The sequence below is a fragment of the Mesoplodon mirus genome (genome assembly GCF_964341445.2).
Source record: "Mesoplodon mirus genome assembly, contig: HAP1_SCAFFOLD_212, whole genome shotgun sequence".
In the NCBI taxonomy this organism is placed as follows: domain Eukaryota; kingdom Metazoa; phylum Chordata; class Mammalia; order Artiodactyla; family Ziphiidae; genus Mesoplodon; species Mesoplodon mirus.
Genome location: NW_028295688.1, coordinates 977,895 through 1,266,252, shown reverse-complemented (window position 1 = coordinate 1,266,252; position 288,358 = coordinate 977,895). Strand labels below are relative to the sequence as shown.

The 288,358-nt window shown below is 41.2% G+C and overlaps 3 protein-coding genes and 2 pseudogenes across 11 annotated transcripts; 2 read left to right on the top strand and 3 right to left on the bottom strand.

The window, feature by feature from the left end:
* Nucleotides 1–53,738: 53,738 nt before the first annotated feature.
* Nucleotides 53,739–219,878, top strand: LOC309797323 (RAD52 motif-containing protein 1-like). 4 transcript variants are annotated; one of them, XM_082645923.1, is made up of 6 exons: nt 53,739–54,240; nt 214,787–214,909; nt 215,376–215,453; nt 216,413–216,511; nt 218,164–218,249; nt 219,707–219,878. In XM_082645923.1, the coding sequence occupies exons 2-6, from the start codon at nt 214,849–214,851 to the stop codon at nt 219,806–219,808; spliced, it is 426 nt and encodes a 141-aa protein (XP_082502049.1). In that variant the 5' UTR covers nt 53,739–54,240; nt 214,787–214,848; the 3' UTR covers nt 219,809–219,878. The 4 variants fall into 4 exon arrangements, with proteins under 4 accessions (XP_082502049.1, XP_082502052.1, XP_082502051.1 ...); XM_082645926.1 differs by lacking the exon at nt 219,707–219,878 and adding an exon at nt 219,546–219,636; XM_082645924.1 differs by lacking the exon at nt 53,739–54,240 and adding an exon at nt 57,583–57,962.
* Nucleotides 219,879–220,037: 159 nt separating this feature from the next.
* Nucleotides 220,038–236,721, top strand: LOC309797322 (uncharacterized protein). 4 transcript variants are annotated; one of them, XR_014292586.1, is made up of 7 exons: nt 220,038–220,410; nt 220,544–220,762; nt 222,096–222,176; nt 229,074–229,148; nt 231,766–231,862; nt 236,007–236,092; nt 236,415–236,721. XR_014292586.1 is itself a non-coding variant. In XM_082645922.1 (3 exons), exons 1-3 carry the CDS (start codon nt 220,167–220,169, stop codon nt 222,125–222,127), a joined length of 495 nt encoding a protein of 164 aa, XP_082502048.1. In that variant the 5' UTR covers nt 220,038–220,166; the 3' UTR covers nt 222,128–222,833. The 4 variants fall into 4 exon arrangements, 1 of the variants encoding a protein (XP_082502048.1); XR_014292585.1 differs by lacking the exon at nt 236,007–236,092; XR_014292584.1 differs by lacking the exons at nt 231,766–231,862; nt 236,007–236,092.
* A 15,362-nt stretch (nt 236,722–252,083) lies between these two features.
* Nucleotides 252,084–253,042, bottom strand: LOC309797321 (annotated as a pseudogene). The gene is made up of 2 exons: nt 252,199–253,042; nt 252,084–252,106 (listed from the first exon to the last, which is right to left on the bottom strand). The product of its transcript is annotated as an uncharacterized misc_RNA (transcript).
* On the bottom strand, nt 253,038–254,593 carry LOC309797320 (annotated as a pseudogene). Its single transcript has one exon. The product of its transcript is annotated as an uncharacterized misc_RNA (transcript).
* Nucleotides 254,594–255,057: 464 nt separating this feature from the next.
* Nucleotides 255,058–260,860, bottom strand: LOC309797318 (uncharacterized protein; the record flags this gene model as incomplete). Its single annotated transcript, XM_082645921.1, is given in 5 exon segments — nt 255,058–259,120; nt 259,124–259,692; nt 259,695–260,165; nt 260,168–260,729; nt 260,846–260,860. Coding segments are annotated over 5 exon segments (2,244 nt in total). The 3' UTR covers nt 255,058–258,493.
* Nucleotides 260,861–288,358: the final 27,498 nt, after the last annotated feature.

Genomic DNA, 288,358 nt, shown 5'->3' with positions numbered 1-288,358 from the left:
TCAAAGTAATAGATGGAAAAAAAATCTCAATTTTAGCTGTTGATATAACTTTTCTTAAATTTAGGGTTTTTTTTATAATTGAAGTTACTAAAACAGTTGGTGGAAGGTCCATCAAGATATTTATTTTATGTATTTAAAGCATTTTACTTTGCTGTATTGAATTCCATTCATTCTGGAATTTAGGAGAATTGACCTCTTTATGAAAGAGATGATTCAAAGTAGAAAATGATTGATGACCTTCGCTTCCAGTTTTCTTCTCAATAGACTTAGTCTCTCTTCTAATGCTTCTTGCATACTCAGTAATTGTATAAGTTTTAGAGAAAAATGCAGGTCTGGCCGAATATTAAGCACAGTACAATAAATAAAGCTTTTTGACTTTGCAGAATATTCTACATGTGTGTCCCATAGATTCATCAGAGATTCTAGTTTTGGATAAAGGCAAGTACATTTCAAGACAATACAACATCCCTGTGTATGACATTGGCATTCGAATGAGAAGTGGATTTGGTTCAGGACGGTTCTTGGAATGCTTGGCATTTAGGAAATTTTAGGTCAACTCTTTGGGCAATTCAATTAGAGTATTTATTGAATGGTTTTAGTGAGCTGAATGGTTGTCATGTCATGTCATAGATGGTATAAAACATGACTCTTATTTATAAGATGGTTGTGTTGGTGAGCTAAGGCATCTTACATGATGTAAGATGGATCCAAGATAATGACGGATGAGTAAGAGGCAGATCACTCTAGAGGAAGTAATTTTGGTTTTGAGAGAGGCATTCTTAGGGAAATAGGCCTTGGGAGTGTTCATTTAGAGCTGGGCAGGATTGTGGTCCGGAGAGAGGAGGGTAGAGGGAAGGGCACTGGCAGAGCCTCAGAGGCCTGACGGTTCCTGGGGCCTGTGTGGGAATGGTTGGAAAGTTGGGTTGCAGTCAGCCTGCGGGTGGCCTGGACGTTGGGTAATGAGCGTGGCCGTCAGTTTATGGGCGCCCTCTCTAGAGTGGTCTGTAACTTGCTTCCTCCCTGAGGAAGTGTGACACGCTTCTGCTAGCTGCAGTGTCTTCCCCACAGCTGTGCTGTCCATGGAGGAGAAGGGGACCTGCTCTGCCATGGCTTCCTTACTCCTCAGGGTATGGCGTGTGAGTTATTTTAATAATGTATCAATCTGCCTTTTCTTTCTTTTGTCACAATGCATTTGCTTTCTAAAGTGGTTTGTTTTCAGGATAATAATTGGGTTTCCACAGGGAAAATAATAATGTATGAGGCAAATTACTGACTAACGTCCAATTCCTGACTTAAAAATTGAATCTCTAATTTTTTTCTAGTAGGTCTTCTTTTGATTAAATTTTTGTTTTGTTAGTTATGTAAAGAAACTTATGTATAGTAATTTCCGCTCAGTTGGATAGTGGTACTGTTCAGCACAGCTCATTGGTCTTCTGAAACTTTTACAAATGCAGTCTGATTCATTCCAGCCAAGTTAATTAGGAGGTACATAATGTTTCTCCCCTAATGGAGACAAATGTAAAATACAGAGATACAGAAATCATCTTCAGTTTAGACAGAAGAAATTTTAGTTACTACTGTTTGTTCCTGCTATTTGATCCCAGTTTATGTTTTGAAGTCTCTCTCTAATCAAATAAGATTTAATGTTTTAGATGTAATAGAGGACCATGACTAAACTAAGAAGAAAAGTTAATTTAAGGGCAATAATTGATTTTTAAAAACATAAAAGTACATTTCATGACTTGATTTCAAGATGATCTGGTGGTATCCTTATACTGTCACAGAAGGAAGTCCACGTTGGGACAAGAATGATGCTTACAAATCAGCACCCTTATTATCTCTTACTGAACATGTCTTTGTCCAGGCCAGTCTGCCTACCACCTCTGTGGTACACTGTTGATTTCATTTTTCTTCCAGTATTTACTTTTGGTTCTGGACCAATTATCTAGCTGTGATGCGATTCTTCAAAAGTATCCTACATTTTGTACTTAGTGAACTAGTGATTGTTCTGTTTGCAGACATTCTTTCTGAGGCTCTACTCTTGCCTCGAAAACCTACATTTGCAGAAAGGGAAATGTATAGGTTTTCCTTTTAAATGTATTTATTTTTATTTATTTTTTATTTATTTTTGGCTGTGTTCGGTCTCCTTTTCTGTGCGAAGGCCTTCTCTAGTTGTGGCGAGCAGGGGCACTCCTCATCGTGGTGCCTGGGCCTCTCACTGCCGTAGCCCCTCTTGTTGCAGAGCACAGGCTCGAGAAGCACAGGCTGAGCAGTTGTGGCTCACGGGCTTAGTTGCTATGAAGCATGTGGGATCTTCCCGGGCCAGGGCTCAAACCCGTGTCCCATGCACTGGCAGGCGGATTCTTAACCACGGCCCCACCAGTTATTCTTTTTTTTAAAAAAATTATTTCCTCATTTGTTTTTTTGTGATGATGCCTTTATTTATTTATTTTTATTATTGTTTATATTTGGCTGTGTTGGGTCTTTGTTGTTGCCCGCGGGCTTTCTCTGGTTGTGGCAAGTGGGGGCTACTCTTTGTTGTGGTGTGCGGACTTCTCATTGTGGTGGCTTCTCTTGTTGTGGAACACGGGCTCTAAGTGTGCGGGCTTCAGTAATTGCAGCACCTGGGCTCAGTAGTTGCGGCACACAGGCCCTAGAGTTTGCGGGCTTCAGTAGTTGCTACGTGTGGCCTCAGTAGTTGTGGCTCGCGGGCTCTACAGCGCAGGCTCAGTAGTTGTGATGTCCGGGCTTAGTTGCTCTGCGGCATGTGGGATCTTCCCGGACCAGGGCTGGAACCTGTGTCCCCTGCATTGGCAGACGGATTCTTAACCACTGCACCACCAGGAAAGTCCCAGACTTTCCTTTTCTTAATGACAATTTTGAAGAGTCCTGGTTCACGTATTTCATAGACTGTCCCTCAACTTGGGTTTGTGTGATGTTCTCCTCATGACTGGAAGGGAGTTAGGGTTTTGGGGAAGGAGATGTTTACTTTTAAAATTTTGTTTCATCTCTATCTCTTGGCTTTTTATATAAGATATTCAATGCATTTCGATATATATATAAAAATGCAGGCTTGTAGCCTATTATTTTATAATCTGCTTGCTATTTTGTAATCAGCTTGGGATGATGGTGGTATGCTTTTTTTTTTTTTTCAGTATACGGGCCTCTCACTGTTGTGGCCTCTCCCGTTGTGGAGCACAGGCTCCGGACGCGCAGGCTCAGCGGCCGTGGCTCACAGGCCTAGCCGCTCCGCGGCGCGTGGGATCTTCCCGGACCGGGGCACGAAGCCGTGTCCCCTGCGTCGGCAGGCAGGCTCTCAACCACTGCTCCACCAGGGAAGCACGGTACACTTTTGTTTTCATTATGCAGTTGGCTCTCTTGCGTTGATTTACATTTTATTGATAAAGCTCAACTGCTTTGGATTATGATGTGTTTACAAGGCTACACAGATAATCTGGAAGGGAAAATGAAGAAATTACAAATGACAGAAAATGTTTTATAATAATAAAATTTTCTTGGCAAGCAGCAACCTTTTCTCAATGTCAGTCTTTTAATATAATTTGCTTGCTTCATAAATATGGGGGTTTTTTTTGTTTTTTCATATCTTTATTGATTAGTAAGCATGTTAAATGACTTGGGAGGAATCTCACTCTCTTCAAGAAATAATTTGGAATTATTGATCCAGAATGCTGACAATTCTCAAAAATGGGTCAAGAAAATCAAAGTAATAGATGGAAAAAAAATCTCAATTTTAGCTGTTGATATAACTTTTCTTAAATTTAGGGTTTTTTTTATAATTGAAGTTACTAAAACAGTTGGTGGAAGGTCCATCAAGATATTTATTTTATGTATTTAAAGCATTTTACTTTGCTGTATTGAATTCCATTCATTCTGGAATTTAGGAGAATTGACCTCTTTATGAAAGAGATGATTCAAAGTAGAAAATGATTGATGACCTTCGCTTCCAGTTTTCTTCTCAATAGACTTAGTCTCTCTTCTAATGCTTCTTGCATACTCAGTAATTGTATAAGTTTTAGAGAAAAATGCAGGTCTGGCCGAATATTAAGCACAGTACAATAAATAAAGCTTTTTGACTTTGCAGAATATTCTACATGTGTGTCCCATAGATTCATCAGAGATTCTAGTTTTGGATAAAGGCAAGTACATTTCAAGACAATACAACATCCCTGTGTATGACATTGGCATTCGAATGAGAAGTGGATTTGGTTCAGGACGGTTCTTGGAATGCTTGGCATTTAGGAAATTTTAGGTCAACTCTTTGGGCAATTCAATTAGAGTATTTATTGAATGGTTTTAGTGAGCTGAATGGTTGTCATGTCATGTCATAGATGGTATAAAACATGACTCTTATTTATAAGATGGTTGTGTTGGTGAGCTAAGGCATCTTACATGATGTAAGATGGATCCAAGATAATGACGGATGAGTAAGAGGCAGATCACTCTAGAGGAAGTAATTTTGGTTTTGAGAGAGGCATTCTTAGGGAAATAGGCCTTGGGAGTGTTCATTTAGAGCTGGGCAGGATTGTGGTCCGGAGAGAGGAGGGTAGAGGGAAGGGCACTGGCAGAGCCTCAGAGGCCTGACGGTTCCTGGGGCCTGTGTGGGAATGGTTGGAAAGTTGGGTTGCAGTCAGCCTGCGGGTGGCCTGGACGTTGGGTAATGAGCGTGGCCGTCAGTTTATGGGCGCCCTCTCTAGAGTGGTCTGTAACTTGCTTCCTCCCTGAGGAAGTGTGACACGCTTCTGCTAGCTGCAGTGTCTTCCCCACAGCTGTGCTGTCCATGGAGGAGAAGGGGACCTGCTCTGCCATGGCTTCCTTACTCCTCAGGGTATGGCGTGTGAGTTATTTTAATAATGTATCAATCTGCCTTTTCTTTCTTTTGTCACAATGCATTTGCTTTCTAAAGTGGTTTGTTTTCAGGATAATAATTGGGTTTCCACAGGGAAAATAATAATGTATGAGGCAAATTACTGACTAACGTCCAATTCCTGACTTAAAAATTGAATCTCTAATTTTTTTCTAGTAGGTCTTCTTTTGATTAAATTTTTGTTTTGTTAGTTATGTAAAGAAACTTATGTATAGTAATTTCCGCTCAGTTGGATAGTGGTACTGTTCAGCACAGCTCATTGGTCTTCTGAAACTTTTACAAATGCAGTCTGATTCATTCCAGCCAAGTTAATTAGGAGGTACATAATGTTTCTCCCCTAATGGAGACAAATGTAAAATACAGAGATACAGAAATCATCTTCAGTTTAGACAGAAGAAATTTTAGTTACTACTGTTTGTTCTTGCTATTTGATCCCAGTTTATGTTTTGAAGTCTCTCTCTAATCAAATAAGATTTAATGTTTTAGATGTAATAGAGGACCATGACTAAACTAAGAAGAAAAGTTAATTTAAGGGCAATAATTGATTTTTAAAAACATAAAAGTACATTTCATGACTTGATTTCAAGATGATCTGGTGGTATCCTTATACTGTCACAGAAGGAAGTCCACGTTGGGACAAGAATGATGCTTACAAATCAGCACCCTTATTATCTCTTACTGAACATGTCTTTGTCCAGGCCAGTCTGCCTACCACCTCTGTGGTACACTGTTGATTTCATTTTTCTTCCAGTATTTACTTTTGGTTCTGGACCAATTATCTAGCTGTGATGCGATTCTTCAAAAGTATCCTACATTTTGTACTTAGTGAACTAGTGATTGTTCTGTTTGCAGACATTCTTTCTGAGGCTCTACTCTTGCCTCGAAAACCTACATTTGCAGAAAGGGAAATGTATAGGTTTTCCTTTTAAATGTATTTATTTTTATTTATTTTTTATTTATTTTTGGCTGTGTTCGGTCTCCTTTTCTGTGCGAAGGCCTTCTCTAGTTGTGGCGAGCAGGGGCACTCCTCATCGTGGTGCCTGGGCCTCTCACTGCCGTAGCCCCTCTTGTTGCAGAGCACAGGCTCGAGAAGCACAGGCTGAGCAGTTGTGGCTCACGGGCTTAGTTGCTATGAAGCATGTGGGATCTTCCCGGGCCAGGGCTCAAACCCGTGTCCCATGCACTGGCAGGCGGATTCTTAACCACGGCCCCACCAGTTATTCTTTTTTTTAAAAAAATTATTTCCTCATTTGTTTTTTTGTGATGATGCCTTTATTTATTTATTTTTATTATTGTTTATATTTGGCTGTGTTGGGTCTTTGTTGTTGCCCGCGGGCTTTCTCTGGTTGTGGCAAGTGGGGGCTACTCTTTGTTGTGGTGTGCGGACTTCTCATTGTGGTGGCTTCTCTTGTTGTGGAACACGGGCTCTAAGTGTGCGGGCTTCAGTAATTGCAGCACCTGGGCTCAGTAGTTGCGGCACACAGGCCCTAGAGTTTGCGGGCTTCAGTAGTTGCTACGTGTGGCCTCAGTAGTTGTGGCTCGCGGGCTCTACAGCGCAGGCTCAGTAGTTGTGATGTCCGGGCTTAGTTGCTCTGCGGCATGTGGGATCTTCCCGGACCAGGGCTGGAACCTGTGTCCCCTGCATTGGCAGACGGATTCTTAACCACTGCACCACCAGGAAAGTCCCAGACTTTCCTTTTCTTAATGACAATTTTGAAGAGTCCTGGTTCACGTATTTCATAGACTGTCCCTCAACTTGGGTTTGTGTGATGTTCTCCTCATGACTGGAAGGGAGTTAGGGTTTTGGGGAAGGAGATGTTTACTTTTAAAATTTTGTTTCATCTCTATCTCTTGGCTTTTTATATAAGATATTCAATGCATTTCGATATATATATAAAAATGCAGGCTTGTAGCCTATTATTTTATAATCTGCTTGCTATTTTGTAATCAGCTTGGGATGATGGTGGTATGCTTTTTTTTTTTTTTCAGTATACGGGCCTCTCACTGTTGTGGCCTCTCCCGTTGTGGAGCACAGGCTCCGGACGCGCAGGCTCAGCGGCCGTGGCTCACAGGCCTAGCCGCTCCGCGGCGCGTGGGATCTTCCCGGACCGGGGCACGAAGCCGTGTCCCCTGCGTCGGCAGGCAGGCTCTCAACCACTGCTCCACCAGGGAAGCACGGTACACTTTTGTTTTCATTATGCAGTTGGCTCTCTTGCGTTGATTTACATTTTATTGATAAAGCTCAACTGCTTTGGATTATGATGTGTTTACAAGGCTACACAGATAATCTGGAAGGGAAAATGAAGAAATTACAAATGACAGAAAATGTTTTATAATAATAAAATTTTCTTGGCAAGCAGCAACCTTTTCTCAATGTCAGTCTTTTAATATAATTTGCTTGCTTCATAAATATGGGGTTTTTTTTGTTTTTTCATATCTTTATTGATTAGTAAGCATGTTAAATGACTTGGGAGGAATCTCACTCTCTTCAAGAAATAATTTGGAATTATTGATCCAGAATGCTGACAATTCTCAAAAATGGGTCAAGAAAATCAAAGTAATAGATGGAAAAAAAATCTCAATTTTAGCTGTTGATATAACTTTTCTTAAATTTAGGGTTTTTTTTATAATTGAAGTTACTAAAACAGTTGGTGGAAGGTCCATCAAGATATTTATTTTATGTATTTAAAGCATTTTACTTTGCTGTATTGAATTCCATTCATTCTGGAATTTAGGAGAATTGACCTCTTTATGAAAGAGATGATTCAAAGTAGAAAATGATTGATGACCTTCGCTTCCAGTTTTCTTCTCAATAGACTTAGTCTCTCTTCTAATGCTTCTTGCATACTCAGTAATTGTATAAGTTTTAGAGAAAAATGCAGGTCTGGCCGAATATTAAGCACAGTACAATAAATAAAGCTTTTTGACTTTGCAGAATATTCTACATGTGTGTCCCATAGATTCATCAGAGATTCTAGTTTTGGATAAAGGCAAGTACATTTCAAGACAATACAACATCCCTGTGTATGACATTGGCATTCGAATGAGAAGTGGATTTGGTTCAGGACGGTTCTTGGAATGCTTGGCATTTAGGAAATTTTAGGTCAACTCTTTGGGCAATTCAATTAGAGTATTTATTGAATGGTTTTAGTGAGCTGAATGGTTGTCATGTCATGTCATAGATGGTATAAAACATGACTCTTATTTATAAGATGGTTGTGTTGGTGAGCTAAGGCATCTTACATGATGTAAGATGGATCCAAGATAATGACGGATGAGTAAGAGGCAGATCACTCTAGAGGAAGTAATTTTGGTTTTGAGAGAGGCATTCTTAGGGAAATAGGCCTTGGGAGTGTTCATTTAGAGCTGGGCAGGATTGTGGTCCGGAGAGAGGAGGGTAGAGGGAAGGGCACTGGCAGAGCCTCAGAGGCCTGACGGTTCCTGGGGCCTGTGTGGGAATGGTTGGAAAGTTGGGTTGCAGTCAGCCTGCGGGTGGCCTGGACGTTGGGTAATGAGCGTGGCCGTCAGTTTATGGGCGCCCTCTCTAGAGTGGTCTGTAACTTGCTTCCTCCCTGAGGAAGTGTGACACGCTTCTGCTAGCTGCAGTGTCTTCCCCACAGCTGTGCTGTCCATGGAGGAGAAGGGGACCTGCTCTGCCATGGCTTCCTTACTCCTCAGGGTATGGCGTGTGAGTTATTTTAATAATGTATCAATCTGCCTTTTCTTTCTTTTGTCACAATGCATTTGCTTTCTAAAGTGGTTTGTTTTCAGGATAATAATTGGGTTTCCACAGGGAAAATAATAATGTATGAGGCAAATTACTGACTAACGTCCAATTCCTGACTTAAAAATTGGATCTCTAATTTTTTTCTAGTAGGTCTTCTTTTGATTAAATTTTTGTTTTGTTAGTTATGTAAAGAAACTTATGTATAGTAATTTCCGCTCAGTTGGATAGTGGTACTGTTCAGCACAGCTCATTGGTCTTCTGAAACTTTTACAAATGCAGTCTGATTCATTCCAGCCAAGTTAATTAGGAGGTACATAATGTTTCTCCCCTAATGGAGACAAATGTAAAATACAGAGATACAGAAATCATCTTCAGTTTAGACAGAAGAAATTTTAGTTACTACTGTTTGTTCCTGCTATTTGATCCCAGTTTATGTTTTGAAGTCTCTCTCTAATCAAATAAGATTTAATGTTTTAGATGTAATAGAGGACCATGACTAAACTAAGAAGAAAAGTTAATTTAAGGGCAATAATTGATTTTTAAAAACATAAAAGTACATTTCATGACTTGATTTCAAGATGATCTGGTGGTATCCTTATACTGTCACAGAAGGAAGTCCACGTTGGGACAAGAATGATGCTTACAAATCAGCACCCTTATTATCTCTTACTGAACATGTCTTTGTCCAGGCCAGTCTGCCTACCACCTCTGTGGTACACTGTTGATTTCATTTTTCTTCCAGTATTTACTTTTGGTTCTGGACCAATTATCTAGCTGTGATGCGATTCTTCAAAAGTATCCTACATTTTGTACTTAGTGAACTAGTGATTGTTCTGTTTGCAGACATTCTTTCTGAGGCTCTACTCTTGCCTCGAAAACCTACATTTGCAGAAAGGGAAATGTATAGGTTTTCCTTTTAAATGTATTTATTTTTATTTATTTTTTATTTATTTTTGGCTGTGTTCGGTCTTCTTTTCTGTGCGAAGGCCTTCTCTAGTTGTGGCGAGCAGGGGCACTCCTCATCGTGGTGCCTGGGCCTCTCACTGCCGTAGCCCCTCTTGTTGCAGAGCACAGGCTCGAGAAGCACAGGCTGAGCAGTTGTGGCTCACGGGCTTAGTTGCTATGAAGCATGTGGGATCTTCCCGGACCAGGGCTCAAACCCGTGTCCCATGCACTGGCAGGCGGATTCTTAACCACTGCCCCACCAGTTATTCTTTTTTAAAAAAAATTATTTCCTCATTTGTTTTTTTGTGATGATGCCTTTATTTATTTATTTTTATTATTGTTTATATTTGGCTGTGTTGGGTGTTTGTTGTTGCCCACGGGCTTTCTCTGGTTGTGGCAAGTGGGGGCTACTCTTTGTTGTGGTGTGCGGACTTCTCATTGTGGTGGCTTCTCTTGTTGTGGAACACGGGCTCTAAGTGTGCGGGCTTCAGTAATTGCAGCACCTGGGCTCAGTAGTTGCGGCACACAGGCCCTAGAGTTTGCGGGCTTCAGTAGTTGCTACGTGTGGCCTCAGTAGTTGTGGCTCGCGGGCTGTACAGCGCAGGCTCAGTAGTTGTGATGTCCGGGCTTAGTTGCTCTGCAGCACGTGGGATCTTCCCGGACCAGGGCTGGAACCTGTGTCCCCTGCATTGGCAGACGGATTCTTAACCACTGCACCACCAGGAAAGTCCCAGACTTTCCTTTTCTTAATGACAATTTTGAAGAGTCCTGGTTCACGTATTTCATAGACTGTCCCTCAACTTGGGTTTGTGTGATGTTCTCCTCATGACTGGAAGGGAGTTAGGGTTTTGGGGAAGGAGATGTTTACTTTTAATATTTTGTTTCATCTCTGTCTCTTGGCTTTTTATATAAGATATTCAATGCATTTAGATATATATTTTAAAAAGCAGGCTTTTAGACTATTATTTTATAATCTGCTTGCTATTTTGTAGTCTGCTTGGGATGATGGTGGTATGCTTTTTTTTTTTTTTCCGGTACACGGGCCTCTCACTCTTGTGGCCTCTCCCATTGTGGAGCACAGGCTCCGGACACGCAGGCTCAGCGGCCATGGCTCACAGGTCTAGCCGCTCCGCGGCATGTGGGATCTTCCCGGACCGGGGCACGAAGCCGTGTCCCCTGCATCGGCAGGCAGGCTCTCAACCACTGCTCCACCAGGGAAGCCCGGTACACTTTTGTTTTATTTATGCAGTTGGCTCTCTTGCGTTGATTTACATTTTATTGATAAAGCTCAACTGCTTTGGATTATGATGTGTTTACAAGGCTACACAGATAATCTAGAAGGGAAAATGAAGAAATACAAATGACAGAAAATGTTTCATAATAATAAAATTTTCTTAGCAAGCAGCAACCTTTTCTCAAAATCAGTGTTATAATATAAGTTGCTTGCTTCATAAATATGTTTTTTCTGTTTTTTCATATCTTTATTGATTAGTAAGCATGTTAAATGACTTGGGAGGAATCTCACTCTCTTCAAGAAATAATTTGGAATTCTTGATCTAGAATGCTGACAGTTCTCAAAAATGGGTCAGGAAAATCAAAGTAATAGATGGAAAAACAATCTCAATTTTAGCTATTGATATAATTTTTCTTAAATTTAGGGTTTTTTTATAATTGAAGTCACTAAAACAGATGGTGGAAGGTCCATCAAGATATTTATTTTATGCAATTAAAGCATTTTACTTTGCTGTATTGAATTCCATTCATTCTGGAATTTAGGAGAATTTACCTCTTTATGAAAGAGATGATTCAAAGTAGAAAATGATTGCTGACCTTCGCTTCCAGTTTTCTTCTCAGTAGACTTAGTCTCTCCTAATGCTTCTTGCATACTCAGTAATTATATAAGTTTTAGAGAAAAATGCAGGTCTGGCTGAAATTTAAGCACAGTACGATAAATAAAGCTTTTTTCCTTTGCAGAATATTTTACATGTGTGTCCCATAGATTCATCAGAGATTCTAGTTTTGGATAAAGGCAAGTACATTTCAAGACAATACAACATCCCTGTGTATGACATTGGCATTCGAATGAGAAGTGAATTTGGTTGAGGACGGTTCTTGGAATGCTTGGCATTTAGGTTATTTTAGGTCAACTCTTTGGGAAATTCAATTAGAGTATTTATTGAATGGTTTTAGTGAGCTGAATGGTTGTCATGTCATGTCATAGATGGTCTAAAACATGACTCTTATTTCTAAACTAGTTGTGTTGGTCAGATAAGGCATCTTACATGATGTATTTAATCCAAGATAATGATGGATGAGTAAGAGGCAGATCATTGTAGAGGAAGTAATTTTGGTTTTGAGAGAGGCATTCTTAGGGAAATAGGCCTTGGTGTGTTCATTTAGAGCTGGGCAGGATTGAGGTCCGAGAGAGGAGGGAAAGGATATTTGGGTAGAGGGAAGGGCTTTGGCAGAGCCTCAGAGGCCTGACGGTTCCTGGGGCCTTTGTGGGAATGGTGGGAAAGTTGGGTTGCAGTCAGCCTGTGGGTAGCCTGGACGTTGGGTAATGAGCGTGGCCATCAGTTTATGGGCGCCCTCTCTAGAGTGGTCTGTAACTTGCTTCCTCCCTGAGGAAGCGTGACACGCTTCTGCTAGCTGCAGTGTCTTCCCCACAGCTGTGCTGTCCATGGAGGAGAAGGGGGCCTGCTCTGCCATGGCTTCCTTACTCCTCAGGGTATGGCGTGTGAGTTATTTTAATACTGTATCAATCTGCCTTTTCTTTCTTTTGTCACAATGCATTTGCTTTCTAAAGTGGTCTTGTTTTCAGGATAATAATTGGGTTTCCACAGGGAAAATCATAATGTATGAGGCAAATTACTGACTAAAGGCAAATTCCTGACTTAAAAAATGAATCTCTAATTTTTTTCTAGTAGTTCTTCTTTTGTTTAAATTTTTGTTTTGTTAGTTATGTAAAGAAACTTATGGATAGTAATTTCTGCTCAGGTGGATAGTGGTACTGTTTAGCACAGCTCATTGGTCTTCTGAAACTTTTACAAATGCAGTCTGATTCATTCCAGCCAAGTTAATTAGGAGGTACATAATTTTTTTCCCCTAATGGAGACAAATGGAAACGACAGAGATACAGAAATCATCTTCAGTTTAGATTGAATAAATGTCAGTTACTACTGTTTGTTCCTGCTGTTTGATCACAGTTTATTTTGATTTTTGGAAGTCTGTTTCTAATCAAATAAGATTTAATGTTTTAGAAGTAATAGAGGACCATGACTAAACTAAGAAGAAAAGTTAATTTAAGGACAAGAATTGATTTTTAAAAATATAAAAGTACATTTCATGACTTGATTTGAAGATGATCTGGTGGTATCCTTATACTGTCGCAGAAGGAAGTCCACAGTGGGACGAGAATGATGCTTACAAATCAGCACCCTTATTATCTATTACTGAAGATGTCTTAGTCCAGGCCAGTCTGCCTACCACCTCTGTGGTACACTGTTGATTTCATTTTTCTTCCAGTATTTACTTTTGGTTCTGGACCAGTTATCTAGCTGTGATGGGATTCTTCAAAAGTATCCTACATTTTGTACTTAGTGAACTAGTGATTGTCCTGTTTGCAGACATTCTTTCTGAGGCTCTACTCTTGCCTCGAAAACCGACATTTGCAGAAAGGGAAATGTATAGGTTTTCCTTTTAAATGTATTTATTTTTATTTATTTTTGGCTGTGTTGTGTCTTCGTTTCTGTGCGAGGGCCTTCTCTAGTTGCGGCGAGCAGGGGCCACTCCTCATCGTGGTGCGTGGGCCTGTCACTGCCGCGGCCCCTCTTGTTGCGGAGCACAGGCTCCAGACGCGCAGGCTGATTAGTTGTGGCTCACGGGCTTAGTTGCTCTGCAGCATGTGGGATCTTCCCGGACCAGGGCTCAAACCCATGTCCCCTGCACTGCCAGGCGGATTCTTAATCCCTGCCTCACCAGTTATTCTTTTTTGAAAAAATTTATTTCCTCATTTGTTTTTATGTGATGATGCCTTTATTTATTTATTTTTATTATTGTTTATATTTGGCTGTTTTCGGTCTTTGTTGCTGCGCGGGGGCTTTCACTGGTTGTGGCAAGTGGGGGCTACTCTTTGTTGTAGTGCGTGGACTGCTGATTGTTGTGGTTTCTCTTGTTGCGGAGCACGGGCTCTAAGTGTGCGGGCTTCAGTTATTGCAGCAGCTGGGCTCAGTAGTTGCGGCACACAGGCCCTAGAATGCGCGGGCTTCAGTAGTTGTGGCGTGTGGCTTCAGCAGTCGTGGCTCGCGGTCTCTAGAGCGCACGCGCAGTAGTTGTGACGTACGGGCTTAGTTGCTCTGCGGCATGTGGGATCTTCCCAGACCCGGGCTGGAACCCGTGTCCCCTGCATTGTCAGACGGATTCTTATCCACTGCACCACCAGGAAAGTCCCAGACTTTCCTTTTCTTTTTTTTTTTTTCCTGCAATTTTTTTTAATTCCATGATTTATTATTAAAAAGCCAATTAAAAAAAGAAAAACAAACAAGCAAAAGGCCAATCATTCATCAAGCCAACCAGATGATATAGGCTTTTTTATTTTTTTTTGCCTTATAACAAATTTAATCAGTTATACATATACATATGTTTCCATATCCCCTCCCTTTTGCGTCTCCCTCCCACCCTCCCTATCCCACCCCTCCAGGCGGTCACAAGGCACCGAGCTGATCTCCCTGTGCTATGCGGCTGCTTCCCATTAGCTATCTACCTTACGTTTGGTAGTGTATATATGTCCATGCCGCTCTTTCACTTTGTCACAGCTTACCCTTCCCCCTCCCCATATCCTCAAGTCCATTCTCTAGTAGGTCTGTGTCTTTATTCCTGTCTTACCCCTATGTTCTTCATGACATTTTTTTTTCTTAAATTCCATATATATGTGTTAGCATACAGTATTTGTTTTTCTCTTTCTGACTTACTTCACTCTGTATGACAGACTCTAGGTCTATCCACCTCATTACAAATAGCTCAATTTCATTTCTTTTTATGGCTGAGTAATATTCCATTGTATATATGTGCCACATCTTCTTTATCCATTCATCCGATGATGGACACTTAGGTTGTTTCCATCTCCGGGCTATTGTAAATAGGGCTGCTATGAACATTTTGGTACATGTCTCTTTTTGAATTATGGTTTTCTCAGGGTATATGCCCAGTAGTGGGATTGCTGGGTCATATGGTAGTTCTATTTGTAGTTTTTTAAGGAACCTCCATACCGTTCTCCCTAGCGGCTGTACCAATTCACATTCCCACCAGCAGTGCAAGAGTGTTCCCTTTTTTCCACACCCTCTCCAGCATTTATTGTTTCTAGATTTTTTGATGATGGCCATTCTGACTGGTGTGAGATGATATCTCATTGTAGTTTTGATTTGCATTTCTCTAATGAGTAAAGATGTTGAGCATCCTTTCATGTGTTTGTTGGCAGTCTGTATATCTTCTGTGGAGAAATGTCTATTTAGGTCTTCTGCCCATTTTTGGATTGGGTTGTTTGTTTTTTTGTTATTGAGCTGCATGAGCTGCTTATAAATTTTGGAGATTAATCCTTTGTCAGTTGCTTCATTTGCAAATATTTTCTCCCATTCTGAGGGTTGTCTTTTGGTCTTGTTTATGGTTTCCTTTGCTGTGCAAAAGCTTTGAAGTTTCATTAGGTCCCATGTGTTTATTTTTGTCTTTATTTCCATTTCTCTAGGAGGTGGGTCAAAAAGGATTTTGCTGTGATTTATGTCATAGAGTGTTCTGCCTATGTGTTCCTCTAAGAGTTTGATAGTGTCTGGCCTTACATTTAGGTCTTTAATCCATTTTGAGCTTATTTTTGTGTATGGTGTTAGGGAGTGATCTAATCTCATACTTTTACATGTCCCTATCCAGTTTTCCCAGCACCACTTATTGAAGAGACTGTCCTTTCTCCACTGTACATTCCTGCCTCCTTTATCAAAGATAAGGTGACCATATGTCCGTGGGTTTAACTCTGGGCTTTCTATCCTGTTCCATTGATCTATCTTTCTGTTTTTGTGCCAGTACCATACTGTCTTGATTACTGTAGCTTTGTAGTATAGTCTGACAGACTTTCCTTTTCTTAATGACAATTTTGAAGAGTCCTGGTTCACGTATTTCATAGACTGTCCCTCAACTTGGGTTTGTGTGATGTTCTCCTCATGACTGGAAGGGAGTTAGGGTTTTGGGGAAGGAGATGTTTACTTTTAATATTTTGTTTCATCTCTGTCTCTTGGCTTTTTATATAAGATATTCAATGCATTTAGATATATATTTAAAAAAGCAGGCTTTTAGACTATTATTTTATAATCTGCTTGCTATTTTGTAGTCTGCTTGGGATGATGGTGGTATGCTTTTTTTTTTTTTTTCCGGTACACGGGCCTCTCACTCTTGTGGCCTCTCCCATTGTGGAGCACAGGCTCCGGACACGCAGGCTCAGCGGCCATGGCTCACAGGTCTAGCCGCTCCGCGGCATGTGGGATCTTCCCGGACCGGGGCACGAAGCCGTGTCCCCTGCATCGGCAGGCAGGCTCTCAACCACTGCTCCACCAGGGAAGCCCGGTACACTTTTGTTTTATTTATGCAGTTGGCTCTCTTGCGTTGATTTACATTTTATTGATAAAGCTCAACTGCTTTGGATTATGATGTGTTTACAAGGCTACACAGATAATCTAGAAGGGAAAATGAAGAAATACAAATGACAGAAAATGTTTCATAATAATAAAATTTTCTTAGCAAGCAGCAACCTTTTCTCAAAATCAGTGTTATAATATAAGTTGCTTGCTTCATAAATATGTTTTTTTTTGTTTTTTCATATCTTTATTGATTAGTAAGCATGTTAAATGACTTGGGAGGAATCTCACTCTCTTCAAGAAATAATTTGGAATTCTTGATCTAGAATGCTGACAGTTCTCAAAAATGGGTCAGGAAAATCAAAGTAATAGATGGAAAAACAATCTCAATTTTAGCTATTGATATAATTTTTCTTAAATTTAGGGTTTTTTTATAATTGAAGTCACTAAAACAGATGGTGGAAGGTCCATCAAGATATTTATTTTATGCAATTAAAGCATTTTACTTTGCTGTATTGAATTCCATTCATTCTGGAATTTAGGAGAATTTACCTCTTTATGAAAGAGATGATTCAAAGTAGAAAATGATTGCTGACCTTCGCTTCCAGTTTTCTTCTCAGTAGACTTAGTCTCTCCTAATGCTTCTTGCATACTCAGTAATTATATAAGTTTTAGAGAAAAATGCAGGTCTGGCTGAAATTTAAGCACAGTACGATAAATAAAGCTTTTTTCCTTTGCAGAATATTTTACATGTGTGTCCCATAGATTCATCAGAGATTCTAGTTTTGGATAAAGGCAAGTACATTTCAAGACAATACAACATCCCTGTGTATGACATTGGCATTCGAATGAGAAGTGAATTTGGTTGAGGACGGTTCTTGGAATGCTTGGCATTTAGGTTATTTTAGGTCAACTCTTTGGGAAATTCAATTAGAGTATTTATTGAATGGTTTTAGTGAGCTGAATGGTTGTCATGTCATGTCATAGATGGTCTAAAACATGACTCTTATTTCTAAACTAGTTGTGTTGGTCAGATAAGGCATCTTACATGATGTATTTAATCCAAGATAATGATGGATGAGTAAGAGGCAGATCATTGTAGAGGAAGTAATTTTGGTTTTGAGAGAGGCATTCTTAGGGAAATAGGCCTTGGTGTGTTCATTTAGAGCTGGGCAGGATTGAGGTCCGAGAGAGGAGGGAAAGGATATTTGGGTAGAGGGAAGGGCTTTGGCAGAGCCTCAGAGGCCTGACGGTTCCTGGGGCCTTTGTGGGAATGGTGGGAAAGTTGGGTTGCAGTCAGCCTGTGGGTAGCCTGGACGTTGGGTAATGAGCGTGGCCATCAGTTTATGGGCGCCCTCTCTAGAGTGGTCTGTAACTTGCTTCCTCCCTGAGGAAGCGTGACACGCTTCTGCTAGCTGCAGTGTCTTCCCCACAGCTGTGCTGTCCATGGAGGAGAAGGGGGCCTGCTCTGCCATGGCTTCCTTACTCCTCAGGGTATGGCGTGTGAGTTATTTTAATACTGTATCAATCTGCCTTTTCTTTCTTTTGTCACAATGCATTTGCTTTCTAAAGTGGTCTTGTTTTCAGGATAATAATTGGGTTTCCACAGGGAAAATCATAATGTATGAGGCAAATTACTGACTAAAGGCAAATTCCTGACTTAAAAAATGAATCTCTAATTTTTTTCTAGTAGTTCTTCTTTTGTTTAAATTTTTGTTTTGTTAGTTATGTAAAGAAACTTATGGATAGTAATTTCTGCTCAGGTGGATAGTGGTACTGTTTAGCACAGCTCATTGGTCTTCTGAAACTTTTACAAATGCAGTCTGATTCATTCCAGCCAAGTTAATTAGGAGGTACATAATTTTTTTCCCCTAATGGAGACAAATGGAAACGACAGAGATACAGAAATCATCTTCAGTTTAGATTGAATAAATGTCAGTTACTACTGTTTGTTCCTGCTGTTTGATCACAGTTTATTTTGATTTTTGGAAGTCTGTTTCTAATCAAATAAGATTTAATGTTTTAGAAGTAATAGAGGACCATGACTAAACTAAGAAGAAAAGTTAATTTAAGGACAAGAATTGATTTTTAAAAATATAAAAGTACATTTCATGACTTGATTTGAAGATGATCTGGTGGTATCCTTATACTGTCGCAGAAGGAAGTCCACAGTGGGACGAGAATGATGCTTACAAATCAGCACCCTTATTATCTATTACTGAAGATGTCTTAGTCCAGGCCAGTCTGCCTACCACCTCTGTGGTACACTGTTGATTTCATTTTTCTTCCAGTATTTACTTTTGGTTCTGGACCAGTTATCTAGCTGTGATGGGATTCTTCAAAAGTATCCTACATTTTGTACTTAGTGAACTAGTGATTGTCCTGTTTGCAGACATTCTTTCTGAGGCTCTACTCTTGCCTCGAAAACCGACATTTGCAGAAAGGGAAATGTATAGGTTTTCCTTTTAAATGTATTTATTTTTATTTATTTTTGGCTGTGTTGTGTCTTCGTTTCTGTGTGAGGGCCTTCTCTAGTTGCGGCGAGCAGGGGCCACTCCTCATCGTGGTGCGTGGGCCTGTCACTGCCGCGGCCCCTCTTGTTGCGGAGCACAGGCTCCAGACGCGCAGGCTGATTAGTTGTGGCTCACGGGCTTAGTTGCTCTGCAGCATGTGGGATCTTCCCGGACCAGGGCTCAAACCCATGTCCCCTGCACTGCCAGGCGGATTCTTAATCCCTGCCTCACCAGTTATTCTTTTTTGAAAAAATTTATTTCCTCATTTGTTTTTATGTGATGATGCCTTTATTTATTTATTTTTATTATTGTTTATATTTGGCTGTTTTCGGTCTTTGTTGCTGCGCGGGGGCTTTCTCTGGTTGTGGCAAGTGGGGGCTACTCTTTGTTGTAGTGCGTGGACTGCTGATTGTTGTGGTTTCTCTTGTTGCGGAGCACGGGCTCTAAGTGTGCGGGCTTCAGTTATTGCAGCAGCTGGGCTCAGTAGTTGCGGCACACAGGCCCTAGAATGCGCGGGCTTCAGTAGTTGTGGCGTGTGGCTTCAGCAGTCGTGGCTCGCGGTCTCTAGAGCGCACGCGCAGTAGTTGTGACGTACGGGCTTAGTTGCTCTGCGGCATGTGGGATCTTCCCAGACCCGGGCTGGAACCCGTGTCCCCTGCATTGTCAGACGGATTCTTATCCACTGCACCACCAGGAAAGTCCCAGACTTTCCTTTTCTTTTTTTTTTTTTCCTGCAATTTTTTTTAATTCCATGATTTATTATTAAAAAGCCAATTAAAAAAAGAAAAACAAACAAGCAAAAGGCCAATCATTCATCAAGCCAACCAGATGATATAGGCTTTTTTATTTTTTTTTGCCTTATAACAAATTTAATCAGTTATACATATACATATGTTTCCATATCCCCTCCCTTTTGCGTCTCCCTCCCACCCTCCCTATCCCACCCCTCCAGGCGGTCACAAGGCACCGAGCTGATCTCCCTGTGCTATGCGGCTGCTTCCCATTAGCTATCTACCTTACGTTTGGTAGTGTATATATGTCCATGCCGCTCTTTCACTTTGTCACAGCTTACCCTTCCCCCTCCCCATATCCTCAAGTCCATTCTCTAGTAGGTCTGTGTCTTTATTCCTGTCTTACCCCTATGTTCTTCATGACATTTTTTTTTCTTAAATTCCATATATATGTGTTAGCATACAGTATTTGTTTTTCTCTTTCTGACTTACTTCACTCTGTATGACAGACTCTAGGTCTATCCACCTCATTACAAATAGCTCAATTTCATTTCTTTTTATGGCTGAGTAATATTCCATTGTATATATGTGCCACATCTTCTTTATCCATTCATCCGATGATGGACACTTAGGTTGTTTCCATCTCCGGGCTATTGTAAATAGGGCTGCTATGAACATTTTGGTACATGTCTCTTTTTGAATTATGGTTTTCTCAGGGTATATGCCCAGTAGTGGGATTGCTGGGTCATATGGTAGTTCTATTTGTAGTTTTTTAAGGAACCTCCATACCGTTCTCCCTAGCGGCTGTACCAATTCACATTCCCACCAGCAGTGCAAGAGTGTTCCCTTTTTTCCACACCCTCTCCAGCATTTATTGTTTCTAGATTTTTTGATGATGGCCATTCTGACTGGTGTGAGATGATATCTCATTGTAGTTTTGATTTGCATTTCTCTAATGAGTAAAGATGTTGAGCATCCTTTCATGTGTTTGTTGGCAGTCTGTATATCTTCTGTGGAGAAATGTCTATTTAGGTCTTCTGCCCATTTTTGGATTGGGTTGTTTGTTTTTTTGTTATTGAGCTGCATGAGCTGCTTATAAATTTTGGAGATTAATCCTTTGTCAGTTGCTTCATTTGCAAATATTTTCTCCCATTCTGAGGGTTGTCTTTTGGTCTTGTTTATGGTTTCCTTTGCTGTGCAAAAGCTTTGAAGTTTCATTAGGTCCCATGTGTTTATTTTTGTCTTTATTTCCATTTCTCTAGGAGGTGGGTCAAAAAGGATTTTGCTGTGATTTATGTCATAGAGTGTTCTGCCTATGTGTTCCTCTAAGAGTTTGATAGTGTCTGGCCTTACATTTAGGTCTTTAATCCATTTTGAGCTTATTTTTGTGTATGGTGTTAGGGAGTGATCTAATCTCATACTTTTACATGTCCCTATCCAGTTTTCCCAGCACCACTTATTGAAGAGACTGTCCTTTCTCCACTGTACATTCCTGCCTCCTTTATCAAAGATAAGGTGACCATATGTCCGTGGGTTTAACTCTGGGCTTTCTATCCTGTTCCATTGATCTATCTTTCTGTTTTTGTGCCAGTACCATACTGTCTTGATTACTGTAGCTTTGTAGTATAGTCTGACAGACTTTCCTTTTCTTAATGACAATTTTGAAGAGTCCTGGTTCACGTATTTCATAGACTGTCCCTCAACTTGGGTTTGTGTGATGTTCTCCTCATGACTGGAAGGGAGTTAGGGTTTTGGGGAAGGAGATGTTTACTTTTAATATTTTGTTTCATCTCTGTCTCTTGGCTTTTTATATAAGATATTCAATGCATTTAGATATATATTTAAAAAAGCAGGCTTTTAGACTATTATTTTATAATCTGCTTGCTATTTTGTAGTCTGCTTGGGATGATGGTGGTATGCTTTTTTTTTTTTTTTCCGGTACACGGGCCTCTCACTCTTGTGGCCTCTCCCATTGTGGAGCACAGGCTCCGGACACGCAGGCTCAGCGGCCATGGCTCACAGGTCTAGCCGCTCCGCGGCATGTGGGATCTTCCCGGACCGGGGCACGAAGCCGTGTCCCCTGCATCGGCAGGCAGGCTCTCAACCACTGCTCCACCAGGGAAGCCCGGTACACTTTTGTTTTATTTATGCAGTTGGCTCTCTTGCGTTGATTTACATTTTATTGATAAAGCTCAACTGCTTTGGATTATGATGTGTTTACAAGGCTACACAGATAATCTAGAAGGGAAAATGAAGAAATACAAATGACAGAAAATGTTTCATAATAATAAAATTTTCTTAGCAAGCAGCAACCTTTTCTCAAAATCAGTGTTATAATATAAGTTGCTTGCTTCATAAATATGTTTTTTCTGTTTTTTCATATCTTTATTGATTAGTAAGCATGTTAAATGACTTGGGAGGAATCTCACTCTCTTCAAGAAATAATTTGGAATTCTTGATCTAGAATGCTGACAGTTCTCAAAAATGGGTCAGGAAAATCAAAGTAATAGATGGAAAAACAATCTCAATTTTAGCTATTGATATAATTTTTCTTAAATTTAGGGTTTTTTTATAATTGAAGTCACTAAAACAGATGGTGGAAGGTCCATCAAGATATTTATTTTATGCAATTAAAGCATTTTACTTTGCTGTATTGAATTCCATTCATTCTGGAATTTAGGAGAATTTACCTCTTTATGAAAGAGATGATTCAAAGTAGAAAATGATTGCTGACCTTCGCTTCCAGTTTTCTTCTCAGTAGACTTAGTCTCTCCTAATGCTTCTTGCATACTCAGTAATTATATAAGTTTTAGAGAAAAATGCAGGTCTGGCTGAAATTTAAGCACAGTACGATAAATAAAGCTTTTTTCCTTTGCAGAATATTTTACATGTGTGTCCCATAGATTCATCAGAGATTCTAGTTTTGGATAAAGGCAAGTACATTTCAAGACAATACAACATCCCTGTGTATGACATTGGCATTCGAATGAGAAGTGAATTTGGTTGAGGACGGTTCTTGGAATGCTTGGCATTTAGGTTATTTTAGGTCAACTCTTTGGGAAATTCAATTAGAGTATTTATTGAATGGTTTTAGTGAGCTGAATGGTTGTCATGTCATGTCATAGATGGTCTAAAACATGACTCTTATTTCTAAACTAGTTGTGTTGGTCAGATAAGGCATCTTACATGATGTATTTAATCCAAGATAATGATGGATGAGTAAGAGGCAGATCATTGTAGAGGAAGTAATTTTGGTTTTGAGAGAGGCATTCTTAGGGAAATAGGCCTTGGTGTGTTCATTTAGAGCTGGGCAGGATTGAGGTCCGAGAGAGGAGGGAAAGGATATTTGGGTAGAGGGAAGGGCTTTGGCAGAGCCTCAGAGGCCTGACGGTTCCTGGGGCCTTTGTGGGAATGGTGGGAAAGTTGGGTTGCAGTCAGCCTGTGGGTAGCCTGGACGTTGGGTAATGAGCGTGGCCATCAGTTTATGGGCGCCCTCTCTAGAGTGGTCTGTAACTTGCTTCCTCCCTGAGGAAGCGTGACACGCTTCTGCTAGCTGCAGTGTCTTCCCCACAGCTGTGCTGTCCATGGAGGAGAAGGGGGCCTGCTCTGCCATGGCTTCCTTACTCCTCAGGGTATGGCGTGTGAGTTATTTTAATACTGTATCAATCTGCCTTTTCTTTCTTTTGTCACAATGCATTTGCTTTCTAAAGTGGTCTTGTTTTCAGGATAATAATTGGGTTTCCACAGGGAAAATCATAATGTATGAGGCAAATTACTGACTAAAGGCAAATTCCTGACTTAAAAAATGAATCTCTAATTTTTTTCTAGTAGTTCTTCTTTTGTTTAAATTTTTGTTTTGTTAGTTATGTAAAGAAACTTATGGATAGTAATTTCTGCTCAGGTGGATAGTGGTACTGTTTAGCACAGCTCATTGGTCTTCTGAAACTTTTACAAATGCAGTCTGATTCATTCCAGCCAAGTTAATTAGGAGGTACATAATTTTTTTCCCCTAATGGAGACAAATGGAAACGACAGAGATACAGAAATCATCTTCAGTTTAGATTGAATAAATGTCAGTTACTACTGTTTGTTCCTGCTGTTTGATCACAGTTTATTTTGATTTTTGGAAGTCTGTTTCTAATCAAATAAGATTTAATGTTTTAGAAGTAATAGAGGACCATGACTAAACTAAGAAGAAAAGTTAATTTAAGGACAAGAATTGATTTTTAAAAATATAAAAGTACATTTCATGACTTGATTTGAAGATGATCTGGTGGTATCCTTATACTGTCGCAGAAGGAAGTCCACAGTGGGACGAGAATGATGCTTACAAATCAGCACCCTTATTATCTATTACTGAAGATGTCTTAGTCCAGGCCAGTCTGCCTACCACCTCTGTGGTACACTGTTGATTTCATTTTTCTTCCAGTATTTACTTTTGGTTCTGGACCAGTTATCTAGCTGTGATGGGATTCTTCAAAAGTATCCTACATTTTGTACTTAGTGAACTAGTGATTGTCCTGTTTGCAGACATTCTTTCTGAGGCTCTACTCTTGCCTCGAAAACCGACATTTGCAGAAAGGGAAATGTATAGGTTTTCCTTTTAAATGTATTTATTTTTATTTATTTTTGGCTGTGTTGTGTCTTCGTTTCTGTGTGAGGGCCTTCTCTAGTTGCGGCGAGCAGGGGCCACTCCTCATCGTGGTGCGTGGGCCTGTCACTGCCGCGGCCCCTCTTGTTGCGGAGCACAGGCTCCAGACGCGCAGGCTGATTAGTTGTGGCTCACGGGCTTAGTTGCTCTGCAGCATGTGGGATCTTCCCGGACCAGGGCTCAAACCCATGTCCCCTGCACTGCCAGGCGGATTCTTAATCCCTGCCTCACCAGTTATTCTTTTTTGAAAAAATTTATTTCCTCATTTGTTTTTATGTGATGATGCCTTTATTTATTTATTTTTATTATTGTTTATATTTGGCTGTTTTCGGTCTTTGTTGCTGCGCGGGGGCTTTCTCTGGTTGTGGCAAGTGGGGGCTACTCTTTGTTGTAGTGCGTGGACTGCTGATTGTTGTGGTTTCTCTTGTTGCGGAGCACGGGCTCTAAGTGTGCGGGCTTCAGTTATTGCAGCAGCTGGGCTCAGTAGTTGCGGCACACAGGCCCTAGAATGCGCGGGCTTCAGTAGTTGTGGCGTGTGGCTTCAGCAGTCGTGGCTCGCGGTCTCTAGAGCGCACGCGCAGTAGTTGTGACGTACGGGCTTAGTTGCTCTGCGGCATGTGGGATCTTCCCAGACCCGGGCTGGAACCCGTGTCCCCTGCATTGTCAGACGGATTCTTATCCACTGCACCACCAGGAAAGTCCCAGACTTTCCTTTTCTTTTTTTTTTTTTCCTGCAATTTTTTTTAATTCCATGATTTATTATTAAAAAGCCAATTAAAAAAAGAAAAACAAACAAGCAAAAGGCCAATCATTCATCAAGCCAACCAGATGATATAGGCTTTTTTATTTTTTTTTGCCTTATAACAAATTTAATCAGTTATACATATACATATGTTTCCATATCCCCTCCCTTTTGCGTCTCCCTCCCACCCTCCCTATCCCACCCCTCCAGGCGGTCACAAGGCACCGAGCTGATCTCCCTGTGCTATGCGGCTGCTTCCCATTAGCTATCTACCTTACGTTTGGTAGTGTATATATGTCCATGCCGCTCTTTCACTTTGTCACAGCTTACCCTTCCCCCTCCCCATATCCTCAAGTCCATTCTCTAGTAGGTCTGTGTCTTTATTCCTGTCTTACCCCTATGTTCTTCATGACATTTTTTTTTCTTAAATTCCATATATATGTGTTAGCATACAGTATTTGTTTTTCTCTTTCTGACTTACTTCACTCTGTATGACAGACTCTAGGTCTATCCACCTCATTACAAATAGCTCAATTTCATTTCTTTTTATGGCTGAGTAATATTCCATTGTATATATGTGCCACATCTTCTTTATCCATTCATCCGATGATGGACACTTAGGTTGTTTCCATCTCCGGGCTATTGTAAATAGGGCTGCTATGAACATTTTGGTACATGTCTCTTTTTGAATTATGGTTTTCTCAGGGTATATGCCCAGTAGTGGGATTGCTGGGTCATATGGTAGTTCTATTTGTAGTTTTTTAAGGAACCTCCATACCGTTCTCCCTAGCGGCTGTACCAATTCACATTCCCACCAGCAGTGCAAGAGTGTTCCCTTTTTTCCACACCCTCTCCAGCATTTATTGTTTCTAGATTTTTTGATGATGGCCATTCTGACTGGTGTGAGATGATATCTCATTGTAGTTTTGATTTGCATTTCTCTAATGAGTAAAGATGTTGAGCATCCTTTCATGTGTTTGTTGGCAGTCTGTATATCTTCTGTGGAGAAATGTCTATTTAGGTCTTCTGCCCATTTTTGGATTGGGTTGTTTGTTTTTTTGTTATTGAGCTGCATGAGCTGCTTATAAATTTTGGAGATTAATCCTTTGTCAGTTGCTTCATTTGCAAATATTTTCTCCCATTCTGAGGGTTGTCTTTTGGTCTTGTTTATGGTTTCCTTTGCTGTGCAAAAGCTTTGAAGTTTCATTAGGTCCCATGTGTTTATTTTTGTCTTTATTTCCATTTCTCTAGGAGGTGGGTCAAAAAGGATTTTGCTGTGATTTATGTCATAGAGTGTTCTGCCTATGTGTTCCTCTAAGAGTTTGATAGTGTCTGGCCTTACATTTAGGTCTTTAATCCATTTTGAGCTTATTTTTGTGTATGGTGTTAGGGAGTGATCTAATCTCATACTTTTACATGTCCCTATCCAGTTTTCCCAGCACCACTTATTGAAGAGACTGTCCTTTCTCCACTGTACATTCCTGCCTCCTTTATCAAAGATAAGGTGACCATATGTCCGTGGGTTTAACTCTGGGCTTTCTATCCTGTTCCATTGATCTATCTTTCTGTTTTTGTGCCAGTACCATACTGTCTTGATTACTGTAGCTTTGTAGTATAGTCTGACAGACTTTCCTTTTCTTAATGACAATTTTGAAGAGTCCTGGTTCACGTATTTCATAGACTGTCCCTCAACTTGGGTTTGTGTGATGTTCTCCTCATGACTGGAAGGGAGTTAGGGTTTTGGGGAAGGAGATGTTTACTTTTAATATTTTGTTTCATCTCTGTCTCTTGGCTTTTTATATAAGATATTCAATGCATTTAGATATATATTTAAAAAAGCAGGCTTTTAGACTATTATTTTATAATCTGCTTGCTATTTTGTAGTCTGCTTGGGATGATGGTGGTATGCTTTTTTTTTTTTTTTCCGGTACACGGGCCTCTCACTCTTGTGGCCTCTCCCATTGTGGAGCACAGGCTCCGGACACGCAGGCTCAGCGGCCATGGCTCACAGGTCTAGCCGCTCCGCGGCATGTGGGATCTTCCCGGACCGGGGCACGAAGCCGTGTCCCCTGCATCGGCAGGCAGGCTCTCAACCACTGCTCCACCAGGGAAGCCCGGTACACTTTTGTTTTATTTATGCAGTTGGCTCTCTTGCGTTGATTTACATTTTATTGATAAAGCTCAACTGCTTTGGATTATGATGTGTTTACAAGGCTACACAGATAATCTAGAAGGGAAAATGAAGAAATACAAATGACAGAAAATGTTTCATAATAATAAAATTTTCTTAGCAAGCAGCAACCTTTTCTCAAAATCAGTGTTATAATATAAGTTGCTTGCTTCATAAATATGTTTTTTCTGTTTTTTCATATCTTTATTGATTAGTAAGCATGTTAAATGACTTGGGAGGAATCTCACTCTCTTCAAGAAATAATTTGGAATTCTTGATCTAGAATGCTGACAGTTCTCAAAAATGGGTCAGGAAAATCAAAGTAATAGATGGAAAAACAATCTCAATTTTAGCTATTGATATAATTTTTCTTAAATTTAGGGTTTTTTTATAATTGAAGTCACTAAAACAGATGGTGGAAGGTCCATCAAGATATTTATTTTATGCAATTAAAGCATTTTACTTTGCTGTATTGAATTCCATTCATTCTGGAATTTAGGAGAATTTACCTCTTTATGAAAGAGATGATTCAAAGTAGAAAATGATTGCTGACCTTCGCTTCCAGTTTTCTTCTCAGTAGACTTAGTCTCTCCTAATGCTTCTTGCATACTCAGTAATTATATAAGTTTTAGAGAAAAATGCAGGTCTGGCTGAAATTTAAGCACAGTACGATAAATAAAGCTTTTTTCCTTTGCAGAATATTTTACATGTGTGTCCCATAGATTCATCAGAGATTCTAGTTTTGGATAAAGGCAAGTACATTTCAAGACAATACAACATCCCTGTGTATGACATTGGCATTCGAATGAGAAGTGAATTTGGTTGAGGACGGTTCTTGGAATGCTTGGCATTTAGGTTATTTTAGGTCAACTCTTTGGGAAATTCAATTAGAGTATTTATTGAATGGTTTTAGTGAGCTGAATGGTTGTCATGTCATGTCATAGATGGTCTAAAACATGACTCTTATTTCTAAACTAGTTGTGTTGGTCAGATAAGGCATCTTACATGATGTATTTAATCCAAGATAATGATGGATGAGTAAGAGGCAGATCATTGTAGAGGAAGTAATTTTGGTTTTGAGAGAGGCATTCTTAGGGAAATAGGCCTTGGTGTGTTCATTTAGAGCTGGGCAGGATTGAGGTCCGAGAGAGGAGGGAAAGGATATTTGGGTAGAGGGAAGGGCTTTGGCAGAGCCTCAGAGGCCTGACGGTTCCTGGGGCCTTTGTGGGAATGGTGGGAAAGTTGGGTTGCAGTCAGCCTGTGGGTAGCCTGGACGTTGGGTAATGAGCGTGGCCATCAGTTTATGGGCGCCCTCTCTAGAGTGGTCTGTAACTTGCTTCCTCCCTGAGGAAGCGTGACACGCTTCTGCTAGCTGCAGTGTCTTCCCCACAGCTGTGCTGTCCATGGAGGAGAAGGGGGCCTGCTCTGCCATGGCTTCCTTACTCCTCAGGGTATGGCGTGTGAGTTATTTTAATACTGTATCAATCTGCCTTTTCTTTCTTTTGTCACAATGCATTTGCTTTCTAAAGTGGTCTTGTTTTCAGGATAATAATTGGGTTTCCACAGGGAAAATCATAATGTATGAGGCAAATTACTGACTAAAGGCAAATTCCTGACTTAAAAAATGAATCTCTAATTTTTTTCTAGTAGTTCTTCTTTTGTTTAAATTTTTGTTTTGTTAGTTATGTAAAGAAACTTATGGATAGTAATTTCTGCTCAGGTGGATAGTGGTACTGTTTAGCACAGCTCATTGGTCTTCTGAAACTTTTACAAATGCAGTCTGATTCATTCCAGCCAAGTTAATTAGGAGGTACATAATTTTTTTCCCCTAATGGAGACAAATGGAAACGACAGAGATACAGAAATCATCTTCAGTTTAGATTGAATAAATGTCAGTTACTACTGTTTGTTCCTGCTGTTTGATCACAGTTTATTTTGATTTTTGGAAGTCTGTTTCTAATCAAATAAGATTTAATGTTTTAGAAGTAATAGAGGACCATGACTAAACTAAGAAGAAAAGTTAATTTAAGGACAAGAATTGATTTTTAAAAATATAAAAGTACATTTCATGACTTGATTTGAAGATGATCTGGTGGTATCCTTATACTGTCGCAGAAGGAAGTCCACAGTGGGACGAGAATGATGCTTACAAATCAGCACCCTTATTATCTATTACTGAAGATGTCTTAGTCCAGGCCAGTCTGCCTACCACCTCTGTGGTACACTGTTGATTTCATTTTTCTTCCAGTATTTACTTTTGGTTCTGGACCAGTTATCTAGCTGTGATGGGATTCTTCAAAAGTATCCTACATTTTGTACTTAGTGAACTAGTGATTGTCCTGTTTGCAGACATTCTTTCTGAGGCTCTACTCTTGCCTCGAAAACCGACATTTGCAGAAAGGGAAATGTATAGGTTTTCCTTTTAAATGTATTTATTTTTATTTATTTTTGGCTGTGTTGTGTCTTCGTTTCTGTGTGAGGGCCTTCTCTAGTTGCGGCGAGCAGGGGCCACTCCTCATCGTGGTGCGTGGGCCTGTCACTGCCGCGGCCCCTCTTGTTGCGGAGCACAGGCTCCAGACGCGCAGGCTGATTAGTTGTGGCTCACGGGCTTAGTTGCTCTGCAGCATGTGGGATCTTCCCGGACCAGGGCTCAAACCCATGTCCCCTGCACTGCCAGGCGGATTCTTAATCCCTGCCTCACCAGTTATTCTTTTTTGAAAAAATTTATTTCCTCATTTGTTTTTATGTGATGATGCCTTTATTTATTTATTTTTATTATTGTTTATATTTGGCTGTTTTCGGTCTTTGTTGCTGCGCGGGGGCTTTCTCTGGTTGTGGCAAGTGGGGGCTACTCTTTGTTGTAGTGCGTGGACTGCTGATTGTTGTGGTTTCTCTTGTTGCGGAGCACGGGCTCTAAGTGTGCGGGCTTCAGTTATTGCAGCAGCTGGGCTCAGTAGTTGCGGCACACAGGCCCTAGAATGCGCGGGCTTCAGTAGTTGTGGCGTGTGGCTTCAGCAGTCGTGGCTCGCGGTCTCTAGAGCGCACGCGCAGTAGTTGTGACGTACGGGCTTAGTTGCTCTGCGGCATGTGGGATCTTCCCAGACCCGGGCTGGAACCCGTGTCCCCTGCATTGTCAGACGGATTCTTATCCACTGCACCACCAGGAAAGTCCCAGACTTTCCTTTTCTTTTTTTTTTTTTCCTGCAATTTTTTTTAATTCCATGATTTATTATTAAAAAGCCAATTAAAAAAAGAAAAACAAACAAGCAAAAGGCCAATCATTCATCAAGCCAACCAGATGATATAGGCTTTTTTATTTTTTTTTGCCTTATAACAAATTTAATCAGTTATACATATACATATGTTTCCATATCCCCTCCCTTTTGCGTCTCCCTCCCACCCTCCCTATCCCACCCCTCCAGGCGGTCACAAGGCACCGAGCTGATCTCCCTGTGCTATGCGGCTGCTTCCCATTAGCTATCTACCTTACGTTTGGTAGTGTATATATGTCCATGCCGCTCTTTCACTTTGTCACAGCTTACCCTTCCCCCTCCCCATATCCTCAAGTCCATTCTCTAGTAGGTCTGTGTCTTTATTCCTGTCTTACCCCTATGTTCTTCATGACATTTTTTTTTCTTAAATTCCATATATATGTGTTAGCATACAGTATTTGTTTTTCTCTTTCTGACTTACTTCACTCTGTATGACAGACTCTAGGTCTATCCACCTCATTACAAATAGCTCAATTTCATTTCTTTTTATGGCTGAGTAATATTCCATTGTATATATGTGCCACATCTTCTTTATCCATTCATCCGATGATGGACACTTAGGTTGTTTCCATCTCCGGGCTATTGTAAATAGGGCTGCTATGAACATTTTGGTACATGTCTCTTTTTGAATTATGGTTTTCTCAGGGTATATGCCCAGTAGTGGGATTGCTGGGTCATATGGTAGTTCTATTTGTAGTTTTTTAAGGAACCTCCATACCGTTCTCCCTAGCGGCTGTACCAATTCACATTCCCACCAGCAGTGCAAGAGTGTTCCCTTTTTTCCACACCCTCTCCAGCATTTATTGTTTCTAGATTTTTTGATGATGGCCATTCTGACTGGTGTGAGATGATATCTCATTGTAGTTTTGATTTGCATTTCTCTAATGAGTAAAGATGTTGAGCATCCTTTCATGTGTTTGTTGGCAGTCTGTATATCTTCTGTGGAGAAATGTCTATTTAGGTCTTCTGCCCATTTTTGGATTGGGTTGTTTGTTTTTTTGTTATTGAGCTGCATGAGCTGCTTATAAATTTTGGAGATTAATCCTTTGTCAGTTGCTTCATTTGCAAATATTTTCTCCCATTCTGAGGGTTGTCTTTTGGTCTTGTTTATGGTTTCCTTTGCTGTGCAAAAGCTTTGAAGTTTCATTAGGTCCCATGTGTTTATTTTTGTCTTTATTTCCATTTCTCTAGGAGGTGGGTCAAAAAGGATTTTGCTGTGATTTATGTCATAGAGTGTTCTGCCTATGTGTTCCTCTAAGAGTTTGATAGTGTCTGGCCTTACATTTAGGTCTTTAATCCATTTTGAGCTTATTTTTGTGTATGGTGTTAGGGAGTGATCTAATCTCATACTTTTACATGTCCCTATCCAGTTTTCCCAGCACCACTTATTGAAGAGACTGTCCTTTCTCCACTGTACATTCCTGCCTCCTTTATCAAAGATAAGGTGACCATATGTCCGTGGGTTTAACTCTGGGCTTTCTATCCTGTTCCATTGATCTATCTTTCTGTTTTTGTGCCAGTACCATACTGTCTTGATTACTGTAGCTTTGTAGTATAGTCTGACAGACTTTCCTTTTCTTAATGACAATTTTGAAGAGTCCTGGTTCACGTATTTCATAGACTGTCCCTCAACTTGGGTTTGTGTGATGTTCTCCTCATGACTGGAAGGGAGTTAGGGTTTTGGGGAAGGAGATGTTTACTTTTAATATTTTGTTTCATCTCTGTCTCTTGGCTTTTTATATAAGATATTCAATGCATTTAGATATATATTTTAAAAAGCAGGCTTTTAGACTATTATTTTATAATCTGCTTGCTATTTTGTAGTCTGCTTGGGATGATGGTGGTATGCTTTTTTTTTTTTTTTCCGGTACACGGGCCTCTCACTCTTGTGGCCTCTCCCATTGTGGAGCACAGGCTCCGGACACGCAGGCTCAGCGGCCATGGCTCACAGGTCTAGCCGCTCCGCGGCATGTGGGATCTTCCCGGACCGGGGCACGAAGCCGTGTCCCCTGCATCGGCAGGCAGGCTCTCAACCACTGCTCCACCAGGGAAGCCCGGTACACTTTTGTTTTATTTATGCAGTTGGCTCTCTTGCGTTGATTTACATTTTATTGATAAAGCTCAACTGCTTTGGATTATGATGTGTTTACAAGGCTACACAGATAATCTAGAAGGGAAAATGAAGAAATACAAATGACAGAAAATGTTTCATAATAATAAAATTTTCTTAGCAAGCAGCAACCTTTTCTCAAAATCAGTGTTATAATATAAGTTGCTTGCTTCATAAATATGTTTTTTCTGTTTTTTCATATCTTTATTGATTAGTAAGCATGTTAAATGACTTGGGAGGAATCTCACTCTCTTCAAGAAATAATTTGGAATTCTTGATCTAGAATGCTGACAGTTCTCAAAAATGGGTCAGGAAAATCAAAGTAATAGATGGAAAAACAATCTCAATTTTAGCTATTGATATAATTTTTCTTAAATTTAGGGTTTTTTTATAATTGAAGTCACTAAAACAGATGGTGGAAGGTCCATCAAGATATTTATTTTATGCAATTAAAGCATTTTACTTTGCTGTATTGAATTCCATTCATTCTGGAATTTAGGAGAATTTACCTCTTTATGAAAGAGATGATTCAAAGTAGAAAATGATTGCTGACCTTCGCTTCCAGTTTTCTTCTCAGTAGACTTAGTCTCTCCTAATGCTTCTTGCATACTCAGTAATTATATAAGTTTTAGAGAAAAATGCAGGTCTGGCTGAAATTTAAGCACAGTACGATAAATAAAGCTTTTTTCCTTTGCAGAATATTTTACATGTGTGTCCCATAGATTCATCAGAGATTCTAGTTTTGGATAAAGGCAAGTACATTTCAAGACAATACAACATCCCTGTGTATGACATTGGCATTCGAATGAGAAGTGAATTTGGTTGAGGACGGTTCTTGGAATGCTTGGCATTTAGGTTATTTTAGGTCAACTCTTTGGGAAATTCAATTAGAGTATTTATTGAATGGTTTTAGTGAGCTGAATGGTTGTCATGTCATGTCATAGATGGTCTAAAACATGACTCTTATTTCTAAACTAGTTGTGTTGGTCAGATAAGGCATCTTACATGATGTATTTAATCCAAGATAATGATGGATGAGTAAGAGGCAGATCATTGTAGAGGAAGTAATTTTGGTTTTGAGAGAGGCATTCTTAGGGAAATAGGCCTTGGTGTGTTCATTTAGAGCTGGGCAGGATTGAGGTCCGAGAGAGGAGGGAAAGGATATTTGGGTAGAGGGAAGGGCTTTGGCAGAGCCTCAGAGGCCTGACGGTTCCTGGGGCCTTTGTGGGAATGGTGGGAAAGTTGGGTTGCAGTCAGCCTGTGGGTAGCCTGGACGTTGGGTAATGAGCGTGGCCATCAGTTTATGGGCGCCCTCTCTAGAGTGGTCTGTAACTTGCTTCCTCCCTGAGGAAGCGTGACACGCTTCTGCTAGCTGCAGTGTCTTCCCCACAGCTGTGCTGTCCATGGAGGAGAAGGGGGCCTGCTCTGCCATGGCTTCCTTACTCCTCAGGGTATGGCGTGTGAGTTATTTTAATACTGTATCAATCTGCCTTTTCTTTCTTTTGTCACAATGCATTTGCTTTCTAAAGTGGTCTTGTTTTCAGGATAATAATTGGGTTTCCACAGGGAAAATCATAATGTATGAGGCAAATTACTGACTAAAGGCAAATTCCTGACTTAAAAAATGAATCTCTAATTTTTTTCTAGTAGTTCTTCTTTTGTTTAAATTTTTGTTTTGTTAGTTATGTAAAGAAACTTATGGATAGTAATTTCTGCTCAGGTGGATAGTGGTACTGTTTAGCACAGCTCATTGGTCTTCTGAAACTTTTACAAATGCAGTCTGATTCATTCCAGCCAAGTTAATTAGGAGGTACATAATTTTTTTCCCCTAATGGAGACAAATGGAAACGACAGAGATACAGAAATCATCTTCAGTTTAGATTGAAGAAATGTCAGTTACTACTGTTTGTTCCTGCTGTTTGATCACAGTTTATTTTGATTTTTGGAAGTCTGTTTCTAATCAAATAAGATTTAATGTTTTAGAAGTAATAGAGGACCATGACTAAACTAAGAAGAAAAGTTAATTTAAGGACAAGAATTGATTTTTAAAAATATAAAAGTACATTTCATGACTTGATTTGAAGATGATCTGGTGGTATCCTTATACTGTCGCAGAAGGAAGTCCACAGTGGGACGAGAATGATGCTTACAAATCAGCACCCTTATTATCTATTACTGAAGATGTCTTAGTCCAGGCCAGTCTGCCTACCACCTCTGTGGTACACTGTTGATTTCATTTTTCTTCCAGTATTTACTTTTGGTTCTGGACCAGTTATCTAGCTGTGATGGGATTCTTCAAAAGTATCCTACATTTTGTACTTAGTGAACTAGTGATTGTCCTGTTTGCAGACATTCTTTCTGAGGCTCTACTCTTGCCTCGAAAACCGACATTTGCAGAAAGGGAAATGTATAGGTTTTCCTTTTAAATGTATTTATTTTTATTTATTTTTGGCTGTGTTCGGTCTTCTTTTCTGTGCGAAGGCCTTCTCTAGTTGTGGCGAGCAGGGGCACTCCTCATCGTGGTGCCTGGGCCTCTCACTGCCGTAGCCCCTCTTGTTGCAGAGCACAGGCTCGAGAAGCACAGGCTGAGCAGTTGTGGCTCACGGGATTAGTTGCTATGAAGCATGTGGGATCTTCCCGGACCAGGGCTCAAACCCGTGTCCCATGCACTGGCAGGCGGATTCTTAACCACTGCCCCACCAGTTATTCTTTTTTTAAAAAAATTATTTCCTCATTTGTTTTTTTGTGATGATGCCTTTATTTATTTATTTTTATTATTGTTTATATTTGGCTGTGTTGGGTCTTTGTTGTTGCCCGCGGGCTTTCTCTGGTTGTGGCAAGTGGGGGCTACTCTTTGTTGTGGTGTGCGGACTTCTCATTGTGGTGGCTTCTCTTGTTGTGGAACACGGGCTCTAAGTGTGCGGGCTTCAGTAATTGCAGCACCTGGGCTCAGTAGTTGCGGCACACAGGCCCTAGAGTTTGCGGGCTTCAGTAGTTGCTACGTGTGGCCTCAGTAGTTGTGGCTCGCGGGCTGTACAGCGCAGGCTCAGTAGTTGTGATGTCCGGGCTTAGTTGCTCTGCAGCACGTGGGATCTTCCCGGACCAGGGCTGGAACCTGTGTCCCCTGCATTGGCAGACGGATTCTTAACCACTGCACCACCAGGAAAGTCCCAGACTTTCCTTTTCTTAATGACAATTTTGAAGAGTCCTGGTTCACGTATTTCATAGACTGTCCCTCAACTTGGGTTTGTGTGATGTTCTCCTCATGACTGGAAGGGAGTTAGGGTTTTGGGGAAGGAGATGTTTACTTTTAATATTTTGTTTCATCTCTGTCTCTTGGCTTTTTATATAAGATATTCAATGCATTTAGATATATATTTAAAAAAGCAGGCTGGTAGACTATTATTTTATAATCTGCTTGCTATTTTGTAGTCTGCTTGGGATGATGGTGGTATGCTTTTTTTTTTTTTTCCGGTACACGGGCCTCTCACTCTTGTGGCCTCTCCCATTGTGGAGCACAGGCTCCGGACACGCAGGCTCAGCGGCCATGGCTCACAGGTCTAGCCGCTCCGCGGCATGTGGGATCTTCCCGGACCGGGGCACGAAGCCGTGTCCCCTGCATCGGCAGGCAGGCTCTCAACCACTGCTCCACCAGGGAAGCCCGGTACACTTTTGTTTTATTTATGCAGTTGGCTCTCTTGCGTTGATTTACATTTTATTGATAAAGCTCAACTGCTTTGGATTATGATGTGTTTACAAGGCTACACAGATAATCTAGAAGGGAAAATGAAGAAATACAAATGACAGAAAATGTTTCATAATAATAAAATTTTCTTAGCAAGCAGCAACCTTTTCTCAAAATCAGTGTTATAATATAAGTTGCTTGCTTCATAAATATGTTTTTTCTGTTTTTTCATATCTTTATTGATTAGTAAGCATGTTAAATGACTTGGGAGGAATCTCACTCTCTTCAAGAAATAATTTGGAATTCTTGATCTAGAATGCTGACAGTTCTCAAAAATGGGTCAGGAAAATCAAAGTAATAGATGGAAAAACAATCTCAATTTTAGCTTTTGATATAATTTTTCTTAAATTTAGGGTTTTTTTATAATTGAAGTCCCTAAAACAGATGGTGGAAGGTCCATCAAGATATTTATTTTATGTAATTAAAGCATTTTACTTTGCTGTATTGAATTCCATTCATTCTGGAATTTAGGAGAATTTACCTCTTTATGAAAGAGATGATTCAAAGTAGAAAATGATTGCTGACCTTCGCTTCCAGTTTTCTTCTCAGTAGACTTAGTCTCTCCTAATGCTTCTTGCATACTCAGTAATTGTATAAGTTTTAGAGAAAAATGCAGGTCTGGCTGAAAATTAAGCACAGTACGATAAATAAAGCTTTTTTCCTTTGCAGAATATTTTACATGTGTGTCCCATAGATTCATCAGAGATTCTAGTTTTGGATAAAGGCAAGTACATTTCAAGACAATACAACATCCCTGTGTATGACATTGGCATTCGAATGAGAAGTGAATTTGGTTCAGGACGGTTCTTGGAATGCTTGGCATTTAGGTTATTTTAGGTCAACTCTTTGGGAAATTCAATTAGAGTATTTATTGAATGGTTTTAGTGAGCTGAATGGTTGTCATGTCATGTCATAGATGGTCTAAAACATGACTCTTATTTCTAAACTAGTTGTGTTGGTCAGATAAGGCATCTTACATGATGTATTTAATCCAAGATAATGATGGATGAGTAAGAGGCAGATCATTGTAGAGGAAGTAATTTTGGTTTTGAGAGAGGCATTCTTAGGGAAATAGGCCTTGGTGTGTTCATTTAGAGCTGGGCAGGATTGAGGTCCGAGAGAGGAGGGAAAGGATATTTGGGTAGAGGGAAGGGCTTTGGCAGAGCCTCAGAGGCCTGACGGTTCCTGGGGCCTTTGTGGGAATGGTGGGAAAGTTGGGTTGCAGTCAGCCTGTGGGTAGCCTGGACGTTGGGTAATGAGCGTGGCCATCAGTTTATGGGCGCCCTCTCTAGAGTGGTCTGTAACTTGCTTCCTCCCTGAGGAATCGTGACACGCTTCTGCTAGCTGCAGTGTCTTCCCCACAGCTGTGCTGTCCATGGAGGAGAAGGGGGCCTGCTCTGCCATGGCTTCCTTACTCCTCAGGGTATGGCGTGTGAGTTATTTTAATACTGTATCAATCTGCCTTTTCTTTCTTTTGTCACAATGCATTTGCTTTCTAAAGTGGTCTTGTTTTCAGGATAATAATTGGGTTTCCACAGGGAAAATCATAATGTATGAGGCAAATTACTGACTAAAGGCAAATTCCTGACTTAAAAAATGAATCTCTAATTTTTTTCTAGTAGTTCTTCTTTTGTTTAAATTTTTGTTTTGTTAGTTATGTAAAGAAACTTATGGATAGTAATTTCTGCTCAGGTGGATAGTGGTACTGTTTAGCACAGCTCATTGGTCTTCTGAAACTTTTACAAATGCAGTCTGATTCATTCCAGCCAAGTTAATTAGGAGGTACATAATTTTTTTCCCCTAATGGAGACAAATGGAAAAGACAGAGATACAGAAATCATCTTCAGTTTAGATTGAAGAAATGTCAGTTACTACTGTTTGTTCCTGCTGTTTGATCACAGTTTATTTTGATTTTTGGAAGTCTGTTTCTAATCAAATAAGATTTAATGTTTTAGAAGTAATAGAGGACCATGACTAAACTAAGAAGAAAAGTTAATTTAAGGACAAGAATTGATTTTTAAAAATATAAAAGTACATTTCATGACTTGATTTGAAGATGACCTGGTGGTATCCTTATACTGTCGCAGAAGGAAGTCCACAGTGGGACGAGAATGATGCTTACAAATCAGCACCCTTATTATCTATTACTGAAGATGTCTTAGTCCAGGCCAGTCTGCCCTCCACCTCTGTGGTACACTGTTGATTTCATTTTTCTTCCAGTATTTACTTTTGGTTCTGGACCAGTTATCTAGCTGTGATGGGATTCTTCAAAAGTATCCTACATTTTGTACTTAGTGAACTAGTGATTGTCCTGTTTGCAGACATTCTTTCTGAGGCTCTACTCTTGCCTGGAAAACCGACATTTGCAGAAAGGGAAATGTATAGGTTTTCCTTTTAAATGTATTTATTTTTATTTATTTTTTATTTATTTTTGGCTGTGTTCGGTCTTCTTTTCTGTGCGAAGGCCTTCTCTAGTTGTGGCGAGCAGGGGCACTCCTCATCATGGTGCCTGGGCCTCTCACTGCCGTAGCCCCTCTTGTTGCAGAGCACAGGCTCGAGAAGCACAGGCTGAGCAGTTGTGGCTCACGGGCTTAGTTGCTATGAAGCATGTGGGATCTTCCCGGACCAGGGCTCAAACCCGTGTCCCATGCACTGGCAGGCGGATTCTTAACCACTGCCCCACCAGTTATTCTTTTTTTAAAAAAATTATTTCCTCATTTGTTTTTTTGTGATGATGCCTTTATTTATTTATTTTTATTATTGTTTATATTTGGCTGTGTTGGGTCTTTGTTGTTGCCCACGGGCTTTCTCTGGTTGTGGCAAGTGGGGGCTACTCTTTGTTGTGGTGTGCGGACTTCTCATTGTGGTGGCTTCTCTTGTTGTGGAACACGGGCTCTAAGTGTGCGGGCTTCAGTAATTGCAGCACCTGGGCTCAGTAGTTGCGGCACACAGGCCCTAGAGTTTGCGGGCTTCAGTAGTTGCTACGTGTGGCCTCAGTAGTTGTGGCTCGCGGGCTGTACAGCGCAGGCTCAGTAGTTGTGATGTCCGGGCTTAGTTGCTCTGCAGCACGTGGGATCTTCCCGGACCAGGGCTGGAACCTGTGTCCCCTGCATTGGCAGACGGATTCTTAACCACTGCACCACCAGGAAAGTCCCAGACTTTCCTTTTCTTAATGACAATTTTGAAGAGTCCTGGTTCACGTATTTCATAGACTGTCCCTCAACTTGGGTTTGTGTGATGTTCTCCTCATGACTGGAAGGGAGTTAGGGTTTTGGGGAAGGAGATGTTTACTTTTAATATTTTGTTTCATCTCTGTCTCTTGGCTTTTTATATAAGATATTCAATGCATTTAGATATATATTTTAAAAAGCAGGCTTTTAGACTATTATTTTATAATCTGCTTGCTATTTTGTAGTCTGCTTGGGATGATGGTGGTATGCTTTTTTTTTTTTTTCGGTACACGGGCATCTCACTCTTGTGGCCTCTCCCATTGTGGAGCACAGGCTCCGGACACGCAGGCTCAGCGGCCATGGCTCACAGGTCTAGCCGCTCCGCGGCATGTGTGATCTTCCCGGACCGGGGCACGAAGCCGTGTCCCCTGCATCGGCAGGCAGGCTCTCAACCACTGCTCCACCAGGGAAGCCCGGTACACTTTTGTTTTATTTATGCAGTTGGCTCTCTTGCGTTGATTTACATTTTATTGATAAAGCTCAACTGCTTTGGATTATGATGTGTTTACAAGGCTACACAGATAATCTAGAAGGGAAAATGAAGAAATACAAATGACAGAAAATGTTTCATAATAATAAAATTTTCTTAGCAAGCAGCAACCTTTTTTCAAAATCAGTGTTATAATATAAGTTGCTTGCTTCATAAATATGTTTTTTTTGTTTTTTCATATATTTCTTGATTAGTAAGCATGTTAAATGACTTGGGAGGAATCTCACTCTCTTCAAGAAATAATTTGGAATTCTTGATCTAGAATGCTGACAGTTCTCAAAAATGGGTCAGGAAAATCAAAGTAATAGATGGAAAAAAAATCTCAATTTTAGCTATTGATATAATTTTTCTTAAATTTAGGGTTTTTTTATAATTGAAGTCCCTAAAACAGATGGTGGAAGGTCCATCAAGATATTTATTTTATGTAATTAAAGCATTTTACTTTGCTGTATTGAATTCCATTCATTCTGGAATTTAGGAGAATTGACCTCTTTATGAAAGAGATGATTCAAAGTAGAAAATGATTGCTGACCTTCGCTTCCAGTTTTCTTCTCAGTAGACTTAGTCTCTCCTAATGCTTCTTGCATACTCAGTAATTGTATAAGTTTTAGAGAAAAATGCAGGTCTGGCTGAAAATTAAGCACAGTACGATAAATAAAGCTTTTTTCCTTTGCAGAATATTTTACATGTGTGTCCCATAGATTCATCAGAGATTCTAGTTTTGGATAAAGGCAAGTACATTTCAAGACAATACAACATCCCTGTGTATGACATTGGCATTCGAATGAGAAGTGAATTTGGTTCAGGACGGTTCTTGGAATGCTTGGCATTTAGGTTATTTTAGGTCAACTCTTTGGGAAATTCAATTAGAGTATTTATTGAATGGTTTTAGTGAGCTGAATGGTTGTCATGTCATGTCATAGATGGTCTAAAACATGACTCTTATTTCTAAACTAGTTGTGTTGGTCAGATAAGGCATCTTACATGATGTATTTAATCCAAGATAATGATGGATGAGTAAGAGGCAGATCATTGTAGAGGAAGTAATTTTGGTTTTGAGAGAGGCATTCTTAGGGAAATAGGCCTTGGTGTGTTCATTTAGAGCTGGGCAGGATTGAGGTCCGAGAGAGGAGGGAAAGGATATTTGGGTAGAGGGAAGGGCTTTGGCAGAGCCTCAGAGGCCTGACGGTTCCTGGGGCCTTTGTGGGAATGGTGGGAAAGTTGGGTTGCAGTCAGCCTGTGGGTAGCCTGGACGTTGGGTAATGAGCGTGGCCATCAGTTTATGGGCGCCCTCTCTAGAGTGGTCTGTAACTTGCTTCCTCCCTGAGGAAGCGTGACACGCTTCTGCTAGCTGCAGTGTCTTCCCCACAGCTGTGCTGTCCATGGAGGAGAAGGGGGCCTGCTCTGCCATGGCTTCCTTACTCCTCAGGGTATGGCGTGTGAGTTATTTTAATACTGTATCAATCTGCCTTTTCTTTCTTTTGTCACAATGCATTTGCTTTCTAAAGTGGTCTTGTTTTCAGGATAATAATTGGGTTTCCACAGGGAAAATCATAATGTATGAGGCAAATTACTGACTAAAGGCAAATTCCTGACTTAAAAAATGAATCTCTAATTTTTTTCTAGTAGTTCTTCTTTTGTTTAAATTTTTGTTTTGTTAGTTATGTAAAGAAACTTATGGATAGTAATTTCTGCTCAGGTGGATAGTGGTACTGTTTAGCACAGCTCATTGGTCTTCTGAAACTTTTACAAATGCAGTCTGATTCATTCCAGCCAAGTTAATTAGGAGGTACATAATTTTTTTCCCCTAATGGAGACAAATGGAAAAGACAGAGATACAGAAATCATCTTCAGTTTAGATTGAAGAAATGTCAGTTACTACTGTTTGTTCCTGCTGTTTGATCACAGTTTATTTTGATTTTTGGAAGTCTGTTTCTAATCAAATAAGATTTAATGTTTTAGAAGTAATAGAGGACCATGACTAAACTAAGAAGAAAAGTTAATTTAAGGACAAGAATTGATTTTTAAAAATATAAAAGTACATTTCATGACTTGATTTGAAGATGACCTGGTGGTATCCTTATACTGTCGCAGAAGGAAGTCCACAGTGGGACGAGAATGATGCTTACAAATCAGCACCCTTATTATCTAATACTGAAGATGTCTTAGTCCAGGCCAGTCTGCCCTCCACCTCTGTGGTACACTGTTGATTTCATTTTTCTTCCAGTATTTACTTTTGGTTCTGGACCAGTTATCTAGCTGTGATGGGATTCTTCAAAAGTATCCTACATTTTGTACTTAGTGAACTAGTGATTGTCCTGTTTGCAGACATTCTTTCTGAGGCTCTACTCTTGCCTCGAAAACCGACATTTGCAGAAAGGGAAATGTATAGGTTTTCCTTTTAAATGTATTTATTTTTATTTATTTTTGGCTGTGTTGTGTCTTCGTTTCTGTGCGAGGGCCTTCTCTAGTTGCGGCGAGCAGGGGCCACTCCTCATCGTGGTGCGTGGGCCTGTCACTGCCGCGGCCCCTCTTGTTGCGGAGCACAGGTTCCAGACGCGCAGGCTGAGTAGTTGTGGCTCACGGGCTTAGTTGCTCTGCAGCATGTGGGATCTTCCCGGACCAGGGCTCAAACCCGTGTCCCCTGCACTGCCAGGCGGATTCTTAATCCCTTCCTCACCAGTTATTCTTTTTTGAAAAAATTTATTTCCTCATTTGTTTTTATGTGATGATGCCTTTATTTATTTATTTTTATTATTGTTTATATTTGGCTGTTTTCGGTCTTTGTTGCTGCGCGGGGGCTTTCTCTGGTTGTGGCAAGTGGGGGCTACTCTTTGTTGTAGTGCGTGGACTGCTGATTGTTGTGGTTTCTCTTGTTGCGGAGCACGGGCTCTAAGTGTGCGGGCTTCAGTTATTGCAGCAGCTGGGCTCAGTAGTTGCGGCACACAGGCCCTAGAATGCGCGGGCTTCAGTAGTTGTGGCGTGTGGCTTCAGCAGTCGTGGCTCGCGGTCTCTAGAGCGCACGCGCAGTAGTTGTGACGTACGGGCTTAGTTGCTCTGCGGCATGTGGGATCTTCCCAGACCCGGGCTGGAACCCGTGTCCCCTGCATTGTCAGACGGATTCTTATCCACTGCACCACCAGGAAAGTCCCAGACTTTCCTTTTCTTTTTTTTTTTTCCTGCAATTTTTTTTTAATTCCATGATTTATTATTAAAAAGCCAATTAAAAAAAGAAAAACAAACAAGCAAAAGGCCAATCATTCATCAAGCCAACCAGATGATATAGGCTTTTTTATTTTTTTTTGCCTTATAACAAATTTAATCAGTTATACATATACATATGTTTCCATATCCCCTCCCTTTTGCATCTCCCTCCCACCCTCCCTATCCCACCCCTCCAGGCGGTCACAAGGCACCGAGCTGATCTCCCTGTGCTATGCGGCTGCTTCCCATTAGCTATCTACCTTACGTTTGGTAGTGTATATATGTCCATGCCGCTCTTTCACTTTGTCACAGCTTACCCTTCCCCCTCCCCATATCCTCAAGTCCATTCTCTAGTAGGTCTGTGTCTTTATTCCTGTCTTACCCCTATGTTCTTCATGACATTTTTTTTTCTTAAATTCCATATATATGTGTTAGCATACAGTATTTGTTTTTCTCTTTCTGACTTACTTCACTCTGTATGACAGACTCTAGGTCTATCCACCTCATTACAAATAGCTCAATTTCATTTCTTTTTATGGCTGAGTAATATTCCATTGTATATATGTGCCACATCTTCTTTATCCATTCATCCGATGATGGACACTTAGGTTGTTTCCATCTCCGGGCTATTGTAAATAGGGCTGCTATGAACATTTTGGTACATGTCTCTTTTTGAATTATGGTTTTCTCAGGGTATATGCCCAGTAGTGGGATTGCTGGGTCATATGGTAGTTCTATTTGTAGTTTTTTAAGGAACCTCCATACCGTTCTCCCTAGCGGCTGTACCAATTCACATTCCCACCAGCAGTGCAAGAGTGTTCCCTTTTTTCCACACCCTCTCCAGCATTTATTGTTTCTAGATTTTTTGATGATGGCCATTCTGACTGGTGTGAGATGATATCTCATTGTAGTTTTGATTTGCATTTCTCTAATGAGTAAAGATGTTGAGCATCCTTTCATGTGTTTGTTGGCAGTCTGTATATCTTCTGTGGAGAAATGTCTATTTAGGTCTTCTGCCCATTTTTGGATTGGGTTGTTTGTTTTTTTGTTATTGAGCTGCATGAGCTGCTTATAAATTTTGGAGATTAATCCTTTGTCAGTTGCTTCATTTGCAAATATTTTCTCCCATTCTGAGGGTTGTCTTTTGGTCTTGTTTATGGTTTCCTTTGCTGTGCAAAAGCTTTGAAGTTTCATTAGGTCCCATGTGTTTATTTTTGTCTTTATTTCCATTTCTCTAGGAGGTGGGTCAAAAAGGATTTTGCTGTGATTTATGTCATAGAGTGTTCTGCCTATGTGTTCCTCTAAGAGTTTGATAGTGTCTGGCCTTACATTTAGGTCTTTAATCCATTTTGAGCTTATTTTTGTGTATGGTGTTAGGGAGTGATCTAATCTCATACTTTTACATGTCCCTATCCAGTTTTCCCAGCACCACTTATTGAAGAGACTGTCCTTTCTCCACTGTACATTCCTGCCTCCTTTATCAAAGATAAGGTGACCATATGTCCGTGGGTTTAACTCTGGGCTTTCTATCCTGTTCCATTGATCTATCTTTCTGTTTTTGTGCCAGTACCATACTGTCTTGATTACTGTAGCTTTGTAGTATAGTCTGACAGACTTTCCTTTTCTTAATGACAATTTTGAAGAGTCCTGGTTCACGTATTTCATAGACTGTCCCTCAACTTGGGTTTGTGTGATGTTCTCCTCATGACTGGAAGGGAGTTAGGGTTTTGGGGAAGGAGATGTTTACTTTTAATATTTTGTTTCATCTCTGTCTCTTGGCTTTTTATATAAGATATTCAATGCATTTAGATATATATTTAAAAAAGCAGGCTTTTAGACTATTATTTTATAATCTGCTTGCTATTTTGTAGTCTGCTTGGGATGATGGTGGTATGCTTTTTTTTTTTTTTCCGGTACACGGGCCTCTCACTCTTGTGGCCTCTCCCATTGTGGAGCACAGGCTCCGGACACGCAGGCTCAGCGGCCATGGCTCACAGGTCTAGCCGCTCCGCGGCATGTGGGATCTTCCCGGACCGGGGCACGAAGCCGTGTCCCCTGCATCGGCAGGCAGGCTCTCAACCACTGCTCCACCAGGGAAGCCCGGTACACTTTTGTTTTATTTATGCAGTTGGCTCTCTTGCGTTGATTTACATTTTATTGATAAAGCTCAACTGCTTTGGATTATGATGTGTTTACAAGGCTACACAGATAATCTAGAAGGGAAAATGAAGAAATACAAATGACAGAAAATGTTTCATAATAATAAAATTTTCTTAGCAAGCAGCAACCTTTTCTCAAAATCAGTGTTATAATATAAGTTGCTTGCTTCATAAATATGTTTTTTTTTTGTTTTTTCATATCTTTATTGATTAGTAAGCATGTTAAATGACTTGGGAGGAATCTCACTCTCTTCAAGAAATAATTTGGAATTCTTGATCTAGAATGCTGACAGTTCTCAAAAATGGGTCAGGAAAATCAAAGTAATAGATGGAAAAACAATCTCAATTTTAGCTATTGATATAATTTTTCTTAAATTTAGGGTTTTTTTATAATTGAAGTCACTAAAACAGATGGTGGAAGGTCCATCAAGATATTTATTTTATGCAATTAAAGCATTTTACTTTGCTGTATTGAATTCCATTCATTCTGGAATTTAGGAGAATTTACCTCTTTATGAAAGAGATGATTCAAAGTAGAAAATGATTGCTGACCTTCGCTTCCAGTTTTCTTCTCAGTAGACTTAGTCTCTCCTAATGCTTCTTGCATACTCAGTAATTATATAAGTTTTAGAGAAAAATGCAGGTCTGGCTGAAATTTAAGCACAGTATGATAAATAAAGCTTTTTTCCTTTGCAGAATATTTTACATGTGTGTCCCATAGATTCATCAGAGATTCTAGTTTTGGATAAAGGCAAGTACATTTCAAGACAATACAACATCCCTGTGTATGACATTGGCATTCGAATGAGAAGTGAATTTGGTTGAGGACGGTTCTTGGAATGCTTGGCATTTAGGTTATTTTAGGTCAACTCTTTGGGAAATTCAATTAGAGTATTTATTGAATGGTTTTAGTGAGCTGAATGGTTGTCATGTCATGTCATAGATGGTCTAAAACATGACTCTTATTTCTAAACTAGTTGTGTTGGTCAGATAAGGCATCTTACATGATGTATTTAATCCAAGATAATGATGGATGAGTAAGAGGCAGATCATTGTAGAGGAAGTAATTTTGGTTTTGAGAGAGGCATTCTTAGGGAAATAGGCCTTGGTGTGTTCATTTAGAGCTGGGCAGGATTGAGGTCCGAGAGAGGAGGGAAAGGATATTTGGGTAGAGGGAAGGGCTTTGGCAGAGCCTCAGAGGCCTGACGGTTCCTGGGGCCTTTGTGGGAATGGTGGGAAAGTTGGGTTGCAGTCAGCCTGTGGGTAGCCTGGACGTTGGGTAATGAGCGTGGCCATCAGTTTATGGGCGCCCTCTCTAGAGTGGTCTGTAACTTGCTTCCTCCCTGAGGAAGCGTGACACGCTTCTGCTAGCTGCAGTGTCTTCCCCACAGCTGTGCTGTCCATGGAGGAGAAGGGGGCCTGCTCTGCCATGGCTTCCTTACTCCTCAGGGTGTGGCGTGTGAGTTATTTTAATACTGTATCAATCTGCCTTTTCTTTCTTTTGTCACAATGCATTTGCTTTCTAAAGTGGTCTTGTTTTCAGGATAATAATTGGGTTTCCACAGGGAAAATCATAATGTATGAGGCAAATTACTGACTAAAGGCAAATTCCTGACTTAAAAAATGAATCTCTAATTTTTTTCTAGTAGTTCTTCTTTTGTTTAAATTTTTGTTTTGTTAGTTATGTAAAGAAACTTATGGATAGTAATTTCTGCTCAGGTGGATAGTGGTACTGTTTAGCACAGCTCATTGGTCTTCTGAAACTTTTACAAATGCAGTCTGATTCATTCCAGCCAAGTTAATTAGGAGGTACATAATTTTTTTCCCCTAATGGAGACAAATGGAAAAGACAGAGATACAGAAATCATCTTCAGTTTAGATTGAAGAAATGTCAGTTACTACTGTTTGTTCCTGCTGTTTGATCACAGTTTATTTTGATTTTTGGAAGTCTGTTTCTAATCAAATAAGATTTAATGTTTTAGAAGTAATAGAGGACCATGACTAAACTAAGAAGAAAAGTTAATTTAAGGACAAGAATTGATTTTTAAAAATATAAAAGTACATTTCATGACTTGATTTGAAGATGATCTGGTGGTATCCTTATACTGTCGCAGAAGGAAGTCCACAGTGGGACGAGAATGATGCTTACAAATCAGCACCCTTATTATCTATTACTGAAGATGTCTTAGTCCAGGCCAGTCTGCCTACCACCTCTGTGGTACACTGTTGATTTCATTTTTCTTCCAGTATTTACTTTTGGTTCTGGACCAGTTATCTAGCTGTGATGGGATTCTTCAAAAGTATCCTACATTTTGTACTTAGTGAACTAGTGATTGTCCTGTTTGCAGACATTCTTTCTGAGGCTCTACTCTTGCCTCGAAAACCGACATTTGCAGAAAGGGAAATGTATAGGTTTTCCTTTTAAATGTATTTATTTTTATTTATTTTTGGCTGTGTTCGGTCTTCTTTTCTGTGCGAAGGCCTTCTCTAGTTGTGGCGAGCAGGGGCACTCCTCATCGTGGTGCCTGGGCCTCTCACTGCCGTAGCCCCTCTTGTTGCAGAGCACAGGCTCGAGAAGCACAGGCTGAGCAGTTGTGGCTCACGGGCTTAGTTGCTATGAAGCATGTGGGATCTTCCCGGACCAGGGCTCAAACCCGTGTCCCATGCACTGGCAGGCGGATTCTTAACCACTGCCCCACCAGTTATTCTTTTTTTAAAAAAATTATTTCCTCATTTGTTTTTTTGTGATGATGCCTTTATTTATTTATTTTTATTATTGTTTATATTTGGCTGTGTTGGGTCTTTGTTGTTGCCCGCGGGCTTTCTCTGGTTGTGGCAAGTGGGGGCTACTCTTTGTTGTGGTGTGCGGACTTCTCATTGTGGTGGCTTCTCTTGTTGTGGAACACGGGCTCTAAGTGTGCGGGCTTCAGTAATTGCAGCACCTGGGCTCAGTAGTTGCGGCACACAGGCCCTAGAGTTTGCGGGCTTCAGTAGTTGCTACGTGTGGCCTCAGTAGTTGTGGCTCGCGGGCTGTACAGCGCAGGCTCAGTAGTTGTGATGTCAGGGCTTAGTTGCTCTGCAGCACGTGGGATCTTCCCGGACCAGGGCTGGAACCTGTGTCCCCTGCATTGGCAGACGGATTCTTAACCACTGCACCACCAGGAAAGTCCCAGACTTTCCTTTTCTTAATGACAATTTTGAAGAGTCCTGGTTCACGTATTTCATAGACTGTCCCTCAACTTGGGTTTGTGTGATGTTCTCCTCATGACTGGAAGGGAGTTAGGGTTTTGGGGAAGGAGATGTTTACTTTTAATATTTTGTTTCATCTCTGTCTCTTGGCTTTTTATATAAGATATTCAATGCATTTAGATATATATTTAAAAAAGCAGGCTTTTAGACTATTATTTTATAATCTGCTTGCTATTTTGTAGTCTGCTTGGGATGATGGTGGTATGCTTTTTTTTTTTTTTTTTTTCGGTACACGGGCCTCTCACTCTTGTGGCCTCTCCCATTGTGGAGCACAGGCTCCGGACACGCAGGCTCAGCGGCCATGGCTCACAGGTCTAGTCGCTCCGCGGCATGTGGGATCTTCCCGGACCAGGGCACGAAGCCGTGTCCCCTGCATCGGCAGGCAGGCTCTCAACCACTGCTCCACCAGGGAAGCCCAGTACACTTTTGTTTTATTTATGCAGTTGGCTCTCTTGCGTTGATTTACATTTTATTGATAAAGCTCAACTGCTTTGGATTATGATGTGTTTACAAGGCTACACAGATAATCTAGAAGGGAAAATGAAGAAATACAAATGACAGAAAATGTTTCATAATAATAAAATTTTCTTAGCAAGCAGCAACCTTTTTTCAAAATCAGTGTTATAATATAAGTTGCTTGCTTCATAAATATGTTTTTTTTGTTTTTTCATATATTTCTTGATTAGTAAGCATGTTAAATGACTTGGGAGGAATCTCACTCTCTTCAAGAAATAATTTGGAATTCTTGATCTAGAATGCTGACAGTTCTCAAAAATGGGTCAGGAAAATCAAAGTAATAGATGGAAAAAAAATCTCAATTTTAGCTATTGATATAATTTTTCTTAAATTTAGGGTTTTTTTATAATTGAAGTCCCTAAAACAGATGGTGGAAGGTCCATCAAGATATTTATTTTATGTAATTAAAGCATTTTACTTTGCTGTATTGAATTCCATTCATTCTGGAATTTAGGAGAATTGACCTCTTTATGAAAGAGATGATTCAAAGTAGAAAATGATTGCTGACCTTCGCTTCCAGTTTTCTTCTCAGTAGACTTAGTCTCTCCTAATGCTTCTTGCATACTCAGTAATTGTATAAGTTTTAGAGAAAAATGCAGGTCTGGCTGAAAATTAAGCACAGTACGATAAATAAAGCTTTTTTCCTTTGCAGAATATTTTACATGTGTGTCCCATAGATTCATCAGAGATTCTAGTTTTGGATAAAGGCAAGTACATTTCAAGACAATACAACATCCCTGTGTATGACATTGGCATTCGAATGAGAAGTGAATTTGGTTCAGGACGGTTCTTGGAATGCTTGGCATTTAGGTTATTTTAGGTCAACTCTTTGGGAAATTCAATTAGAGTATTTATTGAATGGTTTTAGTGAGCTGAATGGTTGTCATGTCATGTCATAGATGGTCTAAAACATGACTCTTATTTCTAAACTAGTTGTGTTGGTCAGATAAGGCATCTTACATGATGTATTTAATCCAAGATAATGATGGATGAGTAAGAGGCAGATCATTGTAGAGGAAGTAATTTTGGTTTTGAGAGAGGCATTCTTAGGGAAATAGGCCTTGGTGTGTTCATTTAGAGCTGGGCAGGATTGAGGTCCGAGAGAGGAGGGAAAGGATATTTGGGTAGAGGGAAGGGCTTTGGCAGAGCCTCAGAGGCCTGACGGTTCCTGGGGCCTTTGTGGGAATGGTGGGAAAGTTGGGTTGCAGTCAGCCTGTGGGTAGCCTGGACGTTGGGTAATGAGCGTGGCCATCAGTTTATGGGCGCCCTCTCTAGAGTGGTCTGTAACTTGCTTCCTCCCTGAGGAAGCGTGACACGCTTCTGCTAGCTGCAGTGTCTTCCCCACAGCTGTGCTGTCCATGGAGGAGAAGGGGGCCTGCTCTGCCATGGCTTCCTTACTCCTCAGGGTATGGCGTGTGAGTTATTTTAATACTGTATCAATCTGCCTTTTCTTTCTTTTGTCACAATGCATTTGCTTTCTAAAGTGGTCTTGTTTTCAGGATAATAATTGGGTTTCCACAGGGAAAATCATAATGTATGAGGCAAATTACTGACTAAAGGCAAATTCCTGACTTAAAAAATGAATCTCTAATTTTTTTCTAGTAGTTCTTCTTTTGTTTAAATTTTTGTTTTGTTAGTTATGTAAAGAAACTTATGGATAGTAATTTCTGCTCAGGTGGATAGTGGTACTGTTTAGCACAGCTCATTGGTCTTCTGAAACTTTTACAAATGCAGTCTGATTCATTCCAGCCAAGTTAATTAGGAGGTACATAATTTTTTTCCCCTAATGGAGACAAATGGAAAAGACAGAGATACAGAAATCATCTTCAGTTTAGATTGAAGAAATGTCAGTTACTACTGTTTGTTCCTGCTGTTTGATCACAGTTTATTTTGATTTTTGGAAGTCTGTTTCTAATCAAATAAGATTTAATGTTTTAGAAGTAATAGAGGACCATGACTAAACTAAGAAGAAAAGTTAATTTAAGGACAAGAATTGATTTTTAAAAATATAAAAGTACATTTCATGACTTGATTTGAAGATGACCTGGTGGTATCCTTATACTGTCGCAGAAGGAAGTCCACAGTGGGACGAGAATGATGCTTACAAATCAGCACCCTTATTATCTAATACTGAAGATGTCTTAGTCCAGGCCAGTCTGCCCTCCACCTCTGTGGTACACTGTTGATTTCATTTTTCTTCCAGTATTTACTTTTGGTTCTGGACCAGTTATCTAGCTGTGATGGGATTCTTCAAAAGTATCCTACATTTTGTACTTAGTGAACTAGTGATTGTCCTGTTTGCAGACATTCTTTCTGAGGCTCTACTCTTGCCTCGAAAACCGACATTTGCAGAAAGGGAAATGTATAGGTTTTCCTTTTAAATGTATTTATTTTTATTTATTTTTGGCTGTGTTGTGTCTTCGTTTCTGTGCGAGGGCCTTCTCTAGTTGCGGCGAGCAGGGGCCACTCCTCATCGTGGTGCGTGGGCCTGTCACTGCCGCGGCCCCTCTTGTTGCGGAGCACAGGTTCCAGACGCGCAGGCTGAGTAGTTGTGGCTCACGGGCTTAGTTGCTCTGCAGCATGTGGGATCTTCCCGGACCAGGGCTCAAACCCGTGTCCCCTGCACTGCCAGGCGGATTCTTAATCCCTTCCTCACCAGTTATTCTTTTTTGAAAAAATTTATTTCCTCATTTGTTTTTATGTGATGATGCCTTTATTTATTTATTTTTATTATTGTTTATATTTGGCTGTTTTCGGTCTTTGTTGCTGCGCGGGGGCTTTCTCTGGTTGTGGCAAGTGGGGGCTACTCTTTGTTGTAGTGCGTGGACTGCTGATTGTTGTGGTTTCTCTTGTTGCGGAGCACGGGCTCTAAGTGTGCGGGCTTCAGTTATTGCAGCAGCTGGGCTCAGTAGTTGCGGCACACAGGCCCTAGAATGCGCGGGCTTCAGTAGTTGTGGCGTGTGGCTTCAGCAGTCGTGGCTCGCGGTCTCTAGAGCGCACGCGCAGTAGTTGTGACGTACGGGCTTAGTTGCTCTGCGGCATGTGGGATCTTCCCAGACCCGGGCTGGAACCCGTGTCCCCTGCATTGTCAGACGGATTCTTATCCACTGCACCACCAGGAAAGTCCCAGACTTTCCTTTTCTTTTTTTTTTTTTCCTGCAATTTTTTTTTAATTCCATGATTTATTATTAAAAAGCCAATTAAAAAAAGAAAAACAAACAAGCAAAAGGCCAATCATTCATCAAGCCAACCAGATGATATAGGCTTTTTTATTTTTTTTTGCCTTATAACAAATTTAATCAGTTATACATATACATATGTTTCCATATCCCCTCCCTTTTGCATCTCCCTCCCACCCTCCCTATCCCACCCCTCCAGGCGGTCACAAGGCACCGAGCTGATCTCCCTGTGCTATGCGGCTGCTTCCCATTAGCTATCTACCTTACGTTTGGTAGTGTATATATGTCCATGCCGCTCTTTCACTTTGTCACAGCTTACCCTTCCCCCTCCCCATATCCTCAAGTCCATTCTCTAGTAGGTCTGTGTCTTTATTCCTGTCTTACCCCTATGTTCTTCATGACATTTTTTTTTCTTAAATTCCATATATATGTGTTAGCATACAGTATTTGTTTTTCTCTTTCTGACTTACTTCACTCTGTATGACAGACTCTAGGTCTATCCACCTCATTACAAATAGCTCAATTTCATTTCTTTTTATGGCTGAGTAATATTCCATTGTATATATGTGCCACATCTTCTTTATCCATTCATCCGATGATGGACACTTAGGTTGTTTCCATCTCCGGGCTATTGTAAATAGGGCTGCTATGAACATTTTGGTACATGTCTCTTTTTGAATTATGGTTTTCTCAGGGTATATGCCCAGTAGTGGGATTGCTGGGTCATATGGTAGTTCTATTTGTAGTTTTTTAAGGAACCTCCATACCGTTCTCCCTAGCGGCTGTACCAATTCACATTCCCACCAGCAGTGCAAGAGTGTTCCCTTTTTTCCACACCCTCTCCAGCATTTATTGTTTCTAGATTTTTTGATGATGGCCATTCTGACTGGTGTGAGATGATATCTCATTGTAGTTTTGATTTGCATTTCTCTAATGAGTAAAGATGTTGAGCATCCTTTCATGTGTTTGTTGGCAGTCTGTATATCTTCTGTGGAGAAATGTCTATTTAGGTCTTCTGCCCATTTTTGGATTGGGTTGTTTGTTTTTTTGTTATTGAGCTGCATGAGCTGCTTATAAATTTTGGAGATTAATCCTTTGTCAGTTGCTTCATTTGCAAATATTTTCTCCCATTCTGAGGGTTGTCTTTTGGTCTTGTTTATGGTTTCCTTTGCTGTGCAAAAGCTTTGAAGTTTCATTAGGTCCCATGTGTTTATTTTTGTCTTTATTTCCATTTCTCTAGGAGGTGGGTCAAAAAGGATTTTGCTGTGATTTATGTCATAGAGTGTTCTGCCTATGTGTTCCTCTAAGAGTTTGATAGTGTCTGGCCTTACATTTAGGTCTTTAATCCATTTTGAGCTTATTTTTGTGTATGGTGTTAGGGAGTGATCTAATCTCATACTTTTACATGTCCCTATCCAGTTTTCCCAGCACCACTTATTGAAGAGACTGTCCTTTCTCCACTGTACATTCCTGCCTCCTTTATCAAAGATAAGGTGACCATATGTCCGTGGGTTTAACTCTGGGCTTTCTATCCTGTTCCATTGATCTATCTTTCTGTTTTTGTGCCAGTACCATACTGTCTTGATTACTGTAGCTTTGTAGTATAGTCTGACAGACTTTCCTTTTCTTAATGACAATTTTGAAGAGTCCTGGTTCACGTATTTCATAGACTGTCCCTCAACTTGGGTTTGTGTGATGTTCTCCTCATGACTGGAAGGGAGTTAGGGTTTTGGGGAAGGAGATGTTTACTTTTAATATTTTGTTTCATCTCTGTCTCTTGGCTTTTTATATAAGATATTCAATGCATTTAGATATATATTTAAAAAAGCAGGCTTTTAGACTATTATTTTATAATCTGCTTGCTATTTTGTAGTCTGCTTGGGATGATGGTGGTATGCTTTTTTTTTTTTTTCCGGTACACGGGCCTCTCACTCTTGTGGCCTCTCCCATTGTGGAGCACAGGCTCCGGACACGCAGGCTCAGCGGCCATGGCTCACAGGTCTAGCCGCTCCGCGGCATGTGGGATCTTCCCGGACCGGGGCACGAAGCCGTGTCCCCTGCATCGGCAGGCAGGCTCTCAACCACTGCTCCACCAGGGAAGCCCGGTACACTTTTGTTTTATTTATGCAGTTGGCTCTCTTGCGTTGATTTACATTTTATTGATAAAGCTCAACTGCTTTGGATTATGATGTGTTTACAAGGCTACACAGATAATCTAGAAGGGAAAATGAAGAAATACAAATGACAGAAAATGTTTCATAATAATAAAATTTTCTTAGCAAGCAGCAACCTTTTCTCAAAATCAGTGTTATAATATAAGTTGCTTGCTTCATAAATATGTTTTTTTTTGTTTTTTCATATCTTTATTGATTAGTAAGCATGTTAAATGACTTGGGAGGAATCTCACTCTCTTCAAGAAATAATTTGGAATTCTTGATCTAGAATGCTGACAGTTCTCAAAAATGGGTCAGGAAAATCAAAGTAATAGATGGAAAAACAATCTCAATTTTAGCTATTGATATAATTTTTCTTAAATTTAGGGTTTTTTTATAATTGAAGTCACTAAAACAGATGGTGGAAGGTCCATCAAGATATTTATTTTATGCAATTAAAGCATTTTACTTTGCTGTATTGAATTCCATTCATTCTGGAATTTAGGAGAATTTACCTCTTTATGAAAGAGATGATTCAAAGTAGAAAATGATTGCTGACCTTCGCTTCCAGTTTTCTTCTCAGTAGACTTAGTCTCTCCTAATGCTTCTTGCATACTCAGTAATTATATAAGTTTTAGAGAAAAATGCAGGTCTGGCTGAAATTTAAGCACAGTATGATAAATAAAGCTTTTTTCCTTTGCAGAATATTTTACATGTGTGTCCCATAGATTCATCAGAGATTCTAGTTTTGGATAAAGGCAAGTACATTTCAAGACAATACAACATCCCTGTGTATGACATTGGCATTCGAATGAGAAGTGAATTTGGTTGAGGACGGTTCTTGGAATGCTTGGCATTTAGGTTATTTTAGGTCAACTCTTTGGGAAATTCAATTAGAGTATTTATTGAATGGTTTTAGTGAGCTGAATGGTTGTCATGTCATGTCATAGATGGTCTAAAACATGACTCTTATTTCTAAACTAGTTGTGTTGGTCAGATAAGGCATCTTACATGATGTATTTAATCCAAGATAATGATGGATGAGTAAGAGGCAGATCATTGTAGAGGAAGTAATTTTGGTTTTGAGAGAGGCATTCTTAGGGAAATAGGCCTTGGTGTGTTCATTTAGAGCTGGGCAGGATTGAGGTCCGAGAGAGGAGGGAAAGGATATTTGGGTAGAGGGAAGGGCTTTGGCAGAGCCTCAGAGGCCTGACGGTTCCTGGGGCCTTTGTGGGAATGGTGGGAAAGTTGGGTTGCAGTCAGCCTGTGGGTAGCCTGGACGTTGGGTAATGAGCGTGGCCATCAGTTTATGGGCGCCCTCTCTAGAGTGGTCTGTAACTTGCTTCCTCCCTGAGGAAGCGTGACACGCTTCTGCTAGCTGCAGTGTCTTCCCCACAGCTGTGCTGTCCATGGAGGAGAAGGGGGCCTGCTCTGCCATGGCTTCCTTACTCCTCAGGGTGTGGCGTGTGAGTTATTTTAATACTGTATCAATCTGCCTTTTCTTTCTTTTGTCACAATGCATTTGCTTTCTAAAGTGGTCTTGTTTTCAGGATAATAATTGGGTTTCCACAGGGAAAATCATAATGTATGAGGCAAATTACTGACTAAAGGCAAATTCCTGACTTAAAAAATGAATCTCTAATTTTTTTCTAGTAGTTCTTCTTTTGTTTAAATTTTTGTTTTGTTAGTTATGTAAAGAAACTTATGGATAGTAATTTCTGCTCAGGTGGATAGTGGTACTGTTTAGCACAGCTCATTGGTCTTCTGAAACTTTTACAAATGCAGTCTGATTCATTCCAGCCAAGTTAATTAGGAGGTACATAATTTTTTTCCCCTAATGGAGACAAATGGAAAAGACAGAGATACAGAAATCATCTTCAGTTTAGATTGAAGAAATGTCAGTTACTACTGTTTGTTCCTGCTGTTTGATCACAGTTTATTTTGATTTTTGGAAGTCTGTTTCTAATCAAATAAGATTTAATGTTTTAGAAGTAATAGAGGACCATGACTAAACTAAGAAGAAAAGTTAATTTAAGGACAAGAATTGATTTTTAAAAATATAAAAGTACATTTCATGACTTGATTTGAAGATGATCTGGTGGTATCCTTATACTGTCGCAGAAGGAAGTCCACAGTGGGACGAGAATGATGCTTACAAATCAGCACCCTTATTATCTATTACTGAAGATGTCTTAGTCCAGGCCAGTCTGCCTACCACCTCTGTGGTACACTGTTGATTTCATTTTTCTTCCAGTATTTACTTTTGGTTCTGGACCAGTTATCTAGCTGTGATGGGATTCTTCAAAAGTATCCTACATTTTGTACTTAGTGAACTAGTGATTGTCCTGTTTGCAGACATTCTTTCTGAGGCTCTACTCTTGCCTCGAAAACCGACATTTGCAGAAAGGGAAATGTATAGGTTTTCCTTTTAAATGTATTTATTTTTATTTATTTTTGGCTGTGTTCGGTCTTCTTTTCTGTGCGAAGGCCTTCTCTAGTTGTGGCGAGCAGGGGCACTCCTCATCGTGGTGCCTGGGCCTCTCACTGCCGTAGCCCCTCTTGTTGCAGAGCACAGGCTCGAGAAGCACAGGCTGAGCAGTTGTGGCTCACGGGCTTAGTTGCTATGAAGCATGTGGGATCTTCCCGGACCAGGGCTCAAACCCGTGTCCCATGCACTGGCAGGCGGATTCTTAACCACTGCCCCACCAGTTATTCTTTTTTTAAAAAAATTATTTCCTCATTTGTTTTTTTGTGATGATGCCTTTATTTATTTATTTTTATTATTGTTTATATTTGGCTGTGTTGGGTCTTTGTTGTTGCCCGCGGGCTTTCTCTGGTTGTGGCAAGTGGGGGCTACTCTTTGTTGTGGTGTGCGGACTTCTCATTGTGGTGGCTTCTCTTGTTGTGGAACACGGGCTCTAAGTGTGCGGGCTTCAGTAATTGCAGCACCTGGGCTCAGTAGTTGCGGCACACAGGCCCTAGAGTTTGCGGGCTTCAGTAGTTGCTACGTGTGGCCTCAGTAGTTGTGGCTCGCGGGCTGTACAGCGCAGGCTCAGTAGTTGTGATGTCAGGGCTTAGTTGCTCTGCAGCACGTGGGATCTTCCCGGACCAGGGCTGGAACCTGTGTCCCCTGCATTGGCAGACGGATTCTTAACCACTGCACCACCAGGAAAGTCCCAGACTTTCCTTTTCTTAATGACAATTTTGAAGAGTCCTGGTTCACGTATTTCATAGACTGTCCCTCAACTTGGGTTTGTGTGATGTTCTCCTCATGACTGGAAGGGAGTTAGGGTTTTGGGGAAGGAGATGTTTACTTTTAATATTTTGTTTCATCTCTGTCTCTTGGCTTTTTATATAAGATATTCAATGCATTTAGATATATATTTAAAAAAGCAGGCTTTTAGACTATTATTTTATAATCTGCTTGCTATTTTGTAGTCTGCTTGGGATGATGGTGGTATGCTTTTTTTTTTTTTTTTTTTCGGTACACGGGCCTCTCACTCTTGTGGCCTCTCCCATTGTGGAGCACAGGCTCCGGACACGCAGGCTCAGCGGCCATGGCTCACAGGTCTAGTCGCTCCGCGGCATGTGGGATCTTCCCGGACCAGGGCACGAAGCCGTGTCCCCTGCATCGGCAGGCAGGCTCTCAACCACTGCTCCACCAGGGAAGCCCAGTACACTTTTGTTTTATTTATGCAGTTGGCTCTCTTGCGTTGATTTACATTTTATTGATAAAGCTCAACTGCTTTGGATTATGATGTGTTTACAAGGCTACACAGATAATCTAGAAGGGAAAATGAAGAAATACAAATGACAGAAAATGTTTCATAATAATAAAATTTTCTTAGCAAGCAGCAACCTTTTGTCAATGTCAGTCTTTTAATATAATTTGCTTGCTTCATAAATATGGGGTTTGTTTTTGTTTTTTCATATCTTTATTGATTAGTAAGCATGTTAAATGACTTGGGAGGAATCTCACTCTCTTCAAGAAATAATTTGGAATTATTGATCCAGAATGCTGACAATTCTCAAAAATGGGTCAAGAAAATCAAAGTAATAGATGGAAAAAAAATCTCAATTTTAGCTGTTGATATAACTTTTCTTAAATTTAGGGTTTTTTTTATAATTGAAGTTACTAAAACAGTTGGTGGAAGGTCCATCAAGATATTTATTTTATGTATTTAAAGCATTTTACTTTGCTGTATTGAATTCCATTCATTCTGGAATTTAGGAGAATTGACCTCTTTATGAAAGAGATGATTCAAAGTAGAAAATGATTGATGACCTTCGCTTCCAGTTTTCTTCTCAATAGACTTAGTCTCTCTTCTAATGCTTCTTGCATACTCAGTAATTGTATAAGTTTTAGAGAAAAATGCAGGTCTGGCCGAATATTAAGCACAGTACAATAAATAAAGCTTTTTGACTTTGCAGAATATTCTACATGTGTGTCCCATAGATTCATCAGAGATTCTAGTTTTGGATAAAGGCAAGTACATTTCAAGACAATACAACATCCCTGTGTATGACATTGGCATTCGAATGAGAAGTGGATTTGGTTCAGGACGGTTCTTGGAATGCTTGGCATTTAGGAAATTTTAGGTCAACTCTTTGGGCAATTCAATTAGAGTATTTATTGAATGGTTTTAGTGAGCTGAATGGTTGTCATGTCATGTCATAGATGGTATAAAACATGACTCTTATTTATAAGATGGTTGTGTTGGTGAGCTAAGGCATCTTACATGATGTAAGATGGATCCAAGATAATGACGGATGAGTAAGAGGCAGATCACTCTAGAGGAAGTAATTTTGGTTTTGAGAGAGGCATTCTTAGGGAAATAGGCCTTGGGAGTGTTCATTTAGAGCTGGGCAGGATTGTGGTCCGGAGAGAGGAGGGTAGAGGGAAGGGCACTGGCAGAGCCTCAGAGGCCTGACGGTTCCTGGGGCCTGTGTGGGAATGGTTGGAAAGTTGGGTTGCAGTCAGCCTGTGGGTGGCCTGGACGTTGGGTAATGAGCGTGGCCGTCAGTTTATGGGCGCCCTCTCTAGAGTGGTCTGTAACTTGCTTCCTCCCTGAGGAAGTGTGACACGCTTCTGCTAGCTGCAGTGTCTTCCCCACAGCTGTGCTGTCCATGGAGGAGAAGGGGACCTGCTCTGCCATGGCTTCCTTACTCCTCAGGGTATGGCGTGTGAGTTATTTTAATAATGTATCAATCTGCCTTTTCTTTCTTTTGTCACAATGCATTTGCTTTCTAAAGTGGTTTGTTTTCAGGCTAATAATTGGGTTTCCACAGGGAAAATAATAATGTATGAGGCAAATTACTGACTAACGTCCAATTCCTGACTTAAAAATTGGATCTCTAATTTTTTTCTAGTAGGTCTTCTTTTGATTAAATTTTTGTTTTGTTAGTTATGTAAAGAAACTTATGTATAGTAATTTCCGCTCAGTTGGATAGTGGTACTGTTCAGCACAGCTCATTGGTCTTCTGAAACTTTTACAAATGCAGTCTGATTCATTCCAGCCAAGTTAATTAGGAGGTACATAATGTTTCTCCCCTAATGGAGACAAATGTAAAATACAGAGATACAGAAATCATCTTCAGTTTAGACAGAAGAAATTTTAGTTACTACTGTTTGTTCCTGCTATTTGATCCCAGTTTATGTTTTGAAGTCTCTCTCTAATCAAATAAGATTTAATGTTTTAGATGTAATAGAGGACCATGACTAAACTAAGAAGAAAAGTTAATTTAAGGGCAATAATTGATTTTTAAAAACATAAAAGTACATTTCATGACTTGATTTCAAGATGATCTGGTGGTATCCTTATACTGTCACAGAAGGAAGTCCACGTTGGGACAAGAATGATGCTTACAAATCAGCACCCTTATTATCTCTTACTGAACATGTCTTTGTCCAGGCCAGTCTGCCTACCACCTCTGTGGTACACTGTTGATTTCATTTTTCTTCCAGTATTTACTTTTGGTTCTGGACCAATTATCTAGCTGTGATGCGATTCTTCAAAAGTATCCTACATTTTGTACTTAGTGAACTAGTGATTGTTCTGTGTGCAGACATTCTTTCTGAGGCTCTACTCTTGCCTCGAAAACCTACATTTGCAGAAAGGGAAATGTATAGGTTTTCCTTTTAAATGTATTTATTTTTATTTATTTTTTATTTATTTTTGGCTGTGTTCGGTCTCCTTTTCTGTGCGAAGGCCTTCTCTAGTTGTGGCGAGCAGGGGCACTCCTCATCGTGGTGCCTGGGCCTCTCACTGCCGTAGCCCCTCTTGTTGCAGAGCACAGGCTCGAGAAGCACAGGCTGAGTAGTTGTGGCTCACGGGCTTAGTTGCTATGAAGCATGTGGGATCTTCCCGGGCCAGGGCTCAAACCCGTGTCCCATGCACTGGCAGGCGGATTCTTAACCACGGCCCCACCAGTTATTCTTTTTTTAAAAAAATTATTTCCTCATTTGTTTTTTTGTGATGATGCCTTTATTTATTTATTTTTATTATTGTTTATATTTGGCTGTGTTGGGTCTTTGTTGTTGCCCGCGGGCTTTCTCTGGTTGTGGCAAGTGGGGGCTACTCTTTGTTGTGGTGTGCGGACTTCTCATTGTGGTGGCTTCTCTTGTTGTGGAACACGGGCTCTAAGTGTGCGGGCTTCAGTAATTGCAGCACCTGGGCTCAGTAGTTGCGGCACACAGGCCCTAGAGTTTGCGGGCTTCAGTAGTTGCTACGTGTGGCCTCAGTAGTTGTGGCTCGCGGGCTCTACAGCGCAGGCTCAGTAGTTGTGATGTCCGGGCTTAGTTGCTCTGCGGCATGTGGGATCTTCCCGGACCAGGGCTGGAACCTGTGTCCCCTGCATTGGCAGACGGATTCTTAACCACTGCACCACCAGGAAAGTCCCAGACTTTCCTTTTCTTAATGACAATTTTGAAGAGTCCTGGTTCACGTATTTCATAGACTGTCCCTCAACTTGGGTTTGTGTGATGTTCTCCTCATGACTGGAAGGGAGTTAGGGTTTTGGGGAAGGAGATGTTTACTTTTAAAATTTTGTTTCATCTCTATCTCTTGGCTTTTTATATAAGATATTCAATGCATTTCGATATATATATAAAAATGCAGGCTTGTAGCCTATTATTTTATAATCTGCTTGCTATTTTGTAATCAGCTTGGGATGATGGTGGTATGCTTTTTTTTTTTTTTTCAGTATACGGGCCTCTCACTGTTGTGGCCTCTCCCGTTGTGGAGCACAGGCTCCGGACGCGCAGGCTCAGCAGCCGTGGCTCACAGGCCTAGCCGCTCCGCGGCGCGTGGGATCTTCCCGGACCGGGGCACGAAGCCGTGTCCCCTGCGTCGGCAGGCAGGCTCTCAACCACTGCTCCACCAGGGAAGCACGGTACACTTTTGTTTTCATTATGCAGTTGGCTCTCTTGCGTTGATTTACATTTTATTGATAAAGCTCAACTGCTTTGGATTATGATGTGTTTACAAGGCTACACAGATAATCTGGAAGGGAAAATGAAGAAATACAAATGACAGAAAATGTTTTATAATAATAAAATTTTCTTGGCAAGCAGCAACCTTTTCTCAATGTCAGTCTTTTAATATAATTTGCTTGCTTCATAAATATGGGTTTTTTTTTGTTTTTTCATATCTTTATTGATTAGTAAGCATGTTAAATGACTTGGGAGGAATCTCACTCTCTTCAAGAAATAATTTGGAATTATTGATCCAGAATGCTGACAATTCTCAAAAATGGGTCAAGAAAATCAAAGTAATAGATGGAAAAAAAATCTCAATTTTAGCTGTTGATATAACTTTTCTTAAATTTAGGGTTTTTTTTATAATTGAAGTTACTAAAACAGTTGGTGGAAGGTCCATCAAGATATTTATTTTATGTATTTAAAGCATTTTACTTTGCTGTATTGAATTCCATTCATTCTGGAATTTAGGAGAATTGACCTCTTTATGAAAGAGATGATTCAAAGTAGAAAATGATTGATGACCTTCGCTTCCAGTTTTCTTCTCAATAGACTTAGTCTCTCTTCTAATGCTTCTTGCATACTCAGTAATTGTATAAGTTTTAGAGAAAAATGCAGGTCTGGCCGAATATTAAGCACAGTACAATAAATAAAGCTTTTTGACTTTGCAGAATATTCTACATGTGTGTCCCATAGATTCATCAGAGATTCTAGTTTTGGATAAAGGCAAGTACATTTCAAGACAATACAACATCCCTGTGTATGACATTGGCATTCGAATGAGAAGTGGATTTGGTTCAGGACGGTTCTTGGAATGCTTGGCATTTAGGAAATTTTAGGTCAACTCTTTGGGCAATTCAATTAGAGTATTTATTGAATGGTTTTAGTGAGCTGAATGGTTGTCATGTCATGTCATAGATGGTATAAAACATGACTCTTATTTATAAGATGGTTGTGTTGGTGAGCTAAGGCATCTTACATGATGTAAGATGGATCCAAGATAATGACGGATGAGTAAGAGGCAGATCACTCTAGAGGAAGTAATTTTGGTTTTGAGAGAGGCATTCTTAGGGAAATAGGCCTTGGGAGTGTTCATTTAGAGCTGGGCAGGATTGTGGTCCGGAGAGAGGAGGGTAGAGGGAAGGGCACTGGCAGAGCCTCAGAGGCCTGACGGTTCCTGGGGCCTGTGTGGGAATGGTTGGAAAGTTGGGTTGCAGTCAGCCTGTGGGTGGCCTGGACGTTGGGTAATGAGCGTGGCCGTCAGTTTATGGGCGCCCTCTCTAGAGTGGTCTGTAACTTGCTTCCTCCCTGAGGAAGTGTGACACGCTTCTGCTAGCTGCAGTGTCTTCCCCACAGCTGTGCTGTCCATGGAGGAGAAGGGGACCTGCTCTGCCATGGCTTCCTTACTCCTCAGGGTATGGCGTGTGAGTTATTTTAATAATGTATCAATCTGCCTTTTCTTTCTTTTGTCACAATGCATTTGCTTTCTAAAGTGGTTTGTTTTCAGGCTAATAATTGGGTTTCCACAGGGAAAATAATAATGTATGAGGCAAATTACTGACTAACGTCCAATTCCTGACTTAAAAATTGGATCTCTAATTTTTTTCTAGTAGGTCTTCTTTTGATTAAATTTTTGTTTTGTTAGTTATGTAAAGAAACTTATGTATAGTAATTTCCGCTCAGTTGGATAGTGGTACTGTTCAGCACAGCTCATTGGTCTTCTGAAACTTTTACAAATGCAGTCTGATTCATTCCAGCCAAGTTAATTAGGAGGTACATAATGTTTCTCCCCTAATGGAGACAAATGTAAAATACAGAGATACAGAAATCATCTTCAGTTTAGACAGAAGAAATTTTAGTTACTACTGTTTGTTCCTGCTATTTGATCCCAGTTTATGTTTTGAAGTCTCTCTCTAATCAAATAAGATTTAATGTTTTAGATGTAATAGAGGACCATGACTAAACTAAGAAGAAAAGTTAATTTAAGGGCAATAATTGATTTTTAAAAACATAAAAGTACATTTCATGACTTGATTTCAAGATGATCTGGTGGTATCCTTATACTGTCACAGAAGGAAGTCCACGTTGGGACAAGAATGATGCTTACAAATCAGCACCCTTATTATCTCTTACTGAACATGTCTTTGTCCAGGCCAGTCTGCCTACCACCTCTGTGGTACACTGTTGATTTCATTTTTCTTCCAGTATTTACTTTTGGTTCTGGACCAATTATCTAGCTGTGATGCGATTCTTCAAAAGTATCCTACATTTTGTACTTAGTGAACTAGTGATTGTTCTGTTTGCAGACATTCTTTCTGAGGCTCTACTCTTGCCTCGAAAACCTACATTTGCAGAAAGGGAAATGTATAGGTTTTCCTTTTAAATGTATTTATTTTTATTTATTTTTTATTTATTTTTGGCTGTGTTCGGTCTCCTTTTCTGTGCGAAGGCCTTCTCTAGTTGTGGCGAGCAGGGGCACTCCTCATCGTGGTGCCTGGGCCTCTCACTGCCGTAGCCCCTCTTGTTGCAGAGCACAGGCTCGAGAAGCACAGGCTGAGTAGTTGTGGCTCACGGGCTTAGTTGCTATGAAGCATGTGGGATCTTCCCGGGCCAGGGCTCAAACCCGTGTCCCATGCACTGGCAGGCGGATTCTTAACCACGGCCCCACCAGTTATTCTTTTTTTAAAAAAATTATTTCCTCATTTGTTTTTTTGTGATGATGCCTTTATTTATTTATTTTTATTATTGTTTATATTTGGCTGTGTTGGGTCTTTGTTGTTGCCCGCGGGCTTTCTCTGGTTGTGGCAAGTGGGGGCTACTCTTTGTTGTGGTGTGCGGACTTCTCATTGTGGTGGCTTCTCTTGTTGTGGAACACGGGCTCTAAGTGTGCGGGCTTCAGTAATTGCAGCACCTGGGCTCAGTAGTTGCGGCACACAGGCCCTAGAGTTTGCGGGCTTCAGTAGTTGCTACGTGTGGCCTCAGTAGTTGTGGCTCGCGGGCTCTACAGCGCAGGCTCAGTAGTTGTGATGTCCGGGCTTAGTTGCTCTGCGGCATGTGGGATCTTCCCGGACCAGGGCTGGAACCTGTGTCCCCTGCATTGGCAGACGGATTCTTAACCACTGCACCACCAGGAAAGTCCCAGACTTTCCTTTTCTTAATGACAATTTTGAAGAGTCCTGGTTCACGTATTTCATAGACTGTCCCTCAACTTGGGTTTGTGTGATGTTCTCCTCATGACTGGAAGGGAGTTAGGGTTTTGGGGAAGGAGATGTTTACTTTTAAAATTTTGTTTCATCTCTATCTCTTGGCTTTTTATATAAGATATTCAATGCATTTCGATATATATATAAAAATGCAGGCTTGTAGCCTATTATTTTATAATCTGCTTGCTATTTTGTAATCAGCTTGGGATGATGGTGGTATGCTTTTTTTTTTTTTTTCAGTATACGGGCCTCTCACTGTTGTGGCCTCTCCCGTTGTGGAGCACAGGCTCCGGACGCGCAGGCTCAGCAGCCGTGGCTCACAGGCCTAGCCGCTCCGTGGCGCGTGGGATCTTCCCGGACCGGGGCACGAAGCCGTGTCCCCTGCGTCGGCAGGCAGGCTCTCAACCACTGCTCCACCAGGGAAGCACGGTACACTTTTGTTTTCATTATGCAGTTGGCTCTCTTGCGTTGATTTACATTTTATTGATAAAGCTCAACTGCTTTGGATTATGATGTGTTTACAAGGCTACACAGATAATCTGGAAGGGAAAATGAAGAAATACAAATGACAGAAAATGTTTTATAATAATAAAATTTTCTTGGCAAGCAGCAACCTTTTCTCAATGTCAGTCTTTTAATATAATTTGCTTGCTTCATAAATATGGGGTTTTTTTTTGTTTTTTCATATCTTTATTGATTAGTAAGCATGTTAAATGACTTGGGAGGAATCTCACTCTCTTCAAGAAATAATTTGGAATTATTGATCCAGAATGCTGACAATTCTCAAAAATGGGTCAAGAAAATCAAAGTAATAGATGGAAAAAAAATCTCAATTTTAGCTGTTGATATAACTTTTCTTAAATTTAGGGTTTTTTTTATAATTGAAGTTACTAAAACAGTTGGTGGAAGGTCCATCAAGATATTTATTTTATGTATTTAAAGCATTTTACTTTGCTGTATTGAATTCCATTCATTCTGGAATTTAGGAGAATTGACCTCTTTATGAAAGAGATGATTCAAAGTAGAAAATGATTGATGACCTTCGCTTCCAGTTTTCTTCTCAAAAGACTTAGTCTCTCTTCTAATGCTTCTTGCATACTCAGTAATTGTATAAGTTTTAGAGAAAAATGCAGGTCTGGCCGAATATTAAGCACAGTACAATAAATAAAGCTTTTTGACTTTGCAGAATATTCTACATGTGTGTCCCATAGATTCATCAGAGATTCTAGTTTTGGATAAAGGCAAGTACATTTCAAGACAATACAACATCCCTGTGTATGACATTGGCATTCGAATGAGAAGTGGATTTGGTTCAGGACGGTTCTTGGAATGCTTGGCATTTAGGAAATTTTAGGTCAACTCTTTGGGCAATTCAATTAGAGTATTTATTGAATGGTTTTAGTGAGCTGAATGGTTGTCATGTCATGTCATAGATGGTATAAAACATGACTCTTATTTATAAGATGGTTGTGTTGGTGAGCTAAGGCATCTTACATGATGTAAGATGGATCCAAGATAATGACGGATGAGTAAGAGGCAGATCACTCTAGAGGAAGTAATTTTGGTTTTGAGAGAGGCATTCTTAGGGAAATAGGCCTTGGGAGTGTTCATTTAGAGCTGGGCAGGATTGTGGTCCGGAGAGAGGAGGGTAGAGGGAAGGGCACTGGCAGAGCCTCAGAGGCCTGACGGTTCCTGGGGCCTGTGTGGGAATGGTTGGAAAGTTGGGTTGCAGTCAGCCTGTGGGTGGCCTGGACGTTGGGTAATGAGCGTGGCCGTCAGTTTATGGGCGCCCTCTCTAGAGTGGTCTGTAACTTGCTTCCTCCCTGAGGAAGTGTGACACGCTTCTGCTAGCTGCAGTGTCTTCCCCACAGCTGTGCTGTCCATGGAGGAGAAGGGGACCTGCTCTGCCATGGCTTCCTTACTCCTCAGGGTATGGCGTGTGAGTTATTTTAATAATGTATCAATCTGCCTTTTCTTTCTTTTGTCACAATGCATTTGCTTTCTAAAGTGGTTTGTTTTCAGGCTAATAATTGGGTTTCCACAGGGAAAATAATAATGTATGAGGCAAATTACTGACTAACGTCCAATTCCTGACTTAAAAATTGGATCTCTAATTTTTTTCTAGTAGGTCTTCTTTTGATTAAATTTTTGTTTTGTTAGTTATGTAAAGAAACTTATGTATAGTAATTTCCGCTCAGTTGGATAGTGGTACTGTTCAGCACAGCTCATTGGTCTTCTGAAACTTTTACAAATGCAGTCTGATTCATTCCAGCCAAGTTAATTAGGAGGTACATAATGTTTCTCCCCTAATGGAGACAAATGTAAAATACAGAGATACAGAAATCATCTTCAGTTTAGACAGAAGAAATTTTAGTTACTACTGTTTGTTCCTGCTATTTGATCCCAGTTTATGTTTTGAAGTCTCTCTCTAATCAAATAAGATTTAATGTTTTAGATGTAATAGAGGACCATGACTAAACTAAGAAGAAAAGTTAATTTAAGGGCAATAATTGATTTTTAAAAACATAAAAGTACATTTCATGACTTGATTTCAAGATGATCTGGTGGTATCCTTATACTGTCACAGAAGGAAGTCCACGTTGGGACAAGAATGATGCTTACAAATCAGCACCCTTATTATCTCTTACTGAACATGTCTTTGTCCAGGCCAGTCTGCCTACCACCTCTGTGGTACACTGTTGATTTCATTTTTCTTCCAGTATTTACTTTTGGTTCTGGACCAATTATCTAGCTGTGATGCGATTCTTCAAAAGTATCCTACATTTTGTACTTAGTGAACTAGTGATTGTTCTGTGTGCAGACATTCTTTCTGAGGCTCTACTCTTGCCTCGAAAACCTACATTTGCAGAAAGGGAAATGTATAGGTTTTCCTTTTAAATGTATTTATTTTTATTTATTTTTTATTTATTTTTGGCTGTGTTCGGTCTCCTTTTCTGTGCGAAGGCCTTCTCTAGTTGTGGCGAGCAGGGGCACTCCTCATCGTGGTGCCTGGGCCTCTCACTGCCGTAGCCCCTCTTGTTGCAGAGCACAGGCTCGAGAAGCACAGGCTGAGCAGTTGTGGCTCACGGGCTTCGTTGCTTTGAAGCATGTGGGATCTTCCCGGGCCAGGGCTCAAACCCGTGTCCCATGCACTGGCAGGCGGATTCTTAACCACGGCCCCACCAGTTATTCTTTTTTTTAAAAAAATTATTTCCTCATTTGTTTTTTTGTGATGATGCCTTTATTTATTTATTTTTATTATTGTTTATATTTGGCTGTGTTGGGTCTTTGTTGTTGCCCGCGGGCTTTCTCTGGTTGTGGCAAGTGGGGGCTACTCTTTGTTGTGGTGTGCGGACTTCTCATTGTGGTGGCTTCTCTTGTTGTGGAACACGGGCTCTAAGTGTGCGGGCTTCAGTAATTGCAGCACCTGGGCTCAGTAGTTGCGGCACACAGGCCCTAGAGTTTGCGGGCTTCAGTAGTTGCTACGTGTGGCCTCAGTAGTTGTGGCTCGCGGGCTCTACAGCGCAGGCTCAGTAGTTGTGATGTCCGGGCTTAGTTGCTCTGCGGCATGTGGGATCTTCCCGGACCAGGGCTGGAACCTGTGTCCCCTGCATTGGCAGACGGATTCTTAACCACTGCACCACCAGGAAAGTCCCAGACTTTCCTTTTCTTAATGACAATTTTGAAGAGTCCTGGTTCACGTATTTCATAGACTGTCCCTCAACTTGGGTTTGTGTGATGTTCTCCTCATGACTGGAAGGGAGTTAGGGTTTTGGGGAAGGAGATGTTTACTTTTAAAATTTTGTTTCATCTCTATCTCTTGGCTTTTTATATAAGATATTCAATGCATTTCGATATATATATAAAAATGCAGGCTTGTAGCCTATTATTTTATAATCTGCTTGCTATTTTGTAATCAGCTTGGGATGATGGTGGTATGCTTTTTTTTTTTTTTCAGTATACGGGCCTCTCACTGTTGTGGCCTCTCCCGTTGTGGAGCACAGGCTCCGGACGCGCAGGCTCAGCGGCCGTGGCTCACAGGCCTAGCCGCTCCGCGGCGCGTGGGATCTTCCCGGACCGGGGCACGAAGCCGTGTCCCCTGCGTCGGCAGGCAGGCTCTCAACCACTGCTCCACCAGGGAAGCACGGTACACTTTTGTTTTCATTATGCAGTTGGCTCTCTTGCGTTGATTTACATTTTATTGATAAAGCTCAACTGCTTTGGATTATGATGTGTTTACAAGGCTACACAGATAATCTGGAAGGGAAAATGAAGAAATACAAATGACAGAAAATGTTTTATAATAATAAAATTTTCTTGGCAAGCAGCAACCTTTTCTCAATGTCAGTCTTTTAATATAATTTGCTTGCTTCATAAATATGGGGTTTTTTTTGTTTTTTCATATCTTTATTGATTAGTAAGCATGTTAAATGACTTGGGAGGAATCTCACTCTCTTCAAGAAATAATTTGGAATTATTGATCCAGAATGCTGACAATTCTCAAAAATGGGTCAAGAAAATCAAAGTAATAGATGGAAAAAAAATCTCAATTTTAGCTGTTGATATAACTTTTCTTAAATTTAGGGTTTTTTTTATAATTGAAGTTACTAAAACAGTTGGTGGAAGGTCCATCAAGATATTTATTTTATGTATTTAAAGCATTTTACTTTGCTGTATTGAATTCCATTCATTCTGGAATTTAGGAGAATTGACCTCTTTATGAAAGAGATGATTCAAAGTAGAAAATGATTGATGACCTTCGCTTCCAGTTTTCTTCTCAATAGACTTAGTCTCTCTTCTAATGCTTCTTGCATACTCAGTAATTGTATAAGTTTTAGAGAAAAATGCAGGTCTGGCCGAATATTAAGCACAGTACAATAAATAAAGCTTTTTGACTTTGCAGAATATTCTACATGTGTGTCCCATAGATTCATCAGAGATTCTAGTTTTGGATAAAGGCAAGTACATTTCAAGACAATACAACATCCCTGTGTATGACATTGGCATTCGAATGAGAAGTGGATTTGGTTCAGGACGGTTCTTGGAATGCTTGGCATTTAGGAAATTTTAGGTCAACTCTTTGGGCAATTCAATTAGAGTATTTATTGAATGGTTTTAGTGAGCTGAATGGTTGTCATGTCATGTCATAGATGGTATAAAACATGACTCTTATTTATAAGATGGTTGTGTTGGTGAGCTAAGGCATCTTACATGATGTAAGATGGATCCAAGATAATGACGGATGAGTAAGAGGCAGATCACTCTAGAGGAAGTAATTTTGGTTTTGAGAGAGGCATTCTTAGGGAAATAGGCCTTGGGAGTGTTCATTTAGAGCTGGGCAGGATTGTGGTCCGGAGAGAGGAGGGAAAGGATATATGGGTAGAGGGAAGGGCACTGGCAGAGCCTCAGAGGCCTGACGGTTCCTGGGGCCTGTGTGGGAATGGTTGGAAAGTTGGGTTGCAGTCAGCCTGTGGGTGGCCTGGACGTTGGGTAATGAGCGTGGCCGTCAGTTTATGGGCGCCCTCTCTAGAGTGGTCTGTAACTTGCTTCCTCCCTGAGGAAGTGTGACACGCTTCTGCTAGCTGCAGTGTCTTCCCCACAGCTGTGCTGTCCATGGAGGAGAAGGGGACCTGCTCTGCCATGGCTTCCTTACTCCTCAGGGTATGGCGTGTGAGTTATTTTAATAATGTATCAATCTGCCTTTTCTTTCTTTTGTCACAATGCATTTGCTTTCTAAAGTGGTTTGTTTTCAGGCTAATAATTGGGTTTCCACAGGGAAAATAATAATGTATGAGGCAAATTACTGACTAACGTCCAATTCCTGACTTAAAAATTGGATCTCTAATTTTTTTCTAGTAGGTCTTCTTTTGATTAAATTTTTGTTTTGTTAGTTATGTAAAGAAACTTATGTATAGTAATTTCCGCTCAGTTGGATAGTGGTACTGTTCAGCACAGCTCATTGGTCTTCTGAAACTTTTACAAATGCAGTCTGATTCATTCCAGCCAAGTTAATTAGGAGGTACATAATGTTTCTCCCCTAATGGAGACAAATGTAAAATACAGAGATACAGAAATCATCTTCAGTTTAGACAGAAGAAATTTTAGTTACTACTGTTTGTTCCTGCTATTTGATCCCAGTTTATGTTTTGAAGTCTCTCTCTAATCAAATAAGATTTAATGTTTTAGATGTAATAGAGGACCATGACTAAACTAAGAAGAAAAGTTAATTTAAGGGCAATAATTGATTTTTAAAAACATAAAAGTACATTTCATGACTTGATTTCAAGATGATCTGGTGGTATCCTTATACTGTCACAGAAGGAAGTCCACGTTGGGACAAGAATGATGCTTACAAATCAGCACCCTTATTATCTCTTACTGAACATGTCTTTGTCCAGGCCAGTCTGCCTACCACCTCTGTGGTACACTGTTGATTTCATTTTTCTTCCAGTATTTACTTTTGGTTCTGGACCAATTATCTAGCTGTGATGCGATTCTTCAAAAGTATCCTACATTTTGTACTTAGTGAACTAGTGATTGTTCTGTGTGCAGACATTCTTTCTGAGGCTCTACTCTTGCCTCGAAAACCTACATTTGCAGAAAGGGAAATGTATAGGTTTTCCTTTTAAATGTATTTATTTTTATTTATTTTTTATTTATTTTTGGCTGTGTTCGGTCTCCTTTTCTGTGCGAAGGCCTCCTCTAGTTGTGGCGAGCAGGGGCACTCCTCATCGTGGTGCCTGGGCCTCTCACTGCCGTAGCCCCTCTTGTTGCAGAGCACAGGCTCGAGAAGCACAGGCTGAGCAGTTGTGGCTCACGGGCTTCGTTGCTATGAAGCATGTGGGATCTTCCCGGGCCAGGGCTCAAACCCGTGTCCCATGCACTGGCAGGCGGATTCTTAACCACGGCCCCACCAGTTATTCTTTTTTTTAAAAAAATTATTTCCTCATTTGTTTTTTTGTGATGATGCCTTTATTTATTTATTTTTATTATTGTTTATATTTGGCTGTGTTGGGTCTTTGTTGTTGCCCGCGGGCTTTCTCTGGTTGTGGCAAGTGGGGGCTACTCTTTGTTGTGGTGTGCGGACTTCTCATTGTGGTGGCTTCTCTTGTTGTGGAACACGGGCTCTAAGTGTGCGGGCTTCAGTAATTGCAGCACCTGGGCTCAGTAGTTGCGGCACACAGGCCCTAGAGTTTGCGGGCTTCAGTAGTTGCTACGTGTGGCCTCAGTAGTTGTGGCTCGCGGGCTCTACAGCGCAGGCTCAGTAGTTGTGATGTCCGGGCTTAGTTGCTCTGCGGCATGTGGGATCTTCCCGGACCAGGGCTGGAACCTGTGTCCCCTGCATTGGCAGACGGATTCTTAACCACTGCACCACCAGGAAAGTCCCAGACTTTCCTTTTCTTAATGACAATTTTGAAGAGTCCTGGTTCACGTATTTCATAGACTGTCCCTCAACTTGGGTTTGTGTGATGTTCTCCTCATGACTGGAAGGGAGTTAGGGTTTTGGGGAAGGAGATGTTTACTTTTAAAATTTTGTTTCATCTCTATCTCTTGGCTTTTTATATAAGATATTCAATGCATTTCGATATATATATAAAAATGCAGGCTTGTAGCCTATTATTTTATAATCTGCTTGCTATTTTGTAATCAGCTTGGGATGATGGTGGTATGCTTTTTTTTTTTTTCAGTATACGGGCCTCTCACTGTTGTGGCCTCTCCCGTTGTGGAGCACAGGCTCCGGACGCGCAGGCTCAGCGGCCGTGGCTCACAGGCCTAGCCGCTCCGCGGCGCGTGGGATCTTCCCGGACCGGGGCACGAAGCCGTGTCCCCTGCGTCGGCAGGCAGGCTCTCAACCACTGCTCCACCAGGGAAGCACGGTACACTTTTGTTTTCATTATGCAGTTGGCTCTCTTGCGTTGATTTACATTTTATTGATAAAGCTCAACTGCTTTGGATTATGATGTGTTTACAAGGCTACACAGATAATCTGGAAGGGAAAATGAAGAAATACAAATGACAGAAAATGTTTTATAATAATAAAATTTTCTTGGCAAGCAGCAACCTTTTCTCAATGTCAGTCTTTTAATATAATTTGCTTGCTTCATAAATATGGGGGTTTTTTTTTTGTTTTTTCATATCTTTATTGATTAGTAAGCATGTTAAATGACTTGGGAGGAATCTCACTCTCTTCAAGAAATAATTTGGAATTATTGATCCAGAATGCTGACAATTCTCAAAAATGGGTCAAGAAAATCAAAGTAATAGATGGAAAAAAAATCTCAATTTTAGCTGTTGATATAACTTTTCTTAAATTTAGGGTTTTTTTTATAATTGAAGTTACTAAAACAGTTGGTGGAAGGTCCATCAAGATATTTATTTTATGTATTTAAAGCATTTTACTTTGCTGTATTGAATTCCATTCATTCTGGAATTTAGGAGAATTGACCTCTTTATGAAAGAGATGATTCAAAGTAGAAAATGATTGATGACCTTCGCTTCCAGTTTTCTTCTCAATAGACTTAGTCTCTCTTCTAATGCTTCTTGCATACTCAGTAATTGTATAAGTTTTAGAGAAAAATGCAGGTCTGGCCGAATATTAAGCACTGTACAATAAATAAAGCTTTTTGACTTTGCAGAATATTCTACATGTGTGTCCCATAGATTCATCAGAGATTCTAGTTTTGGATAAAGGCAAGTACATTTCAAGACAATACAACATCCCTGTGTATGACATTGGCATTCGAATGAGAAGTGGATTTGGTTCAGGACGGTTCTTGGAATGCTTGGCATTTAGGAAATTTTAGGTCAACTCTTTGGGCAATTCAATTAGAGTATTTATTGAATGGTTTTAGTGAGCTGAATGGTTGTCATGTCATGTCATAGATGGTATAAAACATGACTCTTATTTATAAGATGGTTGTGTTGGTGAGCTAAGGCATCTTACATGATGTAAGATGGATCCAAGATAATGACGGATGAGTAAGAGGCAGATCACTCTAGAGGAAGTAATTTTGGTTTTGAGAGAGGCATTCTTAGGGAAATAGGCCTTGGGAGTGTTCATTTAGAGCTGGGCAGGATTGTGGTCCGGAGAGAGGAGGGAAAGGATATTTGGGTAGAGGGAAGGGCACTGGCAGAGCCTCAGAGGCCTGACGGTTCCTGGGGCCTGTGTGGGAATGGTTGGAAAGTTGGGTTGCAGTCAGCCTGTGGGTGGCCTGGACGTTGGGTAATGAGCGTGGCCGTCAGTTTATGGGCGCCCTCTCTAGAGTGGTCTGTAACTTGCTTCCTCCCTGAGGAAGTGTGACACGCTTCTGCTAGCTGCAGTGTCTTCCCCACAGCTGTGCTGTCCATGGAGGAGAAGGGGACCTGCTCTGCCATGGCTTCCTTACTCCTCAGGGTATGGCGTGTGAGTTATTTTAATAATGTATCAATCTGCCTTTTCTTTCTTTTGTCACAATGCATTTGCTTTCTAAAGTGGTTTGTTTTCAGGATAATAATTGGGTTTCCACAGGGAAAATAATAATGTATGAGGCAAATTACTGACTAACGTCCAATTCCTGACTTAAAAATTGAATCTCTAATTTTTTTCTAGTAGGTCTTCTTTTGATTAAATTTTTGTTTTGTTAGTTATGTAAAGAAACTTATGTATAGTAATTTCCGCTCAGTTGGATAGTGGTACTGTTCAGCACAGCTCATTGGTCTTCTGAAACTTTTACAAATGCAGTCTGATTCATTCCAGCCAAGTTAATTAGGAGGTACATAATGTTTCTCCCCTAATGGAGACAAATGTAAAATACAGAGATACAGAAATCATCTTCAGTTTAGACAGAAGAAATTTTAGTTACTACTGTTTGTTCCTGCTATTTGATCCCAGTTTATGTTTTGAAGTCTCTCTCTAATCAAATAAGATTTAATGTTTTAGATGTAATAGAGGACCATGACTAAACTAAGAAGAAAAGTTAATTTAAGGGCAATAATTGATTTTTAAAAACATAAAAGTACATTTCATGACTTGATTTCAAGATGATCTGGTGGTATCCTTATACTGTCACAGAAGGAAGTCCACGTTGGGACAAGAATGATGCTTACAAATCAGCACCCTTATTATCTCTTACTGAACATGTCTTTGTCCAGGCCAGTCTGCCTACCACCTCTGTGGTACACTGTTGATTTCATTTTTCTTCCAGTATTTACTTTTGGTTCTGGACCAATTATCTAGCTGTGATGCGATTCTTCAAAAGTATCCTACATTTTGTACTTAGTGAACTAGTGATTGTTCTGTGTGCAGACATTCTTTCTGAGGCTCTACTCTTGCCTCGAAAACCTACATTTGCAGAAAGGGAAATGTATAGGTTTTCCTTTTAAATGTATTTATTTTTATTTATTTTTTATTTATTTTTGGCTGTGTTCGGTCTCCTTTTCTGTGCGAAGGCCTTCTCTAGTTGTGGCGAGCAGGGGCACTCCTCATCGTGGTGCCTGGGCCTCTCACTGCCGTAGCCCCTCTTGTTGCAGAGCACAGGCTCGAGAAGCACAGGCTGAGCAGTTGTGGCTCACGGGCTTCGTTGCTATGAAGCATGTGGGATCTTCCCGGGCCAGGGCTCAAACCCGTGTCCCATGCACTGGCAGGCGGATTCTTAACCACGGCCCCACCAGTTATTCTTTTTTTTAAAAAAATTATTTCCTCATTTGTTTTTTTGTGATGATGCCTTTATTTATTTATTTTTATTATTGTTTATATTTGGCTGTGTTGGGTCTTTGTTGTTGCCCGCGGGCTTTCTCTGGTTGTGGCAAGTGGGGGCTACTCTTTGTTGTGGTGTGCGGACTTCTCATTGTGGTGGCTTCTCTTGTTGTGGAACACGGGCTCTAAGTGTGCGGGCTTCAGTAATTGCAGCACCTGGGCTCAGTAGTTGCGGCACACAGGCCCTAGAGTTTGCGGGCTTCAGTAGTTGCTACGTGTGGCCTCAGTAGTTGTGGCTCGCGGGCTCTACAGCGCAGGCTCAGTAGTTGTGATGTCCGGGCTTAGTTGCTCTGCGGCATGTGGGATCTTCCCGGACCAGGGCTGGAACCTGTGTCCCCTGCATTGGCAGACGGATTCTTAACCACTGCACCACCAGGAAAGTCCCAGACTTTCCTTTTCTTAATGACAATTTTGAAGAGTCCTGGTTCACGTATTTCATAGACTGTCCCTCAACTTGGGTTTGTGTGATGTTCTCCTCATGACTGGAAGGGAGTTAGGGTTTTGGGGAAGGAGATGTTTACTTTTAAAATTTTGTTTCATCTCTATCTCTTGGCTTTTTATATAAGATATTCAATGCATTTCGATATATATATAAAAATGCAGGCTTGTAGCCTATTATTTTATAATCTGCTTGCTATTTTGTAATCAGCTTGGGATGATGGTGGTATGCTTTTTTTTTTTTTCAGTATACGGGCCTCTCACTGTTGTGGCCTCTCCCGTTGTGGAGCACAGGCTCCGGACGCGCAGGCTCAGCGGCCGTGGCTCACAGGCCTAGCCGCTCCGCGGCGCGTGGGATCTTCCCGGACCGGGGCACGAAGCCGTGTCCCCTGCGTCGGCAGGCAGGCTCTCAACCACTGCTCCACCAGGGAAGCACGGTACACTTTTGTTTTCATTATGCAGTTGGCTCTCTTGCGTTGATTTACATTTTATTGATAAAGCTCAACTGCTTTGGATTATGATGTGTTTACAAGGCTACACAGATAATCTGGAAGGGAAAATGAAGAAATACAAATGACAGAAAATGTTTTATAATAATAAAATTTTCTTGGCAAGCAGCAACCTTTTCTCAATGTCAGTCTTTTAATATAATTTGCTTGCTTCATAAATATGGGGGGTTTTTTTTTGTTTTTTCATATCTTTATTGATTAGTAAGCATGTTAAATGACTTGGGAGGAATCTCACTCTCTTCAAGAAATAATTTGGAATTATTGATCCAGAATGCTGACAATTCTCAAAAATGGGTCAAGAAAATCAAAGTAATAGATGGAAAAAAAATCTCAATTTTAGCTGTTGATATAACTTTTCTTAAATTTAGGGTTTTTTTTATAATTGAAGTTACTAAAACAGTTGGTGGAAGGTCCATCAAGATATTTATTTTATGTATTTAAAGCATTTTACTTTGCTGTATTGAATTCCATTCATTCTGGAATTTAGGAGAATTGACCTCTTTATGAAAGAGATGATTCAAAGTAGAAAATGATTGATGACCTTCGCTTCCAGTTTTCTTCTCAATAGACTTAGTCTCTCTTCTAATGCTTCTTGCATACTCAGTAATTGTATAAGTTTTAGAGAAAAATGCAGGTCTGGCCGAATATTAAGCACTGTACAATAAATAAAGCTTTTTGACTTTGCAGAATATTCTACATGTGTGTCCCATAGATTCATCAGAGATTCTAGTTTTGGATAAAGGCAAGTACATTTCAAGACAATACAACATCCCTGTGTATGACATTGGCATTCGAATGAGAAGTGGATTTGGTTCAGGACGGTTCTTGGAATGCTTGGCATTTAGGAAATTTTAGGTCAACTCTTTGGGCAATTCAATTAGAGTATTTATTGAATGGTTTTAGTGAGCTGAATGGTTGTCATGTCATGTCATAGATGGTATAAAACATGACTCTTATTTATAAGATGGTTGTGTTGGTGAGCTAAGGCATCTTACATGATGTAAGATGGATCCAAGATAATGACGGATGAGTAAGAGGCAGATCACTCTAGAGGAAGTAATTTTGGTTTTGAGAGAGGCATTCTTAGGGAAATAGGCCTTGGGAGTGTTCATTTAGAGCTGGGCAGGATTGTGGTCCGGAGAGAGGAGGGAAAGGATATATGGGTAGAGGGAAGGGCACTGGCAGAGCCTCAGAGGCCTGACGGTTCCTGGGGCCTGTGTGGGAATGGTTGGAAAGTTGGGTTGCAGTCAGCCTGTGGGTGGCCTGGACGTTGGGTAATGAGCGTGGCCGTCAGTTTATGGGCGCCCTCTCTAGAGTGGTCTGTAACTTGCTTCCTCCCTGAGGAAGTGTGACACGCTTCTGCTAGCTGCAGTGTCTTCCCCACAGCTGTGCTGTCCATGGAGGAGAAGGGGACCTGCTCTGCCATGGCTTCCTTACTCCTCAGGGTATGGCGTGTGAGTTATTTTAATAATGTATCAATCTGCCTTTTCTTTCTTTTGTCACAATGCATTTGCTTTCTAAAGTGGTTTGTTTTCAGGCTAATAATTGGGTTTCCACAGGGAAAATAATAATGTATGAGGCAAATTACTGACTAACGTCCAATTCCTGACTTAAAAATTGAATCTCTAATTTTTTTCTAGTAGGTCTTCTTTTGATTAAATTTTTGTTTTGTTAGTTATGTAAAGAAACTTATGTATAGTAATTTCCGCTCAGTTGGATAGTGGTACTGTTCAGCACAGCTCATTGGTCTTCTGAAACTTTTACAAATGCAGTCTGATTCATTCCAGCCAAGTTAATTAGGAGGTACATAATGTTTCTCCCCTAATGGAGACAAATGTAAAATACAGAGATACAGAAATCATCTTCAGTTTAGACAGAAGAAATTTTAGTTACTACTGTTTGTTCCTGCTATTTGATCCCAGTTTATGTTTTGAAGTCTCTCTCTAATCAAATAAGATTTAATGTTTTAGATGTAATAGAGGACCATGACTAAACTAAGAAGAAAAGTTAATTTAAGGGCAATAATTGATTTTTAAAAACATAAAAGTACATTTCATGACTTGATTTCAAGATGATCTGGTGGTATCCTTATACTGTCACAGAAGGAAGTCCACGTTGGGACAAGAATGATGCTTACAAATCAGCACCCTTATTATCTCTTACTGAACATGTCTTTGTCCAGGCCAGTCTGCCTACCACCTCTGTGGTACACTGTTGATTTCATTTTTCTTCCAGTATTTACTTTTGGTTCTGGACCAATTATCTAGCTGTGATGCGATTCTTCAAAAGTATCCTACATTTTGTACTTAGTGAACTAGTGATTGTTCTGTGTGCAGACATTCTTTCTGAGGCTCTACTCTTGCCTCGAAAACCTACATTTGCAGAAAGGGAAATGTATAGGTTTTCCTTTTAAATGTATTTATTTTTATTTATTTTTTATTTATTTTTGGCTGTGTTCGGTCTCCTTTTCTGTGCGAAGGCCTTCTCTAGTTGTGGCGAGCAGGGGCACTCCTCATCGTGGTGCCTGGGCCTCTCACTGCCGTAGCCCCTCTTGTTGCAGAGCACAGGCTCGAGAAGCACAGGCTGAGCAGTTGTGGCTCACGGGCTTCGTTGCTATGAAGCATGTGGGATCTTCCCGGGCCAGGGCTCAAACCCGTGTCCCATGCACTGGCAGGCGGATTCTTAACCACGGCCCCACCAGTTATTCTTTTTTTTAAAAAAATTATTTCCTCATTTGTTTTTTTGTGATGATGCCTTTATTTATTTATTTTTATTATTGTTTATATTTGGCTGTGTTGGGTCTTTGTTGTTGCCCGCGGGCTTTCTCTGGTTGTGGCAAGTGGGGGCTACTCTTTGTTGTGGTGTGCGGACTTCTCATTGTGGTGGCTTCTCTTGTTGTGGAACACGGGCTCTAAGTGTGCGGGCTTCAGTAATTGCAGCACCTGGGCTCAGTAGTTGCGGCACACAGGCCCTAGAGTTTGCGGGCTTCAGTAGTTGCTACGTGTGGCCTCAGTAGTTGTGGCTCGCGGGCTCTACAGCGCAGGCTCAGTAGTTGTGATGTCCGGGCTTAGTTGCTCTGCGGCATGTGGGATCTTCCCGGACCAGGGCTGGAACCTGTGTCCCCTGCATTGGCAGACGGATTCTTAACCACTGCACCACCAGGAAAGTCCCAGACTTTCCTTTTCTTAATGACAATTTTGAAGAGTCCTGGTTCACGTATTTCATAGACTGTCCCTCAACTTGGGTTTGTGTGATGTTCTCCTCATGACTGGAAGGGAGTTAGGGTTTTGGGGAAGGAGATGTTTACTTTTAAAATTTTGTTTCATCTCTATCTCTTGGCTTTTTATATAAGATATTCAATGCATTTCGATATATATATAAAAATGCAGGCTTGTAGCCTATTATTTTATAATCTGCTTGCTATTTTGTAATCAGCTTGGGATGATGGTGGTATGCTTTTTTTTTTTTTCAGTATACGGGCCTCTCACTGTTGTGGCCTCTCCCGTTGTGGAGCACAGGCTCCGGACGCGCAGGCTCAGCGGCCGTGGCTCACAGGCCTAGCCGCTCCGCGGCGCGTGGGATCTTCCCGGACCGGGGCACGAAGCCGTGTCCCCTGCGTCGGCAGGCAGGCTCTCAACCACTGCTCCACCAGGGAAGCACGGTACACTTTTGTTTTCATTATGCAGTTGGCTCTCTTGCGTTGATTTACATTTTATTGATAAAGCTCAACTGCTTTGGATTATGATGTGTTTACAAGGCTACACAGATAATCTGGAAGGGAAAATGAAGAAATACAAATGACAGAAAATGTTTTATAATAATAAAATTTTCTTGGCAAGCAGCAACCTTTTCTCAATGTCAGTCTTTTAATATAATTTGCTTGCTTCATAAATATGGGGGTTTTTTTTTTGTTTTTTCATATCTTTATTGATTAGTAAGCATGTTAAATGACTTGGGAGGAATCTCACTCTCTTCAAGAAATAATTTGGAATTATTGATCCAGAATGCTGACAATTCTCAAAAATGGGTCAAGAAAATCAAAGTAATAGATGGAAAAAAAATCTCAATTTTAGCTGTTGATATAACTTTTCTTAAATTTAGGGTTTTTTTTATAATTGAAGTTACTAAAACAGTTGGTGGAAGGTCCATCAAGATATTTATTTTATGTATTTAAAGCATTTTACTTTGCTGTATTGAATTCCATTCATTCTGGAATTTAGGAGAATTGACCTCTTTATGAAAGAGATGATTCAAAGTAGAAAATGATTGATGACCTTCGCTTCCAGTTTTCTTCTCAATAGACTTAGTCTCTCTTCTAATGCTTCTTGCATACTCAGTAATTGTATAAGTTTTAGAGAAAAATGCAGGTCTGGCCGAATATTAAGCACAGTACAATAAATAAAGCTTTTTGACTTTGCAGAATATTCTACATGTGTGTCCCATAGATTCATCAGAGATTCTAGTTTTGGATAAAGGCAAGTACATTTCAAGACAATACAACATCCCTGTGTATGACATTGGCATTCGAATGAGAAGTGGATTTGGTTCAGGACGGTTCTTGGAATGCTTGGCATTTAGGAAATTTTAGGTCAACTCTTTGGGCAATTCAATTAGAGTATTTATTGAATGGTTTTAGTGAGCTGAATGGTTGTCATGTCATGTCATAGATGGTATAAAACATGACTCTTATTTATAAGATGGTTGTGTTGGTGAGCTAAGGCATCTTACATGATGTAAGATGGATCCAAGATAATGACGGATGAGTAAGAGGCAGATCACTCTAGAGGAAGTAATTTTGGTTTTGAGAGAGGCATTCTTAGGGAAATAGGCCTTGGGAGTGTTCATTTAGAGCTGGGCAGGATTGTGGTCCGGAGAGAGGAGGGTAGAGGGAAGGGCACTGGCAGAGCCTCAGAGGCCTGACGGTTCCTGGGGCCTGTGTGGGAATGGTTGGAAAGTTGGGTTGCAGTCAGCCTGTGGGTGGCCTGGACGTTGGGTAATGAGCGTGGCCGTCAGTTTATGGGCGCCCTCTCTAGAGTGGTCTGTAACTTGCTTCCTCCCTGAGGAAGTGTGACACGCTTCTGCTAGCTGCAGTGTCTTCCCCACAGCTGTGCTGTCCATGGAGGAGAAGGGGACCTGCTCTGCCATGGCTTCCTTACTCCTCAGGGTATGGCGTGTGAGTTATTTTAATAATGTATCAATCTGCCTTTTCTTTCTTTTGTCACAATGCATTTGCTTTCTAAAGTGGTTTGTTTTCAGGCTAATAATTGGGTTTCCACAGGGAAAATAATAATGTATGAGGCAAATTACTGACTAACGTCCAATTCCTGACTTAAAAATTGGATCTCTAATTTTTTTCTAGTAGGTCTTCTTTTGATTAAATTTTTGTTTTGTTAGTTATGTAAAGAAACTTATGTATAGTAATTTCCGCTCAGTTGGATAGTGGTACTGTTCAGCACAGCTCATTGGTCTTCTGAAACTTTTACAAATGCAGTCTGATTCATTCCAGCCAAGTTAATTAGGAGGTACATAATGTTTCTCCCCTAATGGAGACAAATGTAAAATACAGAGATACAGAAATCATCTTCAGTTTAGACAGAAGAAATTTTAGTTACTACTGTTTGTTCCTGCTATTTGATCCCAGTTTATGTTTTGAAGTCTCTCTCTAATCAAATAAGATTTAATGTTTTAGATGTAATAGAGGACCATGACTAAACTAAGAAGAAAAGTTAATTTAAGGGCAATAATTGATTTTTAAAAACATAAAAGTACATTTCATGACTTGATTTCAAGATGATCTGGTGGTATCCTTATACTGTCACAGAAGGAAGTCCACGTTGGGACAAGAATGATGCTTACAAATCAGCACCCTTATTATCTCTTACTGAACATGTCTTTGTCCAGGCCAGTCTGCCTACCACCTCTGTGGTACACTGTTGATTTCATTTTTCTTCCAGTATTTACTTTTGGTTCTGGACCAATTATCTAGCTGTGATGCGATTCTTCAAAAGTATCCTACATTTTGTACTTAGTGAACTAGTGATTGTTCTGTGTGCAGACATTCTTTCTGAGGCTCTACTCTTGCCTCGAAAACCTACATTTGCAGAAAGGGAAATGTATAGGTTTTCCTTTTAAATGTATTTATTTTTATTTATTTTTTATTTATTTTTGGCTGTGTTCGGTCTCCTTTTCTGTGCGAAGGCCTTCTCTAGTTGTGGCGAGCAGGGGCACTCCTCATCGTGGTGCCTGGGCCTCTCACTGCCGTAGCCCCTCTTGTTGCAGAGCACAGGCTCGAGAAGCACAGGCTGAGTAGTTGTGGCTCACGGGCTTCGTTGCTATGAAGCATGTGGGATCTTCCCGGGCCAGGGCTCAAACCCGTGTCCCATGCACTGGCAGGCGGATTCTTAACCACGGCCCCACCAGTTATTCTTTTTTTTTAAAAAATTATTTCCTCATTTGTTTTTTTGTGATGATGCCTTTATTTATTTATTTTTATTATTGTTTATATTTGGCTGTGTTGGGTCTTTGTTGTTGCCCGCGGGCTTTCTCTGGTTGTGGCAAGTGGGGGCTACTCTTTGTTGTGGTGTGCGGACTTCTCATTGTGGTGGCTTCTCTTGTTGTGGAACACGGGCTCTAAGTGTGCGGGCTTCAGTAATTGCAGCACCTGGGCTCAGTAGTTGCGGCACACAGGCCCTAGAGTTTGCGGGCTTCAGTAGTTGCTACGTGTGGCCTCAGTAGTTGTGGCTCGCGGGCTCTACAGCGCAGGCTCAGTAGTTGTGATGTCCGGGCTTAGTTGCTCTGCGGCATGTGGGATCTTCCCGGACCAGGGCTGGAACCTGTGTCCCCTGCATTGGCAGACGGATTCTTAACCACTGCACCACCAGGAAAGTCCCAGACTTTCCTTTTCTTAATGACAATTTTGAAGAGTCCTGGTTCACGTATTTCATAGACTGTCCCTCAACTTGGGTTTGTGTGATGTTCTCCTCATGACTGGAAGGGAGTTAGGGTTTTGGGGAAGGAGATGTTTACTTTTAAAATTTTGTTTCATCTCTATCTCTTGGCTTTTTATATAAGATATTCAATGCATTTCGATATATATATAAAAATGCAGGCTTGTAGCCTATTATTTTATAATCTGCTTGCTATTTTGTAATCAGCTTGGGATGATGGTGGTATGCTTTTTTTTTTTTTTTCAGTATACGGGCCTCTCACTGTTGTGGCCTCTCCCGTTGTGGAGCACAGGCTCCGGACGCGCAGGCTCAGCGGCCGTGGCTCACAGGCCTAGCCGCTCCGTGGCGCGTGGGATCTTCCCGGACCGGGGCACGAAGCCGTGTCCCCTGCGTCGGCAGGCAGGCTCTCAACCACTGCTCCACCAGGGAAGCACGGTACACTTTTGTTTTCATTATGCAGTTGGCTCTCTTGCGTTGATTTACATTTTATTGATAAAGCTCAACTGCTTTGGATTATGATGTGTTTACAAGGCTACACAGATAATCTGGAAGGGAAAATGAAGAAATACAAATGACAGAAAATGTTTTATAATAATAAAATTTTCTTGGCAAGCAGCAACCTTTTCTCAATGTCAGTCTTTTAATATAATTTGCTTGCTTCATAAATATGGGGTTTTTTTTTGTTTTTTCATATCTTTATTGATTAGTAAGCATGTTAAATGACTTGGGAGGAATCTCACTCTCTTCAAGAAATAATTTGGAATTATTGATCCAGAATGCTGACAATTCTCAAAAATGGGTCAAGAAAATCAAAGTAATAGATGGAAAAAAAATCTCAATTTTAGCTGTTGATATAACTTTTCTTAAATTTAGGGTTTTTTTTATAATTGAAGTTACTAAAACAGTTGGTGGAAGGTCCATCAAGATATTTATTTTATGTATTTAAAGCATTTTACTTTGCTGTATTGAATTCCATTCATTCTGGAATTTAGGAGAATTGACCTCTTTATGAAAGAGATGATTCAAAGTAGAAAATGATTGATGACCTTCGCTTCCAGTTTTCTTCTCAATAGACTTAGTCTCTCTTCTAATGCTTCTTGCATACTCAGTAATTGTATAAGTTTTAGAGAAAAATGCAGGTCTGGCCGAATATTAAGCACAGTACAATAAATAAAGCTTTTTGACTTTGCAGAATATTCTACATGTGTGTCCCATAGATTCATCAGAGATTCTAGTTTTGGATAAAGGCAAGTACATTTCAAGACAATACAACATCCCTGTGTATGACATTGGCATTCGAATGAGAAGTGGATTTGGTTCAGGACGGTTCTTGGAATGCTTGGCATTTAGGAAATTTTAGGTCAACTCTTTGGGCAATTCAATTAGAGTATTTATTGAATGGTTTTAGTGAGCTGAATGGTTGTCATGTCATGTCATAGATGGTATAAAACATGACTCTTATTTATAAGATGGTTGTGTTGGTGAGCTAAGGCATCTTACATGATGTAAGATGGATCCAAGATAATGACGGATGAGTAAGAGGCAGATCACTCTAGAGGAAGTAATTTTGGTTTTGAGAGAGGCATTCTTAGGGAAATAGGCCTTGGGAGTGTTCATTTAGAGCTGGGCAGGATTGTGGTCCGGAGAGAGGAGGGAAAGGATATTTGGGTAGAGGGAAGGGCACTGGCAGAGCCTCAGAGGCCTGACGGTTCCTGGGGCCTGTGTGGGAATGGTTGGAAAGTTGGGTTGCAGTCAGCCTGTGGGTGGCCTGGACGTTGGGTAATGAGCGTGGCCGTCAGTTTATGGGCGCCCTCTCTAGAGTGGTCTGTAACTTGCTTCCTCCCTGAGGAAGTGTGACACGCTTCTGCTAGCTGCAGTGTCTTCCCCACAGCTGTGCTGTCCATGGAGGAGAAGGGGACCTGCTCTGCCATGGCTTCCTTACTCCTCAGGGTATGGCGTGTGAGTTATTTTAATAATGTATCAATCTGCCTTTTCTTTCTTTTGTCACAATGCATTTGCTTTCTAAAGTGGTTTGTTTTCAGGCTAATAATTGGGTTTCCACAGGGAAAATAATAATGTATGAGGCAAATTACTGACTAACGTCCAATTCCTGACTTAAAAATTGGATCTCTAATTTTTTTCTAGTAGGTCTTCTTTTGATTAAATTTTTGTTTTGTTAGTTATGTAAAGAAACTTATGTATAGTAATTTCCGCTCAGTTGGATAGTGGTACTGTTCAGCACAGCTCATTGGTCTTCTGAAACTTTTACAAATGCAGTCTGATTCATTCCAGCCAAGTTAATTAGGAGGTACATAATGTTTCTCCCCTAATGGAGACAAATGTAAAATACAGAGATACAGAAATCATCTTCAGTTTAGACAGAAGAAATTTTAGTTACTACTGTTTGTTCCTGCTATTTGATCCCAGTTTATGTTTTGAAGTCTCTCTCTAATCAAATAAGATTTAATGTTTTAGATGTAATAGAGGACCATGACTAAACTAAGAAGAAAAGTTAATTTAAGGGCAATAATTGATTTTTAAAAACATAAAAGTACATTTCATGACTTGATTTCAAGATGATCTGGTGGTATCCTTATACTGTCACAGAAGGAAGTCCACGTTGGGACAAGAATGATGCTTACAAATCAGCACCCTTATTATCTCTTACTGAACATGTCTTTGTCCAGGCCAGTCTGCCTACCACCTCTGTGGTACACTGTTGATTTCATTTTTCTTCCAGTATTTACTTTTGGTTCTGGACCAATTATCTAGCTGTGATGCGATTCTTCAAAAGTATCCTACATTTTGTACTTAGTGAACTAGTGATTGTTCTGTGTGCAGACATTCTTTCTGAGGCTCTACTCTTGCCTCGAAAACCTACATTTGCAGAAAGGGAAATGTATAGGTTTTCCTTTTAAATGTATTTATTTTTATTTATTTTTTATTTATTTTTGGCTGTGTTCGGTCTCCTTTTCTGTGCGAAGGCCTTCTCTAGTTGTGGCGAGCAGGGGCACTCCTCATCGTGGTGCCTGGGCCTCTCACTGCCGTAGCCCCTCTTGTTGCAGAGCACAGGCTCGAGAAGCACAGGCTGAGCAGTTGTGGCTCACGGGCTTCGTTGCTATGAAGCATGTGGGATCTTCCCGGGCCAGGGCTCAAACCCGTGTCCCATGCACTGGCAGGCGGATTCTTAACCACGGCCCCACCAGTTATTCTTTTTTTTAAAAAAATTATTTCCTCATTTGTTTTTTTGTGATGATGCCTTTATTTATTTATTTTTATTATTGTTTATATTTGGCTGTGTTGGGTCTTTGTTGTTGCCCGCGGGCTTTCTCTGGTTGTGGCAAGTGGGGGCTACTCTTTGTTGTGGTGTGCGGACTTCTCATTGTGGTGGCTTCTCTTGTTGTGGAACACGGGCTCTAAGTGTGCGGGCTTCAGTAATTGCAGCACCTGGGCTCAGTAGTTGCGGCACACAGGCCCTAGAGTTTGCGGGCTTCAGTAGTTGCTACGTGTGGCCTCAGTAGTTGTGGCTCGCGGGCTCTACAGCGCAGGCTCAGTAGTTGTGATGTCCGGGCTTAGTTGCTCTGCGGCATGTGGGATCTTCCCGGACCAGGGCTGGAACCTGTGTCCCCTGCATTGGCAGACGGATTCTTAACCACTGCACCACCAGGAAAGTCCCAGACTTTCCTTTTCTTAATGACAATTTTGAAGAGTCCTGGTTCACGTATTTCATAGACTGTCCCTCAACTTGGGTTTGTGTGATGTTCTCCTCATGACTGGAAGGGAGTTAGGGTTTTGGGGAAGGAGATGTTTACTTTTAAAATTTTGTTTCATCTCTATCTCTTGGCTTTTTATATAAGATATTCAATGCATTTCGATATATATATAAAAATGCAGGCTTGTAGCCTATTATTTTATAATCTGCTTGCTATTTTGTAATCAGCTTGGGATGATGGTGGTATGCTTTTTTTTTTTTTTCAGTATACGGGCCTCTCACTGTTGTGGCCTCTCCCGTTGTGGAGCACAGGCTCCGGACGCGCAGGCTCAGCGGCCGTGGCTCACAGGCCTAGCCGCTCCGCGGCGCGTGGGATCTTCCCGGACCGGGGCACGAAGCCGTGTCCCCTGCGTCGGCAGGCAGGCTCTCAACCACTGCTCCACCAGGGAAGCACGGTACACTTTTGTTTTCATTATGCAGTTGGCTCTCTTGCGTTGATTTACATTTTATTGATAAAGCTCAACTGCTTTGGATTATGATGTGTTTACAAGGCTACACAGATAATCTGGAAGGGAAAATGAAGAAATACAAATGACAGAAAATGTTTTATAATAATAAAATTTTCTTGGCAAGCAGCAACCTTTTCTCAATGTCAGTCTTTTAATATAATTTGCTTGCTTCATAAATATGGGGGTTTTTTTTTTGTTTTTTCATATCTTTATTGATTAGTAAGCATGTTAAATGACTTGGGAGGAATCTCACTCTCTTCAAGAAATAATTTGGAATTATTGATCCAGAATGCTGACAATTCTCAAAAATGGGTCAAGAAAATCAAAGTAATAGATGGAAAAAAAATCTCAATTTTAGCTGTTGATATAACTTTTCTTAAATTTAGGGTTTTTTTTATAATTGAAGTTACTAAAACAGTTGGTGGAAGGTCCATCAAGATATTTATTTTATGTATTTAAAGCATTTTACTTTGCTGTATTGAATTCCATTCATTCTGGAATTTAGGAGAATTGACCTCTTTATGAAAGAGATGATTCAAAGTAGAAAATGATTGATGACCTTCGCTTCCAGTTTTCTTCTCAATAGACTTAGTCTCTCTTCTAATGCTTCTTGCATACTCAGTAATTGTATAAGTTTTAGAGAAAAATGCAGGTCTGGCCGAATATTAAGCACTGTACAATAAATAAAGCTTTTTGACTTTGCAGAATATTCTACATGTGTGTCCCATAGATTCATCAGAGATTCTAGTTTTGGATAAAGGCAAGTACATTTCAAGACAATACAACATCCCTGTGTATGACATTGGCATTCGAATGAGAAGTGGATTTGGTTCAGGACGGTTCTTGGAATGCTTGGCATTTAGGAAATTTTAGGTCAACTCTTTGGGCAATTCAATTAGAGTATTTATTGAATGGTTTTAGTGAGCTGAATGGTTGTCATGTCATGTCATAGATGGTATAAAACATGACTCTTATTTATAAGATGGTTGTGTTGGTGAGCTAAGGCATCTTACATGATGTAAGATGGATCCAAGATAATGACGGATGAGTAAGAGGCAGATCACTCTAGAGGAAGTAATTTTGGTTTTGAGAGAGGCATTCTTAGGGAAATAGGCCTTGGGAGTGTTCATTTAGAGCTGGGCAGGATTGTGGTCCGGAGAGAGGAGGGAAAGGATATTTGGGTAGAGGGAAGGGCACTGGCAGAGCCTCAGAGGCCTGACGGTTCCTGGGGCCTGTGTGGGAATGGTTGGAAAGTTGGGTTGCAGTCAGCCTGTGGGTGGCCTGGACGTTGGGTAATGAGCGTGGCCGTCAGTTTATGGGCGCCCTCTCTAGAGTGGTCTGTAACTTGCTTCCTCCCTGAGGAAGTGTGACACGCTTCTGCTAGCTGCAGTGTCTTCCCCACAGCTGTGCTGTCCATGGAGGAGAAGGGGACCTGCTCTGCCATGGCTTCCTTACTCCTCAGGGTATGGCGTGTGAGTTATTTTAATAATGTATCAATCTGCCTTTTCTTTCTTTTGTCACAATGCATTTGCTTTCTAAAGTGGTTTGTTTTCAGGATAATAATTGGGTTTCCACAGGGAAAATAATAATGTATGAGGCAAATTACTGACTAACGTCCAATTCCTGACTTAAAAATTGAATCTCTAATTTTTTTCTAGTAGGTCTTCTTTTGATTAAATTTTTGTTTTGTTAGTTATGTAAAGAAACTTATGTATAGTAATTTCCGCTCAGTTGGATAGTGGTACTGTTCAGCACAGCTCATTGGTCTTCTGAAACTTTTACAAATGCAGTCTGATTCATTCCAGCCAAGTTAATTAGGAGGTACATAATGTTTCTCCCCTAATGGAGACAAATGTAAAATACAGAGATACAGAAATCATCTTCAGTTTAGACAGAAGAAATTTTAGTTACTACTGTTTGTTCCTGCTATTTGATCCCAGTTTATGTTTTGAAGTCTCTCTCTAATCAAATAAGATTTAATGTTTTAGATGTAATAGAGGACCATGACTAAACTAAGAAGAAAAGTTAATTTAAGGGCAATAATTGATTTTTAAAAACATAAAAGTACATTTCATGACTTGATTTCAAGATGATCTGGTGGTATCCTTATACTGTCACAGAAGGAAGTCCACGTTGGGACAAGAATGATGCTTACAAATCAGCACCCTTATTATCTCTTACTGAACATGTCTTTGTCCAGGCCAGTCTGCCTACCACCTCTGTGGTACACTGTTGATTTCATTTTTCTTCCAGTATTTACTTTTGGTTCTGGACCAATTATCTAGCTGTGATGCGATTCTTCAAAAGTATCCTACATTTTGTACTTAGTGAACTAGTGATTGTTCTGTGTGCAGACATTCTTTCTGAGGCTCTACTCTTGCCTCGAAAACCTACATTTGCAGAAAGGGAAATGTATAGGTTTTCCTTTTAAATGTATTTATTTTTATTTATTTTTTATTTATTTTTGGCTGTGTTCGGTCTCCTTTTCTGTGCGAAGGCCTTCTCTAGTTGTGGCGAGCAGGGGCACTCCTCATCGTGGTGCCTGGGCCTCTCACTGCCGTAGCCCCTCTTGTTGCAGAGCACAGGCTCGAGAAGCACAGGCTGAGCAGTTGTGGCTCACGGGCTTTGTTGCTATGAAGCATGTGGGATCTTCCCGGGCCAGGGCTCAAACCCGTGTCCCATGCACTGGCAGGCGGATTCTTAACCACGGCCCCACCAGTTATTCTTTTTTTTAAAAAAATTATTTCCTCATTTGTTTTTTTGTGATGATGCCTTTATTTATTTATTTTTATTATTGTTTATATTTGGCTGTGTTGGGTCTTTGTTGTTGCCCGCGGGCTTTCTCTGGTTGTGGCAAGTGGGGGCTACTCTTTGTTGTGGTGTGCGGACTTCTCATTGTGGTGGCTTCTCTTGTTGTGGAACACGGGCTCTAAGTGTGCGGGCTTCAGTAATTGCAGCACCTGGGCTCAGTAGTTGCGGCACACAGGCCCTAGAGTTTGCGGGCTTCAGTAGTTGCTACGTGTGGCCTCAGTAGTTGTGGCTCGCGGGCTCTACAGCGCAGGCTCAGTAGTTGTGATGTCCGGGCTTAGTTGCTCTGCGGCATGTGGGATCTTCCCGGACCAGGGCTGGAACCTGTGTCCCCTGCATTGGCAGACGGATTCTTAACCACTGCACCACCAGGAAAGTCCCAGACTTTCCTTTTCTTAATGACAATTTTGAAGAGTCCTGGTTCACGTATTTCATAGACTGTCCCTCAACTTGGGTTTGTGTGATGTTCTCCTCATGACTGGAAGGGAGTTAGGGTTTTGGGGAAGGAGATGTTTACTTTTAAAATTTTGTTTCATCTCTATCTCTTGGCTTTTTATATAAGATATTCAATGCATTTCGATATATATATAAAAATGCAGGCTTGTAGCCTATTATTTTATAATCTGCTTGCTATTTTGTAATCAGCTTGGGATGATGGTGGTATGCTTTTTTTTTTTTTCAGTATACGGGCCTCTCACTGTTGTGGCCTCTCCCGTTGTGGAGCACAGGCTCCGGACGCGCAGGCTCAGCGGCCGTGGCTCACAGGCCTAGCCGCTCCGCGGCGCGTGGGATCTTCCCGGACCGGGGCACGAAGCCGTGTCCCCTGCGTCGGCAGGCAGGCTCTCAACCACTGCTCCACCAGGGAAGCACGGTACACTTTTGTTTTCATTATGCAGTTGGCTCTCTTGCGTTGATTTACATTTTATTGATAAAGCTCAACTGCTTTGGATTATGATGTGTTTACAAGGCTACACAGATAATCTGGAAGGGAAAATGAAGAAATACAAATGACAGAAAATGTTTTATAATAATAAAATTTTCTTGGCAAGCAGCAACCTTTTCTCAATGTCAGTCTTTTAATATAATTTGCTTGCTTCATAAATATGGGGTTTTTTTTTTTGTTTTTTCATATCTTTATTGATTAGTAAGCATGTTAAATGACTTGGGAGGAATCTCACTCTCTTCAAGAAATAATTTGGAATTATTGATCCAGAATGCTGACAATTCTCAAAAATGGGTCAAGAAAATCAAAGTAATAGATGGAAAAAAAATCTCAATTTTAGCTGTTGATATAACTTTTCTTAAATTTAGGGTTTTTTTTATAATTGAAGTTACTAAAACAGTTGGTGGAAGGTCCATCAAGATATTTATTTTATGTATTTAAAGCATTTTACTTTGCTGTATTGAATTCCATTCATTCTGGAATTTAGGAGAATTGACCTCTTTATGAAAGAGATGATTCAAAGTAGAAAATGATTGATGACCTTCGCTTCCAGTTTTCTTCTCAATAGACTTAGTCTCTCTTCTAATGCTTCTTGCATACTCAGTAATTGTATAAGTTTTAGAGAAAAATGCAGGTCTGGCCGAATATTAAGCACTGTACAATAAATAAAGCTTTTTGACTTTGCAGAATATTCTACATGTGTGTCCCATAGATTCATCAGAGATTCTAGTTTTGGATAAAGGCAAGTACATTTCAAGACAATACAACATCCCTGTGTATGACATTGGCATTCGAATGAGAAGTGGATTTGGTTCAGGACGGTTCTTGGAATGCTTGGCATTTAGGAAATTTTAGGTCAACTCTTTGGGCAATTCAATTAGAGTATTTATTGAATGGTTTTAGTGAGCTGAATGGTTGTCATGTCATGTCATAGATGGTATAAAACATGACTCTTATTTATAAGATGGTTGTGTTGGTGAGCTAAGGCATCTTACATGATGTAAGATGGATCCAAGATAATGACGGATGAGTAAGAGGCAGATCACTCTAGAGGAAGTAATTTTGGTTTTGAGAGAGGCATTCTTAGGGAAATAGGCCTTGGGAGTGTTCATTTAGAGCTGGGCAGGATTGTGGTCCGGAGAGAGGAGGGAAAGGATATATGGGTAGAGGGAAGGGCACTGGCAGAGCCTCAGAGGCCTGACGGTTCCTGGGGCCTGTGTGGGAATGGTTGGAAAGTTGGGTTGCAGTCAGCCTGTGGGTGGCCTGGACGTTGGGTAATGAGCGTGGCCGTCAGTTTATGGGCGCCCTCTCTAGAGTGGTCTGTAACTTGCTTCCTCCCTGAGGAAGTGTGACACGCTTCTGCTAGCTGCAGTGTCTTCCCCACAGCTGTGCTGTCCATGGAGGAGAAGGGGACCTGCTCTGCCATGGCTTCCTTACTCCTCAGGGTATGGCGTGTGAGTTATTTTAATAATGTATCAATCTGCCTTTTCTTTCTTTTGTCACAATGCATTTGCTTTCTAAAGTGGTTTGTTTTCAGGATAATAATTGGGTTTCCACAGGGAAAATAATAATGTATGAGGCAAATTACTGACTAACGTCCAATTCCTGACTTAAAAATTGAATCTCTAATTTTTTTCTAGTAGGTCTTCTTTTGATTAAATTTTTGTTTTGTTAGTTATGTAAAGAAACTTATGTATAGTAATTTCCGCTCAGTTGGATAGTGGTACTGTTCAGCACAGCTCATTGGTCTTCTGAAACTTTTACAAATGCAGTCTGATTCATTCCAGCCAAGTTAATTAGGAGGTACATAATGTTTCTCCCCTAATGGAGACAAATGTAAAATACAGAGATACAGAAATCATCTTCAGTTTAGACAGAAGAAATTTTAGTTACTACTGTTTGTTCCTGCTATTTGATCCCAGTTTATGTTTTGAAGTCTCTCTCTAATCAAATAAGATTTAATGTTTTAGATGTAATAGAGGACCATGACTAAACTAAGAAGAAAAGTTAATTTAAGGGCAATAATTGATTTTTAAAAACATAAAAGTACATTTCATGACTTGATTTCAAGATGATCTGGTGGTATCCTTATACTGTCACAGAAGGAAGTCCACGTTGGGACAAGAATGATGCTTACAAATCAGCACCCTTATTATCTCTTACTGAACATGTCTTTGTCCAGGCCAGTCTGCCTACCACCTCTGTGGTACACTGTTGATTTCATTTTTCTTCCAGTATTTACTTTTGGTTCTGGACCAATTATCTAGCTGTGATGCGATTCTTCAAAAGTATCCTACATTTTGTACTTAGTGAACTAGTGATTGTTCTGTGTGCAGACATTCTTTCTGAGGCTCTACTCTTGCCTCGAAAACCTACATTTGCAGAAAGGGAAATGTATAGGTTTTCCTTTTAAATGTATTTATTTTTATTTATTTTTTATTTATTTTTGGCTGTGTTCGGTCTCCTTTTCTGTGCGAAGGCCTTCTCTAGTTGTGGCGAGCAGGGGCACTCCTCATCGTGGTGCCTGGGCCTCTCACTGCCGTAGCCCCTCTTGTTGCAGAGCACAGGCTCGAGAAGCACAGGCTGAGCAGTTGTGGCTCACGGGCTTCGTTGCTATGAAGCATGTGGGATCTTCCCGGGCCAGGGCTCAAACCCGTGTCCCATGCACTGGCAGGCGGATTCTTAACCACGGCCCCACCAGTTATTCTTTTTTTTAAAAAAATTATTTCCTCATTTGTTTTTTTGTGATGATGCCTTTATTTATTTATTTTTATTATTGTTTATATTTGGCTGTGTTGGGTCTTTGTTGTTGCCCGCGGGCTTTCTCTGGTTGTGGCAAGTGGGGGCTACTCTTTGTTGTGGTGTGCGGACTTCTCATTGTGGTGGCTTCTCTTGTTGTGGAACACGGGCTCTAAGTGTGCGGGCTTCAGTAATTGCAGCACCTGGGCTCAGTAGTTGCGGCACACAGGCCCTAGAGTTTGCGGGCTTCAGTAGTTGCTACGTGTGGCCTCAGTAGTTGTGGCTCGCGGGCTCTACAGCGCAGGCTCAGTAGTTGTGATGTCCGGGCTTAGTTGCTCTGCGGCATGTGGGATCTTCCCGGACCAGGGCTGGAACCTGTGTCCCCTGCATTGGCAGACGGATTCTTAACCACTGCACCACCAGGAAAGTCCCAGACTTTCCTTTTCTTAATGACAATTTTGAAGAGTCCTGGTTCACGTATTTCATAGACTGTCCCTCAACTTGGGTTTGTGTGATGTTCTCCTCATGACTGGAAGGGAGTTAGGGTTTTGGGGAAGGAGATGTTTACTTTTAAAATTTTGTTTCATCTCTATCTCTTGGCTTTTTATATAAGATATTCAATGCATTTCGATATATATATAAAAATGCAGGCTTGTAGCCTATTATTTTATAATCTGCTTGCTATTTTGTAATCAGCTTGGGATGATGGTGGTATGCTTTTTTTTTTTTTCAGTATACGGGCCTCTCACTGTTGTGGCCTCTCCCGTTGTGGAGCACAGGCTCCGGACGCGCAGGCTCAGCGGCCGTGGCTCACAGGCCTAGCCGCTCCGCGGCGCGTGGGATCTTCCCGGACCGGGGCACGAAGCCGTGTCCCCTGCGTCGGCAGGCAGGCTCTCAACCACTGCTCCACCAGGGAAGCACGGTACACTTTTGTTTTCATTATGCAGTTGGCTCTCTTGCGTTGATTTACATTTTATTGATAAAGCTCAACTGCTTTGGATTATGATGTGTTTACAAGGCTACACAGATAATCTGGAAGGGAAAATGAAGAAATACAAATGACAGAAAATGTTTTATAATAATAAAATTTTCTTGGCAAGCAGCAACCTTTTCTCAATGTCAGTCTTTTAATATAATTTGCTTGCTTCATAAATATGGGGTTTTTTTTTTGTTTTTTCATATCTTTATTGATTAGTAAGCATGTTAAATGACTTGGGAGGAATCTCACTCTCTTCAAGAAATAATTTGGAATTATTGATCCAGAATGCTGACAATTCTCAAAAATGGGTCAAGAAAATCAAAGTAATAGATGGAAAAAAAATCTCAATTTTAGCTGTTGATATAACTTTTCTTAAATTTAGGGTTTTTTTTATAATTGAAGTTACTAAAACAGTTGGTGGAAGGTCCATCAAGATATTTATTTTATGTATTTAAAGCATTTTACTTTGCTGTATTGAATTCCATTCATTCTGGAATTTAGGAGAATTGACCTCTTTATGAAAGAGATGATTCAAAGTAGAAAATGATTGATGACCTTCGCTTCCAGTTTTCTTCTCAATAGACTTAGTCTCTCTTCTAATGCTTCTTGCATACTCAGTAATTGTATAAGTTTTAGAGAAAAATGCAGGTCTGGCCGAATATTAAGCACTGTACAATAAATAAAGCTTTTTGACTTTGCAGAATATTCTACATGTGTGTCCCATAGATTCATCAGAGATTCTAGTTTTGGATAAAGGCAAGTACATTTCAAGACAATACAACATCCCTGTGTATGACATTGGCATTCGAATGAGAAGTGGATTTGGTTCAGGACGGTTCTTGGAATGCTTGGCATTTAGGAAATTTTAGGTCAACTCTTTGGGCAATTCAATTAGAGTATTTATTGAATGGTTTTAGTGAGCTGAATGGTTGTCATGTCATGTCATAGATGGTATAAAACATGACTCTTATTTATAAGATGGTTGTGTTGGTGAGCTAAGGCATCTTACATGATGTAAGATGGATCCAAGATAATGACGGATGAGTAAGAGGCAGATCACTCTAGAGGAAGTAATTTTGGTTTTGAGAGAGGCATTCTTAGGGAAATAGGCCTTGGGAGTGTTCATTTAGAGCTGGGCAGGATTGTGGTCCGGGGAGAGGAGGGTAGAGGGAAGGGCACTGGCAGAGCCTCAGAGGCCTGACGGTTCCTGGGGCCTGTGTGGGAATGGTTGGAAAGTTGGGTTGCAGTCAGCCTGTGGGTGGCCTGGACGTTGGGTAATGAGCGTGGCCGTCAGTTTATGGGCGCCCTCTCTAGAGTGGTCTGTAACTTGCTTCCTCCCTGAGGAAGTGTGACACGCTTCTGCTAGCTGCAGTGTCTTCCCCACAGCTGTGCTGTCCATGGAGGAGAAGGGGACCTGCTCTGCCATGGCTTCCTTACTCCTCAGGGTATGGCGTGTGAGTTATTTTAATAATGTATCAATCTGCCTTTTCTTTCTTTTGTCACAATGCATTTGCTTTCTAAAGTGGTTTGTTTTCAGGCTAATAATTGGGTTTCCACAGGGAAAATAATAATGTATGAGGCAAATTACTGACTAACGTCCAATTCCTGACTTAAAAATTGGATCTCTAATTTTTTTCTAGTAGGTCTTCTTTTGATTAAATTTTTGTTTTGTTAGTTATGTAAAGAAACTTATGTATAGTAATTTCCGCTCAGTTGGATAGTGGTACTGTTCAGCACAGCTCATTGGTCTTCTGAAACTTTTACAAATGCAGTCTGATTCATTCCAGCCAAGTTAATTAGGAGGTACATAATGTTTCTCCCCTAATGGAGACAAATGTAAAATACAGAGATACAGAAATCATCTTCAGTTTAGACAGAAGAAATTTTAGTTACTACTGTTTGTTCCTGCTATTTGATCCCAGTTTATGTTTTGAAGTCTCTCTCTAATCAAATAAGATTTAATGTTTTAGATGTAATAGAGGACCATGACTAAACTAAGAAGAAAAGTTAATTTAAGGGCAATAATTGATTTTTAAAAACATAAAAGTACATTTCATGACTTGATTTCAAGATGATCTGGTGGTATCCTTATACTGTCACAGAAGGAAGTCCACGTTGGGACAAGAATGATGCTTACAAATCAGCACCCTTATTATCTCTTACTGAACATGTCTTTGTCCAGGCCAGTCTGCCTACCACCTCTGTGGTACACTGTTGATTTCATTTTTCTTCCAGTATTTACTTTTGGTTCTGGACCAATTATCTAGCTGTGATGCGATTCTTCAAAAGTATCCTACATTTTGTACTTAGTGAACTAGTGATTGTTCTGTGTGCAGACATTCTTTCTGAGGCTCTACTCTTGCCTCGAAAACCTACATTTGCAGAAAGGGAAATGTATAGGTTTTCCTTTTAAATGTATTTATTTTTATTTATTTTTTATTTATTTTTGGCTGTGTTCGGTCTCCTTTTCTGTGCGAAGGCCTTCTCTAGTTGTGGCGAGCAGGGGCACTCCTCATCGTGGTGCCTGGGCCTCTCACTGCCGTAGCCCCTCTTGTTGCAGAGCACAGGCTCGAGAAGCACAGGCTGAGTAGTTGTGGCTCACGGGCTTCGTTGCTATGAAGCATGTGGGATCTTCCCGGGCCAGGGCTCAAACCCGTGTCCCATGCACTGGCAGGCGGATTCTTAACCACGGCCCCACCAGTTATTCTTTTTTTTTTAAAAATTATTTCCTCATTTGTTTTTTTGTGATGATGCCTTTATTTATTTATTTTTATTATTGTTTATATTTGGCTGTGTTGGGTCTTTGTTGTTGCCCGCGGGCTTTCTCTGGTTGTGGCAAGTGGGGGCTACTCTTTGTTGTGGTGTGCGGACTTCTCATTGTGGTGGCTTCTCTTGTTGTGGAACACGGGCTCTAAGTGTGCGGGCTTCAGTAATTGCAGCACCTGGGCTCAGTAGTTGCGGCACACAGGCCCTAGAGTTTGCGGGCTTCAGTAGTTGCTACGTGTGGCCTCAGTAGTTGTGGCTCGCGGGCTCTACAGCGCAGGCTCAGTAGTTGTGATGTCCGGGCTTAGTTGCTCTGCGGCATGTGGGATCTTCCCGGACCAGGGCTGGAACCTGTGTCCCCTGCATTGGCAGACGGATTCTTAACCACTGCACCACCAGGAAAGTCCCAGACTTTCCTTTTCTTAATGACAATTTTGAAGAGTCCTGGTTCACGTATTTCATAGACTGTCCCTCAACTTGGGTTTGTGTGATGTTCTCCTCATGACTGGAAGGGAGTTAGGGTTTTGGGGAAGGAGATGTTTACTTTTAAAATTTTGTTTCATCTCTATCTCTTGGCTTTTTATATAAGATATTCAATGCATTTCGATATATATATAAAAATGCAGGCTTGTAGACTATTATTTTATAATCTGCTTGCTATTTTGTAATCAGCTTGGGATGATGGTGGTATGCTTTTTTTTTTTTTCAGTATACGGGCCTCTCACTGTTGTGGCCTCTCCCGTTGTGGAGCACAGGCTCCGGACGCGCAGGCTCAGCGGCCGTGGCTCACAGGCCTAGCCGCTCCGCGGCGCGTGGGATCTTCCCGGACCGGGGCACGAAGCCGTGTCCCCTGCGTCGGCAGGCAGGCTCTCAACCACTGCTCCACCAGGGAAGCACGGTACACTTTTGTTTTCATTATGCAGTTGGCTCTCTTGCGTTGATTTACATTTTATTGATAAAGCTCAACTGCTTTGGATTATGATGTGTTTACAAGGCTACACAGATAATCTGGAAGGGAAAATGAAGAAATACAAATGACAGAAAATGTTTTATAATAATAAAATTTTCTTGGCAAGCAGCAACCTTTTCTCAATGTCAGTCTTTTAATATAATTTGCTTGCTTCATAAATATGGGGTTTTTTTTTGTTTTTTCATATCTTTATTGATTAGTAAGCATGTTAAATGACTTGGGAGGAATCTCACTCTCTTCAAGAAATAATTTGGAATTATTGATCCAGAATGCTGACAATTCTCAAAAATGGGTCAAGAAAATCAAAGTAATAGATGGAAAAAAAATCTCAATTTTAGCTGTTGATATAACTTTTCTTAAATTTAGGGTTTTTTTTATAATTGAAGTTACTAAAACAGTTGGTGGAAGGTCCATCAAGATATTTATTTTATGTATTTAAAGCATTTTACTTTGCTGTATTGAATTCCATTCATTCTGGAATTTAGGAGAATTGACCTCTTTATGAAAGAGATGATTCAAAGTAGAAAATGATTGATGACCTTCGCTTCCAGTTTTCTTCTCAATAGACTTAGTCTCTCTTCTAATGCTTCTTGCATACTCAGTAATTGTATAAGTTTTAGAGAAAAATGCAGGTCTGGCCGAATATTAAGCACAGTACAATAAATAAAGCTTTTTGACTTTGCAGAATATTCTACATGTGTGTCCCATAGATTCATCAGAGATTCTAGTTTTGGATAAAGGCAAGTACATTTCAAGACAATACAACATCCCTGTGTATGACATTGGCATTCGAATGAGAAGTGGATTTGGTTCAGGACGGTTCTTGGAATGCTTGGCATTTAGGAAATTTTAGGTCAACTCTTTGGGCAATTCAATTAGAGTATTTATTGAATGGTTTTAGTGAGCTGAATGGTTGTCATGTCATGTCATAGATGGTATAAAACATGACTCTTATTTATAAGATGGTTGTGTTGGTGAGCTAAGGCATCTTACATGATGTAAGATGGATCCAAGATAATGACGGATGAGTAAGAGGCAGATCACTCTAGAGGAAGTAATTTTGGTTTTGAGAGAGGCATTCTTAGGGAAATAGGCCTTGGGAGTGTTCATTTAGAGCTGGGCAGGATTGTGGTCCGGAGAGAGGAGGGAAAGGATATTTGGGTAGAGGGAAGGGCACTGGCAGAGCCTCAGAGGCCTGACGGTTCCTGGGGCCTGTGTGGGAATGGTTGGAAAGTTGGGTTGCAGTCAGCCTGTGGGTGGCCTGGACGTTGGGTAATGAGCGTGGCCGTCAGTTTATGGGCGCCCTCTCTAGAGTGGTCTGTAACTTGCTTCCTCCCTGAGGAAGTGTGACACGCTTCTGCTAGCTGCAGTGTCTTCCCCACAGCTGTGCTGTCCATGGAGGAGAAGGGGACCTGCTCTGCCATGGCTTCCTTACTCCTCAGGGTATGGCGTGTGAGTTATTTTAATAATGTATCAATCTGCCTTTTCTTTCTTTTGTCACAATGCATTTGCTTTCTAAAGTGGTTTGTTTTCAGGCTAATAATTGGGTTTCCACAGGGAAAATAATAATGTATGAGGCAAATTACTGACTAACGTCCAATTCCTGACTTAAAAATTGGATCTCTAATTTTTTTCTAGTAGGTCTTCTTTTGATTAAATTTTTGTTTTGTTAGTTATGTAAAGAAACTTATGTATAGTAATTTCCGCTCAGTTGGATAGTGGTACTGTTCAGCACAGCTCATTGGTCTTCTGAAACTTTTACAAATGCAGTCTGATTCATTCCAGCCAAGTTAATTAGGAGGTACATAATGTTTCTCCCCTAATGGAGACAAATGTAAAATACAGAGATACAGAAATCATCTTCAGTTTAGACAGAAGAAATTTTAGTTACTACTGTTTGTTCCTGCTATTTGATCCCAGTTTATGTTTTGAAGTCTCTCTCTAATCAAATAAGATTTAATGTTTTAGATGTAATAGAGGACCATGACTAAACTAAGAAGAAAAGTTAATTTAAGGGCAATAATTGATTTTTAAAAACATAAAAGTACATTTCATGACTTGATTTCAAGATGATCTGGTGGTATCCTTATACTGTCACAGAAGGAAGTCCACGTTGGGACAAGAATGATGCTTACAAATCAGCACCCTTATTATCTCTTACTGAACATGTCTTTGTCCAGGCCAGTCTGCCTACCACCTCTGTGGTACACTGTTGATTTCATTTTTCTTCCAGTATTTACTTTTGGTTCTGGACCAATTATCTAGCTGTGATGCGATTCTTCAAAAGTATCCTACATTTTGTACTTAGTGAACTAGTGATTGTTCTGTTTGCAGACATTCTTTCTGAGGCTCTACTCTTGCCTCGAAAACCTACATTTGCAGAAAGGGAAATGTATAGGTTTTCCTTTTAAATGTATTTATTTTTATTTATTTTTTATTTATTTTTGGCTGTGTTCGGTCTCCTTTTCTGTGCGAAGGCCTTCTCTAGTTGTGGCGAGCAGGGGCACTCCTCATCGTGGTGCCTGGGCCTCTCACTGCCGTAGCCCCTCTTGTTGCAGAGCACAGGCTCGAGAAGCACAGGCTGAGTAGTTGTGGCTCACGGGCTTCGTTGCTATGAAGCATGTGGGATCTTCCCGGGCCAGGGCTCAAACCCGTGTCCCATGCACTGGCAGGCGGATTCTTAACCACGGCCCCACCAGTTATTCTTTTTTTTTTAAAAATTATTTCCTCATTTGTTTTTTTGTGATGATGCCTTTATTTATTTATTTTTATTATTGTTTATATTTGGCTGTGTTGGGTCTTTGTTGTTGCCCGCGGGCTTTCTCTGGTTGTGGCAAGTGGGGGCTACTCTTTGTTGTGGTGTGCGGACTTCTCATTGTGGTGGCTTCTCTTGTTGTGGAACACGGGCTCTAAGTGTGCGGGCTTCAGTAATTGCAGCACCTGGGCTCAGTAGTTGCGGCACACAGGCCCTAGAGTTTGCGGGCTTCAGTAGTTGCTACGTGTGGCCTCAGTAGTTGTGGCTCGCGGGCTCTACAGCGCAGGCTCAGTAGTTGTGATGTCCGGGCTTAGTTGCTCTGCGGCATGTGGGATCTTCCCGGACCAGGGCTGGAACCTGTGTCCCCTGCATTGGCAGACGGATTCTTAACCACTGCACCACCAGGAAAGTCCCAGACTTTCCTTTTCTTAATGACAATTTTGAAGAGTCCTGGTTCACGTATTTCATAGACTGTCCCTCAACTTGGGTTTGTGTGATGTTCTCCTCATGACTGGAAGGGAGTTAGGGTTTTGGGGAAGGAGATGTTTACTTTTAAAATTTTGTTTCATCTCTATCTCTTGGCTTTTTATATAAGATATTCAATGCATTTCGATATATATATAAAAATGCAGGCTTGTAGACTATTATTTTATAATCTGCTTGCTATTTTGTAATCAGCTTGGGATGATGGTGGTATGCTTTTTTTTTTTTTTTCAGTATACGGGCCTCTCACTGTTGTGGCCTCTCCCGTTGTGGAGCACAGGCTCCGGACGCGCAGGCTCAGCGGCCGTGGCTCACAGGCCTAGCCGCTCCGCGGCGCGTGGGATCTTCCCGGACCGGGGCACGAAGCCGTGTCCCCTGCGTCGGCAGGCAGGCTCTCAACCACTGCTCCACCAGGGAAGCACGGTACACTTTTGTTTTCATTATGCAGTTGGCTCTCTTGCGTTGATTTACATTTTATTGATAAAGCTCAACTGCTTTGGATTATGATGTGTTTACAAGGCTACACAGATAATCTGGAAGGGAAAATGAAGAAATACAAATGACAGAAAATGTTTTATAATAATAAAATTTTCTTGGCAAGCAGCAACCTTTTCTCAATGTCAGTCTTTTAATATAATTTGCTTGCTTCATAAATATGGGGGTTTTTTTTGTTTTTTCATATCTTTATTGATTAGTAAGCATGTTCAATGACTTGGGAGGAATCTCACTCTCTTCAAGAAATAATTTGGAATTATTGATCCAGAATGCTGACAATTCTCAAAAATGGGTCAAGAAAATCAAAGTAATAGATGGAAAAAAAATCTCAATTTTAGCTGTTGATATAACTTTTCTTAAATTTAGGGTTTTTTTTATAATTGAAGTTACTAAAACAGTTGGTGGAAGGTCCATCAAGATATTTATTTTATGTATTTAAAGCATTTTACTTTGCTGTATTGAATTCCATTCATTCTGGAATTTAGGAGAATTGACCTCTTTATGAAAGAGATGATTCAAAGTAGAAAATGATTGATGACCTTCGCTTCCAGTTTTCTTCTCAATAGACTTAGTCTCTCTTCTAATGCTTCTTGCATACTCAGTAATTGTATAAGTTTTAGAGAAAAATGCAGGTCTGGCCGAATATTAAGCACAGTACAATAAATAAAGCTTTTTGACTTTGCAGAATATTCTACATGTGTGTCCCATAGATTCATCAGAGATTCTAGTTTTGGATAAAGGCAAGTACATTTCAAGACAATACAACATCCCTGTGTATGACATTGGCATTCGAATGAGAAGTGGATTTGGTTCAGGACGGTTCTTGGAATGCTTGGCATTTAGGAAATTTTAGGTCAACTCTTTGGGCAATTCAATTAGAGTATTTATTGAATGGTTTTAGTGAGCTGAATGGTTGTCATGTCATGTCATAGATGGTATAAAACATGACTCTTATTTATAAGATGGTTGTGTTGGTGAGCTAAGGCATCTTACATGATGTAAGATGGATCCAAGATAATGACGGATGAGTAAGAGGCAGATCACTCTAGAGGAAGTAATTTTGGTTTTGAGAGAGGCATTCTTAGGGAAATAGGCCTTGGGAGTGTTCATTTAGAGCTGGGCAGGATTGTGGTCCGGAGAGAGGAGGGAAAGGATATTTGGGTAGAGGGAAGGGCACTGGCAGAGCCTCAGAGGCCTGACGGTTCCTGGGGCCTGTGTGGGAATGGTTGGAAAGTTGGGTTGCAGTCAGCCTGTGGGTGGCCTGGACGTTGGGTAATGAGCGTGGCCGTCAGTTTATGGGCGCCCTCTCTAGAGTGGTCTGTAACTTGCTTCCTCCCTGAGGAAGTGTGACACGCTTCTGCTAGCTGCAGTGTCTTCCCCACAGCTGTGCTGTCCATGGAGGAGAAGGGGACCTGCTCTGCCATGGCTTCCTTACTCCTCAGGGTATGGCGTGTGAGTTATTTTAATAATGTATCAATCTGCCTTTTCTTTCTTTTGTCACAATGCATTTGCTTTCTAAAGTGGTTTGTTTTCAGGCTAATAATTGGGTTTCCACAGGGAAAATAATAATGTATGAGGCAAATTACTGACTAACGTCCAATTCCTGACTTAAAAATTGGATCTCTAATTTTTTTCTAGTAGGTCTTCTTTTGATTAAATTTTTGTTTTGTTAGTTATGTAAAGAAACTTATGTATAGTAATTTCCGCTCAGTTGGATAGTGGTACTGTTCAGCACAGCTCATTGGTCTTCTGAAACTTTTACAAATGCAGTCTGATTCATTCCAGCCAAGTTAATTAGGAGGTACATAATGTTTCTCCCCTAATGGAGACAAATGTAAAATACAGAGATACAGAAATCATCTTCAGTTTAGACAGAAGAAATTTTAGTTACTACTGTTTGTTCCTGCTATTTGATCCCAGTTTATGTTTTGAAGTCTCTCTCTAATCAAATAAGATTTAATGTTTTAGATGTAATAGAGGACCATGACTAAACTAAGAAGAAAAGTTAATTTAAGGGCAATAATTGATTTTTAAAAACATAAAAGTACATTTCATGACTTGATTTCAAGATGATCTGGTGGTATCCTTATACTGTCACAGAAGGAAGTCCACGTTGGGACAAGAATGATGCTTACAAATCAGCACCCTTATTATCTCTTACTGAACATGTCTTTGTCCAGGCCAGTCTGCCTACCACCTCTGTGGTACACTGTTGATTTCATTTTTCTTCCAGTATTTACTTTTGGTTCTGGACCAATTATCTAGCTGTGATGCGATTCTTCAAAAGTATCCTACATTTTGTACTTAGTGAACTAGTGATTGTTCTGTTTGCAGACATTCTTTCTGAGGCTCTACTCTTGCCTCGAAAACCTACATTTGCAGAAAGGGAAATGTATAGGTTTTCCTTTTAAATGTATTTATTTTTATTTATTTTTTATTTATTTTTGGCTGTGTTCGGTCTCCTTTTCTGTGCGAAGGCCTTCTCTAGTTGTGGCGAGCAGGGGCACTCCTCATCGTGGTGCCTGGGCCTCTCACTGCCGTAGCCCCTCTTGTTGCAGAGCACAGGCTCGAGAAGCACAGGCTGAGTAGTTGTGGCTCACGGGCTTCGTTGCTATGAAGCATGTGGGATCTTCCCGGGCCAGGGCTCAAACCCGTGTCCCATGCACTGGCAGGCGGATTCTTAACCACGGCCCCACCAGTTATTCTTTTTTTTAAAAAAATTATTTCCTCATTTGTTTTTTTGTGATGATGCCTTTATTTATTTATTTTTATTATTGTTTATATTTGGCTGTGTTGGGTCTTTGTTGTTGCCCGCGGGCTTTCTCTGGTTGTGGCAAGTGGGGGCTACTCTTTGTTGTGGTGTGCGGACTTCTCATTGTGGTGGCTTCTCTTGTTGTGGAACACGGGCTCTAAGTGTGCGGGCTTCAGTAATTGCAGCACCTGGGCTCAGTAGTTGCGGCACACAGGCCCTAGAGTTTGCGGGCTTCAGTAGTTGCTACGTGTGGCCTCAGTAGTTGTGGCTCGCGGGCTCTACAGCGCAGGCTCAGTAGTTGTGATGTCCGGGCTTAGTTGCTCTGCGGCATGTGGGATCTTCCCGGACCAGGGCTGGAACCTGTGTCCCCTGCATTGGCAGACGGATTCTTAACCACTGCACCACCAGGAAAGTCCCAGACTTTCCTTTTCTTAATGACAATTTTGAAGAGTCCTGGTTCACGTATTTCATAGACTGTCCCTCAACTTGGGTTTGTGTGATGTTCTCCTCATGACTGGAAGGGAGTTAGGGTTTTGGGGAAGGAGATGTTTACTTTTAAAATTTTGTTTCATCTCTATCTCTTGGCTTTTTATATAAGATATTCAATGCATTTCGATATATATATAAAAATGCAGGCTTGTAGACTATTATTTTATAATCTGCTTGCTATTTTGTAATCAGCTTGGGATGATGGTGGTATGCTTTTTTTTTTTTTTCAGTATACGGGCCTCTCACTGTTGTGGCCTCTCCCGTTGTGGAGCACAGGCTCCGGACGCGCAGGCTCAGCGGCCGTGGCTCACAGGCCTAGCCGCTCCGCGGCGCGTGGGATCTTCCCGGACCGGGGCACGAAGCCGTGTCCCCTGCGTCGGCAGGCAGGCTCTCAACCACTGCTCCACCAGGGAAGCACGGTACACTTTTGTTTTCATTATGCAGTTGGCTCTCTTGCGTTGATTTACATTTTATTGATAAAGCTCAACTGCTTTGGATTATGATGTGTTTACAAGGCTACACAGATAATCTGGAAGGGAAAATGAAGAAATACAAATGACAGAAAATGTTTTATAATAATAAAATTTTCTTGGCAAGCAGCAACCTTTTCTCAATGTCAGTCTTTTAATATAATTTGCTTGCTTCATAAATATGGGGTTTTTTTTTGTTTTTTCATATCTTTATTGATTAGTAAGCATGTTAAATGACTTGGGAGGAATCTCACTCTCTTCAAGAAATAATTTGGAATTATTGATCCAGAATGCTGACAATTCTCAAAAATGGGTCAAGAAAATCAAAGTAATAGATGGAAAAAAAATCTCAATTTTAGCTGTTGATATAACTTTTCTTAAATTTAGGGTTTTTTTTATAATTGAAGTTACTAAAACAGTTGGTGGAAGGTCCATCAAGATATTTATTTTATGTATTTAAAGCATTTTACTTTGCTGTATTGAATTCCATTCATTCTGGAATTTAGGAGAATTGACCTCTTTATGAAAGAGATGATTCAAAGTAGAAAATGATTGATGACCTTCGCTTCCAGTTTTCTTCTCAATAGACTTAGTCTCTCTTCTAATGCTTCTTGCATACTCAGTAATTGTATAAGTTTTAGAGAAAAATGCAGGTCTGGCCGAATATTAAGCACAGTACAATAAATAAAGCTTTTTGACTTTGCAGAATATTCTACATGTGTGTCCCATAGATTCATCAGAGATTCTAGTTTTGGATAAAGGCAAGTACATTTCAAGACAATACAACATCCCTGTGTATGACATTGGCATTCGAATGAGAAGTGGATTTGGTTCAGGACGGTTCTTGGAATGCTTGGCATTTAGGAAATTTTAGGTCAACTCTTTGGGCAATTCAATTAGAGTATTTATTGAATGGTTTTAGTGAGCTGAATGGTTGTCATGTCATGTCATAGATGGTATAAAACATGACTCTTATTTATAAGATGGTTGTGTTGGTGAGCTAAGGCATCTTACATGATGTAAGATGGATCCAAGATAATGACGGATGAGTAAGAGGCAGATCACTCTAGAGGAAGTAATTTTGGTTTTGAGAGAGGCATTCTTAGGGAAATAGGCCTTGGGAGTGTTCATTTAGAGCTGGGCAGGATTGTGGTCCGGAGAGAGGAGGGAAAGGATATTTGGGTAGAGGGAAGGGCACTGGCAGAGCCTCAGAGGCCTGACGGTTCCTGGGGCCTGTGTGGGAATGGTTGGAAAGTTGGGTTGCAGTCAGCCTGTGGGTGGCCTGGACGTTGGGTAATGAGCGTGGCCGTCAGTTTATGGGCGCCCTCTCTAGAGTGGTCTGTAACTTGCTTCCTCCCTGAGGAAGTGTGACACGCTTCTGCTAGCTGCAGTGTCTTCCCCACAGCTGTGCTGTCCATGGAGGAGAAGGGGACCTGCTCTGCCATGGCTTCCTTACTCCTCAGGGTATGGCGTGTGAGTTATTTTAATAATGTATCAATCTGCCTTTTCTTTCTTTTGTCACAATGCATTTGCTTTCTAAAGTGGTTTGTTTTCAGGATAATAATTGGGTTTCCACAGGGAAAATAATAATGTATGAGGCAAATTACTGACTAACGTCCAATTCCTGACTTAAAAATTGGATCTCTAATTTTTTTCTAGTAGGTCTTCTTTTGATTAAATTTTTGTTTTGTTAGTTATGTAAAGAAACTTATGTATAGTAATTTCCGCTCAGTTGGATAGTGGTACTGTTCAGCACAGCTCATTGGTCTTCTGAAACTTTTACAAATGCAGTCTGATTCATTCCAGCCAAGTTAATTAGGAGGTACATAATGTTTCTCCCCTAATGGAGACAAATGTAAAATACAGAGATACAGAAATCATCTTCAGTTTAGACAGAAGAAATTTTAGTTACTACTGTTTGTTCCTGCTATTTGATCCCAGTTTATGTTTTGAAGTCTCTCTCTAATCAAATAAGATTTAATGTTTTAGATGTAATAGAGGACCATGACTAAACTAAGAAGAAAAGTTAATTTAAGGGCAATAATTGATTTTTAAAAACATAAAAGTACATTTCATGACTTGATTTCAAGATGATCTGGTGGTATCCTTATACTGTCACAGAAGGAAGTCCACGTTGGGACAAGAATGATGCTTACAAATCAGCACCCTTATTATCTCTTACTGAACATGTCTTTGTCCAGGCCAGTCTGCCTACCACCTCTGTGGTACACTGTTGATTTCATTTTTCTTCCAGTATTTACTTTTGGTTCTGGACCAATTATCTAGCTGTGATGCGATTCTTCAAAAGTATCCTACATTTTGTACTTAGTGAACTAGTGATTGTTCTGTGTGCAGACATTCTTTCTGAGGCTCTACTCTTGCCTCGAAAACCTACATTTGCAGAAAGGGAAATGTATAGGTTTTCCTTTTAAATGTATTTATTTTTATTTATTTTTTATTTATTTTTGGCTGTGTTCGGTCTCCTTTTCTGTGCGAAGGCCTTCTCTAGTTGTGGCGAGCAGGGGCACTCCTCATCGTGGTGCCTGGGCCTCTCACTGCCGTAGCCCCTCTTGTTGCAGAGCACAGGCTCGAGAAGCACAGGCTGAGTAGTTGTGGCTCACGGGCTTCGTTGCTATGAAGCATGTGGGATCTTCCCGGGCCAGGGCTCAAACCCGTGTCCCATGCACTGGCAGGCGGATTCTTAACCACGGCCCCACCAGTTATTCTTTTTTTTTTAAAAATTATTTCCTCATTTGTTTTTTTGTGATGATGCCTTTATTTATTTATTTTTATTATTGTTTATATTTGGCTGTGTTGGGTCTTTGTTGTTGCCCGCGGGCTTTCTCTGGTTGTGGCAAGTGGGGGCTACTCTTTGTTGTGGTGTGCGGACTTCTCATTGTGGTGGCTTCTCTTGTTGTGGAACACGGGCTCTAAGTGTGCGGGCTTCAGTAATTGCAGCACCTGGGCTCAGTAGTTGCGGCACACAGGCCCTAGAGTTTGCGGGCTTCAGTAGTTGCTACGTGTGGCCTCAGTAGTTGTGGCTCGCGGGCTCTACAGCGCAGGCTCAGTAGTTGTGATGTCCGGGCTTAGTTGCTCTGCGGCATGTGGGATCTTCCCGGACCAGGGCTGGAACCTGTGTCCCCTGCATTGGCAGACGGATTCTTAACCACTGCACCACCAGGAAAGTCCCAGACTTTCCTTTTCTTAATGACAATTTTGAAGAGTCCTGGTTCACGTATTTCATAGACTGTCCCTCAACTTGGGTTTGTGTGATGTTCTCCTCATGACTGGAAGGGAGTTAGGGTTTTGGGGAAGGAGATGTTTACTTTTAAAATTTTGTTTCATCTCTATCTCTTGGCTTTTTATATAAGATATTCAATGCATTTCGATATATATATAAAAATGCAGGCTTGTAGACTATTATTTTATAATCTGCTTGCTATTTTGTAATCAGCTTGGGATGATGGTGGTATGCTTTTTTTTTTTTTTTCAGTATACGGGCCTCTCACTGTTGTGGCCTCTCCCGTTGTGGAGCACAGGCTCCGGACGCGCAGGCTCAGCGGCCGTGGCTCACAGGCCTAGCCGCTCCGCGGCGCGTGGGATCTTCCCGGACCGGGGCACGAAGCCGTGTCCCCTGCGTCGGCAGGCAGGCTCTCAACCACTGCTCCACCAGGGAAGCACGGTACACTTTTGTTTTCATTATGCAGTTGGCTCTCTTGCGTTGATTTACATTTTATTGATAAAGCTCAACTGCTTTGGATTATGATGTGTTTACAAGGCTACACAGATAATCTGGAAGGGAAAATGAAGAAATACAAATGACAGAAAATGTTTTATAATAATAAAATTTTCTTGGCAAGCAGCAACCTTTTCTCAATGTCAGTCTTTTAATATAATTTGCTTGCTTCATAAATATGGGGGTTTTTTTTGTTTTTTCATATCTTTATTGATTAGTAAGCATGTTCAATGACTTGGGAGGAATCTCACTCTCTTCAAGAAATAATTTGGAATTATTGATCCAGAATGCTGACAATTCTCAAAAATGGGTCAAGAAAATCAAAGTAATAGATGGAAAAAAAATCTCAATTTTAGCTGTTGATATAACTTTTCTTAAATTTAGGGTTTTTTTTATAATTGAAGTTACTAAAACAGTTGGTGGAAGGTCCATCAAGATATTTATTTTATGTATTTAAAGCATTTTACTTTGCTGTATTGAATTCCATTCATTCTGGAATTTAGGAGAATTGACCTCTTTATGAAAGAGATGATTCAAAGTAGAAAATGATTGATGACCTTCGCTTCCAGTTTTCTTCTCAATAGACTTAGTCTCTCTTCTAATGCTTCTTGCATACTCAGTAATTGTATAAGTTTTAGAGAAAAATGCAGGTCTGGCCGAATATTAAGCACAGTACAATAAATAAAGCTTTTTGACTTTGCAGAATATTCTACATGTGTGTCCCATAGATTCATCAGAGATTCTAGTTTTGGATAAAGGCAAGTACATTTCAAGACAATACAACATCCCTGTGTATGACATTGGCATTCGAATGAGAAGTGGATTTGGTTCAGGACGGTTCTTGGAATGCTTGGCATTTAGGAAATTTTAGGTCAACTCTTTGGGCAATTCAATTAGAGTATTTATTGAATGGTTTTAGTGAGCTGAATGGTTGTCATGTCATGTCATAGATGGTATAAAACATGACTCTTATTTATAAGATGGTTGTGTTGGTGAGCTAAGGCATCTTACATGATGTAAGATGGATCCAAGATAATGACGGATGAGTAAGAGGCAGATCACTCTAGAGGAAGTAATTTTGGTTTTGAGAGAGGCATTCTTAGGGAAATAGGCCTTGGGAGTGTTCATTTAGAGCTGGGCAGGATTGTGGTCCGGAGAGAGGAGGGAAAGGATATTTGGGTAGAGGGAAGGGCACTGGCAGAGCCTCAGAGGCCTGACGGTTCCTGGGGCCTGTGTGGGAATGGTTGGAAAGTTGGGTTTCAGTCAGCCTGTGGGTGGCCTGGACGTTGGGTAATGAGCGTGGCCGTCAGTTTATGGGCGCCCTCTCTAGAGTGGTCTGTAACTTGCTTCCTCCCTGAGGAAGTGTGACACGCTTCTGCTAGCTGCAGTGTCTTCCCCACAGCTGTGCTGTCCATGGAGGAGAAGGGGACCTGCTCTGCCATGGCTTCCTTACTCCTCAGGGTATGGCGTGTGAGTTATTTTAATAATGTATCAATCTGCCTTTTCTTTCTTTTGTCACAATGCATTTGCTTTCTAAAGTGGTTTGTTTTCAGGCTAATAATTGGGTTTCCACAGGGAAAATAATAATGTATGAGGCAAATTACTGACTAACGTCCAATTCCTGACTTAAAAATTGGATCTCTAATTTTTTTCTAGTAGGTCTTCTTTTGATTAAATTTTTGTTTTGTTAGTTATGTAAAGAAACTTATGTATAGTAATTTCCGCTCAGTTGGATAGTGGTACTGTTCAGCACAGCTCATTGGTCTTCTGAAACTTTTACAAATGCAGTCTGATTCATTCCAGCCAAGTTAATTAGGAGGTACATAATGTTTCTCCCCTAATGGAGACAAATGTAAAATACAGAGATACAGAAATCATCTTCAGTTTAGACAGAAGAAATTTTAGTTACTACTGTTTGTTCCTGCTATTTGATCCCAGTTTATGTTTTGAAGTCTCTCTCTAATCAAATAAGATTTAATGTTTTAGATGTAATAGAGGACCATGACTAAACTAAGAAGAAAAGTTAATTTAAGGGCAATAATTGATTTTTAAAAACATAAAAGTACATTTCATGACTTGATTTCAAGATGATCTGGTGGTATCCTTATACTGTCACAGAAGGAAGTCCACGTTGGGACAAGAATGATGCTTACAAATCAGCACCCTTATTATCTCTTACTGAACATGTCTTTGTCCAGGCCAGTCTGCCTACCACCTCTGTGGTACACTGTTGATTTCATTTTTCTTCCAGTATTTACTTTTGGTTCTGGACCAATTATCTAGCTGTGATGCGATTCTTCAAAAGTATCCTACATTTTGTACTTAGTGAACTAGTGATTGTTCTGTTTGCAGACATTCTTTCTGAGGCTCTACTCTTGCCTCGAAAACCTACATTTGCAGAAAGGGAAATGTATAGGTTTTCCTTTTAAATGTATTTATTTTTATTTATTTTTTATTTATTTTTGGCTGTGTTCGGTCTCCTTTTCTGTGCGAAGGCCTTCTCTAGTTGTGGCGAGCAGGGGCACTCCTCATCGTGGTGCCTGGGCCTCTCACTGCCGTAGCCCCTCTTGTTGCAGAGCACAGGCTCGAGAAGCACAGGCTGAGTAGTTGTGGCTCACGGGCTTCGTTGCTATGAAGCATGTGGGATCTTCCCGGGCCAGGGCTCAAACCCGTGTCCCATGCACTGGCAGGCGGATTCTTAACCACGGCCCCACCAGTTATTCTTTTTTTTAAAAAAATTATTTCCTCATTTGTTTTTTTGTGATGATGCCTTTATTTATTTATTTTTATTATTGTTTATATTTGGCTGTGTTGGGTCTTTGTTGTTGCCCGCGGGCTTTCTCTGGTTGTGGCAAGTGGGGGCTACTCTTTGTTGTGGTGTGCGGACTTCTCATTGTGGTGGCTTCTCTTGTTGTGGAACACGGGCTCTAAGTGTGCGGGCTTCAGTAATTGCAGCACCTGGGCTCAGTAGTTGCGGCACACAGGCCCTAGAGTTTGCGGGCTTCAGTAGTTGCTACGTGTGGCCTCAGTAGTTGTGGCTCGCGGGCTCTACAGCGCAGGCTCAGTAGTTGTGATGTCCGGGCTTAGTTGCTCTGCGGCATGTGGGATCTTCCCGGACCAGGGCTGGAACCTGTGTCCCCTGCATTGGCAGACGGATTCTTAACCACTGCACCACCAGGAAAGTCCCAGACTTTCCTTTTCTTAATGACAATTTTGAAGAGTCCTGGTTCACGTATTTCATAGACTGTCCCTCAACTTGGGTTTGTGTGATGTTCTCCTCATGACTGGAAGGGAGTTAGGGTTTTGGGGAAGGAGATGTTTACTTTTAAAATTTTGTTTCATCTCTATCTCTTGGCTTTTTATATAAGATATTCAATGCATTTCGATATATATATAAAAATGCAGGCTTGTAGACTATTATTTTATAATCTGCTTGCTATTTTGTAATCAGCTTGGGATGATGGTGGTATGCTTTTTTTTTTTTTTTCAGTATACGGGCCTCTCACTGTTGTGGCCTCTCCCGTTGTGGAGCACAGGCTCCGGACGCGCAGGCTCAGCGGCCGTGGCTCACAGGCCTAGCCGCTCCGCGGCGCGTGGGATCTTCCCGGACCGGGGCACGAAGCCGTGTCCCCTGCGTCGGCAGGCAGGCTCTCAACCACTGCTCCACCAGGGAAGCACGGTACACTTTTGTTTTCATTATGCAGTTGGCTCTCTTGCGTTGATTTACATTTTATTGATAAAGCTCAACTGCTTTGGATTATGATGTGTTTACAAGGCTACACAGATAATCTGGAAGGGAAAATGAAGAAATACAAATGACAGAAAATGTTTTATAATAATAAAATTTTCTTGGCAAGCAGCAACCTTTTCTCAATGTCAGTCTTTTAATATAATTTGCTTGCTTCATAAATATGGGGGTTTTTTTTGTTTTTTCATATCTTTATTGATTAGTAAGCATGTTAAATGACTTGGGAGAAATCTCACTCTCTTCAAGAAATAATTTGGAATTATTGATCCAGAATGCTGACAATTCTCAAAAATGGGTCAAGAAAATCAAAGTAATAGATGGAAAAAAAATCTCAATTTTAGCTGTTGATATAACTTTTCTTAAATTTAGGGTTTTTTTTATAATTGAAGTTACTAAAACAGTTGGTGGAAGGTCCATCAAGATATTTATTTTATGTATTTAAAGCATTTTACTTTGCTGTATTGAATTCCATTCATTCTGGAATTTAGGAGAATTGACCTCTTTATGAAAGAGATGATTCAAAGTAGAAAATGATTGATGACCTTCGCTTCCAGTTTTCTTCTCAATAGACTTAGTCTCTCTTCTAATGCTTCTTGCATACTCAGTAATTGTATAAGTTTTAGAGAAAAATGCAGGTCTGGCCGAATATTAAGCACAGTACAATAAATAAAGCTTTTTGACTTTGCAGAATATTCTACATGTGTGTCCCATAGATTCATCAGAGATTCTAGTTTTGGATAAAGGCAAGTACATTTCAAGACAATACAACATCCCTGTGTATGACATTGGCATTCGAATGAGAAGTGGATTTGGTTCAGGACGGTTCTTGGAATGCTTGGCATTTAGGAAATTTTAGGTCAACTCTTTGGGCAATTCAATTAGAGTATTTATTGAATGGTTTTAGTGAGCTGAATGGTTGTCATGTCATGTCATAGATGGTATAAAACATGACTCTTATTTATAAGATGGTTGTGTTGGTGAGCTAAGGCATCTTACATGATGTAAGATGGATCCAAGATAATGACGGATGAGTAAGAGGCAGATCACTCTAGAGGAAGTAATTTTGGTTTTGAGAGAGGCATTCTTAGGGAAATAGGCCTTGGGAGTGTTCATTTAGAGCTGGGCAGGATTGTGGTCCGGAGAGAGGAGGGAAAGGATATTTGGGTAGAGGGAAGGGCACTGGCAGAGCCTCAGAGGCCTGACGGTTCCTGGGGCCTGTGTGGGAATGGTTGGAAAGTTGGGTTTCAGTCAGCCTGTGGGTGGCCTGGACGTTGGGTAATGAGCGTGGCCGTCAGTTTATGGGCGCCCTCTCTAGAGTGGTCTGTAACTTGCTTCCTCCCTGAGGAAGTGTGACACGCTTCTGCTAGCTGCAGTGTCTTCCCCACAGCTGTGCTGTCCATGGAGGAGAAGGGGACCTGCTCTGCCATGGCTTCCTTACTCCTCAGGGTATGGCGTGTGAGTTATTTTAATAATGTATCAATCTGCCTTTTCTTTCTTTTGTCACAATGCATTTGCTTTCTAAAGTGGTTTGTTTTCAGGCTAATAATTGGGTTTCCACAGGGAAAATAATAATGTATGAGGCAAATTACTGACTAACGTCCAATTCCTGACTTAAAAATTGGATCTCTAATTTTTTTCTAGTAGGTCTTCTTTTGATTAAATTTTTGTTTTGTTAGTTATGTAAAGAAACTTATGTATAGTAATTTCCGCTCAGTTGGATAGTGGTACTGTTCAGCACAGCTCATTGGTCTTCTGAAACTTTTACAAATGCAGTCTGATTCATTCCAGCCAAGTTAATTAGGAGGTACATAATGTTTCTCCCCTAATGGAGACAAATGTAAAATACAGAGATACAGAAATCATCTTCAGTTTAGACAGAAGAAATTTTAGTTACTACTGTTTGTTCCTGCTATTTGATCCCAGTTTATGTTTTGAAGTCTCTCTCTAATCAAATAAGATTTAATGTTTTAGATGTAATAGAGGACCATGACTAAACTAAGAAGAAAAGTTAATTTAAGGGCAATAATTGATTTTTAAAAACATAAAAGTACATTTCATGACTTGATTTCAAGATGATCTGGTGGTATCCTTATACTGTCACAGAAGGAAGTCCACGTTGGGACAAGAATGATGCTTACAAATCAGCACCCTTATTATCTCTTACTGAACATGTCTTTGTCCAGGCCAGTCTGCCTACCACCTCTGTGGTACACTGTTGATTTCATTTTTCTTCCAGTATTTACTTTTGGTTCTGGACCAATTATCTAGCTGTGATGCGATTCTTCAAAAGTATCCTACATTTTGTACTTAGTGAACTAGTGATTGTTCTGTGTGCAGACATTCTTTCTGAGGCTCTACTCTTGCCTCGAAAACCTACATTTGCAGAAAGGGAAATGTATAGGTTTTCCTTTTAAATGTATTTATTTTTATTTATTTTTTATTTATTTTTGGCTGTGTTCGGTCTCCTTTTCTGTGCGAAGGCCTTCTCTAGTTGTGGCGAGCAGGGGCACTCCTCATCGTGGTGCCTGGGCCTCTCACTGCCGTAGCCCCTCTTGTTGCAGAGCACAGGCTCGAGAAGCACAGGCTGAGTAGTTGTGGCTCACGGGCTTCGTTGCTATGAAGCATGTGGGATCTTCCCGGGCCAGGGCTCAAACCCGTGTCCCATGCACTGGCAGGCGGATTCTTAACCACGGCCCCACCAGTTATTCTTTTTTTTAAAAAAATTATTTCCTCATTTGTTTTTTTGTGATGATGCCTTTATTTATTTATTTTTATTATTGTTTATATTTGGCTGTGTTGGGTCTTTGTTGTTGCCCGCGGGCTTTCTCTGGTTGTGGCAAGTGGGGGCTACTCTTTGTTGTGGTGTGCGGACTTCTCATTGTGGTGGCTTCTCTTGTTGTGGAACACGGGCTCTAAGTGTGCGGGCTTCAGTAATTGCAGCACCTGGGCTCAGTAGTTGCGGCACACAGGCCCTAGAGTTTGCGGGCTTCAGTAGTTGCTACGTGTGGCCTCAGTAGTTGTGGCTCGCGGGCTCTACAGCGCAGGCTCAGTAGTTGTGATGTCCGGGCTTAGTTGCTCTGCGGCATGTGGGATCTTCCCGGACCAGGGCTGGAACCTGTGTCCCCTGCATTGGCAGACGGATTCTTAACCACTGCACCACCAGGAAAGTCCCAGACTTTCCTTTTCTTAATGACAATTTTGAAGAGTCCTGGTTCACGTATTTCATAGACTGTCCCTCAACTTGGGTTTGTGTGATGTTCTCCTCATGACTGGAAGGGAGTTAGGGTTTTGGGGAAGGAGATGTTTACTTTTAAAATTTTGTTTCATCTCTATCTCTTGGCTTTTTATATAAGATATTCAATGCATTTCGATATATATATAAAAATGCAGGCTTGTAGCCTATTAGTTTATAATCTGCTTGCTATTTTGTAATCAGCTTGGGATGATGGTGGTATGCTTTTTTTTTTTTTCAGTATACGGGCCTCTCACTGTTGTGGCCTCTCCCGTTGTGGAGCACAGGCTCCGGACGCGCAGGCTCAGCGGCCGTGGCTCACAGGCCTAGCCGCTCCGCGGCGCGTGGGATCTTCCCGGACCGGGGCACGAAGCCGTGTCCCCTGCGTCGGCAGGCAGGCTCTCAACCACTGCTCCACCAGGGAAGCACGGTACACTTTTGTTTTCATTATGCAGTTGGCTCTCTTGCGTTGATTTACATTTTATTGATAAAGCTCAACTGCTTTGGATTATGATGTGTTTACAAGGCTACACAGACAATCTGGAAGGGAAAATGAAGAAATACAAATGACAGAAAATGTTTTATAATAATAAAATTTTCTTGGCAAGCAGCAACCTTTTCTCAATGTCAGTCTTTTAATATAATTTGCTTGCTTCATAAATATGGGGTTTTTTTTGTTTTTTCATATCTTTATTGATTAGTAAGCATGTTAAATGACTTGGGAGGAATCTCACTCTCTTCAAGAAATAATTTGGAATTATTGATCCAGAATGCTGACAATTCTCAAAAATGGGTCAAGAAAATCAAAGTAATAGATGGAAAAAAAATCTCAATTTTAGCTGTTGATATAACTTTTCTTAAATTTAGGGTTTTTTTTATAATTGAAGTTACTAAAACAGTTGGTGGAAGGTCCATCAAGATATTTATTTTATGTATTTAAAGCATTTTACTTTGCTGTATTGAATTCCATTCATTCTGGAATTTAGGAGAATTGACCTCTTTATGAAAGAGATGATTCAAAGTAGAAAATGATTGATGACCTTCGCTTCCAGTTTTCTTCTCAATAGACTTAGTCTCTCTTCTAATGCTTCTTGCATACTCAGTAATTGTATAAGTTTTAGAGAAAAATGCAGGTCTGGCCGAATATTAAGCACAGTACAATAAATAAAGCTTTTTGACTTTGCAGAATATTCTACATGTGTGTCCCATAGATTCATCAGAGATTCTAGTTTTGGATAAAGGCAAGTACATTTCAAGACAATACAACATCCCTGTGTATGACATTGGCATTCGAATGAGAAGTGGATTTGGTTCAGGACGGTTCTTGGAATGCTTGGCATTTAGGAAATTTTAGGTCAACTCTTTGGGCAATTCAATTAGAGTATTTATTGAATGGTTTTAGTGAGCTGAATGGTTGTCATGTCATGTCATAGATGGTATAAAACATGACTCTTATTTATAAGATGGTTGTGTTGGTGAGCTAAGGCATCTTACATGATGTAAGATGGATCCAAGATAATGACGGATGAGTAAGAGGCAGATCACTCTAGAGGAAGTAATTTTGGTTTTGAGAGAGGCATTCTTAGGGAAATAGGCCTTGGGAGTGTTCATTTAGAGCTGGGCAGGATTGTGGTCCGGAGAGAGGAGGGTAGAGGGAAGGGCACTGGCAGAGCCTCAGAGGCCTGACGGTTCCTGGGGCCTGTGTGGGAATGGTTGGAAAGTTGGGTTTCAGTCAGCCTGTGGGTGGCCTGGACGTTGGGTAATGAGCGTGGCCGTCAGTTTATGGGCGCCCTCTCTAGAGTGGTCTGTAACTTGCTTCCTCCCTGAGGAAGTGTGACACGCTTCTGCTAGCTGCAGTGTCTTCCCCACAGCTGTGCTGTCCATGGAGGAGAAGGGGACCTGCTCTGCCATGGCTTCCTTACTCCTCAGGGTATGGCGTGTGAGTTATTTTAATAATGTATCAATCTGCCTTTTCTTTCTTTTGTCACAATGCATTTGCTTTCTAAAGTGGTTTGTTTTCAGGCTAATAATTGGGTTTCCACAGGGAAAATAATAATGTATGAGGCAAATTACTGACTAACGTCCAATTCCTGACTTAAAAATTGGATCTCTAATTTTTTTCTAGTAGGTCTTCTTTTGATTAAATTTTTGTTTTGTTAGTTATGTAAAGAAACTTATGTATAGTAATTTCCGCTCAGTTGGATAGTGGTACTGTTCAGCACAGCTCATTGGTCTTCTGAAACTTTTACAAATGCAGTCTGATTCATTCCAGCCAAGTTAATTAGGAGGTACATAATGTTTCTCCCCTAATGGAGACAAATGTAAAATACAGAGATACAGAAATCATCTTCAGTTTAGACAGAAGAAATTTTAGTTACTACTGTTTGTTCCTGCTATTTGATCCCAGTTTATGTTTTGAAGTCTCTCTCTAATCAAATAAGATTTAATGTTTTAGATGTAATAGAGGACCATGACTAAACTAAGAAGAAAAGTTAATTTAAGGGCAATAATTGATTTTTAAAAACATAAAAGTACATTTCATGACTTGATTTCAAGATGATCTGGTGGTATCCTTATACTGTCACAGAAGGAAGTCCACGTTGGGACAAGAATGATGCTTACAAATCAGCACCCTTATTATCTCTTACTGAACATGTCTTTGTCCAGGCCAGTCTGCCTACCACCTCTGTGGTACACTGTTGATTTCATTTTTCTTCCAGTATTTACTTTTGGTTCTGGACCAATTATCTAGCTGTGATGCGATTCTTCAAAAGTATCCTACATTTTGTACTTAGTGAACTAGTGATTGTTCTGTGTGCAGACATTCTTTCTGAGGCTCTACTCTTGCCTCGAAAACCTACATTTGCAGAAAGGGAAATGTATAGGTTTTCCTTTTAAATGTATTTATTTTTATTTATTTTTTATTTATTTTTGGCTGTGTTCGGTCTCCTTTTCTGTGCGAAGGCCTTCTCTAGTTGTGGCGAGCAGGGGCACTCCTCATCGTGGTGCCTGGGCCTCTCACTGCCGTAGCCCCTCTTGTTGCAGAGCACAGGCTCGAGAAGCACAGGCTGAGTAGTTGTGGCTCACGGGCTTCGTTGCTATGAAGCATGTGGGATCTTCCCGGGCCAGGGCTCAAACCCGTGTCCCATGCACTGGCAGGCGGATTCTTAACCACGGCCCCACCAGTTATTCTTTTTTTTAAAAAAATTATTTCCTCATTTGTTTTTTTGTGATGATGCCTTTATTTATTTATTTTTATTATTGTTTATATTTGGCTGTGTTGGGTCTTTGTTGTTGCCCGCGGGCTTTCTCTGGTTGTGGCAAGTGGGGGCTACTCTTTGTTGTGGTGTGCGGACTTCTCATTGTGGTGGCTTCTCTTGTTGTGGAACACGGGCTCTAAGTGTGCGGGCTTCAGTAATTGCAGCACCTGGGCTCAGTAGTTGCGGCACACAGGCCCTAGAGTTTGCGGGCTTCAGTAGTTGCTACGTGTGGCCTCAGTAGTTGTGGCTCGCGGGCTCTACAGCGCAGGCTCAGTAGTTGTGATGTCCGGGCTTAGTTGCTCTGCGGCATGTGGGATCTTCCCGGACCAGGGCTGGAACCTGTGTCCCCTGCATTGGCAGACGGATTCTTAACCACTGCACCACCAGGAAAGTCCCAGACTTTCCTTTTCTTAATGACAATTTTGAAGAGTCCTGGTTCACGTATTTCATAGACTGTCCCTCAACTTGGGTTTGTGTGATGTTCTCCTCATGACTGGAAGGGAGTTAGGGTTTTGGGGAAGGAGATGTTTACTTTTAAAATTTTGTTTCATCTCTATCTCTTGGCTTTTTATATAAGATATTCAATGCATTTCGATATATATATAAAAATGCAGGCTTGTAGCCTATTAGTTTATAATCTGCTTGCTATTTTGTAATCAGCTTGGGATGATGGTGGTATGCTTTTTTTTTTTTTCAGTATACGGGCCTCTCACTGTTGTGGCCTCTCCCGTTGTGGAGCACAGGCTCCGGACGCGCAGGCTCAGCGGCCGTGGCTCACAGGCCTAGCCGCTCCGCGGCGCGTGGGATCTTCCCGGACCGGGGCACGAAGCCGTGTCCCCTGCGTCGGCAGGCAGGCTCTCAACCACTGCTCCACCAGGGAAGCACGGTACACTTTTGTTTTCATTATGCAGTTGGCTCTCTTGCGTTGATTTACATTTTATTGATAAAGCTCAACTGCTTTGGATTATGATGTGTTTACAAGGCTACACAGACAATCTGGAAGGGAAAATGAAGAAATACAAATGACAGAAAATGTTTTATAATAATAAAATTTTCTTGGCAAGCAGCAACCTTTTCTCAATGTCAGTCTTTTAATATAATTTGCTTGCTTCATAAATATGGGTTTTTTTTTGTTTTTTCATATCTTTATTGATTAGTAAGCATGTTAAATGACTTGGGAGGAATCTCACTCTCTTCAAGAAATAATTTGGAATTATTGATCCAGAATGCTGACAATTCTCAAAAATGGGTCAAGAAAATCAAAGTAATAGATGGAAAAAAAATCTCAATTTTAGCTGTTGATATAACTTTTCTTAAATTTAGGGTTTTTTTTATAATTGAAGTTACTAAAACAGTTGGTGGAAGGTCCATCAAGATATTTATTTTATGTATTTAAAGCATTTTACTTTGCTGTATTGAATTCCATTCATTCTGGAATTTAGGAGAATTGACCTCTTTATGAAAGAGATGATTCAAAGTAGAAAATGATTGATGACCTTCGCTTCCAGTTTTCTTCTCAATAGACTTAGTCTCTCTTCTAATGCTTCTTGCATACTCAGTAATTGTATAAGTTTTAGAGAAAAATGCAGGTCTGGCCGAATATTAAGCACAGTACAATAAATAAAGCTTTTTGACTTTGCAGAATATTCTACATGTGTGTCCCATAGATTCATCAGAGATTCTAGTTTTGGATAAAGGCAAGTACATTTCAAGACAATACAACATCCCTGTGTATGACATTGGCATTCGAATGAGAAGTGGATTTGGTTCAGGACGGTTCTTGGAATGCTTGGCATTTAGGAAATTTTAGGTCAACTCTTTGGGCAATTCAATTAGAGTATTTATTGAATGGTTTTAGTGAGCTGAATGGTTGTCATGTCATGTCATAGATGGTATAAAACATGACTCTTATTTATAAGATGGTTGTGTTGGTGAGCTAAGGCATCTTACATGATGTAAGATGGATCCAAGATAATGACGGATGAGTAAGAGGCAGATCACTCTAGAGGAAGTAATTTTGGTTTTGAGAGAGGCATTCTTAGGGAAATAGGCCTTGGGAGTGTTCATTTAGAGCTGGGCAGGATTGTGGTCCGGAGAGAGGAGGGTAGAGGGAAGGGCACTGGCAGAGCCTCAGAGGCCTGACGGTTCCTGGGGCCTGTGTGGGAATGGTTGGAAAGTTGGGTTGCAGTCAGCCTGTGGGTGGCCTGGACGTTGGGTAATGAGCGTGGCCGTCAGTTTATGGGCGCCCTCTCTAGAGTGGTCTGTAACTTGCTTCCTCCCTGAGGAAGTGTGACACGCTTCTGCTAGCTGCAGTGTCTTCCCCACAGCTGTGCTGTCCATGGAGGAGAAGGGGACCTGCTCTGCCATGGCTTCCTTACTCCTCAGGGTATGGCGTGTGAGTTATTTTAATAATGTATCAATCTGCCTTTTCTTTCTTTTGTCACAATGCATTTGCTTTCTAAAGTGGTTTGTTTTCAGGATAATAATTGGGTTTCCACAGGGAAAATAATAATGTATGAGGCAAATTACTGACTAACGTCCAATTCCTGACTTAAAAATTGGATCTCTAATTTTTTTCTAGTAGGTCTTCTTTTGATTAAATTTTTGTTTTGTTAGTTATGTAAAGAAACTTATGTATAGTAATTTCCGCTCAGTTGGATAGTGGTACTGTTCAGCACAGCTCATTGGTCTTCTGAAACTTTTACAAATGCAGTCTGATTCATTCCAGCCAAGTTAATTAGGAGGTACATAATGTTTCTCCCCTAATGGAGACAAATGTAAAATACAGAGATACAGAAATCATCTTCAGTTTAGACAGAAGAAATTTTAGTTTCTACTGTTTGTTCCTGCTATTTGATCCCAGTTTATGTTTTGAAGTCTCTCTCTAATCAAATAAGATTTAATGTTTTAGATGTAATAGAGGACCATGACTAAACTAAGAAGAAAAGTTAATTTAAGGGCAATAATTGATTTTTAAAAACATAAAAGTACATTTCATGACTTGATTTCAAGATGATCTGGTGGTATCCTTATACTGTCACAGAAGGAAGTCCACGTTGGGACAAGAATGATGCTTACAAATCAGCACCCTTATTATCTCTTACTGAACATGTCTTTGTCCAGGCCAGTCTGCCTACCACCTCTGTGGTACACTGTTGATTTCATTTTTCTTCCAGTATTTACTTTTGGTTCTGGACCAATTATCTAGCTGTGATGCGATTCTTCAAAAGTATCCTACATTTTGTACTTAGTGAACTAGTGATTGTTCTGTGTGCAGACATTCTTTCTGAGGCTCTACTCTTGCCTCGAAAACCTACATTTGCAGAAAGGGAAATGTATAGGTTTTCCTTTTAAATGTATTTATTTTTATTTATTTTTTATTTATTTTTGGCTGTGTTCGGTCTCCTTTTCTGTGCGAAGGCCTTCTCTAGTTGTGGCGAGCAGGGGCACTCCTCATCGTGGTGCCTGGGCCTCTCACTGCCGTAGCCCCTCTTGTTGCAGAGCACAGGCTCGAGAAGCACAGGCTGAGCAGTTGTGGCTCACGGGCTTCGTTGCTATGAAGCATGTGGGATCTTCCCGGGCCAGGGCTCAAACCCGTGTCCCATGCACTGGCAGGCGGATTCTTAACCACGGCCCCACCAGTTATTCTTTTTTTTAAAAAAATTATTTCCTCATTTGTTTTTTTGTGATGATGCCTTTATTTATTTATTTTTATTATTGTTTATATTTGGCTGTGTTGGGTCTTTGTTGTTGCCCGCGGGCTTTCTCTGGTTGTGGCAAGTGGGGGCTACTCTTTGTTGTGGTGTGCGGACTTCTCATTGTGGTGGCTTCTCTTGTTGTGGAACACGGGCTCTAAGTGTGCGGGCTTCAGTAATTGCAGCACCTGGGCTCAGTAGTTGCGGCACACAGGCCCTAGAGTTTGCGGGCTTCAGTAGTTGCTACGTGTGGCCTCAGTAGTTGTGGCTCGCGGGCTCTACAGCGCAGGCTCAGTAGTTGTGATGTCCGGGCTTAGTTGCTCTGCGGCATGTGGGATCTTCCCGGACCAGGGCTGGAACCTGTGTCCCCTGCATTGGCAGACGGATTCTTAACCACTGCACCACCAGGAAAGTCCCAGACTTTCCTTTTCTTAATGACAATTTTGAAGAGTCCTGGTTCACGTATTTCATAGACTGTCCCTCAACTTGGGTTTGTGTGATGTTCTCCTCATGACTGGAAGGGAGTTAGGGTTTTGGGGAAGGAGATGTTTACTTTTAAAATTTTGTTTCATCTCTATCTCTTGGCTTTTTATATAAGATATTCAATGCATTTCGATATATATATAAAAATGCAGGCTTGTAGCCTATTATTTTATAATCTGCTTGCTATTTTGTAATCAGCTTGGGATGATGGTGGTATGCTTTTTTTTTTTTTTCAGTATACGGGCCTCTCACTGTTGTGGCCTCTCCCGTTGTGGAGCACAGGCTCCGGACGCGCAGGCTCAGCGGCCGTGGCTCACAGGCCTAGCCGCTCCGCGGCGCGTGGGATCTTCCCGGACCGGGGCACGAAGCCGTGTCCCCTGCGTCGGCAGGCAGGCTCTCAACCACTGCTCCACCAGGGAAGCACGGTACACTTTTGTTTTCATTATGCAGTTGGCTCTCTTGCGTTGATTTACATTTTATTGATAAAGCTCAACTGCTTTGGATTATGATGTGTTTACAAGGCTACACAGACAATCTGGAAGGGAAAATGAAGAAATACAAATGACAGAAAATGTTTTATAATAATAAAATTTTCTTGGCAAGCAGCAACCTTTTCTCAATGTCAGTCTTTTAATATAATTTGCTTGCTTCATAAATATGGGGTTTTTTTTGTTTTTTCATATCTTTATTGATTAGTAAGCATGTTAAATGACTTGGGAGGAATCTCACTCTCTTCAAGAAATAATTTGGAATTATTGATCCAGAATGCTGACAATTCTCAAAAATGGGTCAAGAAAATCAAAGTAATAGATGGAAAAAAAATCTCAATTTTAGCTGTTGATATAACTTTTCTTAAATTTAGGGTTTTTTTTATAATTGAAGTTACTAAAACAGTTGGTGGAAGGTCCATCAAGATATTTATTTTATGTATTTAAAGCATTTTACTTTGCTGTATTGAATTCCATTCATTCTGGAATTTAGGAGAATTGACCTCTTTATGAAAGAGATGATTCAAAGTAGAAAATGATTGATGACCTTCGCTTCCAGTTTTCTTCTCAATAGACTTAGTCTCTCTTCTAATGCTTCTTGCATACTCAGTAATTGTATAAGTTTTAGAGAAAAATGCAGGTCTGGCCGAATATTAAGCACAGTACAATAAATAAAGCTTTTTGACTTTGCAGAATATTCTACATGTGTGTCCCATAGATTCATCAGAGATTCTAGTTTTGGATAAAGGCAAGTACATTTCAAGACAATACAACATCCCTGTGTATGACATTGGCATTCGAATGAGAAGTGGATTTGGTTCAGGACGGTTCTTGGAATGCTTGGCATTTAGGAAATTTTAGGTCAACTCTTTGGGCAATTCAATTAGAGTATTTATTGAATGGTTTTAGTGAGCTGAATGGTTGTCATGTCATGTCATAGATGGTATAAAACATGACTCTTATTTATAAGATGGTTGTGTTGGTGAGCTAAGGCATCTTACATGATGTAAGATGGATCCAAGATAATGACGGATGAGTAAGAGGCAGATCACTCTAGAGGAAGTAATTTTGGTTTTGAGAGAGGCATTCTTAGGGAAATAGGCCTTGGGAGTGTTCATTTAGAGCTGGGCAGGATTGTGGTCCGGAGAGAGGAGGGTAGAGGGAAGGGCACTGGCAGAGCCTCAGAGGCCTGACGGTTCCTGGGGCCTGTGTGGGAATGGTTGGAAAGTTGGGTTGCAGTCAGCCTGTGGGTGGCCTGGACGTTGGGTAATGAGCGTGGCCGTCAGTTTATGGGCGCCCTCTCTAGAGTGGTCTGTAACTTGCTTCCTCCCTGAGGAAGTGTGACACGCTTCTGCTAGCTGCAGTGTCTTCCCCACAGCTGTGCTGTCCATGGAGGAGAAGGGGACCTGCTCTGCCATGGCTTCCTTACTCCTCAGGGTATGGCGTGTGAGTTATTTTAATAATGTATCAATCTGCCTTTTCTTTCTTTTGTCACAATGCATTTGCTTTCTAAAGTGGTTTGTTTTCAGGCTAATAATTGGGTTTCCACAGGGAAAATAATAATGTATGAGGCAAATTACTGACTAACGTCCAATTCCTGACTTAAAAATTGGATCTCTAATTTTTTTCTAGTAGGTCTTCTTTTGATTAAATTTTTGTTTTGTTAGTTATGTAAAGAAACTTATGTATAGTAATTTCCGCTCAGTTGGATAGTGGTACTGTTCAGCACAGCTCATTGGTCTTCTGAAACTTTTACAAATGCAGTCTGATTCATTCCAGCCAAGTTAATTAGGAGGTACATAATGTTTCTCCCCTAATGGAGACAAATGTAAAATACAGAGATACAGAAATCATCTTCAGTTTAGACAGAAGAAATTTTAGTTACTACTGTTTGTTCCTGCTATTTGATCCCAGTTTATGTTTTGAAGTCTCTCTCTAATCAAATAAGATTTAATGTTTTAGATGTAATAGAGGACCATGACTAAACTAAGAAGAAAAGTTAATTTAAGGGCAATAATTGATTTTTAAAAACATAAAAGTACATTTCATGACTTGATTTCAAGATGATCTGGTGGTATCCTTATACTGTCACAGAAGGAAGTCCACATTGGGACAAGAATGATGCTTACAAATCAGCACCCTTATTATCTCTTACTGAACATGTCTTTGTCCAGGCCAGTCTGCCTACCACCTCTGTGGTACACTGTTGATTTCATTTTTCTTCCAGTATTTACTTTTGGTTCTGGACCAATTATCTAGCTGTGATGCGATTCTTCAAAAGTATCCTACATTTTGTACTTAGTGAACTAGTGATTGTTCTGTGTGCAGACATTCTTTCTGAGGCTCTACTCTTGCCTCGAAAACCTACATTTGCAGAAAGGGAAATGTATAGGTTTTCCTTTTAAATGTATTTATTTTTATTTATTTTTTATTTATTTTTGGCTGTGTTCGGTCTCCTTTTCTGTGCGAAGGCCTTCTCTAGTTGTGGCGAGCAGGGGCACTCCTCATCGTGGTGCCTGGGCCTCTCACTGCCGTAGCCCCTCTTGTTGCAGAGCACAGGCTCGAGAAGCACAGGCTGAGTAGTTGTGGCTCACGGGCTTCGTTGCTATGAAGCATGTGGGATCTTCCCGGGCCAGGGCTCAAACCCGTGTCCCATGCACTGGCAGGCGGATTCTTAACCACGGCCCCACCAGTTATTCTTTTTTTTAAAAAAATTATTTCCTCATTTGTTTTTTTGTGATGATGCCTTTATTTATTTATTTTTATTATTGTTTATATTTGGCTGTGTTGGGTCTTTGTTGTTGCCCGCGGGCTTTCTCTGGTTGTGGCAAGTGGGGGCTACTCTTTGTTGTGGTGTGCGGACTTCTCATTGTGGTGGCTTCTCTTGTTGTGGAACACGGGCTCTAAGTGTGCGGGCTTCAGTAATTGCAGCACCTGGGCTCAGTAGTTGCGGCACACAGGCCCTAGAGTTTGCGGGCTTCAGTAGTTGCTACGTGTGGCCTCAGTAGTTGTGGCTCGCGGGCTCTACAGCGCAGGCTCAGTAGTTGTGATGTCCGGGCTTAGTTGCTCTGCGGCATGTGGGATCTTCCCGGACCAGGGCTGGAACCTGTGTCCCCTGCATTGGCAGACGGATTCTTAACCACTGCACCACCAGGAAAGTCCCAGACTTTCCTTTTCTTAATGACAATTTTGAAGAGTCCTGGTTCACGTATTTCATAGACTGTCCCTCAACTTGGGTTTGTGTGATGTTCTCCTCATGACTGGAAGGGAGTTAGGGTTTTGGGGAAGGAGATGTTTACTTTTAAAATTTTGTTTCATCTCTATCTCTTGGCTTTTTATATAAGATATTCAATGCATTTCGATATATATATAAAAATGCAGGCTTGTAGCCTATTATTTTATAATCTGCTTGCTATTTTGTAATCAGCTTGGGATGATGGTGGTATGCTTTTTTTTTTTTTTCAGTATACAGGCCTCTCACTGTTGTGGCCTCTCCCGTTGTGGAGCACAGGCTCCGGACGCGCAGGCTCAGCGGCCGTGGCTCACAGGCCTAGCCGCTCCGCGGCGCGTGGGATCTTCCCGGACCGGGGCACGAAGCCGTGTCCCCTGCGTCGGCAGGCAGGCTCTCAACCACTGCTCCACCAGGGAAGCACGGTACACTTTTGTTTTCATTATGCAGTTGGCTCTCTTGCGTTGATTTACATTTTATTGATAAAGCTCAACTGCTTTGGATTATGATGTGTTTACAAGGCTACACAGATAATCTGGAAGGGAAAATGAAGAAATACAAATGACAGAAAATGTTTTATAATAATAAAATTTTCTTGGCAAGCAGCAACCTTTTCTCAATGTCAGTCTTTTAATATAATTTGCTTGCTTCATAAATATAGGGTTTTTTTTTGTTTTTTCATATCTTTATTGATTAGTAAGCATGTTAAATGACTTGGGAGGAATCTCACTCTCTTCAAGAAATAATTTGGAATTATTGATCCAGAATGCTGACAATTCTCAAAAATGGGTCAAGAAAATCAAAGTAATAGATGGAAAAAAAATCTCAATTTTAGCTGTTGATATAACTTTTCTTAAATTTAGGGTTTTTTTTATAATTGAAGTTACTAAAACAGTTGGTGGAAGGTCCATCAAGATATTTATTTTATGTATTTAAAGCATTTTACTTTGCTGTATTGAATTCCATTCATTCTGGAATTTAGGAGAATTGACCTCTTTATGAAAGAGATGATTCAAAGTAGAAAATGATTGATGACCTTCGCTTCCAGTTTTCTTCTCAATAGACTTAGTCTCTCTTCTAATGCTTCTTGCATACTCAGTAATTGTATAAGTTTTAGAGAAAAATGCAGGTCTGGCCGAATATTAAGCACAGTACAATAAATAAAGCTTTTTGACTTTGCAGAATATTCTACATGTGTGTCCCATAGATTCATCAGAGATTCTAGTTTTGGATAAAGGCAAGTACATTTCAAGACAATACAACATCCCTGTGTATGACATTGGCATTCGAATGAGAAGTGGATTTGGTTCAGGACGGTTCTTGGAATGCTTGGCATTTAGGAAATTTTAGGTCAACTCTTTGGGCAATTCAATTAGAGTATTTATTGAATGGTTTTAGTGAGCTGAATGGTTGTCATGTCATGTCATAGATGGTATAAAACATGACTCTTATTTATAAGATGGTTGTGTTGGTGAGCTAAGGCATCTTACATGATGTAAGATGGATCCAAGATAATGACGGATGAGTAAGAGGCAGATCACTCTAGAGGAAGTAATTTTGGTTTTGAGAGAGGCATTCTTAGGGAAATAGGCCTTGGGAGTGTTCATTTAGAGCTGGGCAGGATTGTGGTCCGGAGAGAGGAGGGAAAGGATATTTGGGTAGAGGGAAGGGCACTGGCAGAGCCTCAGAGGCCTGACGGTTCCTGGGGCCTGTGTGGGAATGGTTGGAAAGTTGGGTTGCAGTCAGCCTGCGGGTGGCCTGGACGTTGGGTAATGAGCGTGGCCGTCAGTTTATGGGCGCCCTCTCTAGAGTGGTCTGTAACTTGCTTCCTCCCTGAGGAAGTGTGACACGCTTCTGCTAGCTGCAGTGTCTTCCCCACAGCTGTGCTGTCCATGGAGGAGAAGGGGACCTGCTCTGCCATGGCTTCCTTACTCCTCAGGGTATGGCGTGTGAGTTATTTTAATAATGTATCAATCTGCCTTTTCTTTCTTTTGTCACAATGCATTTGCTTTCTAAAGTGGTTTGTTTTCAGGCTAATAATTGGGTTTCCACAGGGAAAATAATAATGTATGAGGCAAATTACTGACTAACGTCCAATTCCTGACTTAAAAATTGGATCTCTAATTTTTTTCTAGTAGGTCTTCTTTTGATTAAATTTTTGTTTTGTTAGTTATGTAAAGAAACTTATGTATAGTAATTTCCGCTCAGTTGGATAGTGGTACTGTTCAGCACAGCTCATTGGTCTTCTGAAACTTTTACAAATGCAGTCTGATTCATTCCAGCCAAGTTAATTAGGAGGTACATAATGTTTCTCCCCTAATGGAGACAAATGTAAAATACAGAGATACAGAAATCATCTTCAGTTTAGACAGAAGAAATTTTAGTTACTACTGTTTGTTCCTGCTATTTGATCCCAGTTTATGTTTTGAAGTCTCTCTCTAATCAAATAAGATTTAATGTTTTAGATGTAATAGAGGACCATGACTAAACTAAGAAGAAAAGTTAATTTAAGGGCAATAATTGATTTTTAAAAACATAAAAGTACATTTCATGACTTGATTTCAAGATGATCTGGTGGTATCCTTATACTGTCACAGAAGGAAGTCCACGTTGGGACAAGAATGATGCTTACAAATCAGCACCCTTATTATCTCTTACTGAACATGTCTTTGTCCAGGCCAGTCTGCCTACCACCTCTGTGGTACACTGTTGATTTCATTTTTCTTCCAGTATTTACTTTTGGTTCTGGACCAATTATCTAGCTGTGATGCGATTCTTCAAAAGTATCCTACATTTTGTACTTAGTGAACTAGTGATTGTTCTGTGTGCAGACATTCTTTCTGAGGCTCTACTCTTGCCTCGAAAACCTACATTTGCAGAAAGGGAAATGTATAGGTTTTCCTTTTAAATGTATTTATTTTTATTTATTTTTTATTTATTTTTGGCTGTGTTCGGTCTCCTTTTCTGTGCGAAGGCCTTCTCTAGTTGTGGCGAGCAGGGGCACTCCTCATCGTGGTGCCTGGGCCTCTCACTGCCGTAGCCCCTCTTGTTGCAGAGCACAGGCTCGAGAAGCACAGGCTGAGCAGTTGTGGCTCACGGGCTTCGTTGCTATGAAGCATGTGGGATCTTCCCGGGCCAGGGCTCAAACCCGTGTCCCATGCACTGGCAGGCGGATTCTTAACCACGGCCCCACCAGTTATTCTTTTTTTTAAAAAAATTATTTCCTCATTTGTTTTTTTGTGATGATGCCTTTATTTATTTATTTTTATTATTGTTTATATTTGGCTGTGTTGGGTCTTTGTTGTTGCCCGCGGGCTTTCTCTGGTTGTGGCAAGTGGGGGCTACTCTTTGTTGTGGTGTGCGGACTTCTCATTGTGGTGGCTTCTCTTGTTGTGGAACACGGGCTCTAAGTGTGCGGGCTTCAGTAATTGCAGCACCTGGGCTCAGTAGTTGCGGCACACAGGCCCTAGAGTTTGCGGGCTTCAGTAGTTGCTACGTGTGGCCTCAGTAGTTGTGGCTCGCGGGCTCTACAGCGCAGGCTCAGTAGTTGTGATGTCCGGGCTTAGTTGCTCTGCGGCATGTGGGATCTTCCCGGACCAGGGCTGGAACCTGTGTCCCCTGCATTGGCAGACGGATTCTTAACCACTGCACCACCAGGAAAGTCCCAGACTTTCCTTTTCTTAATGACAATTTTGAAGAGTCCTGGTTCACGTATTTCATAGACTGTCCCTCAACTTGGGTTTGTGTGATGTTCTCCTCATGACTGGAAGGGAGTTAGGGTTTTGGGGAAGGAGATGTTTACTTTTAAAATTTTGTTTCATCTCTATCTCTTGGCTTTTTATATAAGATATTCAATGCATTTCGATATATATATAAAAATGCAGGCTTGTAGCCTATTATTTTATAATCTGCTTGCTATTTTGTAATCAGCTTGGGATGATGGTGGTATGCTTTTTTTTTTTTTTCAGTATACGGGCCTCTCACTGTTGTGGCCTCTCCCGTTGTGGAGCACAGGCTCCGGACGCGCAGGCTCAGCGGCCGTGGCTCACAGGCCTAGCCGCTCCGCGGCGCGTGGGATCTTCCCGGACCGGGGCACGAAGCCGTGTCCCCTGCGTCGGCAGGCAGGCTCTCAACCACTGCTCCACCAGGGAAGCACGGTACACTTTTGTTTTCATTATGCAGTTGGCTCTCTTGCGTTGATTTACATTTTATTGATAAAGCTCAACTGCTTTGGATTATGATGTGTTTACAAGGCTACACAGACAATCTGGAAGGGAAAATGAAGAAATACAAATGACAGAAAATGTTTTATAATAATAAAATTTTCTTGGCAAGCAGCAACCTTTTCTCAATGTCAGTCTTTTAATATAATTTGCTTCATAAATATGGGGTTTTTTTTGTTTTTTCATATCTTTATTGATTAGTAAGCATGTTAAATGACTTGGGAGGAATCTCACTCTCTTCAAGAAATAATTTGGAATTATTGATCCAGAATGCTGACAATTCTCAAAAATGGGTCAAGAAAATCAAAGTAATAGATGGAAAAAAAATCTCAATTTTAGCTGTTGATATAACTTTTCTTAAATTTAGGGTTTTTTTTATAATTGAAGTTACTAAAACAGTTGGTGGAAGGTCCATCAAGATATTTATTTTATGTATTTAAAGCATTTTACTTTGCTGTATTGAATTCCATTCATTCTGGAATTTAGGAGAATTGACCTCTTTATGAAAGAGATGATTCAAAGTAGAAAATGATTGATGACCTTCGCTTCCAGTTTTCTTCTCAATAGACTTAGTCTCTCTTCTAATGCTTCTTGCATACTCAGTAATTGTATAAGTTTTAGAGAAAAATGCAGGTCTGGCCGAATATTAAGCACAGTACAATAAATAAAGCTTTTTGACTTTGCAGAATATTCTACATGTGTGTCCCATAGATTCATCAGAGATTCTAGTTTTGGATAAAGGCAAGTACATTTCAAGACAATACAACATCCCTGTGTATGACATTGGCATTCGAATGAGAAGTGGATTTGGTTCAGGACGGTTCTTGGAATGCTTGGCATTTAGGAAATTTTAGGTCAACTCTTTGGGCAATTCAATTAGAGTATTTATTGAATGGTTTTAGTGAGCTGAATGGTTGTCATGTCATGTCATAGATGGTATAAAACATGACTCTTATTTATAAGATGGTTGTGTTGGTGAGCTAAGGCATCTTACATGATGTAAGATGGATCCAAGATAATGACGGATGAGTAAGAGGCAGATCACTCTAGAGGAAGTAATTTTGGTTTTGAGAGAGGCATTCTTAGGGAAATAGGCCTTGGGAGTGTTCATTTAGAGCTGGGCAGGATTGTGGTCCGGAGAGAGGAGGGTAGAGGGAAGGGCACTGGCAGAGCCTCAGAGGCCTGACGGTTCCTGGGGCCTGTGTGGGAATGGTTGGAAAGTTGGGTTTCAGTCAGCCTGTGGGTGGCCTGGACGTTGGGTAATGAGCGTGGCCGTCAGTTTATGGGCGCCCTCTCTAGAGTGGTCTGTAACTTGCTTCCTCCCTGAGGAAGTGTGACACGCTTCTGCTAGCTGCAGTGTCTTCCCCACAGCTGTGCTGTCCATGGAGGAGAAGGGGACCTGCTCTGCCATGGCTTCCTTACTCCTCAGGGTATGGCGTGTGAGTTATTTTAATAATGTATCAATCTGCCTTTTCTTTCTTTTGTCACAATGCATTTGCTTTCTAAAGTGGTTTGTTTTCAGGCTAATAATTGGGTTTCCACAGGGAAAATAATAATGTATGAGGCAAATTACTGACTAACGTCCAATTCCTGACTTAAAAATTGGATCTCTAATTTTTTTCTAGTAGGTCTTCTTTTGATTAAATTTTTGTTTTGTTAGTTATGTAAAGAAACTTATGTATAGTAATTTCCGCTCAGTTGGATAGTGGTACTGTTCAGCACAGCTCATTGGTCTTCTGAAACTTTTACAAATGCAGTCTGATTCATTCCAGCCAAGTTAATTAGGAGGTACATAATGTTTCTCCCCTAATGGAGACAAATGTAAAATACAGAGATACAGAAATCATCTTCAGTTTAGACAGAAGAAATTTTAGTTACTACTGTTTGTTCCTGCTATTTGATCCCAGTTTATGTTTTGAAGTCTCTCTCTAATCAAATAAGATTTAATGTTTTAGATGTAATAGAGGACCATGACTAAACTAAGAAGAAAAGTTAATTTAAGGGCAATAATTGATTTTTAAAAACATAAAAGTACATTTCATGACTTGATTTCAAGATGATCTGGTGGTATCCTTATACTGTCACAGAAGGAAGTCCACGTTGGGACAAGAATGATGCTTACAAATCAGCACCCTTATTATCTCTTACTGAACATGTCTTTGTCCAGGCCAGTCTGCCTACCACCTCTGTGGTACACTGTTGATTTCATTTTTCTTCCAGTATTTACTTTTGGTTCTGGACCAATTATCTAGCTGTGATGCGATTCTTCAAAAGTATCCTACATTTTGTACTTAGTGAACTAGTGATTGTTCTGTGTGCAGACATTCTTTCTGAGGCTCTACTCTTGCCTCGAAAACCTACATTTGCAGAAAGGGAAATGTATAGGTTTTCCTTTTAAATGTATTTATTTTTATTTATTTTTTATTTATTTTTGGCTGTGTTCGGTCTCCTTTTCTGTGCGAAGGCCTTCTCTAGTTGTGGCGAGCAGGGGCACTCCTCATCGTGGTGCCTGGGCCTCTCACTGCCGTAGCCCCTCTTGTTGCAGAGCACAGGCTCGAGAAGCACAGGCTGAGTAGTTGTGGCTCACGGGCTTCGTTGCTATGAAGCATGTGGGATCTTCCCGGGCCAGGGCTCAAACCCGTGTCCCATGCACTGGCAGGCGGATTCTTAACCACGGCCCCACCAGTTATTCTTTTTTTTAAAAAAATTATTTCCTCATTTGTTTTTTTGTGATGATGCCTTTATTTATTTATTTTTATTATTGTTTATATTTGGCTGTGTTGGGTCTTTGTTGTTGCCCGCGGGCTTTCTCTGGTTGTGGCAAGTGGGGGCTACTCTTTGTTGTGGTGTGCGGACTTCTCATTGTGGTGGCTTCTCTTGTTGTGGAACACGGGCTCTAAGTGTGCGGGCTTCAGTAATTGCAGCACCTGGGCTCAGTAGTTGCGGCACACAGGCCCTAGAGTTTGCGGGCTTCAGTAGTTGCTACGTGTGGCCTCAGTAGTTGTGGCTCGCGGGCTCTACAGCGCAGGCTCAGTAGTTGTGATGTCCGGGCTTAGTTGCTCTGCGGCATGTGGGATCTTCCCGGACCAGGGCTGGAACCTGTGTCCCCTGCATTGGCAGACGGATTCTTAACCACTGCACCACCAGGAAAGTCCCAGACTTTCCTTTTCTTAATGACAATTTTGAAGAGTCCTGGTTCACGTATTTCATAGACTGTCCCTCAACTTGGGTTTGTGTGATGTTCTCCTCATGACTGGAAGGGAGTTAGGGTTTTGGGGAAGGAGATGTTTACTTTTAAAATTTTGTTTCATCTCTATCTCTTGGCTTTTTATATAAGATATTCAATGCATTTCGATATATATATAAAAATGCAGGCTTGTAGCCTATTATTTTATAATCTGCTTGCTATTTTGTAATCAGCTTGGGATGATGGTGGTATGCTTTTTTTTTTTTTTCAGTATACGGGCCTCTCACTGTTGTGGCCTCTCCCGTTGTGGAGCACAGGCTCCGGACGCGCAGGCTCAGCGGCCGTGGCTCACAGGCCTAGCCGCTCCGCGGCGCGTGGGATCTTCCCGGACCGGGGCACGAAGCCGTGTCCCCTGCGTCGGCAGGCAGGCTCTCAACCACTGCTCCACCAGGGAAGCACGGTACACTTTTGTTTTCATTATGCAGTTGGCTCTCTTGCGTTGATTTACATTTTATTGATAAAGCTCAACTGCTTTGGATTATGATGTGTTTACAAGGCTACACAGATAATCTGGAAGGGAAAATGAAGAAATACAAATGACAGAAAATGTTTTATAATAATAAAATTTTCTTGGCAAGCAGCAACCTTTTCTCAATGTCAGTCTTTTAATATAATTTGCTTGCTTCATAAATATAGGTGTTTTTTTTGTTTTTTCATATCTTTATTGATTAGTAAGCATGTTAAATGACTTGGGAGGAATCTCACTCTCTTCAAGAAATAATTTGGAATTATTGATCCAGAATGCTGACAATTCTCAAAAATGGGTCAAGAAAATCAAAGTAATAGATGGAAAAAAAATCTCAATTTTAGCTGTTGATATAACTTTTCTTAAATTTAGGGTTTTTTTTATAATTGAAGTTACTAAAACAGTTGGTGGAAGGTCCATCAAGATATTTATTTTATGTATTTAAAGCATTTTACTTTGCTGTATTGAATTCCATTCATTCTGGAATTTAGGAGAATTGACCTCTTTATGAAAGAGATGATTCAAAGTAGAAAATGATTGATGACCTTCGCTTCCAGTTTTCTTCTCAATAGACTTAGTCTCTCTTCTAATGCTTCTTGCATACTCAGTAATTGTATAAGTTTTAGAGAAAAATGCAGGTCTGGCCGAATATTAAGCACAGTACAATAAATAAAGCTTTTTGACTTTGCAGAATATTCTACATGTGTGTCCCATAGATTCATCAGAGATTCTAGTTTTGGATAAAGGCAAGTACATTTCAAGACAATACAACATCCCTGTGTATGACATTGGCATTCGAATGAGAAGTGGATTTGGTTCAGGACGGTTCTTGGAATGCTTGGCATTTAGGAAATTTTAGGTCAACTCTTTGGGCAATTCAATTAGAGTATTTATTGAATGGTTTTAGTGAGCTGAATGGTTGTCATGTCATGTCATAGATGGTATAAAACATGACTCTTATTTATAAGATGGTTGTGTTGGTGAGCTAAGGCATCTTACATGATGTAAGATGGATCCAAGATAATGACGGATGAGTAAGAGGCAGATCACTCTAGAGGAAGTAATTTTGGTTTTGAGAGAGGCATTCTTAGGGAAATAGGCCTTGGGAGTGTTCATTTAGAGCTGGGCAGGATTGTGGTCCGGAGAGAGGAGGGTAGAGGGAAGGGCACTGGCAGAGCCTCAGAGGCCTGACGGTTCCTGGGGCCTGTGTGGGAATGGTTGGAAAGTTGGGTTTCAGTCAGCCTGCGGGTGGCCTGGACGTTGGGTAATGAGCGTGGCCGTCAGTTTATGGGCGCCCTCTCTAGAGTGGTCTGTAACTTGCTTCCTCCCTGAGGAAGTGTGACACGCTTCTGCTAGCTGCAGTGTCTTCCCCACAGCTGTGCTGTCCATGGAGGAGAAGGGGACCTGCTCTGCCATGGCTTCCTTACTCCTCAGGGTATGGCGTGTGAGTTATTTTAATAATGTATCAATCTGCCTTTTCTTTCTTTTGTCACAATGCATTTGCTTTCTAAAGTGGTTTGTTTTCAGGCTAATAATTGGGTTTCCACAGGGAAAATAATAATGTATGAGGCAAATTACTGACTAACGTCCAATTCCTGACTTAAAAATTGGATCTCTAATTTTTTTCTAGTAGGTCTTCTTTTGATTAAATTTTTGTTTTGTTAGTTATGTAAAGAAACTTATGTATAGTAATTTCCGCTCAGTTGGATAGTGGTACTGTTCAGCACAGCTCATTGGTCTTCTGAAACTTTTACAAATGCAGTCTGATTCATTCCAGCCAAGTTAATTAGGAGGTACATAATGTTTCTCCCCTAATGGAGACAAATGTAAAATACAGAGATACAGAAATCATCTTCAGTTTAGACAGAAGAAATTTTAGTTACTACTGTTTGTTCCTGCTATTTGATCCCAGTTTATGTTTTGAAGTCTCTCTCTAATCAAATAAGATTTAATGTTTTAGATGTAATAGAGGACCATGACTAAACTAAGAAGAAAAGTTAATTTAAGGGCAATAATTGATTTTTAAAAACATAAAAGTACATTTCATGACTTGATTTCAAGATGATCTGGTGGTATCCTTATACTGTCACAGAAGGAAGTCCACGTTGGGACAAGAATGATGCTTACAAATCAGCACCCTTATTATCTCTTACTGAACATGTCTTTGTCCAGGCCAGTCTGCCTACCACCTCTGTGGTACACTGTTGATTTCATTTTTCTTCCAGTATTTACTTTTGGTTCTGGACCAATTATCTAGCTGTGATGCGATTCTTCAAAAGTATCCTACATTTTGTACTTAGTGAACTAGTGATTGTTCTGTGTGCAGACATTCTTTCTGAGGCTCTACTCTTGCCTCGAAAACCTACATTTGCAGAAAGGGAAATGTATAGGTTTTCCTTTTAAATGTATTTATTTTTATTTATTTTTTATTTATTTTTGGCTGTGTTCGGTCTCCTTTTCTGTGCGAAGGCCTTCTCTAGTTGTGGCGAGCAGGGGCACTCCTCATCGTGGTGCCTGGGCCTCTCACTGCCGTAGCCCCTCTTGTTGCAGAGCACAGGCTCGAGAAGCACAGGCTGAGTAGTTGTGGCTCACGGGCTTCGTTGCTATGAAGCATGTGGGATCTTCCCGGGCCAGGGCTCAAACCCGTGTCCCATGCACTGGCAGGCGGATTCTTAACCACGGCCCCACCAGTTATTCTTTTTTTTAAAAAAATTATTTCCTCATTTGTTTTTTTGTGATGATGCCTTTATTTATTTATTTTTATTATTGTTTATATTTGGCTGTGTTGGGTCTTTGTTGTTGCCCGCGGGCTTTCTCTGGTTGTGGCAAGTGGGGGCTACTCTTTGTTGTGGTGTGCGGACTTCTCATTGTGGTGGCTTCTCTTGTTGTGGAACACGGGCTCTAAGTGTGCGGGCTTCAGTAATTGCAGCACCTGGGCTCAGTAGTTGCGGCACACAGGCCCTAGAGTTTGCGGGCTTCAGTAGTTGCTACGTGTGGCCTCAGTAGTTGTGGCTCGCGGGCTCTACAGCGCAGGCTCAGTAGTTGTGATGTCCGGGCTTAGTTGCTCTGCGGCATGTGGGATCTTCCCGGACCAGGGCTGGAACCTGTGTCCCCTGCATTGGCAGACGGATTCTTAACCACTGCACCACCAGGAAAGTCCCAGACTTTCCTTTTCTTAATGACAATTTTGAAGAGTCCTGGTTCACGTATTTCATAGACTGTCCCTCAACTTGGGTTTGTGTGATGTTCTCCTCATGACTGGAAGGGAGTTAGGGTTTTGGGGAAGGAGATGTTTACTTTTAAAATTTTGTTTCATCTCTATCTCTTGGCTTTTTATATAAGATATTCAATGCATTTCGATATATATATAAAAATGCAGGCTTGTAGACTATTATTTTATAATCTGCTTGCTATTTTGTAATCAGCTTGGGATGATGGTGGTATGCTTTTTTTTTTTTTCAGTATACGGGCCTCTCACTGTTGTGGCCTCTCCCGTTGTGGAGCACAGGCTCCGGACACGCAGGCTCAGCGGCCGTGGCTCACAGGCCTAGCCGCTCCGCGGCGCGTGGGATCTTCCCGGACCGGGGCACGAAGCCGTGTCCCCTGCGTCGGCAGGCAGGCTCTCAACCACTGCTCCACCAGGGAAGCACGGTACACTTTTGTTTTCATTATGCAGTTGGCTCTCTTGCGTTGATTTACATTTTATTGATAAAGCTCAACTGCTTTGGATTATGATGTGTTTACAAGGCTACACAGATAATCTGGAAGGGAAAATGAAGAAATACAAATGACAGAAAATGTTTTATAATAATAAAATTTTCTTGGCAAGCAGCAACCTTTTCTCAATGTCAGTCTTTTAATATAATTTGCTTGCTTCATAAATATAGGGGTTTTTTTGTTTTTTCATATCTTTATTGATTAGTAAGCATGTTAAATGACTTGGGAGGAATCTCACTCTCTTCAAGAAATAATTTGGAATTATTGATCCAGAATGCTGACAATTCTCAAAAATGGGTCAAGAAAATCAAAGTAATAGATGGAAAAAAAATCTCAATTTTAGCTGTTGATATAACTTTTCTTAAATTTAGGGTTTTTTTTATAATTGAAGTTACTAAAACAGTTGGTGGAAGGTCCATCAAGATATTTATTTTATGTATTTAAAGCATTTTACTTTGCTGTATTGAATTCCATTCATTCTGGAATTTAGGAGAATTGACCTCTTTATGAAAGAGATGATTCAAAGTAGAAAATGATTGATGACCTTCGCTTCCAGTTTTCTTCTCAATAGACTTAGTCTCTCTTCTAATGCTTCTTGCATACTCAGTAATTGTATAAGTTTTAGAGAAAAATGCAGGTCTGGCCGAATATTAAGCACAGTACAATAAATAAAGCTTTTTGACTTTGCAGAATATTCTACATGTGTGTCCCATAGATTCATCAGAGATTCTAGTTTTGGATAAAGGCAAGTACATTTCAAGACAATACAACATCCCTGTGTATGACATTGGCATTCGAATGAGAAGTGGATTTGGTTCAGGACGGTTCTTGGAATGCTTGGCATTTAGGAAATTTTAGGTCAACTCTTTGGGCAATTCAATTAGAGTATTTATTGAATGGTTTTAGTGAGCTGAATGGTTGTCATGTCATGTCATAGATGGTATAAAACATGACTCTTATTTATAAGATGGTTGTGTTGGTGAGCTAAGGCATCTTACATGATGTAAGATGGATCCAAGATAATGACGGATGAGTAAGAGGCAGATCACTCTAGAGGAAGTAATTTTGGTTTTGAGAGAGGCATTCTTAGGGAAATAGGCCTTGGGAGTGTTCATTTAGAGCTGGGCAGGATTGTGGTCCGGAGAGAGGAGGGTAGAGGGAAGGGCACTGGCAGAGCCTCAGAGGCCTGACGGTTCCTGGGGCCTGTGTGGGAATGGTTGGAAAGTTGGGTTGCAGTCAGCCTGTGGGTGGCCTGGACGTTGGGTAATGAGCGTGGCCGTCAGTTTATGGGCGCCCTCTCTAGAGTGGTCTGTAACTTGCTTCCTCCCTGAGGAAGTGTGACACGCTTCTGCTAGCTGCAGTGTCTTCCCCACAGCTGTGCTGTCCATGGAGGAGAAGGGGACCTGCTCTGCCATGGCTTCCTTACTCCTCAGGGTATGGCGTGTGAGTTATTTTAATAATGTATCAATCTGCCTTTTCTTTCTTTTGTCACAATGCATTTGCTTTCTAAAGTGGTTTGTTTTCAGGCTAATAATTGGGTTTCCACAGGGAAAATAATAATGTATGAGGCAAATTACTGACTAACGTCCAATTCCTGACTTAAAAATTGGATCTCTAATTTTTTTCTAGTAGGTCTTCTTTTGATTAAATTTTTGTTTTGTTAGTTATGTAAAGAAACTTATGTATAGTAATTTCCGCTCAGTTGGATAGTGGTACTGTTCAGCACAGCTCATTGGTCTTCTGAAACTTTTACAAATGCAGTCTGATTCATTCCAGCCAAGTTAATTAGGAGGTACATAATGTTTCTCCCCTAATGGAGACAAATGTAAAATACAGAGATACAGAAATCATCTTCAGTTTAGACAGAAGAAATTTTAGTTACTACTGTTTGTTCCTGCTATTTGATCCCAGTTTATGTTTTGAAGTCTCTCTCTAATCAAATAAGATTTAATGTTTTAGATGTAATAGAGGACCATGACTAAACTAAGAAGAAAAGTTAATTTAAGGGCAATAATTGATTTTTAAAAACATAAAAGTACATTTCATGACTTGATTTCAAGATGATCTGGTGGTATCCTTATACTGTCACAGAAGGAAGTCCACGTTGGGACAAGAATGATGCTTACAAATCAGCACCCTTATTATCTCTTACTGAACATGTCTTTGTCCAGGCCAGTCTGCCTACCACCTCTGTGGTACACTGTTGATTTCATTTTTCTTCCAGTATTTACTTTTGGTTCTGGACCAATTATCTAGCTGTGATGCGATTCTTCAAAAGTATCCTACATTTTGTACTTAGTGAACTAGTGATTGTTCTGTGTGCAGACATTCTTTCTGAGGCTCTACTCTTGCCTCGAAAACCTACATTTGCAGAAAGGGAAATGTATAGGTTTTCCTTTTAAATGTATTTATTTTTATTTATTTTTTATTTATTTTTGGCTGTGTTCGGTCTCCTTTTCTGTGCGAAGGCCTTCTCTAGTTGTGGCGAGCAGGGGCACTCCTCATCGTGGTGCCTGGGCCTCTCACTGCCGTAGCCCCTCTTGTTGCAGAGCACAGGCTCGAGAAGCACAGGCTGAGCAGTTGTGGCTCACGGGCTTCGTTGCTATGAAGCATGTGGGATCTTCCCGGGCCAGGGCTCAAACCCGTGTCCCATGCACTGGCAGGCGGATTCTTAACCACGGCCCCACCAGTTATTCTTTTTTTTAAAAAAATTATTTCCTCATTTGTTTTTTTGTGATGATGCCTTTATTTATTTATTTTTATTATTGTTTATATTTGGCTGTGTTGGGTCTTTGTTGTTGCCCGCGGGCTTTCTCTGGTTGTGGCAAGTGGGGGCTACTCTTTGTTGTGGTGTGCGGACTTCTCATTGTGGTGGCTTCTCTTGTTGTGGAACACGGGCTCTAAGTGTGCGGGCTTCAGTAATTGCAGCACCTGGGCTCAGTAGTTGCGGCACACAGGCCCTAGAGTTTGCGGGCTTCAGTAGTTGCTACGTGTGGCCTCAGTAGTTGTGGCTCGCGGGCTCTACAGCGCAGGCTCAGTAGTTGTGATGTCCGGGCTTAGTTGCTCTGCGGCATGTGGGATCTTCCCGGACCAGGGCTGGAACCTGTGTCCCCTGCATTGGCAGACGGATTCTTAACCACTGCACCACCAGGAAAGTCCCAGACTTTCCTTTTCTTAATGACAATTTTGAAGAGTCCTGGTTCACGTATTTCATAGACTGTCCCTCAACTTGGGTTTGTGTGATGTTCTCCTCATGACTGGAAGGGAGTTAGGGTTTTGGGGAAGGAGATGTTTACTTTTAAAATTTTGTTTCATCTCTATCTCTTGGCTTTTTATATAAGATATTCAATGCATTTCGATATATATATAAAAATGCAGGCTTGTAGCCTATTATTTTATAATCTGCTTGCTATTTTGTAATCAGCTTGGGATGATGGTGGTATGCTTTTTTTTTTTTTTTCAGTATACGGGCCTCTCAGTGTTGTGGCCTCTCCCGTTGTGGAGCACAGGCTCCGGACGCGCAGGCTCAGCGGCCGTGGCTCACAGGCCTAGCCGCTCCGCGGCGCGTGGGATCTTCCCGGACCGGGGCACGAAGCCGTGTCCCCTGCGTCGGCAGGCAGGCTCTCAACCACTGCTCCACCAGGGAAGCACGGTACACTTTTGTTTTCATTATGCAGTTGGCTCTCTTGCGTTGATTTACATTTTATTGATAAAGCTCAACTGCTTTGGATTATGATGTGTTTACAAGGCTACACAGATAATCTGGAAGGGAAAATGAAGAAATACAAATGACAGAAAATGTTTTATAATAATAAAATTTTCTTGGCAAGCAGCAACCTTTTCTCAATGTCAGTCTTTTAATATAATTTGCTTGCTTCATAAATATGGGGGTTTTTTTTGTTTTTTCATATCTTTATTGATTAGTAAGCATGTTAAATGACTTGGGAGGAATCTCACTCTCTTCAAGAAATAATTTGGAATTATTGATCCAGAATGCTGACAATTCTCAAAAATGGGTCAAGAAAATCAAAGTAATAGATGGAAAAAAAATCTCAATTTTAGCTGTTGATATAACTTTTCTTAAATTTAGGGTTTTTTTTATAATTGAAGTTACTAAAACAGTTGGTGGAAGGTCCATCAAGATATTTATTTTATGTATTTAAAGCATTTTAGTTTGCTGTATTAAATTCCATTCATTCTGGAATTTAGGAGAATTGACCTCTTTATGAAAGAGATGATTCAAAGTAGAAAATGATTGATGACCTTCGCTTCCAGTTTTCTTCTCAATAGACTTAGTCTCTCTTCTAATGCTTCTTGCATACTCAGTAATTGTATAAGTTTTAGAGAAAAATGCAGGTCTGGCCGAATATTAAGCACAGTACAATAAATAAAGCTTTTTGACTTTGCAGAATATTCTACATGTGTGTCCCATAGATTCATCAGAGATTCTAGTTTTGGATAAAGGCAAGTACATTTCAAGACAATACAACATCCCTGTGTATGACATTGGCATTCGAATGAGAAGTGGATTTGGTTCAGGACGGTTCTTGGAATGCTTGGCATTTAGGAAATTTTAGGTCAACTCTTTGGGCAATTCAATTAGAGTATTTATTGAATGGTTTTAGTGAGCTGAATGGTTGTCATGTCATGTCATAGATGGTATAAAACATGACTCTTATTTATAAGATGGTTGTGTTGGTGAGCTAAGGCATCTTACATGATGTAAGATGGATCCAAGATAATGACGGATGAGTAAGAGGCAGATCACTCTAGAGGAAGTAATTTTGGTTTTGAGAGAGGCATTCTTAGGGAAATAGGCCTTGGGAGTGTTCATTTAGAGCTGGGCAGGATTGTGGTCCGGAGAGAGGAGGGAAAGGATATTTGGGTAGAGGGAAGGGCACTGGCAGAGCCTCAGAGGCCTGACGGTTCCTGGGGCCTGTGTGGGAATGGTTGGAAAGTTGGGTTGCAGTCAGCCTGTGGGTGGCCTGGACGTTGGGTAATGAGCGTGGCCGTCAGTTTATGGGCGCCCTCTCTAGAGTGGTCTGTAACTTGCTTCCTCCCTGAGGAAGTGTGACACGCTTCTGCTAGCTGCAGTGTCTTCCCCACAGCTGTGCTGTCCATGGAGGAGAAGGGGACCTGCTCTGCCATGGCTTCCTTACTCCTCAGGGTATGGCGTGTGAGTTATTTTAATAATGTATCAATCTGCCTTTTCTTTCTTTTGTCACAATGCATTTGCTTTCTAAAGTGGTTTGTTTTCAGGCTAATAATTGGGTTTCCACAGGGAAAATAATAATGTATGAGGCAAATTACTGACTAACGTCCAATTCCTGACTTAAAAATTGGATCTCTAATTTTTTTCTAGTAGGTCTTCTTTTGATTAAATTTTTGTTTTGTTAGTTATGTAAAGAAACTTATGTATAGTAATTTCCGCTCAGTTGGATAGTGGTACTGTTCAGCACAGCTCATTGGTCTTCTGAAACTTTTACAAATGCAGTCTGATTCATTCCAGCCAAGTTAATTAGGAGGTACATAATGTTTCTCCCCTAATGGAGACAAATGTAAAATACAGAGATACAGAAATCATCTTCAGTTTAGACAGAAGAAATTTTAGTTACTACTGTTTGTTCCTGCTATTTGATCCCAGTTTATGTTTTGAAGTCTCTCTCTAATCAAATAAGATTTAATGTTTTAGATGTAATAGAGGACCATGACTAAACTAAGAAGAAAAGTTAATTTAAGGGCAATAATTGATTTTTAAAAACATAAAAGTACATTTCATGACTTGATTTCAAGATGATCTGGTGGTATCCTTATACTGTCACAGAAGGAAGTCCACGTTGGGACAAGAATGATGCTTACAAATCAGCACCCTTATTATCTCTTACTGAACATGTCTTTGTCCAGGCCAGTCTGCCTACCACCTCTGTGGTACACTGTTGATTTCATTTTTCTTCCAGTATTTACTTTTGGTTCTGGACCAATTATCTAGCTGTGATGCGATTCTTCAAAAGTATCCTACATTTTGTACTTAGTGAACTAGTGATTGTTCTGTTTGCAGACATTCTTTCTGAGGCTCTACTCTTGCCTCGAAAACCTACATTTGCAGAAAGGGAAATGTATAGGTTTTCCTTTTAAATGTATTTATTTTTATTTATTTTTTATTTATTTTTGGCTGTGTTCGGTCTCCTTTTCTGTGCGAAGGCCTTCTCTAGTTGTGGCGAGCAGGGGCACTCCTCATCGTGGTGCCTGGGCCTCTCACTGCCGTAGCCCCTCTTGTTGCAGAGCACAGGCTCGAGAAGCACAGGCTGAGCAGTTGTGGCTCACGGGCTTAGTTGCTATGAAGCATGTGGGATCTTCCCGGGCCAGGGCTCAAACCCGTGTCCCATGCACTGGCAGGCGGATTCTTAACCACGGCCCCACCAGTTATTCTTTTTTTTAAAAAAATTATTTCCTCATTTGTTTTTTTGTGATGATGCCTTTATTTATTTATTTTTATTATTGTTTATATTTGGCTGTGTTGGGTCTTTGTTGTTGCCCGCGGGCTTTCTCTGGTTGTGGCAAGTGGGGGCTACTCTTTGTTGTGGTGTGCGGACTTCTCATTGTGGTGGCTTCTCTTGTTGTGGAACACGGGCTCTAAGTGTGCGGGCTTCAGTAATTGCAGCACCTGGGCTCAGTAGTTGCGGCACACAGGCCCTAGAGTTTGCGGGCTTCAGTAGTTGCTACGTGTGGCCTCAGTAGTTGTGGCTCGCGGGCTCTACAGCGCAGGCTCAGTAGTTGTGATGTCCGGGCTTAGTTGCTCTGCGGCATGTGGGATCTTCCCGGACCAGGGCTGGAACCTGTGTCCCCTGCATTGGCAGACGGATTCTTAACCACTGCACCACCAGGAAAGTCCCAGACTTTCCTTTTCTTAATGACAATTTTGAAGAGTCCTGGTTCACGTATTTCATAGACTGTCCCTCAACTTGGGTTTGTGTGATGTTCTCCTCATGACTGGAAGGGAGTTAGGGTTTTGGGGAAGGAGATGTTTACTTTTAAAATTTTGTTTCATCTCTATCTCTTGGCTTTTTATATAAGATATTCAATGCATTTCGATATATATATAAAAATGCAGGCTTGTAGCCTATTATTTTATAATCTGCTTGCTATTTTGTAATCAGCTTGGGATGATGGTGGTATGCTTTTTTTTTTTTTTCAGTATACGGGCCTCTCACTGTTGTGGCCTCTCCCGTTGTGGAGCACAGGCTCCGGACGCGCAGGCTCAGCGGCCGTGGCTCACAGGCCTAGCCGCTCCGCGGCGCGTGGGATCTTCCCGGACCGGGGCACGAAGCCGTGTCCCCTGCGTCGGCAGGCAGGCTCTCAACCACTGCTCCACCAGGGAAGCACGGTACACTTTTGTTTTCATTATGCAGTTGGCTCTCTTGCGTTGATTTACATTTTATTGATAAAGCTCAACTGCTTTGGATTATGATGTGTTTACAAGGCTACACAGATAATCTGGAAGGGAAAATGAAGAAATACAAATGACAGAAAATGTTTTATAATAATAAAATTTTCTTGGCAAGCAGCAACCTTTTCTCAATGTCAGTCTTTTAATATAATTTGCTTGCTTCATAAATATGGGGTTTTTTTTTGTTTTTTCATATCTTTATTGATTAGTAAGCATGTTAAATGACTTGGGAGGAATCTCACTCTCTTCAAGAAATAATTTGGAATTATTGATCCAGAATGCTGACAATTCTCAAAAATGGGTCAAGAAAATCAAAGTAATAGATGGAAAAAAAATCTCAATTTTAGCTGTTGATATAACTTTTCTTAAATTTAGGGTTTTTTTTATAATTGAAGTTACTAAAACAGTTGGTGGAAGGTCCATCAAGATATTTATTTTATGTATTTAAAGCATTTTACTTTGCTGTATTGAATTCCATTCATTCTGGAATTTAGGAGAATTGACCTCTTTATGAAAGAGATGATTCAAAGTAGAAAATGATTGATGACCTTCGCTTCCAGTTTTCTTCTCAATAGACTTAGTCTCTCTTCTAATGCTTCTTGCATACTCAGTAATTGTATAAGTTTTAGAGAAAAATGCAGGTCTGGCCGAATATTAAGCACAGTACAATAAATAAAGCTTTTTGACTTTGCAGAATATTCTACATGTGTGTCCCATAGATTCATCAGAGATTCTAGTTTTGGATAAAGGCAAGTACATTTCAAGACAATACAACATCCCTGTGTATGACATTGGCATTCGAATGAGAAGTGGATTTGGTTCAGGACGGTTCTTGGAATGCTTGGCATTTAGGAAATTTTAGGTCAACTCTTTGGGCAATTCAATTAGAGTATTTATTGAATGGTTTTAGTGAGCTGAATGGTTGTCATGTCATGTCATAGATGGTATAAAACATGACTCTTATTTATAAGATGGTTGTGTTGGTGAGCTAAGGCATCTTACATGATGTAAGATGGATCCAAGATAATGACGGATGAGTAAGAGGCAGATCACTCTAGAGGAAGTAATTTTGGTTTTGAGAGAGGCATTCTTAGGGAAATAGGCCTTGGGAGTGTTCATTTAGAGCTGGGCAGGATTGTGGTCCGGAGAGAGGAGGGTAGAGGGAAGGGCACTGGCAGAGCCTCAGAGGCCTGACGGTTCCTGGGGCCTGTGTGGGAATGGTTGGAAAGTTGGGTTGCAGTCAGCCTGCGGGTGGCCTGGACGTTGGGTAATGAGCGTGGCCGTCAGTTTATGGGCGCCCTCTCTAGAGTGGTCTGTAACTTGCTTCCTCCCTGAGGAAGTGTGACACGCTTCTGCTAGCTGCAGTGTCTTCCCCACAGCTGTGCTGTCCATGGAGGAGAAGGGGACCTGCTCTGCCATGGCTTCCTTACTCCTCAGGGTATGGCGTGTGAGTTATTTTAATAATGTATCAATCTGCCTTTTCTTTCTTTTGTCACAATGCATTTGCTTTCTAAAGTGGTTTGTTTTCAGGATAATAATTGGGTTTCCACAGGGAAAATAATAATGTATGAGGCAAATTACTGACTAACATCCAATTCCTGACTTAAAAATTGAATCTCTAATTTTTTTCTAGTAGGTCTTCTTTTGATTAAATTTTTGTTTTGTTAGTTATGTAAAGAAACTTATGTATAGTAATTTCCGCTCAGTTGGATAGTGGTACTGTTCAGCACAGCTCATTGGTCTTCTGAAACTTTTACAAATGCAGTCTGATTCATTCCAGCCAAGTTAATTAGGAGGTACATAATGTTTCTCCCCTAATGGAGACAAATGTAAAATACAGAGATACAGAAATCATCTTCAGTTTAGACAGAAGAAATTTTAGTTACTACTGTTTGTTCCTGCTATTTGATCCCAGTTTATGTTTTGAAGTCTCTCTCTAATCAAATAAGATTTAATGTTTTAGATGTAATAGAGGACCATGACTAAACTAAGAAGAAAAGTTAATTTAAGGGCAATAATTGATTTTTAAAAACATAAAAGTACATTTCATGACTTGATTTCAAGATGATCTGGTGGTATCCTTATACTGTCACAGAAGGAAGTCCACGTTGGGACAAGAATGATGCTTACAAATCAGCACCCTTATTATCTCTTACTGAACATGTCTTTGTCCAGGCCAGTCTGCCTACCACCTCTGTGGTACACTGTTGATTTCATTTTTCTTCCAGTATTTACTTTTGGTTCTGGACCAATTATCTAGCTGTGATGCGATTCTTCAAAAGTATCCTACATTTTGTACTTAGTGAACTAGTGATTGTTCTGTTTGCAGACATTCTTTCTGAGGCTCTACTCTTGCCTCGAAAACCTACATTTGCAGAAAGGGAAATGTATAGGTTTTCCTTTTAAATGTATTTATTTTTATTTATTTTTTATTTATTTTTGGCTGTGTTCGGTCTCCTTTTCTGTGCGAAGGCCTTCTCTAGTTGTGGCGAGCAGGGGCACTCCTCATCGTGGTGCCTGGGCCTCTCACTGCCGTAGCCCCTCTTGTTGCAGAGCACAGGCTCGAGAAGCACAGGCTGAGCAGTTGTGGCTCACGGGCTTAGTTGCTATGAAGCATGTGGGATCTTCCCGGGCCAGGGCTCAAACCCGTGTCCCATGCACTGGCAGGCGGATTCTTAACCACGGCCCCACCAGTTATTCTTTTTTTTAAAAAAATTATTTCCTCATTTGTTTTTTTGTGATGATGCCTTTATTTATTTATTTTTATTATTGTTTATATTTGGCTGTGTTGGGTCTTTGTTGTTGCCCGCGGGCTTTCTCTGGTTGTGGCAAGTGGGGGCTACTCTTTGTTGTGGTGTGCGGACTTCTCATTGTGGTGGCTTCTCTTGTTGTGGAACACGGGCTCTAAGTGTGCGGGCTTCAGTAATTGCAGCACCTGGGCTCAGTAGTTGCGGCACACAGGCCCTAGAGTTTGCGGGCTTCAGTAGTTGCTACGTGTGGCCTCAGTAGTTGTGGCTCGCGGGCTCTACAGCGCAGGCTCAGTAGTTGTGATGTCCGGGCTTAGTTGCTCTGCGGCATGTGGGATCTTCCCGGACCAGGGCTGGAACCTGTGTCCCCTGCATTGGCAGACGGATTCTTAACCACTGCACCACCAGGAAAGTCCCAGACTTTCCTTTTCTTAATGACAATTTTGAAGAGTCCTGGTTCACGTATTTCATAGACTGTCCCTCAACTTGGGTTTGTGTGATGTTCTCCTCATGACTGGAAGGGAGTTAGGGTTTTGGGGAAGGAGATGTTTACTTTTAAAATTTTGTTTCATCTCTATCTCTTGGCTTTTTATATAAGATATTCAATGCATTTCGATATATATATAAAAATGCAGGCTTGTAGCCTATTATTTTATAATCTGCTTGCTATTTTGTAATCAGCTTGGGATGATGGTGGTATGCTTTTTTTTTTTTTCAGTATACGGGCCTCTCACTGTTGTGGCCTCTCCCGTTGTGGAGCACAGGCTCCGGACGCGCAGGCTCAGCGGCCGTGGCTCACAGGCCTAGCCGCTCCGCGGCGCGTGGGATCTTCCCGGACCGGGGCACGAAGCCGTGTCCCCTGCGTCGGCAGGCAGGCTCTCAACCACTGCTCCACCAGGGAAGCACGGTACACTTTTGTTTTCATTATGCAGTTGGCTCTCTTGCGTTGATTTACATTTTATTGATAAAGCTCAACTGCTTTGGATTATGATGTGTTTACAAGGCTACACAGATAATCTGGAAGGGAAAATGAAGAAATTACAAATGACAGAAAATGTTTTATAATAATAAAATTTTCTTGGCAAGCAGCAACCTTTTCTCAATGTCAGTCTTTTAATATAATTTGCTTGCTTCATAAATATGGGGTTTGTTTTTGTTTTTTCATATCTTTATTGATTAGTAAGCATGTTAAATGACTTGGGAGGAATCTCACTCTCTTCAAGAAATAATTTGGAATTATTGATCCAGAATGCTGACAATTCTCAAAAATGGGTCAAGAAAATCAAAGTAATAGATGGAAAAAAAATCTCAATTTTAGCTGTTGATATAACTTTTCTTAAATTTAGGGTTTTTTTTATAATTGAAGTTACTAAAACAGTTGGTGGAAGGTCCATCAAGATATTTATTTTATGTATTTAAAGCATTTTACTTTGCTGTATTGAATTCCATTCATTCTGGAATTTAGGAGAATTGACCTCTTTATGAAAGAGATGATTCAAAGTAGAAAATGATTGATGACCTTCGCTTCCAGTTTTCTTCTCAATAGACTTAGTCTCTCTTCTAATGCTTCTTGCATACTCAGTAATTGTATAAGTTTTAGAGAAAAATGCAGGTCTGGCCGAATATTAAGCACAGTACAATAAATAAAGCTTTTTGACTTTGCAGAATATTCTACATGTGTGTCCCATAGATTCATCAGAGATTCTAGTTTTGGATAAAGGCAAGTACATTTCAAGACAATACAACATCCCTGTGTATGACATTGGCATTCGAATGAGAAGTGGATTTGGTTCAGGACGGTTCTTGGAATGCTTGGCATTTAGGAAATTTTAGGTCAACTCTTTGGGCAATTCAATTAGAGTATTTATTGAATGGTTTTAGTGAGCTGAATGGTTGTCATGTCATGTCATAGATGGTATAAAACATGACTCTTATTTATAAGATGGTTGTGTTGGTGAGCTAAGGCATCTTACATGATGTAAGATGGATCCAAGATAATGACGGATGAGTAAGAGGCAGATCACTCTAGAGGAAGTAATTTTGGTTTTGAGAGAGGCATTCTTAGGGAAATAGGCCTTGGGAGTGTTCATTTAGAGCTGGGCAGGATTGTGGTCCGGAGAGAGGAGGGAAAGGATATTTGGGTAGAGGGAAGGGCACTGGCAGAGCCTCAGAGGCCTGACGGTTCCTGGGGCCTGTGTGGGAATGGTTGGAAAGTTGGGTTGCAGTCAGCCTGCGGGTGGCCTGGACGTTGGGTAATGAGCGTGGCCGTCAGTTTATGGGCGCCCTCTCTAGAGTGGTCTGTAACTTGCTTCCTCCCTGAGGAAGTGTGACACGCTTCTGCTAGCTGCAGTGTCTTCCCCACAGCTGTGCTGTCCATGGAGGAGAAGGGGACCTGCTCTGCCATGGCTTCCTTACTCCTCAGGGTATGGCGTGTGAGTTATTTTAATAATGTATCAATCTGCCTTTTCTTTCTTTTGTCACAATGCATTTGCTTTCTAAAGTGGTTTGTTTTCAGGATAATAATTGGGTTTCCACAGGGAAAATAATAATGTATGAGGCAAATTACTGACTAACGTCCAATTCCTGACTTAAAAATTGGATCTCTAATTTTTTTCTAGTAGGTCTTCTTTTGATTAAATTTTTGTTTTGTTAGTTATGTAAAGAAACTTATGTATAGTAATTTCCGCTCAGTTGGATAGTGGTACTGTTCAGCACAGCTCATTGGTCTTCTGAAACTTTTACAAATGCAGTCTGATTCATTCCAGCCAAGTTAATTAGGAGGTACATAATGTTTCTCCCCTAATGGAGACAAATGTAAAATACAGAGATACAGAAATCATCTTCAGTTTAGACAGAAGAAATTTTAGTTACTACTGTTTGTTCCTGCTATTTGATCCCAGTTTATGTTTTGAAGTCTCTCTCTAATCAAATAAGATTTAATGTTTTAGATGTAATAGAGGACCATGACTAAACTAAGAAGAAAAGTTAATTTAAGGGCAATAATTGATTTTTAAAAACATAAAAGTACATTTCATGACTTGATTTCAAGATGATCTGGTGGTATCCTTATACTGTCACAGAAGGAAGTCCACGTTGGGACAAGAATGATGCTTACAAATCAGCACCCTTATTATCTCTTACTGAACATGTCTTTGTCCAGGCCAGTCTGCCTACCACCTCTGTGGTACACTGTTGATTTCATTTTTCTTCCAGTATTTACTTTTGGTTCTGGACCAATTATCTAGCTGTGATGCGATTCTTCAAAAGTATCCTACATTTTGTACTTAGTGAACTAGTGATTGTTCTGTTTGCAGACATTCTTTCTGAGGCTCTACTCTTGCCTCGAAAACCTACATTTGCAGAAAGGGAAATGTATAGGTTTTCCTTTTAAATGTATTTATTTTTATTTATTTTTTATTTATTTTTGGCTGTGTTCGGTCTCCTTTTCTGTGCGAAGGCCTTCTCTAGTTGTGGCGAGCAGGGGCACTCCTCATCGTGGTGCCTGGGCCTCTCACTGCCGTAGCCCCTCTTGTTGCAGAGCACAGGCTCGAGAAGCACAGGCTGAGCAGTTGTGGCTCACGGGCTTAGTTGCTATGAAGCATGTGGGATCTTCCCGGGCCAGGGCTCAAACCCGTGTCCCATGCACTGGCAGGCGGATTCTTAACCACGGCCCCACCAGTTATTCTTTTTTTTAAAAAAATTATTTCCTCATTTGTTTTTTTGTGATGATGCCTTTATTTATTTATTTTTATTATTGTTTATATTTGGCTGTGTTGGGTCTTTGTTGTTGCCCGCGGGCTTTCTCTGGTTGTGGCAAGTGGGGGCTACTCTTTGTTGTGGTGTGCGGACTTCTCATTGTGGTGGCTTCTCTTGTTGTGGAACACGGGCTCTAAGTGTGCGGGCTTCAGTAATTGCAGCACCTGGGCTCAGTAGTTGCGGCACACAGGCCCTAGAGTTTGCGGGCTTCAGTAGTTGCTACGTGTGGCCTCAGTAGTTGTGGCTCGCGGGCTCTACAGCGCAGGCTCAGTAGTTGTGATGTCCGGGCTTAGTTGCTCTGCGGCATGTGGGATCTTCCCGGACCAGGGCTGGAACCTGTGTCCCCTGCATTGGCAGACGGATTCTTAACCACTGCACCACCAGGAAAGTCCCAGACTTTCCTTTTCTTAATGACAATTTTGAAGAGTCCTGGTTCACGTATTTCATAGACTGTCCCTCAACTTGGGTTTGTGTGATGTTCTCCTCATGACTGGAAGGGAGTTAGGGTTTTGGGGAAGGAGATGTTTACTTTTAAAATTTTGTTTCATCTCTATCTCTTGGCTTTTTATATAAGATATTCAATGCATTTCGATATATATATAAAAATGCAGGCTTGTAGCCTATTATTTTATAATCTGCTTGCTATTTTGTAATCAGCTTGGGATGATGGTGGTATGCTTTTTTTTTTTTTTCAGTATACGGGCCTCTCACTGTTGTGGCCTCTCCCGTTGTGGAGCACAGGCTCCGGACGCGCAGGCTCAGCGGCCGTGGCTCACAGGCCTAGCCGCTCCGCGGCGCGTGGGATCTTCCCGGACCGGGGCACGAAGCCGTGTCCCCTGCGTCGGCAGGCAGGCTCTCAACCACTGCTCCACCAGGGAAGCACGGTACACTTTTGTTTTCATTATGCAGTTGGCTCTCTTGCGTTGATTTACATTTTATTGATAAAGCTCAACTGCTTTGGATTATGATGTGTTTACAAGGCTACACAGATAATCTGGAAGGGAAAATGAAGAAATTACAAATGACAGAAAATGTTTTATAATAATAAAATTTTCTTGGCAAGCAGCAACCTTTTCTCAATGTCAGTCTTTTAATATAATTTGCTTGCTTCATAAATATGGGGTTTGTTTTTGTTTTTTCATATCTTTATTGATTAGTAAGCATGTTAAATGACTTGGGAGGAATCTCACTCTCTTCAAGAAATAATTTGGAATTATTGATCCAGAATGCTGACAATTCTCAAAAATGGGTCAAGAAAATCAAAGTAATAGATGGAAAAAAAATCTCAATTTTAGCTGTTGATATAACTTTTCTTAAATTTAGGGTTTTTTTTATAATTGAAGTTACTAAAACAGTTGGTGGAAGGTCCATCAAGATATTTATTTTATGTATTTAAAGCATTTTACTTTGCTGTATTGAATTCCATTCATTCTGGAATTTAGGAGAATTGACCTCTTTATGAAAGAGATGATTCAAAGTAGAAAATGATTGATGACCTTCGCTTCCAGTTTTCTTCTCAATAGACTTAGTCTCTCTTCTAATGCTTCTTGCATACTCAGTAATTGTATAAGTTTTAGAGAAAAATGCAGGTCTGGCCGAATATTAAGCACAGTACAATAAATAAAGCTTTTTGACTTTGCAGAATATTCTACATGTGTGTCCCATAGATTCATCAGAGATTCTAGTTTTGGATAAAGGCAAGTACATTTCAAGACAATACAACATCCCTGTGTATGACATTGGCATTCGAATGAGAAGTGGATTTGGTTCAGGACGGTTCTTGGAATGCTTGGCATTTAGGAAATTTTAGGTCAACTCTTTGGGCAATTCAATTAGAGTATTTATTGAATGGTTTTAGTGAGCTGAATGGTTGTCATGTCATGTCATAGATGGTATAAAACATGACTCTTATTTATAAGATGGTTGTGTTGGTGAGCTAAGGCATCTTACATGATGTAAGATGGATCCAAGATAATGACGGATGAGTAAGAGGCAGATCACTCTAGAGGAAGTAATTTTGGTTTTGAGAGAGGCATTCTTAGGGAAATAGGCCTTGGGAGTGTTCATTTAGAGCTGGGCAGGATTGTGGTCCGGAGAGAGGAGGGTAGAGGGAAGGGCACTGGCAGAGCCTCAGAGGCCTGACGGTTCCTGGGGCCTGTGTGGGAATGGTTGGAAAGTTGGGTTGCAGTCAGCCTGCGGGTGGCCTGGACGTTGGGTAATGAGCGTGGCCGTCAGTTTATGGGCGCCCTCTCTAGAGTGGTCTGTAACTTGCTTCCTCCCTGAGGAAGTGTGACACGCTTCTGCTAGCTGCAGTGTCTTCCCCACAGCTGTGCTGTCCATGGAGGAGAAGGGGACCTGCTCTGCCATGGCTTCCTTACTCCTCAGGGTATGGCGTGTGAGTTATTTTAATAATGTATCAATCTGCCTTTTCTTTCTTTTGTCACAATGCATTTGCTTTCTAAAGTGGTTTGTTTTCAGGATAATAATTGGGTTTCCACAGGGAAAATAATAATGTATGAGGCAAATTACTGACTAACGTCCAATTCCTGACTTAAAAATTGGATCTCTAATTTTTTTCTAGTAGGTCTTCTTTTGATTAAATTTTTGTTTTGTTAGTTATGTAAAGAAACTTATGTATAGTAATTTCCGCTCAGTTGGATAGTGGTACTGTTCAGCACAGCTCATTGGTCTTCTGAAACTTTTACAAATGCAGTCTGATTCATTCCAGCCAAGTTAATTAGGAGGTACATAATGTTTCTCCCCTAATGGAGACAAATGTAAAATACAGAGATACAGAAATCATCTTCAGTTTAGACAGAAGAAATTTTAGTTACTACTGTTTGTTCCTGCTATTTGATCCCAGTTTATGTTTTGAAGTCTCTCTCTAATCAAATAAGATTTAATGTTTTAGATGTAATAGAGGACCATGACTAAACTAAGAAGAAAAGTTAATTTAAGGGCAATAATTGATTTTTAAAAACATAAAAGTACATTTCATGACTTGATTTCAAGATGATCTGGTGGTATCCTTATACTGTCACAGAAGGAAGTCCACGTTGGGACAAGAATGATGCTTACAAATCAGCACCCTTATTATCTCTTACTGAACATGTCTTTGTCCAGGCCAGTCTGCCTACCACCTCTGTGGTACACTGTTGATTTCATTTTTCTTCCAGTATTTACTTTTGGTTCTGGACCAATTATCTAGCTGTGATGCGATTCTTCAAAAGTATCCTACATTTTGTACTTAGTGAACTAGTGATTGTTCTGTTTGCAGACATTCTTTCTGAGGCTCTACTCTTGCCTCGAAAACCTACATTTGCAGAAAGGGAAATGTATAGGTTTTCCTTTTAAATGTATTTATTTTTATTTATTTTTTATTTATTTTTGGCTGTGTTCGGTCTCCTTTTCTGTGCGAAGGCCTTCTCTAGTTGTGGCGAGCAGGGGCACTCCTCATCGTGGTGCCTGGGCCTCTCACTGCCGTAGCCCCTCTTGTTGCAGAGCACAGGCTCGAGAAGCACAGGCTGAGCAGTTGTGGCTCACGGGCTTAGTTGCTATGAAGCATGTGGGATCTTCCCGGGCCAGGGCTCAAACCCGTGTCCCATGCACTGGCAGGCGGATTCTTAACCACGGCCCCACCAGTTATTCTTTTTTTTAAAAAAATTATTTCCTCATTTGTTTTTTTGTGATGATGCCTTTATTTATTTATTTTTATTATTGTTTATATTTGGCTGTGTTGGGTCTTTGTTGTTGCCCGCGGGCTTTCTCTGGTTGTGGCAAGTGGGGGCTACTCTTTGTTGTGGTGTGCGGACTTCTCATTGTGGTGGCTTCTCTTGTTGTGGAACACGGGCTCTAAGTGTGCGGGCTTCAGTAATTGCAGCACCTGGGCTCAGTAGTTGCGGCACACAGGCCCTAGAGTTTGCGGGCTTCAGTAGTTGCTACGTGTGGCCTCAGTAGTTGTGGCTCGCGGGCTCTACAGCGCAGGCTCAGTAGTTGTGATGTCCGGGCTTAGTTGCTCTGCGGCATGTGGGATCTTCCCGGACCAGGGCTGGAACCTGTGTCCCCTGCATTGGCAGACGGATTCTTAACCACTGCACCACCAGGAAAGTCCCAGACTTTCCTTTTCTTAATGACAATTTTGAAGAGTCCTGGTTCACGTATTTCATAGACTGTCCCTCAACTTGGGTTTGTGTGATGTTCTCCTCATGACTGGAAGGGAGTTAGGGTTTTGGGGAAGGAGATGTTTACTTTTAAAATTTTGTTTCATCTCTATCTCTTGGCTTTTTATATAAGATATTCAATGCATTTCGATATATATATAAAAATGCAGGCTTGTAGCCTATTATTTTATAATCTGCTTGCTATTTTGTAATCAGCTTGGGATGATGGTGGTATGCTTTTTTTTTTTTTTCAGTATACGGGCCTCTCACTGTTGTGGCCTCTCCCGTTGTGGAGCACAGGCTCCGGACGCGCAGGCTCAGCGGCCGTGGCTCACAGGCCTAGCCGCTCCGCGGCGCGTGGGATCTTCCCGGACCGGGGCACGAAGCCGTGTCCCCTGCGTCGGCAGGCAGGCTCTCAACCACTGCTCCACCAGGGAAGCACGGTACACTTTTGTTTTCATTATGCAGTTGGCTCTCTTGCGTTGATTTACATTTTATTGATAAAGCTCAACTGCTTTGGATTATGATGTGTTTACAAGGCTACACAGATAATCTGGAAGGGAAAATGAAGAAATTACAAATGACAGAAAATGTTTTATAATAATAAAATTTTCTTGGCAAGCAGCAACCTTTTCTCAATGTCAGTCTTTTAATATAATTTGCTTGCTTCATAAATATGGGGTTTGTTTTTGTTTTTTCATATCTTTATTGATTAGTAAGCATGTTAAATGACTTGGGAGGAATCTCACTCTCTTCAAGAAATAATTTGGAATTATTGATCCAGAATGCTGACAATTCTCAAAAATGGGTCAAGAAAATCAAAGTAATAGATGGAAAAAAAATCTCAATTTTAGCTGTTGATATAACTTTTCTTAAATTTAGGGTTTTTTTTATAATTGAAGTTACTAAAACAGTTGGTGGAAGGTCCATCAAGATATTTATTTTATGTATTTAAAGCATTTTACTTTGCTGTATTGAATTCCATTCATTCTGGAATTTAGGAGAATTGACCTCTTTATGAAAGAGATGATTCAAAGTAGAAAATGATTGATGACCTTCGCTTCCAGTTTTCTTCTCAATAGACTTAGTCTCTCTTCTAATGCTTCTTGCATACTCAGTAATTGTATAAGTTTTAGAGAAAAATGCAGGTCTGGCCGAATATTAAGCACAGTACAATAAATAAAGCTTTTTGACTTTGCAGAATATTCTACATGTGTGTCCCATAGATTCATCAGAGATTCTAGTTTTGGATAAAGGCAAGTACATTTCAAGACAATACAACATCCCTGTGTATGACATTGGCATTCGAATGAGAAGTGGATTTGGTTCAGGACGGTTCTTGGAATGCTTGGCATTTAGGAAATTTTAGGTCAACTCTTTGGGCAATTCAATTAGAGTATTTATTGAATGGTTTTAGTGAGCTGAATGGTTGTCATGTCATGTCATAGATGGTATAAAACATGACTCTTATTTATAAGATGGTTGTGTTGGTGAGCTAAGGCATCTTACATGATGTAAGATGGATCCAAGATAATGACGGATGAGTAAGAGGCAGATCACTCTAGAGGAAGTAATTTTGGTTTTGAGAGAGGCATTCTTAGGGAAATAGGCCTTGGGAGTGTTCATTTAGAGCTGGGCAGGATTGTGGTCCGGAGAGAGGAGGGAAAGGATATTTGGGTAGAGGGAAGGGCACTGGCAGAGCCTCAGAGGCCTGACGGTTCCTGGGGCCTGTGTGGGAATGGTTGGAAAGTTGGGTTGCAGTCAGCCTGCGGGTGGCCTGGACGTTGGGTAATGAGCGTGGCCGTCAGTTTATGGGCGCCCTCTCTAGAGTGGTCTGTAACTTGCTTCCTCCCTGAGGAAGTGTGACACGCTTCTGCTAGCTGCAGTGTCTTCCCCACAGCTGTGCTGTCCATGGAGGAGAAGGGGACCTGCTCTGCCATGGCTTCCTTACTCCTCAGGGTATGGCGTGTGAGTTATTTTAATAATGTATCAATCTGCCTTTTCTTTCTTTTGTCACAATGCATTTGCTTTCTAAAGTGGTTTGTTTTCAGGATAATAATTGGGTTTCCACAGGGAAAATAATAATGTATGAGGCAAATTACTGACTAACGTCCAATTCCTGACTTAAAAATTGGATCTCTAATTTTTTTCTAGTAGGTCTTCTTTTGATTAAATTTTTGTTTTGTTAGTTATGTAAAGAAACTTATGTATAGTAATTTCCGCTCAGTTGGATAGTGGTACTGTTCAGCACAGCTCATTGGTCTTCTGAAACTTTTACAAATGCAGTCTGATTCATTCCAGCCAAGTTAATTAGGAGGTACATAATGTTTCTCCCCTAATGGAGACAAATGTAAAATACAGAGATACAGAAATCATCTTCAGTTTAGACAGAAGAAATTTTAGTTACTACTGTTTGTTCCTGCTATTTGATCCCAGTTTATGTTTTGAAGTCTCTCTCTAATCAAATAAGATTTAATGTTTTAGATGTAATAGAGGACCATGACTAAACTAAGAAGAAAAGTTAATTTAAGGGCAATAATTGATTTTTAAAAACATAAAAGTACATTTCATGACTTGATTTCAAGATGATCTGGTGGTATCCTTATACTGTCACAGAAGGAAGTCCACGTTGGGACAAGAATGATGCTTACAAATCAGCACCCTTATTATCTCTTACTGAACATGTCTTTGTCCAGGCCAGTCTGCCTACCACCTCTGTGGTATACTGTTGATTTCATTTTTCTTCCAGTATTTACTTTTGGTTCTGGACCAATTATCTAGCTGTGATGCGATTCTTCAAAAGTATCCTACATTTTGTACTTAGTGAACTAGTGATTGTTCTGTTTGCAGACATTCTTTCTGAGGCTCTACTCTTGCCTCGAAAACCTACATTTGCAGAAAGGGAAATGTATAGGTTTTCCTTTTAAATGTATTTATTTTTATTTATTTTTTATTTATTTTTGGCTGTGTTCGGTCTCCTTTTCTGTGCGAAGGCCTTCTCTAGTTGTGGCGAGCAGGGGCACTCCTCATCGTGGTGCCTGGGCCTCTCACTGCCGTAGCCCCTCTTGTTGCAGAGCACAGGCTCGAGAAGCACAGGCTGAGCAGTTGTGGCTCACGGGCTTAGTTGCTATGAAGCATGTGGGATCTTCCCGGGCCAGGGCTCAAACCCGTGTCCCATGCACTGGCAGGCGGATTCTTAACCACGGCCCCACCAGTTATTCTTTTTTTTAAAAAAATTATTTCCTCATTTGTTTTTTTGTGATGATGCCTTTATTTATTTATTTTTATTATTGTTTATATTTGGCTGTGTTGGGTCTTTGTTGTTGCCCGCGGGCTTTCTCTGGTTGTGGCAAGTGGGGGCTACTCTTTGTTGTGGTGTGCGGACTTCTCATTGTGGTGGCTTCTCTTGTTGTGGAACACGGGCTCTAAGTGTGCGGGCTTCAGTAATTGCAGCACCTGGGCTCAGTAGTTGCGGCACACAGGCCCTAGAGTTTGCGGGCTTCAGTAGTTGCTACGTGTGGCCTCAGTAGTTGTGGCTCGCGGGCTCTACAGCGCAGGCTCAGTAGTTGTGATGTCCGGGCTTAGTTGCTCTGCGGCATGTGGGATCTTCCCGGACCAGGGCTGGAACCTGTGTCCCCTGCATTGGCAGACGGATTCTTAACCACTGCACCACCAGGAAAGTCCCAGACTTTCCTTTTCTTAATGACAATTTTGAAGAGTCCTGGTTCACGTATTTCATAGACTGTCCCTCAACTTGGGTTTGTGTGATGTTCTCCTCATGACTGGAAGGGAGTTAGGGTTTTGGGGAAGGAGATGTTTACTTTTAAAATTTTGTTTCATCTCTATCTCTTGGCTTTTTATATAAGATATTCAATGCATTTCGATATATATATAAAAATGCAGGCTTGTAGCCTATTATTTTATAATCTGCTTGCTATTTTGTAATCAGCTTGGGATGATGGTGGTATGCTTTTTTTTTTTTTTCAGTATACAGGCCTCTCACTGTTGTGGCCTCTCCCGTTGTGGAGCACAGGCTCCGGACGCGCAGGCTCAGCGGCCGTGGCTCACAGGCCTAGCCGCTCCGCGGCGCGTGGGATCTTCCCGGACCGGGGCACGAAGCCGTGTCCCCTGCGTCGGCAGGCAGGCTCTCAACCACTGCTCCACCAGGGAAGCACGGTACACTTTTGTTTTCATTATGCAGTTGGCTCTCTTGCGTTGATTTACATTTTATTGATAAAGCTCAACTGCTTTGGATTATGATGTGTTTACAAGGCTACACAGATAATCTGGAAGGGAAAATGAAGAAATACAAATGACAGAAAATGTTTTATAATAATAAAATTTTCTTGGCAAGCAGCAACCTTTTCTCAATGTCAGTCTTTTAATATAATTTGCTTGCTTCATAAATATGGGGTTTGTTTTTGTTTTTTCATATCTTTATTGATTAGTAAGCATGTTAAATGACTTGGGAGGAATCTCACTCTCTTCAAGAAATAATTTGGAATTATTGATCCAGAATGCTGACAATTCTCAAAAATGGGTCAAGAAAATCAAAGTAATAGATGGAAAAAAAATCTCAATTTTAGCTGTTGATATAACTTTTCTTAAATTTAGGGTTTTTTTTATAATTGAAGTTACTAAAACAGTTGGTGGAAGGTCCATCAAGATATTTATTTTATGTATTTAAAGCATTTTACTTTGCTGTATTGAATTCCATTCATTCTGGAATTTAGGAGAATTGACCTCTTTATGAAAGAGATGATTCAAAGTAGAAAATGATTGATGACCTTCGCTTCCAGTTTTCTTCTCAATAGACTTAGTCTCTCTTCTAATGCTTCTTGCATACTCAGTAATTGTATAAGTTTTAGAGAAAAATGCAGGTCTGGCCGAATATTAAGCACAGTACAATAAATAAAGCTTTTTGACTTTGCAGAATATTCTACATGTGTGTCCCATAGATTCATCAGAGATTCTAGTTTTGGATAAAGGCAAGTACATTTCAAGACAATACAACATCCCTGTGTATGACATTGGCATTCGAATGAGAAGTGGATTTGGTTCAGGACGGTTCTTGGAATGCTTGGCATTTAGGAAATTTTAGGTCAACTCTTTGGGCAATTCAATTAGAGTATTTATTGAATGGTTTTAGTGAGCTGAATGGTTGTCATGTCATGTCATAGATGGTATAAAACATGACTCTTATTTATAAGATGGTTGTGTTGGTGAGCTAAGGCATCTTACATGATGTAAGATGGATCCAAGATAATGACGGATGAGTAAGAGGCAGATCACTCTAGAGGAAGTAATTTTGGTTTTGAGAGAGGCATTCTTAGGGAAATAGGCCTTGGGAGTGTTCATTTAGAGCTGGGCAGGATTGTGGTCCGGAGAGAGGAGGGTAGAGGGAAGGGCACTGGCAGAGCCTCAGAGGCCTGACGGTTCCTGGGGCCTGTGTGGGAATGGTTGGAAAGTTGGGTTGCAGTCAGCCTGCGGGTGGCCTGGACGTTGGGTAATGAGCGTGGCCGTCAGTTTATGGGCGCCCTCTCTAGAGTGGTCTGTAACTTGCTTCCTCCCTGAGGAAGTGTGACACGCTTCTGCTAGCTGCAGTGTCTTCCCCACAGCTGTGCTGTCCATGGAGGAGAAGGGGACCTGCTCTGCCATGGCTTCCTTACTCCTCAGGGTATGGCGTGTGAGTTATTTTAATAATGTATCAATCTGCCTTTTCTTTCTTTTGTCACAATGCATTTGCTTTCTAAAGTGGTTTGTTTTCAGGATAATAATTGGGTTTCCACAGGGAAAATAATAATGTATGAGGCAAATTACTGACTAACGTCCAATTCCTGACTTAAAAATTGAATCTCTAATTTTTTTCTAGTAGGTCTTCTTTTGATTAAATTTTTGTTTTGTTAGTTATGTAAAGAAACTTATGTATAGTAATTTCCGCTCAGTTGGATAGTGGTACTGTTCAGCACAGCTCATTGGTCTTCTGAAACTTTTACAAATGCAGTCTGATTCATTCCAGCCAAGTTAATTAGGAGGTACATAATGTTTCTCCCCTAATGGAGACAAATGTAAAATACAGAGATACAGAAATCATCTTCAGTTTAGACAGAAGAAATTTTAGTTACTACTGTTTGTTCCTGCTATTTGATCCCAGTTTATGTTTTGAAGTCTCTCTCTAATCAAATAAGATTTAATGTTTTAGATGTAATAGAGGACCATGACTAAACTAAGAAGAAAAGTTAATTTAAGGGCAATAATTGATTTTTAAAAACATAAAAGTACATTTCATGACTTGATTTCAAGATGATCTGGTGGTATCCTTATACTGTCACAGAAGGAAGTCCACGTTGGGACAAGAATGATGCTTACAAATCAGCACCCTTATTATCTCTTACTGAACATGTCTTTGTCCAGGCCAGTCTGCCTACCACCTCTGTGGTACACTGTTGATTTCATTTTTCTTCCAGTATTTACTTTTGGTTCTGGACCAATTATCTAGCTGTGATGCGATTCTTCAAAAGTATCCTACATTTTGTACTTAGTGAACTAGTGATTGTTCTGTTTGCAGACATTCTTTCTGAGGCTCTACTCTTGCCTCGAAAACCTACATTTGCAGAAAGGGAAATGTATAGGTTTTCCTTTTAAATGTATTTATTTTTATTTATTTTTTATTTATTTTTGGCTGTGTTCGGTCTCCTTTTCTGTGCGAAGGCCTTCTCTAGTTGTGGCGAGCAGGGGCACTCCTCATCGTGGTGCCTGGGCCTCTCACTGCCGTAGCCCCTCTTGTTGCAGAGCACAGGCTCGAGAAGCACAGGCTGAGCAGTTGTGGCTCACGGGCTTAGTTGCTATGAAGCATGTGGGATCTTCCCGGGCCAGGGCTCAAACCCGTGTCCCATGCACTGGCAGGCGGATTCTTAACCACGGCCCCACCAGTTATTCTTTTTTTTAAAAAAATTATTTCCTCATTTGTTTTTTTGTGATGATGCCTTTATTTATTTATTTTTATTATTGTTTATATTTGGCTGTGTTGGGTCTTTGTTGTTGCCCGCGGGCTTTCTCTGGTTGTGGCAAGTGGGGGCTACTCTTTGTTGTGGTGTGCGGACTTCTCATTGTGGTGGCTTCTCTTGTTGTGGAACACGGGCTCTAAGTGTGCGGGCTTCAGTAATTGCAGCACCTGGGCTCAGTAGTTGCGGCACACAGGCCCTAGAGTTTGCGGGCTTCAGTAGTTGCTACGTGTGGCCTCAGTAGTTGTGGCTCGCGGGCTCTACAGCGCAGGCTCAGTAGTTGTGATGTCCGGGCTTAGTTGCTCTGCGGCATGTGGGATCTTCCCGGACCAGGGCTGGAACCTGTGTCCCCTGCATTGGCAGACGGATTCTTAACCACTGCACCACCAGGAAAGTCCCAGACTTTCCTTTTCTTAATGACAATTTTGAAGAGTCCTGGTTCACGTATTTCATAGACTGTCCCTCAACTTGGGTTTGTGTGATGTTCTCCTCATGACTGGAAGGGAGTTAGGGTTTTGGGGAAGGAGATGTTTACTTTTAAAATTTTGTTTCATCTCTATCTCTTGGCTTTTTATATAAGATATTCAATGCATTTCGATATATATATAAAAATGCAGGCTTGTAGCCTATTATTTTATAATCTGCTTGCTATTTTGTAATCAGCTTGGGATGATGGTGGTATGCTTTTTTTTTTTTTCAGTATACGGGCCTCTCACTGTTGTGGCCTCTCCCGTTGTGGAGCACAGGCTCCGGACGCGCAGGCTCAGCGGCCGTGGCTCACAGGCCTAGCCGCTCCGCGGCGCGTGGGATCTTCCCGGACCGGGGCACGAAGCCGTGTCCCCTGCGTCGGCAGGCAGGCTCTCAACCACTGCTCCACCAGGGAAGCACGGTACACTTTTGTTTTCATTATGCAGTTGGCTCTCTTGCGTTGATTTACATTTTATTGATAAAGCTCAACTGCTTTGGATTATGATGTGTTTACAAGGCTACACAGATAATCTGGAAGGGAAAATGAAGAAATTACAAATGACAGAAAATGTTTTATAATAATAAAATTTTCTTGGCAAGCAGCAACCTTTTCTCAATGTCAGTCTTTTAATATAATTTGCTTGCTTCATAAATATGGGGTTTGTTTTTGTTTTTTCATATCTTTATTGATTAGTAAGCATGTTAAATGACTTGGGAGGAATCTCACTCTCTTCAAGAAATAATTTGGAATTATTGATCCAGAATGCTGACAATTCTCAAAAATGGGTCAAGAAAATCAAAGTAATAGATGGAAAAAAAATCTCAATTTTAGCTGTTGATATAACTTTTCTTAAATTTAGGGTTTTTTTTATAATTGAAGTTACTAAAACAGTTGGTGGAAGGTCCATCAAGATATTTATTTTATGTATTTAAAGCATTTTACTTTGCTGTATTGAATTCCATTCATTCTGGAATTTAGGAGAATTGACCTCTTTATGAAAGAGATGATTCAAAGTAGAAAATGATTGATGACCTTCGCTTCCAGTTTTCTTCTCAATAGACTTAGTCTCTCTTCTAATGCTTCTTGCATACTCAGTAATTGTATAAGTTTTAGAGAAAAATGCAGGTCTGGCCGAATATTAAGCACAGTACAATAAATAAAGCTTTTTGACTTTGCAGAATATTCTACATGTGTGTCCCATAGATTCATCAGAGATTCTAGTTTTGGATAAAGGCAAGTACATTTCAAGACAATACAACATCCCTGTGTATGACATTGGCATTCGAATGAGAAGTGGATTTGGTTCAGGACGGTTCTTGGAATGCTTGGCATTTAGGAAATTTTAGGTCAACTCTTTGGGCAATTCAATTAGAGTATTTATTGAATGGTTTTAGTGAGCTGAATGGTTGTCATGTCATGTCATAGATGGTATAAAACATGACTCTTATTTATAAGATGGTTGTGTTGGTGAGCTAAGGCATCTTACATGATGTAAGATGGATCCAAGATAATGACGGATGAGTAAGAGGCAGATCACTCTAGAGGAAGTAATTTTGGTTTTGAGAGAGGCATTCTTAGGGAAATAGGCCTTGGGAGTGTTCATTTAGAGCTGGGCAGGATTGTGGTCCGGAGAGAGGAGGGTAGAGGGAAGGGCACTGGCAGAGCCTCAGAGGCCTGACGGTTCCTGGGGCCTGTGTGGGAATGGTTGGAAAGTTGGGTTGCAGTCAGCCTGCGGGTGGCCTGGACGTTGGGTAATGAGCGTGGCCGTCAGTTTATGGGCGCCCTCTCTAGAGTGGTCTGTAACTTGCTTCCTCCCTGAGGAAGTGTGACACGCTTCTGCTAGCTGCAGTGTCTTCCCCACAGCTGTGCTGTCCATGGAGGAGAAGGGGACCTGCTCTGCCATGGCTTCCTTACTCCTCAGGGTATGGCGTGTGAGTTATTTTAATAATGTATCAATCTGCCTTTTCTTTCTTTTGTCACAATGCATTTGCTTTCTAAAGTGGTTTGTTTTCAGGATAATAATTGGGTTTCCACAGGGAAAATAATAATGTATGAGGCAAATTACTGACTAACGTCCAATTCCTGACTTAAAAATTGGATCTCTAATTTTTTTCTAGTAGGTCTTCTTTTGATTAAATTTTTGTTTTGTTAGTTATGTAAAGAAACTTATGTATAGTAATTTCCGCTCAGTTGGATAGTGGTACTGTTCAGCACAGCTCATTGGTCTTCTGAAACTTTTACAAATGCAGTCTGATTCATTCCAGCCAAGTTAATTAGGAGGTACATAATGTTTCTCCCCTAATGGAGACAAATGTAAAATACAGAGATACAGAAATCATCTTCAGTTTAGACAGAAGAAATTTTAGTTACTACTGTTTGTTCCTGCTATTTGATCCCAGTTTATGTTTTGAAGTCTCTCTCTAATCAAATAAGATTTAATGTTTTAGATGTAATAGAGGACCATGACTAAACTAAGAAGAAAAGTTAATTTAAGGGCAATAATTGATTTTTAAAAACATAAAAGTACATTTCATGACTTGATTTCAAGATGATCTGGTGGTATCCTTATACTGTCACAGAAGGAAGTCCACGTTGGGACAAGAATGATGCTTACAAATCAGCACCCTTATTATCTCTTACTGAACATGTCTTTGTCCAGGCCAGTCTGCCTACCACCTCTGTGGTACACTGTTGATTTCATTTTTCTTCCAGTATTTACTTTTGGTTCTGGACCAATTATCTAGCTGTGATGCGATTCTTCAAAAGTATCCTACATTTTGTACTTAGTGAACTAGTGATTGTTCTGTTTGCAGACATTCTTTCTGAGGCTCTACTCTTGCCTCGAAAACCTACATTTGCAGAAAGGGAAATGTATAGGTTTTCCTTTTAAATGTATTTATTTTTATTTATTTTTTATTTATTTTTGGCTGTGTTCGGTCTCCTTTTCTGTGCGAAGGCCTTCTCTAGTTGTGGCGAGCAGGGGCACTCCTCATCGTGGTGCCTGGGCCTCTCACTGCCGTAGCCCCTCTTGTTGCAGAGCACAGGCTCGAGAAGCACAGGCTGAGCAGTTGTGGCTCACGGGCTTAGTTGCTATGAAGCATGTGGGATCTTCCCGGGCCAGGGCTCAAACCCGTGTCCCATGCACTGGCAGGCGGATTCTTAACCACGGCCCCACCAGTTATTCTTTTTTTTAAAAAAATTATTTCCTCATTTGTTTTTTTGTGATGATGCCTTTATTTATTTATTTTTATTATTGTTTATATTTGGCTGTGTTGGGTCTTTGTTGTTGCCCGCGGGCTTTCTCTGGTTGTGGCAAGTGGGGGCTACTCTTTGTTGTGGTGTGCGGACTTCTCATTGTGGTGGCTTCTCTTGTTGTGGAACACGGGCTCTAAGTGTGCGGGCTTCAGTAATTGCAGCACCTGGGCTCAGTAGTTGCGGCACACAGGCCCTAGAGTTTGCGGGCTTCAGTAGTTGCTACGTGTGGCCTCAGTAGTTGTGGCTCGCGGGCTCTACAGCGCAGGCTCAGTAGTTGTGATGTCCGGGCTTAGTTGCTCTGCGGCATGTGGGATCTTCCCGGACCAGGGCTGGAACCTGTGTCCCCTGCATTGGCAGACGGATTCTTAACCACTGCACCACCAGGAAAGTCCCAGACTTTCCTTTTCTTAATGACAATTTTGAAGAGTCCTGGTTCACGTATTTCATAGACTGTCCCTCAACTTGGGTTTGTGTGATGTTCTCCTCATGACTGGAAGGGAGTTAGGGTTTTGGGGAAGGAGATGTTTACTTTTAAAATTTTGTTTCATCTCTATCTCTTGGCTTTTTATATAAGATATTCAATGCATTTCGATATATATATAAAAATGCAGGCTTGTAGCCTATTATTTTATAATCTGCTTGCTATTTTGTAATCAGCTTGGGATGATGGTGGTATGCTTTTTTTTTTTTTTCAGTATACGGGCCTCTCACTGTTGTGGCCTCTCCCGTTGTGGAGCACAGGCTCCGGACGCGCAGGCTCAGCGGCCGTGGCTCACAGGCCTAGCCGCTCCGCGGCGCGTGGGATCTTCCCGGACCGGGGCACGAAGCCGTGTCCCCTGCGTCGGCAGGCAGGCTCTCAACCACTGCTCCACCAGGGAAGCACGGTACACTTTTGTTTTCATTATGCAGTTGGCTCTCTTGCGTTGATTTACATTTTATTGATAAAGCTCAACTGCTTTGGATTATGATGTGTTTACAAGGCTACACAGATAATCTGGAAGGGAAAATGAAGAAATACAAATGACAGAAAATGTTTTATAATAATAAAATTTTCTTGGCAAGCAGCAACCTTTTCTCAATGTCAGTCTTTTAATATAATTTGCTTGCTTCATAAATATGGGTTTTTTTTTGTTTTTTCATATCTTTATTGATTAGTAAGCATGTTAAATGACTTGGGAGGAATCTCACTCTCTTCAAGAAATAATTTGGAATTATTGATCCAGAATGCTGACAATTCTCAAAAATGGGTCAAGAAAATCAAAGTAATAGATGGAAAAAAAATCTCAATTTTAGCTGTTGATATAACTTTTCTTAAATTTAGGGTTTTTTTTATAATTGAAGTTACTAAAACAGTTGGTGGAAGGTCCATCAAGATATTTATTTTATGTATTTAAAGCATTTTACTTTGCTGTATTGAATTCCATTCATTCTGGAATTTAGGAGAATTGACCTCTTTATGAAAGAGATGATTCAAAGTAGAAAATGATTGATGACCTTCGCTTCCAGTTTTCTTCTCAATAGACTTAGTCTCTCTTCTAATGCTTCTTGCATACTCAGTAATTGTATAAGTTTTAGAGAAAAATGCAGGTCTGGCCGAATATTAAGCACAGTACAATAAATAAAGCTTTTTGACTTTGCAGAATATTCTACATGTGTGTCCCATAGATTCATCAGAGATTCTAGTTTTGGATAAAGGCAAGTACATTTCAAGACAATACAACATCCCTGTGTATGACATTGGCATTCGAATGAGAAGTGGATTTGGTTCAGGACGGTTCTTGGAATGCTTGGCATTTAGGAAATTTTAGGTCAACTCTTTGGGCAATTCAATTAGAGTATTTATTGAATGGTTTTAGTGAGCTGAATGGTTGTCATGTCATGTCATAGATGGTATAAAACATGACTCTTATTTATAAGATGGTTGTGTTGGTGAGCTAAGGCATCTTACATGATGTAAGATGGATCCAAGATAATGACGGATGAGTAAGAGGCAGATCACTCTAGAGGAAGTAATTTTGGTTTTGAGAGAGGCATTCTTAGGGAAATAGGCCTTGGGAGTGTTCATTTAGAGCTGGGCAGGATTGTGGTCCGGAGAGAGGAGGGTAGAGGGAAGGGCACTGGCAGAGCCTCAGAGGCCTGACGGTTCCTGGGGCCTGTGTGGGAATGGTTGGAAAGTTGGGTTGCAGTCAGCCTGCGGGTGGCCTGGACGTTGGGTAATGAGCGTGGCCGTCAGTTTATGGGCGCCCTCTCTAGAGTGGTCTGTAACTTGCTTCCTCCCTGAGGAAGTGTGACACGCTTCTGCTAGCTGCAGTGTCTTCCCCACAGCTGTGCTGTCCATGGAGGAGAAGGGGACCTGCTCTGCCATGGCTTCCTTACTCCTCAGGGTATGGCGTGTGAGTTATTTTAATAATGTATCAATCTGCCTTTTCTTTCTTTTGTCACAATGCATTTGCTTTCTAAAGTGGTTTGTTTTCAGGATAATAATTGGGTTTCCACAGGGAAAATAATAATGTATGAGGCAAATTACTGACTAACGTCCAATTCCTGACTTAAAAATTGGATCTCTAATTTTTTTCTAGTAGGTCTTCTTTTGATTAAATTTTTGTTTTGTTAGTTATGTAAAGAAACTTATGTATAGTAATTTCCGCTCAGTTGGATAGTGGTACTGTTCAGCACAGCTCATTGGTCTTCTGAAACTTTTACAAATGCAGTCTGATTCATTCCAGCCAAGTTAATTAGGAGGTACATAATGTTTCTCCCCTAATGGAGACAAATGTAAAATACAGAGATACAGAAATCATCTTCAGTTTAGACAGAAGAAATTTTAGTTACTACTGTTTGTTCCTGCTATTTGATCCCAGTTTATGTTTTGAAGTCTCTCTCTAATCAAATAAGATTTAATGTTTTAGATGTAATAGAGGACCATGACTAAACTAAGAAGAAAAGTTAATTTAAGGGCAATAATTGATTTTTAAAAACATAAAAGTACATTTCATGACTTGATTTCAAGATGATCTGGTGGTATCCTTATACTGTCACAGAAGGAAGTCCACGTTGGGACAAGAATGATGCTTACAAATCAGCACCCTTATTATCTCTTACTGAACATGTCTTTGTCCAGGCCAGTCTGCCTACCACCTCTGTGGTACACTGTTGATTTCATTTTTCTTCCAGTATTTACTTTTGGTTCTGGACCAATTATCTAGCTGTGATGCGATTCTTCAAAAGTATCCTACATTTTGTACTTAGTGAACTAGTGATTGTTCTGTTTGCAGACATTCTTTCTGAGGCTCTACTCTTGCCTCGAAAACCTACATTTGCAGAAAGGGAAATGTATAGGTTTTCCTTTTAAATGTATTTATTTTTATTTATTTTTTATTTATTTTTGGCTGTGTTCGGTCTCCTTTTCTGTGCGAAGGCCTTCTCTAGTTGTGGCGAGCAGGGGCACTCCTCATCGTGGTGCCTGGGCCTCTCACTGCCGTAGCCCCTCTTGTTGCAGAGCACAGGCTCGAGAAGCACAGGCTGAGCAGTTGTGGCTCACGGGCTTAGTTGCTATGAAGCATGTGGGATCTTCCCGGGCCAGGGCTCAAACCCGTGTCCCATGCACTGGCAGGCGGATTCTTAACCACGGCCCCACCAGTTATTCTTTTTTTTAAAAAAATTATTTCCTCATTTGTTTTTTTGTGATGATGCCTTTATTTATTTATTTTTATTATTGTTTATATTTGGCTGTGTTGGGTCTTTGTTGTTGCCCGCGGGCTTTCTCTGGTTGTGGCAAGTGGGGGCTACTCTTTGTTGTGGTGTGCGGACTTCTCATTGTGGTGGCTTCTCTTGTTGTGGAACACGGGCTCTAAGTGTGCGGGCTTCAGTAATTGCAGCACCTGGGCTCAGTAGTTGCGGCACACAGGCCCTAGAGTTTGCGGGCTTCAGTAGTTGCTACGTGTGGCCTCAGTAGTTGTGGCTCGCGGGCTCTACAGCGCAGGCTCAGTAGTTGTGATGTCCGGGCTTAGTTGCTCTGCGGCATGTGGGATCTTCCCGGACCAGGGCTGGAACCTGTGTCCCCTGCATTGGCAGACGGATTCTTAACCACTGCACCACCAGGAAAGTCCCAGACTTTCCTTTTCTTAATGACAATTTTGAAGAGTCCTGGTTCACGTATTTCATAGACTGTCCCTCAACTTGGGTTTGTGTGATGTTCTCCTCATGACTGGAAGGGAGTTAGGGTTTTGGGGAAGGAGATGTTTACTTTTAAAATTTTGTTTCATCTCTATCTCTTGGCTTTTTATATAAGATATTCAATGCATTTCGATATATATATAAAAATGCAGGCTTGTAGCCTATTATTTTATAATCTGCTTGCTATTTTGTAATCAGCTTGGGATGATGGTGGTATGCTTTTTTTTTTTTTTCAGTATACGGGCCTCTCACTGTTGTGGCCTCTCCCGTTGTGGAGCACAGGCTCCGGACGCGCAGGCTCAGCGGCCGTGGCTCACAGGCCTAGCCGCTCCGCGGCGCGTGGGGTCTTCCCGGACCGGGGCACGAAGCCGTGTCCCCTGCGTCGGCAGGCAGGCTCTCAACCACTGCTCCACCAGGGAAGCACGGTACACTTTTGTTTTCATTATGCAGTTGGCTCTCTTGCGTTGATTTACATTTTATTGATAAAGCTCAACTGCTTTGGATTATGATGTGTTTACAAGGCTACACAGATAATCTGGAAGGGAAAATGAAGAAATACAAATGACAGAAAATGTTTTATAATAATAAAATTTTCTTGGCAAGCAGCAACCTTTTCTCAATGTCAGTCTTTTAATATAATTTGCTTGCTTCATAAATATGGGGTTTTTTTTGTTTTTTCATATCTTTATTGATTAGTAAGCATGTTAAATGACTTGGGAGGAATCTCACTCTCTTCAAGAAATAATTTGGAATTATTGATCCAGAATGCTGACAATTCTCAAAAATGGGTCAAGAAAATCAAAGTAATAGATGGAAAAAAAATCTCAATTTTAGCTGTTGATATAACTTTTCTTAAATTTAGGGTTTTTTTTATAATTGAAGTTACTAAAACAGTTGGTGGAAGGTCCATCAAGATATTTATTTTATGTATTTAAAGCATTTTACTTTGCTGTATTGAATTCCATTCATTCTGGAATTTAGGAGAATTGACCTCTTTATGAAAGAGATGATTCAAAGTAGAAAATGATTGATGACCTTCGCTTCCAGTTTTCTTCTCAATAGACTTAGTCTCTCTTCTAATGCTTCTTGCATACTCAGTAATTGTATAAGTTTTAGAGAAAAATGCAGGTCTGGCCGAATATTAAGCACAGTACAATAAATAAAGCTTTTTGACTTTGCAGAATATTCTACATGTGTGTCCCATAGATTCATCAGAGATTCTAGTTTTGGATAAAGGCAAGTACATTTCAAGACAATACAACATCCCTGTGTATGACATTGGCATTCGAATGAGAAGTGGATTTGGTTCAGGACGGTTCTTGGAATGCTTGGCATTTAGGAAATTTTAGGTCAACTCTTTGGGCAATTCAATTAGAGTATTTATTGAATGGTTTTAGTGAGCTGAATGGTTGTCATGTCATGTCATAGATGGTATAAAACATGACTCTTATTTATAAGATGGTTGTGTTGGTGAGCTAAGGCATCTTACATGATGTAAGATGGATCCAAGATAATGACGGATGAGTAAGAGGCAGATCACTCTAGAGGAAGTAATTTTGGTTTTGAGAGAGGCATTCTTAGGGAAATAGGCCTTGGGAGTGTTCATTTAGAGCTGGGCAGGATTGTGGTCCGGAGAGAGGAGGGAAAGGATATATGGGTAGAGGGAAGGGCACTGGCAGAGCCTCAGAGGCCTGACGGTTCCTGGGGCCTGTGTGGGAATGGTTGGAAAGTTGGGTTGCAGTCAGCCTGCGGGTGGCCTGGACGTTGGGTAATGAGCGTGGCCGTCAGTTTATGGGCGCCCTCTCTAGAGTGGTCTGTAACTTGCTTCCTCCCTGAGGAAGTGTGACACGCTTCTGCTAGCTGCAGTGTCTTCCCCACAGCTGTGCTGTCCATGGAGGAGAAGGGGACCTGCTCTGCCATGGCTTCCTTACTCCTCAGGGTATGGCGTGTGAGTTATTTTAATAATGTATCAATCTGCCTTTTCTTTCTTTTGTCACAATGCATTTGCTTTCTAAAGTGGTTTGTTTTCAGGATAATAATTGGGTTTCCACAGGGAAAATAATAATGTATGAGGCAAATTACTGACTAACGTCCAATTCCTGACTTAAAAATTGGATCTCTAATTTTTTTCTAGTAGGTCTTCTTTTGATTAAATTTTTGTTTTGTTAGTTATGTAAAGAAACTTATGTATAGTAATTTCCGCTCAGTTGGATAGTGGTACTGTTCAGCACAGCTCATTGGTCTTCTGAAACTTTTACAAATGCAGTCTGATTCATTCCAGCCAAGTTAATTAGGAGGTACATAATGTTTCTCCCCTAATGGAGACAAATGTAAAATACAGAGATACAGAAATCATCTTCAGTTTAGACAGAAGAAATTTTAGTTACTACTGTTTGTTCCTGCTATTTGATCCCAGTTTATGTTTTGAAGTCTCTCTCTAATCAAATAAGATTTAATGTTTTAGATGTAATAGAGGACCATGACTAAACTAAGAAGAAAAGTTAATTTAAGGGCAATAATTGATTTTTAAAAACATAAAAGTACATTTCATGACTTGATTTCAAGATGATCTGGTGGTATCCTTATACTGTCACAGAAGGAAGTCCACGTTGGGACAAGAATGATGCTTACAAATCAGCACCCTTATTATCTCTTACTGAACATGTCTTTGTCCAGGCCAGTCTGCCTACCACCTCTGTGGTACACTGTTGATTTCATTTTTCTTCCAGTATTTACTTTTGGTTCTGGACCAATTATCTAGCTGTGATGCGATTCTTCAAAAGTATCCTACATTTTGTACTTAGTGAACTAGTGATTGTTCTGTTTGCAGACATTCTTTCTGAGGCTCTACTCTTGCCTCGAAAACCTACATTTGCAGAAAGGGAAATGTATAGGTTTTCCTTTTAAATGTATTTATTTTTATTTATTTTTTATTTATTTTTGGCTGTGTTCGGTCTCCTTTTCTGTGCGAAGGCCTTCTCTAGTTGTGGCGAGCAGGGGCACTCCTCATCGTGGTGCCTGGGCCTCTCACTGCCGTAGCCCCTCTTGTTGCAGAGCACAGGCTCGAGAAGCACAGGCTGAGCAGTTGTGGCTCACGGGCTTAGTTGCTATGAAGCATGTGGGATCTTCCCGGGCCAGGGCTCAAACCCGTGTCCCATGCACTGGCAGGCGGATTCTTAACCACGGCCCCACCAGTTATTCTTTTTTTTAAAAAAATTATTTCCTCATTTGTTTTTTTGTGATGATGCCTTTATTTATTTATTTTTATTATTGTTTATATTTGGCTGTGTTGGGTCTTTGTTGTTGCCCGCGGGCTTTCTCTGGTTGTGGCAAGTGGGGGCTACTCTTTGTTGTGGTGTGCGGACTTCTCATTGTGGTGGCTTCTCTTGTTGTGGAACACGGGCTCTAAGTGTGCGGGCTTCAGTAATTGCAGCACCTGGGCTCAGTAGTTGCGGCACACAGGCCCTAGAGTTTGCGGGCTTCAGTAGTTGCTACGTGTGGCCTCAGTAGTTGTGGCTCGCGGGCTCTACAGCGCAGGCTCAGTAGTTGTGATGTCCGGGCTTAGTTGCTCTGCGGCATGTGGGATCTTCCCGGACCAGGGCTGGAACCTGTGTCCCCTGCATTGGCAGACGGATTCTTAACCACTGCACCACCAGGAAAGTCCCAGACTTTCCTTTTCTTAATGACAATTTTGAAGAGTCCTGGTTCACGTATTTCATAGACTGTCCCTCAACTTGGGTTTGTGTGATGTTCTCCTCATGACTGGAAGGGAGTTAGGGTTTTGGGGAAGGAGATGTTTACTTTTAAAATTTTGTTTCATCTCTATCTCTTGGCTTTTTATATAAGATATTCAATGCATTTCGATATATATATAAAAATGCAGGCTTGTAGCCTATTATTTTATAATCTGCTTGCTATTTTGTAATCAGCTTGGGATGATGGTGGTATGCTTTTTTTTTTTTTTCAGTATACGGGCCTCTCACTGTTGTGGCCTCTCCCGTTGTGGAGCACAGGCTCCGGACGCGCAGGCTCAGCGGCCGTGGCTCACAGGCCTAGCCGCTCCGCGGCGCGTGGGATCTTCCCGGACCGGGGCACGAAGCCGTGTCCCCTGCGTCGGCAGGCAGGCTCTCAACCACTGCTCCACCAGGGAAGCACGGTACACTTTTGTTTTCATTATGCAGTTGGCTCTCTTGCGTTGATTTACATTTTATTGATAAAGCTCAACTGCTTTGGATTATGATGTGTTTACAAGGCTACACAGATAATCTGGAAGGGAAAATGAAGAAATTACAAATGACAGAAAATGTTTTATAATAATAAAATTTTCTTGGCAAGCAGCAACCTTTTCTCAATGTCAGTCTTTTAATATAATTTGCTTGCTTCATAAATATGGGGTTTGTTTTTGTTTTTTCATATCTTTATTGATTAGTAAGCATGTTAAATGACTTGGGAGGAATCTCACTCTCTTCAAGAAATAATTTGGAATTATTGATCCAGAATGCTGACAATTCTCAAAAATGGGTCAAGAAAATCAAAGTAATAGATGGAAAAAAAATCTCAATTTTAGCTGTTGATATAACTTTTCTTAAATTTAGGGTTTTTTTTATAATTGAAGTTACTAAAACAGTTGGTGGAAGGTCCATCAAGATATTTATTTTATGTATTTAAAGCATTTTACTTTGCTGTATTGAATTCCATTCATTCTGGAATTTAGGAGAATTGACCTCTTTATGAAAGAGATGATTCAAAGTAGAAAATGATTGATGACCTTCGCTTCCAGTTTTCTTCTCAATAGACTTAGTCTCTCTTCTAATGCTTCTTGCATACTCAGTAATTGTATAAGTTTTAGAGAAAAATGCAGGTCTGGCCGAATATTAAGCACAGTACAATAAATAAAGCTTTTTGACTTTGCAGAATATTCTACATGTGTGTCCCATAGATTCATCAGAGATTCTAGTTTTGGATAAAGGCAAGTACATTTCAAGACAATACAACATCCCTGTGTATGACATTGGCATTCGAATGAGAAGTGGATTTGGTTCAGGACGGTTCTTGGAATGCTTGGCATTTAGGAAATTTTAGGTCAACTCTTTGGGCAATTCAATTAGAGTATTTATTGAATGGTTTTAGTGAGCTGAATGGTTGTCATGTCATGTCATAGATGGTATAAAACATGACTCTTATTTATAAGATGGTTGTGTTGGTGAGCTAAGGCATCTTACATGATGTAAGATGGATCCAAGATAATGACGGATGAGTAAGAGGCAGATCACTCTAGAGGAAGTAATTTTGGTTTTGAGAGAGGCATTCTTAGGGAAATAGGCCTTGGGAGTGTTCATTTAGAGCTGGGCAGGATTGTGGTCCGGAGAGAGGAGGGAAAGGATATATGGGTAGAGGGAAGGGCACTGGCAGAGCCTCAGAGGCCTGACGGTTCCTGGGGCCTGTGTGGGAATGGTTGGAAAGTTGGGTTGCAGTCAGCCTGCGGGTGGCCTGGACGTTGGGTAATGAGCGTGGCCGTCAGTTTATGGGCGCCCTCTCTAGAGTGGTCTGTAACTTGCTTCCTCCCTGAGGAAGTGTGACACGCTTCTGCTAGCTGCAGTGTCTTCCCCACAGCTGTGCTGTCCATGGAGGAGAAGGGGACCTGCTCTGCCATGGCTTCCTTACTCCTCAGGGTATGGCGTGTGAGTTATTTTAATAATGTATCAATCTGCCTTTTCTTTCTTTTGTCACAATGCATTTGCTTTCTAAAGTGGTTTGTTTTCAGGATAATAATTGGGTTTCCACAGGGAAAATAATAATGTATGAGGCAAATTACTGACTAACGTCCAATTCCTGACTTAAAAATTGGATCTCTAATTTTTTTCTAGTAGGTCTTCTTTTGATTAAATTTTTGTTTTGTTAGTTATGTAAAGAAACTTATGTATAGTAATTTCCGCTCAGTTGGATAGTGGTACTGTTCAGCACAGCTCATTGGTCTTCTGAAACTTTTACAAATGCAGTCTGATTCATTCCAGCCAAGTTAATTAGGAGGTACATAATGTTTCTCCCCTAATGGAGACAAATGTAAAATACAGAGATACAGAAATCATCTTCAGTTTAGACAGAAGAAATTTTAGTTACTACTGTTTGTTCCTGCTATTTGATCCCAGTTTATGTTTTGAAGTCTCTCTCTAATCAAATAAGATTTAATGTTTTAGATGTAATAGAGGACCATGACTAAACTAAGAAGAAAAGTTAATTTAAGGGCAATAATTGATTTTTAAAAACATAAAAGTACATTTCATGACTTGATTTCAAGATGATCTGGTGGTATCCTTATACTGTCACAGAAGGAAGTCCACGTTGGGACAAGAATGATGCTTACAAATCAGCACCCTTATTATCTCTTACTGAACATGTCTTTGTCCAGGCCAGTCTGCCTACCACCTCTGTGGTACACTGTTGATTTCATTTTTCTTCCAGTATTTACTTTTGGTTCTGGACCAATTATCTAGCTGTGATGCGATTCTTCAAAAGTATCCTACATTTTGTACTTAGTGAACTAGTGATTGTTCTGTTTGCAGACATTCTTTCTGAGGCTCTACTCTTGCCTCGAAAACCTACATTTGCAGAAAGGGAAATGTATAGGTTTTCCTTTTAAATGTATTTATTTTTATTTATTTTTTATTTATTTTTGGCTGTGTTCGGTCTCCTTTTCTGTGCGAAGGCCTTCTCTAGTTGTGGCGAGCAGGGGCACTCCTCATCGTGGTGCCTGGGCCTCTCACTGCCGTAGCCCCTCTTGTTGCAGAGCACAGGCTCGAGAAGCACAGGCTGAGCAGTTGTGGCTCACGGGCTTAGTTGCTATGAAGCATGTGGGATCTTCCCGGGCCAGGGCTCAAACCCGTGTCCCATGCACTGGCAGGCGGATTCTTAACCACGGCCCCACCAGTTATTCTTTTTTTTAAAAAAATTATTTCCTCATTTGTTTTTTTGTGATGATGCCTTTATTTATTTATTTTTATTATTGTTTATATTTGGCTGTGTTGGGTCTTTGTTGTTGCCCGCGGGCTTTCTCTGGTTGTGGCAAGTGGGGGCTACTCTTTGTTGTGGTGTGCGGACTTCTCATTGTGGTGGCTTCTCTTGTTGTGGAACACGGGCTCTAAGTGTGCGGGCTTCAGTAATTGCAGCACCTGGGCTCAGTAGTTGCGGCACACAGGCCCTAGAGTTTGCGGGCTTCAGTAGTTGCTACGTGTGGCCTCAGTAGTTGTGGCTCGCGGGCTCTACAGCGCAGGCTCAGTAGTTGTGATGTCCGGGCTTAGTTGCTCTGCGGCATGTGGGATCTTCCCGGACCAGGGCTGGAACCTGTGTCCCCTGCATTGGCAGACGGATTCTTAACCACTGCACCACCAGGAAAGTCCCAGACTTTCCTTTTCTTAATGACAATTTTGAAGAGTCCTGGTTCACGTATTTCATAGACTGTCCCTCAACTTGGGTTTGTGTGATGTTCTCCTCATGACTGGAAGGGAGTTAGGGTTTTGGGGAAGGAGATGTTTACTTTTAAAATTTTGTTTCATCTCTATCTCTTGGCTTTTTATATAAGATATTCAATGCATTTCGATATATATATAAAAATGCAGGCTTGTAGCCTATTATTTTATAATCTGCTTGCTATTTTGTAATCAGCTTGGGATGATGGTGGTATGCTTTTTTTTTTTTTTCAGTATACGGGCCTCTCACTGTTGTGGCCTCTCCCGTTGTGGAGCACAGGCTCCGGACGCGCAGGCTCAGCGGCCGTGGCTCACAGGCCTAGCCGCTCCGCGGCGCGTGGGATCTTCCCGGACCGGGGCACGAAGCCGTGTCCCCTGCGTCGGCAGGCAGGCTCTCAACCACTGCTCCACCAGGGAAGCACGGTACACTTTTGTTTTCATTATGCAGTTGGCTCTCTTGCGTTGATTTACATTTTATTGATAAAGCTCAACTGCTTTGGATTATGATGTGTTTACAAGGCTACACAGATAATCTGGAAGGGAAAATGAAGAAATTACAAATGACAGAAAATGTTTTATAATAATAAAATTTTCTTGGCAAGCAGCAACCTTTTCTCAATGTCAGTCTTTTAATATAATTTGCTTGCTTCATAAATATGGGGTTTGTTTTTGTTTTTTCATATCTTTATTGATTAGTAAGCATGTTAAATGACTTGGGAGGAATCTCACTCTCTTCAAGAAATAATTTGGAATTATTGATCCAGAATGCTGACAATTCTCAAAAATGGGTCAAGAAAATCAAAGTAATAGATGGAAAAAAAATCTCAATTTTAGCTGTTGATATAACTTTTCTTAAATTTAGGGTTTTTTTTATAATTGAAGTTACTAAAACAGTTGGTGGAAGGTCCATCAAGATATTTATTTTATGTATTTAAAGCATTTTACTTTGCTGTATTGAATTCCATTCATTCTGGAATTTAGGAGAATTGACCTCTTTATGAAAGAGATGATTCAAAGTAGAAAATGATTGATGACCTTCGCTTCCAGTTTTCTTCTCAATAGACTTAGTCTCTCTTCTAATGCTTCTTGCATACTCAGTAATTGTATAAGTTTTAGAGAAAAATGCAGGTCTGGCCGAATATTAAGCACAGTACAATAAATAAAGCTTTTTGACTTTGCAGAATATTCTACATGTGTGTCCCATAGATTCATCAGAGATTCTAGTTTTGGATAAAGGCAAGTACATTTCAAGACAATACAACATCCCTGTGTATGACATTGGCATTCGAATGAGAAGTGGATTTGGTTCAGGACGGTTCTTGGAATGCTTGGCATTTAGGAAATTTTAGGTCAACTCTTTGGGCAATTCAATTAGAGTATTTATTGAATGGTTTTAGTGAGCTGAATGGTTGTCATGTCATGTCATAGATGGTATAAAACATGACTCTTATTTATAAGATGGTTGTGTTGGTGAGCTAAGGCATCTTACATGATGTAAGATGGATCCAAGATAATGACGGATGAGTAAGAGGCAGATCACTCTAGAGGAAGTAATTTTGGTTTTGAGAGAGGCATTCTTAGGGAAATAGGCCTTGGGAGTGTTCATTTAGAGCTGGGCAGGATTGTGGTCCGGAGAGAGGAGGGTAGAGGGAAGGGCACTGGCAGAGCCTCAGAGGCCTGACGGTTCCTGGGGCCTGTGTGGGAATGGTTGGAAAGTTGGGTTGCAGTCAGCCTGCGGGTGGCCTGGACGTTGGGTAATGAGCGTGGCCGTCAGTTTATGGGCGCCCTCTCTAGAGTGGTCTGTAACTTGCTTCCTCCCTGAGGAAGTGTGACACGCTTCTGCTAGCTGCAGTGTCTTCCCCACAGCTGTGCTGTCCATGGAGGAGAAGGGGACCTGCTCTGCCATGGCTTCCTTACTCCTCAGGGTATGGCGTGTGAGTTATTTTAATAATGTATCAATCTGCCTTTTCTTTCTTTTGTCACAATGCATTTGCTTTCTAAAGTGGTTTGTTTTCAGGATAATAATTGGGTTTCCACAGGGAAAATAATAATGTATGAGGCAAATTACTGACTAACGTCCAATTCCTGACTTAAAAATTGGATCTCTAATTTTTTTCTAGTAGGTCTTCTTTTGATTAAATTTTTGTTTTGTTAGTTATGTAAAGAAACTTATGTATAGTAATTTCCGCTCAGTTGGATAGTGGTACTGTTCAGCACAGCTCATTGGTCTTCTGAAACTTTTACAAATGCAGTCTGATTCATTCCAGCCAAGTTAATTAGGAGGTACATAATGTTTCTCCCCTAATGGAGACAAATGTAAAATACAGAGATACAGAAATCATCTTCAGTTTAGACAGAAGAAATTTTAGTTACTACTGTTTGTTCCTGCTATTTGATCCCAGTTTATGTTTTGAAGTCTCTCTCTAATCAAATAAGATTTAATGTTTTAGATGTAATAGAGGACCATGACTAAACTAAGAAGAAAAGTTAATTTAAGGGCAATAATTGATTTTTAAAAACATAAAAGTACATTTCATGACTTGATTTCAAGATGATCTGGTGGTATCCTTATACTGTCACAGAAGGAAGTCCACGTTGGGACAAGAATGATGCTTACAAATCAGCACCCTTATTATCTCTTACTGAACATGTCTTTGTCCAGGCCAGTCTGCCTACCACCTCTGTGGTACACTGTTGATTTCATTTTTCTTCCAGTATTTACTTTTGGTTCTGGACCAATTATCTAGCTGTGATGCGATTCTTCAAAAGTATCCTACATTTTGTACTTAGTGAACTAGTGATTGTTCTGTTTGCAGACATTCTTTCTGAGGCTCTACTCTTGCCTCGAAAACCTACATTTGCAGAAAGGGAAATGTATAGGTTTTCCTTTTAAATGTATTTATTTTTATTTATTTTTTATTTATTTTTGGCTGTGTTCGGTCTCCTTTTCTGTGCGAAGGCCTTCTCTAGTTGTGGCGAGCAGGGGCACTCCTCATCGTGGTGCCTGGGCCTCTCACTGCCGTAGCCCCTCTTGTTGCAGAGCACAGGCTCGAGAAGCACAGGCTGAGCAGTTGTGGCTCACGGGCTTAGTTGCTATGAAGCATGTGGGATCTTCCCGGGCCAGGGCTCAAACCCGTGTCCCATGCACTGGCAGGCGGATTCTTAACCACGGCCCCACCAGTTATTCTTTTTTTTAAAAAAATTATTTCCTCATTTGTTTTTTTGTGATGATGCCTTTATTTATTTATTTTTATTATTGTTTATATTTGGCTGTGTTGGGTCTTTGTTGTTGCCCGCGGGCTTTCTCTGGTTGTGGCAAGTGGGGGCTACTCTTTGTTGTGGTGTGCGGACTTCTCATTGTGGTGGCTTCTCTTGTTGTGGAACACGGGCTCTAAGTGTGCGGGCTTCAGTAATTGCAGCACCTGGGCTCAGTAGTTGCGGCACACAGGCCCTAGAGTTTGCGGGCTTCAGTAGTTGCTACGTGTGGCCTCAGTAGTTGTGGCTCGCGGGCTCTACAGCGCAGGCTCAGTAGTTGTGATGTCCGGGCTTAGTTGCTCTGCGGCATGTGGGATCTTCCCGGACCAGGGCTGGAACCTGTGTCCCCTGCATTGGCAGACGGATTCTTAACCACTGCACCACCAGGAAAGTCCCAGACTTTCCTTTTCTTAATGACAATTTTGAAGAGTCCTGGTTCACGTATTTCATAGACTGTCCCTCAACTTGGGTTTGTGTGATGTTCTCCTCATGACTGGAAGGGAGTTAGGGTTTTGGGGAAGGAGATGTTTACTTTTAAAATTTTGTTTCATCTCTATCTCTTGGCTTTTTATATAAGATATTCAATGCATTTCGATATATATATAAAAATGCAGGCTTGTAGCCTATTATTTTATAATCTGCTTGCTATTTTGTAATCAGCTTGGGATGATGGTGGTATGCTTTTTTTTTTTTTTCAGTATACGGGCCTCTCACTGTTGTGGCCTCTCCCGTTGTGGAGCACAGGCTCCGGACGCGCAGGCTCAGCGGCCGTGGCTCACAGGCCTAGCCGCTCCGCGGCGCGTGGGATCTTCCCGGACCGGGGCACGAAGCCGTGTCCCCTGCGTCGGCAGGCAGGCTCTCAACCACTGCTCCACCAGGGAAGCACGGTACACTTTTGTTTTCATTATGCAGTTGGCTCTCTTGCGTTGATTTACATTTTATTGATAAAGCTCAACTGCTTTGGATTATGATGTGTTTACAAGGCTACACAGATAATCTGGAAGGGAAAATGAAGAAATTACAAATGACAGAAAATGTTTTATAATAATAAAATTTTCTTGGCAAGCAGCAACCTTTTCTCAATGTCAGTCTTTTAATATAATTTGCTTGCTTCATAAATATGGGGTTTGTTTTTGTTTTTTCATATCTTTATTGATTAGTAAGCATGTTAAATGACTTGGGAGGAATCTCACTCTCTTCAAGAAATAATTTGGAATTATTGATCCAGAATGCTGACAATTCTCAAAAATGGGTCAAGAAAATCAAAGTAATAGATGGAAAAAAAATCTCAATTTTAGCTGTTGATATAACTTTTCTTAAATTTAGGGTTTTTTTTATAATTGAAGTTACTAAAACAGTTGGTGGAAGGTCCATCAAGATATTTATTTTATGTATTTAAAGCATTTTACTTTGCTGTATTGAATTCCATTCATTCTGGAATTTAGGAGAATTGACCTCTTTATGAAAGAGATGATTCAAAGTAGAAAATGATTGATGACCTTCGCTTCCAGTTTTCTTCTCAATAGACTTAGTCTCTCTTCTAATGCTTCTTGCATACTCAGTAATTGTATAAGTTTTAGAGAAAAATGCAGGTCTGGCCGAATATTAAGCACAGTACAATAAATAAAGCTTTTTGACTTTGCAGAATATTCTACATGTGTGTCCCATAGATTCATCAGAGATTCTAGTTTTGGATAAAGGCAAGTACATTTCAAGACAATACAACATCCCTGTGTATGACATTGGCATTCGAATGAGAAGTGGATTTGGTTCAGGACGGTTCTTGGAATGCTTGGCATTTAGGAAATTTTAGGTCAACTCTTTGGGCAATTCAATTAGAGTATTTATTGAATGGTTTTAGTGAGCTGAATGGTTGTCATGTCATGTCATAGATGGTATAAAACATGACTCTTATTTATAAGATGGTTGTGTTGGTGAGCTAAGGCATCTTACATGATGTAAGATGGATCCAAGATAATGACGGATGAGTAAGAGGCAGATCACTCTAGAGGAAGTAATTTTGGTTTTGAGAGAGGCATTCTTAGGGAAATAGGCCTTGGGAGTGTTCATTTAGAGCTGGGCAGGATTGTGGTCCGGAGAGAGGAGGGAAAGGATATTTGGGTAGAGGGAAGGGCACTGGCAGAGCCTCAGAGGCCTGACGGTTCCTGGGGCCTGTGTGGGAATGGTTGGAAAGTTGGGTTGCAGTCAGCCTGCGGGTGGCCTGGACGTTGGGTAATGAGCGTGGCCGTCAGTTTATGGGCGCCCTCTCTAGAGTGGTCTGTAACTTGCTTCCTCCCTGAGGAAGTGTGACACGCTTCTGCTAGCTGCAGTGTCTTCCCCACAGCTGTGCTGTCCATGGAGGAGAAGGGGACCTGCTCTGCCATGGCTTCCTTACTCCTCAGGGTATGGCGTGTGAGTTATTTTAATAATGTATCAATCTGCCTTTTCTTTCTTTTGTCACAATGCATTTGCTTTCTAAAGTGGTTTGTTTTCAGGATAATAATTGGGTTTCCACAGGGAAAATAATAATGTATGAGGCAAATTACTGACTAACGTCCAATTCCTGACTTAAAAATTGGATCTCTAATTTTTTTCTAGTAGGTCTTCTTTTGATTAAATTTTTGTTTTGTTAGTTATGTAAAGAAACTTATGTATAGTAATTTCCGCTCAGTTGGATAGTGGTACTGTTCAGCACAGCTCATTGGTCTTCTGAAACTTTTACAAATGCAGTCTGATTCATTCCAGCCAAGTTAATTAGGAGGTACATAATGTTTCTCCCCTAATGGAGACAAATGTAAAATACAGAGATACAGAAATCATCTTCAGTTTAGACAGAAGAAATTTTAGTTACTACTGTTTGTTCCTGCTATTTGATCCCAGTTTATGTTTTGAAGTCTCTCTCTAATCAAATAAGATTTAATGTTTTAGATGTAATAGAGGACCATGACTAAACTAAGAAGAAAAGTTAATTTAAGGGCAATAATTGATTTTTAAAAACATAAAAGTACATTTCATGACTTGATTTCAAGATGATCTGGTGGTATCCTTATACTGTCACAGAAGGAAGTCCACGTTGGGACAAGAATGATGCTTACAAATCAGCACCCTTATTATCTCTTACTGAACATGTCTTTGTCCAGGCCAGTCTGCCTACCACCTCTGTGGTATACTGTTGATTTCATTTTTCTTCCAGTATTTACTTTTGGTTCTGGACCAATTATCTAGCTGTGATGCGATTCTTCAAAAGTATCCTACATTTTGTACTTAGTGAACTAGTGATTGTTCTGTTTGCAGACATTCTTTCTGAGGCTCTACTCTTGCCTCGAAAACCTACATTTGCAGAAAGGGAAATGTATAGGTTTTCCTTTTAAATGTATTTATTTTTATTTATTTTTTATTTATTTTTGGCTGTGTTCGGTCTCCTTTTCTGTGCGAAGGCCTTCTCTAGTTGTGGCGAGCAGGGGCACTCCTCATCGTGGTGCCTGGGCCTCTCACTGCCGTAGCCCCTCTTGTTGCAGAGCACAGGCTCGAGAAGCACAGGCTGAGCAGTTGTGGCTCACGGGCTTAGTTGCTATGAAGCATGTGGGATCTTCCCGGGCCAGGGCTCAAACCCGTGTCCCATGCACTGGCAGGCGGATTCTTAACCACGGCCCCACCAGTTATTCTTTTTTTTAAAAAAATTATTTCCTCATTTGTTTTTTTGTGATGATGCCTTTATTTATTTATTTTTATTATTGTTTATATTTGGCTGTGTTGGGTCTTTGTTGTTGCCCGCGGGCTTTCTCTGGTTGTGGCAAGTGGGGGCTACTCTTTGTTGTGGTGTGCGGACTTCTCATTGTGGTGGCTTCTCTTGTTGTGGAACACGGGCTCTAAGTGTGCGGGCTTCAGTAATTGCAGCACCTGGGCTCAGTAGTTGCGGCACACAGGCCCTAGAGTTTGCGGGCTTCAGTAGTTGCTACGTGTGGCCTCAGTAGTTGTGGCTCGCGGGCTCTACAGCGCAGGCTCAGTAGTTGTGATGTCCGGGCTTAGTTGCTCTGCGGCATGTGGGATCTTCCCGGACCAGGGCTGGAACCTGTGTCCCCTGCATTGGCAGACGGATTCTTAACCACTGCACCACCAGGAAAGTCCCAGACTTTCCTTTTCTTAATGACAATTTTGAAGAGTCCTGGTTCACGTATTTCATAGACTGTCCCTCAACTTGGGTTTGTGTGATGTTCTCCTCATGACTGGAAGGGAGTTAGGGTTTTGGGGAAGGAGATGTTTACTTTTAAAATTTTGTTTCATCTCTATCTCTTGGCTTTTTATATAAGATATTCAATGCATTTCGATATATATATAAAAATGCAGGCTTGTAGCCTATTATTTTATAATCTGCTTGCTATTTTGTAATCAGCTTGGGATGATGGTGGTATGCTTTTTTTTTTTTTTCAGTATACAGGCCTCTCACTGTTGTGGCCTCTCCCGTTGTGGAGCACAGGCTCCGGACGCGCAGGCTCAGCGGCCGTGGCTCACAGGCCTAGCCGCTCCGCGGCGCGTGGGATCTTCCCGGACCGGGGCACGAAGCCGTGTCCCCTGCGTCGGCAGGCAGGCTCTCAACCACTGCTCCACCAGGGAAGCACGGTACACTTTTGTTTTCATTATGCAGTTGGCTCTCTTGCGTTGATTTACATTTTATTGATAAAGCTCAACTGCTTTGGATTATGATGTGTTTACAAGGCTACACAGATAATCTGGAAGGGAAAATGAAGAAATACAAATGACAGAAAATGTTTTATAATAATAAAATTTTCTTGGCAAGCAGCAACCTTTTCTCAATGTCAGTCTTTTAATATAATTTGCTTGCTTCATAAATATGGGGTTTGTTTTTGTTTTTTCATATCTTTATTGATTAGTAAGCATGTTAAATGACTTGGGAGGAATCTCACTCTCTTCAAGAAATAATTTGGAATTATTGATCCAGAATGCTGACAATTCTCAAAAATGGGTCAAGAAAATCAAAGTAATAGATGGAAAAAAAATCTCAATTTTAGCTGTTGATATAACTTTTCTTAAATTTAGGGTTTTTTTTATAATTGAAGTTACTAAAACAGTTGGTGGAAGGTCCATCAAGATATTTATTTTATGTATTTAAAGCATTTTACTTTGCTGTATTGAATTCCATTCATTCTGGAATTTAGGAGAATTGACCTCTTTATGAAAGAGATGATTCAAAGTAGAAAATGATTGATGACCTTCGCTTCCAGTTTTCTTCTCAATAGACTTAGTCTCTCTTCTAATGCTTCTTGCATACTCAGTAATTGTATAAGTTTTAGAGAAAAATGCAGGTCTGGCCGAATATTAAGCACAGTACAATAAATAAAGCTTTTTGACTTTGCAGAATATTCTACATGTGTGTCCCATAGATTCATCAGAGATTCTAGTTTTGGATAAAGGCAAGTACATTTCAAGACAATACAACATCCCTGTGTATGACATTGGCATTCGAATGAGAAGTGGATTTGGTTCAGGACGGTTCTTGGAATGCTTGGCATTTAGGAAATTTTAGGTCAACTCTTTGGGCAATTCAATTAGAGTATTTATTGAATGGTTTTAGTGAGCTGAATGGTTGTCATGTCATGTCATAGATGGTATAAAACATGACTCTTATTTATAAGATGGTTGTGTTGGTGAGCTAAGGCATCTTACATGATGTAAGATGGATCCAAGATAATGACGGATGAGTAAGAGGCAGATCACTCTAGAGGAAGTAATTTTGGTTTTGAGAGAGGCATTCTTAGGGAAATAGGCCTTGGGAGTGTTCATTTAGAGCTGGGCAGGATTGTGGTCCGGAGAGAGGAGGGTAGAGGGAAGGGCACTGGCAGAGCCTCAGAGGCCTGACGGTTCCTGGGGCCTGTGTGGGAATGGTTGGAAAGTTGGGTTGCAGTCAGCCTGCGGGTGGCCTGGACGTTGGGTAATGAGCGTGGCCGTCAGTTTATGGGCGCCCTCTCTAGAGTGGTCTGTAACTTGCTTCCTCCCTGAGGAAGTGTGACACGCTTCTGCTAGCTGCAGTGTCTTCCCCACAGCTGTGCTGTCCATGGAGGAGAAGGGGACCTGCTCTGCCATGGCTTCCTTACTCCTCAGGGTATGGCGTGTGAGTTATTTTAATAATGTATCAATCTGCCTTTTCTTTCTTTTGTCACAATGCATTTGCTTTCTAAAGTGGTTTGTTTTCAGGATAATAATTGGGTTTCCACAGGGAAAATAATAATGTATGAGGCAAATTACTGACTAACGTCCAATTCCTGACTTAAAAATTGAATCTCTAATTTTTTTCTAGTAGGTCTTCTTTTGATTAAATTTTTGTTTTGTTAGTTATGTAAAGAAACTTATGTATAGTAATTTCCGCTCAGTTGGATAGTGGTACTGTTCAGCACAGCTCATTGGTCTTCTGAAACTTTTACAAATGCAGTCTGATTCATTCCAGCCAAGTTAATTAGGAGGTACATAATGTTTCTCCCCTAATGGAGACAAATGTAAAATACAGAGATACAGAAATCATCTTCAGTTTAGACAGAAGAAATTTTAGTTACTACTGTTTGTTCCTGCTATTTGATCCCAGTTTATGTTTTGAAGTCTCTCTCTAATCAAATAAGATTTAATGTTTTAGATGTAATAGAGGACCATGACTAAACTAAGAAGAAAAGTTAATTTAAGGGCAATAATTGATTTTTAAAAACATAAAAGTACATTTCATGACTTGATTTCAAGATGATCTGGTGGTATCCTTATACTGTCACAGAAGGAAGTCCACGTTGGGACAAGAATGATGCTTACAAATCAGCACCCTTATTATCTCTTACTGAACATGTCTTTGTCCAGGCCAGTCTGCCTACCACCTCTGTGGTACACTGTTGATTTCATTTTTCTTCCAGTATTTACTTTTGGTTCTGGACCAATTATCTAGCTGTGATGCGATTCTTCAAAAGTATCCTACATTTTGTACTTAGTGAACTAGTGATTGTTCTGTTTGCAGACATTCTTTCTGAGGCTCTACTCTTGCCTCGAAAACCTACATTTGCAGAAAGGGAAATGTATAGGTTTTCCTTTTAAATGTATTTATTTTTATTTATTTTTTATTTATTTTTGGCTGTGTTCGGTCTCCTTTTCTGTGCGAAGGCCTTCTCTAGTTGTGGCGAGCAGGGGCACTCCTCATCGTGGTGCCTGGGCCTCTCACTGCCGTAGCCCCTCTTGTTGCAGAGCACAGGCTCGAGAAGCACAGGCTGAGCAGTTGTGGCTCACGGGCTTAGTTGCTATGAAGCATATGGGATCTTCCCGGGCCAGGGCTCAAACCCGTGTCCCATGCACTGGCAGGCGGATTCTTAACCACGGCCCCACCAGTTATTCTTTTTTTTAAAAAAATTATTTCCTCATTTGTTTTTTTGTGATGATGCCTTTATTTATTTATTTTTATTATTGTTTATATTTGGCTGTGTTGGGTCTTTGTTGTTGCCCGCGGGCTTTCTCTGGTTGTGGCAAGTGGGGGCTACTCTTTGTTGTGGTGTGCGGACTTCTCATTGTGGTGGCTTCTCTTGTTGTGGAACACGGGCTCTAAGTGTGCGGGCTTCAGTAATTGCAGCACCTGGGCTCAGTAGTTGCGGCACACAGGCCCTAGAGTTTGCGGGCTTCAGTAGTTGCTACGTGTGGCCTCAGTAGTTGTGGCTCGCGGGCTCTACAGCGCAGGCTCAGTAGTTGTGATGTCCGGGCTTAGTTGCTCTGCGGCATGTGGGATCTTCCCGGACCAGGGCTGGAACCTGTGTCCCCTGCATTGGCAGACGGATTCTTAACCACTGCACCACCAGGAAAGTCCCAGACTTTCCTTTTCTTAATGACAATTTTGAAGAGTCCTGGTTCACGTATTTCATAGACTGTCCCTCAACTTGGGTTTGTGTGATGTTCTCCTCATGACTGGAAGGGAGTTAGGGTTTTGGGGAAGGAGATGTTTACTTTTAAAATTTTGTTTCATCTCTATCTCTTGGCTTTTTATATAAGATATTCAATGCATTTCGATATATATATAAAAATGCAGGCTTGTAGCCTATTATTTTATAATCTGCTTGCTATTTTGTAATCAGCTTGGGATGATGGTGGTATGCTTTTTTTTTTTTTCAGTATACGGGCCTCTCACTGTTGTGGCCTCTCCCGTTGTGGAGCACAGGCTCCGGACGCGCAGGCTCAGCGGCCGTGGCTCACAGGCCTAGCCGCTCCGCGGCGCGTGGGATCTTCCCGGACCGGGGCACGAAGCCGTGTCCCCTGCGTCGGCAGGCAGGCTCTCAACCACTGCTCCACCAGGGAAGCACGGTACACTTTTGTTTTCATTATGCAGTTGGCTCTCTTGCGTTGATTTACATTTTATTGATAAAGCTCAACTGCTTTGGATTATGATGTGTTTACAAGGCTACACAGATAATCTGGAAGGGAAAATGAAGAAATTACAAATGACAGAAAATGTTTTATAATAATAAAATTTTCTTGGCAAGCAGCAACCTTTTCTCAATGTCAGTCTTTTAATATAATTTGCTTGCTTCATAAATATGGGGTTTGTTTTTGTTTTTTCATATCTTTATTGATTAGTAAGCATGTTAAATGACTTGGGAGGAATCTCACTCTCTTCAAGAAATAATTTGGAATTATTGATCCAGAATGCTGACAATTCTCAAAAATGGGTCAAGAAAATCAAAGTAATAGATGGAAAAAAAATCTCAATTTTAGCTGTTGATATAACTTTTCTTAAATTTAGGGTTTTTTTTATAATTGAAGTTACTAAAACAGTTGGTGGAAGGTCCATCAAGATATTTATTTTATGTATTTAAAGCATTTTACTTTGCTGTATTGAATTCCATTCATTCTGGAATTTAGGAGAATTGACCTCTTTATGAAAGAGATGATTCAAAGTAGAAAATGATTGATGACCTTCGCTTCCAGTTTTCTTCTCAATAGACTTAGTCTCTCTTCTAATGCTTCTTGCATACTCAGTAATTGTATAAGTTTTAGAGAAAAATGCAGGTCTGGCCGAATATTAAGCACAGTACAATAAATAAAGCTTTTTGACTTTGCAGAATATTCTACATGTGTGTCCCATAGATTCATCAGAGATTCTAGTTTTGGATAAAGGCAAGTACATTTCAAGACAATACAACATCCCTGTGTATGACATTGGCATTCGAATGAGAAGTGGATTTGGTTCAGGACGGTTCTTGGAATGCTTGGCATTTAGGAAATTTTAGGTCAACTCTTTGGGCAATTCAATTAGAGTATTTATTGAATGGTTTTAGTGAGCTGAATGGTTGTCATGTCATGTCATAGATGGTATAAAACATGACTCTTATTTATAAGATGGTTGTGTTGGTGAGCTAAGGCATCTTACATGATGTAAGATGGATCCAAGATAATGACGGATGAGTAAGAGGCAGATCACTCTAGAGGAAGTAATTTTGGTTTTGAGAGAGGCATTCTTAGGGAAATAGGCCTTGGGAGTGTTCATTTAGAGCTGGGCAGGATTGTGGTCCGGAGAGAGGAGGGTAGAGGGAAGGGCACTGGCAGAGCCTCAGAGGCCTGACGGTTCCTGGGGCCTGTGTGGGAATGGTTGGAAAGTTGGGTTGCAGTCAGCCTGCGGGTGGCCTGGACGTTGGGTAATGAGCGTGGCCGTCAGTTTATGGGCGCCCTCTCTAGAGTGGTCTGTAACTTGCTTCCTCCCTGAGGAAGTGTGACACGCTTCTGCTAGCTGCAGTGTCTTCCCCACAGCTGTGCTGTCCATGGAGGAGAAGGGGACCTGCTCTGCCATGGCTTCCTTACTCCTCAGGGTATGGCGTGTGAGTTATTTTAATAATGTATCAATCTGCCTTTTCTTTCTTTTGTCACAATGCATTTGCTTTCTAAAGTGGTTTGTTTTCAGGATAATAATTGGGTTTCCACAGGGAAAATAATAATGTATGAGGCAAATTACTGACTAACGTCCAATTCCTGACTTAAAAATTGGATCTCTAATTTTTTTCTAGTAGGTCTTCTTTTGATTAAATTTTTGTTTTGTTAGTTATGTAAAGAAACTTATGTATAGTAATTTCCGCTCAGTTGGATAGTGGTACTGTTCAGCACAGCTCATTGGTCTTCTGAAACTTTTACAAATGCAGTCTGATTCATTCCAGCCAAGTTAATTAGGAGGTACATAATGTTTCTCCCCTAATGGAGACAAATGTAAAATACAGAGATACAGAAATCATCTTCAGTTTAGACAGAAGAAATTTTAGTTACTACTGTTTGTTCCTGCTATTTGATCCCAGTTTATGTTTTGAAGTCTCTCTCTAATCAAATAAGATTTAATGTTTTAGATGTAATAGAGGACCATGACTAAACTAAGAAGAAAAGTTAATTTAAGGGCAATAATTGATTTTTAAAAACATAAAAGTACATTTCATGACTTGATTTCAAGATGATCTGGTGGTATCCTTATACTGTCACAGAAGGAAGTCCACGTTGGGACAAGAATGATGCTTACAAATTAGCACCCTTATTATCTCTTACTGAACATGTCTTTGTCCAGGCCAGTCTGCCTACCACCTCTGTGGTACACTGTTGATTTCATTTTTCTTCCAGTATTTACTTTTGGTTCTGGACCAATTATCTAGCTGTGATGCGATTCTTCAAAAGTATCCTACATTTTGTACTTAGTGAACTAGTGATTGTTCTGTTTGCAGACATTCTTTCTGAGGCTCTACTCTTGCCTCGAAAACCTACATTTGCAGAAAGGGAAATGTATAGGTTTTCCTTTTAAATGTATTTATTTTTATTTATTTTTTATTTATTTTTGGCTGTGTTCGGTCTCCTTTTCTGTGCGAAGGCCTTCTCTAGTTGTGGCGAGCAGGGGCACTCCTCATCGTGGTGCCTGGGCCTCTCACTGCCGTAGCCCCTCTTGTTGCAGAGCACAGGCTCGAGAAGCACAGGCTGAGCAGTTGTGGCTCACGGGCTTAGTTGCTATGAAGCATGTGGGATCTTCCCGGGCCAGGGCTCAAACCCGTGTCCCATGCACTGGCAGGCGGATTCTTAACCACGGCCCCACCAGTTATTCTTTTTTTTTTAAAAATTATTTCCTCATTTGTTTTTTTGTGATGATGCCTTTATTTATTTATTTTTATTATTGTTTATATTTGGCTGTGTTGGGTCTTTGTTGTTGCCCGCGGGCTTTCTCTGGTTGTGGCAAGTGGGGGCTACTCTTTGTTGTGGTGTGCGGACTTCTCATTGTGGTGGCTTCTCTTGTTGTGGAACACGGGCTCTAAGTGTGCGGGCTTCAGTAATTGCAGCACCTGGGCTCAGTAGTTGCGGCACACAGGCCCTAGAGTTTGCGGGCTTCAGTAGTTGCTACGTGTGGCCTCAGTAGTTGTGGCTCGCGGGCTCTACAGCGCAGGCTCAGTAGTTGTGATGTCCGGGCTTAGTTGCTCTGCGGCATGTGGGATCTTCCCGGACCAGGGCTGGAACCTGTGTCCCCTGCATTGGCAGACGGATTCTTAACCACTGCACCACCAGGAAAGTCCCAGACTTTCCTTTTCTTAATGACAATTTTGAAGAGTCCTGGTTCACGTATTTCATAGACTGTCCCTCAACTTGGGTTTGTGTGATGTTCTCCTCATGACTGGAAGGGAGTTAGGGTTTTGGGGAAGGAGATGTTTACTTTTAAAATTTTGTTTCATCTCTATCTCTTGGCTTTTTATATAAGATATTCAATGCATTTCGATATATATATAAAAATGCAGGCTTGTAGCCTATTATTTTATAATCTGCTTGCTATTTTGTAATCAGCTTGGGATGATGGTGGTATGCTTTTTTTTTTTTTTCAGTATACGGGCCTCTCACTGTTGTGGCCTCTCCCGTTGTGGAGCACAGGCTCCGGACGCGCAGGCTCAGCGGCCGTGGCTCACAGGCCTAGCCGCTCCGCGGCGCGTGGGATCTTCCCGGACCGGGGCACGAAGCCGTGTCCCCTGCGTCGGCAGGCAGGCTCTCAACCACTGCTCCACCAGGGAAGCACGGTACACTTTTGTTTTCATTATGCAGTTGGCTCTCTTGCGTTGATTTACATTTTATTGATAAAGCTCAACTGCTTTGGATTATGATGTGTTTACAAGGCTACACAGATAATCTGGAAGGGAAAATGAAGAAATACAAATGACAGAAAATGTTTTATAATAATAAAATTTTCTTGGCAAGCAGCAACCTTTTCTCAATGTCAGTCTTTTAATATAATTTGCTTGCTTCATAAATATGGGTTTTTTTTTGTTTTTTCATATCTTTATTGATTAGTAAGCATGTTAAATGACTTGGGAGGAATCTCACTCTCTTCAAGAAATAATTTGGAATTATTGATCCAGAATGCTGACAATTCTCAAAAATGGGTCAAGAAAATCAAAGTAATAGATGGAAAAAAAATCTCAATTTTAGCTGTTGATATAACTTTTCTTAAATTTAGGGTTTTTTTTATAATTGAAGTTACTAAAACAGTTGGTGGAAGGTCCATCAAGATATTTATTTTATGTATTTAAAGCATTTTACTTTGCTGTATTGAATTCCATTCATTCTGGAATTTAGGAGAATTGACCTCTTTATGAAAGAGATGATTCAAAGTAGAAAATGATTGATGACCTTCGCTTCCAGTTTTCTTCTCAATAGACTTAGTCTCTCTTCTAATGCTTCTTGCATACTCAGTAATTGTATAAGTTTTAGAGAAAAATGCAGGTCTGGCCGAATATTAAGCACAGTACAATAAATAAAGCTTTTTGACTTTGCAGAATATTCTACATGTGTGTCCCATAGATTCATCAGAGATTCTAGTTTTGGATAAAGGCAAGTACATTTCAAGACAATACAACATCCCTGTGTATGACATTGGCATTCGAATGAGAAGTGGATTTGGTTCAGGACGGTTCTTGGAATGCTTGGCATTTAGGAAATTTTAGGTCAACTCTTTGGGCAATTCAATTAGAGTATTTATTGAATGGTTTTAGTGAGCTGAATGGTTGTCATGTCATGTCATAGATGGTATAAAACATGACTCTTATTTATAAGATGGTTGTGTTGGTGAGCTAAGGCATCTTACATGATGTAAGATGGATCCAAGATAATGACGGATGAGTAAGAGGCAGATCACTCTAGAGGAAGTAATTTTGGTTTTGAGAGAGGCATTCTTAGGGAAATAGGCCTTGGGAGTGTTCATTTAGAGCTGGGCAGGATTGTGGTCCGGAGAGAGGAGGGAAAGGATATATGGGTAGAGGGAAGGGCACTGGCAGAGCCTCAGAGGCCTGACGGTTCCTGGGGCCTGTGTGGGAATGGTTGGAAAGTTGGGTTGCAGTCAGCCTGCGGGTGGCCTGGACGTTGGGTAATGAGCGTGGCCGTCAGTTTATGGGCGCCCTCTCTAGAGTGGTCTGTAACTTGCTTCCTCCCTGAGGAAGTGTGACACGCTTCTGCTAGCTGCAGTGTCTTCCCCACAGCTGTGCTGTCCATGGAGGAGAAGGGGACCTGCTCTGCCATGGCTTCCTTACTCCTCAGGGTATGGCGTGTGAGTTATTTTAATAATGTATCAATCTGCCTTTTCTTTCTTTTGTCACAATGCATTTGCTTTCTAAAGTGGTTTGTTTTCAGGATAATAATTGGGTTTCCACAGGGAAAATAATAATGTATGAGGCAAATTACTGACTAACGTCCAATTCCTGACTTAAAAATTGGATCTCTAATTTTTTTCTAGTAGGTCTTCTTTTGATTAAATTTTTGTTTTGTTAGTTATGTAAAGAAACTTATGTATAGTAATTTCCGCTCAGTTGGATAGTGGTACTGTTCAGCACAGCTCATTGGTCTTCTGAAACTTTTACAAATGCAGTCTGATTCATTCCAGCCAAGTTAATTAGGAGGTACATAATGTTTCTCCCCTAATGGAGACAAATGTAAAATACAGAGATACAGAAATCATCTTCAGTTTAGACAGAAGAAATTTTAGTTACTACTGTTTGTTCCTGCTATTTGATCCCAGTTTATGTTTTGAAGTCTCTCTCTAATCAAATAAGATTTAATGTTTTAGATGTAATAGAGGACCATGACTAAACTAAGAAGAAAAGTTAATTTAAGGGCAATAATTGATTTTTAAAAACATAAAAGTACATTTCATGACTTGATTTCAAGATGATCTGGTGGTATCCTTATACTGTCACAGAAGGAAGTCCACGTTGGGACAAGAATGATGCTTACAAATCAGCACCCTTATTATCTCTTACTGAACATGTCTTTGTCCAGGCCAGTCTGCCTACCACCTCTGTGGTACACTGTTGATTTCATTTTTCTTCCAGTATTTACTTTTGGTTCTGGACCAATTATCTAGCTGTGATGCGATTCTTCAAAAGTATCCTACATTTTGTACTTAGTGAACTAGTGATTGTTCTGTTTGCAGACATTCTTTCTGAGGCTCTACTCTTGCCTCGAAAACCTACATTTGCAGAAAGGGAAATGTATAGGTTTTCCTTTTAAATGTATTTATTTTTATTTATTTTTTATTTATTTTTGGCTGTGTTCGGTCTCCTTTTCTGTGCGAAGGCCTTCTCTAGTTGTGGCGAGCAGGGGCACTCCTCATCGTGGTGCCTGGGCCTCTCACTGCCGTAGCCCCTCTTGTTGCAGAGCACAGGCTCGAGAAGCACAGGCTGAGCAGTTGTGGCTCACGGGCTTAGTTGCTATGAAGCATGTGGGATCTTCCCGGGCCAGGGCTCAAACCCGTGTCCCATGCACTGGCAGGCGGATTCTTAACCACGGCCCCACCAGTTATTCTTTTTTTTAAAAAAATTATTTCCTCATTTGTTTTTTTGTGATGATGCCTTTATTTATTTATTTTTATTATTGTTTATATTTGGCTGTGTTGGGTCTTTGTTGTTGCCCGCGGGCTTTCTCTGGTTGTGGCAAGTGGGGGCTACTCTTTGTTGTGGTGTGCGGACTTCTCATTGTGGTGGCTTCTCTTGTTGTGGAACACGGGCTCTAAGTGTGCGGGCTTCAGTAATTGCAGCACCTGGGCTCAGTAGTTGCGGCACACAGGCCCTAGAGTTTGCGGGCTTCAGTAGTTGCTACGTGTGGCCTCAGTAGTTGTGGCTCGCGGGCTCTACAGCGCAGGCTCAGTAGTTGTGATGTCCGGGCTTAGTTGCTCTGCGGCATGTGGGATCTTCCCGGACCAGGGCTGGAACCTGTGTCCCCTGCATTGGCAGACGGATTCTTAACCACTGCACCACCAGGAAAGTCCCAGACTTTCCTTTTCTTAATGACAATTTTGAAGAGTCCTGGTTCACGTATTTCATAGACTGTCCCTCAACTTGGGTTTGTGTGATGTTCTCCTCATGACTGGAAGGGAGTTAGGGTTTTGGGGAAGGAGATGTTTACTTTTAAAATTTTGTTTCATCTCTATCTCTTGGCTTTTTATATAAGATATTCAATGCATTTCGATATATATATAAAAATGCAGGCTTGTAGCCTATTATTTTATAATCTGCTTGCTATTTTGTAATCAGCTTGGGATGATGGTGGTATGCTTTTTTTTTTTTTTCAGTATACGGGCCTCTCACTGTTGTGGCCTCTCCCGTTGTGGAGCACAGGCTCCGGACGCGCAGGCTCAGCGGCCGTGGCTCACAGGCCTAGCCGCTCCGCGGCGCGTGGGGTCTTCCCGGACCGGGGCACGAAGCCGTGTCCCCTGCGTCGGCAGGCAGGCTCTCAACCACTGCTCCACCAGGGAAGCACGGTACACTTTTGTTTTCATTATGCAGTTGGCTCTCTTGCGTTGATTTACATTTTATTGATAAAGCTCAACTGCTTTGGATTATGATGTGTTTACAAGGCTACACAGATAATCTGGAAGGGAAAATGAAGAAATACAAATGACAGAAAATGTTTTATAATAATAAAATTTTCTTGGCAAGCAGCAACCTTTTCTCAATGTCAGTCTTTTAATATAATTTGCTTGCTTCATAAATATGGGTTTTTTTTTGTTTTTTCATATCTTTATTGATTAGTAAGCATGTTAAATGACTTGGGAGGAATCTCACTCTCTTCAAGAAATAATTTGGAATTATTGATCCAGAATGCTGACAATTCTCAAAAATGGGTCAAGAAAATCAAAGTAATAGATGGAAAAAAAATCTCAATTTTAGCTGTTGATATAACTTTTCTTAAATTTAGGGTTTTTTTTATAATTGAAGTTACTAAAACAGTTGGTGGAAGGTCCATCAAGATATTTATTTTATGTATTTAAAGCATTTTACTTTGCTGTATTGAATTCCATTCATTCTGGAATTTAGGAGAATTGACCTCTTTATGAAAGAGATGATTCAAAGTAGAAAATGATTGATGACCTTCGCTTCCAGTTTTCTTCTCAATAGACTTAGTCTCTCTTCTAATGCTTCTTGCATACTCAGTAATTGTATAAGTTTTAGAGAAAAATGCAGGTCTGGCCGAATATTAAGCACAGTACAATAAATAAAGCTTTTTGACTTTGCAGAATATTCTACATGTGTGTCCCATAGATTCATCAGAGATTCTAGTTTTGGATAAAGGCAAGTACATTTCAAGACAATACAACATCCCTGTGTATGACATTGGCATTCGAATGAGAAGTGGATTTGGTTCAGGACGGTTCTTGGAATGCTTGGCATTTAGGAAATTTTAGGTCAACTCTTTGGGCAATTCAATTAGAGTATTTATTGAATGGTTTTAGTGAGCTGAATGGTTGTCATGTCATGTCATAGATGGTATAAAACATGACTCTTATTTATAAGATGGTTGTGTTGGTGAGCTAAGGCATCTTACATGATGTAAGATGGATCCAAGATAATGACGGATGAGTAAGAGGCAGATCACTCTAGAGGAAGTAATTTTGGTTTTGAGAGAGGCATTCTTAGGGAAATAGGCCTTGGGAGTGTTCATTTAGAGCTGGGCAGGATTGTGGTCCGGAGAGAGGAGGGAAAGGATATATGGGTAGAGGGAAGGGCACTGGCAGAGCCTCAGAGGCCTGACGGTTCCTGGGGCCTGTGTGGGAATGGTTGGAAAGTTGGGTTGCAGTCAGCCTGCGGGTGGCCTGGACGTTGGGTAATGAGCGTGGCCGTCAGTTTATGGGCGCCCTCTCTAGAGTGGTCTGTAACTTGCTTCCTCCCTGAGGAAGTGTGACACGCTTCTGCTAGCTGCAGTGTCTTCCCCACAGCTGTGCTGTCCATGGAGGAGAAGGGGACCTGCTCTGCCATGGCTTCCTTACTCCTCAGGGTATGGCGTGTGAGTTATTTTAATAATGTATCAATCTGCCTTTTCTTTCTTTTGTCACAATGCATTTGCTTTCTAAAGTGGTTTGTTTTCAGGATAATAATTGGGTTTCCACAGGGAAAATAATAATGTATGAGGCAAATTACTGACTAACGTCCAATTCCTGACTTAAAAATTGGATCTCTAATTTTTTTCTAGTAGGTCTTCTTTTGATTAAATTTTTGTTTTGTTAGTTATGTAAAGAAACTTATGTATAGTAATTTCCGCTCAGTTGGATAGTGGTACTGTTCAGCACAGCTCATTGGTCTTCTGAAACTTTTACAAATGCAGTCTGATTCATTCCAGCCAAGTTAATTAGGAGGTACATAATGTTTCTCCCCTAATGGAGACAAATGTAAAATACAGAGATACAGAAATCATCTTCAGTTTAGACAGAAGAAATTTTAGTTACTACTGTTTGTTCCTGCTATTTGATCCCAGTTTATGTTTTGAAGTCTCTCTCTAATCAAATAAGATTTAATGTTTTAGATGTAATAGAGGACCATGACTAAACTAAGAAGAAAAGTTAATTTAAGGGCAATAATTGATTTTTAAAAACATAAAAGTACATTTCATGACTTGATTTCAAGATGATCTGGTGGTATCCTTATACTGTCACAGAAGGAAGTCCACGTTGGGACAAGAATGATGCTTACAAATCAGCACCCTTATTATCTCTTACTGAACATGTCTTTGTCCAGGCCAGTCTGCCTACCACCTCTGTGGTACACTGTTGATTTCATTTTTCTTCCAGTATTTACTTTTGGTTCTGGACCAATTATCTAGCTGTGATGCGATTCTTCAAAAGTATCCTACATTTTGTACTTAGTGAACTAGTGATTGTTCTGTTTGCAGACATTCTTTCTGAGGCTCTACTCTTGCCTCGAAAACCTACATTTGCAGAAAGGGAAATGTATAGGTTTTCCTTTTAAATGTATTTATTTTTATTTATTTTTTATTTATTTTTGGCTGTGTTCGGTCTCCTTTTCTGTGCGAAGGCCTTCTCTAGTTGTGGCGAGCAGGGGCACTCCTCATCGTGGTGCCTGGGCCTCTCACTGCCGTAGCCCCTCTTGTTGCAGAGCACAGGCTCGAGAAGCACAGGCTGAGCAGTTGTGGCTCACGGGCTTAGTTGCTATGAAGCATGTGGGATCTTCCCGGGCCAGGGCTCAAACCCGTGTCCCATGCACTGGCAGGCGGATTCTTAACCACGGCCCCACCAGTTATTCTTTTTTTTTTAAAAATTATTTCCTCATTTGTTTTTTTGTGATGATGCCTTTATTTATTTATTTTTATTATTGTTTATATTTGGCTGTGTTGGGTCTTTGTTGTTGCCCGCGGGCTTTCTCTGGTTGTGGCAAGTGGGGGCTACTCTTTGTTGTGGTGTGCGGACTTCTCATTGTGGTGGCTTCTCTTGTTGTGGAACACGGGCTCTAAGTGTGCGGGCTTCAGTAATTGCAGCACCTGGGCTCAGTAGTTGCGGCACACAGGCCCTAGAGTTTGCGGGCTTCAGTAGTTGCTACGTGTGGCCTCAGTAGTTGTGGCTCGCGGGCTCTACAGCGCAGGCTCAGTAGTTGTGATGTCCGGGCTTAGTTGCTCTGCGGCATGTGGGATCTTCCCGGACCAGGGCTGGAACCTGTGTCCCCTGCATTGGCAGACGGATTCTTAACCACTGCACCACCAGGAAAGTCCCAGACTTTCCTTTTCTTAATGACAATTTTGAAGAGTCCTGGTTCACGTATTTCATAGACTGTCCCTCAACTTGGGTTTGTGTGATGTTCTCCTCATGACTGGAAGGGAGTTAGGGTTTTGGGGAAGGAGATGTTTACTTTTAAAATTTTGTTTCATCTCTATCTCTTGGCTTTTTATATAAGATATTCAATGCATTTCGATATATATATAAAAATGCAGGCTTGTAGCCTATTATTTTATAATCTGCTTGCTATTTTGTAATCAGCTTGGGATGATGGTGGTATGCTTTTTTTTTTTTTTCAGTATACGGGCCTCTCACTGTTGTGGCCTCTCCCGTTGTGGAGCACAGGCTCCGGACGCGCAGGCTCAGCGGCCGTGGCTCACAGGCCTAGCCGCTCCGCGGCGCGTGGGATCTTCCCGGACCGGGGCACGAAGCCGTGTCCCCTGCGTCGGCAGGCAGGCTCTCAACCACTGCTCCACCAGGGAAGCACGGTACACTTTTGTTTTCATTATGCAGTTGGCTCTCTTGCGTTGATTTACATTTTATTGATAAAGCTCAACTGCTTTGGATTATGATGTGTTTACAAGGCTACACAGATAATCTGGAAGGGAAAATGAAGAAATACAAATGACAGAAAATGTTTTATAATAATAAAATTTTCTTGGCAAGCAGCAACCTTTTCTCAATGTCAGTCTTTTAATATAATTTGCTTGCTTCATAAATATGGGTTTTTTTTTGTTTTTTCATATCTTTATTGATTAGTAAGCATGTTAAATGACTTGGGAGGAATCTCACTCTCTTCAAGAAATAATTTGGAATTATTGATCCAGAATGCTGACAATTCTCAAAAATGGGTCAAGAAAATCAAAGTAATAGATGGAAAAAAAATCTCAATTTTAGCTGTTGATATAACTTTTCTTAAATTTAGGGTTTTTTTTATAATTGAAGTTACTAAAACAGTTGGTGGAAGGTCCATCAAGATATTTATTTTATGTATTTAAAGCATTTTACTTTGCTGTATTGAATTCCATTCATTCTGGAATTTAGGAGAATTGACCTCTTTATGAAAGAGATGATTCAAAGTAGAAAATGATTGATGACCTTCGCTTCCAGTTTTCTTCTCAATAGACTTAGTCTCTCTTCTAATGCTTCTTGCATACTCAGTAATTGTATAAGTTTTAGAGAAAAATGCAGGTCTGGCCGAATATTAAGCACAGTACAATAAATAAAGCTTTTTGACTTTGCAGAATATTCTACATGTGTGTCCCATAGATTCATCAGAGATTCTAGTTTTGGATAAAGGCAAGTACATTTCAAGACAATACAACATCCCTGTGTATGACATTGGCATTCGAATGAGAAGTGGATTTGGTTCAGGACGGTTCTTGGAATGCTTGGCATTTAGGAAATTTTAGGTCAACTCTTTGGGCAATTCAATTAGAGTATTTATTGAATGGTTTTAGTGAGCTGAATGGTTGTCATGTCATGTCATAGATGGTATAAAACATGACTCTTATTTATAAGATGGTTGTGTTGGTGAGCTAAGGCATCTTACATGATGTAAGATGGATCCAAGATAATGACGGATGAGTAAGAGGCAGATCACTCTAGAGGAAGTAATTTTGGTTTTGAGAGAGGCATTCTTAGGGAAATAGGCCTTGGGAGTGTTCATTTAGAGCTGGGCAGGATTGTGGTCCGGAGAGAGGAGGGAAAGGATATATGGGTAGAGGGAAGGGCACTGGCAGAGCCTCAGAGGCCTGACGGTTCCTGGGGCCTGTGTGGGAATGGTTGGAAAGTTGGGTTGCAGTCAGCCTGTGGGTGGCCTGGACGTTGGGTAATGAGCGTGGCCGTCAGTTTATGGGCGCCCTCTCTAGAGTGGTCTGTAACTTGCTTCCTCCCTGAGGAAGTGTGACACGCTTCTGCTAGCTGCAGTGTCTTCCCCACAGCTGTGCTGTCCATGGAGGAGAAGGGGACCTGCTCTGCCATGGCTTCCTTACTCCTCAGGGTATGGCGTGTGAGTTATTTTAATAATGTATCAATCTGCCTTTTCTTTCTTTTGTCACAATGCATTTGCTTTCTAAAGTGGTTTGTTTTCAGGATAATAATTGGGTTTCCACAGGGAAAATAATAATGTATGAGGCAAATTACTGACTAACGTCCAATTCCTGACTTAAAAATTGGATCTCTAATTTTTTTCTAGTAGGTCTTCTTTTGATTAAATTTTTGTTTTGTTAGTTATGTAAAGAAACTTATGTATAGTAATTTCCGCTCAGTTGGATAGTGGTACTGTTCAGCACAGCTCATTGGTCTTCTGAAACTTTTACAAATGCAGTCTGATTCATTCCAGCCAAGTTAATTAGGAGGTACATAATGTTTCTCCCCTAATGGAGACAAATGTAAAATACAGAGATACAGAAATCATCTTCAGTTTAGACAGAAGAAATTTTAGTTACTACTGTTTGTTCCTGCTATTTGATCCCAGTTTATGTTTTGAAGTCTCTCTCTAATCAAATAAGATTTAATGTTTTAGATGTAATAGAGGACCATGACTAAACTAAGAAGAAAAGTTAATTTAAGGGCAATAATTGATTTTTAAAAACATAAAAGTACATTTCATGACTTGATTTCAAGATGATCTGGTGGTATCCTTATACTGTCACAGAAGGAAGTCCACGTTGGGACAAGAATGATGCTTACAAATCAGCACCCTTATTATCTCTTACTGAACATGTCTTTGTCCAGGCCAGTCTGCCTACCACCTCTGTGGTACACTGTTGATTTCATTTTTCTTCCAGTATTTACTTTTGGTTCTGGACCAATTATCTAGCTGTGATGCGATTCTTCAAAAGTATCCTACATTTTGTACTTAGTGAACTAGTGATTGTTCTGTTTGCAGACATTCTTTCTGAGGCTCTACTCTTGCCTCGAAAACCTACATTTGCAGAAAGGGAAATGTATAGGTTTTCCTTTTAAATGTATTTATTTTTATTTATTTTTTATTTATTTTTGGCTGTGTTGAGTCTCCGTTTCTGTGCGAGGGCCTTCTGTTGTTGCGGCGAGCGTGGGCTACTCCTCATCGTGGTGTGTGGGCCTCTCACTGCCGTGGACCCTGTTGTTGCAGAGGCCAGCCTCCAGACACGCATGCTCAATGTTTGTGCTCCCGGCCCCTGTTGCCCCGTGATCCGTGGTATCCTTCCAGACCAGGTCTCGAACCCGTTTACCCCCCGTCGGCAGGCAGACTCTCAACCACTGCACCACCAGGGAAGCCCAGGTTTTCCTTTTATTAACAAACTTATCCTTCTTTATTTCTTTCCAGTTTTTAATAACCGTGTCCATTGTGACATTGAGTTTCATATTTAAAAATAATTTTAAAATTTTATTCTTAAAATTATCATACGGTAAAACTAACTTTTTTCTTTTATTCTGTTAATTTAGCACGTGTAGTTTGTGCAACCATCACTACAATCAGAATACAGAATAATATCACCCCGCAGAATTCCCTGATGCTATCCTTTTATAGTTAACTGTCCCCATCCTATAACCTCTGCAACCACTGACCTTTTCTCCATCCCTATATTTTTGTCTTTTTGAGAATGTTCTATAAATGGAATCATACATGTAACCTTTTGAGACTGGGCTCTTTTACTGTGTTTTTGAGATTCATCTACGTTATTGCATGTATTGAAAGTTTATTCCTTTTTATTACTGAGTAGTTTTCCATTGTCACTCATTAAAGGACATATGGGTTGTTTCCTATTTTTAGCATTTAGGAATAGAGACGCTGTAAACATTTGTGTACAGACTTTTGTGCAAACATAGTTTTCATTTCTCTATATCTAGGGTAGCTGTCTCTGGGGAGAGGGGATTGCTGGGTGATATAGTGAGTATATTTTTAACTTTATGAGAAACTGTCAACCCTTTTTCCAGAGTGTCTGTACCATTTTTTATTCTCCCACTAGCAATGTATGAGAATTACACCTGTTCTACATCACTGACACTATCAGTGATTTTAATTTAGCCATTCTAATAGGTATGTGGTAATATCTTATCATGGTTTTAATTTGCATTTCTCTGATGACTAATGCCATTGGACATCTTTTCATGTGCTTATTTGCCATCATTAGGTCCTCTTAGTGAAGTGCCGTTGAAGTCTTTTGCCTAGCTTTTAATTGGGTTGTTTTCCTACTGTTGAGTTTTGAGAATTCTTTATGTATTTGGATACAAATCCTTTTTCAGGTATGTGATTTGCCGTTGGTTTTTTCTCAGTCTTTAGCTTGGCTTCATATCCTCCTAACATAATAGTGTCTTTCAAAGAGGAAAAAGGTTTAATTTTGAGAAAGTCCAATGCATAATTTTTTTTCTTTTTTTGTATTATACTAAGATGGGTAGATTTTAAAATAAGTTTCTGTTCTATAAAAGTGGTGAAAAGTAACTTAGTGATGGGAATGTCCTCATAAAGTTGACTTTGTGGAAGGTGCAAATGTTATTTTCTGGAAAGGTAGTACTAATTAATATACCTCTTAGTCTTGGGAATATCTAGGACTTTTGTTTAACCAAAGGATGCAATTGGTTGAGGTTTGTGAGGGTTTTCACACTTTTTAAAAAAATGATAATCACTAATGTGGTTAAATATGTATACTTTCATAATGCAGAACTATGTAGCAGTTAGTCCTTAAGACTCTTCCAGGGTTAAAATAGTGGTATATTACATTCCCATTTGATGCTTTGGGGAGTGCCTGAGTTTGAGTTTCTGCTTCACTGGAACAGCATTAGAACTCTGAGTGTAGGTCCAGATTCAGTGTCATGGCTAAAAGCACGAGCTGCATCAGAATGTCTGCATTTGAATCCTGCCTTTTATTTACAGTGTAACTGTGGCTGAGTAACTTAACTTGTCTGTGCTTCAGTTTCCTTATCTGTTAGTGGGAATGATAATAATAACATCCACCTTGTAAGGTCATTATGAGGACTCAAGCAGATTACATAATATAATCATTTCAACGGCCTCTGGCCCACAGTAAGCATTCAGCAAATGGCTCTTGTTATTATTATTATTTTTTTTTTCTTTTTGCGGTATGCGGGCCTCTCACTGTTGTGGCCTCTCCCGTTGCGGAGCACAGGCTCCGGACGCGCAGGCCCAGCGGCCATGGCTCACGGGCCCAGCCGCTCCGCGGCATATGGGATCCTCCCAGACCGGGGCACGAACCCGTATCCCCTGCATCGGCAGGCGGACTCTCAACCACTGCGCCACCAGGGAGGCCCTATTATTCTTATTATTATTGCTGAAATAGCTTTATGATAAAATTGTTTAAAAAAATGTTTTGGAATATTTTCAAGAGTCAGAATAACCACATATCACACTAAGTCATTTCTCTCCCATGCCCACTTTTTTCTCTTGGCACTTGTTATTATTAATCAATACCTGTGACCAGTGTTTTTAATAATATGTATATATACAGTGTTTTACAAGCCAGCTATCAGTTCATTCCATTTTTCACATCCTGTGAGGTACTAATCAGATATACACATATACATCAGTTCGCTTCAGCTGCCTGAAATATCAACCTAAATTGGCTTAAGCTGGAAAGAAATTTGAGTTAGGCTCACCTAACTGCAAAGTCAGGCACAGCTAGCTGGATTCAGGGCTCAAGTAAAGTCATCAGGACTCAGGTTCTCCCCACGAGTCAACTCTGCCTTTTCCTGTATGGACTTCAGTTGTAGGAACTGTATGTTAGAAAATTGGCTGTAGCATATTCACCCCCTGTAGCCTGTCAGCGTTTAGATTCAGCCGGAAAGAGCGCCTGTCTCTTTCCCAGAAGCCTCAGGAAAGGTCTCATGATGTCTCATTGGCTCTTATGGGGTCACATGTCTGACCTGGAGCCAATCGCTGTTTGAGGCTGTGAGACTGGGATTGGCCAGTTCTGGTCACGTGGCACCCGTGGCTCTTTGGCGGAGTCGATCCTACCGTAGCCACGCTGACTGAGAGGTGGGGAGAGGTGCCTACTCTGAGGAAATGTGTGGGCTTTTATTACCAGAAAAAGGGATGGACGCTGGCTGGTCAAACGACTAATGTGCTGTTAGGCTCTTTTTGTAGATCGGCAACGGATCACAGGGGTTAATGGATTTGAATTAGACCGGATTTGAATTAGAACCTTGGTTACTGATTCCAGCTTTTTTGTGTGTGAAGTTACATCCTCCAGTAATGCCGTTCCCCACAGGGGCAGGAGTTTGCAGAAAGTTAGTGTTGTGTATTCTTTTGGTGAAAGTTGGATAATTTTTAACAGGAAGAGAAAGAGTCAAGGCAAATAGGGGTGGCCTTCTCAATGGGTGGACGTGGTGCTTCTTCCCACACTGGTGGGTTTAAGTGACTCAGCGCCCTTCTCCGGGCCTTTCTGTCCCCGTGGCAGAGGCTGTACAAGACCCAGCTTGGTCAGTGTCTGTCCGCCACGTGGCAGGGTTGCGTGCTGTGGACACGGGTGTACCCGTGTATCCTGCCAAGAGTGTCGGCTACATGGTGAGGTGTGTCTGGGAGCTGGTGTCGTGTAGAGGTAGTTTCTAGATCTCTGTGTTTTTTATAGTCCATTTTAGCGTGGCTTGAGACATTGTCTCACTTTGACTTCGGCTGGCAGTTTTTATTTTATGTTTTTCCAGAAGACGCTTGAAATTCTTCAGGAGTATGTGTAGCCAGGTCATGCTGTTTTCTGAAGAACCAGGGAAGACAGTTACCAGAGACCTGCCTTGTATGGAGAGCTACGCTACAGAAGTACCCGCAGTGAGGTTCAGGGAGACCACAGTTAGAAATGAACTGTTGGGACCTGATTAATTGTGGTAGGCATCTTCATATCCAGTGCTGAGGTGGGCACCTGAGCCTACATATCAGAGACATTAACTCTTGAAATTAAGTCACTTCCCCCCATAGCTCCTGGAGTTAGTAATTCTGTCCCTAATCTCTACTTCTGTGTTACTTTTATTGAGATATCCCTGGCTAATATGTTTGGTGATTAATGTTGATGGTAGGCTTTGTGATCTCCCCTCAGAGCCAGTTTTAGGGGTTAGCTTGTCTTTGTCAGCGACGTACAAGTACACTTGTTTCTCCAATGGCTGTTGGAGAGCATAATCATTCTTATGATTGCATAATCATAACCATTATTATTTTACCGAGATGGTGAAAATGGGTGAAAATAATTCCTCTGTCAAGTAGATAAAGTAGTTACATAGCATGATATTTTATTTTCTAAAAATAGGGTGTTGTATGTTGAAATCTGTAAAGTGATTTCCACTTTGTATAAATTGAAAATATGGAATTTTAGTGAAAAAACAATAGCTAACACTTACTGAGCACTCACTGTATGCCAGGCATTCTTTTAAGCACTTTACACGTATTATTTTGCTTAATTCTTAAGTGAAAATAAATAACCATAGGAGGTAGGTATTAGTTGTCTCCTTGCCACTTTAGAGGTGAGCAAGTTGAGATACTTGAGGCTAAGTCATTTGCTCCAGGTCACACAGCTGGTGAGTGACACAGTTGGTGAGTGACAGCTGGTGAGTTCTGAATGTAAGTCCTCTGGCTCCAAGTCTGTGCTTTGGATCACTGTGCTGTGTTCTGTCCCTAGTAAAGATTTTAGCTCATGTGTTGTTAGTTTTTCTTTTCATTTAGCTTCCTTTTGTAATATTTTCTAGATGTGGGCTAGGAGTTGTATAGAGAAGATTTGCTAATTCTAGGACCTTTGGAATCCATGAATTTATCCATCTTCTGTTGCTGTTATTTGGCAAGCAAACACTCTATGCTTGTTTATATCAGTAGGTGTCAACCAGGAATGATTTTGCCCCCCAGGGGACATTTGCTGATGTCTGGAGACAGACATCTTTAGTTGTCGTAAGTCAGGAGACGTGCTCCTGGCACCTAGTGGTCGGAGGCCGGGATGCTGCTGAAAGATTTATGAGGCACAGGACAACCTTCCGCAACAAAGAACTGTTCAGCCCAAAGTGTCAATAGCATCAACTCTGGCCTATAGAATAAGTCACTGATGATCTTGTAATGCCATTCTGATCTCTAATGGGCAAAGTCACATTAGTAATGTAGAAATGATTACTTTTGATGTTTGTTTGATAATTGATTTCCCCAAATTAATGCATGTTTGTATAAGGGACATAAACACCAACCATAACTTAAATATTGAAGTTCCCTTAAAGTAAACTGGGAATTATAGCCCACTGAGGGAGAGCTGAGGAAGTTTAAAGGGAGGCCATGTAATGCCTGAGGATACAGTACTCTAAATATTTGTTGGATTACCTTGTGAATTACACAATTAGATTTCATTTTTTGTGTTGTGTTAACTTGTCAAATGTATAAACATTTTAAATATCCTGTAATTTTCAAAACCGTGTTTTGGTATGTTTTTAATTAAAAATTTCATACTGAGAAAAGTGGAGAATATTACATTGTACCCCGTGTATGTACCACCCATATTTAACAAATGCTAACAAATACTGAAGTCCATTTTGAGCTCTTTCTCATGCCATCCCTTAGGTGTTTCTACATTTTTTGTTATACCAAACATCTCAAAAGTTGAAGGGGCCTGGAACTCTTCCGATGTCTGTCACCAGGCCTCACTCACTGCTGCTGCCTTTTGTCTGCCTGTCAGCTTCTCCCCTCATCTTTCACTGCAGTATATAGGCGGTGGAGGGCGGAGCCAGGTTGTCTTTTCAAAGCTGGAAAGGCCAGGCCGAGAGTGGATGCGTAGGCTGGAGGGAGGCGGGAGGACAATAAGTATGGGTTTCCCCCAATGACTGAAAGCAGAGCGTTCCCATGAAACCTTTCATAAGCCGAAGTGGCGTAAAGTGAAGAAGCAGTGACCATAGGACACATCTTGCTAACGGATGCACAAAATAAATTGAGCTAAAGTACAGAAGCTCAGTGACAGTTCAAAGCTATGGTGGCTTGACGCTGAGGTGCTGAGTGTGGTTCCCAGGAAGGAGCTGGGTGGTGCCCCTTGCACCCGCTTTTGCAGCGCACAGTGCGAATTGCCTCTGTACGGGCTGCTGCACAACACATGCCAGACACTGTTCTCATTTTCCCCCCTTTTTTGTGAGAATAGATACCTCTTTGGATTTCTTTTGGTTAGGAAAACAGGCGCTAATGTGGGTCATTCTTAAAAGCGAAGTGGCATAAATTGAGCTTTGGAAGGATGGAGGACACCTGTAACTTGGGGCCGTTTGGTGAGGTAGAAAGTGGGGAGAGTGAGCGAGGGTGGGAAGAGGCAAGAAGAGCAGTCTCGGAACCGACAGAGATGGTGATGGGAGGTCTGCAAGCGTGGTCCTCCGGAGCAGTGTTGTGACTGTCAGGTCAGAGGATCTTAGGTCTTCTTTGCCCAGGTTTCCTGATCCCTGCATTATGAGTGGTATAGCTCAGGAGAGGCTGCGCTTGAATTTTCAATCTCTATTACTTGGACTGCTTAGTGGTCTGTTATTAATGGCAATGCCTGCTTATCACCAGTTGTTCACAGGACTTCTACATGATAGGTTCCTTCTTTTTTTTTTTTTGACCACACCATGTTGCCTGCGGGATCTTAGTTCCCCGACCAGGGATCAAACCCTCCCCCCACCCCTTTCCGCCATGGAGGAAGTGTGGAGTCCCAACCACTGGACTGCCCGATAGGTCCCTTCTTTATTTAAACACCTCCCATCATGCTCCATTGCTATGGAATAAAGCCCTCACTTCTTGTGGCATTGGAGGGCATTCTTAGCTCCTTTCCCTCCTTCTCTGACACACCTGGAGTGTTATCATGTGCTTTCTCTTGTCTTGGTGACTTCTTGTGCATTCTCTCTGAAAAACTCCCCTGTGCTCTCCCTATCATCTCTGCACAGTGAACTTGTGTTCTTCTGTTGAGGGCAGCTCATGCCTTTCGGCAGATGGAAGGTATTTCTTGTTATTTTTCACTAGTGCTTTGCCTGTCTTGCTAGAATCTGAGTTTCTTGAAAGCAGTGATGGCATGCTTCCTCTTTGAGTTTAGTGCTTCTAACACAGGGCCTGGCCTCAGGAAATGTTTGCTGAACTGAATTAATAGCCAGTTCGAACTTGCCCTTGAGCCAGTGTTTTGTACTGGTGGGAAAAATCCTACACGGTGTGGACTTTGATTCTCTGCAGTGTCAGTTACAGGATTGTAAGATGGAAGATAGGAGGCTGGGATAGGAAACAGTTTTGCACCTTCTGGGTTTTTTTTTTTTTTTTTTTTTTTTTTTTGCGGTACATGGGCCTCTCACGTGGGCCTCTCACTGTTGTGGCCTCTCCCGTTGCGGAGCACAGACTCCGGACGCGCAGGCACAGCAGCCATGTCTCACGGGCCCAGCTGCTCCGTGGCATGTGGGATCTTCCCGAACCGGGGCACGAACCCGTGTCCCCTGCATTGGCAGGCAGACTCTCAGGCACTGCGCCACCAGGGAAGCCCTAGATTTCTTTATTTAATTTTCGAGCCTTAGTTTACTACCCACACCCCCGAAATTGTTACCTACTTTAATTATATGTTCTTTTTAATTTTTAATTATTTATTTGTTGCACCGGGTCTTAGTTGCAGCAGGCGGGCCGCTTTGGTGCGGCTCAAGGGCTCCCCAGTTGCGGCATGTGGGCTCCCCAGTTGCAGCAGGCAGGCTCCTTTAGTTGTGGCTCGCAGGTTCCTTAACTGTGGCGTGAGAACTCTTAGTTGCAGCATGCATGTGAGACCTAGTTCCCTGACCAGGGATCGAACCCGGGCTCCCTGCATTGGGAGCACAGAGTCTTAACCACTGCACCAGCAGGGAAGTTCCAATTATGTGTTCCTTTATTCATTGGCAGGTATACATAATTCTTATCTTTTTTCCCCTGTATTTTTTATAAATACAGAAAAGAGAATAACAACTTAAAATAAAATGAAGGAAAGGCCTAATGTATCTGAGTTTTTCTCAGTAGCACGAAGGGAAATGTTTGCCAGCAAGAACTGTGGCAAGGTTATCCCAGATGTCAACTGTCTCGTACCAGGGGCTCAGAGCCCTTCTGAAGCTTCCTTATTGTCCAGGACAGCTCCATTATGACTCACCGTACAAGGCCTAGCCTCTCATGCGACACTCAATATTTAAAAATTAGTCTTCATTTCTCCTTCCCAGCAGGCAGCTTCAGTTGGAGAAAGTAATTTCATTTTCTTATGTACTCATTCATTCACTCAGTCAGCAGACCATCGCTCCTCTCTTATATGCCAAGATCTATGCTTGCGTCTGGTAACAAGGAAAGAATAACATATGGTTCCTTCAAGCACTTAAGGAGCTCATAAACTAGTGACAGAGGAAGATGCACAAACCAATCAATAAAGAATTAACAATGCTTTGACTTTATTTGTATTATTTGAATTTTTATGACTATATTTATATACTACACCCTGTTCAAAGTGGAAATAGATATTTAAGAAAGAACTAGTGATGTAAAAAATCCACAGTAATATGTAAGTTATTTAGAGAGTTAAGACTGGAAATATTTGCACTCTCAAAGAAGCTTGTTAATGCAGATGAACCCCTAATTCTTTTGGTTGCTTTATTTACATTTATAGAGGTATAGGTATTCCCTCTTCTAACAGGGGTTAGTAACTTGGGGAGGGGGTGCTACAGATTAAGGTCCTGATTCAGTGGCAGGTCCATCTTACCTCCTCTTCAGGTCATATTCTCAAGCAGGAGCTACAGGATGAGACGAGTAAAACAGTTCACTTCCTTTGCTTACCCCCAGCCCCATAATAGGCTTCTGCTGGGCTTCCTTGGTTGCTTTCATCATCACTTTCACCACCATAGGTAAGGGAACCTTCCAGTTAATCAGGGGCCCTGGAAATGATGCAGAAAAGTCCTGACTTAAAAATAATAAATAACATTTATTTAGGGCTGACTGTGAGCTCACTGCTTAAAATGTCCTACTTAATCTTCACAACCACTCTATGAAATTGGTATTGATAAATCTCAGGTATATCCAAAATAAGTCTCTTATGTAGGATTGTGATGTTTTCCGGTCTTTTATGTCTTTAGGTTCGTTTCGGCACCAGACATAAGGCGGTTCAACATAATACGCTGGCCCTAAACAGCTCCAGATGCCAAGAATTGGCAAATCACTACTTTGGTTTCAGTGGGTGGTCAAAAAGGATCATCAAGGTAAACTCTGTAGATTTTCTTTGACTAACCAGACTCCTTTCAACATTGAACTCCTAGACTTTAGAGAGAAGAATAGAACAGGGCTATGGGGAGGAGGTGTGAGAGCCTTCCACATGGAAGTATGTGAGCATTGGCCTGCCACCTAGAATTAGTGATAATCTCAATGACTTGGATGGCAGTGTCCATAATTTTCTCCAGTATTTGTATGGTATATAATAAAAAATATTTGTCCATATCTAGTCATTCATTTGCAAGTCTCACTTGATTTTGAAGCTATTGCATACCTAAACTTTTACCTGGGATTGCTGGAGTTTAGTTTTTATTTCTAACAACAGGATACCTTGAAGTCTAGCCTTTAATTCATAATCCTAACAGCTTCAGGATCTTTCTAACCTTGAAGAAAGGGAAAATGAAGATATTGTGACACCACTTCAGAAGCAAAGCCTGAAGTTCTTCTGTGCTTTAGAGGTGGTGTTGCCCTCCCACGAGTGCAGGAGTCTCAGAGTTGTCATGGCTGAGGAACCTTTGGATAAGTTGGAGGAAGGTCTGTTTTCCAGTATGTTTGTGTGTGGGGAGGTGAGGGAGTGGGATTTCTCTTTTTTCCTTTCTTTCTGAAACTCACCTTTTCAGATACATCATCACTTTTCTAAGCCACTAAAGCCCTGGGCAGATTTTTTCTGCCTGACAATATAGGTTTTTATCTTAGGCAATACCTGACAGCACCTTAAACTTTAGAATTTTAGAACTGACCGCCTGCCAAGAAGCTTAGGAGGAGGGAAAATTAGTTAGTTTTTTGTTGTTGTTGTTGTTAATGATTTGTTATGTGCTAAAATATTCCTTCAAATACAGATGTCTTCTGGCCTTCAGTTATCCCAAGAAAATCATTGTCTAAAGATTGAAATAAACTCTTGTGTAAATATTCAGTCCTTTGCCTCCTATAGAAGGGCCTGAGCAGAAAAAGTAAATGTAGATCCCTGGAAAGGGGATTCCGATTGGTACTGAGTTTTTTCCTAGAATCCATGGCACTTGGGCTTAGGGTTTTAACTCAGAGGCAGGGCTGTTAGCGAATGGAGTGGAGGAGGCTCCACCATCCACCTGAGTGGGTGATGGTTGAGGAGAGGCCAGATCATCTGCACTACCGCCAAATCTATGTCACTGTATGAATCCAGCCCTTTACGCACAGGAGAGCAGGGTCTGTAGCAGTGCAGCCTCAGCTTGTCCATTTGAAGTCTGTGAGTAGTATGAGATTTGTGCCACGTTCTTGGTTTGCATTTCCCATCGAGTATTTTAGGAACTTCCAGAATAGATCTGAGCAGTAAAAGTGTGCCATGCCAGGGTATACCTGCAACAGAGACATTCACCCGTACCCCAGTGTTGTGCCTGCCCTTAATCACTAAGATAATGATCTAAGAATCACAGATGCATTTTTGGTTTTACACACATAACCTAGAAATCAGTTATGCAGACAGGCATTTTAAATTCATCTGTTTTGGTTGGATTTAGGGTCATTATCATTCCTTATGGAAAGGAAGGTAACCCAGAAGCTTGCTATTCAGAAGGCTATGACAGATGCATTCCAGAAACTGCTGATTGTGGCTTTAGGTAAGACCTTTTTGATTGTCCTTGAAGTACTTCAGTTTCAGTGAGCAAATAAAGTTACTTGAAAAGTTAATTGGATGAAAATAATAATGGTTAGCTAAAACATTACATATTCTTTCATTCACCAGGTGCTTTCACAGCAGCAGTCTTAAATTTGTTCTTTGTGGCATTTATGAGAAAAATGACAGCAAATATTATTGTCCCCAGTGTTTAGATGTAGAGTGACTTGCCTCAGTTCCTACAGAAAGCGTTTGATCCCGTTCTTCCCCAATTGCTTGCTTATCTTCCAGAATAGTGCAGTGATGATAAGCCTTGGGCACCTGCGTTTGAGTCCTAACTTCGTCTCTTAGATTTTGTTGTTGTCGTTGTTGTTGCAATTTTAGGCTTTTCTAGCCAGAGGCATTGGAAGGTATTTAATATCTCTAAGCTGCAATTTCTTTATCTGCAAATAGGACTAGTAATACAGCTTATCACCTAATGGAGGCTATTGTAAGAGTAAATGAGATGATGAATGTAAAAAGCTTAGAACTATGCCTGAAACATAGTAAGCAGAGAAAATATATTGACTATTATTATTATCATTTTTTCTTGTTGAAGAGTTTATTAGATTATGTTTTTGAAATCAGTTTAATTTCAGTTTTCGTTTCTGATACATTGGGTGAATATGATTCTTATATAATAATTGGCTACGTCTTTGTGAGCCTTGAAAGTGGTCATGCTATTGAATAGTGTTGACTGTGTTCCCTATCGAGTTATACAGCGGTGAGAGTGTCACAGGCTGTGCCCAAAGGAAACTTTATGATGAGTAGATTCCCGGAACAGAATTGCTCCCCTGCTTCACAGCCCTGCAGGCTTAGAGAAAATCCGAGCAAAGTTGTCAGAGACCTTATTTGCTTGTAAGAGTTGACCCTGGATTGGTCTTGGCCTTCCAGCCTGGGCAGTCCTTCCAGTGAAGTTTGACTTCCCTGGTCATCAGGCAGAATCTCCATCAGCTGTCAACTCTGGGTAACAACCTTTAAGAACCAAACTAAATGTCTGGGTTGTTTGTCCCTAATATGCCAAGGTATTCCTTATATGTACTCCAAACTCCTTAGACCAAAAAGCCTGGTGGCTCTAGCTTGCCTTGAGGAAAGCTGTATTGTCCAAAAGGTACATGGGCTAGTTTCTGCCAGTAGAGTGTTCAAATGCTGTCTCTCTCTGTCTCTGTCTCCAAAGCTTTGTTCATTGTATCTGGTAGAAGTTTGGTCCCAAGGAGTAGGCCCTTGCCTTGCTTCTAATATGAAGTATCTATTATAGTCCAGTGGTATCTCTCCAGGTTTGAACTCATTTTGACCCCCACCTAATGCCTTCGTATTTCATTGTATTGTGATTGAACATTTTTGTTTCCACAGCTTTTAATTTCTATGTCATTATTCCTTAGTTCTTATTTCTAAGATCATAAAGGTTTTTGAACCAAAGTTGATACTTCTTATATATTTTTTCACAAATAATTATGATAAAAACTGGAGTGTCAGATGAGGGAACTTCTAGGAAAATGCTCTTATTTTCTGCTTTTAGAAATCAAAAGAATGTCTAATTATTGGGTGCTACCATTGTATACAGGAAGTTTTAGAACAAGAAAACTTCTGAATTGATCCTTGTGAACTTTATTTCAGAAAGTGGTAAAATAGCTGTGGCCTATAGACCCTGTGAAGAGGTCACAGATGCTAGAACCGAAGAGGAACTACAGGATTTAATTCAAGTATGTGGAGATACAAACTCAAGGGGTACACAGCCAGTGTAGCCATAATTCAAAACAAGCAGCAGGATTTGGAAGACTTTGGCATGTCTACTCAGCTCTGTCTTCCTTAGGAAAATGTGAAACTCTGAAACTGCTTTTGAGGCAGGGAATTTCTAGGACTTTTCCAAGTCCCGAGCCTTGCCTCTGGCCCGTTATTTGAAGTTTGGAGAGCAGGATTGAGGGCCATCAGTGTACGTCTACAGTTGTGGACACAGGAGAAGACACAGGCCTTTTAGAACTCCCCTCAAATAGAATTGCAGGGATTTGGGAACAAAGTAACTATGGCCTTAAGTGTGATTATGCTACAGTGTTTTAAAACTATTCATGCCTTTCAAGTAAGGTATATTACCCAGATCTCAGCATCTCATATATATCTTGTGTTAAATATTTTGCTGAAGAACCTTTCTGTAAACCAGTTATATGGATGCCTCGAATTAGGGATTAAGTTGTCAACTTAATTTCTAAAAGAAAACATTAATGTACTGTATATAGGATTTTTATTTAAAAGGAGCAAAAAAATGTGTTTCGTGTCATTGAGAGCTTATTTTGGGGCTAGTTTTCTGATTATTTAACTCACCCCAACGTTGCAAAATTTGTTTTGAAGGGAAGAAAGTAGAGAAAGGAAAGGTGGTTATGTTCTGAAAAATGTAAAAATTTTGGAAGTTTTTCCTGTACAAAATAATTATTTTAATTCAATTTAAATCAGTCAAGGAAACTTCAAACGTATCCATGTTTTGGACTTTAAGAAGTCTAGCTTCCTGTGAAATGTGAGAGGAAAGGACTCCGTATTGATAGTAAAGATTTCGGAAACCTGATTATAACAACAGATCCATTCCTAAATGAGGCCAATCTTGGAATCAGTTCCATTGAGAAACCATTATGTGCTAGGCACTGGAAATAAGACGAAGCTCCTTCTCTCTTGGAGTTTAGGTGTTACAGGTGTACCAGACAATTAAAAAGGACTAAAATTAAATAGAATATGAAAAGGACTGTGAAGAAAGTAAACTGGGTGCTAGTTACAGTATTTGGAGAAAACTACTTCACATGCTGACTTTAACATTCTAAGTGTCTTCTCCATGTCTGCACACAGGGTAGACCTCTGAAAAGTGACACAGTAGTTTTTTCTAGATTAATGGCTCTGTTGAGACAACGTGGGGTGGGGGAAGTTTTCCCATGCTAATATAAAGGGCCATTCACTTGGTTTTAGACACTCTTTCCCAGGATGAATTGCTCACCTGCCCCAAACCCCTCCTATAGATGTTCTGGAGTCATCACTGATTCAGTGGTAACCTCTGATAACAGAGTGGTGAATTGATAATGAGACGTGAATACTGAGAGTTTGGAGGAAATGGCAACATTTTAGAATAATTGTAAGGTGTGTTCCCCTCCCGCCACCCTGACTGGTGCTCATTTTGCAGGTCAGCTACTTTTCTTGTCAGCCCTGTAGCCAAAGGGAGGAAGAATGTCTCTCAGACTTCAGCTTCGAGGAGGAAGAGTTCAGATTGCCAGAACTGGACTAGCACTTTTGAATTTCCCAGAATGCCACATCCTGTGGTTTCCTCGGGAAGCTCTGCATCCTTCCCAACTCCCCTCCACCCCTGGGCTGCTGGAGGTTGTGGCCACTGGGGTCTGCAGCCCAAATCCCGCCTCATTGTTTGGGGCCTGGGAGGGCAGGGCGGGGTTGGGAAGGGGGCCCGGAAGGAGGTAATTGTCACCTTTGCAAGGGGAAGGGTGGCTTGTGCCCTGGGGACTCTGGGAAAAAGGCTCACTCTGGTGGTGTGCATTGGATCTCCGCAGGAGCCTAATAAAGGTGGAGTAACTACAGATGTCATAAATAACGGGTGGGACATTAGGTGGGGGAGGGACACGCGGTTGCTAATGGTTGCTAACGGTGAGCCCTCGCGTTGCAGCGCTGGCATAACGGTTCAGTTCGGCTCTGAAGGAGGATGTGGCTCTGGCTCCTCACTGGCCTGGGTCGCTGTGCCTGGGAGCGGCCGCATGTTATGTCCTGGCTGTGCCTCTGTGTCCCTGCTGCGCCCCACGGCTCCTCCTCACATGGCAACGACTGTGGCTTCTAGTCCAGGCAGTTCAGCCTCTGGAGTGGGCCCTGGGCCCCGTCCAGGTGACCCCCTACCCCCCGTGGCTCACCGAGACTTGGTCTTCATATGCCTGAGACAGCCCTCCCAAATTGCCCCATGCCCTTACACCCCTGGCAGAAGCCGGGGGCTTTAATTACTTGACGTCCTCGTCTCCAGTCCAGATGTTGGCCCCACCTCATCAGGAGTTGACTGAGACTGAGGCTCCATACCCGGACACGGATTCCGTTGGAGAGCTCCCTACAGGGCCAGATCAGTTTGCTGTTCCACATCAGTATCTGAATAACGAGCAAATGCAACATCAAAAGCTCCCAGAGGCGGTTCCAGTGCTAGAGTGGGATCAGAATCAGCCCTTGGTTCTGCCTCCTCGACACAAAAGTAAGACTAAACACATAGGTCTAGATCAGACTGAAGGTCACTAATCATTTGAAATACTTGTTCCACCTCTAGGTAGTAAGAGCTCAAAACCAATGAGCTTTATTGTTTCACCCCCAAACCTGAAGAAAGATCTAGTTCAGCATCGACGGCTTGCCAAAGTTGTTGTTGGAACTATAGGCCAATTTGAAAAAAAACACTCAGGATCTAGAACAACAGTTGCAGGGTGATTATTTACATCCCAGTAAGGATGCCTTTTATCCTGAGGAGAGCATACCTAGGGATTTTCTGGGGAGCCCAGATGAACCTCCAGAGCCCCCTGACGAAGCTGAAATTTCTGCATCCCAGCAGGAGGCCCAAACTCGTCATCCAGAGCTCACTGAGGAGGCTGAATCTTTACCTCATCAAGAGGCCCCTGCTCAGCATCCACAGACCCCTGAGGACGTTGAATCTTTTTCACCCCAGGCAGAGGCCCAGGCTCAGCATGCAGAGCCCACTGAAGAGGTAGAACCACCTCCACTTCCGCAGGAGGCTCCATCTCAGCCTTCAGAGGCCCCTGAGGAACTAGAAACTTCAAGTCCTCAGGAGGCCCTCGCCCGGCCTTTGGAGACACTTAAGGAGGTTGTAGTTTGACCATGTGTTCATCATGGGGTAAATGAAGCTCAGCAGTCACACTTGTACAATGTCACTGTTAAATCTCTGGCTCTGGCACTTCCCATAAATCCACAGGTCACTAAAGAGGTTGAACGTTCTCCAGTCCAGCAGAAGACCCCATCTCAGCCTCCAGAGCTCCTTAAGGAAGTTGTAGCTCAGTCTCCATTGTATCCCGAGGTGACAGTTCCAGCACAGAGCAGGATCATGCTGAGCATCCAACATCACCCAGTATCAAGAGCAGTGGTTCTCAACCAGGGTGATTTTGCACACAGGTGACATTTGGTAGTGTCTGGAGACAGTTTTGCTTGTCAGGACTGTATATGCTACTGGCATCTAGTGGACAGAGACCAGAGATGCTACTAAACATCCAACAGTGTACAGGAGAGCCTCCCACAGCAAACAATTATCCAGCCCAAAGTGTCAATAGTGCTGCCTAGCTAGAGAAATAAAGATGACTTAACACAAGTATTTAATGAGCATTTAGTATTTTGTATCTGATGCACCACATATATAATCATGAAAGTATAAATCATAATATCTCCCACAGTGAGATTTCTTTAGTGTATGGAGGGAGTAGTGATGTTATGTTTCATCATACATAAATTAGGATTATTGCCAAAGGATAAATGTTCTGAAAGAATATCTATCTTTCTAATTCTTTTGCTCGTGTCTTTTTTTGTAGAAATCTTGGTTGCAATTTACTCCCAGAACTGAGCTTTGGAACGTTTCAGGCCTGGCATGGAATGCAGTTTTTACACAAGTTGTAAGTGAAATAGAAGATGAATACATGTAAACAACTGTGTGTAAAAACAATCATGCAGTTATTGGTTAGCTGGGTGTAAGTAAGCCGAGTATGAATTCTGGAAAGTATGTCTTGAGAGCCATTTATTTTTTTTTCAAATGAGGAAACTAAGGTACAAAGAGGCCAAGAGACTTGTTTAACTCACATATATGAAAGGCTCTGCTTTCCATAGTACTGATCTTTGGCACGGTCAATAAAAGGCACCAAACAAAAACACTCAGATTAGCATTGTCATGGAATCCCACGGATGCCTCTCCAATATGCGAATGGTCCAGGAAGTTCCACTTTTGAATTTCACTTTGATTCCTGCTCATGTGCAAAGTTCCTAACTGCTTAAAATGTATGCAACACAGAGCTGCAGAGAACTAAGTTTAGCAGGGTATGCTTCAGGGAGCAAAAGTGTGGGTGCTTCCCCAACCATTATTAGCTCTTTTAAATGGTAAAGCAGAAAGAATTCCTGAACACCCACCACTGGGCTCTCCCCAGCCACCCAGAACATTATTTTTCAAAAAAGCATATATTGCTGAAGTGAATTATCTGTGGCCAATAGGAACCTTTGAGGTATGGAAAAAGATGTTGTTTGTGTTCAGCTGTAGTGTGAAAAATATAAAGAAAATACTTTGCTGTGGCCTAATTCAATATATTTTCTTTGCTGACTACTCTTCAATAAGAAGTGTGGGTTTTACACCCCTTCAGCTCGAAACTTCTCTGATTTCTCATGACACAAGGAAATGATAGTGGGTACGTTCAATGGCCTGAAGGCGATTTTAGACTCAAGGTAAAGAGCTCTTCTACACCTGGCTTTGGAAAAGACTCTCTTACCTGTCTTGTGGTTCAGAAATCCAGTTTCACACAGTTCACACATTTTGGGTTAATGAAGGCATTGAGGCTGTGTCTGGAGCTGGATTAACAATTCCTGCAGATGCCTATCTTTAGCAGCCTCCTTCCTTTCCCTTGTTAGTTTGCTGATGCAAACTAACAACCTTGGGGAGAGAGCACCAAGGGTCGGTTTTTCTTTTGTTAGCACACCGGAGAGCAGGCTCGTGAGGTCCCTTCAGCAGGAGGTTTTAGTAGCGTCAGTACAACGTCTTAAACTCACCACCTTTCCTAAACATCCTATAACACTAAGAGTTCCTTATAAGAATTAGAGTTTCACTGTAGTTATGTAGGCAACACAGGAAGATACATTGTGGAAATAAATAAATCACAGTTTAAAAATTAATGAATTCATTCCAAAACTTTCACTGAGTGCCATGCCCACTGTCTGTCAGCACTGTACTAAGTGCTGGGGATACAAAGACTCATAGGGCAGGGACTTTGTCCCCAAGAAACTTTCATACTGGAAGGAGAAATATGGATGTCGATGGGAAAACATATATGAGAGCCATTCTAGCATCTATGCAGCAGGGTAACAAGGTGAGGGAGGGGGTGATGAAGTAGAAAATGGGTGGTAGGTTAGAAAAGATTTGTAATGGAAGAGGCACCAACTTGTTCCTTTGGAATTTGTGCTCCTCTTAAATGACAGAAAAAGGTAGTGAAAGAATCAGAACTATCTGGTGTTGTAAATAAATTAGTACTGTACTCCAAAAACTCATTCACAGTTACTTTCAAAAGATTGTCACAGTATAGTAAGTCTTTGTTTTGGACTAAGTCTTTCTAATAGACAAAGCTAATTTGCTTCAGGAAACATTTGCCATGGTGAGATATAAACTTTATTGCATCTCTTACCAAAGGCAAGCCACCAAGGGAAGATGCCACCCTCGAGTTAAATCATTTTACTACCTATAATGACATATTACTGGGGTGTTTATAAGTTGCTTGCATTAAATAAGTTTGGAAAAGGGCCCCAGCTGAGGTGGATTTATCATGAATTCAATGAACCTTAGGCTTCAGGGCTCCTCACTTGCATAGATAGGTCCCTTCCAAGGTCTTGAGAGGGGTCCTAGCGATTTTTCTATTTATGACTTTGCATGTTTTTATTAGATAGGATTTCCCAAAGTAGATGAGGTTCAGGCCCCACAAAACCTTGATTCATCACCAGGTGTCAGGTAATTATAAGTCAGTAGGTTTCTTGAATGAAGCCTCTGTGTTATTGAGAAATATCAGGTGAAGTAGTTAGCAGTGTGGTAGTCTATTTTAAATCCGAAATCTACCTCAAAGATGAGCCAAGAGCTTATTAATTAATAAATTACCACTTTTTGAATGGTGGTAGTAATCATATCTCTTTCAGATAAAATCAGGAATGAAATATCCTATGGAAAACCGGCAGTGGTTGATAATCCTAAATGTTAAGTATGCTTTTTTTTTCTGACTGTAAAGTGTTTCCCCTTCATTCACCTATGCAGGTCCAGACTGATGGCTTATTTTTAAAAATTCTTTTAGTCACTTCATTGGATCTAACAATACAAGCTCCATGATTTTAGAAACTGAAGGACTCTACAATGTAGAAAGGCTATATAACTTAACCAGACAGAGCACATTCACATGCTGGCTTGTCCGTGGTACAACAATATTGTACCAAGAACATAAGCACGAAGAGAGAATAAGAGGAAAATCAAAGCCTTATCCCTATTGAATTATTTACCCCATTGTTGAGAATATCAGTGTGGGAGGTGTGGCCACACTATGAAGGCAAATTGAGCTGCGGTCACAGAGCCGCCCTAATGCTCCCCCAGTCAGCTAGCATTGGTTTCCTTTACATAGCTATGTACACACAAAAGCTTACACACTTGAGGGTGTTGTCCTCACTTTTTGCTATGTACTAGAATCCTGGCAGCTTCTCAGATTTAGAAAGGCATAAACACTAAAAGCAAAAATAACTTGGGTCTGCCCTTTGGGGTGATTCAGGGTGGCTGTTTCATTTGTAATAGTTCAACATTTTGAGATTGTCACACCTAGCAACTACTATACTTTTCTTCTCCCAACTGCATCTTATTCTTCCCACCTGTAGTATTTTCTCCCATTCCATATGTTTATTCACTTTCTTGATAGTGTCCTTTGAAGCACAAACTTTTTAGTTTTTATAAAATCCAATTCATCTATTTTTCCTTTGGTTGTTTGTGCTTCTGGTATCATATCTAAGAAACTGTTGTCTAAAGCAAGGTCATAAAGATTTACTCCTGTGTTTTCTTCTAAGAGTTTTATAGCCTTAGCTCTGACATTTGGATATTTGATCCATTTGGAGTTAATTTTCATATACGGTGTGAAGTGTAGGAGTCCAGCTTCATTATTTTGTGTGTGGATGTACAGATGTCCCAGCATCATTTGAAAAGACTGTTCTTTCCACATTGAATTGTTTTGGCACCCTTGTTGAAAATCAATAGACCATAAATATGAGGGTTTATTTCTACATTGTCATTTCTGTTCCATTGATTTACATGTCTGTTCTTATTCCAGTACCACACTGTGATTGCAGTAGCTTTGAACTGAGTTTTGAAACCAGGATGTGTGAGTCCTCCCACTTTGTTCTTTACCAATATTGTTTTGGTTATTCTGTTTCCTTGAATTGCCATAGGAATTTTAGAAACAGCTTGGCAATTTCTGGAAAGAAGTCAGCTGGGATTCTGATAGGAATTGCAATGGAACCATAGGTCGATTTGGGAAGTAGTGAAATTTTAATAAGATTATCTTCCAGTCCATGAATCCATCATGTCTTTATATTTATTTAGATCTTCTTCAATTTCTTTCAACAGTTTTGTACTTTTCAGTGTGAATCTTGCACTTACTTGGTAAAATTTTCCCCTAAGTATTATATTTGTTTTGATGCTGTTACACATGGAATTGTTTTCTAAATTCCATTTTTCTATTACTCATTGCTGGTGTGGAGAAATAATGTTGATCTTATATCCTACAACCTTGCTGAACTCATATATTAATGCTAACAGTTATTTTCCTAGATGCCCAGGAATATGTCTTGTGGTCTTCCAGTTTCCCAGGAATACATTGGAACATTTCAAAGTGTCTGTGGACATCTCATTCCTCAGCTTTTCTTTTAAAGCTTTGCGGTTGGGTTGTTTTTTGCCCCAAACTGTTATCCATTGCCTCATGCCACCGCCATGTTAAAATATTTGCTTGAAAATGTTTTCCAGAAATGCCACCTGAGCAGAGGCTTTTCTCACTAGACAGCCCTCAGTCAGGTCAAAGGCAAGCCTTTCAAATGTGAGGTCTTCCAGGGGACCACCAGACATGTAAAACAATGACAGTTCTTTGGGGGTGAGGCTTTGAAGGACCTCCCAGTCCATGCTGCTCGTTCTGGTACCAGGGATGTGGGCTGTTTTTCAAGGCTACCACTGGCATGGAGACCAAAGGTCGAGGGCAAGTTCAAGCAACACAGATCTCGTTGTTCTTACAGAAATTAATTTGTTTTCCTTGAATAAATTGCTCCCCCATTTGCTGCCAGCGTGTTGGTTAAATTCCCAGAGTTCAGAAGACGTTGATTCTGACCATTTTTGCCAGTTTTGTTGTTGTTGTTATTGTTGCTTCCATGCGGGGATGAATTTTCAGATGTCCTTCCTCCATCATTTTTACTGATTTTCCTGCAATTTTTTAAAAAAAATCTATAAAGTCTCAATGGCCATAGGCTAATTAAATATTTATCACGAGAGATGATTAAGGAAAAAATAAATAAAAAGAGAAATAAATAAATAAATAAAAAGAGAAAATATAGTTCTCATAGAGGCTTTCCCAGATGGGTAGATGAAGTTTGAAAAGATATTTCTATATTTAGTGCTGTCAAAATTAAGGTTAGGTGCTTCCCTGGTGGCGCAGTGGTTGAGAATCTGCCTGCCAATGCAGGGGACACGGGTTCGAGCCCTGGTCTGGGAAGATCCCACATGCCTCAGAGCAACTAGCCCCGTGAGCCACAATTACTGAGCCTGCACGTCTGGAGCCTGTGCTCCGCAACAAGAAAGGCAGCGATAGTCAGAGGCCTGTGCACCGCGATGAGGAGGGGCCCCCACTTGCCGCAACTAGAGAAAGCCCTCGCACAGAAACGAAGAGTCAACACAGCCATAAATAAATAAATAAATAAATAAAATTTTTTTAAAAAATCAAAGTAACAGATGTTTTAAACCCCTCCCCCTTTTTTTCATTCAGGTTAAACACAGGCTTTAGAGTCAGAACTGAGTTCAAATTCCAGCTCTGCTTCTTACGAGCTTGATGACTTAAGTTATGTAACTTCTCTGTGCCACAGTTTCCTCATTTGTACAATTCTGTAATATATATGTCACATAAGGTTACTGTGAGGATGAAATGTTAAATGCTGATCACATATGCATGGCAACTCAAAAGATATTAGTTTTGATAATTATCTTTATAATATTCTGCAAAAGTACACTAATAATTCTTGAGTAGAGTTAACCTAAAGTCAGATATTCTTTTCTTTCTTCCTGTTTCTTTTCAGGTTTTTCCCCCTTATTTGTTTTAAAGAACTAAGGGGGAAAAAAAGAAGGAAAGAAAGAACTATGAAGAAAATCTCTTCCAACATTTTGGAATAAAATTTTGTTCCCCAAAATTAATTTGTTTATTTTATTGATATATAAACAAAATGTTATTTATTTATTCAGCAAACATTTATTAAATGCCTAGTAAATATTAGGCACTATGTCAGGCAGAGGAATAGTAATGACAATAAAGTGTGGTCCCTGCTCTCAAGTTGCTGACAATCTAGGAGAGTGACAAGTAAACAGTTGATTACGTACACAGTAACAAAGGCTATGGCACAAGAATACACACGGGACTATGTGATGGGAGTATGGCTTTCACCAGTTCCTCTTGGATTTCTCTCTTCTTTGGCTCCAGAACCAAGGAATTAGCCTTATTTTTGTCTTTAGCTGGGTAGTTTAAATCATGAAATTTTTCAAAATTTGTAGAGATGAAAGAAAAACCCCTTGAATTATGGAGGACACTAGAAATAGTACTTTTTTACAGAGCAAGGGCTTCCTACCAGCATAGTCACTTCGAGGGTTTTTAACGTGAAAAGTACTTTGGCATATTTTTTCTTTGCTAGCCACTTTTTTCTATTTTATTGTTTGTTTGTTTGTTTCTCTTCTCCACTTTATCATCTAGAGACCTGGGTAGTTCCCAGTGAAAGAGTGTTTTACAGATTCTAAGGGTGATTTGTAGGTAAAGACAGAAAATGATTTTTTTTAACCTTCAAGTTCCATACCAAAAAAAAATGAATATAAACTTTCATGGAAGTAATTGAAAATGCAGATAATTTTAATTCCATTCCATTTTTCAGAATTCTCAATCGTAATCCTTTGCCAACAGTTGAAGGTTCTTGTCTTTTTAAAGTGCCAGCATTAAACTATTTGTAAGTATTGTAACAGTTTCATGGCACATGAGATAATTTCTGCTCCTTTTGACTTTCGTCAAAAATTGAGTACTTTGGCTAAACAGTCATAATTTAGATTTTAACTGGGTTATTGAAAATAAGAGTTATTGGCAAAGAAAAGGATTAAGAAAGAATATATATGGGTAAGAGAGCCAGCAGAGGATGAGAACAGTGTTGAAGAACACATATAGATATGGAACATGAAGATGCATATAGGAATAGTATTTATCCAAGAAAGCAAAAAGGAATAAGGGGTACATTATTTTTTTTAAAAAGAGTGATCAAAAGAGGTAGATGCAATTGAAAATGAGAAGTGAGGATAATAGAAAATGATTGTACTGTTCAGCACCAAGGTCATTAATTTGATGATGCAAATTTAAATTTCTTCAAAAAGAGCTCTTTGGAATTATCATCTATGGCAAGTAAGAAGCCAAAGTGGAAGTAATCCCATGTTACGTATCTTTTTCAGTTTAGAAATTTTGTCTTTGGGTTTTATATCATGCATGTTTGGGCTTCTCCTTCAGAGACATGGGAACAGCACAAGTGTCACTTACAGCAATTGAAAGCATCCTCATGATGACCCTTGAATTGGAAACACTGTAAGTTGATTTTTCTTACATTGATTTTCACTCAAATGTATTTTTAGGTTTGTTTGATTATTTTCTTAAGTCAGGTTTATTTATGTATAATTTTCATTTAACAAAATTCACTCTTTTCAAATATACAGTGTGATGTGTTTTGACAAACGTATAGTTCTGTAGCCACCACCACATTTGAGGTAAAGAAAACTTCTGCACTCCCAAAAGACCCTCCATGTCCCTCTGTAGTCAATCCATCCTCCTGTCACTACCAGCCCCTGGCAACCACCAATCTGATTTTTGTCCGTATAATGTTGCCTTTTCCAGAATATTTGATAAATGAAATCATGTGGTATGTAGCTTTTTGTTTTTGGCTTCTTTGACTTAGCCAGTCTCTTTGGAGATTCATCTGTTTTGTTGCACCTGTCAGTAGTAGCTCATTCCTTTTGAGCGCTGAGCAGTATTCTAGTTGTGTGGATACACAGTTTGTTTACGCATTCATCGTTTGATGAACATTTGAGTTTCTTCTAGTTTTTTGGCTATTATGAACAAAGCCTCTGAAAACCCTCACATGTGTGTGTGAACATATGTCTTGTGTGAGCATATGTTTTCATTTCTTTGGGGTAAAATACCTCAGGGTGGGATTGCTTCATCATATGCTAAGTGCCTATTGAACTTTTTAAGAAACTGCTGAACTGTTTTCTAAAGTGCCTGTGCCATGTTGCTTTCCCACAAGCAGTCTATGAGAGTTGCAGATGCTCTACATCTTCACCTGATCCTTATATTTGTTTTTTAAAAAACATTTTAGCCTTTCTAGTAGGTGTGTAGTTGAATCTCGTGGTTTTTGCCACATTTTGCATTTCTGTAATAGCTGATGATGTTGAGTGTCTATTCATGTGCAAATATCTTTTTAAATGAAGTGTCTGTTCAAATCCATTTTTTAGTTGGATATTTATATTGAGATTTAAGAGTGCTTTATATAAAAAGCAATGGAGGGAGGGTGGGAGGGAGATGCAAAAGGGAGGGGATATGGAAACATATGTATATGTATAACTGATTAAATTTGTTATAAGGCAAAAAAAAATAAAAAATAAATAAATAAATAAATAAAATACTAAAAAAAAAAAAAGAGAGAATATGATATGTACTGAACTGACAATACTTAGAAAAAAAAAAAAGCAATGGAAAAAGTCCTTGCTCCCAGATATGTGTTTAGTAAATATCTTCTCCCAGATTGTGACTTACCTTCATTATATTAAAGTGTCTCTGAAAACTAGAAGTGTTAAATTTTTGATGAACTCTAATTTAGCAATTTTTCTTAATTTTTCATATTTATTTAGTTTATTTATTTGGTTGTGCTGGGTCTTAGTTGTGGCAGATGGGCCCCTTACTTGCGGCTCATGGGCTTCTTAGATGTGGCATGCAAACTCATAGTTGAGGCATGCATGTGGGACCTAGTTCCCTGACCAGGGATCGAACCCGGGCCCCCAGCATTGGGAACTCGGAGTCTTAACCACCAGGGAAGTCCCTTAGCAATTTTTCTTAGATGCTTTCTGCTTTTTTGTGTCTTAATCTAAGAAATCTTTCTCTGAGACCCCACTGTCTAACCCCAAATCACAAAGATTTTCTCCTACGTTTTCTTCCAGATGTTGTATATCTACATTTAGGTCTATGATTCATTTTGAGTTAATTTTCATATATGTTGTGAGGGAAGGGTCAAGCTTTATTTTTTGCAGTTTAAAAAACTATTTCTGTAGGACCCTATTGTGACAGTTTATTACACAACCTACTGCACCTTAAATTGTGCCATCCCCCCTCCCATATGGCAAGCTAATAGAAACTTTCTGTTACGCCAAGGCTAGTTGAGGGGATTGCGTGAGATTAGTATGCGGAAACGGCCCTGCATTTAGCAGTCTGTTCCAACCGTCTTTGTCAGGTCACCTGACAAATGACTGTCTTCACCGTGCCGTCACGCATTGAGCTAGGCACTGCTCTAGCCTCATCTTCCTCAGCGTCCCACAGCATCTGCCACAATTGCGATCCCTCTCTTGTCAGCTAGATGCCCTCCTCTCTGGATATTAAAAATTGTTTCCCTGTGTAACGATGATACTGTTAATACACAGTATTGAAGAAATTAAATTCCTACACAATAATATTACCTAATAAAGTGTTGCTATTCAAATTTCCCCAATTGTCTCTCTTATATAATATCATTTCTTTTAACAGCATTTTGAGGTATAATTGACATGCAATAATCTGTGTTCACACACACACATACATTCACACCATGAAGACATCACGAAAATCAAAATGTCCATCACCTCAGAAAGTTTCTTAATGTCTCTTTGTAATTCTTCCTTCCCATCGTTCCTTGCACTTCCCAATCGCCATGCAACCATTGATCTGCTTTCTGTTTGCATTTTCTAGAATTTTATGTAAATGGAATCATACAGTGTATACTTTTTTCTAACTGGCTTCTAACTCAGCATGATTATTTTAATCTTCATCCATATTGTTGTATATATCAGTAATTCATTTCTGTTTATTGCTGAATAGCATTCCTTTATATGGATGTACCACCATTTATCTATTGACCATTGATGGACATTTGAGTTGTTTGAGTCTTTGTCTATTACAGATAAAGTTGCTATGAATATTTGTGTACAAGTCTTGTATGGATGTTTACTTCCATTTCTCCTGGGTAAATGCCTGCCTGTAGAATGGCTGCATCATTGGTAAGTGTATGTTTAAGTTTTTAAGAAATACCTATTTTCCCTAGTGGTTTGATCATTTTACATCTCTACCAGCAGTGTATGAGAGCTGCATTTTCTTCACGTTGTGGCCAACATTTGCTATGCTCAGTATTTTTAATTTTAGATAGTTTAATAGGTGTGTAGTTGTATCTCACTGTAGCATCCCTAATGATTAATCATGTCAAACATCTTTTCATATGCTTATTTTCCATCTGTATATCTTTGAATCGTTTATCTATATTTTTCTGGAGTTTTGAGAGTTCTTTATATATTCTGGAAATTAGTCCTTTATCCAATAGGTAAGTTGCTAAGTGTTTTCTCCCATTCTGTGACTCATCTTTTCGTTCTCTCAGGAGTGTCTTTTGCAGGGCAGAAATTCTGAATTTCGATGGTGTCTAATTTATCTATTTTTTTCTTCTATGCATTATGCTTTTGGTGTTGTATCTAAGAAATCTTGCCGAACTCAAGGTCATAAAATTTTTCACCTGTTTTGTTCTAGATGTTTTATAGTTTTATGTTTTACATTTAGATCTTTGAACCAATTTGAGTTCATTTCTGTATATGGTTTAGATGGAAGTTCCTTTTTTTTTCCTTTTTGCACCTGGATATTCAGTTGTTCCAGCATCATTTGTTGAAAAGACTATCATTTCTCCACTGAAATGCCTTTGAACCTGACAGTCAGTTCTCCCCCTCTCTCTACTTCAGAACTTTGTATTCTGTTCCTTTGGTCTTTTTGTCTCTCTTTACACTACTATCACAATGTCTTGAAGGTGTAGCTTCATAATCCTTGAAATCAGTTACTGTTAGTTCTTCAACTTTGTTCTTTCTCAAAGTTGTTTTAGTTATTCTAACTTTTATTTCCATATGAATTTTAGAATTAGCTTGTCAACGTCTATAGAAAAGCCTACTGGGGTTTTGATGTATAAATCGATTTGGGGAGAATTGATGTCTCAACTATATTGAATCTTCTGATCCATGAATACTTTATATCTCTCCATTTAGTTAGGTCTTTCTTAATTTCCCCCGGCAATATTTTACAGTTTTCAGTGTGCAAGTCTTTTGTCAGATTTATTCTAAGTATTTTATATGTTGGATACTTTTATAAGTAGCATTTTAAAACTTTGATCTCTGATTGTTTGTTGAGACAAATTCATCTTTTTGTATGTGGATCTTGTACCCTGCAAACTTGATTAACTCATTTATTAGTTCCAGTAGCATTTTTGTAGCTTCTATCAGGTTTTCTACATAATCATGTTATCTGCAAATAAAGATAGTTTTACTTCTTCCTTTCCGTTCTTTTCTTTTTGTTGCCCTATTGCACTGGCTAGAACCTTCAGTGCAATGTCAAATAGAAGCAATGAGAGCAGATATCCTTGCCTTGTTCCTGATCCTGGTGAGAAAGTACTTTGTCCTTCACCATTAAGTATGATGTTAGGTTTTTTGTAGAAGTCATTTATCAAGTTGAGGAAGTCTCCTTCCATTCCTAGTCTACTGAGGGCTGTTTTTTTTTCTTTAATCAGGAATGTATGTTAGATGTTTTCATTCTTTTCCTGCATCTATTGCAATGATTATATGATTTTTCCCTTCTTTTCTTAATTTGTTTATTTATTTTTGGTTGAATTGGGTCTTCATTGTTGTATGTATCCAGTATTCTTAATCTTTTATATAGATCCATATTCCAATCCGGTGTCCTTTTCCTTCTGCTTAAAAATACTTCTTTTAACATTTCTTATTGTGAAAGTCTACTAGTAATGAATTCTTTCAGCTTCTGTATGTCTGAGATAGTCTTTATTTTGCTTTTGTTTTGACAGATCTGGGTATAAAATTCTAGCTTGATAGAATTCAATTCCCTACTTTAAAGATGTTATTCCACTGAGTTCTCGTTTACGATTGTTCAAGCAAGAATTCTGCTGTCATTGTTATCTTTGTTCCTCTGTACGTAGTGTATAATTTTTTCCTCTGGCTCCTTTCAAATTCTTCTCTTTATTGCTGGTTTTGAGCAATTCGATTATTTTTTGTGCCTTGGTGTAGTTTTGTCCATGTTTCTTCTGCTTAAAGTTCATTGATCTTCTTGACTTTGTGGGTTTATAGTGTTTACCAATTTGGAAAAATTTTGGCTATTAGTTCTTCAAATTTTTATATTTCTCCTCTCCTTCATGGACTCTAAGTACACATGTATTAGGCCACTTGAAGTTGTTGCACAAGTCACTGAGGCTCTATTCATTTTGTTGTTGTTTTGTTACTCCTTTTGTTTCATTTTGGATAGTTTCTGTTGCTATGCCTTAATGTTCAGTGACCTTCTGCCGTGTCTAATTAGCCTTTAACCTCCTGCAATATCTTTTTCATTTAGACATTGTTTTTAATCACTAGAAGCTCAATTTAGGTCTGTTTTACATTTTCCATGCCTGTACTTAACATTTTCAGGGTTTAGTCTGGGTGTTTTAACATATGAAATACAGTTATAATAACTTTTCTTCATGTATAATAACTTTTTAAAAGTTCTTTTCTGCCAATTCTAACATCTGTATCGATTATGGGTTATTGTTGATTGATTGCCTTTTCTCCTCAGTATGGGTCATATTTTCCTACTTCTTTGCATGCTTGCATGCAATTTTTCATATGATCCCAGATATTGTGAGTTTTAGTTTATTGTGTGCTATGTATATTTATATTCCTGTAAAATGCCTGGGCTTTGTTTTGGGTGAAATTAGGTTACTCAAAACAGTTTTATTCTTTTAGGTCTAGCTTTTAAGGTTCGTTGGGTAGGAGTCCAAGTAGCCTTTAGTCTGGAGCTCATTATTTGCAACTACTGAGACAAGTCCTTTCTGAGTGTCATGAGGTTTTCCAGTCTGACTTGTAGGAACAGGTACTATTCCTACAACCCTGTGTGATATCCAGTTATTCTTCTTATTAATCCTTTCATGTGGTTCTTTTCCTGGCATCAAGTTATTCCTCACACAAATGTACTGACCAATACTTTGTTGAATTCTCAAGAGATCCCTCAAGAGATCCCTCTGCATATCTCCAGAGTTCTTTGTCTGTGCACTTCTTTTCTCTCTGATACTCTGCTTTGTGAACTCTAGTTACCTTGGTTTTCCCAGACTCTTATCTCCATTTCGTCTGTCAGGGAGCCCACTAGTCTCTGTCTGGACTTCTCTTCCCTGTACCATGACGTGGATACTCTCTCAGAGAAGTAAGGGCAATTATGGGGATCACTTCATTTATTTCCCATCTCCTCGGGAATCACTGAAATTTATTGCGTGAGGTTCAGTTTCTTGAAAACTGTTGTTTCATATGTTCCATCTGATTTTTTCCTTGTTTCAGGTGGGAGGTTAAGTTGGCCCTTGTACTTCATCTTGGCCAGAAGCCAATAACATTCTTTAAGTCTGTTTTGTTTTGATACAGGATCCAATTAAAGATTAGGCATTGCATGTCATGTCTGTGTTTCCATTAATCTAGAATTTTTCCCTGCTATATTTTTTGGTCTTTTATGACATTGGCTTTTTTGAAGAGTCTAAGCCAGTTGTCTTGTAAATTGCCCCACAATCTGTATTTGTCTGTTTCCTCATTAGATTCAAAGTAAACATTTTGGGGAAGAATACTATATAGGTGATGTATTCTTCATACATCATCACTTCAGGTGGCCCAGTGCTAAGTTTGATTGATCACTTGATTAAGGTGGTCTATTCCATATCTCTCCATTGTAAAGTTATTTTTCCCCTTGACAATTGATAAAAAATATGTGGGGTGATCCTTGGGATCAGTGAAGATCCTACTTTCAAACAACTCTTCACCCAACTGTGCATCAATGATAATCCTTGTCTGAATCGATTATTACATTGATAGTTGCAAAATAACACTTTCCTAATTCTATCCTTCCTTTTGCATTTATTAGCTGACATTATTCTATAAAGAAGAGCTCCCCCACTTTTCATTTGGAGTATCATTATGAACTCACATGCTTTTTTTTTCAATTAACTATGTTATACCTTATTATAATGATAATGTTATTCTTTGGAATGTTCCTTTTGTCCAGATTTGGTCAATGCGATCTCTGTTATTGTTTAGGCACATGATGCTTTTTTATTACTAGAATAATTTCTAATATATTACCCCTCACAAATAGGAACTGAGAAAGTGACTCCAGAATGTGCGGTCTTATTCATACTCTTCTTAGAAGTCTGCCTTCTTCCTGTGTACTCTCAACCCAAAGTGAGGCTTTCGGGTTGGAAGGAGATACTTCTGAATTAAACTACAGATCAATGTCACCCAATTCTAGTCCCTATTCCCTTTTTTCTAGGCATATCATACCTACTGCCGTCCTAATCCTTCTGTTGGGCACCTCTCTCCTCCTCTATATTTATTTCCAACAGTCAAGGGCAGCAATTGGCCAACCGGCCCCTATCCAGTTCTACAGTCCATATGCCCCAAGAACTCCTTTTTGCACTGGTCTGTGGTAGCCTTGGCCTACCTCTTCTACCTACTCAGGTAACTCTTTTACCACGAATTTAATTACCTGTGTTTCCATTTATAGGATCTTACCCAGCCGTAGGGCCTGCTGCCTCTGCCAATTTAAAAATACTATTGAGGTTGTCTGTGAGACAGTCAAGCTGCGTTGTGACAGTGAACGCCTGAGGGACGTCACACGTTGTGCTGAGTCTTAATTGCGGGATAATACATTTTTAATTTTTAATTTAATTTTTTTATTTTTAATCAAGGATGATACATTTTAAAACTAATGATGTAATTACATTATTTTAATACATTCAATCAGAGTTCCAGCTCCCTAAATTTCTAAGAATTACCCCCTTGCTAAAAATCAGATTCTTGGTTACATTATTAAGCTAAGAATAGCTCAGTTACATTATTAGCTTCATAATGTAACTGATCTACACATATAAAGGAACAAGAGCAAGGAATGGAAGGGGGAAGGGAATTCACATTAATGGCCACATATCCCATGCTGCCCTCTGTGAAAATGAGAACTTATTCACATAGTACTTCACAGTTTGTAAACTGATTTTATATACATTAGGTCTCAAGTACCCTTTGTCTTATAAGACAGGTGTAAATATATTTTTGTTTATTTTGTTTGTTTCTGCAATTTTATAAAGAGTACAAGTGATGCTGTTTTATGTCCTCTCTGGAGCCTGAGAGTTTCTGGTCCCATAACCAGAAGCTGCTACCAAGCCCTTCTAATGCATAGGGGAGCTAGTTATTTCTTTGACTGTCCAGCTCTGACCTTGCTCTGAATCGCAAGTTTTTCTATCCACAAAACACTCAGGGGCTTTCAACTATTTTTCTATATATTAGATTCATGGGCACTAACTTGATGACTTCCAAAATGTGCTTTCATGCCCAGGTAGCTTGAATACAGGTCTCTTTCAGTGATCTAGAGCACATCATAAATAATAACACTTTGCCACTTATATAAAGACAATATTGCTGATTTTTCAACACAGTTTTTTTTTTCCTTTGGCCACCAAGCTGGTGGGATCTTAGTTCCCCCAGCAGGGATTGAACCCGGGCCACAGCAGGGAAAGTGCCGGGTCCTAACCACTAGACCACCTGGGAACTCCCCCAAACATTTTTTTTACTAATTATATTACTCCCTTCTCCCCCAGAAGTGGGCAGAAAAGGCATTTTTAATCTCCTTTTACAGGTGAGGAAAAACAAGATCAGAGGTGTTAAGTGCTATGACCCTAGTGCCCCGATCTCCTGTCCCCAGTTTGGGGCTCTCTGCTAGCCTCTGCTCCTCCTTTCTCATGACCCTTCCCTCCTCCTTTGACCCTCACCAAAAATACTTTTAATCCTTTTGGGAGACAAGCCCAGCTACACAATGGTACACATTACCTTCACACAGTCAGAAGATTTGGATGATTCCCCAAGTAGAACTAGAAATATTAGAAGTAAAATGAATTGAAAGCAAAGTAGCCATCTGACAGAAGTTGCTTTTTCCCATCTACATTTTTGGGCCTCAAGTGTTATTCCATTGATTTGTTGAACATTCCACATGGGCATACAATCTGGCAAATCTCTTAACTTATACCCGAGATCCCTGCCCAAATTTTAGCAAAGAGCCAGGGCAGACATAATGTTTTTTTCTGTATAGAGCCTTCTGTTATGGGGACTGGGATATATAGAAGCAGGGACTAAGCAAAGGACTCAGTGGGTAGTTGGAGAAGGACATGTCCAGATGATGACCTGTTAGCGGCGGTTGTTGTCGTGGAGATCTGTGATAGCAGCAAGAACACAAGCACACTGAAGAGGTGGAGAGAGGAAGCCTCACACTCCTGTGCCTCTGAGGCAGGACAGGATGGGGTATATGAATGTGAGGAGTCACAGTAGATCTGCAGAGAGTCCAGCTGATTAGGGGAATATTTGTCTTCCAGCCTTGGCTTTTCTTGAGTACTGGCTCCTGGGAACCAGTGGAGTAATCCTGAATATAGTTACTATATTTCACGCTACAGAATTTTCTGAGTAGATAGCCCCTTTTTCAAGAGAGATCTTTTTCACATTTTGTTGTTGCCAGTCATAGGCTTAAATGTGGGTTTCTTTTTCTCCTAAGTGGCACTCAAACTTTGACTGATTCCTAATTTCTTTGGCTGTGGACTGACAAAAGGCTGTCCCATCAGTCTTCAATGATCAAAAACAGTCCCTTCTTTTTTGACAGATGAAGAAACGTCTATAGAGAATGCAGGAGGATCTTTGATGAAGGTGTTACAAGCCCAGAAGAAGAACAACAGCACCGAGCTGACTTGAGTCAGAGAGGATGTCCTCACCTAACAGTGCTGTCAGCTTGTCAGGCTTCATGAATGAGCAGCTGGACTTTAATAATAAAAGTGATATTATCAGTACACTAAATTACATACTGCCTTATATCTCAGAGGGAAATCTATGAGATGTGGAATCAACATTATTACCATTCATTCAACTTCTTTTTTCAAATACACAAGATGGAGATATGCCGCTGGGCCTTTTGAAAAACAATAAAAGGAGCCCTTTTGTTAAACCTGTACCCAACAATTCAACTAATAAAAACAAATTGAGGGAACTCCATTTTGTGGAAAATTTGTTAGATGCAGAAACTCAAAAAAAAATTGATGAGGTTAAAAAGGAAGAAAAAGCTGCCACGCGTACACGTTCCAACCTTTTAAGTGCCGTGTCTACATGCTACATCTTTCAAAAGAAATTAGAAACTGCCCAACCACAGAAAGACAGCCTAGCAAAGATTGAGAGTACGGAGGAAAAGCTGCTGAGAGTGAACAAGGTCCTCAAGGGGCATACAGAAAATGCACCTCAAAGCAGTGGGAGATGAGAGCATCAGGAGGAAACAGAATGCCCAGCCATCTGTGGTGAACACTGCCAAAGAATGAAAGCTCAGGAGGCCATCCCCAAGAAAGCTGAAACAGCTTCTCATGGTGCAGAGGCCCAGGAAGCTGGTGGGAAAGTCCTCCAATGCAGAGTCTTCATTCATAAAGGAACACAAGGCCGCAGGCTCCTCTTCCCTGAAACCGTACTTCAAGGGCAGGCCTTGTGCCTCCATCCCGCCAAAATCCCCATCTGAGGTTAAGAGCAAATCAAAATGCTTATCCAATGCTATTCATGTTTTCGAAGATGCAAAGGCAAGAGTTAGAGATATTAAGGACTTTCAATTAATCTCACATTCTGGAAAAAAAATACATCTTCCATAAAATTAGTTCTCATCAGGTCCACAGAAAACCCAAAGTTAAAAGGAGTCGAGGGGCTTCCCTGGTGGCACAGTGGTTGGGAGTCCGCCTGTCGATGCAGGAGACACGGGTTCGTGTCCTGGTCCGGGAAGATCCCACATTCCGTGGAGCGGCTGGTCCTGAGAACCATGGCCACTGAGCCTGTGCGTCCGGAGCCTGTGCTCCGGAATGGGAGAGGCCACAACGGTGAGAGGCCTGTGTACCACAAAAAAAAAAAGAAAAAAAAAGGGAGTCAAAAGTTCAGAAAGAAAAGTTCACTTGATAGAATGATGCTTGCAAGCCCTCTGTTCTCTGTCGTGAGGAGTCTCATAAATTCCCCTCCACGAGAGGCTGTTTCGTCTTCAGGAGAAGTGACTTCTCAGGAAAATCCTTTTCCAGAATTATTTTCTCTTTCAGACCCTTCTGCAGAAAACACTACTTAAGAAAACAGTACTGCACAAAATGTTTCTGAAGCAATTATTTCTACAGGAAACACTACTCTGCCAGGAGGAACCGGCCCTGGAAACACTAGCCATAGGAACGTCTCCACTGCACATTCTACTGTTGCTGCAGACAACAGTATGCCAGCTGTTCAACACACCAACGAAACACAATGGGAGCACCACAACATGGTCACTGAATTATCCTCTAAGCCCACAGGCTTCACTTTCCCAGGGCTCGCATCCCAGGGTGATCAAGTTGAAACTCAGCTAAACCAGCAGCTCTGGTCCCTCATCCCCAACACTGACGTGCAAAGGCTCATTTCTCATGTTATCCAGACTTTGAAAATAGACTGCTCGGACACCCACGTACAGCTGGCCTGTGCCAACCTCATCTCTAGAACAGGCCTCCTGATGAAGCTTCTCAGCAAGCAGCAAGAAGTAAATGTGTCCAAAGCGGAATGGGATATGGACCAGTGGAAAGCTGACAACTATATCAGTGAGAGCACAGAAGCCCAGAGTGAGCAGAAAGAGCAGGAGTCAAGAGAGATGAGGATAACCCCTGACACATGGGACTTGGACTCTTACTCAGATTAGTACATGCCATTAACATGCCCAAGCGGGAATACCACGGGCTCCTAGTCAGTATCTTATCTTCAGCCATGAAACGGGCTAAGACAGTGATCTCCAACTTTGCTCATTGAGAGAGTGTGTCACTATTCCTAGGGTAGACGCGAAAAGGACATAACACAAGATAAATAAATTGTAGATAGATTGTAGAAGAAAATGCTAATGATAAGACTAATAACATTAAATTTGGTTCTTACAGAAGCTACTCGCCTGAAAGGATTGGATTTCATAGTAGTTTAAGAATAGTTATCTATCGTTTAGAATAGGATTAAGAATCGTAAGTTTTCATCCCTTCTATCTCCTTGTTTTTAAAAATTGTTATATATTTTTTTAGCTCACAAAAGTAGTTCCAGGTTATGACTATAACAACAAACTCATCTTGGCAGTATCTGTACCTGTAGTAGTGACGATTTGTGTTAGAATTCTCTGTCTCATTGAGGTAAGAACAAGAATTAATTCAGATTCAGAACCCAAAAACTGAGAATCAAATCCACCTTTCCACCTGCTACTACTTGATTCTTCCCTTTAGCCATGAGGACTGACATACACTTTGTTCTTTTAATGAAATGTATATTCCCAGGATGTTTTTTTGTGTGGTTTTTTTTTTTTTGGCTGCATTGGGTCTTTATTGCGGTGCATGGGCTTCTTACTGAGGTGGCGTCTCTTGTTGTGGAGTACGGGCTGTAGATGCACGGGCTCAGGAGTTGTGGCACACTGACTTAGTTGCTCCGCAGCATGTGGGACCTCCCCAGACCAGGGATCGAACCTGTGTGCCCTGTGCTGGCAGGCGGCTCCTTAACCATGGCACCACCAGGGAAGTCCCCACAGGATTTTTAAAAGGAACTTCACTCCCAGGAGATCCCTATGGAATTGGATCCATGATAACAAGCTATTGGACTATTTTGACAAGTGAAGTTTATAAGAAGGCCAGAGTTGACATGATAGTAGATTTTCTTCAACTCAAGAAAGTATGCTGATTTGAGGTACTCACCAGTCACTCTCATTCTACTGTTGATTTCTTTCCTTCTTGGCTGAAGTGATGAGAGATATAGGATCTCCATACTCAAGGAGCTGTCAGTCACCCTGGGAGGGCTAAAAGGACATGCCTAAAAGACAAAAGTGTGATCTCGTCAATTCCTCAGGTTTACTTAGCAGCTTTCTTCTCCGGTGTATTAGGAATTGTGTAGATAGGTTCCATTAAAACACTGCAAGTAAACTCCTGCAGCAGGCTACCCTCAAATATTTATAGTAGCCTATTCCTGGAGCTAGCCTGTTTACCTTTTGTTCAGTTACATAGTGGTTTATTACTTTTCCCAGCAGGCAGTTGCTAACATTAAAAGAGTGATTTTAATAGGCTGACAGTCTTGATTCTACCCTACCACTCCACATTACTTTAGTTATCTTTTCTCCTGTAATGGCAGCCCTCCATTCCAGCCAAAGCAGCTCCTCACTATATGCTAGTTACACCATACCCATTCCTACTTTTGTCTGTGCCTTTGTCCATCTAAAATTCCTTTATTTTGCTTTGACTGTGGAACTCCTATGAATCTCTGAAAAGCCAACTCAAGTTCAGATATCTTTCTCTGTAAAGCCTTCCCTGAATACTCCAGCCCTCCTGATCCTAGTCCTGTGAGGTTTGTCACCATTTCTTAGGGGCCATAGCAAAGTAGTCCCCTCCCCTCAGAACTCACAAAAGTGGTAAGCAGTTTTTTTAAAGGCAGCCCCCCAAGAGAGAACCACCAAGGTTAGCACATCATGGAGCTGAGCAGAGATGTGTAAGGACCAATGGCTTCCTGGCCTATCACACTTGAATCAAACCTGACATGATGTACTAACTTCTAAAGAGAAATGTGTCTATCTGCAGGAGGGTTGGTCACTAGTGAAAGCATAGAAAAGGTGAGGAGAGACCAACATGGTCAGTGCCCATCCTCACATTGCCCAAGAGTAGAGATGGCACCTTAGGCAGCATAACTGAAGAGTCAGGCTCACTAGCCAGGCTGCCTGTTGAGGAGATGGATGGATCCAGTTACCTCAGGCCTTCCCATTAAATTCTGGATTCAGCTGAATCCTTTTCTAATTCTGTTCTCACCAAGTAGCCTTCGATTCTGTGATTGTGCTTTAGTGTGCCACGGAGGCCTGTCCCCACAGAAGGTAATTCTCTGATTGTGTAGATACGGATGCCCTGTGTGTAGAACAGATGTATTTCTCATTGTCAAGTAATAATTTGGCATTCTGATGTTTGATCAATCCTGTGATATTGCTAAAGTGAGACTGCCACAACAGGAAGACATGAGTTCTCTCTTGGTGAGGAAGAGTATGATTTCTGAGCCTAGGAGGCTGGGGACTAGCTTGCTAGTCATTGGCCATTGCCCAGACTGTACCCTCTACATCTCAGGTGGCATATGGCCTTTGGCATGTTTAGAATTTCTGTAAAGTCCCCTTTTTATTGTTTTTAACTTCTTGCATTTGTTTTGTTTTGTTTTGTTTTGTTTGGGCCTGTGTGATCTTAGTTCCCCAAGTAGGGATTGGACCTGTACCCTCGGCAGTGAAAGCGAGGAGTCCTAACCGTTATTTCCTCTCCCCACATATACAATAAGCTTTTGGAGGACAGGGGCCATGCAGTGTTCTTCCTATGGTAGACAATAATGGTGTTCAGCGGAAGAGAGATGAGGCGTTATGTCAATTCCACAGTGAGGAATAATTCAACCGAATATTTATTTGAAGTAGGATAGAGTCCAGCAATAGACCCCTGTGTTCTTAAGACTTCTGAAATGTCATGTTTTAATATTGCAATCTGCGGAAGAAAATGAATAAATGGTGATTGAATAGCTGCCTAACTATTTGGGGGGTAAATAGCAGATCCCCATGTTTCATGTTAAATAAACATATATCCATAAATGTGAAAAAAGACCACATAAAGGTATTAGAAGAAAATAAAAGCAATATTTCTATAATCTTCTGGTGGGAAAGAGCCTTCAGACCCTGATGCCACAAGCAGAGCCTTTGATATATTCCACCATCTTGTCTGTGACACCAGCTTAGCACTGATTCATGCCCAGTGTAAGATGAAGAGTTTTCCATATATTGTCTGATTTAAAGCCCACAGTCCTATGAGGATGATATTACTATCCCTCCTTCATAGATGAAGGAGATCAATGTAAGGCCCCAGCGGCCAAACCAAAAGCAGAAGGCAGTTTCACCCGACTGCAAAGCTGGTGCTCCCTCCTCCACTCTTTTGTCTTGTCTCCTTAGAGACAAAAACACTGGAAATATTCGAAACACTGAAATTCAATGAAAGCCAGTATTTCTTTACCATAAAGAGTTTTTGTTTGTTTGTTTCGAAGTGGTGGGGTTTGGCCATGCTGTGCAGCTTGCAGGATCTTAGTTCCTTGACAAGGGATTGAACCTCGGGCCACAGCAGTGAAAGAGCCACGCCCTAACCAGTGGACCACCAGGGAACTCCCAAGAGTTTTATAAGTCAACAAGAAGAAGACAAACAGTCCAGGGGAAAAGGGGGCAAGGGCTGTGAAGAGTAGGAGGTGTGTTGACAGTCTGCCACCATATCTGCCTGTCATCTCCTCATGGCTCATGTGGGGTGGGTTTTGTTAGCCAGGCCTTTGTCACCTCGTGACGTAAAAATCATCTCTAATATTTTCTTCAAGTACTTTTATAATCTGTCCAGAATTTGTTGTATTTGTTTGTTCGTGTGGTTGAGGTAGGGGATCTAACTTTTTCCCCCTACATGAAGATCTGATTCTTTTCAAATCTTTCACTGAATGGTTTATTCTTTCTTCCCTGGTCTAATATGCTATCTTCATCTGGATGCTGTTCTGTGATCCAGTTATCTTGTCCTGTACCAGTACTAATATCACACTGCTTAATTCCAGTTGCTCTATAACATATTTTATATCTGGTAGGGCAAGGTCCTACTCTTTGACCTTCTTTTGCATACATTTCATAACTATTCTTACATATATTCTCTACCAAATGTCAGCTGGCCAGGTTTATTTAAAAATTATTTTGGCTATAAAATGGATTGCATTGAATTTTTAGTTTCATTTGAAGAGAATTGACCTCTTTACAACATTCTAGGAGGATGGTATCTCATGCCATGTAAGTACTTCTTAATGTCCTTCAAAAAAGTTTTAATATTTTCATCACATAGGTCTTACAAATTTGTGGCTAAATTTATTCCTAGGTACTTTATGCATTTTTATTGATATAGTAAATGGGATGTTTTTTCTGTTTTTTAGTTAGTTAGTTGTGTTATATGGGAAAGCTATTGAGGCTAATATGTTGATCTCTTGATTTTGTATGGAGCCATCTTACTCATGTTACTTCCAATAAAAGTTCAGTTGATTCTTTTGGTCTTTTTGGGTCCCTTGTTTCATATGCAGATATGTTTGTCTCTTCTTTCCAATACTTCGTTTTTCTTATCGTACTGATTAAGACCTCCTCCACAATGCTCAATAGTAGCAGTAATGTTTGGGCATCCTACCCTTGTGCTTGACTTTAAAACAATGCTTAGGTTTCTGCCAGATACTTTTATTTTCTTTTCCTACTTCTAAGAGTTTTTATTAGGAATTATCTGTTGAACGTTATCTAAAACAGTCAATAAAATATATCGCCAGCTGCATGCAAGACCCTAAGTTAGGTACTGTGGAAGAGTCAAAGGATTCTTAAACAGGGTAGAATTCCTTTCCTTGAAAGAGTTATCATCTTACTGGATAGATAAGATTTAAAGTAAAAAGGAATGAATAAGGATTTGGAAATAGTTGTAATGGATAATCATGATCATGATTTCTTTCAAAACAGATTTCTTCACATAGAATTGCAAAAGAGGAAGATAGAAAAAGAAGCAGAAGGTAAATATTGGTCTTTGAAAGCAGAATTTTACAACTAGAGGAGAACTTAGAACTCATCTATTTCAGTTTCCTCACCAAAGGCAGGAAGAATGCTTAATCACCCTAATGGTTTACCCTAGTTTATTTATCAGCAGAATTAGCTCCCCAGCCCAAGCTGAGTTAGAACAGGACTGGCACACATTCATCTGCTCTCACTAGTCCTTTAAGGAAAGAGGGTGGACGGGGAGAGGTTTTGGTTGTACCTGTTCCTGCTGGGCTGATGCCTGGCTCCCAGGCATCAGGCCAGGCCAGAGGCCTTCTAGGAGGCTCGGGGGTAGGGAGGGCCACATGGTTGGGGATTTAGGGGCTGGCCTCACTCAAAGCTGACGAAAGGTAGAACATATGAGTCCCTTCTGGAAAGTGGCAAGAAAACTTCCCTTCTCATCATACTGTTTTTCAGGCCCCTACTCTCTATTCCCTTTATCCAAACCTCATAGAATTTTAACCAGGAGAAACTTTAGACAGTAGTTTGTCTCTTCCTTTTGTAATAAGGAACTGGAGAAAGAGAAAGGGAAACTATCTTGCCCCATGGTCATACTGCTAGTGATTACCAAGAAGAAGATGGTCCCTTTCCACTGAGGACTTCTCTGCTGATCACACTGTGCTTGGGCTGTGAGCTACGTTTTATGTCACAGTTCAGTAGACACATACTATATGGACATAAGTAGTTTCTGAAACAAACTTATTGTGCACTGTGATTTTTTTCTCTTCTATTTGTATTCGAAAAGAGTATTTTGTGCTTCCCTGCTGGTCATGGTCTTTAAACTGATTCCACAATTCACTGACACCTGAGTGACAGCCTGCAGAGTGAAAGTCAAGAGAGCTATAGATGACTTTAGTCATTGGGTTCAGGTGTTTACTTGGTGCGATTCAACTTATAGGATAGAGCAGCCAGGAAAATAAAATCACCTTCTCCCCACACCCACACCCCCAGCAAATGCTGCATGTGCGACTAAGTCCGAAGCAGACTGGTTTGAAGCGCGTCAAAGAGAGTAACAAGTTTCTGCCCAGTGCCGTTGTGCAGTGTTTTCACTGCATGAGGGCAGTTGGCCAAGGGCAAAGAAAGGTGAACGGGGCTGAAAATCCTGCCTATGCTCCATGCTAAGCCACATACAAATGTCTCTCCAGAGACACTTGGGGTCCATTTTGGACAGACACAGAGAACTTCTGGAAGGCCAGCATGCATGCAATGATTTTCATGATCCCGGGTCTGTGGTGATTTTGCTCATTGTGATTATGGACTGAGGTACCCATTTAGTCCTAATGAAAGCAGAGATAACACATTGTGAGAGAGATGAAAAGTGACATGTAACACTAACTGTGTGTGTTTTCCTCCAAGGGGCTTTTTTTGATTTCTGCTGCATAAGAGAAGCTCAGGGGAAAGTGAGAGTCAGGTAGATGTGAGGAGGGTAAATTACTGTGGCCAGAGAAAGCAGGGGAGATGCAGAATTAATATTTCCCTTTCTGTATTCTAGGAGGGCTTGTTCGGGAGAAGGCGACCACTTTGGCTTAGGGATATGTATAGGCCTGTCAGCACCACACGCAAGGAAAACATGGCACAAAAGCTACACGACAGGGAGTCTTCTGATGAGGATGAGATATTTCTGCATCCCAGCAGGAGGCCCAAACTTGTCATCCAGAGCTCACTGAGGAGGCTGAATCTTCACCCAGCAGGAGGGCCCTGCTCAGCATCCACAGACCCCTGAAGACGTTGAATCTTTTTCACCCCAGGCAGAGGCCCAGGCTCAGCATGCAGAGCCCACTGAAGAGGTAGAACCACCTCCACTTCCGCAGGAGGCTCCATCTCAGCCTTCAGAGGCCCCTGAGGAACTAGAAACTTCAAGTCCTCAGGAGGCCCTCGCCCGGCCTTTGGAGACACTTAAGGAGGTTGTAGTTTGACCATGTGTTCATCATGGGGTAAATGAAGCTCAGCAGTCAAACTTGTACAATGGCACTGTTAAATCTCTGGATCGGGCACTTCCCATAAATCCACAGGTCACTAAAGAGGTTGAACCTTCTCCAGTCCAGGAGGAGACCCCTTGTCAGCCTCCAGAGCGCCCTGAGGAGATTGAACCTTCTCTACTCCATCAAGAGGCCCCAACTCAGGCTCCAGAGAGCCCCGGGGAGGTTGAACCTTCTCCCGTCCAGCAGGAGGCCCCATCTCAGCCTCCAGAGCACCCTGAGGAGATTGATCCTTCTCTACTCCATCAAGAGGCCCCAACTGAGGCTCCAGCTTTCCCTACTGAGTATGTACTTCAAATTCCAGTGACTGATGAGGTAGCAACTCTACCTGGCGTTCAGCGTCATGCTCATTCAAACTTGCCCATTGTTCCACTTCAACCTCTGGATTTGGAATTTACCATCAATCCAGAGGCCACTACGGAAGCTGAGTTTCCTACAGCTCAGCAGGAGGCCCCTCCACCTCTTGAGCATCCTGAGGATACAGGATCTTCTCCAACCCAACAAGAGACCACAGCTAGGCCTCCAGAGCCTCCTGGAGAGGATGAGCCTTCAAGGGAGCAGTAGCAGCCAGCTCAGCCTTCTGAGCCTCCTGGGGAAGTTGAACCTTCTCCAACCCAGCAGGAGCCCACAGGTCAGCCTCCAGAGCCTCTTGTGGAAGCTGAGCCTTCTCCAAGTGAACAGGAACAACCGACTCAGCCTTCTGAGCCTACAGAGCCTCCTGAGAAGGTGAAAGCAGCAACCCAGCAGGAGACTCCAGCTCAGCTTTCAGAATCTTTTGGAGAAGCTGAAATTTCTGCAACCCAGGAGGAAGCCTCAGCTCCGTCTCTAGAGCCTCCTAATGAGGCAGAATCTTCTCCAACCCAGCAGGGGATCCCAGCTCTGTCTCCTCCAGAGGTAGGACCTTCTGCAACCCTGCAGAAACAACCAGCTCAGCCTCCAGAGCCTTCTTCAGGGGAGGTGGAACCTTCTCCAACTCAACAGGAACAGCCAGCTCAACCTCCAGAGCATCATGAAATGACAGTTTCACCTCCAAGTCACCCTCATGCTCAGCATTCAAAGTTATCCAGTGTCGCTGTCAAACCTGCGTATGTGGAGCTTACCATCACAAAACAACCCACTCCAGAGGTGGGACCTTGTCCAAATCAGCACAAGCCTTCAGCTCAGCCCTCAGTGCCCCTTACTAATGCAGAATTTTCTACAGCCCAGCATGAGGCCCCCACGCTGCCTTCACAGCCACCTGAGGAGTTTGAACTTTTGCCAGTTCAACAGGAGGCTCCAGCCCAATCTCCAGAAGCCGGTTCACATAATAAACCTTAAGCACAAGAGGAGACCCCAGATCAGTATCCAGAGCATCCTGGAGAAGAAGTTATTCCTGCCACAAGCCAGCAGGAGGCTCCAGATCAGCATCCACAGGCTCCTGAGGTTGTACCTTCTCCACCTCAGCAGGAAGACACAGCTCAGCATCCAGAGTGTCCTGGTGAGGTTGAAGCTGCTCCAACTCAGTCTCCAGAGCTCTCTAATGTGACTGTAGTTTTCTCTCCAGAGCATCCTGTGACGACAGGTTCTCCTCTCGGTCAGGATCAAGCTCAGCTTCTGCAGCGGCCCAATGTCACTGTTAAACCTGTGGATCTTGCACTTATCGTAACTCCAGCATTCACTAATGGGGTTGAAACTTCTCCACCCCAACAAAAAACCTCGGCTCAGTCTACAGTGTCCCCTGAGCAGTTGGTACCTTTGTCAGTTCAGCAAGAGGTTTCAGATCAGCATGCAACCCCCTGTGAAAATGTTGAACCTTCTCCGGTCCAGCAGGGAGCCCCAACTCAACCTCAAGGGCTTCCTGAGGAAACTGAACCTTCTCCAAGCCAGCAGAAGAGCTCAGCTCAGCATCCAAAGCCCACTGAGTGGGTTGCACCTTCTCCAGTCCAGCATCAGCACCCAAGTCAGCCTCCAGGGGCCTCTACGGATGGTGCAGCTGAAACTTCAGTGCATAATGAAGTGACATTCTCACCTCTAGGTCCCGGTGGAGTTGAACATCCAGTGTTGCCTAACATCACAGTTCAACCCGTGGATCTGGCGGTTCTCTTAACTCTAGAGCCCACTACAGAGGTTGAACATCCTCCAGTACAGCAGGAGGACCCTACGCAGACTCCAGATCCCCCTGGAGGGGTAGAGCTTTCTTTAGTCCAGGAGGAGGCCCCAGCTCAGTCTCCAGTTCCCCAGGGGGGCTCAGCTACATCTCCTGAGCCCCCTAAGGAAGTGATACCTTCTCCCACACAGCAGGAGTTTCATGCTCAGTCATCAGAGCTCCTTGCAAAGGTGGAACCATTTCCAGTCCCTCAAGGGACCTTTCCTCAGCTTCTACAGCCCCCTGAGTATATGGAATCTTCTCCAGTCCAACAGGAGTTCCCAGACCTACCTCTGGAACCCCTTAAAGAGACAGAACCTTCTCCAGCCCAGCAGGAGGCCCCATCTCAGCCTCCAGCGCCACCCAAGGAGGTTGTAGCACAAACTCCAGTGCATTATGGGATGACAGTTCCACACTAGGACAGGATCAAGCTCAGCATTCAAACTTGCCCAGTGTCACAGTTATACCTTTGGACCAGGGGCTCCCCACAGCTCCAGAACCTACAACGTAGGCTGAACATTCCGCAGCCCTGCAGCAGACTGCAGTTCCTCCAACTTACCCTGAGGTGACGTTTCCAAATCCAGAGCAAGTTCAGGCTCAGCATCCAACGTGGAGTGAGACCACAGTTCAACCTTTGGACTGGAACTTACGTTAACTCTGGAATCCAGTATGGAGGTTGAACCTTCTCCAACCATGCAGCAGACCCAAGCTCAGCCTCCAGAGCTCATTAAGGAAGTTGTAGCTCAATCTCCATTGTATCCCGTGGTGACAGTTCGAGCACCAGATCAGGATCATACTGAGCATCCAACATCACCAAGTATCACAGTTAAGCCTTTGGACCTGGAGCTTACCACAACTCCAGAACCTACTAAAGAGTCTGAACATTCTACAGCCTGGCAGAAGACTACAGCTCCCCCTCCAAAACACCCTGAGGTAAAACTTGCACAACCAAACCTGATTCAAGTCACAGTTCCACCTGTGGACCTGGGAGTTAACATATCTCAGCAACCAAAGCCATCTGAGACAGTTCTTTTTCCTTTGACTCAGTATTCAGTATCCACAGGTCTTCCTGGTGTAAAATATACCCCAGAAAAGAAACAGCCAGAACAGAATGCCACCACAAACATCAGCATATGTGAGCTCTGTACCTGCAGAAATGAGATGCTGTCGTGTGTTGGTCTCAGCCCAAAGCAGAAGCTCCACAGAGTGCCTGAGCCACAGCCTAACGCCTACAACGGCACCTTCACCATCATGTAAGAATCGCCTTTCCTCATTTGTTCTCTGCATCCTGCCCGACATGGCAGCCTTTCTTCAGGTCTTCCTGGGTCCTCCTTATCTCCCCAATCCACATTGACTGACTTTCTGTTTCCACCTTTTGTTTGTCTATGCTTCCTTATCTTCATTCTCCTTCTTACTATTTTTCCCTCTCCTCCAGTCTTTTAATTGCCCTTATTTTCCCCCATTATTTAATTCTCTAACATCTACTCTTCTCCCATCTTTACTCCATCCTCTTTACAGCAACATGTCCCTCTCCCCATCTCATTGGTGGTAATACAACAAAGTGGTTAAGAGTAGAGATTCCGGAGCCAGACTACCTGGGTTTGAACCCAGGTCACTCATTTATTAGCTTTATGACACAATTTCCTATCTGTAAAATGGGGATTATGGTAGTTATCATCTCATCACATAGGATGACTCTTATGACTCCTCAACAGAATTGGATGCCAGGGAAATTCTGTTCCCTGAGAAAGAGAATTTTTAACTTTTTAACTTAATTTTTAACATAATTAATTTTCCTTAATTTTAACTAATTTACATTCTAATAGGCATTTGGCTAGTGGCTACTATAATTGACAATGCAGCTCTAGGGCTTTGGGGATAACGGATTTAGCTAGACAGCAATGGAGGGAAAGCAGGGATAGTTTAGGTCCTCATCAGGCCCTGTGGGATGGGGCTGGGGTGGATGTCCTCAAACAACCACAGAACACTTTTCTTCTCTCTTTATTCCTCATGCATATCTGTCCCCTCTTTTTCTAGGTTTCTCATCACACACTGATATCCCCACTCCTTGATGGTCTCCGGTGAGTTGTTGGATGTCTCTCAGTGAAGGCGCCTGGGAGACAGAGCTTCGCACTTGTCCCTGTCTGCTGTCTCTGGCGGGCGTCAAAGACCACATGCCTTAGCCAGGTGCCTGACCCAGGACAGTAGGGCTTCCAGCTGGTTTTGGGAGGCATAGACATCTGGCGATAGTTCTGTCAGGCTGGAGGAACTGTATCCGTGCGGTGGTACACCCAGTCTTGGCTGCCTGTTCGCTGCGAGGAGGTTAGCAGGTCATTGTAGGCCCCCTGAGCCTTGGCAGAACAGGAGTTGTGACTGGGTGGGACAGAAGTCCATGGTATGTGCTGCCCTGCATCCTCCTTTCGAGGAACTGTCTCAGATATAAATGACTTTTGGGTCTGATGTGGGCCCAAAACTTGGACAGAGTCAGTTCCCAGAGGGTTCTTGTGGAGGCCAGGGTTTGGGATAAGGCCTGAGTTGTTATGGAGGCCTGGTCTCTTGGGTAAGCCAGAGTCTTGAGTAAGGGCTGGACCCTTATGGGGGCCAGGATCTCAATTAATTCCTGAGTACTTGTGGAAGTTAGGGTCATGGGTATGTTCTGAGCTCCTGTAAATTCCAGCATCTTGGGTAAGGCCTGGATTCTTATGGAGGTCAGAATCTTGAGTAAGGCCTTGGCTTCTGCAGACGCCACAATCTTGGGTCAGACCTGGATTCTTGTAGTCTCCTGAGTCTTGGGTAAGTCTTGAGCCCTTATAGATGCGAGGGGTTTGCACAAGGCCTGGGTTCTTATGGAGACTAGATTCCTGGCAAAGGACTGAGCTCTTGTTGACTGCAGAGTCTTGGGCAATGTATGGACTCTTCGGTGGCCCAGAGTTTTGGGTAAAGTCTGGACTCCCAGAGACTCCTGAATCTTGGGCATTACCTGTACTCTTGCCACATCCAGAGTCTTGAGAAGGGTGTGGGCTATTATGGAAGTGAGTTTTTTGGGAAAGGCCTTGACTTTTATAGAGTACAGTCTCTTGGTTTTGCTCTAGATTCCTATAGACTCCAGAATCATGCATATAGCCTGAGCTCCTCTAAATGTAAGGAATTTGGAGAAATGATGTGTTCTTGTGGAGACCAGAGGGTTGGGTGTGATACTGCCTTTTAAACAAACGTCCATGTAGAGTAGAACCTAAGACCTTCTGGGAGCCAGAATCTTGGGTAATGACTGGGTTCTTCTGAAGTTCAGAGTCTTGGGAAAGGCTTGGATTCTTGCAGAGGTAAGAGTCTTGGGTAAGGCCTCGAAGCTTGCGGAGGCCTGGATCTTGAGCAAGGCCTGGGTTCTTGGGGCTGCCTCAGTCTCGGGTAAGGCCTAGGTTCTTGTGGAGGCCTGGGTCTTGGATAAGGCCTTGGTTCTTGTGGAGGACTGGATTTGGGGTAAGGCTTGGGTTTCTGGAAACTCTACAGCCTTTTGAAGAGCCTGTGGCGCTTTGGAGGACAGAGCCTTGGTTGAGGCCTAGACTCTCATGAAGTTCAGCGGGTTGTGGCTTGTTTGGGGTTTGGGAAGTAGTGGATAACTGGGGAGGGATGGGAACCTGCGGAGAGAGGACAGACTGAGGAGACTTGGAGGTTGGGGGAAAGGTGGGGGGTTCATATTAACGTGGAGGGCTTCTGGTGGTTGCTGTGTTGATGAAGGACAAAGGATCTGGGAGAAACAAGAGGCAGAGAAAGAGTGCATGGTGGAGGCATGGTGCATGGTGAGCTCTGGGCACTGGTCGGAGAATAGAAGCAAGGTTGAGAAGGTGCATCATCCTTGGAGTACACCAGGAATTTGGGGTACACTGGAGTCTGGAGGTCCGTGTTTCTCTTCTCAGACCTGCAAGGATGGAAGCTACAGTAAGGGAAGGTCTTGGACTGTACAAATTTGTCTTTGGCACCATTTGAGATTTCTATTCCATATTCCCCAACTCCACGTAACCCAATATGGGTCCTGTGGAAGGCTTGGCACTGTCCCCACTACATTGCTTCAGCGTTTGCTCAGCTGTACCAGAGCTCACCAGACCATGCCCCTCTTGGGGCCTGGAGAGGGTACCCAAGTCATTTCTGGAGTACCCAGAGTTCTGAGGGGGACACACATGGAATAAGTTCTGCTTTACACTGCGGGCGTCTTAGACCACATGGCCAGTGGAAAGGCCTTGGCTGAAGGCAGACAAGGTAGAGGGAATAGAATCTAGGATGGGGGTAGGGGTGTTCGAAGGGACTAGTGTGGTCGTCAGGGCCATGACCAGTGCTGGGACAGAGGTTGTGGCAGAGATCGGGACAGGGGCTGGTGTAGGGGCGAGGGCAGGAGTAGTAGCAGGGGCAGAAGTTGGGGGAGGGACCAGAGTGTTAGCATGGGTATAGGTCAGATGAGCATGGGTCAGGGTGCAGAGAGAAGTGTGGCCCAGGAATTGGGCTGAGGTATGTGAGGGGGCCTGGGCTTGGGCCTGGGCTTGGGCCTGGGCTGGGGTATGGGCTAAGGTATGCTCAGGGCCATGGACCTGGGCAGGGCTGTGCTCAGGGTTGAGGGCTGTGTAGGGGGTCTGAGCTGGGGGGGTGGTGTGCTCAGGGGGGTGGAATGTGGAGCAAGTCTGGGCCTGAGGTTGGGCGTGCTCAGAGGGGTGGGCGGAGGAGAAGGTCTGGGCTTTGGCAGGAGTGTTCCCAGTGGGGTGCACTAGGGAGAAGGCCTGGGCCTTGGCGGAAGTGTGCTCATGGGCGTGGCCTTGAGAGCAGGTATCGGCCTGGGGGTGGTGTGTGCTCAGTGGGATGGCCTGAGGAGAAGGTCTGGGCCTTGGCAGGAGCATGTGCAGGGAGCTGAACTGGGGAGAAGGTCTGGGCCCAGGCTGGGGCCTGGACTGGGTCATAGTCTGGGGTCTTAGTCTTTCTCTCTTGGGGCAGGCGGAGTGGAACCACGTCCACCTTGCTCATCCTGCGGAGCTTGGAAGATGTCTGTTACCTGCAGTTAAAGGTGGCTTGGGACTTTAAGGCTGTGACCAGAGGGGCCTCCCCAGCTCGCACTACCCCCTCCTTCCACAGTCCCCGTGGAGCCTCCGTGGAAGCCCAAGCCCATCCACACTGAGGCGGCATCCAGGAGTCAAGGTGGTTTGGGTGCCCGAGCAGGAAGCTTGGGCGATGGCAGAAGCGGGGAAGAACTCTTGAGCACAGGTTCTTGGGATCCACGGAGCAGCACATGCACATGCGATGGCTGCCTACACAGCTGGCTTGCTTGTCTGCGGGGAAAGGTGAGATGGGACCGGGGCAGGCCCACATCCCCTTAGCACATGCTGGTGTCCACTCACCTTTGGGGAAAATATGATTGAAAAGTGCCCACAAGCGTCCCTTCAGATGCCTCCATAGCTGAAGAAAGCAGGGGACGGGGGAGGCCGGGAGCAGGGTGAGCCCTGGAATCCAACCCTTGCCTGGCCACACCCCAGCAGCCCTCCCACCTCAGCCCCTTCAAGACCCTAGGGCTCCCCCAACTCCACTACCCAGATCCTGCCCTGACCAGAGTCACCACGTTGACCTAAGGAAAGAGAAGGGATCGTAAAAGGCGTGATCCAGAGCTGGGGCAGGGTGAGGCGGAGCTGAGAGCTGCAAGTTCCTGAAGGCTGGGATGGTTACTTACCAAGCAAAGTCCTTGGCCTGGAGGAGATCTGGTCCTGGCTTGGGACCTTCACTCCAGCTCGCCTGCACACCCAGCTCCTGGATCAGCTGGGTTAGTTCTTGCTGCTGTGCCCCAGAGCAGAAGTCGATGTCTGTGAGCAGCCGGGCAGGGGCTGGGCGTGGTGGGCCCCACCAGGGAGCACTCCCCCAGACCGCAGAAGCCATATGGCTCTGTCATTTTGGAGCTAGGAAATACACAGAGGGGAGGAAGCCCAGATGGGCCATTCCTTTTGCTGCGGAAAACTGGCCCCCATTCTTTGCTCTTCCAGAGGCCAGGAGGGTTCCCAAGACACAGTGCGCCAATGGGTCTGCAGACGAAGGGCCCTATATTTAGTCTTGAAAGCAAACAAATAGATACCTTCTCCGTCCTTGCCCTTTCCTCGTATGCTGGTCCCCGTCCCCATGGAACGGTTCACCTGACTCAGCAGGTAGAAAGTAGCTGTTTGGCCCCTCTGAAGGAATGCAGTAGCCTCCTTCGCTGCCCCTTGCCTACATCCCCTTACCTCTTTTTCAGAAGAGGGTAGTGGTTTGCGGCTTCCCTCTTAGGGTTAGCTACAAAGGCTGGGAAGTGAATGGAGAGGAGGATTCAACAGGTAACTTCTTCCTGCTGCCGGCAAGGCCACGCCCCTAAACTATAACCACGCCTCTTTTGGGAGACTGTCGGGGTGGTTCCGGACCAGCCTGGCCTTCAGTCAGAGTTCAGTCACTCCTTTCGCTCTGCGGAGATCTCGCAGCTATCCTGTGAGTTGTAGTTTGTCTTCAAAGCTACCAGGGCGTTGGGGCCACGCACCCACATCCTTTCCCATTCCCTTGAAGTAGTGCCTGATGGAAGTTGTAGTTTCTATGGAGATAAACTCTGCTGTGTTTTTACAAGTCCAGGTCAACCGCACAAACACTCCTTGGGGTTAGAACAGAGGCCTAATAGGATGGATCTGAATAACAATAATGAGGGGCATACACTAGGGCATGCGGAGAAATAGGGGACTCTACATCTCACTTGGGAGTAGAGGCGCCCTGGTCATTTGAATCTAGAAGGGTTCTTGCGTGCAATTATAACTTCAGATAGAGATGAGACTGCAAGCCTAGAAAGGTTGCACATGACTTGCCCAAGCTCGGAGCTGAGCCAGAGAGGTGTTGGAAATGGGCTCTCCAGCTGGGACGTATCTCCTTGGAATCGGTGGTGGTAATGTTAGACAAGAACACACCGATAGTGTGCATGTAGGGACCCAGGGATGGACATCTGACTCGGGGAAAGGACATATTAGTGTTGCCCACCTCAGACACACAAGTGGTGGCAGGGAAAACACTTTGGAATCTCGCAGCTTATGTGTGTATACAGAAGAGTTATCAGGACTGAAAATCAAGTCCAGAGGAAACCCCAGCTGGGCTAGGGCAGGGCAATGAAAAATTATCAGAGGAAGGAAATGGCTTTCAGCGACCAGTGCTATCATGGACACAGCTTAAGTCCAGGATGAAACTAGGAGCCAGAATAACAGGGCAGATAGATAGGACACCAGAGACACGCTCAGAGATTAGACCAATGCATACTGGACCAGGAATTCTTACATTCATTTTTCCCAGGGTTCTGTCTCCAAAGTGAACTAGGCCTAAGTCCATGGGCAAGAAAATTAAGTGGAGACACCTCGAAAAAATTAGAGGCCTACGAAGGAGGGGACACTCAGAATCCAGGGCTCAATTTGGGGGGCCTAATACACAATGTTTCCTACTCACTGACAAAGAGAGGTCTTCTCCCTCAGTAACCAAGAGCACCAAACAGAGCCCAGAATGGCGGAGACAAGTTTCCATACATCTGCTCGTGACCCAAGAGACCAGATGAGGAAAACTGAAGCCTAGGCTCTTTCTCACAGGCTGGGGAAATCAGGCATTGGGTGTCCATCCCTACATGTTACCTCCTCCCCAGAGGGTGGCTTCTGAGCCAACCTAAAAAGAAATAAGTTTTCTGCACTCTGGGGGAGCTTTAAGATGCTGGGGGTGGGTGACAGGGAAAGGAAAATTGCTCTAAACTCTAAAACACTGCTCTCCAATAGCAATTTCCATTATGATGGAAATGTTCCAAATCTGTGCCGTCCAATGCAGTAGCCACTAGCTCCATGTGGCTACTGAGCACTTAGAAGATCATGGCACTGAGGAACAGAAATTTCTGTTTTTTTCTGGCCAAGCCATGAAGCTTGCGGGGTCTGAGTTCACCAAGCAGGGATTGAACCCCAGCCACATCAGTGAAAGCGCCAAGTCCCAACAACTGGACTACCAGGGAACAGAATTGGATGCCAGGGAAATTCTGTTCCCTGAGAAAGAGAAGTTTTAACTTTTTAACTTAATTTTTAACAGAATTAATTTTCCTTAATTTTAACTAATTTACATTCTAATAGGCATTTGGCTAGTGGCTACTGTAATTGACAGTAGCAGCTATAGGGCCTTGAGGATAACAGATTTAGCTAGACAGCGATGGAGGGAAAGCAGGGATAGTTTAGGTGCTCATCAGGCCCTGTGGGATGGGGCTGGGGGTTGGATGTCCTCAAACAACCACAGAACACTTCTCTTGTCTCTTTATGCCTTATGATTATCTGTCCCCTCTTTTTCTAAGTTTCTCATCCCACACTGATATTCCCACTCCTTGACTGTCTCCGGTGAGTTGTTGGCTGTCTCTCGGGGAAGGCGCCTGAGAGACAGAGCTTCGCACCTGTCCCTGCCTGCTCTGAACTGTGTCTGGAAGGCGTCAAAGACCACATGCCCTAGCCGTGTGCCTGTCCCAGGACAGTAGGGTTTCCAGCTGGTTTTGGGAGGCATAGTCATCTGGCGATAATTCTGGCAGGCTGGAGGAACTGTATCCATGGGTTGGTACACCCAGTCTTGGCTGCCTGCTCGCCGGGAGGATGATTGCAGCTCAATCAGTACAGGTACCTCTGAGAAGGTTTGCAGGTCATTGTAGGCCCACTGAGCCTTGGCAGAGCAGGAGTTGTGACTGGGTGGGACAGAAGTCCATGGTATGTGCTGCCCTGCATCCTCCTTTTGAGGAACTGCCTCAGATATAAATGACTTTTGGGTCTGATGTCAGCCCCAAACTTGGACAGAGTCAGTTCCTAGAGGGTTCTTGTGAAGGCCAGGGTTTGGGATAAGGCATGAGTTGTTATGGAGGCCTGGTCTCTTAGATAAGCAGAGTCTTGAGTAAGGGCTGGACCCTTATGGGGGCCAGGATCTCGATTAATTCCTGAGTACTTGTGGAAGTTAGGGTCATGGGTATGTTCTGAGCTCCTGTAAATTCCAGCATCTTGGGTAAGGCCACATCTCCTTTTGACTTCAGTGGCTTGGATAAGGCCTGGATTCTTACGGAGGTCAGAATCTTGAGTAAGGCCTTGGCTCCTGCAGACTCCAGAATCTTGGGTCAGACCTGGATTCTTGTAGTTTCCTGAGACTCGGGTAAAGCTTGAGCCGTTATGGAGGCGAGGGGTTTGCACAAGGCCTGGGCTCTTATGGAGACTAGATTCCTGGCAAAGGACTGAGCTCTTGTTGACTGCAGAGTCTCGGGCAATGTATGGAGTCTTCTGTGGCCCAGAATCTTGTGTAAAGTCTGGACTCCTCGAGACTCCTGAATCTTGGGCATTACCTATACTCTTGTCACATCCAGAATCTAGAGAAGGGTGTGGGCTACTATGGAAGCAAGTTTTTTGGGAGAGCTCTTGACGTTTATACAGTACAGTCTCTTGGTTTCATTCTAGATTCCTATAGACTCCAGAATCATGCATAAAGCCTGAGCTCCTCTGAATGTAAGAACTTTGGAGAAATGATGTGTTCTTGTGGAGACCAGAGGATTGGGTGACATATGGCCTTTTAAAGAAACGTCCATATCGAGTAGAACCTAAGATCTTCTGGGAGCCAGAATCTTGGGTAATGACTGGATTCTTCTGAAGGTCAGAGTCTTGGGAAAGGCTTGGATTCTTGCAGAGGTAAGGGTATTCGGTAAGGCTTCGAAGTTTTTGGAGGCCTGGATCTTGCGCAAGGCCTGGGTTCTTGGGGAGACCTGTGTCTCCAGTAAGGCCTTGGTTCTTGTGGAGGACCAGATTTGGGGTAAGGCCTGGGTTTCTGGAAACTCTACAGCCTTTTGAAGGGCCTGCGGTCCTTTGGAGGACAGAACCTTGGTTGACGCCTAGACTCTCATGAAGTTCAGGGTGTTGGGGCTGGCTTGGTGTTTGGGAAGTAGTGGATAACTGGGGAGGGATGGGGCCCTGGGGAGAGAGGACAGACTGAGGAGACTTGGAGGTTGGGGGAAAGGTGGGGGTTGTATTAAGGTGGAGGTCTTCTGGTGGTTGCTGTGTTGATGAAGGACAAAGGATCTGGGGGAAACAAGAGGCAGAGAAAGAGTGCATGGGGGAGGCATGGTGCATGGTGAGCTCTGGGCACTGGTCGGAGAATGGAAGCAAGGTTGAGAAGGTGCAGCATCCTTGGAGTACACCAGGAATTTGGGGTAGACTGGAGTCTGGGGGTCCGTGCTTCTCTTCTCAGACCTGCAAGGATGGAAGCTACAGTAAGGGAAGGTCTTGGACTGTACAGATCTGTCTTTGGCATCATTTGAGATCTTCCATTCCATATTCCCCAACTCCTCGTAACCCAGTATGGATCCTGTGGAGGGCTTGGCACTGTCCCCACTACATTGCTTCAGTGTTTGCTCAGCTGTACCAGAGCTCACCAGACCATGCCCCTCTTGGGCCCTGGAGAGGGTACGCAAGTCCTTTGTGGAATACCCAGAGTATTGAAGGGGGACACATGGAATAAGTTCTGCTTTACGCTGCAGGCATCGTAGACCACATGGCCGAAGGAGAGGCTTTGGCTGAAGGCAGACAAGGTAGAGGGAATAGAATCTAGGATGGGGGTATGGGTGGTGGAAGGTACTGGAGGGGTCGTCAGGGCCATGACCAGTGCTGGGACAGAGGTTGTGGCAGAGATCGGGACAGGGGCTGGTGTAGGGGCGAGGGCAGGAGTAGTAGCAGGGGCAGAAGTTGGGGGAGGGACCAGAGTGTTGGCATGGGTATAGGTCAGATGAGCATGGGTCAGGGTGCAGACAGAAGTGTGGCCCAGGGACTGGGCTGAGGCATGTGAGGGGGCCTGGGCTGGGATATGGGCTGAGGTATGCTCATGGACATGGACCTGGGCAGGGCTGTGCTCAAGGGTGAGGGCTGGGGAGGTGGTCTGGGCCTGGGGGCTGGTGTGCTCATGGGGGGTGGAATGTGGAGCACGTCTGGGCCTGAGGTGGGGTGTGCTCAGAGGTGTGGGTCGAGGAGAAGTTCTGTGCTTTGGCAGGAGTGTTCCCAGTGGGGTGCACTAGGGAGAAGGCCTGGGCCTGGGCGGAAGTGTGCTCATGGGCGTGGCAATAATTCTAATTTGTATATGATGAAACATAGCATCACTACTTCTTCCATACTCTAAAGAAATCTCACTGTGGAAGATATCATGATTTATACTTTCATGGTTATATATGTGCTGCATCAGATACAAAACAGTAAATGCTCATTAAATACGTGTGTTAAGTGATCTTTATTTCTCTAGAAAGGTAGCACTATTGACATTTTGGGCTGGATAATTCTTTTCTGTGGGAGGCTCTCCTGTACACTGTTGGATGTTTAGTAGCATCTCTGGTCTCTGGCCACTAGATGCCAGTAGCATATAGAGTTCTGACAAGCAAAAATGTCTCCAGACACTACCAAATGTCACCTGCATGCAAAATCACCCTGGTTGAGAACCACTGCTGTATAATGATTCACTCTGATCTGTGTAATAATTCTCACACTAATCTTTGCTAGAGACAAAAACGTTTTGCTTCAAAATTTTAGTAGTAATTTTAATCATATTTCAAAATGAGTAACAAATTAATTTTATAAAAAATTAAGCTTTACACAAATTCCAAATATAATGAAGTTATGTTTGTAATTTACATAAACTGCAAAAAAGTAGTGGTTCAAATGTACGTCTTTAGATAGACTGTATTTTATTGCAGGATAAATCTCTAGGAAAAGTAAAAGGAAAATATTGCCTCAATTAGCTATTAGATATCTAATTAGTAGGAATAACTAGTAGAGGTTAGAATGATAATAATAAATAAGAAGCTTTGGTCTAAACTCCAAACCTTAGGAATTATTATTTGAACCTTCCAGAGCCCCTAACCCTGTCTTCACCTCTCTTAAGAGTCTCACCTTCAAGATCTTTATAAATTAAATATACAACTATAGATCTTGATAGATTTTGGAGGTAATCTTTCCTGAGAGCAGAAGCATTGATTAGATTCCACCTTTTGTGGTCTCCTCAAATTCTAGATTATGTGCTCAAAATTTTTATCTCTATATATAATTATAATTTCTAATATTACAAGGAATATTCTTATATTTACACACTTCCCAGTATAGTTCTGTTTTTCTAGACCAATTCATGACCAGAAGAAATAAAAGATGCCCTTTCACACAACTTGAAAGGAAGTTACTCCTCTCATTAATATGTAACTTTAATTCAGTATTACACTTTTTATCATATTGACTTTTATTTGAAAATAACTACTCTTGACTATAGCTGACTATCTTATTTCCATTGATTCCAGCTTAGTCTCTCATTTCACCTGGATGGGTATAACTGTCTTCTGACTGGTGTTTCCGTCTCTACCCTCTCCCTTTCTAAGCCATCCTCCCCGCGATCACCAGATTAACTCTCCAGAAGTGTTTCTCAAATACCAGCATCTCTTGTGAACTTATTGAAGATACAGATATTCAGCCCTACTCTGGACCTCTTGAATCAGTAACTATGGGGGTGGAGCTTGTGTTTTCACAAGCCCTCCAAGTGGTTGGTTCTGTTGCAGGCTAAAGCTTGTCCTAAATCTCTGCTGTGGTAACATGATAGCTTGCCATGTTATTCTTGGCTTGGGCTCCAAAGTCCTAGATGATCTGGCTCTAATCTCCTACTCTTCCCACTTGTACTCTACAGGTACTCAGAGTATTTTTCCTGGGTTTTGCCTTTCTCCCACTTTCCTTTTGCAAGCTTATTCTTCCCAAGATGTCTGACATTGATACCCAATGCCCCTTCGAGGTCCCATTTAAACAGCATTGCTCTAGTAATATCTTCCCTGACCCAATTCGAAGATTTTTTCCCCCTTTTGTGCTCCAATACCAACTTATAGCTCTCATTGCCCATATTCATTTCTTTCTTTAAATATAGCTATTTTTGCAACCCATTTCCTCTGATCATAAACTCCTTCAAAGTATGGACTAGATCCTGCTTATGTGCATCATCTATCATCTTTAAAGCCAATGCGTGGACATAAAGCAAACTCAAATATTTATAAAATCCACAAATAGCTGGGGAGTGGATAGAAGGAGGAAATGACTTTTAAAAGAAATGTAGTTTTATTACTTCATGGTGCCTCCACAGCACTTTGTCATTATGGTTTGAGCTTATTATATGTTTATCTTCCCTGTGAGATCATGAGTTGCTAAAAGGAATCCTGTCTTACCCATATTCATGTTTACAACACTAGGCATAGTGCTTATTAGCATATACTTTGTTCGCTTTTTTATTGATTCCCTTTTTTTAAGAATGAGAATACTTATGCTAACATGAAATAATCAGATTATAAAGTATTTCATAGTCGAAGTAATGAAGGGCCTAGTCCACTGAGCAGTTATCTTATTTGTTTTTCTCCAAACTGTGTTTGTTAGGTTTGGAGCCCAGATGGCAGAGAAGTGACTAATATAAACGTGATTGCCCAGTAAGGCTTGGAAGTTTTGATAATTAAAAGAACTATTTTTATGGTCATGTGAGGCTCTTTATACCAAGTTCCCTTAAGCCTTTTAGAAGAATCTGTTTTCTAAAGAGGATCATTAATTGGCTTAATAAGGATTAATGACATACACAGCTTTGGATGCCATGGACAAAGGACAAAAACTTAGCTTTTATAGCAAAAAACACAGTTATCTACTTATCCTTAAATAAAAAGAAATACTAGGCAAGCATTTCCTCTTTGATAAAGAAGCTGGAGAGGGAATTTCCTGGCGGTCCAGGTGTTAGGACTTGGCGCTTCCACTGCTGGGGACCTGGGTTCAATCCCTGATCAGGGAACTAAGATCCCACAAGTCCTGTGGCGTGGCCCAGAAAAAAAATCAAACAAACAAAAAAAAAACAGAAAAAAACGGCTGGAGAGATTTTTGTTAGGGGCATTTCTGATATGCTTATTTAGTGTAAACATTTCTAAATATACCACTTAACCATCATCTTAAACATTCTTAATATTCGTATCACAATGCCTGCATTGACACACTTAACAGCAGTTTGTTCTTTTGGTAACTTAATGTGTTCTTGACAATACTGATTCTTTTTCAAGATTTTTTTTTTTTGATGTGGATCATTTTTAAAGTCTTTATTTAATTTCTTACAATATTGCTTGTTTTTTTTTTTATGTTTTGGTTTTTTGGCCATGAGGCATGTGGGATCTTAGCTCCCTGACCAGGGATTCAACCCTCACCCCCTGCATTGGAAGGCAAAGTTTTAACCACCAGACCACCAGGGAAGTCCCTTGACATTACTGTTTACATAATTCATCTGCTTAAATATTTAAATGTTAATTTAATTTACATTAACTTATCAAAAGTTAGGAGTTAATGGCATTCATATTAATGTAAGTGTTCTATGTTTTCTTGTCCTGTAGGTGACAATTTGAGGTTAACTTTAATTCCTCTCATTTCACCTAACCAACTTTTTCAACCCTTTTCTGTAAACGCCAGATAAGTAAATATTTTAGGCTTTGCAGGCCACATACAGTCTGTGTCACATATTTTTCTTTGTTTCTTTTTCTTGTCATTTACAGCCCTTTGAAAATCACTTTTAACTTCTGGGCTGTATAAAAACAGACTAGGGGCCAGATTTGATCCATAGGTCATAAACAAAATATAAATACAGATGGAGAGTATATGAACAATTATATAACAAGGTTCCTGTGGGAGTCTATAATTGCTCAGACCTCATTACCAGTTTTCCTCTATAACTAAAGTGTGTTTTTCTATCTATACCTTGTCTATGTAATTAAATATTAAAAATGGATAGGAGATATTTAGTGCTAGTGATGGGCTGGGGACCTACACAGACTTACAGAATTGTATAATTTTATTACCAGACGAAATTGAAGAGATTATCTAACTTGAACCCCTTAATTACTTTATAGATACTCTACTTTATAGATAAGAACTCATAAATAAATATGATTAACTTACAAATATCGGATGGATAGCAAGCCTTCAAATGAGTCCTTATGTAATTCAGTCAAATAATTTTCACTGAGAATTCTGAAAAATGAAAAGGTTATTTCTGAATCAAAATGTAAAATAACTACAGCACTAACTCCTATATGTGGAGGAAAGCTGGTAATGGTGCCACCTAAACAACCTAATTCTTATTTCATTTAGGGATGGTGATTTCTGCTCTGTTTTCATTTAAACCTTCTTTTCACATCCTCCTTTGTGTCCATCTCTCTCCATCACGCATGTGCACATGCGTGCACACACACACACACACACACACACAACACCCCACACACTCTTCCCACCAAATCATAGAGTTAATGTCTACTCTCTAGATCACGATGTCTCTGTCAGAACCCAGCTCTGGGTGGCACCAACGTTGCAGAGCTGCCCTTCCCTCCTGTCTTTCCCCAAACCTTACTGGGAAGTCCCACACAGAAGTGTATCAGGGCAAATGAAGCCATCTCCTTTTTCCCCCATTGAAAATTTTTTGAAAACTAAAATGTGCATAAAATATACATAATTTTTCAATAATTCAATTGAACAGCTCTTCAACTGTTTAATAATTACAAAACAGATCCCCACATAACACCATTCATGTCAAGAAACAATCCTGCCAGCATCCTAAAAGACCCCCATGTGCCCTTTTCCAATCAAAACCCTCTCTCTGACTTCCTAGAGGGAACCACCATCCTGACTTTAAGAATAATTTCCTTGCTTTTTAAATGTAGTTTTGCCTTTTCTCTATCAGCCATAAACAACACAGTTTAGCCTTGCTTCTTCTTGAACTTTATATAAGTGGAATCATATTACATGTATTATTTTCCACATTGCTTCTTTCATTCAACATTATTTTGTAAATTTATTTTATTTTTGCCTGTAGTAATGTAGTGTTGCATGTCCAACTACATGAGGCTTGTGAGTATTTGAAAGTGGCGAATGTGACTAAGGAGTTGAACTTTTAATTTAATTAATTTCAATTATTTTAAAATTAAAATTTTAAGACCTGATACGCAATGTAATTACTGGAAAATGTTTATGTTAGCAACAATTTGCATATGTGATACTACTTTTTACACTGTAAATTTTATGAAATCTAAATACCGATCAAGTATTTGCAATAAAATTTAGCAACCAAATTATGATTTCAAAGTGTTAGTATGGGGAAAAAAGTAGATTCATTAATTTTATATCGATTACATGTAGATATGATAATACTTTGGATATTTTTAAATATTTAGTATGAAAAAAATGTAGAATATCTTATTAATGTATATAATGATTACATGTTAAAATGATAATATTTGGGATATAAGGGTTAAGTAAAAGATATTAACATTTATTTCATCTGTTTCATTTTACTTTTATTTTTAAGTGGCTACCAGAAAATTTAAGATTACTTACGTGGCTTGCATTATGTTTCTGATGAACTGTATGACATCTAAGTATGATTGATTATACCACAGATTATTCATTCAACTGTTGGTGTATACTGAGATTTTTCTAATTTTTATTTATTAAAAACAATACTGCTTTGAACATTCTTGTCTTTGTATCCTGATAGATATTTGCCTGAGTTTGTCTAGGATGTAATAGGGATACAAAATTGTTTCCTAAGAAGTTGTGCTATTTCAAGTTGGCAGATTGAAACATGTCAAGTCTCCACCCCTTCAACTTCCACCAAAATCCTTAAGAATGATAGAAAAGATATAACTAAAAAATCACAACCTTAGCTCAATGTGTGGGAGAAGCTCCACAAATGCTCCCCTACCAGAAATGTCCTGGAGCTACCTACAGGGTGATCAGTTGGAATAGTGCAGTAGGAGCAGCCTACAACACACATCAACCCCACATCTTCCCTCCTTGATCCAGGCAACAAAATGTGTCTTCCTCTAGGCAGGAGCAATTGGTGTTAGAAAGGGGGTAAGGTCCCAGAACTCTGGAAGAACGGTATGCACTCCCTGACTAGCCACCAGAAGGCACCTTCCACCTCTGCCTTATTCTCGGGGTAACCCATTGGGAGTTATAAGCCACAACAGCTCATTTCACTTCTCCCCCAAAGCTGGGAAACAAACGCAGTAGAATCTCAACTACAAAGATGAATTACACTCAGGAATGACCAAACAATGTAAGAAAACCAACTCCATTAAGGACAGATTAAAAAAACAAACATAAGAGCTTATAGCCAATGAATCAGCCTTAACAAAGCACAAGAGGAACTTAGGATAGCACAATTATTTCTCTCAGACTGATGTAAGCAGATAGTGCTTCCATTAATCAACTCAAGAATATACGAATAAAAAGCATTAGCAATAATAAATAAAAGTCAGTATATGAGCAGCAGAAATGACAGTTAAAGAATAAATCAGGAAAGTGAGAGATCCAGCCAATGACTTCTCCAGACTGCAGAATGAAGGGAGCAGGAATGATTCACAGTCAATCCTGACGCCTGGGTCTGCCCGAGGAATGTTAAGCTCTTTGCTTCTGTTGTTCTCACAATAAAGACTAGGAACATGCTGTGGGGAGGAGGGGGTGGTGTTTTGCACCTGTTTCTTATATCTGATAAACAGGAAGGCACATAGCCAGTATCCCAAGAGTGGAGTGAGGGAGTGGTAGAGACAGCCAGTACAGAAGAAACTCTATAAGATGTCAAAGGTAGGTTTCTCTTGCCTGGAAGAATCCCCTTCCTTGCAGGTGATATTAACAGTGCTACATCCTTCAGGAGCTTTGAGGATCTGAGCACAGGCTATGTTGCCTTGTGAAACTATTTCCACTGAGTTCTGCATTTAAAACCTTCTGCTTTTAACTCACTGTGTCTCTTGGTCACATATTTATATTAATTCCAACTCATAACTTAATTCCAGCTCATAAATTAATTCTTTACTCATAGCTTATGAGAATTAAGATATTACTACCTGGAAACTCTGCAACTCAGTTATTAAGGTGTTTCATACTATACAGAATATAGTCACACACATTTTTAAAAGATCACTAAAACAAAAACACAAAAGACTTCAATTCCCACAAAGAACTCTTGGAGCCATGAGCTTGCTTCAAAGACCCTGACCTCTTTGAAATTTACCATTTTAGAAGGAATCGCAGTGATTGTCAGAATACATGTTAGGGGGAATGGTCAACAGATGGTGCTAAGATTGATTGCTTTCTCACCTCTAAGTAGTGGTTTCATATTTCCATGGAAATGATCCAAAAAAAAAAAATCAATATGTCCAATGACATGTATGCTAACCCTATTCCTACCTTCAAAGGTAGGAAAAAACTCTACCTCCCCATATCACATAACAAAACTGTAAGTATATACCATAATTGATATACAAACGTCACAGGAAATCATGGTGTATGAAAAGAAGCTACACAAAAGTGGAGCTCATATATACTAATTATAATTTTGAACGTTGACAAGGATTCAGTAAGTACAGCAAAGTGACGGGGATGATCCTCAACTCTTTATGACACTGTCTTCTCTGATTGGCTGATGCCCATATCAGACTGGTTAGAGTTTGAATATCATGGTAGGACAGGGGGTAACGAAACAGTATGTATTTCAAATTAATGGGGTTTCTTTCTGTCGACTTTTTTGGATGACAGGAGAGTAATTTTTTTTAAAAATAACAATGATAAATTCAGCCTAGAAGTAAAGTTTAGATTGAGCATGAGTCAGTCACCAAAAAATTACCCGAAAAAGAGCTTCAAGTAAGCAATAACTGAATAAATGAAATAAAATACATTAATCTTTAGAACTCCAAATATTCATTTTGACTGAAGAAAAAATTTTAAAACTATGGGGAATCAGAGTTAAAGCCAGATCTAAAACTTTCTCACACCATGAAAATATCAAAACGGGGCATGAAGTAACATTTAAGAACTATCCATGTCTAACTTCTCACCAGGGTTCTGGTCTAAGGCAATCTTCTGAATTTCACATTCATTCTTGATTCTGTATTACTGACAATTATCCTTCTCTCCATCTCTGTAACTTCTAGGAAATTGAGAGGGCTCAGGGTTTGTTCAATTGATTTAAGTATATGTATAATGCAAACAAAAGGCCTTTCTGGAACTGATTTACTCTCCTTTCCCTGCTTTCTTTCTCTCCAAAGTACTTACCAATGCTTGAAATTATATCTATCTATTTATTATATACTTATTTCTATATATTTTTAAACCCCCTGAGAACTGGGGTACTTGGGCTGTTTCATTCTTGGGCCTGTAACCCTGGCATGTAAAACAGTTCCTGGCATATAGTAGATACTCAGAAAATATTTACTGAATGAATTCAGAAAGTGACATGTTATCAACGATCAGATACTTTTATTTAAAACAAATTATCCATTTATCGTCACTCATGAGGATAAGTACAGGAAAAGAAATGTCTTTCTTCTCCCCAACATCTGTGACTCAATCTTTAGAGACAAGAATCCTTTGAGAATTTCATAAAAACAATGGTTCTTTTCCCTAAAAAACTGCACTTTCTTGAACACATGCAAAAGTGCATGCAATTTTGACTTGTGGATCATCCTTTTAGGGCAGAGGTCTGTGAATAGAGAGGACTGGATCCAGAGTGCCAAACTTGGATGGGAATTAAAATTACATCTCAGTTTTCACAAAACTCTAACTAAAATCAGCACTTCCTTCCATTATGAATATAGGCAACAAACCACAGTAGATCAGCAGTATAGTTAATTTGGTCCCCAATAGAAATCACAGGTCATTTCATATCACGTATATGCTGCAGATACCTCGAAATATCATTTATTCTCATCACTACCCTGGAGTTATAATATTTATTAGACCTACCACTATATCTTGTTATTTAATGTGTTAAAATATTTATTACTATTTCACTAATTTTAAAAATATTCTGAAAACTGTTTCAATATAGTTGGTTTCCTTTGTTTTTCTATATACTTTGTCCTATTATACATTTTAAAACATTATCTCAAGAACATAAGCTTCTGCAACTTGCCAAAGAGGTATACACGGGGGAGCAGGAGGGAAGTTAAGAAATTCGGCTTTGGAGAACCACTGACGTCAAGTTAGGAACCTCTGCTTATAAGGTGTAAACCTCAAGCTGACTTAGAAATCTTCAAACCTTACCAGACTCATGTTATAGTGGATCACCTCCCAAACACATGCTTTTTTAAAAATTAATTTTTTAATTTCAATTCAATTTTCAAAAATGTGTAATATATATTCACATCTCAAAATTCCAAAAATATGTAGCACACAATTCAAACCTTTTCTCTTACCTCTGTCCCTCAATCTACCACCCCCCTCCACTCCCAAAGGAAATTAAGTTACCTATTTCTTATGCCAAATGACTTTCACTTTTCTTACAAATTTGGGAAATAAAATCTCCAAGTTAGATACTATCACGGGAAATATAAACTACACATAGTATTTAGGAAATCTGTAAATTAAAAATTTGCCTTGTTCTAGCATTTTTTTTCCTTACAAATAAGATATCAGAGTAAGGGGACATCTCCTTAAGGGTGGTCATAATACCTGTTTTTAGATTGACTGTTATGTCTTTTATTATTAATTCAGAAGTCATTTATGACTTGTCTATTCAAGCTGAACTAAGGATATGACCACACTGTCATCAAAAATTACTTTGAAGATGTTTTCCAAAATCACTTATGTATCTAAACTGACTTTTTCTACAAATCAATAAAAAAAATAGTAACAGAAAAATGGGCAAAGGACAGACAATTCAGAGATAAAATACAAATGTTCAGTAAACATATAGAGATATTTAAGTTCACAAGTAATAAGAAAAATTCAAATTTAGATGGGACCCCTTTTATTCACCTGTCAGATTAGCAAAGAAAAAAAAAACACGGAGAATATCCAGTGGTGGAAGGGTGTGGGGAAATGAATGTCATCACAGCATGATGACTAGAGTATAAGATGGCACCATTTTTTTGAGGGCAATTAAAATTTTATATCTAAATAGTCTTCACTCCAACAATCCCATTTCTAGATAACTATTCTATAGAAATAAATGACAAGGCTCACAAAAATGCATGTACAAGGATATTCATTGCAGCAATGCAAGTAACAAAAAACTGGACATAATCTAAACATCCTTCAATAGGGGCATTATTAAACTGTGATACATTCATACTATGGAATATTATGCAGGAGTTTTAATGAATGGGGTAACCCTCTATGTACTGGGAAGGAAAGAAATCTAAGACATATCATGAAATGAAGGAATCAAGTTGCAGGATGTTACTTATGTAAAAAAAGATAAGAAAAACACTCAAACCTCTTTTGCTATCTGTAAATATGTATGTACTCAAACATATGGAAAAGAGTCTGGAAGGATTAATACTAAACTCAAAGTAGTGGGTGGGGGATTAGAACACAAGGAGGGTTTTCACTATACCTGTTATTTCATTGTTATATATTGAGAATATGATCATGTATTACTTGTATAATGGAAAATAAGTTTAAATTGTCTCTTACTGGTTTTAAAGATGTCCTGCCAAATTTAATTTTTAAAATAAACGAATTTAAATCATTAGGTTGCTTTGGGATATGGAAGGCGAAATACCTTTTCTCACAGGTATTGACCTCAAAATTCTGGAGCAAGAAGGATCTTAGAATGCATTTAGCTTTTTCTATTCATATTTGGTGAGAGTATACTCACAGCTTCTCAGCCCAGCAGTATGCCTTCCATATACTTTCATCAATGTAAGAAATAGAGTTTCTTTGGAAATTTCTGTGAAGAAACACAGTTCATATCCTTGAATAGGTAGGAAATGAATGCAGAAAATAAGGAAAAGAATCATGGCCACCGTGTGGGGAATATTCAAATGCACAAAAGACCAGCTTTCTAATTCCCACAGCTTATCAGCTTACCAGTGTGCACAATTACTAAAAACTTACTGTGAGGCCACTGGCACAAACAATGAGGCATCTTCTCAGAAGCTGAACTTCTTATCTGTCCAATTTCTTGGATACATAATGCCAGTTACTTTTTTTCCAAAATCACTTATGTGTCTAAAATGACTTCTACAAATCAATGAGAAGCATGACAAACATTTATAAATATCAGCAAATAAATATAAGGAAATCCTATGCCATGCAACACAAAGCTTTGGCTCAGTGTCCTCAGACTCTCTCCAGGTGTTAGAAGGATATGGGCAATTAGAAACTAGAGGGACTAATACGACAATATCTCTTAAACATTGTGTAGGGAAAAGCACAAATCACTGAGCAAAGAGTAAAATTATTACCTCATTAGGGGAACAAAATGCAAAGGAAAGGGATCATAAGGAAGGACACATCAAAACACCTACAGGAGTTACCTTATTGGTGGTAGAGAAGTTGGGGTGGAATTTTCACATTTTATCCTATGTACTTCTGTGACATTTCTTTTTTTAAACAGTGAGAATGTATCCATGAATCAGACATGTTTAAGAGAAGCTGTTAAATACCTGAGGTTCAGTTTGAACCACTAACTCAGTGGATGACTTTGAATCTTTAGCTTTAGCTTTGTCCTCTTCCCTCAGCAACAATGTAACTATTCAGTTTATATGCACATTTTTCACGGGAGTCAGAAATAAGTCAAAACTGATACCTGTCTGCCCATCGGCCTGAGGGACATTTCCACTCAATCAGAGCATTCTGGTTGCTTTATGCTCACCAATAAAAGATGCCTAAGACTCAACTCATCTCCCTCAAACTGACTCTGCTTCCCAACTGCTGTATTTCCACCTGTTATACCACCATCATTCTGCCCATCAATACATGTGATTTTTCTCTTTCTGGTACTACAATCCCCCAACTGTAGTCAATTTCTACATCTTGTCAGTTTTTCCTCTGTAGTACTCTCACGATTTTCTTTCTACTTCAATCACAACTACTCTAATTTGGCCCCTTCTCACTTTAGTCCTAGATTTTGCTAAACCATTCTATTTGGTCTCCCTGAATCAAGCTTTCCTCTCTAGATCACTCTACATATGAAATCTAAAATAAGCCTCTTGTTTTAATCATTTGTCTCTCTTGCTTGAAAACTTGCAGTGGCTCCCCATATCTTACAGTGTAACATTCAAACCCACATTGCCGATAGCCAAGGTATTTCATAACCCTATCTTTCATTGTTGCTTAACCCAATTCTTTACAGCCAGACTAATCTATTAAATTCTGATCACACCTTCAGTCACACCTTTGCCTAGACTGTACTGCCTATTATTTTTCTGACAAATTACAGCCAATCATTAAGTAACAGCTAAAGATTTAGCTTATCCATGCAGCCTTCTGTGACATCCACAACCCTGTGATTACAGGTTCTGGTGAATTACATCATCGATCTGTATTTCTCTTAATAATTATATATTACCTCCCTTTTAAGGTATATCTGCTTTCTTCCCACTTGTCATTGTCATGTTCTGGAGACAATGCCATATACTTCTGTGGATCCCACAGTATTTAGCCCTGGGTTGGGCACAAAATGGGTGCTACATATAGAAAGCCAGGGGACAAAGGTGAGTTCTAGATATAACTGAGAGATTAAATAATATTAATAGCTAACACTAAAATATATGCTAGGCACTGATAGAAGAGCTTTACTATAATAAGTCATCTAAATCTACCAATGAGATTGGAGTCATTGGGAGATTGAGGAGTCATAGGAGTCATCCTATGAGATGATGACTACCATAATCCCCATTTTACAGATGAGGAAATTGAGTCATAAAGCTAATAAATGACACACCTGGGTTCAAACCCAGGTAGTCAGGCTCCAGAATCTCTACTCTTAACCACTTTGTTGTATTACCACCAATGAGATGGGGAGAGGGACATGTTGCTGTGAAGAGGATGGAGTAAAGATGGGAGAAGAGTAGATGTTAGAGAATTAAATAATGAGGTAAAAAATGGTGAAGGCAAAAATAAGGGCAATTAAAAGTAAAAGACTGGAGGAGAGGAAAAATAGTAAGAAGGAGAATGAAGATAGGGAATCATTGACAAACAAAAGGTGGAAACAGAAAGTCTGTCAATGTGGATTGGGGAGATAAGGAGGACCCAGGAAGACGTGAAGAAAGGTTGCCATGTCAGGCAGGATGCAGAGAACAAATGAGGAAAGGCGATTCTTACATGATGGTGAAGGTGCCTCTGTAGGCATTAGGCTCTGGCTCAAGCACTCTGTGGAGCTTCTGCTTTGGGCTGAGACCAACACACGACAGCGTCTCATTTTTGCAAGTACAGAGCTCACATATGCTGATGTTTGTGGTGGCATTCTGTTCTGGCTGTTTCTTTTCTGGGGTATATTTTACACCAGGAAGACCTGTGGATACTGAATACTGAGTCGAAGGAAAAAGAACTGTCTCAGATCACCTTGGCTGCTGAGATATGTTAACTCCCAGGTCCACAGGTGGAACTGTGACTTGAGTCAGGTTTGGTTGTGTAAGTGTGTTTCAGAGGGGTGCTGTAGTCTGCTGTAGGGCTGTAGAATGTCCAGCCTCCACAGTGGGTTCTGGAGTTGTGGCTTGCTCTAGGTCCACATGATGAACTGTGATGCTGGATGATGTTGAATGCTGACCTTGATCCTTACTTGGAGTTGGAACTGTCACCTCCTGCTGGAATGGAGATCGAACTACAACCTCCTGAGTTGCCTCTGGAGGCTGAGTTAGGGTCTCCTTCATGGTTGGAGAATGTTTATCATCCTTAGTGTGTTCTGGCCTTATGGTCAGTTCAAGGTCCAAAGGTTGAACTGTGACCTCAGTCAAGGTTCGATGCTCAGGCTGAACTTGCTCTGGATTTGGAAATGTCACCTCGGGGTATGTTGGAGGAACTGTAGTCTGCTGCACGGCTGCAGAATGTTCAGCCTCCATTGTAGGTTCTGGAGCTGTGGGAAGCTGCTGGTCCAAAGGTTTAACTGTGACACTGGGCAAGTTTGAATGCTGAGCTTGATCCTGTCCTAGTGTTGGAACTGTCATCTCATAATGCACTTATGTTTCTGCTACAATCTCCTTAGGTGGTGCTGGAGGGTGAGATGGGGCCTCCTGCTCATCTGGAGAAGGTTCTGTCTCTTTAAGGGGTTTCAGAGGTAGGTCCGGGAACTCGTGTTGGACTGGAGGATTCCATATTCTCAGGGGGCTGTAGAAACTGAGGAAGGGTCCCTTGAGGGACTGGAATGGTTCCACCTTTTCAGGGAGCTCTGATGACAGCATGAAGCCCCTGCTGTGTGGGAGAAGGTATCACCTCCTTAGGTGGCTCAGGAGATATAGCTGAGACCCCCTGGGGAACTGGAGACTGAGCTGGGGCCTCCTCCTGGACTAAAGAAAGCTCTACCCCTCCAGGGGGATCTGGAGTCTGCGTAGGGTTCTCCTACTGCACTGGAGGATGCTCAACCTCTTTAGTGGGCTCTAGAGTTAAGAGAACCGCCAGATCCACGGGTTGAACTGTGACGTTAGGCAATACTGGATGTTCAACTCCACCTGGACCTAGGGGTGAGAATGTCACTTCATTATGCACTGAAGTTTCAGCTGCACCATCCGTAGAGGTCCCTGGAGGCTGACTTGGGTGCTGATGCTGGACTGGAGAAGGTGCAACCCACTCAGTGGGCTTTGGATGCTGAGCTGAGCTCTTCTGCTGGCTTGGAGAAGGGTCAGTTTCCTCAGGAAGCCCTTGAGGTTGATTTGGGGCTCCCTGCTGGACTGGAGAAGATTTAACATTTTCACAGGGGGTTGCATGTTGATCTGAAACCTCTTGCTGAACTGACAAAGGTACCAACTGCTCAAGGGACACTGTAGACTGAGTCGAGGTTTCTTGTTGGTGTGGAGAAGTTTCAACCTCATTTAGTGAATGCTGGAGTTACGATAAGTGCAAGATCCACAGGTTTAACAGTGACATTGGGCCGCTGCAGAAGCTGAGCTCGATCCTGACCGAGAGGAGAACCTGTCGTCACAGGATGCTCTGGAGAGAAAACTACAGTCACATTAGAGAGCTCTGGAGACTGAGTTGGAGAAGATTCAACCTCACCAGGAGACTATGGATGCTGAGCTGTGGATTCCTGCTGAGGTGGAGAAGGTACAACCTCAGGAGTCTGTGGATGCTGATCTGGAGTCTCCTGCTGGCTTGTGGCAGATACAACTTCTTCTCCAGGATGCTCTGGATACTGATCTGGGGTCTCCTCTTGTACTGAAGATTTATTATGTGAACCGGCTTCTGGAGATTGGGCTGGAGCCTCCTGTTGAACTGGAAAAGGTTCAACCTCCTCAGGTGGCTGTGAAGGTAGCGTGGGGGCCCCATGCTGGGTTGCAGAAAATTCAGCATTAGTAAGGGGCACTGAGCACTGAGCTGAAGACTTGTGCTGATTTGGAGAAGGTCATACCTCTGGAGTGGGTTCTTTTGTTATGGTAAGCTCCACATCTGCAGGTTTGACAGTGACACTGGATAAGTTTGGATTTTGAGCATGAGGGTGACTTGGAGGTGAAACTGTCATTTCATGATGCTCTGGAGGTTGAGCTGGCTGTTCCTTTTGTGTTGGAGAAGGTTCCACCTCCCCTGAAGAAGGCTCTGGAGGCTGAGCTGGTTGCTCCTGCCAGGTTGCAGAAGATTCTGCCTCATTAGGAGGCTCTGGAGACTGAGCTGAGGCTTCCTCCTGGGTTGCAGAAGTTTAAGCTTCTCCATAAGACTCTGAAAGCTGAGCAGCGGTCTCCTACTGGGTTGCTGTTTTCACCTCCTCAGGAGACTCTGTACGCTCAGAGGGCTGAGTCGGTTGTTCCTGTTCACTTGGAGAAGGCTCAGCTTCCAGAAGAGGCTTTGCAGGTTGACCTGTGGTCTCCTGCTGGGTTAGAGAAGGTTCAACTTCCCCAGGAGGCTCAGAAGGCTGAGCTAGTTGCTTCTGCTCCACTGAAGGCTCAACCTCTCCAGGAGGCTCTGGAGGCTTAGTTGAGGTCTCTTGTTGGGTTGGAGAAATCCTGTCTCCTCAGGATGCTCAAGAGGTGGAGGCAGGGCCTCCTGCTGAGCTGTAGAAAATGCAGCTTCCATAGTTGGCTCTGGAGTGATGGTAAGTTCCAAATTCAGAGGTTGAAGTGTAACACTGGGCAAGTTTGAAGGAGCGTGATGCTGAACGCCACGTAGAGATGCTACCTCATCAGTCACTGGAATCTGAAGTACATACTCAGTAGGGAACCCTGTAGCCTGAGTTGGTGCCTCTTGATGGAGTAGAGAAGGTTCAACCTCCTCAGGGTGCTCTGGAGGCTGAGATGGGGTCTCCTGCTGGACTGGAGAAGGTTCAACCCCTTTAGTGACCTGTGGAGTTATGGTAAGTGCCAGATCCAGAGGTTTAACAGTGACATTGTATAAGTTTGACAGCTGAGCTTCATTTACCCCATGATGTGCTACTGGTCGAACTACAACCTCCTTAAGTGTCTCCAAAGGCTGGGCTAGGGCCATCTGAGGACTTGAAGTTTCTAGTTACTCATGGGCCTCTGAAGGCTGAGATGGAGCCTCCTGCTGAAGTGGAGGTGGTTCTACCTCTTCAGTGGGCTCTGCATGCTGAGCCTGGGCCTCTGCCTGGGGTGAAAAAGACTCAACCTCTTAAGGGGTCTGTGGATGCTGAGCAGGGGCCTCCTGCTGGGGTAAAGATTCAGCCTCCTCAGTGAGCTCTGGAAGACGAGTTTGGGTCTCCTGGTAGGATGGAGAAATATCTCATCCTCATCAGAAGACTCCCTGTCATGTAGATTTTGTGCCACATTTTCCTTGCTTGTGGCGTTGAGAGGCCTATACATATCCCTAAGCCAAAGTGGCCACCTTCTCCCGAAAAAGTCCTCTTAGAACACAGAAAGGGAAATATTAATTCTGCATCTCCCCTGCTTTCTCTGGCCACAGTACTTTATCCTCCTCAAATTTACCTGACTCTCACTTTCCCCTGAACTTCTCTTATGCAGCAGAAATCGAACAAAGCCCCTTGGAGGAAAACACACACAGTTAGTGTTACATGTCATTTTTCATCTCTCTCACAATGTGTTATCTCTGCTTTTATTAGGACTAAATGGGTACTTCAGCCCATAATTAAATGAGAAAAATTACCACAAACCCAGGATCTTGAAAATCATTGCATGCATGCTGGCCTTCTAGAAGTTCTCTGTGTCTGTCCAAAATGGCCCCCCAATGTCTCTGGGGAGACCTTTGCATGTGGCTTAGCATGGAGTATAGGCAAGATTTTCAGCCCCGTTCACCTTTCTTGGCCCGTGGCCAACTGCCCTAGTGCAGTGAAAACACTGCACAACGGCGCTGGGCAGAAACACGTTACTGTCTAGATGCGCTTCACACCACTCCGCTTCGGAATTAGTCGTACGTCCAGCATTGGCTGCGGGTGTGGGTGTGGGGAGAAGGTGCTTTTATTTTCCTGGCTGCTCTGTCCTATAAGTTGAATCACACCAAGTAATCACCTGAACCCAACGAGCAAAGTTATCTATAGCTCTCTGACTTTCACACTGCAGGCTGTCACTGAAGTGTCAGTGAATTGTGGAATCAGTTTAAAGGCCATGACCAGCAGGGAAACACAAAATATTCTTTTTGAATACAAATAGAATAGAAAAAGATCAGAGTGCACAATAAGTTTATTTCAGAAACTATTTATGTGCATATATTATGTGTCTACTGAATTGTGACCTAAAACGTAGCTCACAGCCCAAACACAGTGTGATCAGTAGAGAAGTCCTCAGTGGAAAGGGACCATCTTCTTCTTGGTAATCACTAGCAGTATGACCATGGGGCAAGATATTTTCCCTTTCTCTTTCTCCAGTTCCTTATTACAAAAGGAAGAGATGAACTACTGTCTAAACTTTCTCCCGGTTAAATATCTATGTGGTTTGGATAAAGGGAATAGAGAGTAGGGGCATGAAAAACAGTAGGATGAGAAGGGAAGTTTTCTTGCCACTTTCCAGAAGGGACTCATATGTTCTACCTTTCATCAGCTTTGAGTGAGGCCAGCCCCTACATCCCCAACCATGTGGCCCTCCCTACCCCAGAGCCTCCTAGAAGGCCTCTGGCCTGGCCTGATGTTTAGGAACCAGGCATTAGGCCAGCAGGAACAAGCACAGCCAAAACCTCTCCCCATCCACCCTCTTTCCTTAAAGGACTAGTGAAAGCAGATGAATGTGTGCCAGTCCTGTTCTAACTCAGCTTGGGCTGGGGAGCTAATTCTGCTGATAAATAAATTAGGGTAAACCATTAGGGTAATTAAACATTCCTCCTGCCTTTGGTGAGGAAACTGAAATTAATGAGTTCTAAGTTCTCCTCTAGTTGTAAAATTCTGCTTTCAAAGACCAATATTTACCTTCTGCTTCTTTTTCTATCTTCCTCTTTTGCAATTCTATGAGAATAAATCTGTTTTGAAAGAAAACATGATCATGATTATCCATTACAACTATTTCCAAATCCTTACTCATTGCTTTTTAATTTATATCTTATCTAACCAGTGAGATGATAACTTTTTTAAGGAAAGGAATTCTACCCTGTTTAATAATCCTTTGACTCTTCCACAGTACCTAACTTAGGGTCTTGCATGCAGCTGGCGATATATTTTGTTGACTGTTTTAGATAACGTTCAACAGATAATTCCTAATAAAAACTTTTAGAAGCAGGAAAAGAAAATAAAAGTATCTAGCAGAACCCTAAGCGTTGTTTTAAAGTCAAGAACAAGAGTAGGATGCCCAATCATTACTGCTACTATTGATCATTGTGGAGGAGGTCTTAATCAGTACGTTAAGAAAAATGAAGTATTGGAAAGGAAGAGACAAAAATATTTGCACATGAAATGAGGGACCTAAAAAGACCAAAAGAATCAACCGAAATTTTATTGGAAGTAACATGAGTAAGAAGGTTCCATACAAAATCAAGAGATCAACATATAAGCATCAATAGCTTTCCCGTATAACACAAATAACTAACAAAAAAAAGAAGAACATCCCATTTACCATATCAATAAAAATGCATAAAGTACCTAGGAATAAACATCACCAATAATTTCTAAGACCTATGTGATGAAAATATTAAAACTTTTCTGAAGGACATTAAGAAGAAGTACTTACATGGCATGAGATACCATCCTCCTAGAATGTTGTAAAAAGGTCAATTCTCCTCAAATTAACCTACAAATTCAATGCAATCCATGTATATCCAAAATAATTTTTAAATAAAACCTGGCCAGCTGACATTTGGTAGAGAATATATGTAAGAATAGTTATGAAATGTATGAAAAAGAAGGTCAAAGAGTAGGACCTTGCCCTACCAGATATAATATAAGTTATAAAGCAACTAGATTTAAGCAATGTGACACTGGTACTGGTATAGGACAAGATAACTGGATCACAGAATAGAGTCCAGATGAAGATAGCATATTAGACTAGGGAAGAAAGAATAAACCATTCAGTGAAAGATTTGAAAACAATTAGATCTTCATTGTGTAGGGGGAAAAAGTTAGATCCCCCACCTCAACCACACTAAAAAACAAACACAATAAATTCTAGACAGATTATAAAAGTTCTTGAAGAAAATATTAGAGATGATTTTTACTTCATGAGGTGACAAAGGCCTGCCTAACAAAACCCACCCCACATGAGCCATGAGGACAGGATGGGCAGAGATATGGTGGCAGACTGTCAACACACTTCCTACTCTTCACAGCCTTTGCCCCCTTTTCCCCTGGACTGTTTGTCTTCTTCTTGTTGACTTATAAAACTCTTGGGAGTTCCCTGGTGGTCCAGTAGTTAGGGCTTGGTGCTTTCACTGCTGTGGCCCAATGTTCAATCCCTAGTCACGGAACTAAGATCCCACAAGCTGCACAGCATGGCCAAACCCTGCCACCTCCAAACAAACAAACAAACAAAAAACCTCTTTATAGTAAAGAAATACTGGCTTTCATTGAATTTCAGTGTCTTGAATCTTTCCAGTGTTTTTGTCTCTAAGGAGACAACACAAAAGATTGGAGTAGGGAGCACAAGCTTTGCAGTCCGGTGAAACTGGCTTTTGCTTTCGGTTTGGACCCTGGGGCCTTAGATTGATCTCCTTCATCTACGAAGGAGGGATAGTAATATCATCCTCACAGGACTGTGGGCATTAAATTAGACAATATATGGAAAACTCTTCATCTTACACTTGGCATGAATCAGTGCTAAGCTGGTGTCACAGACAAGATGGTGGAATATATCAAAGGCTCTGCTTGTGGCATCAGCCTCTGAAGGCTCTTTCCCACCAGAAGATTATAGAAATATTGCTTTTATTTTCTTCTAATACCTTTATGTGGTCTTTTTTCCCATTTATGGAAATATGTTTGTTTAAGATGAAATATGGGGATCTGCTCTTATTTACCCCCCAAATATTTAGGTAGCTATTCTATCACCATTTATTCATTTTCTTCCACTGATTGCAATATTAAAACATGACATTTCAAAAGTCTTAAGAACACAGGGGTCTATTGCTGGACTCTACGCTACTTCAAATAAATATTTGGTTGCATTATTTCTCACAGTGGAATTGACATAACGTCTCATCTCTCTTCTGTTGAACACCAATATTCTCTACCATAGGAAGAACACTGCTTGGCCCTTGTCCTCCAAAAGCTTATCGTATATGTGGGGAGAGGAAATAATGGGTAGGACTCCTCACTTTCACTGCCATGGTTACAGGTTCAATCCCTACTTGGGGAACTAAGATCCCGCAGGCCAATACAAAACAAAACAAAACAAAACAAAACAAATGCAAGGTCAAACTACATAGAAGTTAAAAACAATAAAAAGGGGACTTTCCAGAAATTCTAAAAAAGCAAAAGGCCATATACCACCTGGAGATGTAGAGGGTACATTCTGGGCAATGGCCAATGACTAGCAAGCTGACCCCATGCTAGTCCCCAGCCTCCTAGGCTCAGAAATCATACTCTTCCACACCAAGGGAGAACTCACGTCTTCCTGTTGTGGCAGTCTCACTTTATCAATATCACAGGATTGATCAAAAATCAGAATGCCAAATTATTACTTGATAATGAGAAATACATCTGTTCTACACACAGGGCATCCGTGTCTACACAATCAGAGAATTACCTTCTGTGGAGACAGGCCTCCTTGGCACACTAAAGCACAATCACATAATCGAAGGCCACTTGGTGAGAACAGAATTAGAAAAGCAATCACCTGGATCCAGAATTTAATGGGAAGGCCTGAGGTAGCTGGATCCATCCATCTCCTCAATAGGCACAGCCTGGCTAGTGGGCCTGACTCTTCAGTTATGCTGCCTAAGGTGCCAGCTCTACTCTCGGGCAATGTGAGGATGGCTCTGCCCATGTTGGTCTCTCCTCACCTTTTCTATGCTTTCACTACTGACCAACCCTCCTGTAGATAGACACATTTCTCTTTAGAAGTTAGTACATCATGTCAGGTTTTATTCAAGTCTGATAAGCCAGGAAGCCATTGGTTCCTACACATCTCTGCTCAGCTCCATGATGTGCTAATCTTGGTGTTTCTCTCTTGGGGGGCTGCCTTTTAAAAAACTGCTTACCACTTTTGTGAGCTCTGAGGGGAGGGGACTGCTTTGCTATGGCCCCTAAGAAATGGTGACAAACCTCACAGGACTAGGATCAGGAGGGCTGGACTATTCTGGGAAGGCTTTATGAAGAAAGATATGTGAACTTGAGTTGGCTTTTGAGAGATTCATAGGACTTCCACAGGCAAAGCAAAATAAAGGTATTTTGGATGGGCAAAGGAATAGACAAAAGTAGGAATGGGTATGGTGTAACTAATGTATAGTGAGGAGTTGCTTTGGCTGGAATGCAGGGTTGCCATTAAAAGAGAAAAGGTAAATAAAGTAGGTTGTATTGGTAGGGTAGAATCAAGACTGTCAGCTTATTAAAATCACTCTTTTAATGTTAGCAACTGCCTATTGGGAAAAGTAATAAACCATTATGTAACTGAACAAAAGGTAAACAGGCTAGCTCCAGGAATAGGCTACTATAAATATGACATACTTTAGGGTAGCCTGCTTCAAGATTTTACTTGCAGTGTTTTAATGGAACCTATCTACACAATTCCTAATACACTGGAGAAGAAAGCTGCTAAGTAAACCTAAGGAATTGACGAGATCACACTTTTATCTTTTAGGCATGTCCTTTTTAGCCTTCTCACTGTGACTGATAATTCCATGACTTTGGAGATCCTATATCTCTCATCACTTCAACCAACAAGTAAATAAATCAACAGTTGAATGAGAGTGACTGGTGAGTATATCAAATCAGCACAGTTTTTTGAGTTGAAGAAATTTTACTATCATGTCAACACTGGCCTTCTTATAAACTTAACTTGTCAAAATAGTCCAATGGCTTCTTATCATGAATCCAATTCCATAGAGATCTCCTGGGAGTGGAGTTCCTTTAAAATTCCTGTGGGGACTTCCCTGGGGGTGCAGTGGTTAAGAATCCTCTTGGCAGTGCAGGGGACATGGGTTCGATCCCTGGTCTGGGAAGGTCCCACATGGTGTGGAGCAACTATGTCCATGCGCCACAACTCCTGAGCCTGTGTACCTAGAGCCTGTACTCCACAACAAGAGAAGCCACTGCAATGAGAAGCCCATGTACCCCAATGAAGACCCAAAGCAGCCAAAAAAAAAAAAAAGCTACAATGAGATATCATCTCACACCATTCAGAATGGCCATCATCAAAAAATCTAGAAACAATAAATGCTGGAGAGGGTGTGGAGAAAAGGGAACACTCTTGCAGTGCTGGTAGGAATGTGAATTGGTACAGCCACTATGGAGAACAGTGTGGAGCTTCCTTAAAAAACTTCAAATAGAACTACCATATGACCCAGCAACCCCACTACTGGGCATATACCCTGAGAAAACCATAATTCAAAAGGAGTCATGTCCCAAAATGTTCATTGCAGCTCTATTTACAATAGCCAGGAGATGGAAACAACCTAAGAGTCCATCATCGGATGAACGGATAAAGAAGATGTGGCACATATATACAATGGAATATTACTCAGCCATAAAACGAAACGAAATTCAGCTATTTGTAATGAGGTGGATGGACCTTGAGTCTGTCATGCAGAGTGAAGTAAGTCAGAAAGAGAAAGACAAATACCATATGCTAACACATATATATGGAATTTAAGAAAAAAATGTCATGAAGAACGTAGGGGTAAGACAAGAATAAAGACACAGACCTACTAGAGAATGGACTTGAGGATATGGGGAGGGGGAAGGATCAGCTGTGACAAAGTGAGAGAGTGGCATGGACATATATACACTACCAAAGGTAAAATAGATAGCTAGTGGGAAGCAGCCGCATAGCACAGGGAGATCAGCTTGGTGGTTTGTGACCACCTAGAGGGGTGGGATAGGGAGGGTGGGAGGGAGGGAGACGCAAGAGGGAAGACATATGGGAACATATGTATATGTATAACTGATTCACTTTGTTATAAAGCAGAAACTAACACACCACTGTAAAGCAATTATACTCCAATAAAGATGTAAAATAAATAAATAAATAAATTTAGTATGAGTGAAAATAAAAAACTAAAAAAATTTCTGGGAATATACTTTTGAGTAAAAGAACAAAGTGTATCTCAGTCCTCATGAGTAAAGAGAAGAATCAAGTAGTAGTAGGTGGAAAGGTGGCTTTGATTCTCAGTTTGTGGGTTCTGAATCTGAAATAATTATTGTCCTTACCTCAGTGGGACAGAGAATTTTAACCAAAATCGTCACTACTACAGTTACAGATATTGCCAAGATGAGTTTGTTGTTATACCCATATACTGGAAATTCTTTTGTGAGCTAAAAAAATAAATAAAATTTTTTTAAAAGCAAGGGGATAGAATGGATGAAACCTTACTATTCTTAAACCTATTCTAAACGATAGCTAACTATTGTTTTTGTTTTTGGTTTTTTGTGTGTGTGTGTGTGGTACGCCGGCCTCTCACTGTTGTGGCCTCTCCCATTGCGGAGCACAGGCTCTGGACGCGCAGGCTCAGTGGCCATGGGTCATGGGCCCAGCCACTCCGTGGCATGTGGGATCATCCCGGACTGGGGCACAAACCCGTGGCCCCTGCATCGGCAGGCGGACTCTCAACCACTGCGCCACCAGGGAAGCCCTAACTGTTCTTAAACTACTATAAAACCCAATCGTTTCAGGCGAGTATCTACTATAAGAACAAGCCGAATTTAATGTTATTAATCTTATCATTAGCATTTTCTTCTACAGTTTACCTACAATTTATTTATCTTGTGTAATGTCCTTTTCTCGTCTACCCTGGGAATAGTGGCACACTGTCTAAATGAGCAAAGTTGATCACTGTCTTAGGCAGTTTCATGGCTGAAGATAAGATACTGAATAGGAGCCCGTGGTATTCCCGCTTGGGCACGTTAATGGCATGTCCTAAACTGAGTATAAGTCCAGGTCCCATGTGTCAGGGGTTATCCTCACCTCACTTGACTCCTGCTCTTTCTGCTCACTCTGGGCTTCTGTGCTCTCACTGATATAGTTGTCAGCTTTCCACTGGTCCATATCCCATTCCACTTTGGACACATTTACTTCTTGCTGCTTGCTGAGAAGCTTCATCAGGAGGCCTGTTCTAGAGATGAGGTTGGCACAGGCCAGCTGCACGTGGGTCTCTGAGCAGTCCATTTTCAATGTCTGGATAACATGAGAAATGAGCCTTCACACGTAATTGTTGGGGATGAGGGACCGTAGCTGCTGGTTTGGCTGAGTTTCAACTTGATCACCCGGGGATGTGAGCCCTGGGAAAGTAAAGCCTGTGGGCTTAGAAGATAATTCAGTGTCTGTGTTGTGGTGCTCCCATTGTGTTTCTTTTGTGTGTTGAACAGTTGGCATACTGTTGTCTGCAGCACCAGTAGAATGTGCAGTGGAGACGTTCCTATGTGTAGTGTTTCCAGGGCCGGTTCCTCCTGGCAGAGTAGAGTTTCCTGTGGAAAGAATTTCTTCAGAAACATTTTGTGAAGCATTGTTTTCTGAAGTAGTGTTTTCTGCAGAAGGGTCTGAAAGAGAAAATAATTCTGGAAAAGGATTTTCCTGAGAAGTCAGTTCTCTTGAAGGTGAAACAGCCTCTTGTGGAGGGAAATTGATGAGATTCCTCAATGCAGAGAACGGAAGGCTTGCAAGCATCATTCTATTGAGTGAAATTTTCTTTCTGAACTTTCAACTCCTTTTGACTTTGGGTTTTCTGTGGACCCAATGAGACGGAGTTTTATTGAAGATACATTTATTTCCAGAATGTGAGATTGGTTCAGGAGCCTTAATATATCTAACTCTAGCCTTTGCAGCTTCTAAAACAAAAATAGTGTTGGATAAGTCTTTTGATCTGTTTTTAAGCTCAGCTGGGGATTTTGGCGGGATGGAGGCACAAGGCCTGCCCTTGAAGTACGGTTTCAGGGAAGAGGAGCCTGCGGCCTTGTGTTCCTTTATGAATGAAGACTCTGCATTGGAGGACTTTCCCACCAACTTCTTGGGCCTCTGCACCATGAGAAGCTGTTGCAGCTTTCTTGGGGATGGCCTCCTGAGCTTTTGTTCTTCAGCAGTGTTCGCCACAGATGGCTGGGCATTCTGTTTCCTCCTGACGCTCTCATCTCCCACTGCTTTGAGGTGCATTTTCTGTATGCTCCTTGGGCCCTTGGGCCCTGTTCACTCTCAGCAGCTTTTCCTCTGTACTCTCAATCTTTGCTAGGCTGTCTTTCTGTGGTTGGGCAGTTTCTAATCTCTTTTCAAAGATGTAGCATGTAAACATGGCACTTAAAAGGTTAGAACATGTACGTGTGGCAGCTTTTTCTTCCTTTTTAACCTCATCAATTTTTTCTTGAGTTTCTGCATCTAACAAATTTTCCAGAAAATGTAGTTTCCTCAATTTATTTTTATTAGTTGAACTGTATGGTACAGGTTTAACAGAAGGGCTCCTTGTAGTGTTTTTCAAAAGGCCCAGTGGCATATCTCCATCTTGTGTATTTGAAAAAAGAAGTTGAATGAATGGTAACAATGTTGATTCCACATCTCATAGATTTCCCTCTGAGATATAAGGCAGTACATAATTTAGTGCACTGATAATATCACTTTTATTATTAAAGTCCAGCTGCTCATTCATGAAGCCTGACAAGCTGACAGCACTTTTATATGAGGACATCCTCTCTGACTCAATAGTCAGCTCGGTGCTGTTGTTCTTCTTCTGGGCTTGTAACACCTTCATCAAAGATCCTCCTGCATTCCCTATAGATGTTTCTTCATCTGTCAAAAAAGAAGGGACTGTTTTTGATCATTGAAAACTGATGGGACAGCATTTTGTCAGTCCACAGCCAAAGAAATTAGGAATCAGTCAACGTTTGAGTGCCACTTAGGAGAAAAAGAAACCCACACTTAAGCCTATGACTGGCAACAACAAAATGTGAAAAAGATCTCTCTTGAAAAAGGGGCTATCTACTCAGAAAATTCTGTAGCGTGAAATATAGTAACTATATTCAGGAATACTCCACTGGTTCCCAGGAGCCAGTACTCAAGAAAAGCCAAGGCTGGAAGACAAATATTCCCCTAATCAGCTGGACTCTCTGCAGATCTACTGTGACTCCTCACGCTCATATACCCCATCCTGTCCTTCCTCAGAGGCAGAGGAGTGTGAGGCTTCCTCTCTCCACCTCTTCAGTGTGCCTGTGTTCTTGCTGCTATCACAGATGACCATGACCACAACCGCTGCTAACAGGTCGTCATCTGGACATGTCCTTCTCCTCCCACCCACCGAGTCCTTTACTCAGTCCCTGCTTCCATATATCCCAGCCCCCATAACAGAAAGCTCTATGCAGAAAAAAACACCATGTCCACCCTGGCTCTTTGCTAAAATTTGGGCAGGGATGTGGGGAATAAGTTAAGAGATTTGCCAGATTTTATGCCAATGTGGAATGTTCAACAAACCAATGGAATAATAGTTGAAGTCCTAAACTGCAGAAGGGAAAAAGCAAGTTCTGTCAGCTGGCTACTTTGCTTTCATTTCATTTTACTTCTAATATTTCCAGCTTTACTTGAGGAACCATCTAAGGCTCTGACTGTGTGAAGTTAATGCGTACCACTGGGTAGCTGGGCTTCTCCTCCAAAAGGATTAAAAGTATTTTTGGTGAGGCTCAAAGGAGGAGGGAAGGGTCATGAGAAAGGAGGAGCATAGGCTTGCAGAGAGCCCCAAACTGGGGACAGAGATCGGGGCACTAGGGTCATAGCACTTAACACCTCTGATCTTGTTTTTCCTCACCTGTAAAAGGAGATTAAAAATGCCTTTTCTGCCCACTTCTGGGGGAGAAGGGAGTAATATAATTAGTCAAAAAACTATTTGGGGGAGTTCCCTGGTGGTCTAGTGGTTAGGACCCGGCACTTTCCCTGCTGTGGCCACGGTTCAGTACCTGGTTGGGTAACTAAGATCACACAAGCTGTGTGGCACAGACAAAGAAAAAACAATTGTGTTGAAAAATCAACAATATTGTCTTTATATAAGTAGCAAAGTGTTATTATTTATGATGTGCTCTAGATCACTGAAAGAGACCTGTATACAAGCTACCTGGGCCTGAAAGCACATTTTGGAAGTCATCAAGTTAGTCCCAATACGTCTAATACATAGAAAAATAGTTGAAAGCCCCTGAGTGTTTTGTGGATAGAAAACCTT

What these genes read in the sequence shown, in the direction of transcription:
- LOC309797323 (XM_082645923.1), top strand. Translation starts at nt 214,849, where the DNA reads ATGCCAAGAATTGGCAAATCACTACTTTGGTTTCAGTGGGTGGTCAAA. An exon ending in TTTGGATAAGTTGGAGGAAG is followed by an intron (nt 215,454 to 216,412) that starts GTCTGTTTTCCA and finishes GGTTGGATTTAG; the next exon opens with GGTCATTATCATTCCTTATG. An exon ending in AACTACAGGATTTAATTCAA is followed by an intron (nt 218,250 to 219,706) that starts GTATGTGGAGAT and finishes CTCATTTTGCAG; the next exon opens with GTCAGCTACTTTTCTTGTCA.
- LOC309797322 (XM_082645922.1), top strand. Translation starts at nt 220,167, where the DNA reads ATGGTTGCTAACGGTGAGCCCTCGCGTTGCAGCGCTGGCATAACGGTT. An exon ending in GGGCCCTGGGCCCCGTCCAG is followed by an intron (nt 220,411 to 220,543) that starts GTGACCCCCTAC and finishes CCTCGTCTCCAG; the next exon opens with TCCAGATGTTGGCCCCACCT. An exon ending in TCTGCCTCCTCGACACAAAA is followed by an intron (nt 220,763 to 222,095) that starts GTAAGACTAAAC and finishes CTTTTTTTGTAG; the next exon opens with AAATCTTGGTTGCAATTTAC.